This window comes from Heterocephalus glaber, unplaced genomic scaffold (genome assembly GCF_053883595.1).
Source record: "Heterocephalus glaber isolate CG9 unplaced genomic scaffold, H.glaber_assembly_v1.0 deba00000942, whole genome shotgun sequence".
Taxonomy (NCBI): Eukaryota; Metazoa; Chordata; class Mammalia; order Rodentia; family Bathyergidae; genus Heterocephalus; species Heterocephalus glaber.
In genome coordinates, this window is record NW_028258174.1 from 4,860,227 (window position 1) to 5,139,576 (window position 279,350).

General features: G+C 38.1%; 2 protein-coding genes, 1 non-coding gene and 2 pseudogenes across 24 annotated transcripts; 2 read left to right on the forward strand and 3 right to left on the reverse strand.

The window, feature by feature from the left end:
• Positions 1-8,861: 8,861 nt before the first annotated feature.
• Positions 8,862-9,539, forward strand: LOC101715951 (U1 small nuclear ribonucleoprotein C pseudogene; annotated as a pseudogene).
• Positions 9,540-13,671: 4,132 nt separating this feature from the next.
• On the reverse strand, positions 13,672-197,649 carry Cdk19 (cyclin dependent kinase 19). Of its 21 annotated transcripts, XM_087208745.1 has the most exons (17): positions 196,165-196,598; positions 168,355-168,393; positions 167,028-167,039; positions 144,105-144,121; positions 141,728-141,753; positions 130,184-130,283; positions 72,086-72,196; positions 71,137-71,277; positions 41,167-41,224; positions 34,887-35,018; positions 29,134-29,277; positions 28,904-28,973; positions 25,487-25,559; positions 25,083-25,180; positions 24,212-24,290; positions 23,357-23,620; positions 13,672-18,199 (listed from the first exon to the last, which is right to left on the reverse strand). In XM_087208745.1, the coding sequence occupies exons 1-17, from the start codon at positions 196,283-196,285 to the stop codon at positions 18,068-18,070; spliced, it is 1,617 nt and encodes a 538-aa protein (XP_087064871.1). In that variant the 5' UTR covers positions 196,286-196,598; the 3' UTR covers positions 13,672-18,067. The 21 variants fall into 21 exon arrangements, with proteins under 21 accessions (XP_087064871.1, XP_087064856.1, XP_087064855.1 ...); XM_087208730.1 differs by lacking the exons at positions 141,728-141,753; positions 144,105-144,121; positions 167,028-167,039; positions 168,355-168,393 and adding exons at positions 60,191-60,349; positions 134,922-135,015; positions 162,189-162,250 and having other exon boundaries at positions 13,672-17,522; positions 130,184-130,259; positions 196,165-196,604; XM_087208729.1 differs by lacking the exons at positions 141,728-141,753; positions 144,105-144,121; positions 167,028-167,039; positions 168,355-168,393 and adding exons at positions 60,191-60,349; positions 134,922-135,015; positions 162,189-162,250 and having other exon boundaries at positions 130,184-130,259; positions 196,165-196,601.
• Positions 72,523-72,679, reverse strand: LOC147828713 (U1 spliceosomal RNA). Its single transcript, XR_015450339.1, has one exon. It is a non-coding gene; the product is annotated as a U1 spliceosomal RNA (small nuclear RNA).
• LOC101708328 (tubulin-specific chaperone A pseudogene) lies at positions 81,742-82,995 on the reverse strand (annotated as a pseudogene).
• Positions 197,650-221,813: 24,164 nt separating the features above from the next.
• On the forward strand, positions 221,814-241,260 carry Amd1 (adenosylmethionine decarboxylase 1). 2 transcript variants are annotated; one of them, XM_004873990.4, is made up of 9 exons: positions 221,814-222,248; positions 234,162-234,248; positions 234,934-235,060; positions 236,415-236,517; positions 237,886-237,928; positions 238,022-238,166; positions 238,274-238,366; positions 238,451-238,606; positions 239,071-241,260. In XM_004873990.4, the coding sequence occupies exons 1-9, from the start codon at positions 222,139-222,141 to the stop codon at positions 239,209-239,211; spliced, it is 1,005 nt and encodes a 334-aa protein (XP_004874047.1). In that variant the 5' UTR covers positions 221,814-222,138; the 3' UTR covers positions 239,212-241,260. The 2 variants fall into 2 exon arrangements, with proteins under 2 accessions (XP_004874047.1, XP_087064873.1); XM_087208747.1 differs by having other exon boundaries at positions 236,436-236,517; positions 239,071-239,911.
• Positions 241,261-279,350: the final 38,090 nt, after the last annotated feature.

Below are 279,350 nucleotides of genomic sequence, written 5' to 3' on the forward strand. Positions count from 1 at the left end.
TCAACCAATAGGCTTATAACCTATATGGAATAAAAGGGAAAACAAAAGAAAGGCTCACTGCCTCTTGCCTGCCATGCCATGAACTATTTCTCCTCTGCCTGCTGCCCTGCCTTGGAGCCAGCCAACTAAAGACTGAAATCTCTACAAACTATGAGCTAAAATAAACCTCTCCTCCTTTAACTTGTGGGTATTTTTCCAAGAAGTGAAGAAGAAACTAAGACACGAAATATGTACACACATGCATTACAATCAATGCTAAATTCTTTATCCATGCCACAACAAGTTTTACATACATAGTGTAGGATGGAGAAACAAATAGAAAACTATTCCTCTTTATGGACAAAAAATGTACAGAGTTTAAAAAACCATCAGAAAACCGAGAAACTTTTTCCTCCCAAGGAGATTTTCAGATATATAGGTTCAAAGTTTAGTGTCTACAAATACCCTGGAGGAAATGCCCTTTGGATTTTCTGGGTCTACTCCATTTGCTCTCCCGTTTTCCTGTAGACCTTCTCTCTCCTTTGTCCCTGTAGTCCATGCCCTGCTGGATTTTCATGGTTCTTCCAGCAGCTTCTCCTAAGGGCATGACCTAGCCTGCAGGGAGCTCTGGTGCCTGCTTCGGAGTCTGTGGATGCAGTCTGCTCCAGCTGCATCAGGCCTTAGCAAGGGGCGCTCCCGGCAGATGGGAGCCACTCTCCCATTCAGTATGGCTTTTCTCAAAAGGGATCCCTCATGCTTTTTGCTTGCAGACTGATGGTCTCTTTTCCTTTCTCAAAATAGCAAAATGGCTTGGAATGTAGCTCAGTATGAAGGCCCTAGGTTCAATCTTTAGTACTGCAAAACACGGGGTGGTGGTGGAGGACATGTAACTCAGTGTTACTGTTTACCTAGCATGCACAAGATCCTGGGATTAATCCTCAATACTGAAAAACAAAATCAAAATAGATAAAATAGGCACAATCACCCAAGTGTGGTTATGCATGCCTATAACCCCAGCATTGTGGGAGGCTGAGGCAGGAGGATCACAAGTTTGAGGCAAGACCCTGTGTCAAGGGTCTGGGAATGTGGCTTATCAATAGAGTTTACTTGGTACATGCACAAGTGCAAGAGTCTGGGTTCACTCCAACCATTGGGGGAAAGAAAACAGGGACATCAGTGTCCATTTCATGTAGCTTTTCTGAAAACGAGATGAATTTATATATATTAAGTGCATAGAGGAACTACTCAATAAATATCATAAAATGTTCTCTTTTGATTGGGAAGTTCATGTCAAAATATGTATCTTAGAAAGATTTACATTAAAACTTAGATGAAATAAATTAAAAATAACTCAAGAATAGAAAATCTGCATAGCTTTGCATCCCAGTTTAAAGGAATGAAATCCATAATTTAATGTTTCATCCAAGGGCAAAGCAGGAGGATCACAAGTTCAAGCCCAGACTGGGCAACTTAGGTAGACCATTTCCAAAAAAGGAAGGAGGGCTGAGGATGTAATTCAGTGTGAAGGTTGTGGGTTCAATCTCCAGTACAAAAAAATTTTTTTGTATAAAGTGAATTCTACTAAATCAGCTAGTTTATGCTACCAAATAATTAAAGAAAGAAAAACACTGCACAAATTCAGGTTACAAGAGGAGGGGAGATTTCCCAAATCATTTTTCAAGTCCTGATTGATCTTGATATGAAATCTGAGAACATTACAAAAAATAGATTAATATCTTTCATGATACAAAAATCTTTAACAAAATATCAAATCAAATGCAGCAAATTAGAAAAATAATAATGAGGACATCATGATCAAATCTATACTGTGCTTGTTTCCTAAGGGTGCTGTAACAAATCACCACACATTTGGTTGATAAAACTGAAATTTATTCTCTTGCAGCCCTGGAGGAGAGTTATCCAAAATCAAGGTGTCCACAGGACAAGGCTTCCTCCAAAGGCTCTAGGGAAGAATCTGCCCCTTACTTCTAACTTCCAGTAGTTGATGACATTGCTTTGCTTGTGGCCCTCCAATCTCTGCTTCCATCTTCCCACTGCTTTCTCTTCTGTGTTTATCCCAGGGATACAAGGTTGTTTTAGCATTCAAAATCATAAAGCACCATAAAGGAAAAAAAAAATCACAATCATCTCATATCACAAAAGGTATTTAACAAAATCCAGTACCTGTGCATGATTAAAAACTCTTGTCAAAACTTCCTCAATTTGATAAAGGAAAAGAAAAACCTTTAATCCGTATCTGCTGGTGAAATTAGGTATTAGCCTCTGGAAGATGTTCACTCACACCACCTCTACTCAACATTGTATTAAAAGTACTGGCAGGGGCTGGGGATTTAGCTCAGTGGTTCTGCCACCTCCCCTGCAAGGTCCTGAGTTTGATCCCCAGTACAAAAAAAAAAAAAAGTACAAGCACATCCATTTGGGCAAAAAAAGAGAAAAGTTATAGAAATTGCTTGCTGCATGCCAGATGTCCCAATTACTCAGGACACTGAGCAGGATCACCCAGGAGTTCAAGGCCGGCCTGGGCAACATAGTGAGAGCTTGTCTCAGAATGAAAATAAGCAAACAAAAATACCACATTCAAAAAACAAAATTAAAAATAAAGACCCAATGCATCAGTTCAGAGATAATTGAGCCCTCGAGGAAGGACAGAAGTCATACAGCAAGCAAGGATGACTAATTTTGTGAGCTTGAAAGCAGAAAACCATACACTTAAACAGCAGAACTTTACTTTCTCAGTTCCAGAGGCTGGCAACTTCAAGATGAAGGCCTAGCAGGATGAGTTTCTGGTGAAGGCTTTCTTTCTAGCTAGCAGATGCCTGCTTTTTGGCCTTGAGGGAAAGGGGAGAGGGAATGAGCTCTCTAGTATCTCTTCAGGTAAGTGCACTAAAATCCTGTTGGATCAGGGACCTACCCTTATAATTTCATTTAACCTTAATTCTGTAAAGGCCTGTTTCCAAATGTAAATACTTATATTTGGAGGAAACACACATATTCAGGCAATAATTCAGTAAATTTGTGTGAGACTTAGCACTTGTCTTATTTACTTTTCCAATACCCAAAGTTAAAGGAGAAAAGGTTTATTTGGCTTACAGTGCATAGAGGTTTCAGTCAATAGTTGGCTGGCTCCAAGATAAAGTAGCACATGGCAGAGGGGCATCGCAGAGGAGAACAAGTTCATAGTGCCCACAAGGTAGCAAAAGCAACTAGAGAGCAAGAGAGGGGCCCTCAACAGCATCTTTCTGCCCCTTTTATCTTATGCAGACTACTTAGTGTGGGTAGCACTTATGCCTTAATCCTAGTATCCTTGAGCCTAGCATTGCACCATGAATCAATTACAGAAAAAGTCCCACCTATGACTGCATGAGGCTTTAGGAGGACATCTAAATACAAGTCATAACAGCACTTTTTGAAAAAGTATGAACAGCAAAGAAGGAATGTGTTGAGAAGTTAAGACTGATGTTTCCAGTCAACACTTCCATTTCTTTCCCTGCATTTTCATTTGGATAAAATATTTATATTTTTCTACTAGATTTGTGTGTTGTCTAAGGTAGCTTCCTATTGCTTAAAATATAAAACAATGTTATGTGAGGATTTAAAATGACTTTTAGGCAGCCAAAAGAAAGATAGCTTCTAAAGAAGAATGGCAAGTAACTTAATTTTTATTCACATGTAATTTGAATTGCTTGACTCCCTGGGGGAGATGTTTTACTATGACATTGCAGCCAAAAATATAAGAAATAAGTCTATTTTAAGAGAGTGATGTACAGCATAGGAAATAAGATTGAAGAGACAACCTAGAGAATGGGAAAACACTTCTTTGCCAGCTATTCCTTGGACAGAGAACTATTATCTAGAATATATAAAGTACTCCAAAAATTAAGACCCTCCCAAATATAAGGACCAATCAAAATACAGGCAGTTGAAATTTAGACACTTCTCAGAAGAAATACAAATACATGAAATACAAATGTACATGAAAAATGCACAACACCGGTGGTTATTAGAGAAATGCAAATTTAAAAAATATTGAGATTTCATCTTACTTCAGAAAGAATGGCTATCATCAAGAAATCAGAGGACCAGAATGGGAGAAAAGAAGAGAAAGCAATCAAATAATAACAAATGCTGGCTAGGCTGTAGGAAAAGAAACCTTTGTACATTGTTGGTGGGAATGTAAACTAGTACAACCATTATGGAAATCAGTATGGAGATTCCTCAAAAAACTAAAACTAGAAATTCCATTTGGTCCAGCTATTCTTTCAGGTATCTTTCTGAAAGAGTTAAAGACATCATATTACAGTGATACCTGCTTATACATGTTTATAGCAGCACAACTCATAATAGCTATATCTTGGAAGGACCCCATATGTCTATCAATAGATGAATGGATTAAGAAAATGTAATAGTCATACACAATAGAGTACTACTCTGCCATAAAGAAGGATAAAGTTGAATTATTTTTAAGAAAACGGATGTACTTTGAAACCATAATGCTACATGAAATAAATCAGATGCACAAGCTTAAATATTGCATGGCTTCTCTCACATGAGAAACCCAAACTATAAATAAAGCAAAATAAAAGATAATAGGAAATAGGGTGATAGATCTTTTGCAAATAGAAAAGGGACCAACAGATGGAGGAAGGGTAGAAGAGGATTAAAAAAAAGAATTAGGGCCGGGGATTTAGCTCAGTGGTTCTACCGCCTGCCTCTCAATCACAAGGACCCAAGTTCAATCCACAGTACCAAAAAAAAAAAAAAAGAATTAATACATGTTATATACATGTACTAACTCATGAGGAATGTGATCATTATGTACCACAAACATGTACTAATAAAAATAAAAATTGAAAATATATTTGTGGGGAAAAAGTAAGATATCAGGTATAGTGACACATGCTTATAATTGCAGCTATTTGGCAGGTTAAAGAAGGAGGACTGTGTGTTCAAGCCCAAACTGGAAACTCAGTGAGACCCTGTCTCAAAATAAAAAGGGCTGAGGATATTGCTCAAGTGTGAAGGCCATGGGTTCAATCCCAGTACCACAGAGGTAGAGGTAGAGGTAGGGCAGAGGTAGAACACTTCCCTAGCACATGGAAGGTCCTAGGTTTTATCCCCTGTATTGCAGAAAAATAATTAAGTAATGCCTAGGTCTAGTTTCATTACCCATGGGGCCCAAGTGTGCTCATCCCTGTTCATATTCAAATATGGCACATTATGTGACCCAGGAATTCTACACAAGTGCACAAAAATGATGCTAGCGACTTGCCATGTTCAGCATCTACTCTGTGACAGGCATTGTGCCAGCTGCTGGGAATGCAGAAAGGAAAAAACCTAGGTCCCATCCTCAAAGAATATACAGTCTATTAGGGGGTGACATCTGTTTCCCAGTTATTCTCCCAGGAGTGGAAAGGGTTTGTCCAGTCACTCAGTTTCTCTTACCCAGAAAGCTAGCTGGAAAGGTTAAGTGAGCTCAAAGGACATTTTCAGGGTATCTATCTTACCAATAGTGCAGTATTGAATATGCAACCCATGCCAGCAGTGAAGCAGTCAAGATGGACACTAAAAAGAAATGGCAGGAGTGGTTCCAGCCTCATAGTGAGAAACTGGCCTGAACTTGAGAAACTAAAGGGAAAGGCTGGCTGGGAGTAACCATAACTCCACCATGAAGCTGTGCCTGGCTTGCTAGGATTAATCAATTTGGCTCTGGATTCTGTTTGCCCATGTTGCCTACCAGTGACAACAGAGACACATCTTGAATTGAACTTTTTTTTTTCATTTTCCTTTTGCTTTTTGTCCTCCTTTCTGGTTCTTGTTTTTTTCTTGATTCTTTGAATAAGGTTTCTAATATTTTTTGTTGTTGTTCTGTTTTGTTCTTATTTCTTCCCTTTTTTTCTCCACCATCTTGCTAAAGTTTGTCCTCTAGCCTTGCTTCTGATCTTTTTTTGTTTTTTACCCCCAACCTCTTTTAAATCTTCTCCCCTAAGGGCAAAATTGCTATATTAAGGGATTATTTCTTGTATACAATTTTCAGATTCATTCTAAATTTTGTTATATAACCACAAATCTAGTTCATGCAGTTCAAGTTAGAAAATTAAGTTACCACAATTTATCATTTTCTAGGTTGTATTTGATGCTATTGTTATTGTTTGTACTGCTTTAGCCAAGGTGACATAATTGTGGTAATCAGTTTTTCTTCCTGGTACACCAAGACTGAGATTGTCTAAGGGTCTCAAAAATACAAAAACTACCTACAGGCCAGTGCCAAAGAATAGGCAGGTGTGCCAAGTAGGCAGAAACTTCTCATCCCCAATAAATCTAAGTGGTAGGATCTTGCAACAGACTCAAAACCCAAAGGCTAGCTACACCAGGAAGACACTTCCGGGAAGTAGTCATTTCCTAAGGGTTCTGAATACTGGCAATAAAGGTACTCGCCATAAGCAATTTACAAGTATCAACTCAGAAAAAAAATAGAAACTGAGAAAACACTTAAACAAGATGCACCCCCTCCCAACTTTCAGCTCACCAAAGGCAAACTCTGGGGGCAATGAGGTGGAACAATCCAAAAGGCACCCACCTGGACTCTGTGAAGTGTTAACTTCTGAAGTAACAAAGCAGATACATAAGTCTCTAAAAAATATCAAAGAAGAAATAATTTCCCAGAAAACTACAGAGATGGTGATCAGAATGAAAGACACGATCAGTGACTCTAGAGTAGATACAGAGTAAAAAAAATAGAGGAGCCAGAAACATGATGGAAACCATGAATCTCCAGCATAGGAAAGAAATGGAATCCATGAAACAGATTCAAACGATATCCAGGAGAGTAAAAACTCCACTGAAAGTATATTCAGTAGAATAAGCCAATGTGAGGACAGAATATCAGATATAGAAGACAGGATTGCAGTTAGCAATCATGAAAAGACTTCTTAAAAATAGCAAGGGACCATAAGAAATCAATCCAGGAGCTGCTAGATGATGCAAAGAAGAGTAACATAAGATTGATCAGAGTCAATGAGAAAGCAGGAGATAGTGCAAATGACATAAAAAACCTGCCCTCAAAAATGATGGTAGAAAACGTCCCCAAAAGGGAAAAATAATTTGACATACAAATAAGTGAGACATACAGGACTCCAATTAACCATGACCAAAAAAAAACAAAAAAAAAAACTTCCCCAAGGCATATTATAGTCAAAATTCCAGAAATTTAACATAAGGACAGAATATTAAAAGCTGTTAGAGAAAAGAAACAAATCACCTATAAAGGGAACCCCATCAGAATCACACTGGACTTTTCGATACAAACCCTCAAGTCAAGGAGAGCATGGAGTGGAGTATTTCTAGCCCTAAAGGAAAGGAATCTCCAACCCAGACTGGTGCACCCTGGAAAACTACCTTTAAAAATTGATGGAGAGGGCTGGGGATTTAGCTCAGTGGTTTCGCCGCCTGCTGCGCAAGCGCAAAGACCCAAGTTCAATCCCCGGTACCAAAAAAAATTGATGGAGAAATCAGATACTACCACGATAAAGAACACCTGAAGAAATTCATGACCACCAAACCAGCACACACAAGTGTTCTGAAGGATATTCTAGAAAGAGACAACAAGTATTACAACTCATGAACCCCAACAGAATGAATCCACCAGGCAAGGCAAGAAATTAAACAGCAGGAAAATAACATAATCATCAACGTTAATGATCTCAATTTGCCAATTAAATGAAACAGACTGGCAGAATGGATCAAGAAGCAAGATCCAATATGCTCCATACAAGAAACATATTTAATTCAAAAGTTCACTGACTGAAAGTCAAAGGGTGGAAAACAATATTCCATGCGACAGGAACCCAGAAAAAAGCAGGGGTAGCTATTATATTTGCAGATAAAGTGGATTTCAAGCCAAGAATAAGAGATAAAGAAGGTCACTACATCCTTGTAAAGGGAACAATACAAGAGGAAGAGATAACAGTCATAAATAAATATGCACCAAATAGCAGAGTACTCAACTATATAAAACAAATATTAATCAACATGAAAAATCAAATAAGCACTAATACAATTGTAATGGGGAACTTCAATACCCTGTCACAAATAGATCAACCACACAAAAAAACCATGAAATATTAGAACTGAACCAAACTTTTGAACAAATGAACTTAGTAGATGCCTATAGTGTTCCACCCCACAACATCAGAATATACATTCGTCTCAGATGCACATGGGACTTTCTACAAAACAGACCACATACTAGCTCATAGAACATGCTTAAGTAATGCAAAGGAACTGAAATTATCCCATGCATATTATCAGACCATAGTGTAACGGCAAAAGAATCAAACAGCAAATCAATGGCAAAAGAAACCACAAGAACTTCATAAACACATGGAAATTAAATAACACCCTACTGAACAACCAATGGATCACAGATTAAAGAAGAAATCAGACAATTTCTGCAATTAAATGATAATGACAATACAACATAACCGAACTTATGGGACACAATGAAAGTAGTCCTACAAGGGAAATTTATAGCAGTGAACACTCCTATCAGGAAAAGAGCAGGCTCACATAAACAACCTAATGTTGAACCTCAAGCTTCTAGAAAAAGAAGAGCAAGTCAAACCCAAAGCTTGTACAAGGGAGGAAATTATAAAAATCAGACCAGAAATTAATGCAATGCAGACTAAAAAAAAAATACAAAGAATCAATGAATCAAAGAGTTGGTTCTTTGAAAGATTAAATAAAATTGACAACGAACCTTATCAAAAAAAGGAAAGACACAATCCATGCAATTACAAATGAAAAGGGTGAATGGACTGCAGAGCAACATGCCCAAGTTTTATTGTGACTGTGATATGTACCTCACCCATGACTCCCCATCTGTGAGAAAGACACACTGCAGTGGTAGGAAACATAAAGAGAATGTGAAATACTAACAGAAATGGATGGAAGAGCAGGCTCAGAGCCTGATTGACAAAACAACGGCTGCATTTCAACAAGGAAAGATCCCTCCTACTCTGTTCTCGGCTCCTCCTCCAGCAGGGGTGATGATCCCACCTCCACCCAGTCTCCCGGGTCCTCCTCGACCTGGCATGATGCCAGTGCCCCACATGGGAGGCCCTCCCATGATGCCAATGTTGGGCCCCCCTCTGCCCGGGATGATGCCAGTGGGACCTGCTCCTGGAATGAGGCCACCCATGGGAGGCCACATGCCAATGATGCCTGGGCCTCCAATGATGCGCCCACCTGCTCGCCCCATGATGGTGCCCACTCAGCCAGGAATGACTCGGCCAGTCAGATAAAGCCAGAGGGGTGGCCTCTTTATGTAAGTTTTGTATTAGTTGTTCTACATCACCAGGAGATCATGATACTGTGACTGTAGGTGTTTTCTAACAACATAAGGAAGACTTGCTCCTTCTTCCTGTCAGACTAGTTTTGAAGGGAGAAGTGAGATAAACAAAAATACAGGAATTACAGTTTCATTTGTATTGTGAAATGTAAAAATAAAATTGTCAGCTCTTTAGTTAAAAAAAAAAAAACCAAAAACAAATGAAAAGGGTGAAATTACAAAAGACCCTGCAGAAATCCAGATCATTACTACTTCAAGAACCTGTATTCTAATAAGATGGAAAATACAGAAGAAACAGATTCCTAGATCCATATGAATTACCAAAACTGAATCAAGAAGATATAAAAATTGTAAATAAACCAATCAGCCAACAAAATTGAAGAGGTAATTAAAAATTTACCAACAAAGAAAAGCCCAGGCCCTGATGGACTCACTGCTGAATTCTACAAGAAATTTAGAGAAGACCTAATGCCACTATTTCTCAAACTCTTTAATGAAATGGAAAGGGAAGCAATATTCCCAAATTCATTCCTGGAAGCAAGTATTACCCTGATTCCAAAACCAGAGAAGGATTCAATCAAAAAAGAGAACTACAAGCCTATCTCCCTAATGACCACAGATGCAAAAACCCTCAATAAAATACTGGTAAACAATGCAGTAAATCATCAAGATGATTACGCACTATGACTAAGAAGGATTCAACCCAGGGATGCAGTGATGATTCAACATATGCAAATCAATAAATGTAATATACTATATAAACAGAGGCAAGGACAAAAACCATATGATCATCTTGACAGATGAAGAAAAAGCATTTGACAAGGCCCAACACCAATTTATAAAAACCGTACAGAAAATTGGTATAAATGGTCTTTCTCTCAATCTGATAAAAGCCATCTATGATAAACCATGAACCAACATCATACAAAATGGACAAAAACTGAATGTTTTCACTTTACAATCAGGAACAAGACAAGGATGTCCACTGTCACCACTCTTGTTTAATATAGTTTTGGAAACACTAGCCAAAGTAATTAGATAAGAGAAAGAAATAAAAGGAATAAAGATAGGAAAGAAAGAAGTTAAATTATCATTTTTCCAGATGACATGATACTCTATATAGAAGACCCCAAAAATTCCATCAAAAGACTTCTAGATTTGATAACAAAATTCAGTGGCACACTTGGATACAAAGTCAACACTCAAAAGTCTATGTACTTTTTTTTTTTTTTTGGTACTGAGGATCGAACTTGGGACCTTGCGCTTGCGAGGCAGGCAATGGAACAACTGAGCTAAATCCCCAGCCCAACACTCAAAAAGTCAATAGCCTTCCTGTACACAAATAACAAACTCACTGAGAAATCAGAGAAATAACCACTTTCACAATAGCATCCAAAAACTGAACTAGGGATCAAATCTAACTAAGGAAGTAAAAGAACTCTATATTGAAAACTACAGTACTCTGAAAAAGGAGATTGAAGAGGATATTAGAAAATGAAAACATATACCTGGTTTTTGAACAGGAAGTACCAATATAGTGAAAATGGCCACACTTCCAAAATTGTTACACAGATTTAATGCAATCCCAATCAATATTCCAAGAGCATATCTCACAGAATTAGAGAAAATAATCCTAAAAATCATTTGGAACCAGAAGAAACCTAGAATAGCAAAGGCAATTCTGAGCAACAAGAGCAAGGCAGGGGGTATCAAAATCCTTGACCTGAAGTTATACTACAAAGCTACTCTGATAAAAAAAAAACCCAGCATGGTACTGGCAAAAGATCAGACCTGAGGATCAATGGAACAGACTAGAAGATGCAGAAACAAGTCCAGACATATTCAGCCACCTAATCTTTGACAAAGGAGCCAAACACCTTCACTGAAAGAAAGACGGCCTCTTTAATAAATGGTGCTAGAAAAACTGGATTTCTACTTGCTGAAAACTGAAACTAGACCCATATCTTTCACCATGCACTAACCTAAAATCAAAATGGATCAAAGGTCTAAATATTAAAATGGAAATACTAAATCTCCTGGAAGAGCGAATAGGTAGAATACTTGAGGACACAGGAGTAGGCAAAGACTTCATGAACAAAACCCAGACCACATGGGAAATACAACAAAGAATCAACAACTGGGACCTCATCTTATTAAAAGGCTTTTGCACAGCAAGAGAAACCACTAACAGAATGAAGAGACAACCCACAGTGTGGGGAAAAGATTTTTTTATCAGCTATTCATCAGATAAAGGACTATTATCTAGAATATATAAAGAACTAAAAAAAAAAAAACTCAGATCCCCCCCAAATTTAAAGACCCAATCCAGAAATGGGCATCTGAAATTGGGCCAGGGATGTAGCTCAGTGGCACTGCACCTGTCTTAAAAGACACTTCTCAGATGAAGTAGAAACATCAAATACATGAAAAAAATGTTCAATATCACTGGTCATTGGAGAGATGCAAATTAAAACAACACTGAGATTCCATCTCTCTCCAGAAAGAATGGCTATTATCAAGAAATCAACCAATAACAAATGCTGGTGGGGCTATGGAGAAAAAGGAACCCTTCTCCATTGTTGATGTGTTGACTGGTGCTACTGTGCAGATCAGTAGAGATTTCTCAAAAAATTAAAACTAGAGGTTCCCTTTGACCCAGCTATTCCTCTACTTGGTATCTTCCAGAAAGAATTAAAAGCAGCATACCACAGCAATATACGCACACCCATGGTTATAACAGCAGTTTGTAATAGCTTGGAAACAGCCCAAATGCCCATCAACCGATGAGTGGGTAAAGATGTGGTTGTTTTTTTGGTACCGGGGATCAAACTCGGGTCCTTGCGCTTGTGGGGCAGGTGGTGGAACCATTGAGCTAAATCCCTGGCCCAAGATGTTTTTTTTTTTAATACAATGGAATACTACTCTGCCATAAAGGATGAGCTTCAGACATTTATAGCTAAATGGATGGGCCTCGAGACCATACTCTTTAGGTGAAATAAATCAGACACACGTTTGAGTGCTGCGTTTCTCTGGTGTGAGAAACTGAAAGTGGAAATAAGGACTTAAATTGGGGAGACTGGGTCAGCAGTGTTCAAAAGTTGTGGGATTCTTACTATTCTGGGAAAGGAGAGGTTATCCCTATATCTAGGATTGAACATTTGAAACTTTGCCTAATATGAAAGACATCTTTGGACTGCTATTTCCTAAGTCTTGGGTAAGAATCCACATAGATGACTAGATGGAGGCTTTGAAATATTGGTGGTCCCAGCATCTGGTTAGCTACCCAAAGACCTGTGTTTTAGCTTTTGTAAACATCCACTTAGTCTGGCACTCTAAACCCTTCTCCCCAACTGAACCCTTGAGTTTTATGCTCTAAGATTCCACAGGCCTGGGCCCTCCTTAACCATCTATCTTCCTTCCAATATATATAAATTTCTGCGGTGGCTATTTTATGTAAAATACAGTAAAAATTTATTATACATAGTTTCTATTAAATGTTAAACATGAAAAAAAAAGATAAACAGGAAGTAGGGAGAAGTTATAATAATTCCTCAAATTATATATTCCATGGTTTAAAATATTTCAATATATATGCTAATTTGTTTCACTTATACTGCTAGTTCCTGTTAGCTCAATGAAAAGAAATTTTGTGCTATTATCTGTTTCTTTTGTGTAAGGGTCTTTTTTGTCTATGACTTGTACTCAAACATTTTGACCATTCTTTTAAGATTATGGCACCCAGTGTATTAACTAATGTAATTCTTCAATTAATTTGTTATGAAATTTTGCTTTTTCATAGAAGACTGTTTTTAAAAAACATTTCCTTTATTAGTATCTACATTGAAATTTTTTTAAATGCCAGTTTTGTGTTTATGTCACTTAAAAATTCTTCAGTTCACTCCATGATGCCTTCGATTACTAGAATAATCATAGAAGACTCATCAGGTAAACCACAGAAGGGGTAGCCAGGTCCAAAAGAACACTGCTATAAAGGAGACCTTCCCAGTCCAACCCTGTATCCAAAATGCAGCTTGTTTTTTCCCTAAAGTATCATTCTAATCTTCATTTTTAAAAAGTATTTCTCTTAGAGGTAAACACTTTTTAAATAAAAAACTGATTTTACTTCTGAGCCACCTGCAAATCTTGCTTTATTTGTGTTTTTGTGGCATTATAATCATCCCGAACAGAATAACATATTGCAATCCACAGGGAGACAATCTCTGCAGAATTAGTATAATTATGAAATCTTATAGGCATGCAGATAAAATTTTAACACTAGCACTTACTACAAAGAATTTTTCTATACTTAAAAAACCACACAGAAACAAAGCCAATTAGATTTTATTTCAACCAAGAATATAAAATAAATGCAATCTAATTTATTTTAACAGTCATTTCAAGAAAGGTGTTGGGACAACTCAAAAGCAGGAAACACTGGGCTCCCACACGGCAGCTCAGCCTGTACCCACAGCGTGGGCTATGCTGAGGCACCAGCGCTTGGAGCACATACACTGCAGCAGAGCATGGAAAGCTAGTCATACAAAAAGGGATGCGTGCAGAAAATGACTAAAAAAAGCGAGAAAGACAGGTACACTTCACATACAGGAATTATCAGAAATACAAACTAGGCAGTTTAGAAAGGATATACTACATAACATATATAAAAAGTACTTTCAATTGTTGTTAAAAAGGACATCTTCTGTCCAGATTTTGTGTAATACTTTTAGTGTCTACACAGACAAGTCTTTAAAAAAATTAAATAGTATTAATTTACTAAATATTTAGGAGATTAACAGTGCATTAGGATTTTTTCATATAATACATACCTATCACTCCCTTATGGTGATAGCATAGAAGAGTAAGTATGGCCTTAGGTACAACACATTTTTTTAAAAAAAAAATCCTAAAACAATGACCTTTGCTTATATTTGTGACTATTCTTGAAGATTATGGAGACCTAAACTGCTATATTTTATATAAAATATTACTTGTACTTGACTCCTTCAAGCCTCTGTTAATCTAATGGCCATGTCAGTGCCTTTCTCTATCCCCTAGGAAGATATCACCATAGAGTTTAAGATTTGCAACTTTCATAGACTTCATCCTTCATTGTATAGTTTCTGCCACTCAAAACAGATAAAGTTCCAAGTCTTATTCTCCAACTACTTTTTCTCTTTTACCTTTATCAGAGAAAAGAGCACCATTTTAGAGGCACAGAGAACAACCAACAGTTGCTCACCAGGAATGAACCAGTGAACACATATGTCCACGTTGTCCCCTTTCATTCTTGAGAGTAAAATGTAAGAGCAAGAGTAGTACAGAAGGCCAACATTCTAAGTACTAAAGTTTCAAAACCACACAGATATAAAAATATACACACCCTTGGTTTTTGCACCTCACTGCATGATCTACTTCATTACAAGGATTGTTCAGCCTCACAGGATCAGCCCTGTCACCAATCTACCTTATTCCAAGTTTTTCTGTCCTGTACTCTTGAATCCCTTTTCCCAAACACCCATCTCACTAGCAAGCTAACCCTAAAATAGATCTGTAATATCAAGAGCAGAAAACTTTCCCTTGGCTTCATTCCTTCCTTTCAAAACTTCCCCTGGTCCAGGTGTTCCCACAGGCTGAGGGATGTGCCCCCTGCACCCTTGGGGATGCAATATATCATTAGACTGTCAAAAAGGAATGTAGTCATTTGGGGACCACATTGATAATCTTTGCCTTCAGAAAGCTTTACAGGTCTCCTTGGAGGTCCCATAGTTCAGGGCCCTTATGTGTAGAAAGCTTTGTTCCCCTTTACAGAGAAAGGAAATTACTAACCAAAATCATTTCAAAGCGTAATGGACAACAGTAGGCATCATCAACCCTGAGGCAAGAAGAGGAGAAAAGGGGCAGAAACAGTGCAGTGATAAGAAACCCAGTCGTTATGTAATGGGGAACCTCTGGCTATGCCCTGGAGAATACTGTGTACTGGGAGCGACTGACAAAACCCCTGTGTGATTTGTGTCAGTTCTACCAGTAAAATTCTTTATGTACAAGGAAAGCAGGGTAGTTCTGTCAATGTATAAGCACATATCCTAAGAATTACATATTAAAATTACTTATAAAGTATTCAGGGGCATTGTATCTTGGCTTATATACATATCTGGGGTTTCTTTTATTAAATGTAAGCTTCCCTCACATCAAGAATAGAGTTTATATTTTACCTGTAATTTCCTACAATCACTTTGTAGAGAATGCTCTGCCTACCAGGGCCACCCAATTAATTGTTCAAGGCTGTTGTGAACATTTCAAATATACAGGAATGTCTTTTGTGACACTTAAATCACTGACTTTCTCCTAACATGGACAGACACAGAAACCTCTCCATAACACTGTTTACTAGAGAATGTGGAAGAATAACTATCCCAGGGAATTTAGAAGTAAACAAAAGGACCTTTGTGTTATTATAAGTCAATCTCATGGCATAGACTTCCCAGGAGAGCATGCTGTCACTGAAGTGACCATAAGGTCCCAAAGGACACGAAGTATGTCCTGCCCTTTGTTTTCCAGCCAGCAGAGCACTGGGCACATGGTGAGGGTGTAGCGAGCACCTGCTGACCAGCAGCTCTGGACAGGGAGGCTTCAGGGCATAGGACAGAACTTTGTACAGGTAACTACATCATGTAAGAAAGCTAATTTCTTATTTAAAGAACAAAAGGGGTTAAATACCACGGAGATGATCAGAAATTCCTTCCAATGGAGCATGTCAACTGCTTCATCTCCCATCTTGATGAGTGTCATTAGTCTTATTATCATTACTAAGCATTATTATGTTGAGATCAGTAAGGTCCTGGCTGGCTACAGTATCACATCAATAGTGCAAAATGTATACTAGCTTCTGTCTTAAATCGTATTTTACTTGTATAGGACCCAGAGTATAATAACCAGGTAGATAAGTTCACAAAGAATAGTTTTAAAAATGCATGTAATTTGCATATACAACAATTAGCTATTTCTTCTAGCTCAAGAAAACATTAAAACAAGGCTGGTGCTGGGCTGGGGATTTAGCTCAGTGGTTCCGCCGCCTGCCTCACAGTCGCAAGGTCCTGAGTTCGATCCCCGGTACAAAAAAAAAAAAAGGCTGGTGCTGCTAGTAGCATTTAGAAGAACAAAAAATTTTTTGCCCTTACATTGCAATGGGAGCTCTAAATCCTTACATTTTCTTTTGACCCTGGGGAGTGAGAGGCTCCTTAGAGTGGCTAGGAAAGAACTCACCCTCTAACTCAAAGATAACAGAAATGCAAATATCACCTTATCTGGTATAGCCTTACACTATCTGCCCATAGTTTTTAGGCACAATTATTAAGTTTTCTCCTAGGGGCAAAAGAAAGCATTCAGTGCAATGAAAAGATTTTTGATAGAAATACGTTTCAGTAACAACAGCAAAATTATGCATACATAATACATACTTCAAACATGTATAAAACCTAAATTTTAACATGCTTTAAAAATAGTCTATGTCTAATGCAAATACAAACAGGGAACACTGCTCTTTATTTTAAAAGTATATGAATTTGCAGGCTTCTATTTGAATACTCTTGATTATGTAAGAAAGTTACCTCAACGCAGAAGTGAAGAAACTGAAGAAAGCAACAGTTTCTTTAGAGAAGCCAAATTTACATACAATACACACTAAAAGCTTTTCCTTCAAGGGGAAGTAATGCATCCTTTGATAAGCACTACTCCTTAAAGAAATCCTAGTGCAGTTAATATTCTCTCCAGCTTTCTGGTGTGGGTCACCAGAGGACTGTATTTCATCAAAGCTCTTGAAACCCTTTTATTTATTTATTTATTTATTTATTTATTTATTTATTTATTTTGGGTACTGGGGATCAAACTCGGGTTCTTGCTCTTGCAAGGCAAGCGGTGGAACCACTGAGCTAAGTCCCTGGACCTTGAAACCCTTTTGAAGGTAAACTTAGCTACATGAAGCTTAAAACTATAATTCCTAATTACTGAATACTATTCAGAACATAATGATTCTGGGAACTAAGTTCCATACAAATGGTTATATAAAAAATCACATACTTCATTCTTCATAGCATAAAGCATAGTAACTGCAAAGATTTAGGCTGGTTTTGGTTGTAGGTTCCCTCTGTCCCACCACTTGTCTTTTACTAGACCTTCCCTGAAACAAGATAAAGAAAACACAATTATAAAGTACTTCGGGACAGTAACAGTTTCTGTTATAGATTTCCATGAGCAAAACAGAGTCTGTGAAAACTATGTAGTGCTTTAAAAGGTACAGTTTTATCTGTGTTGCTAAATCAGTTCATGAAGTATAAAACTATACACTACTGGAATCCTGTTTCTCAAACATTAAAATCCTATTAAAAGAGCTTCGAAAAGATAAATTATAGTGATTGCTACAGCATGAGAAAGGTGCACCAGGAAACCTTTCAAAAAATGCTGAAGGTTACAGAAGTGCTGGGATTAGATCAGATGCTTTATCAGAGAAGTCACAATGGAACACATGCGGGAAAGGGAGCTTGGAAAGCTTCACAAAAACCTTCAAGATGTTAGTCCTGAAAAATGCTCAGTATACAAGTTTTTCCTCCCACGTGTGTGAGTTTTAAATGGCATCACACTTTGCACTTTGGGGTTCTTTGCAATGCAGACATTGTATTGCTGGAGTCTGTGCTCTGGGCTGGCCAGGCCAGGTGAAGTAGTGGATCAGTACCGATGGGCCTGGTGAGATGGGTGGTACTGCGCACTCTGCTGAGATGAGGAGGAGTAGCCTAGTGTGCTCTGGGACTGAGATGATCCCTGAACGCTGCTTTGGTAATTCAGGCGAGAACTAGAGTGCTAGAAAGAAATAGGAAAAGGAGATTACTGAGGTATAAACCATTTTTATCCCTAGTCTCCTCATTCAGATCCACAGTAGCTGAAAGTTTCTGAATACATTTTGCTCCTCTGAAATCACAGCCTGCCAGCACTGTAACCACACATTCCGGCAGGCCTGAAGTTGGCTGGACTCCTCTGGCAGATAAGCTGCCCTGGCACTAAGAAAAGCAGACCCACTGCTCTTTACATAGACTAATTCTGGGTACAAGTTATTTGTTGCCTGAGATTTGTAAACAAGAATAATCAAATTGGCATACAAAAATCAATGGTATTTATAATGTATAATGACATAATTTTTTCATAAATAACAAATCTGTAACTAAGAAGTCATTATTTTACAGCAAAATGTTTTCAAAGGTAGAAGCCAGGGGCCTCAGCAGTCCCACCTACAAGACAAAGCCAGGGAAAGTAGGGTAGGGTGTAGTGACAATAAGTAGGTTTTAAAAACTTCAGGTAATATTCAGAACAAGGCCCCCCACCAATAAAGCCTACATCCTCTCCAATAAATAAATAAAGCAATTTCATACATGATTGCCCTCAAGAAAAGACAGAGACAAATGTATTTATTTTTTTTCTTTTGAAACAGGGTTTTGCTATGTGGTCTTAGGCTGGTCTTGTGCACCAGGCACCATCCCTGGATTAGATTTCAATTCAATGTATATTTATCACTTTAAACGAAGTATCTTCAGTGTTTCATAAGGCAAATAGGAAGAATATATGTAAAAGGAAAATTCATCTATAGAATAAGAACATGGTACCTGATTAAATATGTTTATTTAGTTTAGTTGGAACTAGTGTCTCTGGCTATGTTCAGAAAGTTGTTTTTTCCTGTGAGCAAAGTAGGAAAGAACAAATGTAATAACGCTATTACTTGCAGTTAAGATGTAAATGACTTAGACAGAGGTGGCACAGAAGGTTTAGGAAAAAGAAAGGCTAGGGGTGTAGGACAGTAGTACAGCAAGTGCTTAGCGTTCCCAGGAACAAAAACTTTAAAGAAAGGACACATCACCAAGGTCCTTCCCCCTGCCCATGCAGAAGCCAAACTGAACTTGAACACCTGGCTTAAGACAACAGGGCAACAAGACCTTCAGCTTCACCCCTTCCTAAATTATACAACTGACTAGTTGAGCTGATAAAAGCCTTTCAAAATTTTGGCTAAATGTTTTATTTTGAAATTTTTTAGTAAAAAAAAAAAAACCTATCTTGCTATTCACAATTTACTAGTAGAGATTTTATTGGCAAAACACAACGTAAAAATGTAAAAATATAATGTGCTGTAACATATCTTTTTGTTTTGTCTTGGGTGACAAAAAACAAGGTCTCACTTATAATCTAGACTTTGAACTTGCAATCCTCCTGCCTCAGCCTCCTGAGTGCTGGGCTTACATAAGAACACACCACTACACCTAGTTCCACATATCTTTTTTGCTTATTTGCTATGTAGTTCAGGCTAGCCTTGAAACCACTCTGCAGCCCCAGCTGGCCTCAATCTCACAATAATCCTTCTGCCTCAGCCACCACAGCTGGCCACATATCTTTTTTAATGTCAAGATTTCCTTCTTAGAAAAAAGTCAAGGTCCCCCTTTTCAAAGTACTAATCATACTAGCTTACACTGACAATCAGCCCCAAAGCCTTGAATCCTGCTAATGGAACTGACTGAAGAAAAAGGCAGAAGGTTCTCAACAGAAAAGTCTGACCATGAATAAAGTGAGATTGAAGTAACTCAAGGAGAATCAAATATAAGAACATAAAATATCACATTAGCCTTTCTTAGACATTATGAAAACTGGCTATTTTATTTTGAAATGTGTTTATGTTGAAACTGAAATATTAATACAAAGATGTTTTATTCTTGAGAGCCCTAGAATCAGAAAATGTAAGGAAAAGGGAAGAATAAGATAAAACTAATGGAACGCATGCCTATAATCCCAGCACTCAGGAGGTTGAGGCAGGTGAATTACCTCAAGCTTTCCTTCTTTGTCTTTGCTGATTCTCATTACAGCAAGAATCCTGCCAAATTGTTAGCAAAAACCCTCATCCTTGGTATTTTGTCTGCCTGGCCTACCTTCAGCAATAATCCTTAAGTTCAGAACCCGTTAGCCGTGATGTCTCCTCTTACTAATTTTCCTTTCACTGACCACCAATGCTGCTTGGTGTCACATCTCTGCATGTCATGGTGGAACTGGAGTTGAGTCCAATCTCTCCCCACCACCACAAGACCTTGAAACAGTCATCTCTATAACTATTGTGACTGCGCCCTTTGTAAATTCTGCTCATCTCATTTAATTTTTCTGTGGTACTGGGGGGATCAAAACCAAGAGTGCTCTACAACTGAGCTATACACCCAGAACCTTTTTGAGACGGGGTCTCATTAAATCGTCCAGGCTGGCCTGGAACTTGCTGTCCTCCTCCCTTAGCCTCCTGAGGAGCTGGTGTCATAGGTGTGGGCCACCATGAGAAAAATCTTTTTCCCCCAGTCCTGGGGACAAAATCCAGGGCTTTAATACATGGAACTACATCCTTAGCCCTCTCTTTATTTTTTATTTTGAGGCAGGGTCTTGACAAGTCTCTAAGTTGCCCAGGCTGGGATCAAACTTTTAATCCTCCTGTCTCAGCCTCCCAAGGAGCTGAGAATGGATGTGTGTGCCACAATGCCCAGCTGCCTTCCAACCTTTAACAATTTTTTTTCATAACAAGGGTTGGTATAATACAGTTTGAATCACAGAGATGAAACAATCTACAGCAAACATCATATCATAGGGATAAACTAAAGTTTTGGGGCAAACTAATTTGTAACAAAGTTCATAACAAAATTCAAATATGTTCATATCTGCTACCCACATAGCAAGTTTTTAGTAAATCAAACAGATACTTGGACTACCTTAATTGGAACCAAACAGAAGTGTGACATACTCTTCTGAGGACAGGGGATTTATGATGAGAGCTTCTCAGAGAAGTAATTGTGTGAAAACACATTTGTTTGTTGAGATATTCAAAATGTAAAGCAAGCTTAGGCTGCTATTTATTGTCTTTCTTGCTAATGTTTCTCTTTATTCCAGTTTCTTATCAGTAAGTTTATGATTCCCTTGCTAGAGATTTTGTTTTCTTTTTTTTTTTTTGGTACCGGGGATCAAACTTGGGACCTTACGCTTGCGAGGCAGGCGCCAGAACCACTGAGCTAAATCCCCAGCCCGAGATTTTGTTTTCTATTAGCTCTAACCTAAATGCTTCTCTTCTTCCAATTCCCTGCAGGATATGTTCTAAATCTTTTTTCTTTTTATTTAATGTTACTTAAGCTTTCCCTTCTTCCTAGGTCTTTTCTTAGCTTGTCAGAAAAAAAAAAACTGGGGGGAGGGCAAGATTCTTTCAGGTTAACACACAACGGGTATGTTTTTGTTTTGCTTTTGAAACCAAGTCTCCCTATGTAGCCCAGACAGGCCTTGAACTCACAGCAACCCTCCTGCCTCAGCCTCCCAAGTGCCATGGGATTACAGGTGTGCACCACCACTTCTGGCTCACAATGGGTAATTTTACTTATCTCCAAATACCAACCCTTAGACATATTTCTTTTAATTTACTAAATTAGGAGTACAACTGTAGTTTTCTTTATACTTAATAACAAAAATATTGTCTAGTCTCCAAATAATTGCTCGTGGGACTTAACAGTTATTTGTAAAAAGCCTCAGTCTTTATCTTTTTCTGTATCTATGTCATTACTTAATGATTATTTTCTCCCAGTAAGCCCAAATCTGTTTTAAGAATACAATTAATTTTGTCCAAAGTAAGCTGCCACTCCCTTTCCTTGTTTTTTTTCTTTTATTTCTTTCAGTGTTGTTTGTTTTTTGCCATTCTAGTGACTGAACCCAGGGCTTTCACTCCGAGCTATATCCCTAGCCTTTTTTAAAATTAATTTTGAGAAAAGGACTTGCTAAGTCACTAAGTTGCCCAAGATGGGCTTGAACTTGTGATCCTCCTGCCTCTGCCTCCCAGAATGGTAAGACAGGTGTGTACCACCACAGCCTCAGGCAACACCCTTCCCTTTTCAATGCTTATGTAGGTGTCCTTTTCTGATCCATGGTTAACAGGCAACTACATGGGTAAAATAATGACATTTTCTTTAAGAAAGGAGATATCGGCTGGGGATTTAGCTCAGTGGTTCTGGCACCTGCCTTGAAAGCGCAGGACCTGAGTTCAATCCCAAGTACCAAAAAAAAAAAAAAAAGGGGGATATCGATGAATGTTATCATTATATAAACCTAAAACATGCCAGGCCAGGAATGTAGCTCAGCGATGCAGCACCTGCCTACTAAGCACAAGCCCCTGAGTTCAATTCCTGGCATCAAAAAAAAAAAAAAAAAAAAAAAAAAGGGCCAATAAATGTTTCACTTCAAAGAAAAATAAGAAGAAAGGAGGTATCTACCTTGCTACTTTTTTCTGCCCAGATTATAAGGATAAAGAAATCAGGGCACAAAATAACTTGAAATTACATGAAATATAATAAAAATTATCATTTTCATATAATGCCCTAAAGCAGAAGTGTATAATTTGTACATCAAAATGTTAGCGTAAAGAACTACTTAATTCTAAGCCAGGTCTGGTAGTGTGTACCTGTAATCCCACCACCTTGGGAAGATGAGGCAGCAGGATCATAAGTTTGACCATAGCCCAACCTGGGTATGGTGATGCATGCCTGTAATCCCAGCACTCAGGAGGCTGGGGCAGGAGGATTATGGCTGAGTTCGAGGCCAGCCTAAGATACATAGTGAGTTCAAGACCACCCTGAACTACATAGCAACCCTGTCTAATACAAGCAAACAAACAAGTTCAACACTTGCCTGGGCATTTTGTGACTCAATGAGATGCTGTCTCAAAAAATAAAAAGGGCTGGGGACATACCTCTGTGCAAAGGTCAGGGATCAATCTCCAGTAAGATAATTACTGAACTCTAAAAGACTCTATTAAAAGTCTACTTCCCAGGCTGGGGATTTAGCTCAGTGGTTCCAGCACCTGCCTCGCAAGTGCAAGGTCCTGAGTTCAATCCCTGGTACCAAAAAAAAAAGTCTACTTCCCATTTTATAAGACGTGTACATTAAGAAGGAGAAAACTTAAGGGCATACCTGATAGTCAGAGGGCATGACAGGTCCACCTGAGCTTGCGCCTGAAGGCCCAAGCCGTGGCTTCTTATTTGGAGGCACCTGATTCAGGCTGGAGTCCTGGTTGTGCTGCAGCCCTGCTGCTGGACCCCCCACGCCAGCTGCCACTCCACCTGTGGTCCCATTGGTCTGGGTACTGCTCTGCTGTTGTGGGGGGGCCTGAGGAGGGGCCTGTGGTGGAGGGGCTGTGGGCTGCTGATGCTGGTTCTGCTGCTGCTGCTGCTGATTCTGTCATGGGGAAAAAAAACAAAGAAAGCCTGGTATGAAACCAATGGATGGGACATTTCTTTCATTACTTGATATGCATTTGCAACAGCTGATCCAGCTGGGGGGCAACCTATGGGTAACTGTGCAACTTGAATGACTGGAAAATGGGTCAACATACTGAGCCCTGAACAGGATGTCCTCTCTGATGTTCTCTTGGATTGTAGAGTATCCCTCTGAATCAGCCCCAAACATTTCGCTGAAGGCCAGAAGGCACACAGGAAGGAAACTGCTCTGTGCTCATTAAAACAGCTGTAAGAAGTCTTCTGAATCATAATTTTGGAAGAGTAGAGCTGTGTGGGAAGGGGGCTGATACAGCCAGAGAAGATGCCTACAAAAGCCAGCTTACATGACATGGCCGTACTAACATGAATAAACAAAATGAACAAGACCTGGGGCTCAGGGAATAGAAGAGCTTATTAGACAAACCAAGAAGTTCTACATAAAATAAATACATAACTAAGAGCAGATAAACATATAGGAATTATCCTCCCTCCTGTTATCTTTTTGCCTACAATATTCTCTGACAGTCCAAGTGTGCCATGCAGTTAATACCTTGTCAGCTTTCTCTTCAGGTTCATCTTCATTAAGGAATTCTCGTTTAGGATATGGAATCTGGCAGCCAGCAAACACACTAAAAAAAAAATCATTAAAAACAAACAAGTCATGACCCCTAATCTATAACATCATTACTTTGTTACCTAAAAATTCTACTTTTTCTTTTTCACTTATTTCTTACTCTTCATCCGTGGCTGGTATTTACTGGATGCCTCCCAAAACAACTAAATCTGAGCATTAAGAAAAGAACAATCTGGGGCCGCAGATTTAGCTCAGTGGTTCTGCTGTCTGCCTCACAACCACAAGGTACCAAGTTCGATCCCCGGTACCAAAAAAAAAAGAACAATTCATTATCTGAATTTCTACACCAATTGCCACTTTCAATTTCAAATCATGACTACCGTTATTTGACATACATGACAGAATTTTTTCAACATTAACTTCATTAGCACCAAAAATAACTGAATCCATATTTGCTTCAACAAGAAAAAAAAATTCCCCTCAAGAAAAAAAAAATGCACCTTTCACAAATACAAGCACAAAGTATATAATTGAGTGAAATAAAGGTTAAAGAGTAGAGGGGTCTTGTAGCACTGTGGACATGTTCTGAAGACAGAATTTAACTCTACCATTCCCTACTGGTTTGGTCTAATCTCTGATCTATAAAATCCAATCTGTTCTCAGCTCTGGTTTTCAACTGTAAAGCTGACTACAACATCTATTTTTATTCACATTTCTCTGTAGCTTGGCCTGTTTAAAAACACTGGCCCTTTCTCTTTACCAGTCTTAATGACGGAAGTAAAGTATTTCAGTAACAAGTGCTTCCCTTGCTCTCAGCCACCATCTGAAGAGGAAGGTGCATACATACTCTAATGTCGGCAAGGGATCCTCCTGAAAATAGGGGTCCTGCAGAGCCTGCTCTGAGGTAATTCTTTTGGTTGGATCCATGGTAAGGAGTTTCTGAAGCTAGAAAAAATACATAAGAAATTGATAGCACATGGGAAGTCTATCAAGTCAGTGTCTTGACTTTTTAAAATGTCAGAAATCAGCAGCATTGCAGCCCCTTTAAAATCTTTTTTTCTGCTGATAAATCATTTAAAAAATTAAGACCAGAAGTCAAGGCTGACATCTTAAGAAAAGTACTTAATTTCACCCCAGTATCCACCAATTTCTTTTATTTCTAAAGGAGGAATAGCGGGGACAATTCCCCAGTAAACAGGATTAGATGAGTGTTTGCTGAGATAGCATTTCAGTCTGGGAGAGAGCACCTACCAAAAGGAACACTTTGCTGTCAGGCTTGACCTTGTGTTTCTCCATGTACTTGATGAGGCTACTGTTGGCGTACCTGCAAGGACACGCACAGCCACACATCACTGGGACACTCACACAATTTATATTTTTTAATGAAAAGCTCCTAAACTGGTTTTCTTATAAAATATGTGTTTAAGCCATTGCCTTTTCTGATAAAAAAGAAATACATTATCAAATATTGGCAAATGTGTGAGGAAACAAGAATTATAACACACCACATTTGAGAGGCTGTATTATTAAATAATTTTGAAAAATTAACCATTAGAGTTGAAAATTACTATATGCTATGAGTCAGGAATTCTGTATCTAGGTACATACTTGAATCTAAGAGATGTTTTTGCACATCCATATCAGTATACATGGATAACAATATTCTTAGCAGCATTTTTGTAACAGTAAAGAACTATAAAAAATTCAATATGCATCAAATGAAAAAATGGGTGATTACATATTCACAGAATGGAAAGTTATACAATAGTAAAAATGACTACATAAGGTTGAGTAGGAGGAAAAGCAAGCTACAACAGAAAATACACAGATAATATAACTTACATAAAGTTTAAAGATGTAATAAACTGAACAATAATTTTGAGATACATATATGTGGAGTAAAACTATAATAAAAACAAATTCAGAGTATCTACATTCTTTCCTTTGGCAGAGGTAAAAACAGGCTATTTCAGTAATCTGAACAATGTTCTATTTCTTTGGTTGAAAAATGAGTGAAGAGGTATTCATATTCTAAATAACTATGTATATATTCTCATCATATATATTCTTTCCTATATGAAATATTTCTAATTGAAAAATTCTAAAACTAGGTAATATGTTTATGGTAAAATTATTAGAGAACATAGAAAAGTATAAAGAAGAAAATTAAAATCACTCATAATTAAGCCATTCAGTGATTTTAAAAACACTGTAAAGTTTTTATTAATTTCCCTTTGGCTTTTTGTATGCAATCACATATATAATACAAGCAAAGGGATTGTTCTTGGCTTTGTATTTATTTATTTAGAACAGTAGTTGCCAAGTTTATTCGAGGAAGTAAAAGTGAAGAAGGGGAGAAAAGTGAATAAAAGTTAAGTAAAGTGGGCTGGGGATTTAGCTCAGTGGTTCCACTGCCTGCCTCGAAAGCACAAGATCCTGAGTTCGATGCCTGGTACCAAAAACAAAAAACAAAAAACAAAGTAAGTAAAGTGAGTAAAAGAAAGTAAAAGTTAAGTAGGGAAGAAGCTGACTCTGCAGAGCAAGCCTTGGCTGAGTAAAAGAGGAAAAAGCAAGATAAAAGTACACCCTAGAGAAAGCAGAGTGGGCCATTGTGAGGAAAAGCTACCATAGCCTGGCTTTGTTTTTTATAAAAATTGAAACCATGTATAAAAATTGTCATGTTTTTTCATTTAATCTTGTTTCATAGATACCCTTGTCAAATGCTCGTTATTTTATTATTTTCAGTGGTTATATATCTCCTTCTGGTATGGAAGTTGTTTGATAATAGCTATCAAATACAAGTCCTTGTAGGTAAGTCTGATACACATGACAAGGAGAAAATACTGCATAGAAGATGAGAATTGGAGACTCCTACTTGTTTTTTATTTATTTTTTTTATTTTTGGTACCAGCGATTGAACTTGGGTCCTTGCACTTGCGGGGCAGGCAGCAGAAACACTGAGCTAAATCCCCGGCCTGTTTTTTATTTTTTGAGATGGGGTCTTACTGTTGCCCAAGACAGCCTCACACTCATAGGCGATGCTTCTGTCTCAGCTTCCTGAATAGCTGGGACTACAGGTGCATATTGTGATTACTGGCTCAGAATCTACCTTTTATTTATTTATTTTTTGAGACAGGGTCTTGCTACGTAGTTCAGGCTCACTTTGAACTCACAATGTAGCCGAACTTGCAGCGATCCTCCTGCCTCAGCCTCCTGAGTGCTGAGATTATAGGTGTGGACCATCATGCCTGGCTAGAATCTACATTTTTAACAGGGTCTCCACAGTGATTTGTAGGTACATCCAAGTTTGAAAAGTACCCATTCTCACCAGAAAAATAGAAGTGCCCATTTTATTGTATCCTTGCCAATGCTAAATATTTTCATTTTTAAAAATTTGTTTGGTTGGGTTTTGTTTTTTGCTTTTTCAATACTAGGGATTTATCTCAGGGCCTTGCTCATGCTAGGCAGGTGCTCTACCCCTGAGCTACACCCCCAGTCCTTTGTTTAATATTTTGAGACAAAGTCTCACTAAGTTGCCCAAGCTGGCCTTGAATTTGCAGCCTTCTCCTACTTCAGCCTTTAGAGTAGCTGGAATTAGGATACATCTATAACCATATCTATAGATTTTTGTTTTTGTTTTCTTTTTCAGTTCAGGCTGGCCTTGAATTCACTATGTAGTCTCAAGCTGGCCTCAAACTCATTACAAACTTGTCTCAGTCTCCTGAGTAATGGGATTACAGATGTGTACCACAATGCCCAGTCTAGGTATACATGTTAATAACTCCCACTCTTTCTCTCTTTATCTCCCCCCCTCCTTCCTTTCTTCCCCTCTCTCCATCACCTTTGCTCTCCTCTTCTCTCAACATACATGTCTCTACCAGTCTGTTTTACTCAGATCCTGAGTCATGTGTTATTTCTGCCATCCTTCCTGGTTTCCCAATCCAGTGTTTCAGCCAACAGCCATTACTCAGACAAGAATAGGTCCACAACTGTGGCCTTGAACTGAGATCTTTATCACACTAAACAGAACTGACATTTAAACTATCTGCTGACCCTAAAACTCTTAAGTTTCTAAATACGATAGCCTAAATTAAGTATATATGTTAACTGCATCTGGAATATAACATTCAAATCATGAACATAATTAATACACTAAAATCTAAGTTTCTAATTAAATAATAATCTACAACTCGTTTTTTAAAAGTTTAGTTTAAGTTTTCTCATTGAGGTTATGACCTATATTAATGCTATGGCTTGAATATTTGTATCCCCTCCACAATTAGTTGAACCCTAATACCCAATGCAACAGTGTTAGCAGTTGGTACCCTCAGGAGGTCATCAGGTCAAGAAGGGTTCTGCCCTCATGAATGCCAGTAATGTCTCATTAAAGAAGCTTCACACAGCAACAAGGCATCACTGTAGAAGCAGAGAGCAGCCCTCACCCGACACTGAACTCATGGCTCCTTGATCTGGGACTTCCCAGCCTCCAGAATTGTAAGAAAATACATTTCTGATGTTTATAAATTTCTCAGTCTAATGCATTTTTTAAATAGCAGCACAAATAGACCAAGACAGTGATGGCAAACCTTTTAGAGCTTTCAATGATACAAACAGCCCATGTGCCACAGGTCTGCCACCCCTGGACTAGGGTAATATAGAATTACTTACGTTGTTCTTCTAAAGTCTTTTTGAAGTGTAGGATATTCTGGCATCTTTCTAATATCTTCCCAGTCTTTATCTTACCAAAAAAGAAAAACAAATTGAACACTGTTATAGAAAATAACATGTTAAATCTTATTTAAAATTGAATTGTTTTAGTTTACAAATAGACTATTTTAGAAAAGGAATGGTTCTGAAATATAACTGAAAATATAATTTTGAAAAGGAAAATAAATTACCTGCAGGAAACCCCATGACGCTAAATATCCGATCTAGTTGATCGTGATGAAAGGGATTGCTTGTTTTTATATCTTCCTGACGACAGTGAAAAATAGGTTCTGAAGTCAACAATTCAGCAAATATGCAACCGATTGCCCATATATCTATGAAGCAGAAAAATCAAGTTTTTGTACAAATGTATTACATTTCCTTAGTTAAAATTCCTTGTATAATTTCAATATAAATAAAAGAACACTTTTCAATAAAACAATATACAAAATATAATAAATCTATTAAGAAAACATATACTCTATATGTGACATGAAATAACTATATCATCATGTTAACAGATTGGAAGCCAAATAAAAACATTTATATGTAAATTTCCTCATGTAGATAAACTTAGGAAAAAGCAGCATGACAAGCAATGCATTATTTTTTTTTCTTTTTTTTTGGTTGTTTTTTGAGTCTATCTAGTTCAGGCTGGCCTTGAACTCTGGTCTCTCCTGCCTCAGCCATTCAAGTGGTAAGATTACAGGCCTGTACTACTCACCCAGTTCAAAAATGACTCCCCCCCCGCATCTTTTATATTTTTTATTTTACTTATTTTTTGTACCAGGGATCAAACTCATGACCTTATGCTTGTGAGGCAGACGCCGGAACCACTGAGCTAAATTCCCAGCCCTACCCTCTTTTTTAAAATAAAAATTAAATTTTTTTTTTGGTACCGGGGATCAAACTTGGGTCATTGCACTTGCAAGGCAGGCAGCATAACCACAAAAAAATTAATTTTATTGGTACAGTTTTGACATACATAATGATCACACTCATCATAGGGAAATTTATATCTGTATATATCTTAAATCTTTTTTCCCCCATTCTTTTCCCTTCCCTTCAATCCTTCCCCTCTCCCTCTACACAACATTGTTTCTATTGTTTTCCTTCCATTCCCCTATTCCCTTCCTTCTCTTCACTGCCCCTCCCTTGTTCCCCCTTCCCATTTGAACATTTTCTTCCTACCTCCCAAGATCTATCATCCAAAAAATGACTTCCTTAGATTTAGCAAAAAAACCTTTCTAATCAGTATTAATAATTTAATCACTGAAGCATTTGACTAATAATGTAGTAAAAGGCATAATACTCAGATCTAACAGTATGAAGTAATACCATCATCAGACATGGTGATATAATTCCTTTAAAATAATTAAATGCACAATGATAAGAATAATGTGTAAGTTTTGAGACTAGTCAGGGTTTGAGTCTAGAAAGACAGTAAAAGGATTTGGAAAACCTTTCATCTGAAAGACTACCAGCCTCAGTTTTTTTAACTGTAAGGTCTAAAAGCTGATAGATAATACAAGTATATATAGGCATAGAATAACACTGGTACACAGATCTAATCAAAATATATACACTTAGATAATGTACTACCTGGCTTCCATCCCGCAGGACAAAGTGAGGTATCTTTCAAAATTTTACTTGGGGGAAAAAAATTTTTATTAGGGGCTGAGGATGTAGCTCAGTGGTAGGGTGCTTGCTTAGCATGCTCAAGGCCCTGGATTTGATCTCCAACACGTCAAAAAAAAAAGTTTTATTTACTACTTAAGTCACTCATTATAGATTATTCTATTGGGTTTTATATACTTAAATACTACAACTTATATTCTGAAATTTTAATGTATTCACAATGCTTTGCCAAATGTGTAAGTGAACTAACTTTTGTGAGATGTATATTCACATTTGCCCATTTAAAAAAATGCCACTCAGGGCCGGGGATTTTAGCTCAGTGGTTTCTAACGCCTGCTATGCAAGTGCAAGGACCCAAGTTCGATCCCCGGTACCAAAAAAAAAACCCACAAAAAAATGCCACTCAGTAAGTGTTTCTAAAAAGAAGAAAATACTACTGCTAGGAATATGGTATTGTACAGAAAAGTATAGCATTCAGTGCCTATCATATATGATACTCATATTCTATAGATAAACTAAATTGGAAGAGCTTAAGTGTATCATTAGATAGGGTAATTATCAATGTAGTACTCTGTAAAATAAACTGCCAAATTAGGGGAAAAACCCATATACTAATGCTTCATTTATCTGACCCCATTCAGAAATGGTTTCCTTCCACATAAGTTAGCTTCCGAATAGTGAGAACACATTCCTTCATATCCATTTTTTATCATACTATTACCTATCATCACAAAAGGCTCTAAAACATAATCTTCCTTACTGACACAGCCAAGCTCATCATCATCATCAACATCTATCACTGCAGAGTAGAGCAGTGATACGGGTACAGTGTTTACTTTTCCTTTTCTCACACCCACATCGTGTTGGCTGTCACCTTTGCCCCTGATGGTCCTATGTCTCTGCCTCCTTGCTTCTTTTACTATATAGTCACCTGGGACTATTACTGTATGTTGCTCGTGAGGCCAATTCCTGGTCTGTGCTCTATTCAAAGGAGCCAGGATCTAGATTTCCATGCAAATTGCTAAGATAAGGAACCCTCCAGAGTAGCAAATAGTGTTATATTCTGTTTCCTGCCTTATATTAGCTTTCAGTTTTAAATGATCATCTAGGTCTTGAAACATTTATACCAACTTCTCTTGAGATCTCTTTCCTCAGTCAACGATTTGTTCTGACCCACATCACATCCACCCACCCATCCACCCATACTACTAGAGCTCTCATCACTGCTACTACTCCCTCCCATTAAATGTCACTGCAGTGATATCAAGCCATCAAATTCTTTTTCCTGTGTGCTGAACAGAAATAACTAACTTCTGACATGGATCAGTTATGAAGAACAGAATGACTGAATATGTGTGTACTCATATATGTCTGCTATGACTATATTTCAAGCCCAAAGATAACTGACATGGGGATTATTCTTTTTCTCTGACTTTTCTCCTAGGTTCTATTGAGATTGGGTAATTGGGACTTAACTAAAATTAGAAATTAGTGATTATGTTTTTATCTTTAAGTGGTAAGCCTCATTTACTGAGCAAGTAAATTGCAAGCTGGATAAAATTTAATTTCAGTTCTTACTTACTCTAAGGAAATGGGAAATATACCTACTCAATTCTAATTCCAAATCTACACCTATTTCAATCTCATCCGTAGAGAAGTTAGTCAGGAAATAGTTATAAAACTGTGCTTCTCAAAATGTGGATCATACACTACACTACTACCTAACAGTTCATGTTAAAAGTGGGTCTTACCATGGAGTTGCTGTGTAAGAATCTGAGAATGAGACTGACTTTGGTGGAGAATCATAGTTTAACAGGTTTTGGGTGAATGTGCCTTTTCTTAAGGGAGATCTCCTTGCTAGATACAGACTGGAGGGTGGTAGATGAGGAGGGATGTGGATTTCTACTGATACTGTGTATTCTATTCTCTACCCCATGCCTCATGATTGTCCACCATTCGGCCTGTTGTATGTAAGGCATCAACCTGTTATTTCCAACTAACATGTCCCCTTTCCTTGGCTTATTTTCACTCTTTTCCTACTCTCTGGTGTCGTCTGAGATTGTCTAAGGGATCAGACTGTTCCCAATAGTTGGAAAGAAGAGGCCAAAATAACAGAAAAGGCAAAATTTAATTCTAAAAGTTTCCAAAATATAGCCCTATAGTAAAAGTCACTTGGAATGTAGAAGAGATTCAAGCTCTAATTTTAGCTCCTCATTCTGGGGCTACTCCATCCTTTACATTTGCTTTCTGTAGTTCTTTCTTCAACCTCCTCAGACAGCTGCCACTATCCTCTGCTGACAGTGTTGCCTTGGCGGCCTCAGAACTGCTGCTTTACTATGGCTCTGACTGCCTAGATAAGAGGTTAATGTCAATCTCCACATTCCTTTACTGTCCAGCACATAATGATTTTCCTCACAGTTCTGAGACCACTCAGAAGGTTTTCCACTAATAGTAATAATTAAAAAAAAAAAAAGGGATTCAAGCCAAGTATGGTGCTGCACATCTGAAATCCCAGTACTCTGGGAGGCTGAGGCAGGAAAATTGTCAAGTTCAAGTCCAGCCAGTGGAATTTAGCAAGACCCAGTCGAAAGAAAGAAGGGGGGGTGAGGAAGGGAGGAAGGGAGTAAGAGAGGAAGGAAGGAAGGAAGGAAGGAAGGAAGGAAGGAAGGAAGGAAGGAAGGGAGGAAGCAAGCAGCAAGACAGCTAGGGATATAGCTTAGTGTCAAAGCCCTGGGTTCAATAGTTAGTATGACCACTACCAAAACAAAATCAAACAAACAAAAACAATCAACTACCCTAAAAACAACATTCAGCAGTATTTATGAAATATTTACAATATTCTAGTACTCTGCTAGAGTCTCAATCCTTGGACAAAATATAAATACATTCTGAGTGAGTTTTGCAGAAATAAGACGTCCTCATAAGTGAGGACATGACCATATTTTAATCTGCATTTCTTTCTTACCCATGAATCAGTCTAATCTTTCCAAATATGAGTACTTCCTTTGTAAACCTGTGGATGTCACCAGGTTTTTCACAAGCTTATTTAACAGAGAAAGGATTGTGCTCACCTATTTTTAAAAACATATTTTAGTGCCCTTTTTAACAGAACTCAATGAAAACAGTTAAAGGTAGTCAAAACTGACATTAGCCTAATACCAATAAATATAAGATTCCCAAAAGAGGACAGTTTAAAGGAATGTATTTGGAATATGCAGGTATTTTACAGAACTAGACCTTCGAGCAGGGACTGTTTGCTCTCTTCCTACCCTTTGTTTTACTCCCTTCAAAGAAATTAGGGCCAGAGATTTAGCTCAGTGGTTCTGCCGCCTGCCTCGAAAGTGCAAGGTCCCGAGTTCAATCCCTGGTACCAAAAAAAAAGAAACCTCCAGGTTTGGCAAGGGCTCTCTTCTGCAGACTCAAAATCCACAGCTGGGTCCTCTGAGGACACTGCAGTGACCAGGCAGCAAAATGTTTGAAGTCTCTACCATAAGGCAGATATTAAAGCCTAGAGTATGTGTTTATAACTATAACTATATATATATATTTATATATATATATATATATTTTTTTTATATATATATATATATATATATATATTTTTTTTTTTTTTTTTTTGAGCCAGTGTCTTGTTTTTCTGACCAGGCTAGTCTCAAACTCCTAGACTTAAGGGACCTTCCTGCCTCAGCCTCCTAAGTGCTGGGATTACAGGCACACACCACCATACCTGGCTTGCAACAGGTTTTCTTACCCTATTCCCCCTCCTTGGTAAAATGGTAAGCTGCTGACCACAGCTAATCTACACAGACTATTTCCGACCTTAACAGAGAAACTGCCATTTTGATAACTATCATGGCAAGAGATATCTTAGATGAGTCATATTTCTTGCTTAGGAAAGGAGGTAACTTGGTTTCCCCAAATAGAAGTTCTCTTCAACACTGGATTTACTACCCCTGATTTTCTGTTTTTCTTTTTATGAAGAAAATCATTCTCAACCTTTCTCTAGTTCTTCTGATCAATAAGCTACATAAGTTATAAAATTTGCATGTTATTGTTTCCATAGCAACTCAAAAGGATCAGATGCCTTTATCCTCTGAAAGAAAATGCTTTCTTCTTTTAAAAGAATCACATTCTCCTATACCATAAAAAATCCAAATCTACCAGAATATAAAATCTAGAAACATAAAAGACAACAGAAAATCCACAAACAGAGATAAAGTAGTTTTTACCCAGTGATTTTTATTATTCAGGTTGGTTTTCATAAAAGCTTGATGCTAAGATAGTAAATCATTGTAGACTAACTTACCAATAGCCTTTGTATAATGCCTTGCACCCAGCAAAAGTTCTGGAGCCCGATACCAAAATGTTACAACTACTGGATCCAAATCTGCTAGGGGCTTTAGAGGAGAATTGAATAATCTGGCAAAACCCATGTCAGCTAAAAAACAAAAAATAAATATAAAACTCAGTTTGACATACAATTAGAATCATCCAAAGGAGATAAAAATAGTCACTAACCTTTTAAAAGCAATACTTTTCCTTTGGGGAAAAAAAATCAGCTATACCAAGCATTGTGTAGGCATTACTTCATTTATCTCATCAGCGCCTCCTAAGGTAGATCCTACTATTGTACCTGTTTTACTGAGGAGGAAACTGAGGTTCTCAAAAGTACACTGACTTGCTCAAGATTCAGTGATAGTAGGTTCAGTCAGGTTTAGAATATGGGTCAGACTTCAGATTCCTTTCAGAGACAGTTATAGTAGTATTTTCATGTTTTAACATCTAAAATTAGTTTTTAAAACCTTCTATAATTAATATGACTTCTGTATATCATGTACACCTATGAACTAACCACATCTCAGCGTGGCCATGAGCTGGTGCCAGGTCCTACAAACTCACCAGAGCTGATTCACACACCTCACTGATTCTGCCTCAGAATCAGTGTGCTGACCGCACACTGGTAACCTGGAATTGGCTATGGTGAGTGTATTTACATCATGGTAAACAACAAATGCCACAAATTGGAACTCTCCCCCAAGAGGGTTATTACTGAAAGGTAACTAGCACATCACACATATTTCCAAGAACATGCATAGGACACATAAAGAAGTTGTTTAATTCAGAACTTAATAAAGATCTAAACCAAAAGTAATTGATTTAAACATGGGGGTGTATAAAACTAGTAAGAAAAATGTTTAAACTATAATAAGGCTTCCAAACCAATTTTTTGAGATTTAATAAACTGTAAAGCACTCCACAGTGTACAAAATGCCTTTCATATATATCATAAATCATTTCATTTCATCTTTTCAAAAACACAAGTTAAGTAAGCATTTTGTTCCCCATTTACTAGATGAAGTACCTAAGGTCTAAAGCAGTTAAATGGCCTGCCCCTGCTCACAGGGACAGTAAGTCACGATGTCAGTACTCAAACAAGAACCACGCTATTACTTAGGACTTCAGCCTTAACCTCTTAACAACTGATCTGACATCCAATAAATTATACATATGATAAATGCAAGCCACAAAGGCAAAGTTACAAAAATAACAAACCTCTATAGTTTGAAATATATAACATATACAGTACATTCTGAATATATGAGGCCCCAAAGTACAATAAAAGGTATACAATTTAAGACCTTCAACTAGAGCATCATCTAATCAAAAACTAATGCAATATGATATAAAATGCATTACAATTTTAATTTATTGAGATTTATTTTTTTAAGAGTTTAAATAATTTAAGAAGACTTTCTGAGAATGCTTTGAAGTATCTAGGTCTTAAAAAACAAAGCTATCCAAGGAGGTCTGTGCCTATTTAAATTAAAGTTCCCTAAAGCAAACAAAAACATTCAATCATTTTACCAATATTATAGCTGCTATTCTAAAATATTACACAATATTCAAAGCACTGTCGTGTATATTTAATAGGTACTTATTATTGTTGATGTCAAACTATGCTATCAAATATATGAAAGTAATTATATATATTACTTTATACATAAATTATAATTATAATAATTATATATTATAATACAATAAATTACATATATTACGATAAATCTGGTTAAATAATCAGATGCTGATTATTGTTGATGGCAAAGTATGATGGAATGCTGTTTCATCCATGGGGGGATTTTTTTTCCCTCTGTCAAGCATACTGGGAAGCAATTTTATTTATTTTTATTACTACTTAATGATTACATTTATCAGGGAGAGTCAGCACATGTGCATAACAATGTCAATTCTTTTTACTCCCTCCACCATTTTGCTTTTCTCAGTAGTATATAGTCTAGTCTGGCCTTGCACTTGCTATGTAGCCCACTGGGCCTGAACTTAACATCCTCCTGCCTCAGCCTCCTGAGTGCTGGGATTAAAAGCAAAAAGCATTTTGTTTGTTTGTTTTTGGTACCAGGGATCAAATAATCTCCAGCCCAACAAAAAGCATTTTAAAAAGGCTAAATTCAGTAATCTCTCCTCTTATTCTCTACCTTCTTTCTTTTAAGTCTCATCTATTCATTGCCAGATGAAATTAAGGCCAGAAGAAAACAATACTCTTAAAAACAATTCATGTCCATCGTATGAACTTTAAAATTAGATATAGCTGGAATTATTCAGTTAAACAGGGGTGGCAGAATTCTGGTGTGGGTGTTAATTAGACAGTATGAAACAAAACAAAAGCAGTAACACACAAGGTCTACCACCCAAGGAACTTAACAAAATACATGGAATAAATCCAACATAACACAGAGATAAGTACTGTGAGAATAAGGGATCTGCTACTGTTTTCTACTAAATGCTAAATTCCTGGGGGGGCGGGGGTTATGTCTTTTCCAAGGTGTTATCTAGAATGATTTTGTTTTTGTTTTTGTTGAGGAAGGGTCTCCCTTTGTAGTTGAGGCTGGCCTTGAACTCACCATGTAGCCCAGGCTGGCCTCGAACTCACTGAGATCCTCCTCCCTCAGGCTCCCAAGTGCTGGGATCACAGGCATGTGCCACCATGCCCGGCTGCAACACTTGCGGAAGTAGACTAAACTAAACAGAAACAAAGCTTTTGTACATGGGGAGGGGAGGGAGCTTAAGGGTGGGAATAGGATAAAATAAAATTTATTTTAAAAAGAAAATAAAAACAGCTTCACTGAGATGTAATTCATTCATTAAAAAGAAAAGAAAAGAAAAGAAAGTGGACCTTGAGCTGGATCCTGAGGGGTTACTATTTATAAATGGTAAAAAAGGGAGTAAGCATTTTAGGTAAGGCCTGGAAAGTCTTTGGTTTGCTGAGGAGGGAAAGGCTCAGATACAGAAAAGGGTACTGTGTGTTTTCCATTTAATTATGTAATTCTTCTGAGCCAAAGTAGAACTATATTAAAGCATTAAGCATAGGCATCAGCATTACTGACTTTTATTTACTAATTGTGCGGTGCTGGGGATCAAATAAATCCAGGGCTTTAAACATACTAGGCAAGCATTCTACCACTGAGCTATCTCCTCTGCTGCCACATCATTTTTCTTTTATTTGTGGGGTTTTTGTTTTGTTTCGTTTTTAAAGACAGCATCTCGCTATATTGTTCAGGCTGGCCAGATCCCCCAGCCTCAACCACTCAAGTGCTGGGATTACACTAATGCACCACCATGCCTGTCCCCCACATCATTTTTTAAAAATCAGTAATTCTGGGGCTATGGATGTAGCTCAGTGGTAAAGCTCTCATCTAGTAAATGTGGAGCCCTGGGTCACCCCAGCACTGCAAAAAATAGTAATTTAACATGTGCCATTAAAACAAAATTTATCAGCATTTAATCAACTCCTAGATTGATCATAAACCTTTATAATTAATTTATTATTAATTATTACTCATTTTAAACCCTGGGTGTGTCCCTAATCTTGGGTGGAATTACAATCCTAAAACTCTTAACAATAAGGTAACTGGCCTGACCAGGGCATAGAATTTTATATTGAGGAGTACTAAAGACTAGAAGGCTTTAGATTGGGGTGACTGATATGAATGTACTGAGTGGTACAAATAAGAAATATAAGATGATGATGAATTTGGTTTGGGACCAAGGAGAATAGGTTGCCAGGAGGACGCAAAGAATTCAGCTAAAGTGAGAGACTAGAAGATCCAGATCTTAGAATCATTTTCAAAGAATTCAAAATTTTGAAGCCACAATTTATCAACTGCCTAATGAAGTAATAACTGTAAAGGGAAGCTATGTCCCAAGCTAGTGTGTAGAGTGTTTTGAAACAATAGGTGAATAGGAGTAAGAGGAAATAATAAATAAAATGCAGAAGTGACAGCAAAAGTTGTAGGTAGAAAACCAGAATTATATGATGTCATACAGGACCACGGGAGAAGACAGTCTACTAGATTTGATAAGACAGAGATCATACTTGTTCTTTTAGAGAGTGGTGTTGATACAGAGATGGAATTAGACACTGGATTTTAATAAATCAGGGTAAGTGGAATCACAGGGTGAACATCAAGAGTATTTCAGAAGTATAGAACAAAAGGAAGAAAACAAATGTCGAAGAAAACAAGATGGATATAAGATTTATTTTAAATTGGGAAGAGAAATATGAATATTTAAAAGAAAGAGGAGAGGGCCGGGGATTTAGCTCAGTGGTTCCACCACCTGCCTCGCAAGCGCAAGGTCCTGAGTTCGATTCCCAGTACCAAAAAGTAAAAATAAAAATAAATAAAACAAAGAGGAGAAACCTGAGAAGGGAAAAATGGAAATATCGTAGTGGGGGGAAATTAGGGCAGGAAGACATTTCGAAGCTAATAAGGGTACCAGTAGGTAGGACTTAGGAAGGGAAAAGTTGCTCTCTGAAGCTCTTTCAAAGGCAGAGCTGTGTTGACAGAGTGAAGGTTTGTGAAGCCACACCAGTCCTCTCTGATATCACTAAAGTGCCCTTATTTGTAGGGTCTCTTAGGACTAGGAATCCAAATCCCAGCTTTCAAAAACTGAGCAAACTACAACCTCTCTAAATCCAGCTTTCCATATCTATGATATCTACCTTTAAAGGGTGATTATGTAAAATAAAGAGGTATGAAACCATCTACTGCACTGTTTACATTTTACTGTGTCTTAAAGAGGGGGGATATTCCTCTTTTTCACTTGTGCTTGGCATAAAGTATCTACTCAATAAGTATCTGTAAGAAAAAGAATTTTGAGTATAAAATAAAATAGGAACAAGTAAGGGGTGGCAGAGAAAGGAGGGGAAGAGAAGAGAAGGAAACCAGCTACCAGGTACTTAATTAACATCATCATTTTGGTTTTTGGTTTTTTGAGACAGCGTCTTGCTATGTAGCTCAGGCTGGCTTCAAACTCATAGCGATCCTCTTGCCTCACTCAATCTCCTGAGTGCTGGGATCACAGGCATGTGCATGCCTGGCTTAATATCACATTTTTGAATGAGGCTCAATCTTAGCAAACTCAGAGTAGAGATTCAATGAAGGGAAAGTTGGTTTAGTACAGCTTTTTCAGAAATTGGGCTAAGGAAGTAAATGAAGAAGTAAAAACCCAAGCAATAGGACATGCTCGGTTGAATTAGGAAAGCATGAATTTATACTAGATCAAGTCAGCAAATCATCTCTATCATAGTGTATTTTAATAGTGAAGAAAGGCCAATGATTTTATTTTTAAATCCTTCTAATAAACCACTGATAAGTCAATAAATATAACTTCCTCTCTCCTTCTCCTTCCCTCTTTTTCTTTTTTTTTTTTTGGTACCGGGGATCGAACTCTGGTCCTTGTGCTTGTGCAGCAGGTGGTGAAACCACTGAGCTAAATCCCCAGCCCCTTCTGATTGTTTTCTGAGACAGACTGTCACTGTATACTCCAGGATGGCCTTGAACTTGCAATTTTCCTGCCTTCACCTCCTCAGTAGTAGTATTACAGGTGTGCAACACCATGTCTGGTTCAATTAATGCAATTTCTACTAAAAGAAGGTAGAATAAAACACTACTTAGCTCGTTTTCTCTCCAGATATAAATGGAGTTCTTTCGGAATGTCCAGAGTTGCAAAGCAAATCTCAATACAGATAAAAGACTCCTGCAGTGTCTTAAACTAAGACAGGCAAATAAGAGAGGCTATAAAGAGAGGCTATATATAGTCATTCGGAAAGGGTATGTTAGTACCTGGTATAGGACATGTAGGTCAGGGGTAGTGAAGTGGGTGGAACCTCTAAAGGTTCCTATGTACTGTCAGGTCAGGGTCAGAAGGATATGTTCAGGGAGAGAACATCTGGTAATGCTAAGATAAAAAATAAGATTTAGGTAACTATACTTAGGATGACTATGTAGGACAATGTTGCTGGGCTTGGGCTACGGCACAGTAGTGAATGTTTTTGTGGACTTGCTTGTCAATTCCAAGGGATGCCTCAACTTAGACAACTACAGAATCTAATTTTGGGGAAAAGGCTACAGGTTTTATACACTATCTACCTTCCTTTTCCAACAACTTTTCCAAAAAATTATGAGAAAGTAATTTTAAAATTAACTACTTAAATAAGAGTATTAACAAGGGCAACCACCTCTGCAGTCACTTTAGTTTCTTAATAAATTATTTTAGGAATAATTACCTACCAATTTTGACTCTCCCTCTCTCAGGACCTTCTCCCATTACTAGGATATTTGCTGGTTTCTAGAAATAAAAATAGAGCATTCAAATTACTATGCTTACTCTTGTGACATGCTCTAAAGTGGAAAAACTTATAATATGCAAATTTCATTTCTGTATTTTCATCAAAACTAAAGATATTATGCACTCTCTCTACATAAAGCATTTAACACTCTTGAGGTTTATATAATCATCCTTGCCACGAATACATAGCTTATTTTCAAAATTATGTATAACATACAAATAATTACAAATTAGTTATTTCTATTCACTCCACAGAAAAAACTAATAATAATGGTTAAATCTGTACAAATTATATACTTAATGCTCATAACAAAGTTTATGTGGTTGAAAATTTTTATATAAAATTTTAATCTACAACATAATTGCCATTACTTAATCATATGAAATAGTCTTTGCTAAATATTTCTAAACTAATATAGGAAAGAAAACATGCTCAATATTCATCAGACTCCATTATAATTCATATGTCAACTATTGTACATGCAAAAATGAAAAAATTCAAACATAACTTCAAGATGTAGGAAAACAAAAACCAAGACTAATACAAAGCTATGTAAAGAAAAGGAGTACGCTACAATGTATCTACCATCTTTAATAGATACCCTCATCTGTAGATATTTGGAAATGAAACTGTGAAGATAGGCTTGGTGGTAGGAAGACACAAATAAGACTCCTTTATAAACTCTTTGAAGAAAAACTTGTATGTTTTTAATGTATAGGAGTCATTTATTCAATCAATGAATATATTTTTTAGTATCTTCTTGAGTCAAGGAATCATACTTAGGATTGTGAGGAAAAACAAAAGCATAGTAAATCAATCTCCTATCTGCTGGATGCTCACTATATTATATATACAAGCTTTACATAATATTAGAAGCTAGCATTATGTATGAGATAATAGAAAGGGCCAAGTCTCCAGAGATTAAACTGGATTACTTTTAAGATACTTTCCAATTTGCTGATTTATTTATTTTTTATTTTTTTGAGACAGGGTCTTACTATGTAGTTCAGGCTGGCCCTGAACTCACTATGCAGCCTAGGCTGGCCTCGAACTCATGGCCTCAGCTTCCAGGGTTCCAATTTGCTGATTTTAAAAAACATCTCAACAAAAACAAACACTAAGAAATAGTTGGAAGAAGTGATTAATTAACTAGACATTTCATTGTTAAGGGAAATGTTCATGAAGTGAGGGTGAGGAGAGCGTCTATTAGCCAAATCCTGGAAACTGAACAGGAACCAGTGTAGCAAAGTAGAGGCACTGCTCTGCAAGGGCAGGGGCACTGCAGAAGGGAAAAAGGCTATGAACAGGCATGCTCAGGACGTAGTAAGAAGTCTGAATAGAAAGAAGATGGATCATGTTGGGGTAGTAGGATGAATCTAGACTCCAGATAGTCTTAAATGCAAGGTGAAATAACCTGACCCTTATAGTACAGGCAGTGTGATTACATGACAGGGGAGGTAATGAGACTGGGCATGAAATGATAATGAAATAGAGAGAGGTAGGGAGCTGAAAAACATTTTAGAGGAGAAAATTTACAAGACTTTGTAACTGGCTGAAGTCAAAAGATTAAGAAAAAAGAATGATCAAGATTTCACCAAGGGCAGGGCATGGTGGGACACGCTTGTAATCCTAGCACTCTAGGAGGTTGAGGCAGGAAGAGCACAAATTTGAGCCCAGCCTGGGCAACCCAGCAAGATCCTGTCTTCAATGGGGCGGGGGGGAGGGGAGGGAGAAAGAGGTGGCTGGGAGACATAGCTCAGTGTGGAGGCCCTGGGTTCAATCCTCAACGCGGAAAAGAAAAGGTACCTTAAGGAACCTTAGCCTTACAGAATAACTATATGCTACTGTACATAAAGAATTTATCCAAAGCATCCCTGATCTCACAAGGGTCAGGGACATTTAACAAAAACCTTCATTCCTGCTTGAAATAATCTATCCTTGTGGCTACAGTGTTAAGGAAAGACAAAATGGGTCCAAACGCTAATGCCAATCACACAAGTCAGTAGGAATACTGAATCCTTGGTCACTGGGAAAGGTGAGAAAGCTAACACTGCTTCCTCCACAGACACCAAGACCTTTAAGAGGGCTAAAACTACATACCACAGTAGAAACAAATCAAACTGGAGAAAAATCTTTGAGGTGAATAATGAATTTTCTAGCAAAAACGCAGATATTTCCATAGAAGATTAAAAACAAAATTCATTTATATGCTATTGACAAGAGGCCACCTAAACACAAGGACCATAAAAACTAGAAGCTTGGCTTGGGATTTAGCTCAGTGGTGCCGCCACCTGCCTCACAAGCACAAGCACAAGGTCCTGAATTCAATCCCTGGTACCAAAACAAAAAAACAAAACAAAACAAAAAAACCAAGAAGTTAAAAAATACATTAGAGGCAAACTGTTAAAGGAAAACAGAATCAACTATAGAAATGAGATAAAATAGCTTTGAAAATAAAAGTATTAGGACCACAAAAGGTCACTGTATAATGATTCAAGTTTCAATCAGAAAAAGACAATAATCCTTAACTTGTTATACACTTTATATACATAAAAAGCCTAACTAGATACATAACTTCAGGGATGAAAAAGAACAATGATAGCATACTTTTCTCAATTACTGATATGTCAGGAAGACAAGATTAGTAAAAATGTAGACTATCCAAAGAATACAATTAACAAGGATGAGCAAATGGACGTATACACAACTTTTTACCTAATAATTACAGAATATACATTTTTCTCAGGCATACACAGACTATTTATAAAAGTTAATCTTGTACTAACAGGTCTCAAGAAATTTCAAGGAACTGTTACTACACAGATTATGTTCTCTGACTATAATACTATCAAGTTAAAAGTCAATTACCAAAGTAAAAATGTAAAACTTCATCTATTTGGTAATTAAAAAATACTTTTAAAGCACTCAGCGGTAAAAGGAGAAACGATAAAGAAACTAAAAATACTCATGACTAAAATGAGTACTATCAAAACCTGTGAAATGAAATACTTATAAAACAAAATTCATAGCCTTAAATATTTGTTAAGAAAAAAGAATAGAAATAATGATAACAAACAAACAAAAAATAACAAACAAACAAAAAAAAGATAAACACAAGGGAAGAAATTTATGCACCAGAGAGGTTTTATGGAGCTTTTAGGACAACTAAGCAAGATTAAAAAAAAGTACAAATAAAACTACATTATACATGACAAAAAGAAGCACAACTACAGATACAGTGGAGGACAGAAAGATAAAGAATCCTATGAAGAACTTTGTATCTATTAATATGAAAAAAGTATACAACTGGACAAAGTCAAGAAAATGTAATCTAAACACTGATTCAAAATTAATTAGAAAATCTGAAGAAACTAAGAAGTGCTAAATAAATTGAAACTATAGCTAAAACTCTTCCTACTGAGAAAACACCAATCCTAGATAATCTTGGAGGCAAGTTTTCCAAATTTCCAAAAACAGAATATTTTCAGAGAACAGAAACAGGTAATACCCCAAACACACTCTAGGAGGTTAGTTTAATGTTGACAGCAAAACCAAATAAAGCATGAAAAAGAAAATTTTCAAGCCAGCCTCACTCTTAAGCACAGATGCAAAAATACTAAACAAAATATTAGTAAACCAAATCCAGGAACAGGAATGCCAAAATGGCCTACTGTGAGAAAATCCATACTAGTCAATCATCATATTACCAGACAAAGGAAGAAAATCATATATTAATTTTGGTAGTTGTTGAAAAAGCAGGTAAAATTTAATATCCATTCACAATAAACATTCTCAGCAAGTTAGACCAGAAAAAAACTGATAAAGAGAATATACCAAAAACTACAAAGGAAACATTGGAAGCCCACTCCTCCCCCTCACCTTTCTGTAGGGATACAACCCAGGGCCTATGCACTGAGTTATATATATCCCCATCACTTTCTCATTTCTTATTTTGAAAAAGTGGTGCTAACTCACTAAACTGCTCAGGCTGGGTTTGAACTTCCAATCCTATCTCAATCTCCCAAAGTGTTGGGATAACAGGCATGTGCCAACATGCCTTGCAAGTATTCCCTTTTAAATCAAGATAATTACAAAGTTGCCCACAATCATTACTTCTAAAGTCAACTTGTACTGTAAATCCAGTGCTATAAAAAAAATAATTAAAGAAACATGCATTAGAAAGGTAGAAGTAAAACAACTGTTATTTGCAGATAATATAACTGTAATTGTCTACACAGAAAAACTCAAGTATTTAGGATAACATATTAGCAATACTAAGAGGTATTAGAGGATTTAGCATGATGTCTCGCTAACTGAATAATGTTTAAAAAAGTCAATGTAATTCTATATACCAGCAAAAAAAAGTTAGGAAGTATAATTTCTTCCTTCTTCCCACCTTTCCTTTGCAATATTGGGAATTAAATCCAAGGCCTCGACCTTTAAATTTTTTTTTTATTTTAGACCTCACTAAGTTGCTCAGGTTGTTCTGGAATTTGTAATCCTGCTTCAGCCCCCCAAGTAGCTGGGATTACAGGCATGTGCTACCATGTCAAGTGAAATATAATTTTTCAAAGCCAATACATCTGTAGCAAAACCCAGACAATGTCTAGGAATAAGTATATTAAAGGATGTACACAATTTGTATAAAGAACACCATGAAAACTTATTTCAAGTGACATTAAGAAGTCCTGCCAGGTGTAGTGGCAAATGCCTATAATCCCAGCACCCAGGGGGTGAGGAAGAAAAATGGCTGCAAGTTCAAGGCCAGCCTGAACAGCACAGTGAGACTATGGAAAGTTCTATGTGCTCATGTGTAGCTTGAAAGGCTGACTGTATAATACATGTGGAAGAACAAAGACCATGAAGAACAGTAAACTGGAGTGCAGCGGTGAGAATAGGAATCTGGCTCAAAACAAGGTATCAAGACTTATTTTAGAGTTATGATAACACTGTGCTAGAGGGACAGGAAAACACTGATCAATGAGACAGAGCAGACAATCTAGATGGAAATATGATACTAAGAGAAGAGAAACTTGAGTTAGTAGAGAAAGGAAGAACTCAGAAAATGGTGTTGGAACAATATGTTACCCAAATGTGGAAAAGATAAATAAGATGAGTCCTCATCTCATACCATACATATATCAATTTCAAGTGGATTAAAGATCTAGATAAGAAGCAGAACTTTTAAAACTTAGGGGAAAAAACAGTATTTCTGCGATGCAGAGGTAGGGAAAACTTTCTTAAAAATAAAAACACTCTAATCATAATAGAGGAATCTAGCTTTGTTATAAGAACTTCCAGTCCTGAAAAATTTTTAAAATGTAAAATCGAAGCATAAACTAACAGAAGTATTTGCAATACATATTCGCAAAAAGATTTAGCATCTGGATTAAAGAACTGTTACAAATGAAAATGAAAAACAACCAAATAGCTGGAAGTAGTGGAGCACACCTGTAATCCAGATGAAGCAGGAGGATCAAAAGTTTGAGCCCACCTTGGGCAACTTTGTAAGATCCTGTCCCCAAATAAAAAATTAAAAAGGGCTAAGAATGTAGTTCAGTGTGAAGGTCCTAAATTTAATCCTTAGTACAAGGGAAGGGAGAGGAGAAGAGAGAAGAAGAGGAGAGGGGAGTGGAGAGAGGCAACCAAATAAAAGATGGACACAGGTCCATCCACTTTAGTTAAAGCAGAAGCATATGAAAACATGCTCAACCCAAAATTGATAAAGAGGGAAATGCAAGGTAAGCTCACAGTGAAAATACCATTTTATAGCTACTAAATTGGATAAAAATTAAGAACTGATGAGCAGGAAGTGGGTCAGTGAGAACTCCAATACATTTCGGGGGGGGGGATAAATTGGTACAACTTTAGACAACACGTTGGTATAATGCTACAAAAGTGAACAACTGCATACCCTTTGACTCAGTAATTCTATTTTTAGATATAACAGATTTTTTTTTTTCCAGTAGTGGGGATTGAACCCAGGGCCTTCACAATGAACTATGCTGCCAGTCTCTTTCTTACATTTTCAAACAGGGACTCACTAAATGGCTAAATTGCCCATGCTGGGCTAGAACTTGTGATCCTCCTCGCCTCAGCTTCCTATAGTGCTGGGATCACAGGTGTGTAACTTATCCAGCTCAAAGAATGCTCATAACAGCACAGTCTGTAATTCTTTAAAAATTTGTGGTAGAGTCACACAACTGAGCTAGATTAGGACGTGGAAAAAGCTGGCTGAGGAAGTAGATGTGACCTGTTAATTCTAAGATCCCAGACACATGCACAGAACAGTTCCCAAAGCCCTGCACATGGATTTCTCCCAAGAACTCCAGCAATAGGATGATCTAGACTTGATGTCAGACTCGGCATGGGATCTCTCTGGACCCTTATGTAGAAGTTCTCACAGATTTCCTTGAGAGTTAGACAGCATAAAAGGACACATCAACACCATGAAAACTTTGCTATATTGTGATAGCCCATGCTGTGTTTCCCAGGGGCAGCATGTACTTTTATCTTTCCTCTTACCCTCTTTTCCTATTTACTCAGCCCAAGCTCGCTCTACAGAACCAGTTTCTCTTCCATTCTTCACTTTTACTTTCTTGAATAAACTTTGCCACTGCTTTTTGCTCATTTTGTTCAATTCTTTGAGAAGAGAAGAACCTAGAATCTGATTCTGGAAGGAGAGGCAAACAATCTGAACACAGTAATGTTTAGATGGCAAGCCATTTTTTAGGAGCAAGCTACCTGGTAACACAATGAACTTTAAAACAGCAGTGAAAAAAATCACTGAATTATAAATAAATGTTCAAGCTAGAAGCATTACATTGAGTGGGGGGGGGAGTAAGTTTTAGAAGACTATATTTTTTAAAAGATACCATTTTCATAAGGCCTAAAACCAAGCAAAGCTAAATATATTATTTTGGCACAGATACAAATGAAATAAACAGTTTTTTGGCAACAGTCTCACTATGTAGTCCAGGCTGGCCTCAAACTTGCTATGTAGCCCAGGCTGCCTCCTACCTCAGCCTCACAAATGCTGAGATTACAGGTGTTAGCCACCACACCCAGCTAAAGTCAGCTTATTTTTAAATAAGTGAATAAATGATTCAAAAGCCAGGATATTTGTCACCTCTTGGGAGGAGGCAGGAGAACAGGATGGGAGGAAATAAATAGAAGCATGCAAATGATAATCTTCCCAATATTGTTTTTGTGTGTGTGTGTGTGTGTGTGTGTGTGTATATATACATATATATATATGTGTATATATATATGTGTATATATATGTGTGTATATATATGTATATATATGTATATATATATGTGTGTATATATATATATGTGTATATATATGTGTGTGTATATATATATATACATAAAGAAGATGTTAAAGACAAAAAATAAAGCAAGGAATGGGGATAGGCCATTGTTTTGAGTGGGCTGGGAAGGTGTTATCTTCAACATCCTCCAGAGAAAGTAACATTTCAGGTGAAGGTAACATTTGGGATGAGACCTGAGGTAAGAGTCTAGTGAGCCAGCTAGGTCAAAGGTAAAAGCAGCCAGGCAAAGGAAGAGCAAGTTTTAAGGCCTGAGGCCAAAATGTGCCTGATGGACTAGAGAAAAGGCTAAGAATTGTGGGGGTCGGGAAGGACATGATGTAATAATGAAGACTAGAAAGAGAGGAAACCAAAAGAAGGTCTTGCTTGTTATTTCAAATGGTTCTGCTTTCAGAGCACAAGTCATCTTAGTAACCAGAGCCTGTAGGTTCCTAAACATGTCTAGACTGTGCTGAGAATTGGGGAGGGCTGCTGCAAGGTTTACCCATTGGCAAGGTCAAGTTCATGGTATTTGAAGCAGTTAGGGAAAATCTTGACTAGTTAGTGGACGGGCTAAGTGAAGAAAAAACAGCGGTAAGATGGCTGGAGTCAATGTGAGAGAAGAGAAAGTAGTAGAATCAGCAGAATGGAAGGCAGAATGTATGTGGGGGGTTATCAATCATGGAGTGACACAGGGCCTTGGAAAGACTTTAGGCTTTACATAACTAGAATTACCTATCCCCATTTTGTAATATTATCTTTCTCATAAATTTTAAATAGTTATAAATGGGGGGGGGCCTCCCCAATCTGATGGTAGGATTTGGAGGGACTGTCATTTTTCTACTACATTAAATATTTCTATAATGTTTGATTTTGTAATTTCAGTATTATTTACAATGATGGAAATGGTATTTTTAAAAGCATAATTAAAAATAAATAATGCTAAGGGGGAAAAAGGAAGTTAGATAGAAAAGAGCCAATGAAACAACCTGTGAAGGAATACCAAAGGTAAGAAAACCAACAGAGCATTAAGTAAGGTAGTGCATGCCTATAATTCCAGCTATTCAGGAGGCTGAGGCAGAAGGATCACAAGTTTGAGGATAGACTGGCAAACTTTGCAATACTCTGTCTCAAAATCAGTTTTTGATAAGGGCTTGGGATGTTGAAGCTCAGTGATAGCATGTTCACCTACCATGTATGAAGCCCTGAATTTGGATCCCAGTAACAACAAGAAGCCTACTTAACAGAATTTCAGAGTCTGAGAGTAGTTATTAGGTGCAATAGAATGAAAGCCAAGATGAAACTAAAATGGACAATTAGAAGATCATTCATGATTCAATAAAAACAATCTATGCATTTACAGAAGCTAGACTTGGTAAATGTGGCTCAAATAAGTGGAAAGAAGGCAAAGGTAGATTATAGAGCATAATTTTGAAAGCCTTAGAGTGGGATCTATAGGGGACATAATTTTTTAAATTTTATAAAATTTTCAAATAAACCATCTTACATATTATTTATAATTCCTAAATTATAATCTTAAACATTTTCAAAATAAAGATACCAAGATTAAAACAATAAAATATGAGACATGGAAACAAAAATTTCTTCAAATAAGAAATGAAAATAGATTATGAACTGTTGAATGAAATACAGAAAGTGGGTTTATATCACTTTGTTAGATGCACTTGAGCCATGCTGTTTAAACACAATATGAGTACCACAATGAAATGAGGATAAAAGTGAGGAGAGCCAGGGATTCAGCTCAGTGGTTCTGCCGCCTGCCCCCGCAAGCACAAGGACCCGAGTTTAATCCCCAGTACTAAAAAAAAAAAAATATATATATATATATATATATATATCAGAGAAGAGAGGGTCTATGTAGCATTAAAGTTCTCTGAGATACCATACTTGAAGCCATGGAAGCTCTAAGCATGAGGTCTCCATGTAGAGGCTGAGATGAAGGCAGAGACAGCAGCATGGTTTAGGGGAACAATGGTCTATGAGTTCTTCTGTGTAGTCTGAGGAAGGAACTCAGGGCTTGGGCCATATCCACAGTAAAGGGTTCCAGTAGCCAAGTCAAGACTCAGAATTGCACAGGAAAGTCATTTTTAAGGCTATGTCCCTTGACTGAGATTACTTGTCCCCATCAGAACAAGTAAATACATGTTAAGGTCACAAGATAAATTGGTGTTTCAAAATAGCAATGAAAACAAAATGAACTACTACTCACCATTTAAATGTGTTTAACTTTTCAAAGCATTTTCACATCAATAACTTCATTTTTCTTACTAGACATAATCAAGAGTCTACAGAGTGCAAGTCTCAGAGCAGCCCCATCCATCCTCAAGATTCTATACTGAACTATATTTATAGATATTATCCTTAATTTTCAAAAGACTTTACTGGTCATTAATTTCAGGGAAAGTATATGCCTTTAGAAAAAAGGAAATTGTAGTACACACATGTACACACACACACTGGTAATCTGCAAACAAACCTGAAAGGATGAAAAAAAGGATACCAAAATTGTTCTGACCTAGTTACATCTCAATTGGCATAGACTCTGCTTTACTAAAACTCTTCTTACTGTGAACACAAAATGCCAGCTGTGAAAGAAAGTGATACTGCTGGGTTTGCACCCTTTGGTTACCATAGAAACAGTAGAACTGGCAGGAGTTGGATGCTTCACATTTATCAGTAATAAAATCAGATAACCAAATCAATGCTGCAACGTTCATTATAGTTAAATTTTTAAGTTTTAAAGCCCAAATTCATAATATGATGAACAATACAACAGGCTTTAACTTTCAATCTTCCTGCCCAGAGAGCTGGGACTGCCAGCATGTGCCACCACTCTCAGCTAAGAATAGCTTTTATATATGTAAAGTGCATTCTACAAATATCCAGAATACTATTAAACATCCTATCTGATCTTCACAAGGCCTTAAACAGAGGAGAGGAGCCCTGTGCATGGATGACAACACTACCATCAAAGGCCCTCACACTGCACCTACAATGGGCTATGCCACAGACTATCAAGCTCCCCAATCACTGGAGCCTAGTTAGGATTCCTCAGCATGAAAAAAATCACCTAAAACTGAAGTTTAGAAGATATATAAGCCACACCTTGCTGTTTGTTAGTGCTACATTTTAAAAGAAACTAGAATGATTAAATCATTGAAGTAAGTCCTATTTTCTGTAATAGCTTTTTTTTTTCCATTAAGTTTATTGGTACATTTTAGGTATACAATATAATGACATTCATCATTGGAAATTTGTACCTTTACATGATGTATCTTGGTTCTTATTTTTTCCCCATTCCCTTGCCCTCCCTTCAACCTCTCCACCCCTCCCTATTTACAGAGACTTTGTTTCCATTTTTTCCTTTTCTCATATTTATTTTTTTCCCTTTACTTTCCCCTACCCTTATTTCCCCTTCCTCTTTGCACCTTTTCTTCCTATTTCAAATTATCTATTATACATTTTGATCCTTATTTACACTTTCAGTTTCTCACACCAGAGGAACTATTTGGTATTTACACATTTGTGTCCTATTTATTTCACTTAAAGAGTATGGCCTCAATGTGCATCCATTTAGCTACACATGTCTCTAGTTTCTCATTCTTTATGGCTGAGTAGTAGTCCATTTTATTTTCTTTATCCAGTCTCCAGCTCATGGGCAACTGGGCTGTTTCCAAGTTTTAGCTATTACAATCTGTGCTGCTATGAACATGGGTGCACATATATCGCTGTGGTATGATTCTTTTAATTCCTTTCAGAAGATACCCAGAAGGGGAATACCTGGGTCAAATGGGACCTCTAGTCTTAGATTTTTGAGGTATCTCCATACTGATTTCCACAGTGGTTGCACCAGTCTGCACCCCCACCAGCAGTGGAGAAGGGTTCCTTTCTCCCCACACCCCCGCCAGCATTTGTTACTGGTTGATTTCTTGATAGCAGCCACTCTCTCTGGAGTGAGATGAAATCTCAGCATTTTCATTTGTATCTCAAATGACTAGTGATGTTGAACACTTTTTCTTATGTTTATTTGCTGTTTTTACTTCTTTGTCTGAGAAATGTCTCTTCATTTCAGATGCCCAGTTTTGGATTGGGTCTTTAAATTTGGGAGGTCTGATTTTTTTTAAGTTCTTTATATATTCTAGATAGTGGACCTTTGTTTAAGGAACAGCAGGTGAAATTTTTTTCCCACATTGTGAGTTGTCTCTTCACTCTGTTGGTGGTTTCTCTTGCTGTGCATAAGCTTTTTAATAAGATGAGATTCCATTTTGATTCTTTGTGCTAGTTCACATCCAACTAAAGTTTTGTTCATGAAATCTTTCCCTATGCCAATGTCTTCAAGAGTTCTATCTAACCTCTCTTCCAGCTGGTTTACTGTTTCTGTTTTAATACTTAGATCTTTGATCCATTTCAATTTTAGTTTAGTGCATGGTGAAAAATATAGGTCTAGTTTTAATTTTTGACAAGTTGATTTCCAATTTTTCCAGCACCATTTATTAAAGAGTTATCTTTCCTCCAGTGAGGGTGTCTGGCTCCTTTGTCAAAGATGAAGAAGTTAAATTGTCATTATTTGCAGATGACATGATACTCTATATAGAAGACCCCAAAAACTCCAACAAAAGTCTTCTAGACTTAAGAATCAACTTCAGTAGAGCAGCTGGATACAAGGCCAACCCACAGAAATCAATAGCCTTCCTTACATGAACAACAAACTCACTGAGAGAAATTGGAGAAACAACTCCTTTCACAATAGCATTGAACAAAATGAAATACCTAGGAATCAATCTAACGAAAGAAATCAAAGACCTCTACTCTGAAAACTATAGCACTCTGAAAAACGAGATTGAAGAAGATATCAGAAAATGGAAAGACATCCCTTGCTCCTGGGTACGAAGAACCAATATAGTGAAAATGGCCATATACTTCCAAAACTGCTATACAGATTCAATACAATCCCAATTGAAATCCCAACAGTGTATTTCATAGAACTAGAGAAAGCAATGCAAAAATTCATTTAGAACCCGAAGAGACCTAGAATAGCAAAAGCAATTCTAGGCCACAAAGACAAGGTAGGGGGTATCACAATCCCCAACTTGAAATTATACTACAAAGCTACTGTGATAAAAAGAGCATGGTACAAAGAAACAGACCCAAGGATCAGTGGAACAGGTTAGAAGATGCTGACACAATTCCAGACATACTCAGCCACCTCATCTTTGACAAATGTAATACCTTTCTTTAACTAGGATGTTAACTTAGTAAATCAAATAAAAAATAATACTCATTTGACTAGCAAGGTATTGTTATCTCCACAGCCTCTCTTAGACAATATCTCATTCAAGAAAGAATGAAAAGTAAATTATTTGAAGCACTTATTAATTTTGATCTCATTTAATCACATTTTTAAAAATGTGATTGTTATTTTTAAACATGAAGAGCTGGTAAAAAATATTTATAATACTTAATCACAAACCAGATAAAATGTAGCCCTTTCTTTTCACTATCAAGAAGCATGTCTTATAGATTATACTAGGTCTCTGTTTTATAAGGCAGAGAAGCTAGGAAGAGTATCAGACTAATGGAATTCTGGGGGACAAATAGGTTACAAGAAAGGGTATCTATCTCTGGATTGCTGATGAGATCAAGAAAGACTGTCTAAAAGCTTCTATAGAATGGAGATTAGAAGGAATTCAGAAACTCTAGTAAAAGACCAGGTGTCAACAACCATATAAATTAGCTATCATCATCTTCATTTTACAGATAAGTAAACTGAGACATAAGTAATAAGATTGGCTATCTTAGAAATAACTTTTTTAAAAAATGTAGGATCTCAGCCAAATGTGGTGGTGCTTGCCTGTAATCCCAGCACTCCGGGAAGCTGAGGCAGGAGGATTTAAGTTTGAGCCCAGCTTGAGCAACTTTGTGAGAGCCTGTCTCAAAATAAAATAAGGGTGGCTGGGGATTTAGCTCAGTGGTTCTGCCACCTGCCTTGAAAGCGCAAGGTCCGAGTTCAATCCCCAGTATAGCAAAAAAAAGTATAGGCTTTCAAATGCTGGCACAATGGTTATAGTAAGATTCTAAGAGTTTCTCTGGAGTGAAACATACCTGCCTTATCAGGTCCTGTTTAGCAGAAACAAAATTAAAGACTTGAGGTATTTCCTTGTCAGACAAAGTATGAAAGGAATCTGCACACAGATTTCTAGATGATTCTATGACAACTGAGCAATTATTTTAACCAAACTTTCACAAAGATTCACAGTACAACATTTTTCCCCAGCTGGGTGAAAGTAAAAGGTCATCTCTGATTTTCACATATTGGACTTTCATGTAGTAATGTCTTTAAATGCTCTCCTTAGCTAAAGGACTATAATATTTCATGCTTCTGCCTGATGTCCTTTCACTGCTTATCAGCTAGCTGTCAGAACTCAGCAAAATTATCAACTTTAAAATACAATGTTTTGCCATTAAATTATTCTTTGCATCTTTTCTCTGCTTTACACAAGTGAAATATAGAAATAACAAAGGACTAATACTAGTAATAAGCATAAGCCTCAGACTGTATAACAGAGATGGAAATTTCTAAGTATGTTCAAAATGATAAATCCTGGGTCTCAATTGAACAAACCTTCTGAACTTAGGCAGACTGTGGTTCCATAACAGGGGGAAAAAAGAAAAGGAGAGGTGGGAAAAGGAAATTAAGGAATACATACTGAATTCTGGAAATAAATCACTGAAAAATGTTTCTAAAAGGGAAGAGATAATTGGTAAATTATATTTATATTATGTCTCTTTAGAAGCAGAACTGCCCCTAAACTTATCATCCCTGCAACTGTTATATAAGGAAAAACTATTTATGAAAGAGACTTCTTGCATTTTCTTTATTGTATTTCTACTAAATAAAAGCAGACAGTAATAGGATCCAAATATCACTGAACAGCCTTACTGTCTCTGTGACAGGAAGTTTTGAACAGTGTTCCAAGCTCTCCACCTCCTTATACACTCACTATTGTGTCAATTCCTCTTCTCAAGTATGGACTCTTATCTAGTGACTCGCTTCTAATGAACAGAATGCAGCAAACGTAAGGGATGTCATTTCCACAATCACGATGCAGAACACGGGACTTCCATCTCATTAATATATACAATCTCTCTTACCCCTCTTTCTCCATCACCCTGCTGAAGCAAACTGGCATACTGTGAGATGTTCTCTGGAGAACTCTTGTGGCAAGGAGCCAAGATAGGGCACCAATCATCAGCTCATAAAGAAATGAATCCTGCCAATATCTAAGTGAGTGAGTGAGAAAAGGGATTACTCCCAGTCCAGCCTTGAGAGAGGCGTAACCTTTTAAGAGACCCTGTAACAGGACCAAAAGAAGCCATACCTCTAGATTTCTGAGCCACAAAAACTGAGATAATAAATGTTATCTTAAGCCACTAAATTTTGGGTGAATTTGTTTGTAGCAACAGGTAACTAATATAGTCTTGATTCCTGAGCTTTTGTTTGTTTTTGGTACTGGGGATCAAACTCAGGCCCTTACATTTGAGAGCCAGGTGGTGGAACCACTGAGCTAAATCCCCAGCCCTATATAGTCTTAAAATGTTATGTAGCCAGAAAGTAATAAAGAATTAAGAATGCTGTTGAAAATTCAGTATATATGCTGACTGAATGAAGAGTTATCATAAGGGGAAAAAAACCCTATAGTTCATGTCAATTAGTATAATAAAGTATCCAGAGTCATACAATACACTTGTCTCTGTAGCTAAAATATCTGCTGCATTTTTCTTTTTTTTTTTTTTTCCTTTATTGGTAGTTCTGGGAATTTAACCTAGGGCCTTTGCACTGAACTACATTACCAGGCTTATTTAGGGGTGGGAGGCAGGGTCTCACTAAGTCACTAAGTTGCCCAGACTGGTGTCAAACTTGGGATCCTCCTGCCTCAGACTCCCAGAGTTTTAGGGCTACAGGTATCCATCACCATACCGTGACTGCTTTATTTTCTTTCTTTCTTTCTTTTTTTATTTTTAATTTTTTGTATTGTTTGTTGAAACAGGGTCTTGCTATGTAGTTTAAACTGGTCTTAAACTCACTATGTAGCCCAGGCTTGCCTCAAACTTGCGGCAATCCTTCTGCCTCAGCCTCCCAAATTCTGGGATTACAGGTGTGCACTACCACACCCAGCTTGCTCATATTCTTTAATCAATTGAAATCATATCTGACCCAAAATACTGGCAAATTTCTTATTATTCTAGCAGACCTTTAATAGAATAAATGTTTCTATAATAGAGATGACTTTTTGACAATTTAAAAACATTTATATGTTAATATATAACAAAATCCAAAAGATTCCTGGGTACAAAATTATTTCTCTCTCAACTGGATCTTATAAAATTGCTATATACCTTCTTTGCTGACCACATAGCTAATTGTGCCTCAAACGTCAAAAGACTCCAAATTCATACATTAATGTGAAAAAAAAATCATTATTCAAACTCCAAGTTAAAGTTTTAGGATAAGACATCCATAAATATTTTTTTTAAGACAGCTAAGTTGGGTCCATGGAGCATTTGTCCAAATTCTTCATTCAATAAAATCCTAGTGTTTCTTGTGTGCTATGGTAAGTTCTGGGATATGATAGTGAAAAGATACCTTAACCGGTAGTTCAGCTTATGGCAATGATTCAGTAGCAATAGTCTGAAACTAAGGAATCATAAATCTGTTTAATAATATTATTGTTTAGCCAGCATTTTTCTATCTTTGCTAAAGAATAATGTGAAATTGCCAAATGCTTTGCTAAAATTCCACTGGAGTAACTTATGAGTATGAACAATATGCCAACACTAAGACTACAAAAATTAGTGAGGTATGAACCTTGTTCTCAAGAAGGTCATAATTCTGAGAGAGATAAACTGTACACTGGCATTCCTCCAATATACCAGAATAGTAATCCCATAAAAATGAGTCAACCTATACTTTATCTTCTTATTCTTAGCTATATCCTGCTGTAAAATTAAAATACATCTCTTCTCCCTTAGTGTTTATAAGTTGCAAATATTAATGGACTTATGTCTCTCTTTACTATTTCTCAGCCAACATGAATACATTAGCTCTCTCCTTTCCTTTTAAAGTAGTTCCTCACTATAATCTTTATGGTGACTTTATTTAAATTCTCTACTTCTGAACTAAATTTTAGGATTCATATTATATAACTAAAATATTCCAGATAAGAAATCAATCATAATAAAGAACACTGACCTTTTTGGTTATATAATGCTTTGTGCGTGAACCTCAAAATACATTTTTGAGGGGTGCCGGGGATCAAACTCAGGATCTTGCACTTGGGAGGCAGGCAGCAGAACCACTAAATCCCTGGCTCTTTTATTTTCTTTATAAATTGTTTTGGTTATATTATTGGACTAGTGTAACAATAAATTTAGTGAAAATTTACATTTATTGTAACTGTTTACTTTTTTTTTCCCCCTCTGGTACCAGGGATCGAACTCAGGACCTTGCACTTGCCAGGCAGGCACCAGTACCACTGAGCTAAATCTCCAGCCCCTCTAACTCTTTAATTGTATGATTTTTCCAGGTATCTCACAGCAAATGAAAATCTGGAGGTGGCGAATACTCTGAAACAACATAACTAACAAATGGTAGAAAGCTTGACTTCGTATAACAGGAAATGAACCCTTTTTTAAAAAAAACTAAACAATGACCAAAACAGCAATTCTACTGTTAAGCTCATGAAAAATAATTTTTCAAACATCTCCATCATTCTCCTTTTAACAGTATATCACATCTTATATCAGTGATGACAAACCTTTGAGAGCTTTCAATGGTAATAGCCCACTATTACCATATTGTGCCATAGGTTCGCCACTCCTGTTCTATATTCAATATTTTGCATACCTACCTTCCTACCTACTTCCTTCCTTCCTTTTCTCTAGTACTGGGTATTGAGCCTAGAGTCTTCACACTGAGCTATATCCTTGGCCCCTTTTATTTTGAATTTTGAGTCAGGATCTCTCTAAGTTGCCCAGGCAACTCGGATCCTCCAGCTTCAGCCCAGTAGCTCAGATTACAAGTGTTTACCACTAGGCTTTTTTTTTTTTTTTTGATACTGGGAATTGAACTTCAGCTTGTGAGGCAGGTGGCAGAAACACTGAGCTAAATCCCCGGCTCAGCTTATATTTCTGTATCTACTACAGAATATATTTATAAAGTAAACATAGAATTTCAATATTCTACTCCAGAAAATACTTTAGCAAAAACCATGACAATGTGATCCAGTTATCGGGACTCCTGATCAGTGAAAAGAATTGGGGAGGCCCTTACAGACCAGATGGTTTAATGTTTCAAATCTTTAAATTAGAGTTACTTGAGGAGGAGAAGCATTCAGTAAGAAGTGGGTAAATGTCTGTTCATTTCAGATGCCCATTTTTGGATTGGGTCTTTAAATTTGGGAGGTCTGATTTTTTTAAGTTCTTTATAGATTCGAGATAGTAGACTTTTGTCTGAGGGACCGCTGGTGAAAGTTTTTTCCCACATTGTGGGTTGTCTCTTCACACCATTGGTGGTTTCTCTTGCTGTGCAAAAGCTTTTTAGTAAAAAGTGATCCCACTTGTTGATTGTTTGTGCTAGTTCACAGGCAACTGAGGTTTTGTTCATAAAATCCTTTCCTACACTGATGTCTTCAAGGGTTCTACCTAACCTCTGTTCCAGCCAGTTCAGCGTTTGTTTTTATATTTAGATCTTTAATACATTTCCATTTTAGTTTAGTGCATGGTGAGAGATATAGGTCTAGTTTAAAGACCCAATCCAAAAATGGGCATGTGAAATGAACAGCCATTTCTCACACAAAGAAGTAGACATGGCAAATAAATATATGAAAAAATGTTCAACATCACTGGTCATTCGAGAGATGCAAATGAAAACAATGCTGAGAGTCCACCTCACTCCAGAAAGAATGGCTGCTATCATGAAATCAACCAATAACAAATGCTGGCGGGGCTGTGTGGAAAGAGGAACGCTGCTCCACTGCTGATGGGAGTGTAGACTGGTGCAACCACTGTGGAAATCAGTATGGAGATACCTCAAAGAACTAGGACTGGAAGTCCCATTTGACCCAGCTATTCCACTGCTGGGGATCTTCCCCAAAGAATTAAAAGAATCATACTACAGTGATACATGTGGACCCATGTTCATAGCAGCACAGTTTGTAATAGCTAAAATTTGGAAACAGGCCAAATGCCCATCATCAACTGGAGACTGGATAAAGAAAATGTGGGGTTTTTATAAAATGGAGTACTACTCAGCCATCAAAAACAAGAAATTAGAGACATTTATTGCTAAATGGATGCACATTGAAGCAATACTCTTAAGTGAAATAAACAGTATACACATGTGTAAATACTGAAGAGTTTCTCTGGTGTGAGAAATTGAAAGTGTGAATAAGGACTAAAAGGTGTAATGGATGATGTGAAATAGGAAGAAAAGGGGCAAAGGGGAGGGGGAAGTAGGAGGGGTACGGGAAAGGAAAGAAGGGAATGGAATTAATATGAGAAAAAAAAATAGAAACAAAGTCTTTGTGCTTTTCCAGTTGAAGCATGTTCACGCCAACTTGTTGGCCAGCCGTACCCCAATGTGGCTCATGGTTAGACTGGATCGATGGCCTCTGATGGACAACCTGCAAATCCAGCCACACGAGCTTACTCTGTGAGATGGCTGCCCAGTCTCCATCACGCTGCTTGAGTTCTTTGACTTCATGTATCCTCTAGCTTCGTGTGGCATTAGGGTCTATGAACAACAATCAGGTATTTTTATTGAACCTGCAAATCATATATAATTCCAGGTATTTATATTTTCCTCCCGTCTACCTCCCCGTAATGTGCTTCATTCCAAGAAGGGTGTCAATGAGCTTTATAGTAAGAAAGATCCTACAATTAAACAAGAGGGAGCAGGACACACGTCATCACTGTCAGGTGAAATGGAATACCCAGGAAGACTTCTAGCTGTGTTGTCATGGGGCAGTTGTCCCTTGTTGGGCCATAGAAATTTTACTACTTCCTATTATGTGGATGGATTTAAACTCTAATTCTGGGGCCATGAAGTGGTCTTATCAACCCTGGTTGCTTGGCTCCTCAGATGTTGGACAAATGTCTACGGTGATCATCTCTGAGCACTTTCAGCATGACCTTTTAAAATGAAAACTTGGTGTTCCATCCATATTTACGAAGTCTTTGGGAGAGGGCTCCTCCAGATTTTAAATTTGTGATAAAGGCAATTTTACAGAAATAAACATTTGCCATTCTCAAAAATTAAAAAAAAATTAAAAAATAAAATGTACCAATAAAAGGATATACAAAAAAAAAAGTGGACAAAATCCAAACAAGCACCACACTAGGTCAGAATCACATTCAACATTATGTTCATGCTATGGCTGAGGAAATAATCAACAGTGGTGGTTTCTCTGGGGGAAGTGGCATCCATTCTGTTCTTCTCAAACTTTTAGTTCCTTTAAAGAGACACCCTGTGGGGCTGGGGATTTAGCTCAGTGGTTTCGCCGCCTGCCTTGCAAGCGCAAGAACCCAAGTTCGATCCCCGGTACCAAAAAATAAAAAAAAATAAATAAAGAGATAACCTGTGATGGTTAATCTTGACTGCCTCCGGAGACAGCTAGACAAGGAAGGCATACTTCTGGATGTGTCTGGGCTGGTCATGAAGTGTGACCTTGGAGACTATATCTGGCCCCTGACCTTTCTATGGGCTCTTCCCCTGCTCCCTACTTCCCAGATACCACAAGTTAAGCAGCTCTCCTTCACTGTGTCCTTCCACCATGTTTCTACCTTGGAGCTAACAGATCACAGACTGAAACCTTGGAAGCTGTGAGCTGAAATAAACCTCTCCTCTTTTAAGTTATGGATGTCAGATATTTTGTTCCAGCAATGGGAAAGTTAACCAAATATTCAACAAAACTCTCTAGACTTCCCAGTTATCCATATTGGAACCAGTCAAAACTACATACTCTTTCTGAGACAATCTAAGTGCTTTTGCCCTCAGATTTTTTTACATTCAACATCCCTTAGATTTCCTTCATCCCCTAAATCTTTAAATTCTACTTATCCTTCACAGGGTAACTCAAATGCCAACTGCTCATGATGCTTTCCCTTATCCCCACACTCAAAACCTCTTTGTCTATAGCCACAAGTCACATTCTCTCTTACCCATCTCTGACAGTGCAATTTAATTGTTTGCATGTATATTTCTTCTCTTGGACTAACTGCCTTGAGAAGGACTTTGAGAATGTCTTGTTTGTATTGTCCCTATCTCTCTCTACTTTACACATGAGAAATTAATAAAATGTTCATTGTGGACACTATGTTCAAATATTCAATCCAAAACAAGCTGCAATAATCAATATTCTCACTGATATTCATTCACTGAATTTCCTCAACACCTACTGTGTATGGAGTAGTGGTGTCCAAAAAAGGATCAAACACATACCATGCCCTCTAGGGGATGATCTAAGACATCTATATAAATTATAATGCTAACAGCTAAGTGTTCATAGGAAAATAAATATAAAAGGAACTAGCAACAAAGAGAAATTATTCCTAAGAAGAGATGGGTAGGAGGGCAAATTTTAATGTTTGTGTTGAGCTCTGAAAAACAGGTAGTATTTGAATATGTAGAGACAGAGGCAAAGAGTTTTAAGGTAGAGAAAATAAAAGCCATCGAGGTAGGAAACTTTAGGATACAGAGAACAATCAATACTTCAAAAGTATAACATAAGTGAAAAATAACGGAGAGAGAAAAATTTCAAAGGCATTTGGAGTTAAATGTGGTAAGACCCTGAAAGCAAAAATAAGAAATTATAGCTTTCATCTATCAATAAAAAGAGTATTCCAAAGTTGTTGAGCAGAGGCTAAATAAATAGCTCGTAAGTCTGAAGTGGACAGAAAAAGAGGAAAGGGATTGTTGAAGAGAAAACAAGAAGGTAGTACTACAATACAAGAAAGAAGAAATAAGGGCCTAAAGTAGGAAGGAAGCACTGGACATGAAAACACATGAATGGAAGAGATATTTTAGTGATGGCACTGAAAGAACTTGGCAAGTTTTGGATATGGAGTACAAAGAAGGCTCTGCAAAGAGGTAAGAAATATTGCTAGGCTAGGAAGAGGGTGGTGCTATCACCAAAAGAGAGGACACTGAAGTAGCAACAAGTTTGGATGGAAGAAAACTGAGCCCTGGTCATACTTTTTTCATTTAGGCAACAAGATCACAAATAAAATGTGTTTAACTGTTCCATCTAGGACAAGATATAGAATTTGTGAACCAAGAGAGAAGTACTCAAATTAATCTTCAATATAAGATTTGGGTCAATTATTTAAACATGATCATAACCTTGAAAATATAATGGCACACAGTGACTACATTAAGAATATAGCAAATTAAAATCTAAATGCCATCTATGAGACTGATCTAGAACAACTTCATATACCTAAGGACCATTTTAAAACATGATGATTCATTTGATCCCTGTTACCAAAAAAAAAAAAAAAAGATGATTCATAGTTAATAGTAGATAGGTGGAAGTCTTGAAGAACGTTACATTTAAAAATGTTATAGGGCCGGGGATTTAGCTCAGTGGTTCTGCCACCTGCCTCACAAGCGGAAGGTCCCAAGTTTGATCCCTGGTACCCCCCGCCAAAAAAAAGGTATGTGCAATGCTTCTGTTAAAATCATAAATGCATCTTTTATGGTCACTACCATTTGACTCCAAGTGAACTACAATGCCATAACAAGAGGTTGCCAAGATGGATATCTAGCCCTGGATGACAAGGTACCAAAGGATACTAACTTGATCTCTTTATGTGTTCATTACTATCTGTAATAAACACTTCTCTTCAGTTAGTAAAACTGGAATCTACCTAGACTTATTCCTGCCATATCCCTAAAATTCTTAAAAGTCTAAAAAATAAATGAAATCACTTTAAGGAGGATAAAAGAAAATCTCCAATGAGAAATTCTTCAGGATTATAGCAATTCAGTACCCATGTCTTCCAAAGAAAACAAACCCAAAAAATCTCATCAATATAAACTGATAACAATGTGAAGATGGACCCCCACCAGCTGTCCGCAGAGTTGCTGGGGCAGAGTCGCACAGGCAGAGCGCCCCAGACTGACAGAGCCCAGCTCTGTACAGCTGGCCACGCCCACTTGCATAAAGACCCCCCCCCAAGGCAGGTACAGGTGCCTGCAACAAAAGAGCTGCCACCACACACACACACACACACACACACACACACACACACCCCGGCCTCTTGGCTGTGCAGCTACTTGGTTCCACACTACAGAGGCACAGGGGGACATAAAGGCCATTGTCCTGAGCTACAGAAGTGAACAAGAGAGAGGGGGCCTCTCTCAGGCTCCCTGATGAAAACTGAAGCCCACTGGAAAAGTGAAGAGAATCTCTGCAATAAAGGCACACCAGACCACCATAAGCTAGAGGGATCATCACCTCCCATCAGAACCTCGGCTATCTTCAGGGGAAAGGCAGCTGGAACCTGCAATAGAACCTTGCACAGTTCAACCCTGCAGGAAGACAGGGAGCTCAACTTGGGACTTGCAGCCAGAAATCTGCATGAATCTCACAGGTCTCTGACTGGCTTACTAAGACTCACTGACTTATAACTGCACACTGCTGCCTACCATTATCTATTGTGACAGCAGAGACATACCCTGAAGGAGGCCCTTCATTTTTATCTTTTAATTGTTATTTTCAAAATTACCACTATTTTGGGTTTTTTGCTCTTATTTTTAATTTTTTTCTTCTCTTTCTACTTTTTTCTTTTTCTTTTTTGGTACTGGAGATCAAACTTGGGTCCTTGGGCTTGTGCAGCAGGCAGCAAAACCACTGAGATAAATCCGCGGCTCTTTTTCTACTCTTTTTAAAATTTTATTTTTCTCTTTTTTCTCTCTCTCCTTCGCTCCCTTGCTGTCCCACATTGTTCTTCATCACTCTTTGTGTTTCTGTTCTGGCCCTAATTCATATTTCTTCTTTATTTTTCTTTTCTTCTCTTTCCTTCTCTCACCTGTGTCCTCTGGCCTCACTGCTAACCTTCCCCTATCCTCCTACCTACCTGTCCCTCCCTCCCCAATTCCTTCTAAGTCCCCATCCCAAAGGGTAAAGTTGCTATATTGAAGGGTTTATTCACTATAAACATGTTGGGTTGGCCCTTCATTTTGATTTAATTCACAGTTAAAGGTGATAGATTAATAACTACCACAAATTGTCATTTTCTAAGAGGTACTTGATGCTTTTGTGTTGCTAACTGTATCATTTGGGCTAAGGAGTTGTGATTGACCTAATCAGTTGTCCTTCCTGGTATAATGAAAATGAGATAGGCTCAGAGCCATTAGAGACTCAAAACCTAAAGACCAGCTATATCTGGAAGACACCTCTGAGAAGCAATCATTCCATAAGGATTCTAAATACATCAACAAAGATACTTACAATAAGCAACTTCAAAGTATAAACCCAGGAACTAAACCAGGGACAGTACCAAAAACAAAAATGAGAAGACATTTAAGTAAGGCACAAACTCAGACTTCCACCCCACAAAAGGCAAATTCTGAGGGAAATAAGGTAGGAAAGTCTGATAATCAACCACCTGGACACCCTGAACTGATACCACAGGAAGTAACAAAACAGATGAATGAAGCTCTAGAAAAATTCAAAGCAGAAATAATCTCCCAGATAACTACAGAGATGGTGAGCAGAGTTAAAGACATGATTAGAGGATCTAGAACAGAAACAGATAAAAAAAAAATAGATGGGCTCAGAAATATGTTGGAAGCCATGAATGCCCAGCATAAGAAAGAAATGGAAAAAATGATCACCTATCATAAGAAAGAAATGGAATCCACGAAACAGATTCAAACAGATATTCAGGAGATTAAAAACTCCATTGAAAGCATGCAGAGCAGATTAAGGGAATCTGAAAATAGAATATCAGATATACAAGACAGGATTGCAGTTAAGGACCATGAAAACAGAGATCTCTTCAAAATAGTAAGGGACCATGAGAAATCATTCCAGCAGCTGCTAGATGATGCAAAGAAGATTAACATAAGACTGATAGGAGTCCACAAAAAAACAGGAGAAAGTACAATTGACATAAACTGTTCACAGAAGTAATAGTAGAAAACTTCCCAGACAGAGGTGGAGAATTGGACATACAGATAAGTGAGGCATATAGAACTCCAACTAGCCATGATCAAAAAAAATCCACATTTACATATATAATAGTCAAGATCTCAGAAACCCAACAGAAGAACAAAATCCTACAGGCAGTTAGAAAAGAAAAACAAATCACCTACAAAGGAAAGCCCATCAGAATCAGGGCAGACTTCTCAACACAAACCCTCAAATCAAGGAGAGCCTGAAGTGAAGTATTTCAAGCCCTAAAAGAAAATAACTTATGACCTACACTGTGGTATCCTACAAAACTATCTTTCAAAATTGATGGGGAAATTACATACGTCCATGACAAAGAACACCTGAGAAATTTCATGAACACCAAACCAGCACTCCAAACAATTCTAAGCAATATATTAGAAAAAGACAATGAAGGTCACAACTCCATGAGGCACAACAGAGGGAAGCCACCAGGCAAGGTATGACACTAAAGGGAAAAGGGGGGGAAAAATAAGAAATAAAAGAGCCAACAACAGTAAAACATCATGACAAAGATGAGTCAATATCTATCAATTACAACTATCAATGTTAATGGCCTTAATTCACCAATCAAAAGAAATACACTGACAGAATGGATTAAGAAACAAAATCCAATATGCTGTACACAAGAAACACACCTAACTCAAAAGGAAATTCATAGACTGAAAGTAAAAGGATGGAAAACAGTTCTCCACACAACAGGAGCCCAGAAAAAAGCAGGTGTAGGAATCTTATTTGCAGAAAAAGTAGATTTCAAACCAAAACTAATTAAGAGAGACAAAGATGGTCACTACACCCTTGTGAAGGGAACAATCCAAGAGGAAAAGATGACAATCCTAAATATTTATGCACCAAATATGAATGCCCCCAACTATACAAAACAAATATTAATGGACATGAAAAACCAAATAAGCACTAATACAATTGTAGTGGGGGACCTCAATACCCCACTATCACAAATAGACAGATCATCTAGACAAAAAATTAACAACAAAATTCTAGAACTGAACCAAGCTTTTGAATAAATAGACTTAATAGATGTCTACAGAGTGTTCCACCCCACAAAATCAGAATACACATTCTTTTCGGCAGCACACAGGTCATTCTCCAAAATAGATCACATGTGTCTTAAGTAAATGAAAAAGAACTGAAGTTACCCCCTGTATATTATCAGACCATAGTGCAATAAAATTGGAGATCAATAACATAAGAAACTGCAGGACTCCCACAAAAACATGGAAATTGAATAACACCCTCCTGAACAACAAATGGGTCACAGAGGAAATTAAAGAAGAAATTAGACATTTCGTACAAGTAAATGATAATGCCAGCACAACATACAGAAATCTATGGAACACAATGAAAGCAGTTCTATGCAAGAAATTCATAGCAGTGAATGCCCATATTAGGAAAACAGAGAGAACTCAGATAAATAACCTAATGAAGAACCTCAAGCTCCTAGAAAAAGAAGAGCACAACAAACCCAAAGCTCGTACAAGAGAGGAAATTATAAAGATCAGAGCAGAAATCAATGCAATGGAGACTAAGAGAACGATAAGAAAATTAATGAATCAAAGAGTTGGTTTTTTGAAAGAATAAATAAAATTGATAAACCTTTAGCCAATCTTATCAAAAAAAGGAAAGAAAAGGCTCAAATCCATGCAATTAAGAATGAAAAAGGTGAAGTCACAACAGACCCAGCAGAAATCCAGAGGATCATCAATGCCTACTTCGAGAATGTGTACTCTAATAAAATGGAAAACACAGAAGAAATGGACAGATTCCTAGATACATACGAACTGCCAAAGTTAAATGAAGAAGACAAAGAAATTCTAAACACCCCAATTACAATGAGAGAAATTGAAAATGTAATAAAAAATTTACCAACAAAGAAAAGCCCAGGTCCTGAAGGCTTCACTGCAGAATTCTACAAGACATTTAAAGAAGAACTATTGCCATAACTCTTTAAACTCATCAGGGAAATTGAAAGGGAAGCAAGGCTTCCAAATTCATTCCTGGAAGTAAATGTCACTTTGATTCCAAAACCAGGGAAAGACCCAACCCAAAAAGAGAACATGAGGGCCAATCTCCCTAATGAACATAAATGCAAAAATCCTCAACAAGATACTGGCAAACAGAATACAGAGGGTCATCAAGAAGATCATACACCCTGACCAAGTTGGATTTATCCCAAGGATGCAAGGATGGTTCAACATTCGTAAAGCAATAAATGTAATACACTATATTAACACAGTCAAGGACAAAAACCATATGATCATCTCAATAGATGCAGAAAAGCCATTTGACAAAATTGAACACCCATTCATGATAAAAACCCTACAGGAAATTGGGATAGAGGGTCTTTATCTCAACCTGATTAAGGCTATCTATGAAAAACCAACAGCCAACATCATACTAAATGGTCAAAAACTGAAAACTTTCATGCTAAAATCAGGAACAAGACAAGGATGCCCACTATCACCACTCCTGTTCAATACAGTTCTGGAAACATTAGCCACAGCAATTAGAAAAGAAAAAGGAATAAATATAGGAAAGGAAGAAGTTAAACTGTCATTATTTGCTGATGATATGATACTTTACATGGAAGAACCAAAAAACTCTACCAAAAGACTTCTAGACTTAATTGACAGATTCAGCAGAGAAGCTGGATATGAGGTCAACACTCAAAAAACAATAGCCTTCTTATACACAAATAGCAGATTCACTGAGAGAGAAATTCGGGAAACAATTCCTTTTACAATAGCATCCAAAAAAATGAAATATCTAGGAATCAGTCTAACAAAGGAAGCAAAAGACCTCTACACTGAAAACTACAGCACCCTGAAAAAGGAGATCGAGGAGGATATAAGAAAATGGAAAGACATCCCTTGTTCCTGGGTAGGAAGAACCAATATAGTGAAAATGGCCAAACTTTCAAAACTACTATACAGATTTAATGCAATGCTGATTGAAATTCCAACAATATACTTCACAGAACTAGAGAAAACAATCCAAAACTTCATTTGGAACCAGAAGAGACCTAGAATAGTAAAAGCAAGTCTGGGCAACAGAGATATGGCTGCGGGTATCACAATACCCAACTTGAAGTTACACTACAAAGCTACTGTGATAAAAACAGCATGGAGGGCTGGGGATTTAGCTCAGTGGTTTAGCTCCCTGCTGCGCAAGAGCAAGGACCCGAGTTCAATTCCTGGTACCAAAAAAGAACAACAACAGCATGGTACTGCCAAAGAAATAGACCCGAGGATCAGTGGACTAGATTAGAAGATGCAGAAACAACTCCAGACATACACAGCCACCTCATCTTTGACAAAGGAGCCAACCACCCTCATTGGAGGAAAGATAGCCTATTTAATAAATGGTGTTGGAAAAACTGGATTTCAACCTGCCAGAGATTAAAACTAGACCCATACCTATCACCATGCACTAAACTAAGATCGAAGTGGATTAAAGATCTAAATATTAAACTTGCTGGAAGATAAGTTAGGTAGAACTCTTGAAGACATTGGCATAGGAAAAGACTTTATGAACAAAACCTTAGTAGCAAAGGAACTAGCACAAAGAATCAACAACTGGGATCTCATCTTTTTAAAAAGCTTCTGCACTGCAAGAGAAACCACCAACAGAGCTAAGAGACAACCTACAATGTGGGAAAAAAATTTTAGCAGCTGTACCTCAGAAAAAGGACTACTATCTAGAATATATAAAGAACTGAAGAAAATCAGACCCCCAAATTCAAAGACCCAATTCAAAAATGGTCATCTGAAATGAACAGACATTCTCAGACAAAGAATTAAAAGCAGCAAATAAATATATGAAAAAATGTACAAAATCACTGGTCATTCGAGAAATGCAGATGAAAACAACATTGAGATTCCACCTCACCCCAGAAAGAATGGCTCCCATCAAGAAATCAACCAATAACAAATGCTGGCGGGGGTGCGGGGAGAAAGGAACCCTTCTCCATTGTTGGTAGGAGTGCAGACTGGTGCAACCACGGTGGAAATCAGAATGGAGATACCTCAAACAACTAGGGCTAGAGGTCCCATTTGACCCAGCTATTCCTCTACTGGGTATCTTCCCAAAAGAATTAAAAGAGTCATACCACAGCAATATATGTGCACCTATATTTATAGCGGCACAGTTTGTAATAGCTAAAGCTTGGAAACAGCCCAAGTGCCCATGAACAGGAAACTTGATAAAGAAGATGTGGGTTTTTTTTTATAAAATGGAGTACCCCTCAGCCATAAAGAACGAGAAACTAGAGACATTTATAGCTAAGTGGATGCACAGAGGCCTTACTCATAAGTGAAATAAATAGGACACACATGTGTAAATACCAAATAGTTTCTCTAGTGTGAGAAACTGAAAGGATAAGTAAGGATTAAAATGATGAAAACAAATAAGTGATAATTTGAAATACGAAGAAAAGGTCCAAAAGGGTAGGGGTGGTGGGAGGGGAAGGGGAAAGGCAAGAAGGGAAAGGAAAAATTATGAGAAAAGAAAAAAAAATGGAAACAAAGTCTATGACGGGAAGGGTGGAGGGGGTGAAGGGTGCACAGGTATGGGGAAATAAATGAGAACCAAGATAGATCATGTACAGGTACAAGCACACAATGATAAATGTAAATGTATTGTGTACCTGAAATATACCAATGAAAGAATTTAAGGAAAAAAATAAAACAATGTGAAGATGAACACCTAGCATTTAATTTGATATTAATTGTTACATGGATACTGAATAAGTAACAAGTAAAACCAAATATCTGAATTGTGGCTAAGTTGTCCAATATGTATATTCCCCCATTCAATATATTCATTCATTTATTATCAATGTTGATAACATTATTTCCACCAGATACAATGTCATTATTTCAGTTTAGGTCTTATTAATGTTTTTACTGATGATAAGCAATAATATAAATAACAAACTGACCTGAAATGTACTTGTTTCACATATAACCACTCCACTAAAACTACACACTAATTATTGGTTAAAAATCAAATGGACGGGCTGGGGATTTAGCTCAGTGGTTCCGGCGCCTGTCTCACAAGAGCAAGGTCCTGAGTTCGATCCCCAGTATCAAAAAAAAAAAAAAATCAAATGGACATTTTAATTATGTATAAAAATAATGGAATAATATATACCAAATGTTAAAGGTAATCTTTCAATTCTAAGTTTATGGATGATTTTTGTTTTCATTTATGTGTATTTCAAAAATTTTTTATAACTAATGTTCCACTGTAATTGTACCAAGAAAAAAATTATCTGTTCAAAGAAGGAGAAAAGATATATTGATGAATATTAAAGATATATACTTACCAGGTCTCTGTGAAGCACCCAGTTTGCATGGAGATAATGGATACCATCAAGAATCTGGTAAAGTAATGATTTAACCATAGATCTTGGCAACTGCATGGGCTTTTTATTTGCTTTTGATGCACGATGAAACTTGATTATATGCTAGAAATTTAAAAATAAAATATACTATAATAATATATAGTCTTTGCTAACATCTTTGTTAGTAAAACTCAAGGCTTTAGCAAATGCTCTATATTGAAAATTACTTTTTAAAGACCAATAATGACATAAAGAAAATAATTTTAATAATAAAGGCAACCAACACTGAATCTATTTTGGGGGATGAATGTAACCATACCAATGTGGGGTTCTAATACGAGATTTACTGAAACTATTAAGATTTTCATTCAATAGGACCAAAAGGTACAAAGAGTTGGTACATATTTAAGTACCTATCTAATAAAGTTAAGTCCTTTACTGACAAAAGATTAAAAGAAAAAAAACAAGAAAAACTACAAATCTTTACTATTCTATAAAAAGTTAGCACTAAGTGCATTTGGGTGATATCATGATCAATAATGAAACTATTGAGAAATTTCAAAATTTCAAAAAAAGGAAATTTCAAAAAAAGGTTTTGTACAAAACCTTATTTTGGTACAGACTGAATTAAGACATATTCCTAGGAGTAAATATTAAATAGGAAATAACTGGAAAGGAGGGGAAGGAAAGGAGAGAGAAAAATGAAGAATTTAATCCCCTTGTAATAAATAAAACTGGATCATCATATTCAATTTGGGTTTGTTATTGTTTTTGTTTGAGGGAGCAGTACTAGGGACTGAACCCATGCCCTTCTCTATATCCCCAGCCCTTTTTAAATTTTTTTACTTTGAGACAGGATCTCATTAAGTCATTCAGACTGGGCTCTATATCGTGCAAAACCACCAGACCTATACAGTGACTTTAGACTTACCCATAAGTCATGCTCTGCATAATCAAACAGCAGCCACACTTTTCTGTCACTGTGAGAAAGGAACACCTTCTGCAATGCGATCACATTAGGGTGCTTCAATTCTCGCAAAAGCTGAATGGAAGAAAAAGACAGACCACCAGATCACTGTGAGGGGATTGACCAATTTCTTATAATTTCAAAATGAATTTTTAAAAAAAATTTAGAAAACACAAGCAAGAGTTTTAAAAAATAGTGTCCAAATTACCACTACTCAGAGATAAGCTCTGTCAAGACCTTCGTACATGTCTTTTGATCCCTTTTCAGTGTGTATGTGTGCTTTTATAATTTTAAATGGTGAAGCATATAGCAGTACTACCCAAAAGTAATATTGTATCACTAAAAAATTAATTAAATTTGGGCTTTTTTTACTAAAAAAAAAATAGCTTCTTCCCTTAATCCTGGAGAAAGTACAAATGCAGTCCCATTACCACAAATTAGGCATTCAAGTTTCCCACATTTAGGGAAATCTCAGGGGTCAGCACATCTGGAGTGCAATGGATAAGCCTTCATGACAATCACCTTCATGATCATGGTTCTCCCCGGTCAGGTAAGTATGAGGAATAACTTCTTGAGAGGCAGAAATCATGTGTTTATACTGTTTATATCCACCCTAGCACAGTATTGGTGCAGTATATTTGACAAAAGGAGATCCAACAATTCCTATTCTTACTCATGTCTAGAGTAGTGCCATTAAAAGAGAGTAGCGAATAGAAGTAGTGAAAATGATATATAATGTAATATGTCCACTGTTAAAAACTGGAGTTATAAGTTACTATGGTTTAGATCTTGAATGTCCCCCCAAAGTCGCATGTGTTGACAGTTTGGTGCCCAACTTATGTAGTTATTGGGTAGTGGTGGAGCCTGGAGGTTGGGCCTCATGAAAGGAAGTTAGGTTGTAGAGTTATGTGCCTTTGAGGGGATACCGGGACCCTGATCTCTCCTTTCTCCTCGTTTCTTTCTTTGCTTCCCAAAAGTCATGAGGTGACAGACCCCATCGCCATGTGCTCCTGTCATCATGTACTGTACTGTCACAGGCCCAAAGCAACAAGACCAAGCAAGCACAGACTGACACCTCTGAAACCATAAGTCAATATAAACCTTGTCCCTTATATTAGACTGAGATAATGTCAGCTGACTAACACAGAGGTGATCCTAGAAATAGAAAAAAACGGAATAGGCCTTAAAAAAATCTTTGAGCTACCCTCCAACAATAAAGAGGAAAAATAGACTAAATCAGTAAGTGAAAACTCAAGTCTTTGGCACATAACAGAAAACTGCTTGATAAAATATTTAGTAACAGTAACATTAACCACTAAGGTAAAAAGCCTTATAAATATGCTTACCTCAGGCTATCCTTAACCAGGGTTCAGATTTAATAGGCAGAAAGAAACATATTCAGTTTGATAAATATTTTAATGCCTTTTAAATGTAAAGCTTTTTAAACATGGTGGCACATGCTTGCAACCCCTGTACTTGAGAGGCTGAGGCAGACAGAAGGATCACAAGTTTGAGGCTATCCTATGCTACACAGCCAGAGCCTATCTAAAAAAAAAAGAAAAGAAAAAAAAAAAAAGAAGCTCTGTGGAAGACACAAAAGAGAAAAAGGAATCTGATCCAAAGCACTTGCAAAGCAAAAGGAAGAAAACATTTATTGAATATTTTCTTTATTAAATACTTTTAATATGCAAAAGTATTATATGCAACTTCTCATTCAATCCTAATAATAACTCTATATTGCATGAAGAACCTAAGGTTCAGAGTGATAAGATTAACTTGACCAACAGGACAGAGAGAAGGGATTGGACTTGAACAGATTTCCCTGACTCCAAAGTCCCTGTATTTTCCTCTACAGCGAAAGTCCTTGTCTTTGATTTCCACAATGTGGTAGGAAAGACAATACATATAAATAGATCAATGAGGCAAATAAATTGCTTACCCATTCTAATAACTTGAATAAAGTTGAGTACCTATGCTGCAAATCATGTAAAAATCATCTGAATACTACCTCTGAATAACAGTCATTGTACAGAAGCATCTCACTTGAACTGACATGAGCATTTTTATATTGTTTACTGTCAGTCTCCATTAACATAAAAGCTTTATACAGGCAAAGATTTTTGTTGGTTTTATATCCCCAGTGCTTAAAATGGCTCCTAGCACATAATAAGCACTCAATAAATATTTGTCCCATGAATTAGTTTGCTTGTTTGTTTTTTGAGACAGTGTTTCAATAAGAAAACTGATAATTATGGCATATCTACATATTGTAGTCTCAAATATACACACTAGTTTTTAATTACATGAAAAAGACATGTTATAATGTGATATAATATAAAAGACTACAAAATATTAAATATGTTTATAAAATAGGAACTACACTATGACATTAATAGTAATTATTAGTATGAAATATGGGGTTTCTTTTTCATTACTGAAATTGAACCCAAGGGGACACATCACTAGCCCTTCTTCTTTTATTGATTTTCTTTTGAGGCAGGGTGCCACTAAGCTGCCCGGCTGCCCTCAAACTTGTGATTCTCTTTCCTCAACCTTTCAAGTAGCTGAGGTTACAGGTATGCACTATTTTTCTACTTACAAGTCTTCCACAATAAGCACACTCATAACTTGAAAAAATACACACACTCCAAAAGCCCTTTCTTTCTAGAAATCCACGTGTCAAATAGGATATTATCTCTGCTTCTCATACTGACACTTTGTGGAACTCCTAGAAAAACCATATTTTACCAGTTAACTTTAATATCAACTCACAAATATTTGTTCAGTTTGACATTATGCAACTACAAATACACTTTATTTAGAAGTTAAGGAGACTATGATTTTCCTATCAACCACACTAAATGCTAACAATATCTGTACCAGATACAGCATAGTAACATGATCCCAATGGAGCCTAATGAACAATATTCAACATACATGTCAATATTTTATCTCATCTCCTTTTAAGGTATAAAAGTAACTGTTAAAAGTATTCACTTTTTACTGTCCTGAATAAAATGTACAGTAATCTAAAGTTAGAATCCTAAACTTTTTAGGATCCTGATTCTTATGTTCAACTAAAAAAATGCCAGAATCTATTTGTTTTTTTATCTACATATCCTTCTTCCTCTTTAATTCTCTACATCAAAGTATGATGCCTCCATGAGTTCCACATTCCTCTTTTCAAGGGAATTCGAAATCTTCTTATATTTCAATCATACATCTTTGACACAAATACATAATGTAAAGCATATAAATCCAAACACACATAAAAATACTGTAAATAAACTAGTTTTACTTTTACAGATACCTTAAAATGGTGGTACAGGGTTAGGGTTAGGGAGAGCTACTTCTGCGACTTGTTCGCATCTATGAATATTCCTAATGTGAAGTCTGTTGGTATCTGTGAAAGCTCAAAACTTGAATGTTCGTAAGTTAGGGACTTAATGTAACTCAATTACCTCAGTTAATCCAATTTTCTAATCTTGTTTAATCACTTACAAAATAACAAAATAGCCAGGAATAATGGTATAACACCTGCAATCCCAAAACTTTGGGAGGCTGAGGCAAGAAGATCACAAGTTTGAGCCCAGCCTGGACAATTTAAGATGATGCCATCTCAAAAACCAAAACAAAACCAACAAAAAATTGCTGGGGATGTAGCTCAGTGTGAGGGTTGAAAACCCAGTAATGGAAAATACATAAATATTTTAAATAACAAAATGATTCATATGACTAGCAATCTTTCCCCTTGTGAGAACAGTGTCAATGAGTTTATTTTAGAAAGCTAGGTACATTATCTTTTTCAATGTAGGATGCCCCCTTCCCTCTCCCATTGAACAGAAGATAAATGAAGTAATGTGCTTTATGGTAAATCAGGACATCTGCTAATACTGAAATGCTCTGGGATTCCTAAAACTGTAATTTAAGAATTAAAGTTTTACAACTTTACACTTTCACACCCAAAGCATATCACTTGCATTGTAACCTTCCAGCAGGTGGCACTCATACTCTGAAAAGGGGTCAATAAAGACAGTAACCCAGGCCTGGCTCAAGGTGGCTCTAATTTTTGTTTTACTTTACTTGAGTGTCATCCCTTAGGTACCAGTCATAGGCTCCAGGGAGTCAGTGTTCCCTACTGCCATCAAGTACAAGTAAAAATATGGCAGCATGTATAATACAAAAACAAGTTTTACAATTCAGAGATGAGTCTGAGTACTGACTTAACTAGCAGTATAACACAAAACAAGTTATTTAACCCTTCCAGTGTTATGGAAAAATAAAGATACCTATTTGCAAACATAAACACAGTTTCTATAAGGAATAAAAAATAAAAGAGATTAAGTACATAACACAATGCCTGGAACAGATTAAGCCCTTGAAATATTACAGTTTTTACTCTTATAATCACCACTATTTGCAAGGATGTTAGGGCTAAATGAGACAATCTATGTAGAATACCTGGTGGATATAATAAATTCTTGAAAAACAGGAGCTGCTACAGTTGTTTAAGTTGAAAATATTAAACATTCAAGGTAATCAAAGATACTCATTAGGGAGAAATACGCTGTGATGAAAATGACATAGCATTTCCTCACAAAGTGTATGAAACACTCCTTTAGCAGATTCTATAATATTAGGGCTCTATGAAAGTTACTTTCTGTTTTGTAACAGTCTGGTTTCTTTTTCTCCCTGACTTCAACTTCTGCATGTAATCAGTCTAACAGAGATATATGAAACTCCATATTTATATGTTTGAAAAGAACTTTTTTCCAAAACTGTGTCCTTATTTTTCTTTTCCTTTTTCTGTTCTTCAGTTTCTCTTGACCTCTTACTCACATACCTGAGCTTTATGCAGTCTCACATTTTGATCTCTACCTCTAGCCACATTCCTAAACTGACATGTTTCCAGCTGTGCATATATAAATTTCACTGTACCTCAAACTCCACAGATTCAAAACTCAGTATCTCTTACCCACCTCTATCTGTTTAGTGTTCTATATTCCTACAATGACACCAGTATTTCCCAAACAAGGAGGTTCAAAACCTTGTAGTCAATCAGTGTTCAGTCACTATGTACTACATACTTTGCCTCTTAAATATCGTACATGAACTCTCATCTATTTAAAGAAACCCTATTTACACATGTGCTATCCTCTCTACCTGATAAGGTCTGGAAAGAGTCTCCCCATCCTCTTTGGCTGATTAATGCCTACTAGGTTTTTAGAAAAGACTATTTATTACTTCTTTAAGAAGCCTTCCCTGAAATTCCTAGTATGAAGTAGGTATCTGGACTACACAGTGAGTTCAAGGTCAGCCTGAACTACACAGGGAGACCTTGTCTTAAAAAAAAAAAAAAAAAAAAATGAAGTGAAAAGGAAGGAAGGAGACTGGGGAGCACCATCCACTCCACGAAGAATTTACCAAGTACACCCACTGGAACTTCACTGTAAAACTGTCTTAGGGCTAAAATGGAAAACAGGATGCTCATTTTTCAATTTCTGAAAAAAATCTTATAAGGCAGGTTTACATTAAAAAGGCACTCCTGGCCAGGTGTGGTGGTGCACACCTATAATCCCAATACTCTGGGAGGTCAAGGCAGGAAGATAGAAAATTCTGGCCCAGCCTGGGTAACTTTCTGACTTAGCCAGACCCAGTCTCAAAAAAGGACTAGGGATGTAATTCAATGCAAAGGCCCTGAGTTCAGTCCCCAGCACTGAACAAAAATGAATGAATGAATGAATGAATGCAGTCCTATGGATGTATTCCAGAGAAAAACATAAAATGAACATACAGTACATATGACGGCACTGGTCCAAACCAGACCAGACTGGTACAGACCAGTACAGACCAGACAGGTCCAGATCAATACAGACCAGACTGGACCAGCACAGACCAGTACAAATGGGTACAGAACGGACCAAACAGGACCAGTACAGACCTGACCAGTTCAGAAGGATACAGACCAGTCCAGACTGGACAGGTCAAACTGATGGGATTGGAGCAGACCAGACTGGTACAGATGGGACTGAACTGGATCAGACTGGACCACACCAGCCAGGCCAGAAACAAAATTTTTGTAAAACCCATTCTAAGGCTTTTTTTTCCCCAAACTGCAGTTTTTAATCCATTAGTTGATTATGAAGCCAGTTTACATGAGCTGTAACCAGCATTTTCCCCTCAAGGAAAATCACATGCACTGGACTAGAATATAAAATAACTGAAAATCACTATTGCTCATCATAGGTTTTCAGAATGCAAAAAAGCCAAAGTAAGAAAAGATAGACTTAAAAAGTCTTGAAAGTTTGAAAATCAGGCTGGAGATATGGTTCACTGGTAGAGAGCTTGCCTAGAAGGTGTAAGGCCCTTGGTTTTATAGCCAGCACCACAAAAAAGAAAAAAAAAGTCTGAAAATCAAAGCTCTAAGATATTATGTTAATAGTGTTTTGAATACGAGTATCAGAAAAAAATCTCTATGACATTTTAACTTCCATTTCAAAACCAAGAATCACTTTAAGTATTTTTTATAAGCCAAGTGGGGTAGTTTAAGCCCGTAATCCCAGCACTCTGGGAGGCTGAGGAAGGATGATTTCAAGTTTGGTCCCAGTCTGGGCAACTCATTGACTTAATGAGACCCTGTTTCAAAATAAAGAATTGGGGGCCAGGGATTTAGCTCAGTGGTTTCACTGCCTGCTGCGCAAGTGCAAGGACCTGAGTTCAATCCCCAGCACCAAAAATAAATTAATTTTATTTAATTAACTAAAGAATTTGGGATGTAGCTCAGTGCAAAGGCCCAGAGTTCCATCCCTCCACCAGGAGGGAGGAGTATATCAATTTTTAGTATGTGTAACTACTGTATTAATCAAAAATAGTAATGGAGGGCTGGGGATTTAGCTCAGTGGTTTCGCCACCTGCTGTGAAAGTGCAAGGACCCGAATTCGATCCCTGGTACCAAAAACCCCCCCAAAAAACAAACAAAAAAATAGTAATGAAGAAAAAGTATGATTTCTGAAAGCTAAAAAGACAGCTATACAACATATACTCAACATTTCAATGGATTCTAAAAAGTAAACCTATATATATTTGGACTACTCCCACATTACAAATTATACACATTAATGCCTTTGGAATTCTAAGATTGAAAATAAAGTTCAGAGTGTTTATACAGAAGTCACAAAAATAACACATTTTTAAAATAATATATCTAAAAATTAAAGAATATTAAGAGATCACATTGCTCAAATACATGTACAAAAGATAACCAAAGCATGTATTTTATTCATTTATCAGACAGGGTCTCACTGTGTTTTTTCCAGCTGGTCTCAAACTCTTGGGGCTCACAGGACCCTCCCACCTCAGCATTAGGTGGGCATCATGAACTCAGTGGGCAGGTATTTTAAACTGTGAGGGGTGTGTGTGTGTAAGGATGTGTTTGTTCTGGTTAACAACACAATCTATTGCCCAATCACCTATTTGGTCATCAAGGCAGAAACTACAATAAATGACTAGCTGGGATTAGGAACATAGTTCATTCAATAAATTAAGTAAAATTAAAAGACTACAGGGTAACAATCAAAAGACTTTGTTTTCACTTACATGGCAACCAGATCATGTATACTGTACAGTTAAGAGTATCCACAGAAAGCTTGTCTGTCTTTTTAAAATTTCACTAACTCCAATTTCATTTACCTTTGTTACTTAAATTTATATTTTACTTTTGCCCTTTTAGTCCAACACATCTTCCTCCCAATCAGTCCTTGCATGCTTTTTATTTCCTTTGTTCCTTTCTATTCATTAAGGTCTTTACCCTCAGTGACTTCTTTCTTCTCCAGATCCCTATGGGGATTATCTATATCACTCATTTGGAATTTGATAAATGATCTTTTCTATTATTTATTTATATATCATATTGTTTTATATATAAATATATACTATTTGTATGGTAAACAAATTGTATAGTTGTTCATTCCATATTATAAATGAAGTCAGTATATCAACACATCATCTTAGTTATCTTTTTAAGCTCTCACACAAACTTGACAGAAGTTATTCAGGCTGTGGGTTGACCATAGGAGATTAATTCTGGAAGCAGTAAGGCCAATATGTTATGGAGAGAGAGGGAGAGAGAAAAAGAGGGAGGGAAGAAGGGAGGGAGACAGAGACAGAGAGACATGACATAGACACAACAATAAGGATAGAATGCAGGGGATTTTTTTTTAAAAAAATAAGCAGGCCCCTCAGGCACAATGGTGCTTATCTGTAATTTCAATAACTCTAGATGATTATACCTGTAATCTACTATTGAGACAGAAAGATCAAAAAAACTGTAGGCCAGCCTCAGCAAATTAGTGAAACCATCTCAAAATACAAAATAAAAAAGGGCTGGGGTTGTAGCTTCATGGCAGAGCAATTAAATAATTCCACTAACTCCAATTTTAGGACAGAAACAACAGGATTTAGTAATTCCTAGAGGACAAATGATCTAGGATGGTATAGGCAACTGAAAAAGACAGTGGTACAATTTAGAGATAAGGAAAAGTATTACAGGTTTGATGTGAGGAGCAATGTTGATTTTTGTAGCAGGCTTGATGAACTGCAAATGTCCATGCCACATACTGACAATGGTCCCAGTTGTCTGTATCAGAAGTTCAGAATAGAGTACTTAACTGGAGGTGATGAACTGGGAAGTCACTGAGCATAGAGAAGTGATTGCCCAGGAAGCATTTTACATGAGAGTATGAAAAGGCAATTAGTAGAGAGCTCATTGAAAAAATTAAGAGAATCAGGATAGCACAGACTCAGAATGTCTGCTCAGAAAAAAAGAAACCACTGGAGGGAATACTGTTAGGAAAACAAAGAAAAGTGGGAGAAAGAAAATGGCAGAGTGGAGATTGGTAGCAAAATCCAGTTTCTCCAAGATCCGGAATTCAAACCTTGGAAAATAACAACCTGTCAAAGAGGAAAAATAGATACATAGATCATTAGGAATCAGGAAAAAACTGACAGAAAAAATTAGAAGTTATAAAGAAGGTTGAAAGGTGGCTCACAACACAGAGAAAAGGAAATAATTTGGACTCTTTCTGGATCTTACACTAGTGAGGAGGCTAACTGGGCTCCCCAGAAGCATGGTGGTAAGTGCTTGGGGATGGGAGATCCAAACAGTAGCAGAGCCAACTACCCTTGTGAACTTCAAAAACAGTGTGGAGCATTTTGCTCTAAGGGGACTCCTAATTGCTCTGAGGACTCTTTCCAAAGGTCAGACAACAGCCAGAGAGAAATTCAGGTGGGAGTACCTGCCATTTAGCCAGAGAGTGCTTGATCAGATGCCATTTCAGGATATTTAAATCTGGGATTCAGAATAACTAAATAAAAACTTCACTTCAGGGTTCCAGTGTTACCTTCCCACAGTCACTGGGTGAGAAACAATCATGGGAGACAGCTTCAGAAAAGGGGTGGGCTAGAAACAGATCCCCTGAAAAGTTTAAAGTCAGACTAGGAAGGACACGGCCCCACTTCCTGCAGTGAGAAGCCAGGCCTGGCTTGAGTTGCACTCAGAAACAGCTGGGTGTGAAAGTGCCTGCCACCATTAAGTTTCTTTTCGTTTGTTTTTTTTTTAAGTATGAAATAAACAATTTATTAGATGAACTCATTTATTTGACATATTAAATTATGCAAAGAAAAATATTTGCAACTGCATAAAAAGAATCACATTCTCATACTACTCGAACACTCAGCAGTGGTAAAAATAACGAATAGACCCCAGGATTTAATGGAAAAACATTCTGTACAGAAAAGTTTCAGGCTTCTAACTTCACTGAATCCAAAACTAAACGTGCTTCTTTACATTCTTCAGCTTCTTCCAAATCTTTTTCACTTTCTAATATTTGCTGAAGGTCAGTATAAGCCGCCTCTAACCTGAGCTGGCAATCTGGGATCATCATCCGGGACTCTTGCAGGATCTCTGCTTGCTTTTTAATGGCATAATTTTCGCCATCTTCAGCTTTCATTTTTTCATTCTTTTCTTCTTGTTGCTTTGCTTCTTTTTCATACATCACTTTTTCTTTGACCAATCGCTTCACCATGCCGGTCTTGATCTTGATCTGCCTCACGCGAGGATCGGCCATGGTGCCTGGATGCAAGGGAAGGAGGGGCGCTGGGCTGGCGGGGCCATGAGGGCAACAGAGCGGGGCGGTGGAGAAGCGGCCCGAACGCATGCCACCATTAAGTTTCTTGAACCCTTGCCCTGCTGTTAACATCCAGTACAGATCTGAGGTCTGACAGCCTTCATTGTACACCAACATGAATAAGGACACATCTTGCCATGGACACTGCTACAGATGAGGTAAACAGAGGAACCTCTGGTATAGGGGGCGCACCTCACAAACCCATAGGCCATAAGGCTAGGTGAACAAAAACAACACTTGCTGAACTCCAAAACTGTGGATCCTAGAAGGAAACCACTTAATCAAACTTTTAGAGGAAGGGGCCAGGGATTTAGTTCAGTGGCACCGTGCCTGCCTCGCAAGCAAGCACAAGGTCACAAGTTCGATCCCCAGTACCAAAAAAAAAAAAGAGGAAAAAATATTTTTCTGTTTGTAGATTCTTCTTCTTTCTGTGCTTCTTTTTGCTTTTAATTTTTTCTATTTTTTATTCTCTATATTTTTTTCTACCTTCTATCCTTTTATCTTCTATTTGTGTTTTCTTTTTATGTTGCCTTTAATCCTATAAATTATTTTTACTTCATAATAAGATCCTTCGCTCACTTTTCCCTCTCATCTTAATTTTAAATTTTTCTTGGGCTGGGGATTTAGCTCAGTGGTTCCACCGCCTGCAGGCAGGCACAAGGTCCCGAGTTTGATCCCCAGTACCCAATAAATAAATAAAATAAAATAAAATAATTTTTTTATTTTTGCATTCTCGCAATGAACCCGCCCCCCATCTGCAACAGTATAACCATTAAGATTATTTAGATAACTAGTTCATTCTATGTTACTACTGTTGAATTCTGTTCTATCACTGGTGGAGGTATAGTTACTGCATTTAGTAGGTATTTGGAATATGTCAACATTTGGTCTTAGTGTTTATAATTTTAGGTTTTTTCCTAGGGTTAAAGATGGTGCATTATTGATTCTTATTGTATGTCAACATCCAATTTGTTGTGGATGATATTACTCTTCCTGATTTACTAGATATTGCCAGGGTGGCACAGTTGTTGCTATTAGTAGATTTTCTCTGCATGCCAATACCCAGATTACCTGTATGACATTAACAATACTGCAGTCCATTACTGAAGAGCTGGATGCTGGGCCAATTACATTTCATTCCCCCCTCCCATATTAACAGAAGGGATAATCTTGGGACAGAAGCAAAAGGCTATAGGTTAGCCATGGCCTGAGTGAATCACCGAAAAACAAACTAAAGAGATCTCCACACTAACACCAAAGTCTTTCCACTATAAGCAACCACATACCTAAGCACAAAACAAAACAACAGAAACATAAGAAGACAAGGCAACAAAATGCTTCCCAGAACTCCCAACTCCTCCAAAGCCAATCTATGGGGCACTGAGGGGGAAGAAAGCAAAAGTTACACTGCAGAATTATTTGAAAAGATAACACAGAAGATTAAAACACAGATCAATTAGGAGCTCAGAGAGCTCACAGAAAATATAACTAATCAGATAATGGAGGTAATAAACAAAACAATCAGGGAGCTTAAAGAAGACACTAATAAAGACCAACCTGAGCTAAACAAAATGATATAAAATGTAAGTGACTAGTTTAGAAAAGAACTAGAGTTCATGAAAAGGTTCCAAACAGAAATCCAGGAGGTTAAAAATTATACTGACAGTATGGATAGCAGAAGTAACCAATGTAAGGTCAGAATATCAGAATTAAAAGATAGGGATGTGGTCCTTGGTTTACAAACTTAATTTGTTCTATGATTTTGGGGAAGATGGCTACATTTGTGTTTGTGTGGGGAAGATGGCTATGGTTTTGTCTGTCACCCCTGCAGAGTTAGCAAACAGAAGCAAAATTTTGCCAAATGCTTTTATTTTCAAACAGAAGCATTCGTGAACTGAGGCACTACTGTATTCAGAGATACCCTAAAACAACAAGAGAACATGAAAAATGGATTCAACAGCTGCTAGATGACACAAAGAAGATTAAGAAGAATTGGAATACTTGAAAAAAATATAAAATTACAAAACAAAGTGCATTAAAAATGTTTAAAGAAATAATAGCAGAAAAATTTTCAAATATTGGCAAAGAATTAAACATATAGATAAGTGAGGCATATAAAGCCCCAAACAGCCATGATATACCCACGATCAAGAGCAAACCTCTCATGACATCGCAGTCAAAATAACAGACATTCAACACAGGAACAGAATCTTAAAAGCTGTTAGAGAAAATCAACCAATCCCATTATTATTAAACTTTTTGTTTGTTGTTTTGAGGTAGGGTCTCCCCTTGTAGTTCAGGCTGTCCCTTAACTCATTATGTAGCCCGAGTTGGCCTCAAACTTGCAGTGATCCTCCTCACCTGCCTCAGCCACAGTGCTGGGATTACAGGCACCCACCACCATGCCCGGCAATTCCATTATAATTACAGCAGACTTCTAAACACAATCTTTAAAGACCAGCAGAGCACAGAGTGAAGTATTTCAATACATAAAAGATACCAACTTCCAATACAAATTTATATATCCTGCAAAACATTCTTTCGAAATTGATAGAAGGCCAGGTATGGTGGCACACACGGATAATCCCAGCACTCAGGAGGCTGAGGCAGAAGGACTGCCATGAGTTGAAGACCAGCCTGGGCTATACACTGAGATCAAGGTCAGCCTGAACTAGTGAGACCCTGGTTTAAAAAAAAGATAGAGAAATAAGGTATCTCCATGACAAAGAACACCTCAAAAAATTCATGACCATCAAACAAGCACTACAAAAAATTCTCAAGGATATCCTAGCAACAATGAAGCCAGGGCTGGGGATGTAGCTCAGTGGCTCCTCACCTGCCTGGTAAGTGCAAGGTTCTGAGTTTAATCCCAGTGCCAAAAAATTTAAAAAAAAAGAGATAATGAAGCCAATACCCACCCCCTCAATCTAATAGAATGAATACATCAGGAAAGGTAAGCAATTAGCGAAATGGGGGCAGGGGGTGAGGGTGGGGATCAGCAACAGGAAAAAAATACGAGAGGAATAAGTCAATACCTTTCAGTAATAACAAAGTGAATGGTTTCAATTCACCAATCAAAACACAGATACACAACAGATCAAGAAACACATTTAATCCAAAAAGAAATACAAAAGTGGAAAAATCAAACGATGTGAAAACAATATTCCATGCAACAGGACCCAGAAAAAAGCAAGGGTAGCTATTGTAATTTGAGACAAAGTGGATATCAAGCAAAAACTGATGAGAAGAGGCAAAAAAGATCACTACATAGGGGTTAAAGGAACAAGACAACAGGAAAAAATAATTATAAACATATATGCATCAAACACCAGCACATCCAATTTCATAAAACAAACAATACTAGACATTTTAAAAATCAGATAAATACCAACACAATTATTATTATAGGAGACCTCAATACCCCAATGTCACAAATGGATCAGAGAGACAAAAAAAACAACAAAGAAATATCAGAGCTGAAACAAACCTTCAAATAGTGGACTTAAGAGATATCTACAGTGTTACACCTAACAATAACAGAACACAAATTCTTTTGAGCAGCACATGGCTCATTCTTCAAAACTGACCACATGCTAGCCCATAAAGCATGTTTAAGTAAATGCAAAACAATCAAAATTATCAAATGAAACTAGAATTCAATGGCAAATCACAGAAATCATGCAAACACATGGAAATTAAATAATATCCTCTTGAATAATCAATAGATCACAGAAGAAATCAAGAAAGAAATTAAGACAGTTCCTAGAACCAAATGATAATGTGATTACAACACACCGAAATCTATGGGACACAATGAAAGCAGTCTTAAGAAGGAAGTTTACAGCTGTGAATGCCCACATCAAATGACAGAGCAAGCTCCGATAAATAACCTAATGACACACCTCAGAGTCCTAGAAAAATAACAACAATCCAAACCCAATGCTAGTGCAAGGAAAGAAATTATAAAGATCAGAAGAGAAATTAATGAAGCCTAAAAAAATACAAAACATAAGAACTAGTTTGAAAGGATAAACAAAATAGACAAATCCCTAGCCAATCTAACCCTCGAAGCAAGCAAGCAAAAACACAATCAAACCAAAACAAAATGGGGGGGGGGCACTTTCAAATCACTAAAATCCAAAGGCTTATTAAAGTAACTACTTTTGAGAATAGGCAAAGAGACTGCAGAATTAATAAGGTATCAACTAAGAAAAGAAGAGATCCCAGTGGATTCACTCCCAAATTCTACAAGTACTTTAGGGCCTGGTGGTACATGGCTGTAATCCTTGCACTCTGGAGGTTGAGGCAGGAGTATCACTACAAGTTTGAATCGAGGCCAACCTGGGATACATAGTGTGTTACGGCCAACCTGAACTACACAGTGAGACCATGGGGAAAAAAAAGGCCAGGGATTTAGCTCATTGGCTCCTGCCTCGAAAGCACAAGGTCCTAAGTTCAATCCCCAGTACCAGACCAAAAACAAAAAGAACTTTAGGGAAGATTTAAAACACTGATATTCTCAAACTCTTTAATGAAACTGAAAGGGAAGGAGTAATTCCAAAGTCACCTCTGGAAGCTACCATTATCCTAATTCCAAAACAAGAAAAGGACCCAACCAAAAAAGTGAATTAAAGCACAATCATTTTAATGAACACTGACACAAAACTCCTCAGTGACATACTGGCAAACAGGAAGCAACACATCATCAAAAAGATGATACGTCACAACCACACAGGATACATCCCAGGGATGCAAGGATGGTTCAACACATGTAAATCAATAAATGTAATATATCCCATAAACAGAAGCAAGGAAAAAAATCACATGATCATCTCAATTGATGCAGAAAAAGCCTTTGACAAAATCCAATGTGCATTCCTGATAAAAACTTCAAACAAAATACATATACAAAGACCTTATCTCCATTCCACCGCTCCCCACCGAGAGGAAAGGGCTTCCAAGCCGACCTTCCACTGCACCCAGCCCAGAGGAATGGGCTTCTAGGCTGCTGGTCTGCCACTCCAAGCCCGAAGTAGCAGCTTCTGGGCCACCATTCCACCACTCCCAGCTGAGAAGAAGGGGCTTCTGGGTCGCCGATGCACCGCTCATAGCACAGAGCAGTTGAGCCGAGTAGATGCCAAGAGCAGTCCCCTGCCCCATCGGAAATGAGAAAACACATAAACAAACCTCCAGATCACCTACAGCAACCCCAAAGGGAAATGAGATGGAACACTCTGATATTCACCCACCTGGACTCCCTTAACTGGTAACAAAAGAGGATCTGGAAAAAATGAAATCAGAAATAATTTCTCAGATAATAGCAGATACTGTGCTCCTAGTGTAAGATATGATTGATTAATCTACAAAAGAGCTGAGGAACATGATGGAATCCCAACATAGGAAACAAATGGAATCAAAAAACAGATACAAACAGATTTCCAGGAGATCAAAAACTGCATTGAAAGTCTACACAGCAGATGAGCCAACGTGAGGACAGAATTTCAGATATAGAAGACAAGATTGCAATTAGTGAACAGGAAAAGAAAAATTTCTGTAAAATAGTAACAGACCATGAGAAATCAATCCAGCAGCTGCTAGACGATGCAAAGAAGAATAACATAAGACTGATTAGAGTCAATGAATAAAGAGGAGACAGTGCAGGTGACATAAAAAAACTCTTCATAGAAGTAATGGCAGAAAACTTCCAAAGCTGGGGAAAAGAACTTGACATACAGATAAATCAGGAATATAGGACTCTAAAGGCCATGATAAATTTAAAAAAATCTACACATAGGCATATAATTGTTAAGATTCCAGAAAATCAACAGAAGAACAAAGATCTACAAGCAGTTAGAGAAAAGAAACAAATCACATACACAGGAAAGCCCATCAGAATCACAGCAGATTTCTCAACGCAAACCCTCAAGGCAAAAAGAGCTTGGAGTGATGTATTCCAAGCCCTAAAGGAAAACAGCCTCCAACCCAGATTGATGTACCCTCCAAAGCTTTCTTTCAAAAGTGATAGAGAAAAAAGATACTTTCGTGACAAAAAACAGCACCTTGGGAACTTCATGAATACCAAACCAGCACTCCAAAAAATTGTAGACAACATCCTAGAAACAGACAATGAGGATCACAACCGCAGGAAGCAAAGCAGAATGAACCCATCTGGCATGACAAGAAATTAAATGTAAAGAGGGAGAACCCAACAAAAAGAAAAAGTCATGGCAATGACAAGTCAATATATATCAGTTATAACCATCAATGTTAATGGTCACAATTCACCAATCAAAACAAATAGACTGGAAGAATGGGTCAAGAAGCAAAATCCAATAATATCATGCATACAAGAAACACACTTAATTCAAAAGGAAACTCATAGGCTGAAAGTTAAAGGGTGGAAAACAATACTCCATGTTACGGAAACCCGAAAAAAAGCAAAGTAGCTATCCTCTTTGCAGATCAAGTAGATTTCAAACCAACACTGATTAAGAGAGACGAAGAAGGACACTACATCCTTGGAAAGGGAACAATCCAACAGGAAGAGATGACAATCATAAATATCTATGCAACAAACACTAGAGCACCCAACTATATAAAACAAATGGTAACAAACATGAAAAATCATATATGCACAAATACAATTGTACTGGGGGACCTCAATACCCCACTATCACAAAAAGATAGATAAACTAGACAAAAAATAAGTAATGAAATACTAGAACTCAATTGAACTCCTGTATAAATGAATTTAACAGATGTTTACAGAGTCATCCACCCCACTCAGCTGCACATGGGTCATTCTCAAAAACAGACCACATACTCACACATAGAACATGTTTAAGTAAGTGCAAAGGAACTGAAGTTATTTCCTGTACATCATCAGACCATGGGGCGATGAAATTGGAGATCCATAGCAAAAGAAACTCAAAAAATTTCATAAACATGTGGAAATTGAACAACACACTTCTGAACAACCAATGGGTCACAGAGGAAATTAAAGAAGAAATCAGACAGTTCCTTCTATTAAATGACAATGACAATACAACATATTGGAATCTATGGGACATATGAAAGCAGTCTTATGAGGGAAATTCATAGCAGTGAATACGCATAGTAGGAAAACAGAACGAGCCCAATTAAACAACCTGATGCTGAACCTCAAGCTTCTAGAAAAAGAAGAGCAGGACAACCCCAGAGCTCATACAAGGGAGGAAATTATAAAGATCAGGGGAGAAATCAATGCAATGGAGACTAAGAGAATGTTATAAAAAAATCAATGAAGCCAAGAGTTGGTCCTTCGAAAGAATCAACAAAATTGATAAACCTTTAGCCAACCTTGTGAGAAAAAGGAAAGAAAAGGCCCAAATCCATGCAATTAGGAATGAAAAGGGTGAAATGACAACAGACCCAGCAGAAATCCAGAGAATCATCAATACCTACTTCCAGAACCTATACCCCAATAAGATGGACAACACAGAAGAAATGCACAGATTCCTAGATACATACGAATTACCAAAGTTGAACGAAGAAGACCTAAAAATTCTGAACAACCCAATATCAACCAATGAAATTGAAAATGTGATTAAAAACTTATCAACTAAGAAAAGCCCAGGCCCTGATGGCTTCACTGCTGAATTCTACAAGACATTTAGAGAGGAACTGCTGCCACTACTGTTTAAACTCTTCAATGAAATTGAAAGGGAAGCAATACTCCCAAATTCATTCCTGTAAGCAAGCAGCACCTTGATCCCCAAAGCAGAGAAAGACCCAACTGAAAAAGAGAACTATAGGCCAATCTCACTAATGAACACAGATGCAAAAATCCTTAATAAGATAATGGCAAACAGAATGCAGAAGATCATCAAGAAGATCATACACCCTGACCAAGTGGGATTCATCCCAGGGATGCAGGGATGGTTCAATATACGAAAATCAATCAATGTAATACACTATGTCAATAGAGCCAAGGACAAAAACCATATGATTATCTCCATAGACGCAGAAAAAGCATTTGACAAAATCCAACAAGCATTTATGATAAAAACCCTACAAAAAATTGGAATAGATGGTCTCTACCTCAAACTGATAGAAGCCATCTATGAAAAACCAACAGCCAATATCATACTAAATGGTCAAAAACTAAAATCCTTCACACTAAAATCAGGAACAAGACAAGGATGTCCACTATCACTACTCCTGTTCAATATAGTTCTGGCAACATTAGCCACGGCAATTAGACAAGAGAAAGAAATAAAAGGAATAAAGATAGGTAATGAAGAAGTCAAATTGTCATTATTTGCAGATGACATGATACTCTATATAGAAGACCCCAAGAACTCCACCAAAAGTCTCCTAGACTTAATAACCAAATCCAGTCAAGTAGCTGGTTACAAGGTCAACACACAAAAATCAATAGCTTTCCTCTACACCAATGACAGACTCACTGAGAGAGAAATAGGGCAAATAATTCCTTTCGCAACAGCATCCAAAAAACTGAAATACCTAGGAATCATCCTAACGAAAGAAATCAAAGACCTCTTATCTGAAAACTGTGGCACTCTGAAAAGAGAGATTGAAGATGATATCAGAAAAAGGACAGACATCCCCTGCTCCTGGGTAGGAAGGATTAATATAGTGAAAATGGCCATACTTCCAAAACTGCTATAGAGAGTCAATGCAATTCCAATTGAGATCCCAGCAGCATACTTCATAGACCTTGAGAAAACAATCCAAAAATTCATTTGGAACAAGAAGAGACCCAGAATAGCAAAAGCAATTTTAGGTAACAGAGACATGGCTGGGGGTATCACAATCCCCAACCTGCAACTCTACTACAAAGCTACTGTGATAAAAACAGCATGGTACTGGCAAAGAAACAGACCTGAGGACCAGTGGAACAGATTAGAAGATGCAGAAACAACGCCAGACACACTCAGCCATCTCATCTTCGACAAAGGAGCCAAACACCCTCACTGGAGGAAAGGCAGCCTCTTTAATAAATGGTGCTGGAAAAATTGGGCTTCAACTTGCCAAAGATTAAAACCAGACCTGTATCTCTCACCATGCACTAAACTAAAATCAAAATGGATTAAAGATCTAAATATTAAAACAGAAACTCTGAACCAGATGAAACAGAGGTTAGGTAGAACCCTTGAAGACATCGGTGTAGGAAAAGATTTTATGAACAAAACCTCAGTTGCCGTGAACTAGCACAAACAATCAACAAGTGGGATCTCTTCTTCTTAAAAGGCTTCTGCACAGCAAGAGAAACCACCAGCAGTGTGAAGAGACAACCCACAATGTGGGAAAAAATCTTCACCTGCTCTTCCTCAAAGGTCTACTATCTTGAATCTATAAAGAACTTCAAAAGATCAGACCTCCCAAATTTAAAGACCCAATCCAAAAATAGGCACCTGAAATGAACAGACATTTCTCACACAAAGAAGTAGAAATAGCAAATAAATACATGAAAAAATGTTCACCATCCCTGGTCATTCGAGAGATGTAAGTGAAAACAACACTGAGATTCCACCTCACTCCAAAAAGAATGGCTGCTATCAGGAAATCAACCAATAACAAATGCTGGTGGGGCTGTGGGAAAAGAGGAACCCTGCTCCACTGCTGGTGCGAGTGCAGATTGGTGCAACCACTGTGGAAATCAGTATGGAGATATCTCAAAGAACTAGGACTGGATGTCCCATTTGACGCAGCTATTCCCCTGCTGGGTATTTTCCCTAAGGAATTAAAAGAATCATACCACAGGGATATATATGCACCCATGTTCATAGCAGCACAATTTGTAATAGGTCAAACTTGGAAACAGCCCAATTGCCCATCAACTGGAGAGTGGGTAAAGAAAATGTGGGGTTTTTTATAAAATGGAGTACTACACTCAGCCAAAAAAAATGAGAAATTAGAGACATTTATAGTTTAAATGGATGCACATTGAGGCCATACCCTTAAGTGAAATAAATAGGACACACATGTGTAAATAACGAATAGTTTCTCTAGTGTGAGAAACTGAAAGTGTAAATAAGGACTAAAAGGTATAACAGATAATGTGAAATAGGAAGAAAAGGGGCAAGGGGAAGGGGAAGGTGACGTGGAAATGGGAGGGGTACGGGAAATGAAAGAAGGGAATGGAATTAATATGAGAAAATGGAAAAATGGAAACAAAGTCTTTGTAAATAGGGAGGGATGGAGGGGTTGAAGGGAGGGCAGGGGAAGGGGGGAAAGAACCAAGAGAGATTACATAAAGGTGCAAATTTCCAATGATGGATGTCATTATATTGTATACCTAAAATGTACCAATGAGTAGAATGAATAATTGATAATGTGAAATAGGAAGAAAATGTCCAAAGGGGTATGGCCGGTGGGAGGGGTAGGGGAACAGAAAGAAAGGAAAGAAAACATTATGAGAAAAGGAAAAAATGGAAACAAAGTCTCTGTAAATAGGGAAGGGTGGAGGGGTGAAGGGAGTGCAGGGAATGGGGAAAAAATAGGAACCAAGATACATCATGTAAAGGTACAAGTTCCCAATGAGAAATGTAAATGTATTGTATACCTAAAATATACCAATAAAAGAATTTTTTTAAAAAAACAAAGACCTTATCTCAATCTGATAAAAGGCATTTATAACTAACCAGCAGCATGAGAAACTGAAAGCTTTCCCCCTAAAATTGCAAATAAGACAGGATGTCAGCTATCACCAATACTGTGCAATATAGTTCTCAAAACAGCCAGAATAATCAGGCAAAAGAGAAATGAAAGGGATGTATATATAGGAAAGGAAAATCAAATTATCATTACTTGCAGATGACATGATACTCCACATAGAAGACCCTAAGAATTTCACCAAAAAACTCTTGGAATTAATAACCAATTTCAGCAATGTAGCAGAATACAAAATCAACACACAAAATTCAATAGTATTCATGTATACTAATAATGAACTCTCTGAGAAAGAAATTAGGAAAACAATACCATTCACAACAGCATCAAGAAAAATTATGTAAGAATTAACCTAACCAAGGAAGTGAAAGACCTCTGCAACACAAACTACACAACTCTGAAAAAAGAGATTGGAAGAGGACATCAGAAAATGGTTTCCCCTTGTTCCTGTATAGGCAAAACTAATATAGTCAAAATAGCCATACTTTCAAAACTGATACTCAGATTTAACACAATCCCAATAAAAATATCAATACCATTTCTCACAGAACTAGAGAAAACAATCCTAAAATTTATATGGAACCAGAAGAGACTTAGAACAGCAAAATCAATCCTGGGTAAGAGCAAGGCAGGAGGAATCACAATCAAGTTAGAGTACAAAGCAACAGTGATGAAAATCAGCATGGTATTGGCACAAAAACAAGATATGTGGATGAATGGAACTGAATAGAGGATGAAGAAACAATTCCAAGGATATTCAGATACCTAACCTTTCACAAAGGAGCCAAAAATTTACACTGAAAGTCTCTTTAATAAATGGTGCTAGGAAAATTGGCTATGCACATGCAGAACATTGGATCTAGACTCATATCTCTTACCATGTACTAAACTAATATACAAAATGTATCAAAGATCTCAATAGTAAAACAGAAACAAACTGCTAGAAGATAAAATAGGTAATACTCTTGAAGATGCAGGGAGAGGCAAGGCAAGACTTTCTGAACAGAACCTCAATTGCACAAGAGATAATACCAAGAAACAAATGAGATCATATCAAATTAAAAGCTTTTGCATAACAGGGTGAAGAAATAACTTACAGAATGGGGAAAAAATTTGGGCAGCTATTCCTCAAACAGAGGACTAATATCTAGAATATATAAAGAACCCAAATAATTAGGCCCCTCCCCAAATACAAATCCTATCAAAACATGGGCAACTGAAATTAACAGACACTTCTCAGAAGAAGAAATACAAATGGCCAATAATTACATGAAAGAAAAATTCAAAATCTCTGGCCACTACAGAAATGTAAATTAAAACAAGACTAAGATTCTATCCTACCACAGAAAGAATGCCTATCATCAAGAAATCAGACAACAAAGGCTGGAGGAGCTGCAGGGAAAAAGGAACCCTTCTATATGGTGGAAAGTAAACTAATACAACCACTATGAAAATCAGTATGGAAACTCTTCAAAAAACTAACACTTGAAATTCCATTTGACTTAGCTATTCCCCTTTTATGTATTTTCCCAAAACAGTTAAAGACATCATATTATAGTGATATGTGCATATCTATGTTTAGAACAGCTCAATTAATATTTAAATCTTGGAAGTGGTCTATATGCCCATCAACAGATGAATGTATAAAGAAAATGTGGTATTTATACACAATGGAGTACTACTCTGTTGAGGAAAATGGTTGGACCTTGAGACCGTAATGTTAAGTGAAATAAATCAGATGCACAAGCTTAAATATTACATGATTTATCTTATATGAGAAACCCAAATATAAATAAGGAGCAAAATAAAAGAAATAAAGTTAAATGTTAAGGGAAAATGCTATTGGTTTTGTCAACTTCTATTGGAGATACTTAAGTTTAGGAAGAACGGCTCAAAACGAAAACTTTAAATTCCATGAAAATAGATACTGTGTTGGTCTTGTTCACTTGTTTTGTTTTGTTTTTTTGAGACAGGGTGTCACTATGTAGTTTCGGCTGGTCTTAACTCATTATGTAGCCCAGGCTGGCCTCAAACTCGTGGTGGTTATTCTCCTACAGCAGGCCCCCAAAAGCTAGGATTACAGGTGTACTCCACCATACCTGGCATGTTCACTGCCTTCAGTATTTTCAAAGTATGGAGACAGAAGAATCCATGGAGTAAACATCTAGTCAAATTTCACATATGACCCTTCCTGGGATTATTTGCTAATTTTAGCCCAAATGAATATTTTATTGGTAATGAGTAGGAAAAAATTCAAGCAACATAGGATTATAATACAAAACAGAATGGCCTCCATCTAAGTGGACTGGCAAAACAGCTATTAACCCACTGCACCTTTTGCTAGCTTCCTCTCTTACACCTAAACTCACAAACTCCTTAAAGATGTTTCTCATAGCAATGACAAAAAGACAATTCAGAACTCAGAGGCTGGTATGGTAAGGTGATAAGGAGAGGCCAGAATTAGGAATGGGGAAGGACACAACAGCTAAGGAATCCTTCAGGAGGGTGTTCTTAAATCTAAGGCTATCAAGACAGTTTCATTGTTAAGGCAGTGGTACAGTAAGACTGAAATCATAAAAAAAAAGTCCACATAAACACCCATGTTTTAGAACACCTCAACTCTAGATCTATGAAATTTAGAGAATGTGCTCCCCTCCCTTTTTTGAGACAAAGTCTTGCTATGTAGTTCAGGCGGCCTCAAACTCACAGTGATCCTCCTGCCTCATCAGCCTTCCAAAGTGCCCAGGATGTACCACCATGCCCAGCAGGCACTTTTTAAAAGACCTGATTAATTAAAATAATAGCACTGTGCCTGCAGTTTTTCTTAACCTAAAAATAGCTCTGCAAGTCTCAACACTGAAGCTCCTTGACCTGGCTCTCCAGCTTTCTCTCCTTAGCTAGCCTCTTGCTTGCATCCTATCTTCGGCAACACTAAATTAGCTCTAGGCTGCCCAGTGCAGCATGCTGCCTCATACTATAGCTGCTTCACTGCACCAAAGTCTTTACCCCAGCCTGCAAATATTCACTTTCAAGCTTCAGCTCCAGCATTCAGTCCTTTGTAAAGCTTTTTCCTATTGGTCCTTTCCTCTCTCCCTACCTAACACACACCCCTCTCAAAATACAATCGACCATGGATTTAATGGTATTCCTCTGTACCCACTCACTTCTATCATACACTGGTAACATCTAATTGTTTTAGGTGTTTCTTTATCTCCTTGACTAGACTATCCAAGAGCTAGACCTCTTTTTTAAAATTTAAGTTTCTCCAGAGCCTAGTATGAGAGCTGACACATAATGAGGACTCCATGCAAAGTAAAATATAAAAGACTGCTGTCAAAAATTTTAGAAATACAAAATTCAAAACTATCCACCAAAACAATACCCTAATTAGATGTCTATAGATTTTCCCCCTGAATCACCAGTAGAACTACTGAATCTGAACCACAGAAATAAGCAATTGCAAAACAAAATCATTTTTAAATGGCAATAAATGTAGTCTTTGCCCAGATTATGAAGGATGCAAGTTAAAACATAACTCAGTATATGTGATGTTGCCTTCCCAGTTGTAAATGTGATTAAAACTATAATTCTACATGTAGGCATGCATATGAATTACACTAGTATTTTCATTGGCTTTAATTTTACAGATTTCATATAGCCACAAAAATGGTGATGCAATTCTAAATAGACATGAAATTTATATTAGAAGTCATAAATCTTTTATCCTCTCATCATAAATCATTTTTGCTTAACTGGTATATCTTATGTTAATAACTTAAGCACTTGGAAAGTGTTAATCATTTTTAAATTTTAAAATAAGATAGGCTCAAATACAAGACCTGATTTAGAAGCACAGAAAAGCATAAAGAAAATACAAATTATCTGTAATCCAACCAACCAAAGACAACTTGTTAACATTTTGATACATATTCCCTCAGTGTTTTCATATGCATACACATATACTATACTAATAATGACCAAGACCACAAAACAGCTACAATTTATTATGCTTTTATCGCAAGATAATATAGGCATCATGCTAAGCAACAACCCAATAAGGTGGGTACTTGGTCTCCTTCTTTCCTTTTTTTTTTTTTACAGTCCAGGGGTCTGTTTTGTTTTTACCCATTAGGCCATGAATTCATAGGGCACAGGGCACAGTTATGGTAAACCTTTTAGAGTCAATGATAACAGCCCCCTGCGGCATGCATGCCACAGGTTCACTACCACTGGCATAGGATCCAGCAGCTCAAGCCCCTCTCCGTGGATACTCAAAGAATAAGCTTCTCTTGGTGAAGAAAGCCAGCTTGATCTAAACTCAGGTACTTTTTCTTTTGACTTCTTTCTTTTCTGACCATTTTCCTTCATGTGTTTCAGGAAGCTGTCTTGGCTCTCCGAACATGCTTAATACGCTCAAACTATACATCAATTCTCTTGGCAAGAATTTTGTCCTTAACTTGTTTATTTACAATACCAACAGCATGTTAGGGAACACTGGAGTTAAGGCTCTTCCAGTCCCATCACAGTAACATTCATGGAGCATTTCTTTTCAAACAGTATCCATTCCCTTGATGTCGACAACAGCACCTTTGTTGTACATTCACGTGTATGTGGCCAAAGGAACAATTCCACTTTCTAAAACGCCTAAAGCACATACTCTGGCCACCTCTCCTCTTTCTCTGCATTAGTCATGTTGGTAAATTACCCGAAGATAGCAGTTCTAGCCAGAAGGCACTATTTTTAAATTTCTCTTTTACAGTGGAAAAACTGAGGAGGCTAAGAGATTAAAAACAGTACTTTATTCATAGTCACACAGCTAACAAATGGCCAAAGGAGAATTAGTCTTTTGATGCCTTAGTTCCAGATCTACGTATCCATGTAGATTCGTATGTACAAACATATATTTTTACCAAAAAACTAGGAACATACCAACCACAGTTTTGTAACCAGCCTTTTTCACTTAACATACTGTAAACAAATTATCTGTCAATAACCATTTACCTTGATCTGCGATTTTACTGGCTGCCTAGTATTCCATTATCTGGGTATGAAACAGGCTGCTTTAAATAGTACACTTATGTTATTCCAGTATTATATATGCTTTAATATTAGAAAAAGGCTATAACATAACTTTGTACATTTATCTGATTAGCTCCTTAAGATAAAAATGCTCAAAGAAACCCCCCTTTTAGCATTTGGTACTTATTCAGTTCCTGATTACATTTGGAGCCCCCCCAAGCACTTACAACTGGTTCCTACCTTATTGGGCAATATAGATGTTTCCCTCAAACAGAGAGTTCTAAGCAAGTTCCCTTCAAAAGTTCTGACTGGCAACTGACAAGCTGATGTAACTCTGCCTGTGCTTTTACCTTTACTATTTCCTTCCAAAGCTCCTCAACATGATGATACTGTAAGATCTTTCTTTCATTTTATAAGAGTAATGTTTTTCACATTCTACCATTTGGGGTGTTTCAACAAAAAAAACTGATAAAGTGCAAAGTAAATCACTACCTTGGACTCAGAAGTCAAAGCTTTTCAACTTTACAGATAACTAAAAGTTTTAAATAACAAGCTGACATCCCAACTGGCTTTTGTTACCCTTCCATTTGAAATCTATTTAAGAAACAAGTACCAAGAAAAGCTTTGCCTGATCTGGAAGGCAGAATGTAAGTGTTAAAAATTTATTATGTAATCAGCAACTAGACTTTACATAGCTTCATTATTAATAGAAATGAAATTTCTTGGAGGGAAAAAGGTATTTTCCAATTATCTACACAAGAACATAATGCCTATGTAATCACAGAATGAAAGCGCAAAGGCTAAAAAAGCAGAAATTCTAATCTAATTCACAATTCTAATTCAGAATCTTGCTAGAAAGACTATTTTACAAAGCTACTGCATCCTTAAAATTTTTACATATATGCAAATTTTGGGCTGACCCAAAAATATTAAAGATAAAATTTCTTACGTTACAAATCATCTATTTGATAGTGACATGTATCTATATGTCACTGTTTTGGACACAAGGTTGTTTAAATAACTCATCAGTCTCTGAACTCTGAAATGTCATACAAGATTCCCTTTTGCAGCATGTTTGTATACTTAAGAAACATCATGTCTTAGCCAGGTGTGGTGGCACACACCTATAATCCCAACACTCCAGAAGCAGAAGACTGTCAGCAGTTCAAGACAAGCCTCAACTACACAGTCAGTTCAAGGCCAGTGTGAACTACAGAGCAAGACCCTGTCTCAAAAAAGAAAAAAGAAATAGAAAAAGAAATAGACTAAGGCTGGGTTACAGCCCAGTGGCAGTGTGTGCTTGGCATGCACAAGACCCTGGGTTCAATCCCCAGGACACTTACCACCATGAAAAAAACCCACAAAACCAAAAACAATGGAACCTCACTGTTTTGTAAGAATTATTTGAGTTATTTCTGGACATACTCTACTCAATGACATGCTTCCTAAACAAAATTACACTTACTAAGGAAACTTTTTCTCTATGGAAAGAAGCATAACAATGTTAATTATGTTCTATAGCCATCAGGCTCAATGAAACAAATTATATAATAATTTCTCTTCTGAATTTGGGGTAAACAGACTATAGAAGGGAAAAGGTAATTAAAGATGTAAAACACTTCCTTAGTTCCACATCTAACACTTTTAACTTTTTAAAAATTTGACAAATAGTATCTGGATATTATTTATGGACTACAATGGGATTTTGTGCGTGTGTGTGTGTGTGTCTATGTGTGTGTGTTACCAAGGATTGAACCTAGGGTCTCTGTACCAAGCCACATCCCCAAGCCCCTTTTTTTTTTTTTGAGCCCACATTGGGCTTGAATTTATAATCCTCCTTAGCATCCCAGAGTGCTGGGATTAAAGGTGTACACCACCACAACAGGGGATGTTTGGTATATGTAGCTGTTGTAGAATAATTAAATTAAGATAAAAATTTTACCACCTCACATACTTAAGTTTTTATAATTATTATTTTAATTGTACAAATTATGGAGTACAGTGTATTAATTTGATACATGTGTACAATACTAACACAACTTTTAAGAACATTCTTTTAAAAAATAGAAGATGCCAAAGTATAAGGAAATCATAAGTATACAAAGACATGTCATTTTTTATCAGAGTATTTAACATGACATTATAGTACAGAATTAATAAGCAAGCCATAAACATCATGATTATTTATAAACTGTACTGATCATGGGGTGCTATGCTTTACATGTGGTCTGTCCCCAAGGGCTCATGTACTGGAGGAGTGGTCGTTAGTGGGAAGATGCCAGCAAACAGTGTGGATCCTTTAAGAGAAGAAACTGAGTGGGAAGTTGTTAAATCATTGGGGCTGTGTCCTCAGCATGAGACTTTATGCTAGTTCTGATGAGAATAAACTGCTCTGAGAGCCAGCTTGATCTCTGCAGCCCTCTCCAGTTTCCCATCTGACAATGTGATCTATCACTCTGCCATCTACCATTAATCCCTCCTCACCAGAGGACAAATAAACAAGGCCACATGATCTTAGACTCTCAGCTTCCAAACTAAGAACATATACTCTTTTCTTTATAAAGTTACCCAGTCTCTAGTATTTTGTTAAAGTAATGATAAATGAATTAATATACTAGACTGCCTATGAACTCAAATACTTCATCAAACTTTTAATTTAAAATTCATGATTAAGAAGAGTATCTATGGTTTTGGTCCCCGTTGTGGTTGCCCCTGAAGGTGGGAACCTTGTCTGTGAGGGAGCTAGGACTCATGGCCCTAGGGCCTTCAGTTTGGAAAGCTACAAATTGAGTGGAGCTGAGCCGGTCCCAGCACCCAGAAGGAAGCTCCCTGCCTCCATCCCAGGCTCCTAGGGCAGTGAAGCTCAGCCAGTCCCAGCACCTGGAAGGAAGCTCCCCCACCACCATCCCAAGCTTCTAGGGCAGAGAAGCTGAGCTGGTCCCAGCACCCAGAAGGAAGCTCCCCCACCACCATCCCAAGCTCCTTGGGCAGAGAAGCTGAGCCAAGTGGGCGCCAGAAGCACTCCCCCCGCAAATGAGAAGACATATAAAAAAGCCTCAAAAACAGACTTCCAGATCACCTACAGCAACCTCAAAGGGAAATGAGATGGAACACTCTGATACTCAACCACCTGGACCCCCTGAACTGGCAACAAAAGGGGATCTGGGAAAAATGAAATCAGAAATCATTACTCAGATAGCAGCAAAGATTTTGCTCATGGTGCAAGACATGATTAAGAAATCTAGAGAGGACACAGATAAAAAAATACAGGATCTGAGGAACATGATGGAATCCCACCATAGGAAACAAATGGAATCCATAAAACAGATACAAACAGATTTCCAAGAGATTAAAAACTCCATCAATGGGCTGGGATTTAGCTCAGTGGTTTCGACACCTGCTGCGCAAGCGCAAGGACCCGAGTTCAATCCCTGGTAACAAAAAAAAAAAAAGAAAAAGAAAAACTCCATCAAAAGTCTGCGCAGCAGAATGAACCAATGTGAGGATAGAATTTCACATATAGAAGATAAAATTGCAATTAGTGAGGAGGAAAAGAAAAATGGCTTTAAAATTGTGAGGGAACATGAGAAATCAATCCAGCGGCTGCTAGACGATGCAAAGAAGAACAACATAAGACTGATTTGAGTCAATGAAGAAAGAAGAGAGAGTGCAGATGACATAAAAAAACTCTTCACAGAGATGATGGCAGAAAACTTCCCAAGGAGGGGAAAAGAACTTGACATACAGATAAGTGAGGCATATAGGACTCCAGCTAGCCTTAATAAAAAAAAATCTACAGTTCAGCATATAATAGTTAGGATTCCAGAAATCCAACAGAAGAACAAAATTCTACAAGCAGTGAGAGAAGAGAAACAAATCACATACAAAGGAAAGCCCATCAGAATCACAGCAGACTTCTCAATGCAAACCCTCAAGGCAAGAAGAGCTTGGAGTGATGTATTTCAAGCCCTAAAGGAAAACAGCCTCCAACCCAGATTGATGTACCCTGCAAAATTATCTTTCAAAATTGATGGAGAAATAAGATACTTTCATGATAAAGAGCACCTCAGGAACTTCATGAATACCAAATCAGCACCCCCAAAAATTTCAGACAATACCCTAGGAAAAGACAACAAGGATCACAACCCCAGGAAACCCCGCAGAATGAATCCATTGGGCATGACAAATTAAACGCAAAGGGGGAGAATCCAACAAAAAGAAAAAGTCATGACAAGGCTTTGAAAACTTTTGACTTCATCTCCCTAATGAGTGTATAATTCAATCTTATTATTGTACTGATTAGTATTTTTCTGATTCTAGAGTTGCACACCATTCCTTTTGCTATACTGGCTATTTATCATCTTATGTCTACATTTTAATTGGGTTGTCTTAATGAGCTCTAAGAATTCTTTCTATATTCTGCTCACAGGTTATATGCATTGCAAATATGGTCTGTTTAAGGACTTTTCATTTTAATGATGTCATTTAAAGTTCTAAATTTTGATGGAATCTCATTTATCAATTTTTTTTCTTTTATACATCATGTTTTTTGTATCCTAGGTAGTTCTTGCCTACCCTGAATTCATAAATATTTTCCCTTATAATTGCTTCTTAAAGTTTTATAGTTTTAGGATTTCTTATTTAGGTTCATAGATTCCTTCAAGTTATTTTCATGTATGGAAAAAAAGGGTTGAGGTTAATTTTTTATATACAGATACTAGGTGTTCTAGTGCCGTTTGCTGAAGACACTATCTCTTCCTCGGCTCTTGAATTGAGTTTATATTCTATAAAATGCTAATGTTAAATAATCTTTCAAAACTCAGTGGGCCATATATGTGTGGTTCTATTTCTAGATTCTTTGTTTTATTCCAATGATCTATATGTCTTTCCTTACACCAACACTGCCTTGATTACTGTAGCTTTAGAAGAAGTCTTAAAATTGGATGCTAAACGTCTTCCAACACTGTTTTTGTTTTTGTTTTTTACTTTTCTGGGTCCTCTGTACTCCTACATAACTTTTAAATTTCAATATCCAGTTCTTCATTTATAGCAAGTATACACAGACCTGAATTTTTATATATACCTTGTGTTTTCTAATCCTGCTAAATTCAAGCACAAGTTCTAGGGGCTCCTAGAGATTTCTTAGTATTTTCTCTGTAGATGATCATTTCTTCTACATTTAAAGATTTTGCTTCTGCCGTGCCAATCCTATCATAGTTGTGTCATTTTATTGCCAGACTACTTTGGTTTAGACCTATGTTTCAAAGTCTAATGGACAGATGAAGAGTAGACATATATCCCCTTGCTCCCCACTTTAGGGAGAAAGCATTGTATCGTCTCCATTCACAGGAGGTTTTTTTGGAAGTATGGAGTACATGTCTTTGATCTGTTGAGAAGGTTCTGTTCTACTTCTAGTCTCCTGATAGCTTTTACCATGAACAGCTGTAGAATTTAGTCCAATACTCTTTCTCCAACTAGTGACAGGATCATATGGCTCTCTCCTTTCCTCTGTTAAAATGATTACTTTCGGGCCAGGGATTTAGCTCAGTGTGTTCACCACCTGCTACGCAAGCGCAAGGACCCGAGTTCGATCCCCAGTACCAAACAAAACGAAACAAAACAAAACAAAAAAAATGATTACTTTTGGGGGTGGATCTTCCAATGCTGAACCAACACTGCCATCCCTATAATAAAACCACTTTCTACATACTGCCAGATCTGACTTCTAAGAGTTTGTTTTGTTAAACAAATTTCTATCTGTGTTCATACTTTTTTCTTCTATTATCTTTATCCAGTTTTAGGATTAGCACAATGTTGATTTCCTAAAATGAAGGGAGAAGTGTTCCTTCTTTTTTCTGCTTTAAATGTTTGATATAATTTATCAGTTAAAATGTTTATGAGCCTGCTGTTGTCATATAGGTAGGTTTTCAAGCTAGGAATATACTTTCTGTAATAGGTGCTGTTCAAATTTTATATTTTCTCCAGAGTCTGTTTCATTAATTTGTCTTCCAAGGTACTTCTTAGAAGTTGTCAAATTTTATCTCAAGAAAGATTTTTGTAATATGCTTTCTATATCCTTTTAAATTCTGTAAAATCTATGGTAATGTCTACTAGATCTTAATATTGTAATTGAAAAAATGTATAACTGATATTGTGTAACAGGAAGAAAAGGTCTAAAAGAACAGGGGAATTGGGAGGGGTAGGGGAAGGGAAAAAAGGGAAAGGAAAAAATATGAGAAGAGGAAAAACATGGAAACAAGGTCTTTGCAAATAGGAAAGGGTGGAGGGGGTGAAGGGAAGGCAAGGGAAGGGGGAAAAAAATAAGAACCAAGAGACTCATGTAATGGTAGAAGATCCCAATGATGAATGTAACTGTATTTTATACCTAAAATGTACCAATAAAGTTAATGGGGAAAAAAAATAAATTTTTTTTTAAAAAAGAGAAAAAAAAAGTTATAAATTTTAGTTAATTGATAAATGTATCTGTGTTTCAGTTTGAAAAGTTAGAAATTTTAGTTAATTGATAAATGTATCTGTTTCAGTTTGAAAAGTTACAAAAAAAAAAAGAAGAAGAATATCTATTAGGGCCAGGGATTTAGCTCAGTGGTTCCGTCGCCTGCCTCACAAGAGCAAAGACCCAAGTTCAATCCCCTGTACCAAAAAAAAAAAAAAAAAAATATCTAACAAATGATGTGAGAACAACATACACTGTACAATCCCAAGTGTTACTGAGGCTAAAGATTCACTGCCTTAAGATTATAAAAAAGACTCTTTCTACTAATGTATAAAGAACTATAAAATAATAAAATAGTATATAACTTGGACATGCCTAGCATGGTCTCAGATTGACAGATTCAAGTTAAATATAAAACAGGGGCCCAAGTATATCACCAATCAAGGGTTATGTATATATCAAAATAGCACTTTAAATCTCTTTATGGAATAAAGGAATTAATAAAACTTAGAGCTGTGAACATATTATACATTTCAACTAACACTCATAATAACACTGAAAATCTCACAAGGTGAAGTCTCCTTGTTTCCAAAGTCTCTGATTTCATCATAACTCATCTTTTTAAAGACTGTATTATTTTCCTCTTTTCCTTCCATTAAACACACTTTAAATGGTGAATCTAAAAGACAAAAATTGAACAGGTGCTATGTCTGAGTATTTTGCCTTTAACCCCCAACCCCTGGCCAAATTTGTGTGTTGCAATCTAATCCCCAATCAACAGGTTTAGATTCCTGGATACAGGCCCTAGGAGCTGCCATTCTAAATTACTACTCAAGAACAGAAGATGACGTTATATGTGCACAAATTTGAGGCGGAGATTCAGCCACCTACACAAAGTTCAGAATCTAGGAAAAACTACAGTGCCGGGGAAATGTGGGATAGAAAAACTATATTCATTAGCTTGGGAAAGCAGTAAAGAAGCTCGCTGTACCTCCTGGGTCTGTGAGGTGTAGTGTGAGGAATATCAAACAAAGAAAAAAATTAAAAATCAAACAGAGAGAAAATAAATCACCTAGAAAGGTAAAACTAATAATTATATTCCTCAATACACTCACCATTAACCAAAGCCAGAGGACTACAGAAGAAGGAAAACTTCTAATTCTATATCCAGCTAAATTATATTTTGTTTGTTTGTTTTTGGTACCGGGGATTGAACTCGGGACCTTGAGCTTGCAAAGCAGGCAGCAGAACCACTGAGCTAAATCCTCAGCCCTAAATTATATTTTGTAATGGAAGCAAAATAAGATACTTTCATTCAAAAACTGAAAAAAAAGTCCATTCATAAGTCTTTGCTGAAAGAATCACTGAAAAACATACCTAAAGATGTCAAAAGTATATGCAAAGTAAAACATAAATAGTAAGTCCTGACTATAAAGAAACTAAAATAAAAATACACAAGTGGGGGATGGGCTAAGTAAAATCAAGGTGGAATAAAAATAATAGAAATAAAACATTAAGGAGAAATTCGACATGAAGATTTCTAAAGTTCTCTCTCATATGAAGCAAAAGAAGTTGGGTAGGGCAAGGGAATTAGCTCTGGTTTCGCCGCCTGCTGAGCAAGCGCAAGGTCTCGAGTTCGATCCCCAGTACCAAAAAAAAAAAAAAAGAAGTTGAGTAAACCTGGTTAATTTAAGGCAATATACATGTAAAAATGCAAAAGTGATTACTAAATTAGGAAGAATATAAGTCATTTTCAAACCAGATGACGAAAAAGCAAGTAAGAAAAACTTGATTAATATTACAGAAATCAGAAAGGGGAAGGGAAAGCATGAAACACAGAAAAGCACAAAGAGCAAAAATAAATCTAAATATATAATACATTAGTGAGAACATACTGCCCTCTCCCAACTTGAAAAAGATGTTTAAATTTAAAAAGGCATAAAATTCAAAATAAAATATATATTCCATAAAAATACACTTCAGCTAGAAAGTTGCTATTGGAGCTCGACTAATAAAGCAGTAAGGCTTTTAACAACCATTAGTTTTACCAATCCAACAGATTGCCACAGTGTCCTGAAACCCCTAACTCCGGATATTACGTGGCAGCAAAAGGAATCACAATTCCCAATAATATGGATAGTACAAATGGAGCTCTGGGACCACTATCCCTCTGCTCCCTTGAACTTGGGCAATGCCCCCAGAGCCAACCCCCTGACTCAGCACCCAGTCAATTACATTGTCAATCACCCCTGAAAGACCCAATGGGAGGTGCCATAGGCCCCGCCCATTTCAAATCCCTAACTGCACTCAGCACCCAGGACATTTTTTCCTTTCCACCTGGTGCCATTATTCAATTCCTGCTGGTCTCCTTTCCACAGGTTTGAATCTTCTTGCTCTGAGCGTACCTTTCCTCTTTAAACTTCATTAAACTTTGCTGCTTTTTCCTTAACTTTGTGTACAACGTCCAATACTTTGTTTGTTGTGTGCAAGAACTTGGAACCTGTCCAAGAACCCAGATCCCAAGGTAACACCGGTGCTTTGAGACATTCTTTGGCGAATCAAGGAACTTCTCTGCAATAGACAATAACCTCATATTCTACTCCCATTTCTCAAGAGGAGTTTCAGACAAGATAACAATTCAGGGCCTTAACAAGGATAAAGTGTGTAACTTTCAAGACCTTGGACAAGACTTCTTTAAGGATCTCTGGCAGAGTCTTTGAGGCCAACATAAAAGCTGTTGAGTGATTCATAGCAACCTGAGGAGCTTCTTCCCCAAAGCACCAAAACCAGAGGTGTTACCAGGTTCTTGATCAGTTTTGCTGGCAAGGCACTTTTCACTGTTTTGTATCTGAATGATCTTTCCAGGTTCCAAACCAGGTTCATAAAACAAAAAATCTTTTATGACATCAGTCTGCTCTTAAAGGTACAGAAAAAAGCTGGCTTTACTAAGAAGCATCAGAATTTCACTCTATTACATGCTGAAAGGAACTGGTGTTAACTGCCAATACTATTCAGACCATGACTTGAGATATTGCAAGAGGAAAAAAGCGGGAACAATTCTAGAAAGAGACCTACATTGTTTACCTGCATCCAGCTACAAACCATCTACAGGGGTTCACAAATCCTCCCAAATCACACCACTTCTCTAAGATAAGCCCTTTGTGTTGGGGCAAACCCAGATTTCAGTTAAGATTTTCTGGCACTTTCTTATCAAAAAGATTCACACTATCTAGGTCGCTTGCTTCCTGAGAATATATAAAAGGCTTCTTCAGCTTTGTTGGCTTCCTGCTTCTATTAACAAGAACCTCACCAGGCAAGAAGTACATGACTTTTGTGTCACTGCCCATCCAATCATTAGAGTAAGGTCAAAGAACACAGAAGTTTTGTTCTGCTTTTTCTCTTGTTCCCTTTTTCTTTCCTAATCTTTTTTCTTATCTCTGTGTGTGATCTTTTAAAATTTAAACTAGATCCTACAAAAATGAAGATGGTATAGCAATTTTCACTGATTCTTACTAATTCTAATGTCCAACTATATATAGTCTCCACATGTAGCAATAATGAAAACTACATAATCTGAGTAGACTAGTGATCCATAATATCCTTCACTTATTTAAAGAAGGGGAAAGAAAAAATAAGTAATTTTGACTTTAAGGAAAAAAAGTTTTAGCAGGGTATGATGGTGCTGTAATCCCAGCACTAACGAGGCTGGGGCAGAAGGATCACCATGAGTTCAAGGCCAGCCTGGGCTAAATAGTGAGTTCAAGGCTAGTCTGAACTGCATGATGAGACCTTGTCTTCAAAATAAAAGTTTTAAACCAGGCATGCCATGCCCACCTGTAATCCCAGCACTTGGGAGGTTGAGGCAGGAGGATCACTTTGAGTTTGAGGCCAACCTGGGCTACACAGTTCCAGGCCGGACTGGGATACATATAGAGACCTTGTCTTTAAAAACACTTAAAGGGCCGGGGATTTAGCTCAGTGGCGCCCTGTCTGCCTCGAAAGTGCAAGCGAACCAGAGTTGGATCCCTGGTACTGAAAAACCAAAACCAAAACCAAAACAAAACAAAACAGAAAAACACTTTAAAAAATGTTTTAAAAGCCAATTTTCAAGCTGGGCATGGTGGTGCACATCTGTAATCCCAGTACTCAAGAGGCTGAGGTGGGAAAATTGCCACAATTTCAAGGCCAGCCTGGGCTGCACAGTGAGTTTAAAGCCAGCCTGAATTACAGAGCATGACCATTTTTCAAGAAACAAAAATAAAAATTAAAAAAAAATAAAAATTAATTTAAAAACAGAAAAATATCAAAGCCTTTTTATGTACTAGTTTTTAGTTCACAGATTCCTAAAGTCTTATGCTTTATTCATGCATAAAGCAAAAAATTTCTGAGCTTTTATCCTTAATGTCATTATAAAATCCTGATTTTAAAACATACCATAGTGGCAAGTACTACACTTGACTACTGTGTAAGAATTTACTTTCTCCCAACCAACTACTAACCAGGCCCGACCCTGCTTAGCTTCTGAGATCAGACACAATTGGGCATGTTCAGGGTGACACAGCTGTAGATATGTACCTTCTAAAGACAGTCATAACAGTACTTCTGTGCTACATGCTCTTCTAGCATCTTGCCACTCCTGAAGCAAGAGGTTGTGCTCATCAAACAGGGTAAACCTTGAACTACTGCATAAATGAGCTCTTCAAAGCTAACTGGAAAAGATACAGAGCTAGATAAGATCTTTTGTTTCTGTACCTGTATATGTGTGTGTAATATACTTTATATATTATATTTTTGTATATATTTTATATATATATATAAAACCACAGTGTACAACAGAAATATTTATGTACAAACACCTAGTTGGAAAATGAAATACGTAACATCATCCAGAATTCTAAATTATATAGATATGGGGAAAGTACCTGCCAGTGGAGTCCTTCAAAATGGCACTGTGGATATACAGATAAATAGAGCCAAATGAACAAAATCAAGGGTCTCCAACTGATACCCACTATGTAAGTTCTATGAGGACAAAATTATGACTGTTTGTGTTTTTTGGTATTATATCTTCAGTATGTGGAATTTATTAATGAGCTAATAGTTAAAAGGAATTAAAACAATATCCATAAAATATATTTGTTAGTCTCAAAGAACCTCTTAGGAATCCACTTTTCAAAATTCACAAAAACGAAAGAAAGAGAACGGTAACCAACCAGAATATATAAAACTAGCTGAAGACTTTAAAATGTTGAAAAATCTCAGGTCCAAGTTAATAGAAATTAAACCAAATTTAGAGAGAAAAAAACTAAAGTGAATAGAGAGAAACACATGGGATTCATAATTTTAGTTACAGATAAGCTTTCTAAAATCTTAAAAAAAATAACTGAATATTGAGAAGAATCTAAGTATTACTAAAGATAGTAAAAACAACATAAAATGGATAATGTAATTCATACAATTAGTAGACCAATTAAAAAATCAGAATGGGGCGCCTGCCTCGCAAGCGCAAGGTCCCGAGTTCGATCCCCGGTACCCTCCCCGCCAAAAAAAAAAAAACCAGAATAAGAAATCTTGAACAAAATCTATCAAGCAGCTAAGAAGTTGGGAAATTCCTAGGTATTATGGGCATTGCGTTAACAGTCGCATACACCACTCTAAATAGAACATTAAAATTACTTAATTGAGCAGCTGAGGCAAGAAGATCACAAGTTTGAATCCTGCCTGGGTAACTTAGTGAGGCCCTGTCTCAAAATTGTAAAAATAAATAAACAAAAATTAAAAATTGAAAGAGCTAAGATGTAGCTCAGTAGTAGAAAACACCCTGGGTTTGGTTCCCGTAGCGCGCACATGCACGCATGTATACACACACCAAAAAAATTGGAATCTGGAAGTATTTCAGTTTTATTTATTTGTTGAAGTCTAATTATGAGGGGGGAAATACTGGTTTCATACAAGTTCAGGCCTGTAGATATGGCTCACTGGTAGAGCTCTTGGTTGAAGAGCTAGGTTCAATTCCCAACACTTCTTCCCCAAAGAAAAATAAGTTTAAAAGATAAACTTTTTTTTGTTTTGTTTTGTTTTTTTCTTTTTTCTTTGGTACTGGGGATCAAACTCGGGACCTTGTGCTTTCGAGGTAGGCAGCGGAACCACTGAGCTAAATCCCCCACCCAAAAGATAAATTTTTACAAAAGCAAAAAACAGTAAGAAGCTCACTTCACCTCAATGTGAAAAAGTCTTTTGTTACATTCTACTTAATAATGCTTTTGAAAAAATAAACAATTATGTTTTGTTGGCTTGATGTTATACACTCAGAATTTTACAACTTGGAGTAAAAATAAAGCACTTCTCTTTTTCAATAGGCCTTCTAAAAGATTCAGTGTTTGCCATAAGAAATTGGTAGGGTGTTGCTACAGGATTTTAATATCATTTTTAAACAGCCATTGCTTCAAAGAACAAAGAGGGTTTCAAACAAAGGGAAATTCTCCCATCTGACTGGGAAAAGAAAGATAATCTTAGGATTTCAAGATGCAACCATGATAATCATATTATAATCATGCATCAATAGCAATTCACATACCTTTTTTTTTTTCTGTATTTAGAAGGAAACGTATAGAAGACACTTTAAGAACTAACAGGAAAAGCTAGGCATATGTCACGAGCTGATAACCCCAGCTACTTGAGAGGCTGAGGCAGGAGGATTGCAAGTTAAAGGTCAGCCTGGGCAACTTAGTGGGACCCCGTCTCAAAATAAATAATATAAAGGGCTGGGCATGTAGCTCTGTAGCAGACCATCCTGGGTTTGACCATCCCAACACCAAACATCCCTCTTTCACTGACTCTTTCCATTTTACTGTTTGAATTCTTATTCTTCTCTCCCATACTATTTTATCCTTTCAAGGCTATCTTAAATGTTTTCTTATCTATGAAACTTTTTTTTGGTCAGTACTAGGGATTGAACCCATGGCCTTCACATACAACTACATCCCCACCCCCCACTTCCACCCCTACTTTTTTCAATTTTGAGGCAGGGTTCCACTAAAATTACTAAGTTGACCAGGTTAGGATCAAATTTGCAATCCTCCTGCCTCAGCCTCTCATAGTGTTGGGATTACAGGCATGTGTCACTCACCCTGGCTTCTATGAAACTTTGACATCATCATGTCCTAGGTGGTCTCACTTAACTTACTTATAGTATTCTTTTTCTTTTTTTTTTTTTTTGGTACCGGAGATCGAAATCGGGTCCTTGCGCTTGCGTAGCAGGTGGCGAAACCACTGAGCTAAATCCCCGGCCCTCTTATAGTATTCTTTCAGAATGCATTCATGGACTTGTAAAATGGATTATACTTGAAAATGTGTCTTTCTCAATAAGTTTTTCTCAATCAATTTTGAAGGAAATAGCTGTATCACGTTACTCTTATAATCATCTTCATTATGAGATCATTGCTTTCCTTTCCCCTTGCCTTCTAGCTACCGCAATGGAATTTCCAAGTCAATATGTCCTAAAATATAAACCTCTCTCTCCCCACTTCTAGTTCTCTTCTACAATTCCTTTCTCATAGTCACTGCCATCTATTCAATTAGCTGCCAAAGTCAAAGAAATCGACAAATCTTTCCCACCTTTCTCCCCTTTGTGGCCCATATTCGACTCATCATTTTCTATCAGTATGGCCTCAGAATTATCTCTAAATTTAGAACTATTGATCCACCGAGTTACACAGTAGGATTAAGAACAATGAGGTCCCGGACAGAGTGCAGTAGCTATCCAGAATATAAAGAGTGAGAGAAATCAGCTTCCACTGATGTGAATAAAGAAGGTTCTGGGCAGGTCTAACATAAGCCTTGCTACAGGTAACTACAACCACATTTCTTCTTTCATCAGGGTACTCAAGAGCCAAATCGAGGGTCTCTTGTTGGAATTTATGACATTAAAACTGTTTGGAGGGTAGGAAGGAATTACCTTGTTTTTTGGTTTGATTTTTTGAGGTGGGCTTGAACTCCTGGGCTCAAGCGCCCCTCCTACCTCAGCATCCTCAGTAGCTCAAACTACAGGCACACACTACCTTTCCCAGCAGGAGAGAGGAATCTCAATGAATTCTTCTGTTTGTCTGTGTTCACCTTAACCTGGCTAACTAAAAAGGATGTAGTAATAGTGGCTATTTATTTCCTGCCAATCCTAATCATCCCAAAGACAATGCAAGGAAGTCATGCTGAATTGGGTAGTTAGAGGATTAAGTTTATCAGTAATCTCCTAATATGAAGTTAGTATGAAAATTTCTTTCAAAAGTTAGAGATAAGCGCCAAAAGATATTTAAACTCAAACTTATAGAGCAAGTTCTAACTCAGCTTTCTTAACTAGTTTAACTAACCCAGTTAGTAGTACAAATAAGCCCATAATACACTGTCTCATAACATGCAAATAGGATGCAGGGGAGAAAAGACTATTCTGAATGGTATTAACAAAAAACAATATTAAGTAAACTCAATAGATTATAATAATTTTCCCTAGATCACTAGCAACTGCTATTCAAGAATTCATTTATGTCTAGCCAGGAATGGTGGTGCACACCTATAATCCCAGCACTGCAGAGGCTGAGACAGGAGGACTGCTGCAAGTTCAAAGACATCCTGATCTATATAAGTGAATTAAGGCCAGCCTGAACTACAGTGAGATCCTGTCTCAAGAAACAAAAATTCATTTATGTTTACAGTTAAATTTCTTCTGATTCTGAGATATTTTTAAGCCTCAATATTCAAAGTGTTCTATCCTTTTAAGTTACATTTCCAGCCCCCTACCCCCCTTTTAATTTTTATTTTGAAAAGGGTCTTAACAAATTGCTCCAGCTGGCCTCAAATTTGCAATCATCCTGCCTCAGTCTCTTTAAGTACAACTTTTGATGAGATAAGACTGGTATCCTAAGCATCATTTATACCAATGTTTCCTGAGGAAAAAGCCATTTGATATTTCAAAAACTGACTTAAAAAGACTTCCATAGTCCTGAAAATATTGCTCTGTATTGCCTTAGCAAGGGCAAGAACTAGTAAGCAATATCTACTAATTAACTGATCTATTTGGAGGGGACAAATGCCTTAGCTTTACAAATAGTTGGAATTTACAAGTGTGTGCCACCCACTATGGCTGAGATTAGTGATTTTTAGTAGGCAAAAAAAATAAGAGATTGCACAGGCTGAGAAAGATGCTTAATTCCAAACCCAAGTAACCACAGTAATGTGAGGGACAAACTAAAAGTAAAAATAATGTATACTGTAACCCTAGAGCTTAGACATAGGACACAGTACCACTAAAATATGTGCCAGGGTCAGACTCCTCCTGCTCAACACCCCTCTTTCCTACCCACTGATTCTTTCTCTCTCTCTTTCTTTCTTCCCTTCTCTACAAGCCACTTTTTATTTTATCTCTTTTTCTCTGCTAAGAACTTGTATACTTGGGCAATAGTCAAGACAGAAGAGGGCCGGGGATTTAGTGCAGTGGTTTTGTCCCCTGCTGCGCAAGTGCAAGGACCCGAGTTCGATCCCCATTACCAAAAAAAAAAGACAGAAGATTCTGTTTGAGACAAACAGGAATTTTCAGCAGTATTTCTAAGACAACAGGTCCCCAGAGTAGAAGGCTGTACAACTAATCTCCTCAGACTGTCATCGTGTTCTTTCAGCTGAAGGACACTGCAGAGTTATAATTCTTCAGAGGCACTACTGCTCTAGGGTCAAGAAGGGTGTTGTCCCAGGAACATCCCTGAAGTGTAGGAGAGGCTGCCTGATGGAATGTTTGACTGCTTAACCTACAGGATATGCAGTATGTGTGGCCACACATCAGGAACTTTATGCCCATGACAATCATGGCAAGTCACTATTGTTAAACAACTTCTGGGAAGAATTTCCAAATTTATAAAACTGTTGACATACAATATTCGAACATATTTATAGAATATAACTTGTAAGATTCTTGAATATGTCTGGAAACATTATTGGTCAAAACATTTCCAGAGAGGCTGGGGACTTAGCTCAGTGGCACTGCACCTCCCTCAAAAGCACAAGGTCCTGAGTTTGATTCTCAGTACCTAAAATAAAATAAAATAAAATTCCAAAATTCCAAAAATAAATTCTAATTCAAAAAAAAACAACATTTCATGAGATGTAGTTGATGTTCTGGTTATGGAATGGAACTGAGAATGACCTTAAAACGTTACCAAAAGAAAAAAAGAGAGAATCTGGCCAAGCTGTGATGTGCTGTATGGCCTGTTTCCTTGGCAGTCAGGAGGTAGGGCCTAGTTGAAGGTGGGTCACAAAGGGTGTGACAGGCCAGGGTACATCTCCTTCCCCAGCTCCTCCCTTTTTCCCTCTACTTCTGGCCAATATGTGAGTAGTTTTCTCTGTGCCAGGCAGGCCCTTCCACCATGCTGTTTTTTCCCTGGAAGCTAGCCGACTTCAAGGACTGAAACCTCTGAAACTGAGCCAAACTAACCCTCTCCTCCTTTCATTTGTGGGTGTCAGGTATTTTGTACCATGACAAGAAAATGTCTAACAACAACAACATTTACCTGCACATTTATGTTCAGGCTCTGAGCTAAGCCTGTCACATACCAGCATCAGATTTATTTTCAGTCCTTTACTCTTCATTTATATCACCAGCACAATTTTGCTTCAATATTATTCAAGAGAAAAATAACACTAAAACTCAGGGTCCAACAGCCAATTAACTTTACTTGCTTAGACAAGAATATAAAATTGGTATTTTTAGGAGAACTGAAATAAAACCAGTCATCTCCTAATAAGGAGAGATACTAACACAGCAGAAAACTAAGTCTTCAATAATAATTCAGCAGTCCTTCACAGAAGTAATAGAGTTACAACAACCACACACAGGGACTCAAAGATGCTACTAAGCGCCAACTAGTCTTTTCCCCTACAGTAGGGGAAGTGAGAAAGTTTTAAGTATCTTATGACTATCTTCCCTCAGCGCCACCACACACATAAAGCTTTCAAAAGACTCATGACCAAACATATAAGTAAAGCACAAATACCAAAGAACTAGAAATCCCATTTGTGAGCTGGCTCTTTGTACCTTTTCAACGTTTTGGAAATAAAAATTTCTACTATGAGGTTCCTCCCCACGCACTGACTTATCATTTCCCAGAATCTTGCAAAATTAACAAAATACATAAGCCAAACTCTACCAAGATTTCATTCCTCACTATAAGAGTGATTGGGATTATTATTTGTTTTGCCAACTTCAGATAGTAGATTAATCCACTGATGAGATAATTTTATGGTATTATTGAAAGCTACTAGAAACAAGTGTGTCCCACCACACCTAGCTTTCCTTTTCTAGTAGTTTTTTAATAGAAATCTTAATATTATACGTTGATATTATCCTTTCATGGAAGGGATAAAATACTTAAACTACACATCTATTTCCACAAATCTATACTTTCATAAAGTTGAACACATTTAGGACAAACTTGTTCCTCAAGAAAGACATAAAAACAATTAAAATGATATAATGAAATAATCTTAATAAAACTGAATGTATACTTCTCTATTTTTTTTTTTTTTTTGGTACCGGGGATCGAACTTGGGATCTTGCAACTTCTCTATTTTTAATATGTGAAATTTAACAATAGTTTAGAAGTTGACAGAAATAAATGAAAATTAGACATCCATTCATAGATATTTTAAAGTTTGTCTCAAAGTAATCCTCAGCAAATATAATCTATAGATTTCATTTCATGCTGGGAATGTAGCTCAGTGGTAAAGTGCTTGCCTAACATGCATGAAGCCCCAGGTTTAATCCCTAGTACTGGGGGGAAAAACCCATTAATTTCATAAGTTTTTTAAAAGTTTATTCTTTTAAGAATAAAATTCCAAGCATTTCTTTAGCTCAGTGGTTCTGCTGCCTGCCTCAAAAGCACAAGGTCCTGAGTTCAATCCCCAGTACACCCCACCAAAAAAAAGAAAAGAAAATTCCAAGCATTTCACTAAAGTTTACACAGCAGCCTGCTACAGCAGCATGATAGCAACACAGGAAAAGAAATGGCAGAACTTCTTTATCTGCCATTGCACTCCACCCTCCCTTACCATGCTAGGTGAAAAACTACAGGTGACAGTCCATTACATCCGGTCCACTGCTACCATGGAGCATCAGTGCTGTAATGCTGGTGGAAATATATACTTGGAAAGAACCAAGCAGAGGTTAAGGAAGAACTAGGGCTCCTCAGCAAGCAAACCAGGGCTGAGGGAGGCAGCATTCTGACAAAAAGTGACATTTTCTCTATTTTTCTTCCCTCTAGCAATAAACTAAACATTTATGTTCCCCTCCATTTCAATTCATATTTTAAAATCTGAACCTCCAGAGTGATATTAGGAAGTGAGGGCTGTGGGAGATTATTAGGTCATGAGGGCCTTCATGAATGGGATCAGTCCACTTATAAAAGAGACCCCACAGAAGAAATACCTTGACCTTTCCACCATATGAATACACAAAATAAGACAGCCATCAAATGGAGGTGGGGGGTGGAGGAAAGGGAAAGACAAAGAAAAAAAAGAAGAAAAAACAGGCAAAAAAAAAAAAAAAAAAAAAGAAGGGAAGGGAATGGAATGGAAGGGAAGAAAGGAAGGGAAGCTTCTCAAATTTGATGAATACTAATCTATACATCCTCAAAGCTCAACAAATAAATGCCAAGTAGGAAAACTCAGAGATCTAAACATAGACATGTCATACTCAAACTTTCAAAGACAAAGAAAAAAAGAGAATCTTTGAAATGAGCAAAGAGAAAAACTCATGTACAAGGATTCTCAAGATTAACAGCTGATTTCTCATCAGGCCAGAAGACTAGAATAATAAAGTGTGAAAGAAAAAAGTATCCTGTAAACATAAAGGTATGCCAGTAAGGACCGAAGAAAGAGTAAGACATCCCTAGATGAAAAAAAATTTTTTTACTGAGAAAATTCATTACTAGTACATGTGTTATATGAAAAATGGCAACAGGAGTCTTTCACCTAAAATAAGGACTTCGGACAATAAGTTACATTCACACACACAAAAAAATGACACTAATGAATATAATGACAGATAAATAAAAAAGACACCATAAATGCATTTTTGTTTGTAACTCTTATCTTCTATATAATTTGAAAGATAAATACATAAAACGCTAATTATAAAACTATTAGTTTAATGTGTAAGATGTATGTAGCCATGTACAATAATGTACATACTAAACTTTTGTTAAAATTCCAAATAGTTTCTCTGGTGTGAGAAACTGAAAGTTTAAATGAGGATCAAAATGTATAATAGATAATGTGAAATAGAAAGAAAAGGTCCAAAAGGGAAGGGGAAGGGGAAGAGGATGGGGTAGGGGAAAGGAAAGCAGGAAAAGGAAAAGGAAAAAATATGAGAAAAGGAAAAAAAAGAAACAAAGTCTTTGTAAATAGGGAGGGGGAAGGGGGTTGAAGGGAGGGCAGGGGAATGGGGAAAAAATTAAGAACCAAGATATATCATGTACAGGTACAAATTCCCAATGATGAATGTCATCATATTGTATACCTAAAATGTACCAATAAACTTAATGAATTAAAAAAAATTCCAATTACATTAGGGCTAAATAGTTCAAGTAGTGATAAAATGCTATTCAAATTAGAAACTCCATCCTTTCTAAAGTTCTATTAGGCAAACAGTCAATAAAAATATGAAGGCTGTGAATGACTTTAATACTCATTAAGTTTCTCAATCACACTCCAAATTTACATAAAGATAGGAAAACCTATGGATTCCTCCACACACAGAAGTCTCTTTTCAAAGAGGACGTCAACAACTGAGTTTTCATTTCCCATTGGTCAATACCTTAAATTCTAGCCATTTGCCTAAATGACCCATTGAAGGTAAGGGTGAAAAATGCTATTCTAAATTATAGTACTCTAATATAGAGAAATAGCATATTCTATAGTTATACTGGTTGATAATATGTAAGAATTTTAAGGAGCTATAAATCATTAAATGATTTATTCTGGTGCAATAGTTATTCTGTTATAAACACTGCTTTATAATTAATGGAAAGCGGCCAAAGTGAAAATTTTCCAGTAATACAATTATATTCTAAAGCAAACCTATAATGACTCTGATAACTACTAAAATTTTTTAAATTTTGTTCATTTATTTATTCAAGAAACACTAGGAAACTTTCTATGTGCCAAGCACTATGCAACAAAATGAGACAAAAAAAGAGACAAGTTCTCTGCTCCTTAAAGTGTGCACAACCAGGAAAACAGTGCCATTCTAGAACTAAACAATTTATGACTAGAAGGGACCTTATAGCTCCCATATACCACTGATAAAGAAACAGACTCATCACTAACACAGCCAACTAGGCAGACTGGCATCTGAGTCTGTATACAGTTTTAATACTATGTGTATTCCTCGTACCATGACTTTTTCTAATGACTAAGAGGAACAGAATTGGGCGAGGTGGTACAAAACTGTAATCCTGGCACTTTGTGAGGCTGAAGCAGGAGGATCAAAATTTTGAGTCCAGCCTGGGCAATTTACCAACTTAGCAAGAACCTGTCTCAAAGGTAAACATAGGTAAAGGGCTAAGGATATAGCTTAGTGAAAAGGCCCTGGGTTCAATCTCCAGTACTTTTTGAAAAAAGTGATGAATGGATGCTTCCATGTGATAGACCCAAAATATGAAACTAATGGCTAATATATGCACTAACCATTAAATTAGACCAGAAATGCTTAATGGATACAGACAATATAAACAGCTGTTTAAAGATTACTTAAATATTTCACAATTTAGAGACAAATCTAATAAACATGATATTATGATAAAGCCCCATTAGTAAATGTTATCAAAAACTAAAATAAAGTAATATGATAAGCTTTCTGAGCTATAATAATGATTTTGCCTGTTTTCTGATATGTAAAATGGGGATAGTAAAAGTATATATTTCAAAGAACTGTTGTGAAAATTAAATGAATTAATACTTGAGAAAAGATAGTAAGCTCAGTACCTAGTAAACCGGCAACAAATGTTAGATCGTCTTATGTAGGATCATTTTTAATTACATGGGTAAGGCACATGAAAACAAAAAGAAAACTATATTTCTTTAAGAGATAGGCTATTAATATGATGGTCTTCTTTTCTAGAAACTAGTATAATCTACCATTAAATTATACAGTTGAAGCACAGAGTAGGAGACTTCCAGACCACCATAGTACCATTCCCAGTCCACAGGAGGAGGCTTCAGGGCCACTTTAGCACCACTCCCAGCGCAGAGGAGGAAGCTTCCTGACCGCCATACCACATCTCCCTGCACAAAGGAGGTGAGCCGCACACCCACCCTCCCAGTCTAAATGAGAAAACATGTAAACAAGTCTCAAAACCAGACTTGCACATCACCTACAGCAACCTCAAAGGGAAACGAGATAGAACAATCTGATATGAAAACACCTGGACTCCATGAACTGGCAACAAAAGAGGATCTGGGAAAAATGAAATCAGAAATAACTCTCAGATAACAGCAGAGACTGTGCCCATAGTGCAAGACATGATTAATAAATCTAGAGACGACATGAATACACAGATTAAAAAACAGAGGTGCTGAGTAACATGATGGAAATCCAACATAGGAACACATGGAATCCATAGAACGGATGTAAACAGGTTTCAAGGAGATTAAAAACTCCATTGAAAGTTTATGGAGCAGAATGAGTCAATATGAGGGCAGAATTTATAGAAGATAATATTGCAATTAGCGAACAGGAAAAGAAAAACTGCTTTAAAATTCTAAGGGACGATAAGAAATCAATCCAGCAGCTGCTAGATGATGCAAAGAAGAATAATATCAGACTGAGCAGAGTCAATGAAGAAAGAGGAGAAAGTGCAGATGACAAAAAAAACTGTTCAAAGAAGTGATGGCAGAAAACTTCCCAGGCAGGAGAAAAGAACATGACATACAGATAAGAGGCATGTAGGATTCGAACTAGCCCTGATCAAAAAAATCTGCACATAGGCATATAATATTTAAGATTCCAAAAACCCAAGAACAAAATTCTACAACCAGTTAGAGAAAAGAAACAAATCACATACAAAGGAAAGCCCATCAGAATCATAGCAGATTTCTCAACACAAAGCCTCAAGACAAGAAGAGATTGGAGTGATATATTCCAAGCCAAAAAGGAAAACAGCCTCCATCCCAGATTGATGTACACTGCAAAACTATCTTTCAAAAGAGATGCAGAAATAAGGTACTTTCATTAGAAAGAGGACCTTAAGGGGCCTGCGATTTAGCTTGGTGGTTCTGGTACCTGCCTCGCAAGTGCAAGGTCCTGAGTTCAATCCCCGTTACCAAAAAAATAAATAAATAAAGTAGCTACCATCTGCACTTAATTCGATCCCTGGCACCAAAAAACAAAAACAAACAAAAGAGGACCTTAGGAACTTCATGAATACCAAACCAGCATTCCAAAAAATTTTAGATAATATCCTAGTAAATGACCATGAGGATCACAACCCCAGGAAGCCCAGGACAAGGACTCTGACAGTCACAAAAAGAAATTAAATGCAAAAGGCGAGAATCAAACAAAAAGAAAAAGTCATGACAATGATAAGTGAATAAATACCAGTTAAAACCATCAATGTTAATGGTCACAATTCACCAATCAAAAGAAACAGACTGGCAGAATGAGTCAAGAAGCAAGATCCAACAATATGCTACATACAAGAAACACACTTAATTCAAAAAGAAGCTCATAGACTGAAAGTTAAAGCATGGAAAACAATACTTCATATGACAGGAACTGGAAAAAAGGCAGGAGTAACTAGCCTCTTTGCAGATCAAGTGTATTTCAAACCAACACTGGTTAAGCAAGAAAAAGAAGGATACTACATTCTTGTAAAGGGATCAATCCTAGAAGAGATAACAATCATAAATATATATGCACCAAACGCTTGTGTACCTAAATGTATAAAACAAATACAAGCGGACACGAAAAATCATATACACTAATACAATAGTAGTGGGGGACCTCAATACCCCATTGTCACAGATAGATCAACTACACAAAAAATAAGAAATGAAATACTAGAACTCAATCCAACTCTTTAACTAATGAGCTTAACAGATGTTTACAGAGTATTCCACCCCCACAAAATCAGAACACACATTCTTTTCAACTGCACAAAGGTCATTCTCCAAAATAGACCACACACTCACTCATAGAACATATTTAAGTGCAAAGGAATGAAGTTATCCCCTGTATATTATCAGACCATCATGTGATCAAACTGGAGATCACTAGCAAAGAATACCTCAAAAATTTCATAAACACATGGAAATTGAACAACACACTTTTGAACAACCAATGGGTCACAGAGGAAATTAAAGAAGAAATCAGACAGTTCCTTCTATTAAATGACAATGACAATACAACATATTGGAATCTATGGGACACATGAAAGCAGTCTTATGAGGGAAATTCATAGCAGTGAATACTCATATTAGGAAAACAGAGCAAGCCCAATTGAAAAACCTTAATCTGAACCTCAAACTTCTAGAAAAAGAAGAGCAGGAAAAACCCAAAGCTCATACAAGGGAGGAAATTATAAAGATCAGAGCAGAAATCAATACAATGGAGACTAAGAGAATGATACAAAAAAATCAAGGAAGCTAAAAGTTGGTTCTTCGAGAGAATCAACAAAATTGACAAACCCTTAGGCAACCTTATCAGAAAAAGGAAAGAAAAGGCCCAAATCCATGCAATTAGGAATGAAAAGGATGAAATTAAAATGGACCCAGCACAAATCCAGAGGATCATCAATACCCACTTCCAGAACCTATATGCCAATAAGATGGAAAACACACAAGAAATGGACAGATTCCTAGATAAGTATGAATTACTAAAGTTGAATGAAGATGACCTAAAAATTCTAAACAACCCAATATCAATCAATGAAACTGAAAATGTGATTAAAAACTTACCAACTAAGAAAAGCCATGTCCTGATGGCTTCACTCCTCAATTCTACAAGACATTTAGAAAGAAACTACTGTCACTACTATTTTAACTCTTCAATGAAATTGAAAGGGAAGCAATACTCTCAAATTCATTCCTGGAAGCAACCATCACATTGATACCCAAAGCACAGAAAGACCCAACCAAAAAAGAGAACTATAGGCCAATCTCACTAATACACATGGATGGAAAAATCCTTAATATGATACTGGCAAATAGAATGCAGAAGATCATCAAGAACAATATACACCCTGATCAAATTAGATGCAGGGATGGTTTAACATATGCAAATCAATAAATGTAATACACTATATCAATAGAGCCAAGGACAAAAACCATATGATTATCTCCATAGATGCAGAAAAAGCATTTGACAAAATCCAAAACCCATTTATGATAAAAACCCTACACAACATTGGAATACATTGGACCGGGAATTTAGCCCAGCGGTGTCGCCACTTGCTACGCAAGGACACGGACCCAAGTTTGATCACAGGTACCAAAAAAAACCCAAAAAACAAAATTGGAATACACAGTCTCTACATCAATCTGAAAAAAGCCATCTATGAAAAACCAACAGCCAATATCATACCAAATGGTCAAAATCTGAAATCCTTCCCACTAAAATCAGGAACAAGACAAGGATGTCCACTATCATCACTCCTGTTCAATATAGTTTTGGAAACAGACACAGCAATAAGACAAGAGAAAGAAATAAAAGGAATAAAGATAGGAAATGAAGAAGTCAAATTCTCATTATTCACAGACGACATGATACTCTATATAGAAGACCTCAAGAACTCCACCCAAAAGTCTTCTAGACTTAATAACCAAATTCAGTAAAGTAGCTAGATACAAAGTCAACACACAGAAATCAATAGCTTTCCTCTACACAAACAGACTCACTGAGAGAGAAATACAACAAAAAATTCCTTCCACAATAGCACCCAAAAAACAAAAATACCTAGGAATCATCCTAACAAAAGAAATCAAAGAGCTCTTCTCTGGAAACTATGGCACTCTGAAAAGAGAGATTGAAGATGATTTCAGAAAATGGATAGACATCCCCTGCTCCTGGGTAGGAAGGATTAATACAGTGAAAATGGCCATACTTCCAAAACTGCTGTATAGATTTAATGCAATTCCAATTGAGATCCCAGCAGCATACTTCATGGACCTTGAGAAAACAATCCAAAAATGCATTTGAAACAAGAAGAGACCCAGAATAGCAAAAGCAATTCTAGGTAACAGAGACATGGCAGGGGGTATCACAATCCCCAACCTCCAACTATACTGCAAAGCTACTGTGATAAAAACAGCATGGTACTGGCAAAGAAACAGATTTGAGGACCAGTGGAACAGATTAGAAGATGCAGAAACAACTCCAGACACACTTAGCCACCTCATCTGTGACAAAGGAGCCAAAAACCCTCACTGGAGGAAAGATAGCCTCTTTAATAAATGGTGCTGGAAAACTGAGTTTCAACTTGCCAAAGATTATAACTAGACCTATATCTCTCACCATGCACTAAACTAAAATCAAAATAGATTAAAGATCTAAATATTAAAACAGAAACACGCAGGGCCAGAGATTTAGCTCAGTGGTACCGCAACTGCCTCCCAAGTGCAAGGGGTCCTGAGTTTGATCGCCAGTACCAAAAAAAAAAAAAAACCAGAAACACTGAACCTGGTGGAACAGAGGTTAGGTAGAACGCTTAAAGATATTGGTGTAGGAAAAGATTTTATGAACAAAACCTCAGTTGCCTGTGAACTAGCACAAACAATCAACAAGCGGGATCTCTTCTTACTAAACAGCTTTTGCACAGCAAGAGAAACCACCAACAGTGTGAAGAGACAACCCACAATGTGGGAAAAAATTTTCACCTGCTGTTCCTCAGTCAAAGGTCTACTATCTTGCATCTATAAAGAACTTAAAAAAAAAAAATCAGAGCTCCCAAATTTAAAGACCCAATGCAAAAATTGGCATCTGAAATGAACAGGCATTTCTCAGACAAAGAAGTAGAAATGGCAAAGAAACATATGAAAAAATGTTCAACATCACTGGTCATTCGAGAGATGCAAATGAAAACAATGCTGAGATTCCACCTCACCCCAGAAAGGAAGGCTGCTATCATGAAACCAACCAACAACAAATGCTGGCGGGCCTGTGGGGAAAGACGAACACTGCTCCACTGCTAGTGGGAATGTTGACTTGTGCAGCCACTGTGGAAATCAATATGGAGATATCTCAAAGAACTAGGACTAGAAGTCCCATTTGACCCAGCTATTCCCCTGCTGAGTATCTTCCCCAAAGAATTAAAATATTCATACCCGGTGATATAGGTGCACCCATGTTCATACACCACAGTTTGTAATAGCTAAAACTTGGAAGTAGCCCAATTGCCCATTAACTGGAGGCTGGATTAAAAAAATATGGGTTTTTTTAATAAAATGGAGTACTACTCAGCCATAAAAACACAAATTAAGAGATATTTATAGCTAAATGGATGCACAGTGAGACGATACTCTTCAGTGAAATAAATAGGACACACATGTGTAAATACCAAATAGTTTCTCTAGTGTGAGAAACTGAAAGTGTAAATAAGGACTAAAAGGTATAATAGACAATGTGAAATAGGAAGAAAAGGGGTAAAGGGGAATGGGAAGTGGGAGGGGTAGGGGAAAGGAAAGAAGGGAATGGAATTAATATGAGAAAATGAAAAAACGGAAACAAAGTCTTTGTAAATAGGGAGGGATGGAGGAGTTGAAGGGAGGGCAGGGGAAGGGAGAAAAATAAGAACCAAGAGAGATTATGTAAAGGTACTAATGTCCAATGATGAATGTCATTATATTGTATACCTAAAATGTATCAATAAAATTAAATTTAAAAAAAAATTATACAGTTGAGGAAAAATGTTAAAGGCATAAGATTTAATAATATGGCCCCTTTCATTTTAAAGAACAATCCTGCCCACAAGCACAGAAGAGGTTGGCCGCTCCCATCACACCAGAGGAGGCTTCTGGGCCGCCGCACCCCACAAGTACAAAGAAGGTGAGCCGCTCCTAATGCACACGCACACGAGGAGGCTTCCAGGCTGAGGCTTCCAGGCTGCCGTACCATCACACACACACACACACTCCCAGACCCTGCAAGCACAGAGGAGTTGAGCCACTCCCAGCACACAAGCAGAGGCTTCCGGGCTGCCTTAACCCTCCACAAGCACACAGGAGGTGAGCCACCCCCAGCACACAACAGGAGGCTTCCAGGCTGCCATACCCCTCCATGAGCACAGAGAAGGTGAGCCACTCCCAGCACACAAGAGGAAGCTTCTGGCCTGCTGTACCTCCGCCCCCGTGAGCACACCAGAGGTTAGCCACTCCCAGCACAGAAGAGGAGGCTTCTGGGCTGCCATACCCCTCCAGTAGTACAGAGGAGGTAAGCAGCGTGGGCACCAGCCCCAGGACCCCCGCACCCACTGAAATGAGAAAACACATAAAAAAGTTTCAAAACCAGACTTCCAGATTACCTAAAACAACCCCAAAGGGAAAAGAAATGGAACACTGTGATACTCAACCACCTGGACTCCCTGAACTGGCAACGAAAGAGGATCTGAAAAAAATGAAATCAGATATAATTTCTCAGGTAACAAAAGAGATTGTGCCCATAGTGCAAGATATGATTAATAAATTTAGAGAGGACACAGATAAAAAAATAGAGGAGCTGAGGAACATGATGGAATCCCAACATAGGAAACAAATGGAATCCATAAAACAGATGCAAACAGATTTCCAGGAGAATAAAAATTCCACTGAAAGTCTACTCAACAAAATGAACCAATGTAAGGACAGAATTTCAGATATAGAAGATAAGATTGCAATTAGCGACCAGGAAAAGAAAAACTGCTTCAAAATTGTAAGGCACCACGTGAAATCAATCCAGCAGCTGCTAAATGATGCAAAGAAGAATAACATAAGACTGACTGGTGTCAATGAAGAAAGAGGAGAGAGTGCAGATGACATAAAAAACTGTTCACAGAAGTGATGGCAGAAAACTTCCCAAGCAGGGGAAAAGAACATGACATACAGATAAGTGAGGCATATAGGACTCCAACTAGCCCTGATCAAAAAAAAATCTACACATAGGCATATAACAGTTAGGATTCCAGAAACCCAACAGAAGAAAAAAATTCTACAACCAGTTAAGAGAAAAGAAACAAATCACATACAAAGGAAAGCCCATCAGAATCACAGCAGACTTCTCAATGCAAACCCTCAAGGCAAGAAGAGCTTGGAGTGCTGTATTTCAAGCCCTAAAGGAAAACAGCTTCCAACCCAGATTGATGTACCCTGCAAAATTGTCTTTCAAAATTGATGGAGAAATAAGATACTTTCATGACAAAAAGCATCTTAGGAACTTCATGAATACCAAACCAGCACTCCAAACAATTTTAGACAATGTCCTAGCAAAAGACAACAAGGATCACAATCCCAGGAAACACAGCAGAAGGAATCTATCGGGCACGAAAAGAAATTCAAAGCAAAGGGGGAGAATCCAACAAACAGAAAAAGTCATGACAATGATAAATCAGTATGTATGAGTTAGAACCATCAATGTTAATGGTCTCAATTCACCAATCAAAAGAAACAGACTGGCAGAATGGGTCAAGAGGCAAGACCCAACAATACGCTACATACAAGAAACACATTTAATTCAAAAAGAAACTCACAGTCTGAAAGTTAAAGAGTGGAAAACAATACTCCGTGTGACAGGAACCTGAAAAAAACCAGGAGTAGCTATCCTCTTTGCAGAACAAGTGGATTTCAAACTCAAATCTGAAACACTCTGGTCCCAAGAGTTTCAGATAAGGGATAGTCAACTTGTATGTACAAATCTATTGTGAACATGTGTTTTCATTCCTCTTAAGTAAAAACTTAAGAACAGGACTGTTGGTTCTTAACAGTAATACAAGAAATTTCTATATTGTTTTCCAAAATGGTTTTGTCATTTTAAATTCACATTAACAGTATTAGAAAGTTCTACCTGGTTCACACCTAAGCTGACATTTGTTCTCATACAACTTTTAACTTCATTTCCCTAATGAGTGTATAATTCAATCTTGCTATTGTACTGATTAGTATTTTTCTGATTCTAGTGTTGCATACTTTCCTTGTGTTGTACTGGCTATTTATCATCTTCTTGTGTCTATTTTTTAATTGGGTTATCTATTAATGAGCTGTAAGAATTCTTTATATATTCTGTTCATAGGTTATATGCATTATAAATATGGTCTGTTTAAGGACTACTTTTCATTTTCTTAACAAAGTCATTTAAAGTTCTAAATTTTGATGGAATCTCATTTATCAATTTTTTTCTTTTATACATCATGTTTTTTATGTCCTAGGAAATTCTTGCCTACCCTAAATTCATAAACATTTTCCCTTATAATTTTTTCTTAAAGCTTTATAGTTTTAGGCTTTCATATTTAGGTTCATAGATCCTTTCAAGTTATTTTTATGTATGCAAATAAAGGGTTAATTTTTTATGTACAGTTACCAGGTGTTCCAGGTGCCATTTGCTGAAAACACTATCTTTTCCTCTGCTCTTGAATTGACTTTATGTTCTATAAAATGTTACTGTTAAATAATCTTTCAAAACTCAGTGGACAATATATGTGTGGTTCTATTTCTAGATTCTCTGTTTTATTCCAATGATCTATATGTCTTTCCTTACACCAACACTGCCTTGATTATTGTAGCTTTAGAGGAAGTCTTAAAATTAGGTACTAAATGTCTTCTAACACTGTTTTTTTCTCTTTTTTTACTTTTCTAGGTCCTTTGTACTCCAACATAACTTTTAAATTTCAATATCCAATTCATTTATAGCAAGTATACAGAGCCCTGAGTTTTTATATATACCTTGTGTTTTCTAATCCTGCTAAATTGGGGCTCCTAGAGATTTCTTAGTATTTTCTCTGTAGATGATCATTTTATCTGCATATAAAGATTTTACTTCTACCTTGCCAATCCTATCCTAATTGTGTCATTTTATTGCCAGACTATTTCAGTTTAGGCCTATGTTTCAAACTTTAATGGACAGATGAAGAGTAGGCATATCTGCCCTTGTTCCCCATCTTAGGGAGAAAGCATTTTCTATTTTCCATTAATATAAGGTGTCTTTGCTGGAAGTATGAAGTACATGTCTTTGATCTACTGTGAAGGTTCTGTTCTACTTCTAGTCTCCTGATAGCTTTTACCATGAACAGCTGTAGAATTTAGTTCAATACTTTTTCTCCAACTACTGATAGGATCATATGACTTTTTCCTTTCCTCTGTTAAAATGATGACTTTTGTGGGTGGATCTTCCAATGCTGAACCAACATTGCCATCCCTATAATAAAACCACTTTCTACATACTGCCAGATCTGACTTTTTTTTTTTTTTTTGGTACCGGGGATCAAACTCAGGTCCTTGAACTTGCACAGGAGGCAGCGAAACCACTGAGCTAAATCCCTGGCCCTTGATCTGACGTCTAATAGTTTGTTTTGTTAAACAAATTTCTATCTATGTTCATACTTTTTTCTTCTATTATCTTTATCCAGTTTTAGGATTAGCATAATGTTGATTTCCTAAAATGATGGGAGAAGTGTTCCTTCTTTTTGCTGCTTTAAATGTTTGATATAATTTATCAGTTAAAATGTATACAAGCCTGCTATTGTCATATAGGTAGGTTTTCAAGTTAGGAATATACTTTTTTTAATAGGTGTTATTCAAATTTTATATTTCCTCCAGAGTTAGTTTCATTAATTTGTCTTCCAAGGTACTTCTTAGAAGTTGTCAAATTTATTTCAAAAAAGATTTTTTAATATGCTTTCTATATCCTTTTAAATTCTGTAAAATCTGTGGTAATGTCTTCTAGATCTTGATATTGTAATTTTTAAAATATGTAATTGATATTGTGTAATAGGAAGAAAAGGTCTAAAGGAGTAGGGGAAGTGGGAGGGGTAAGGGAAAGGAAAGAAGGGAAAAGGAAAAATACGAGAAAAGGAAAAATAATGGAAACAACATCTTTGCAAATAGGGAAGGGTGGAGGGGGTGGAGGGCTGGGGAAGGGGAAAAAATAAGAACCAAGATACGTCATGTAAAGGTACAAGATCCTAATGATGAATGTAACTGTATTTTATACCTAAAATGTACCAATAAACTGAATGGAAAAAAAAAAAAAAAGAACAATTCTAAAATTATAGAAATTTAATTAAATTAACTAAAATAATCATATTCTATGATAATTTCATTTAGTTAAGTAATTCTAAGATTATACATCCTAAATATCATTACAAAAATGTTCAGCCAGGCATAATGGTACACGTCTATAATCTATGCACGTAAGGAGGCTGAGGCAAGAGGATAGGAAGTTCAAATCTCACTTAATCAACTTAATAAGACCTTATCTCAAATTAATTTTAAAAGGCTAGGGATATAACTCAGTGGCCGAGCTCGTGGGTTGGATCCCCAGAACCATCAGAGAGGAGAGAGGAGGGATCAAAGATGACATGCAGGTAACAACAACAAAATTTATGCAGATTTTTTCATCTTACATAAAATACCCTTAAACTAATTCACTCTGTGAAATAACCATGATGAAACTCATAGTAAAATGAATCATCACCCAGTATCAGAAACAAATAACTATTTATATCCACTTACTGCAATCTCTCTACAAGCTGACATGGATATTCCTGTTCCTTCAATTTGCTTCAATGCATATTCCTTTTCATCTTTTCTGCAAATGAACAAAAATAAATTACTTTTCCATATATTACCTTCAAATCAAATATTACAAATATAAAAACTATGAGAATCCACTATTCTCTCAGTGATATGTAAATACTTACTATGCCATGCATTGCTTATTTTTGATAATATTTCAGTTACACAAATATGAAATACCAAAAGAAATTCATGTCACCATGAAAACACAAGATAAGCCAAAACACAAAATTCAAAATTGAAGAGAATAAGATACTAAACAGAGTGCTAGTTTCAAAGAGTAAACAAGCATAAATATAAACTGAAACATATTGCAACATTAATTCCAGTCCTGTCTTAATTATCTGAAGTCTACAAAAGCATTCTGCTATAAACAGTCACTACAAAAATACCTGACAGATATAAACTCCCATATTCACTTAAAATAATTTCACAGTATAAGAAGCATTCATAGGAAGGAGAACCCACTGGAAAACACTAATTCTCACCTAGGATAGGAGATAATTCAAAAGCTCCAAGATTCCCACCAAAACCCTTTAAGACTTCAAAACTTAGCCACCATCTCATTCTCAAGAAACTCTTGGAGAAACCTAGTAGTTAGGTAGGTTTTTGTATGTAATAGCAAATTAGCAATCTAGAGAATTCCTATAGTATCAGGGTGTTTAACTAAGGAAGACTGCCAGTTCAATAGTATCAAGTGAGTGGCTAGTATAACACAGTAAATATCCTTAGGCCACTGACTCAGAACCAACCACATAAAGGCCCCAGGCTGAATGTCATAATTGAGAACCATATTATGGGTTGTTCTGATAACAGGGGCATAATCCATGCTCTCTGAATTTTGCCTTGTAATTAACTGTACAGTACTAAAGACTCAGCAAACTATCACCATGCTATGATCATTCTGTCACATGACTGAATATGCCATGTGTTCCTACTTAGCTATACCTCATTTTCCCCATTCTGGATCTAGCAGATAAAGCAGTTTAAGAGGTTATTCATAGTGGGTCTTTTAAACATCATTTTCTATGTCTTTTGAAGATTTTTTGCAATCATTTACGTTTTGGCTAAATAAACAATTTATGGTTACTTTCTACCATAATCACTTACATCTATTTTTCTTCCAATACATGGCATTCAGTACATAATTAAGATAGATTTATGTATGTATGTATGTATTTATTTATTTATTTAATTTATGGTACTGGGCTTTTGCACTGAGGTACATTCCCAACCAGTTTATTTATTTATTTACCTTTATTTATGGTGCTGGGCTTTTGCACTGAGGTACATTCCCAACCAGCCCCTTCTAAATTTTTTGAGACAGGGTCTCACTAAGCTGCTAAGTTGCCCAGGTTAGGCTTGAACTTGTGTTCGCTTGACTCAGCCTCCCAGAATGAAGGATTACAAGTGTGCACCACAATACATGGCTAGCACTTTGTTTGTTTGTTTTGCATCATGGTCTCACTCTGTGGTCCAAGCTGGCCTTGAACTTGCTATGTAGGCCAAGAATCCATAAACTCACCATCTGCCTGGCTCAACCTTCCACTGGCATATACCACCAGGCCTGGCTAGGCTTAGCCACAGTCTGATAAACAAGATACATCAAAAGGATGAACTATGATGCAATTATTAAAATGACTGTGAAGGTCACTAGAAACATGAAAACCTTCTATCACATATTACTAAGAAAATACATAAATTACAGAATAATAAATATATCCACCTATACATATACTGAATACAAAAAATAAAAACAGATCTGTTAAAATTCAGGAAGTATTGTGAAATAGGAAGAAAAGGTCTAAAGGAGTAGGGGAAGTGGGAGGGATGGGGAAAGGAAAGAAGGGAAAATAAAAAATATGCAAAAAGAAAAAGAGAAAAGGAAAAACTGGAAACAAACTCTCTATAAATAGGGAAGGATGGAGGGGGTGACGGGAGGGCAGGGGAATGGGGAAAAAATAAGAACCAAGATAAATCATGTAAAGGTACAAGATCCCAATGATCAATGTAACTGTACTGTATACCTAAAATGAACCAATAAACTTAATGGAAAAAAAAATTCAAGAAGTCACTGGGTATGATGGTGCACATCTTTAGTCCCAGCTACTTGGAAGGCAGAGGCATAAGAATTCCAAGTTTAAGCAGTTTGAGCCCAGCCTGGCCAATTTAACACAATCATATCTCAAGATAAAAAAAATAAAATAAAGGGATTGGAAGCGCAGCTCAGTGCTCCTTAGGTTCAATCTCCAATACTTGGGGGAAGAAGGGGGATTCAGTAAGTCATGTTAACTAACTTTGGTTATAATATTGTCATTTATCCAGGCGCAGTGGCACATACCTGTAATACCACCACTTAGAAGGCTGAGGCAGCCAGATGCAAGGATAGTCTAATCTACATAGCAAGTTCAAAGCCAGTCTAGACTACAAAGACTATCTCGAAGAGGAAAAAAAAAAAGATTCCAAATTAAAATGGGGGAAGCAGCCAAACCAATATGATACTCTGGAAATAATTAATGACAATAATCTTTAGTATATCCAAAGTGATAGATCAGGCATGTTTTAAAGAGCAAAGTTAAAAATTAGGGAAATAAATCTTAAAGTCATCATTTTTTCCCTAATTTCTCCATCCAGTTTCCTGTTTTTTCAGACAGTTCAGAAGCCCCTGGAAAGCACAGGCAGCAGATGACTGAATAATTAGTCAATGTTCTCTTTTCCTTAAAGGTGTATATAGGTATGTGAGAGTCTGTGTGCCTGAAATGACCTGACACAATGCTTACATCATCTTATACTATATATATATATATTTTTTTTAATAATGAAATTAACTAGTGGGTATCTATTACTAAATTATTTAAGTTTAAGAAATTCTTGAAACAAAATTATAAAAACTTTCACATGCAATCACAATTTTTAACAGAAAAATTTCAATCCCAGTTCCTCTAAATGAAATGCTCCAGAAGCTCATGTAACTGCATAGTTTTATTTTTAATACTGTAAAGAATATTACACAATCTGGATAGGCTATCGTTGCTATGGAAACTATAAGGTTTTTTTTGTGGGGTTTTTTGCAGTAAGTCAAAAAAGTGCAAAATTAACACATCACATTAATGGCTTTTGAATTTCACATCCAGGCTGTCAAAGGAATTTGAAAGCTTAAGCAGAATAGACTGAAGCATAGTCCTCTTACTCTGAATTATATGGATAGAAATAAGGAACCCAATAATTATTTCACTTAATATGTTTAAATATAACTTCCATCTGTTAAATTAATACTTTAAAAACTGCATTTTTAAGATTTGCAGCTTTTAAATTCAGAATGAAAGAAAGTACATATATCAGCACCATTTCTCTCTTGTACACTGTCAAATGATAAATGGTAAGATTCATTCACATGAAGAAATGGCAAGGCCCCAGGGGTCATATAGGATTCCTTGACACTACACTATATCAGTGCCAATCTTTAGTTAGATGTCAGTATTTTAATATGAAGACTGAAGATGTGTTTTTTACCACAGTGACCACAATTGTTTATTAACAAGGTACACAGGGAAAGGAAGCTCCTCTCCCATCCCATAAGAGGATCCCTCTCCAGGAGTTCCTCCAGGTGGTAATGCAATTTATACCCCATTACTTGGATGTTTCAGGTACATGTAATATTAAGTACCTTAAAACTACAATTTTTTCTTCTGATATAACAATGCTGAAAAGTAGGTGAAACTGGCTTGCCCTGCTCTGATAGTCTAGCTTTTTGAGGCAGTCTACTTCTACCATAAAACTATTTTCTAAATTACTTTTATTTCTAAATAACATAAAGGCAAAGCAATTCCAGTTTCAAAGAAACTGCTTTCTATATTTTAATGTGTATTAGATAGCATGACTAACACAACTGCAATTAGAAAATAACCAAATGAGCTTACTAAGTAAATTCAGAAGACTAAAACATATATTTGTAGTAAAAATATGGATGTGATAAGTAGAATTTTTAAGTATAAAACATGTCTCTTATATGTCCATAATATATATAAACATCATGCAAACTTCACACTCAGCTGTCACAACAGAAACAACTGATGGAACATTATACAACACAAAAATAGGAAAATAAATTAGGCAGAGATTAGGTTTTCCATCTAAGACATTACGTTCTAGAAACATCTTGAGGCAAGTAATTCTATAGACAGAAGAAAAAATAAGAAGCATGCATTTGTGCACAGAGTAGAAATCATTACCTTAAAATGAAAGTTTAATCCTAGGCAGAAAATCAGGTTCAATGAAAAAAATTAAATGTAATTCAGAGAAGATTTTTTTCTAAGTATAGAGAAGCAAGTCTAGTAGGAACAACTCCTGAATAAAATATTGAAAACCAATTTAATGAAAAAGATGTTCTTACTCTTTTCAATAACGTCTAAACTTGGTGATTAGTTTCTACCGAACTGTAGTAAGATAAAGCACCATTCAGCAGCCTACCTGTACAAGAAAAGTTAGGGTTTAGCCAAAACTCCAAGTATTATAGTCATAATTAGACCAAATCGAGGCTCTCTGGCTACCACTACTATAGGTATCCAGGTATCCAGGCAAGCCTTGAGCCATTTTAATCCCAAGAACCTATATGAAACAATAACCTTAGAAGAATCTTTGAAGAAAAGATGAAGCCACACATGACGATACACACCTGTAATCCCGGCACTCAGGGAGATGGAGGCAGGATTCCAAGTTTGATCCCAGCCTCGGCAATTTAGTTGACTTAGCAAGACCCTGTGTCAAAACTGAAAAAGGAATGGGAATATAGCTCAGTGTGAAGGCCCTGGGTTTAATCCTCATACTAGAAAGAAAAAAAAAAAAAAGGAAGAAAAGATAAGAATATGGAATTCAAGCTCAAGTGGAGCTGTAGAAAAATTTATTAACTATTCAAACGAAAAGGATTAAGATATTTTTTGTTTCTAATGAAAACAGAAGAGCCTTATTATTTTATAGCAACTATTGAGTTCATATTACGTATCCCAACATTATGATAAAATTCAGTGATGAACAAAATTAGAGACTGACTATCCCAGGTATCAAAGAATTCATAACCTACCTGGGAAGAAACTCATAGTAAGTAGGAACTGTAAGTAAGTAACTCTAATACATTCCCTACCTTCAAGAAATAAAATAGACATGGAGACAATGTAACCAATAATTCTTTCTGAGCTTTAAGGAAACTAATGCCATGAGTCAAGCCTTTAAGGGAAGAGTTCCCTGGGCAAAGAAGAGATAAAGATAGCATGAGAAAAACAGATATTCAGGAAATAACTGGTATTTAGGATGTCTGAGGAGCTCAGTGCATAACAAGCAAGAGATGAAGTCTCTTGTAAAAAGTAAAGAAAGGAACCATGAGAGTCCTACACAGAAGCCTGTAATTCTTAAGTAAGCAGTATGTATGGAATCAAAGGCTGTTAGAACAGAAAGGATACATTCAGATTCTTGCTCAGAAGAACTGCACAAGAAGTAACATTGAGAATAAACAAATGAGTTCCTATCAAATTAAAAAGCTTCTGCACAGTGAAAGAAACAACCCACAAGGTGAAGACACAAACTACAGAACAGGAAAAAACTTATGTCAGCTATCCCTCAGACAGAGGACAGAGGACTAATATCTAAGATATATAAACAACTAGAAGAAAATTAGACACCCCTCAAAATAACAGACCCTATCTAAAAAAGCGGGCAAGTGAAATGAACAGACACTTCTCAGAAGTATAAACAGCCAACAAACAGATGAAAAAATGTTCAGTATCTCTGGCCATTTACAGAAACAAATTAAAACACTGAGATTCCATCTTAGTTTAGAAAGAATGGCTATCATTAAAAAGTCAGATCACAACAAATGCTGGCTAAACTGCAGGGAAAAGGGGCCCTTCTGTATTGTTGGTGGGAATGTAAACTAGTACAAACCACTATGGAAATCAGTATAGAGATTCCTCAAAAACTAAAACAAGAAATTCCACTCTACCCAGATATTTCCCTTCTAGGTATCTTCCCAAAAGAGTTAAAGACATCATATTACAGTGATACATGCATACCTACGTTTATAGAACAATAATAGCTAAATCTTGGAAGGGGCCTATATGTCCAACAACAGATGAATGGATAAAGAAAATGTGGTATTTACACACAATGGAGTACTACTCTGCCATAAAGAATAAAGCTGAGTCATTTGTAGGAACTTGGATGCACCTTGGGACCATAATGTTAACTGAAATAAATCAGGCAAAAAAGCTTAAATATCACATGGTTTCTCTTACAGGAAAAACTTAAAATATAAATAAAGAGCAAAATTAAAAGACAGCTAATAGGAAATAGGGAGATAGATCTTTTGCAAATGGAAAGGGGACCAAAAGATGAAGGAAGGGGGAGGGAAGGAAGGGGAATGGATGTAAAAAGAATTACAATGTGTTATGTACATGTACCAACTCCCCATGATGCATATAATCATTATGTACTGCAAACAGGTACTAATAAAAATAAAAATAACACTATTAACCACAAAAATGATAACATATCCTAAGTGGAAGACAAGGTTTTATTCTTAAAGGGAATGAAAATTACATACGAAGATGACCATTTCTAGAAACAACTAACATAAAAGGCATGAAAAACAATTATATGGGTTACTGCATTATAAGCATGAAGTAAAAACCTACTCAGTAGAGGGCCAGGGATTTAGCTTGGTGGCTTTGCCACCTGCTGCGCAAGCGCAAGGACCCAAGTTCGATTCCTGGTACCAAAAAAAAAAAAACCAACCTACTCAGGAGAATAGAACCTTAACTTCGAAAGGAGGTTAAGACAATCTTGTACGATTTCCATTCTTTGAAGATGAAGAAACCAGGCTAGTAGCTAATGGCAGAACTGAGACCAGATCTCTCAATTTCAAGTCCAACACTATTCAAAACAGCAGCCTAACAGTAATACTAGAGGAAAGAAGAAATGCTTGCCATACTCTTCTTAAAAAGGACAACTGGCATGACCAAATGAATAGAAAAGACTGAGTGAAAAGGACAAGTCAAGGATGAGACAAAGGTTTTGAGGTTGGTTTATAAGAAAGATATAATGTGGGCCGGGGATTTAGCTCAATGGTTCCACCACCTGCCTTGCAAGCGCAAGGACCCAAGTTCGATCCCTGTTACCAAAAAAAAAAAAAAAAAAAAAGAAAGATATAATGAAAATGAGGTTCAGATCAGATTTCAGAAAGTTTTTCAACTCAGAAATTTTTTTTGAATAGAAACTCCCCCAGAAAGTAGAAATATATGAAAAATTCAAAATGGTACGTCCTGATGTACTACTTTCATCCCTAGCACTACAAAAACAAAACAAACAAAAAGATGGCCTATCCAGGTGCAATGATGCACTCCTGTAATTCTAGCTACTTGTGAGGCTGAAGCAAGGGGACCATAACTTCTAGGTCAGTGTGGTCAACTTAGCGAGACTCTGTCTCAAAATAAAAAATGAAAAGGACTTGGGATATAGCTCACTCAGTGGTGAAGCACTCCTGGGTCCAATCCCTAATGCTTCATACACAAACAGTCCTAAATATGTTTACTAAGGTCCACCATCTTTCCAATTGAAAGTTTCAAGCCTCTAAGTATGATATTACTATACTGCAGGGAGAAACACATAGATAAGAGAACTTCACGGTTCCCAGGAAAGAAGTCGAGACAAGATAGGAGAGAAAGTGGGAGAAAAGGAAAAAGAGGAATGTGGCAGTTAGGGTGGACTTTCAACTTGACTGGCTTTGGAATCCACCCTGAGGATTGGTAGAGCACATTTTAGATGTGTCTGGCTGTCAAGTTGACAAGGGGTCAACTGTGACCATTATTCACAATATGTCAACTTGAATGGATTAAGAAATGCCTAGCAGATTAGTAAAGCACAGTTCTGAATGTGTCTGTGGATGACTGACATATAGGCCAGCAAACTGAGGGGGAAAGACACACCCCAAATGTGAGTGACACCAATCAATAGGCTTATATCCTGGATGGAATAAAAAACGTAAAGAAGGAAGTGTTCCTGTTTTTAAAGAGTTCCAAACTTTGCCATTGTCTCTGAATATAGTTCCCAGTTTCTTCAGCCCTCCAAGGAAGACTTTGGACAAGCTCTCTGTAGAGCTTCCAGGCCTTTGACCTTGGACTGGTACTGGATCCTTGATCCAACTTGTTCTGTGGCTTCCATTTTCTGGGCTGAGCAGTTACTGCATCCTCTAGTTGTCCAGCACACAGGGAGGGACTGTGGATTCTTCTGCTTCTGATCTCTCAGATAGCATTTGTGAACTTTCCCATTTCTGATCCTGTAAGCCTACCTAATAAATCTCACTGCATAATCATACCTGTATTTTCTATTGCTTCTGTTCCTCTAAAGAACTCTGAGATTTTGGTACCAGGAACAGGATGAGGGAAGCTTCCAAACAGATTTCAAAGGAAAGCCTAGAAGGCCAGGCATGGAGCCCTTGATAGGGAAGGGCAAGGCATGACACTGTAAGAATGAAGGCAAAGGTGCAGTAGAGACCCCAAGAAGTTGGAGACACCAGGAATGTGGAATGTCTGCCTAGAAAAGGTGCAGATTATGAATGGAGTCAGCCCGAGAAAGGGGCCATGTTGTCTGCAACTGGCAAGGCAATAGCAGTGGGGCTGCCCAAGCCCTTTGGAATCCACATTTTACTACCATGTGCCCCAGATGCCAGATGAGGAGCTACCAGGACTTAAATGTTTGACCTGTTAGGTTTTGCTCTTATTTTGGTCTGATTCTATTCTATCTCTTACAGTGGTACCTCAGTTCACAAACCCTTGTTTATACACAGTTTGGTTCACAAGTAGAAACTTTTGGCAAAATTTTGTTTGCAAATTCTGCTTCAGGTGACAAACACGACTGTGGCCATCCTTCCCACACAAACACAAATGTGAGCATTTTTTTCAAAATCATAGAACAAATTAAGTTTGTGAATCAAGATATCACTATATTTCTCCCATTTGGAATGGGAATATTTACCCTTTGCTAGTGATGGTGAGCCTTTTAGAGCTTTCAATGATATAAATAGGCTGCTGTAGCACATGTGCCATAGGTTCAACACTACTGCCCTATGCCATTTTATCTTGGGATTATGTAATCTGTGTTCTGTTTTTATAGAAGTTCACAGCTAAGAGATTGCCTTGAGTCTCTGAAAAGACTTGGACTGAGACTTCTGAAAAATGTTGGAACTGTTGAGACTTTGAGGAAGGCATTAGTGTATTTCTGGTTGTACATAGGATAGCTGTATTATGTCAGGCAGAATTATGAACTTGCTAATGCCTTCAGTTAAGAGATTAAGTACGATTTAAGGAGGTATATTTGGGTAGCAAGTTGAAAAAGCATAGCATATGGCAGTTAGGGTGGAATTTCAACTTGATTAGCTTTGGAATCTGTACTGAGGATTGATGGAGCATGTGAGCATGGCCTTGGAATCTACTTCTAGTCCCTCACCTCTTCAGCACTGGTACTCTTCCCCTGCTCTGCTTCCCAGTTATCATGAACTAAGCAGCCGTCCTGAATCATATTCTGCCATAATATCTCTGGCTTGGAGTCAGCCCATCACAGACTGAAAATGTGAGAACATTAAACCTTTCCTTCTTTACATTGTGGGTATCTGGTACTGTGTCAAGGAACAGGAAAGCTGATACAAGGTGAAAAAAACATTTCTGAGCACAATTCTCTTTTACATCCTTTACAACGTATGAATTTATCCTTTAAGTTTGCTTTTTTAAACCTTGTAAAAATTCAAATAATTAAATCATCAGAAATAAAGGGCCAAGATGATATAGTATTAATAGTTTTTATAACAAGGCATTAATAATAAGACATTCTTCAAACTTTATGACATGTGCATCTTGCCAATGTATTTTTTTTCCTCCAAGAATGTTGGAATAAATCAATGTTGAATCCTTTCCATTATTACTTTATGTATGCCTTAGTAGATTAAGATGCTCCTACATGACACAGAAAAGGTAAGGAAAAAAATAAAAGAAAACTCTGAATAACAAAAATGATCACTTGGTTTTCTGTTGGTATCATTCTGAATTATTCAATGTCATGAGCTAAACATTCAGCCAGTTAAATAGAAATAATTCTTTATTTGAAAATCCTGCTCTTTATTACATAATATAAAAAATTTTTACCATGAAATTTTTCAAAAATACACACAAAAAACTACAGTGATATTCTATGTATCCACATAATTACCAACATATGGCCAGACCTTTTTCCACAGCCTCTGCTTTTATTAATTATTTTGAAATAAACACCAGACATTTAATTATTTTATTTGTAAAGAGTTCAATGCCATAACATTTTTAATATCAGGAAACTTTTTTAGTTTGAATAATACTACTGTGTTTTAAATAATTCTGAAAACATTCTAACATGAAGTATTGCTATTATTTTATATTCCTTAATAATGAATGTCAACTAATACTAAAATACTTCTTATGCTTTCATCTACTTGATCTCTATAGCAATATTCTTTATTCAAATTCAGGACTCCCTTTCAACACAGGAATCTAAAAACACTTTCATTATGTTTTCTGTTTTTCAGTTCTTGGACTACGTTTACTTAGTCCCTTTTTTTACAAATTGATTCACTAATAAATCTCTTTCTCTGAAAAACATTTTCAACTTACACTATTTCTTTCATTCAGAATTCCAATTCAAATGAACATTTACTACTTTAGAGGCTCTAAAATCAAAACATAATTGGATTATTTTTTCACTGATTAATCATATTTCTCTTTTTTCAAGGTGTTATTAGATGGCATATTTATACAAACTTTTTTTTCCAGTGCTGGGGACTGAACCCAGGATCTTATGCATTTTTAAGCAGCACTCTACCACTGACCTATACCTCCACCACTACAACCACATCTTAACTGAAGTGCTTAAATTCATTTTAATGAAAAACAATTCATTGAATTTTTCACATCACATATCAAAATATTTCATCAGTGGCTCAACAGCTGCTCAACCTTATTAATTACTATATGCTAGTAATACTTCATCAAACTTTTTGTTTACTTTTTAATTAAACACTATTGGAACTGTGAATACACTTCAAAAATCTGAAATTCAATGTTGTGGTGGTAAATAATTACCATATTTCATAAGTATGTAATGCTTAATTTGATTTTAAAAACATCAAATCCATGCCAGGCATGGTGGTGCATGCCTGTAATCCCAGCACTACAGAAGCTTACATAGGAGGATCACTGCAAAGTCAAGGCTAGCTTGTATACATAGCAAGACTCTATCTCAAAAAACCAAAATTCATTTCTCAGAAGTGAATTTAATTGAAACAAATATATCATATATACATATATATAGTAATAAAAACGGGAAGGGTTCACAAAAATGCTGGTGTATGCAGAGAGCCTAGATTAAAAGACTTAAACTCAAAATGTAACAAAAAAAATACTACACATCAAAATCTTGACAAGCCTGTGATTCTAAATAAAAATAGCTATAAAGCTGAACATGGTAGTATATGCGTTTAATTCGAGCACTCTGGGAAGCTGAGACATGAGGTTCACAAATTTGAGTCCAGCCTGAGTAACTTACTGAGACCTTGCCTCAAATTTAAAAAATAAGGACTGGGGATGTAACTCGGTGCAAAAGGCCCTGGGTTCAATCCTCAGTATGACTCCCCACTCCCTAAAAAAACTATGAAAGTTTATTTGTAAGATACTGTATTTGTCACTTTCCCATCACTGGGACAACATACTTGACATCCAGAACTTACAGGAGAACAGGTTTGTTTTCACCCATGCTCTCCTTTGCCCCAACTTTGCAGACAATTCTTTTCTGGTAAAATTGAACACATTTTATATCTTTTAGCTCTGCTTTTGCTTCTGATTTGCACCACAGATCTGATTAAAAGCATCCAGCAGTGCCCATGCCATGGCCTGAATGTTGAGCTACCTGGAAATTTCTTCCCCAAAATCAGTCTACCACCCTTAATCTCAGCCTCCTATAAAACCTCAGGCACAGATAAAATGAAGACAAATTTTCTGTCAGGGTATAACACATATGGCCCCTAATCCAACTGCCAATGGAGTCCTTATTCCCAACTGACACCACCTGAGCCTGGCCTTTACTGTTCTCATTCCTATTATTATTCTGGTCTTCTGAGCCAAATAGAATCATTCATCAAGTTCTGTTTACAACATTTTAGGGCTTCTCTAGCTCACATCTCCAAAACTTTTTAAGCCCCTCTGACAAACCAGTTCCAAAGGCTTCTGAGATATATGGACAGGTATAGTTATAGCAATAATCCCACTCCTGATACCAATTTTCTGAATTAATCACTTTCCCATGACTTGAACCAACTACCCAACACCTGCAATTTCAAGGAGGAGAGGTTTGATTCAGCTAACAGTTTCCAGTGGGCTTAGTCCACACTTAGCTGGTTCCAAAGCAGAAATAGCAAGGAAGAAAGGCATGGCAAAGAAAGCTGGTCACCTCCATTACAGGAAGCAGAGAGCAACACTGAGTCCAAAATATGGCATCATTCCTTAAGGTGATCATCCTGCAACCTAGTGACAGGTTGATTACACTGGATGCCTTCCATCACAGAAAGAGTAGCACTTTGTCCTTACCACAACAGACACTTATTCTGGGTATGGATTTGCCTTCCCTACACATAGTGATCCTGCCAAAACTACCATCCATGGATTTATAGGATACCTCATCCATCATGATGGTAATTCACACAGAATTGCTTCTAACCATGGCCAAAGTAGTGAAGCAATGGGCTCATGCATGGAATTCATAGGTGGTTTTGCCATGTTTGCCACTTCTCACATATTTAGCTACTGAATTCATCAATGAATTAATCTGCTGATGAGTATAGCACCCTCATGACCCAATCACCTTCCAAAAGTCCCATCTCTGAATACATCCCTTTTGGGGAGACATATAAATCAAAATTACAACACATACCAAAAAAATCTGAATACATATTAGATATAGTACATTATATCATGGTTAATTTAATTTTTTTATTTTTTTTTTTCTTTTTGGTACTGGGGATCGAACTTGGGTCCTTGCGCTTGTGCAGCAGGTGGCAAAACCACTGAGGTAAATCCCCGGCCCTTTAATTTTTATTTTATTAGCTGTCTTAAATGTAGGACAATGTAGTTGTACAGAATGTCTTTATTCTTAGGAGATGCACGTTTGGTTACTTGTGGATGATGTTATGACATCAACAACTTAATTTCAAGTTCAACAACAAACAACATTCATACATATTCAGACAGATATGAAGCAAATAAAGATAATAATAGTTGAATCTAGGAGAGGAACACATGGGTATACACTGTCTAGAATTTAACATTTCTCCTTTTATGAAACTTCTCTATAAAATGCAGGACTCCCAGACATGGTGGCACATGCCTGTAATCCCAGCTCTTGGGAGGCTGAGGTAGGAGGATTGCCTCAAGTCTGAGGATAGCCTGGGTTACACAGTGAGTTCAAGGCCAGCCTGGACTACATTTTGAGACCCTGTCTCAAAACAAAATTAATAAATAAAGTAAAAAAGGGCTGGAGATGCAGCCCAGTGGTAGAGTGCTTGCCTAGCTTACACAAGGCCCTGACTTCAATCTCCAGCACTGGAAACAAAAAAAATTCTGGAAGGAAGTAACTAATAAGCAGCAGTTAAACATTAAAACAGAGAAAACCCAAAGAACAAGTATTAAAATGTAAATGGGCAAAAACACCAAATGTATAAGTAGGGTCAAACGGGAGAGAATGGAAAAGAGCTCATCAGTGTTTGACAGCTGACATTTTGCAAGACCACCACTAGAGCCAAGTACTTTGCTCAAAACTCTGTAAAGGACTTAGCATACTTTATTATAATTACTTGGAACTGACTGATGCTACTTGCCCTAACCCTAAATGAGGAAAGAGTCAATATTGCTCATTTCTTTATATTCCACAGACCTAACAAAGTATGTTGTAAATAGCAAGAACTAACCATTCTTTTTATTAATTTAGTTTTAATCATCCTAAAAACTATTTCCACATGGCCCGGGGATTTAGCTCAGTGGTTTCACCGCCTGCCTCACAAGTGCAAGGACCTGAGTTCAATCACTGGAACAAAAAAAAAAAAAAAAAAATTTCCACAATAATAAAAAAATCTAGAGAATTTTTGTTTTAAAGTATATACTTCAGCGTACCACGTGGGGCATGCCTATATACCAGCTTCTTCAGGAGAAAGAGGCAGAACTGCTTAACCCCAGGAATCTGAGACCAACTGGCGCAACATAACAAGACGCCACCACAAGAAGGAGAACAAGGACAGGGACCAGGGTGGGGAGGGGGAGGGAAAGGAGGAAGAGGAAAGGAGAGGAAGAAGAAGGAAAGTAAGACAAAGGAGAAGAGCAGAAAGGAGAGGAAGAGAAAGGAAAAGAACAGAAAGGAGAGGAAGAGAAAGGAGAGGAAGAAGAGGAGGAAGAAAACAAAAAACATTCCAAAAATTTAAAAACTACATATACAGATATATTCTGGGCTGGGGGTATAACTCAGTGACACAACACTTGACCAACATGCTTGAGGCCCTTCATTTGACCCCCAGCATTGAAAAAAATTAAATAACAATCTCAAAAATTAAATTAAGATGGCGCCAAAGTGTAGTGCCTGAGCAATAGTCCACGGCCAGAGTGCTGCCCACTGCCTTCTGTAACTTCTACTACCTGCGGCCAGTATATGAGTGACCCTGGTAGACCCACAAGTCACACAATGATTTGTGTTCATTGATCTTACTTCCTATACAAAATTTTTATTCAGATGAGCAGAGCTGCCCCCAGTGCAAAGTAGATGAATCTTCCAGGCCGCCGTACCACTATCCCGAGTGCAGAGGAGCAGAGCTGCCCCAAGAGCAGAGGAGGTGAACCTTCTGGACCGACATACCACTCCCCCAGTGCCAGGAGGTGAGCCAAGCGGGCAGAAACATCACACATTCCCCCCCACCCCTAAACACCCACCCCAAGTTTCAAATTAGAAGACACATAAGTAAGTCTCAAAACCAGACTTCCAGGTCACCTATAGCAACCCCAAAGGAAAATGAGAAGTAACACTCTGATACTCAACCAACTGGACTCCCTCAACTGGCAACAAATGAGGATCTGGAAAAAATGAAATCAGAAAAAATTTCTCAGATTTCAGCAAAGATTGTGCCCATACTCCAAGACATGATTAATAATTCTAGAGATGACACAGATAAAAACATAGAGGAGCTGAGGAACATGAAGGAATCCCAACATAGGAAACAAATGGAATCCATAAAACAGATGCAAACAGATTTCCAGGAGATTAAAAAACTCCACTGAAAATTTGCACAGCATAATGAGCCAGTATGAGGACAGAATTTCAGATGTAGAAGTTAAGGCTGTAATTACTGACCAGGAAAAGAAAAATTTCTTTAAAATTGTAAGGTACCAAGAGAAATCAATCCAGAAGCTGCTAAATTGTGCACAGAAGAATAACATAAGACTGATCCGAGTCAATGAAGAAACAGGACAGAGTTCAGAAAACATAAAAATATTGTTCACAGAAGTGATGGCAGAAAATTTCCCAAGCAGGGGAAAAGAATATGATATACAGATAAGAAAGGCATCTAGGACTCCAACTAGCCTTGATCAAAAAAAATCTACACATAGCCATATAATAGTTAAGATTTGAGAAATCCAACAGAAGAACAAAATTCTACAACCAGTGAGAGAAAAGAAACAAATCACATACAAAGGAAAGTCCATCAAAATCACAGCAGGCTTCTCAATGCAAGCCCTCAAGGCAAGAAGACCTTGGAGTGAGATACTTCAAGCCTTGAAGAAAAACAGCCTCCAACCCAGACTGATGTAACCTGCAAAACGTTCTTTCAAAAGTGATGGAAAAATAAGATACTTTCACGGCAAAGGAACTTCATGGATACCAAACCAGCACTCCAAAAAATTTTACTCAATATTCTAGGAAAAGACAATGAGCCTCAAAGCCCCAGGAAGCCCAGCAGAATGAATCCATCGGGTGTGACAAGAAATTAAAAACAAAGGGGGGAGGGGGTTTCCAACAAACGGACAAAGTCATGCCCTTCCAGATGACCTACAGCAACCCCAAAGGGAAATGAGATGGAACACTCTGATACTCAACCACCTGGACCCACTAAACTGGCAAAGGTGATCTGGGAAAGCTGAAATCAGAAATAATTTCTCAGATAACAGGAGAAATTTTGCCCCTAGTGCAAGACATGATTAATAAATCCAGAGAGGACCTCAGAAACATGATGGAAGCCCAAAACAGGAAACAAATGGAATACATAAAACACATGCAAATACATTTCCAGGACATGAAAAAATCCACTGAAAGTCTACACAGCAGAATGAGCCAATGTGAGGACAGAATTTCAGATATAGAAGATAAGATTGCAATTAGTGACCAGGAAAAGAAAAATTGCTTCAAAATTATAAGGGAACATGAGAAATCAATCCAGCAGCTGCTAGATGATGCAAAGAAGAATAACATAAGACTGACTGGGCTCAATGAAGAAACAGGAGAGAGTGCAGATGACATAAAAATATCTCTTCACAGAAATAATGGCAGAAAACTTCCCAAGCAGGGGGAAAGAGCTTGACATACAGTTAAGTGAGCCACATAGGACTCCAAATACCTTAATGAAAAAAAATCTACACATAGGCATATAATTGTTAAGATTCCAGAAACACAACAGAAGAACAAAGTTCTCCAAGCAGTTAGAGAAAAGAAACAAATCACATACAAAGGAAAGCCCATCAGAATCACAGCAGACTTCTCAACACAAACCACCAAGGCAAGAAGAGCTTGGAGTGACATATTCCAAGCCCTAAAGGAAAACAGCCTCCAACCCAGATTGATGTACCCTGCAAAACTGTATTTCAGAATTGATGGAGAAATAAGAGACTTTCATGAGAAAGAGCACCTTAGGAACTTCGTGAATACCAAACCAGCACTCCAAGGAATTTTACACAATATCCTAGGAACAGACATTGAGGATCACAACCCCAGGAAGCCCAGCAGAATGAACCCATCTGGCATGACAAGAAATTAAATGTGAAGGGGGAGAACCCACCAAAAAGAAAAAGTCATGGCAATGACAAGTCAATATGTTTCAGTTATAACCATCAATGTTAATGGTCTCAATTCACCAATCAAAAGAAAGAGACTGGCAGAATGGGTCAAGAAGCAAAATCCAACAATATGCTGAATATAAGAAACCTACTTAATTCAAAAGGAAACTCACAGACTGAAAGTTAAAGGGTGGAAAACAATACTCCATGTTACGGAAACCCGAAAAAAAGCAGAAGTAGCTACCCTCTTGGCAGATCAAATAGATTTCAAACCAACACTGATTAAGAGAGATGAAGAAGGACACTACATCCTTGGAAAGGGAACAATCCAACAGGAAGAGATGACAATCATAAATATCTATGCACCAAACACTAGTGCACCCAACTATATAAAACAAATATTAATGGACACGAAAAGTCATATATGCACTAATACAATTGTAGTGGGGGACCTCAACACCCCACTGTCACAAATTGATAAACTAGACAAAAAATAAGTAATGAAATACTAGAAACCAATCGAACTCTTGAACAAATGAATTTAACAGATGTTTACAGAGTCTTCCACCCCACAAAATCAGAATACACATTCTTCTCAGCTGCACAGGGGTCATTCTCCAAAATAGACCACGTACTCACACATACAACATGTTTAAGTAAGTGCAAAGGAATTGAAGTTATCCCCTGTATATTATCAGACCATAGTGCAATGAAATTGGACATCCATAGCAAAAGAAACTCAAAAAATTTCATGAACATGTGGAAATTGAACAACACACTTCTGAATAACCAATGGGTCACAGAGGAAATTAAAGAAGAAATCAGACAGTTCTTTCAATTAAATGACAATGACAATACAACATATCAGAATCTATGGGACACAATGAAAGCAGTTCTATGAGGAAAATTCATAGCAGTGAATATGCATATTAGGAAAACAGAATGAGCCCAATTAAACACCCTGATGCTGAACCTCAAGCTTCTAGAAAAAGAAGAGTAGGACAACCCCAAAGCTCATACAAGGGAGGAAATTATAAAGATCAGAGCAGAAATCAATGCAATGGAGACTAAGACAACAATACAAAGAAAAAAATCAATGAAGCCAAGAATGGGTTCTTCAAGTGAACAAACAAAATTGACAAACCCTTAGCCAACCTTGTGAGAAAAATGAAAGAAAAGGCCCAAATCCATGCAATTAGGAATGAAAAGGATGAAATTACAATGGACCCAGCAGAAATTCAGAGGATCATCAATATCTACTTCCAGAACCTATATGCCAATAAGATGGAAAACACAGAAGAAATGGACAGATTCCTAGATACGTATGAATTACCAAAGTTGAACAAAGGAGACCTAAAAATTCTAAACAACCCAATATCAATGAATGAAATTGAAAATGTAATTAAAAACTTACCAACTAAGAAAAGCCCACGTCCTGATGGGTTCACTCCTCAATTCTACAAGACATTCAAAGAGGAACTACTGCCACTATACTGTTTAAACTCTTCAATGAAATTGAAAGGGAAGCAATACTCCTGAATTCATTCCTGGAAGCAAGCAGCACCTTGATCCCCAAAGCACAGAAAGGCCCAACCGAAAAAGAGAACTATAGGCCAATCTCACTCATGAACACAGATGCAAAAATCCTTAATAAGATACTGGCAAATAGAATACAGAACATCATACACCCTGACCAAGAGGGATTCATCCAAGGGATGCAGGGAAGGTTCAACATACACAAATCAATAAATACAATACACTATATCAATAGAGCCAAGGACAAAAATCATATGATCATCTCAATAGATGCAGAAAAAGCATTTGGCAAATTCCAACAGGCATTTACAATAAAAACCCTACAAAAAATTGGAATAGATGGTCTCTACATCAATCTGATAAAAGCCATCTATGAAAAAACAACAGCCAATAAAATACTAAATGGTCAAAAACTGAAATCCTTCACACTAAAATCAGAAACAACACAAGGATGTCCACTATCACCACCTCCTGTTCAAAATAGTCTTGGAAACATTAGCCACAGCAATTAGACAAAAAAAAGACGTAAAAGGAATAAAGATAGGAAATGAAGAAGTCAAATTGTCATTATTTGCAGATGACATGATACTCTATATAGAAGACCCCAAGAACGCCACCAAAAGTCTTCCAGACTTAATAACCAAATTCAGTAGAGTAGCTGGGTACAAGGTCAACATACGAAAGTCAATAGTTTTCCTCTACACAAACAACATACTCACTGAGACAGAAATAGGGCAAATAATTCCTTTCACAATAGCATCCAAAAGGCTGAAATACCTAGGAATCAACCTAACAAAAGAAATCAAAGACCTCTTCTCTGAAAACTATAGCACTCTGAAAAGAGAGATTGAAGATGATATCAGAAAATGGAAAGACATCCCTTGCTCCTGGGGAGAAAGAATCAACATCGTGAAAATGGCCATACTTCCAAAACTGCTATATAGAGTCAATGCAATCCCAATTGAAATTCTAGCAGCATACTTCACAGACCTTGAGAAAACAATCCAAAAATTCATTTGGAACAAGAAGAGATCCAGAATAGCAAAAGCAATTCTAGGCAACAGAGACATGGCAGGAGGTATCACAACCCCCAACTTGAAACTATAGTACAAAGCCACCGTGATAAAAAACAGCATGGTACTGGCAAAGAAACAGATCTGAGGACCAGTGGAACAGATTAGAAGATGCAGAAACAACTCCAGACACTCTCAGCCACCTCCTCTTTGACAAAGGTGCCAAACACCCTCACTGGAGGAAAGATAGCCTCTTTAATAAATGGTGCTGGAAAATTGGGTTTCAACTTGGCAAAGATTAAAACTAGACCTGTATCTCTAACCATGCAATAAACTAAGATTGAAATGGATTAAAGATCTAAATATTAAAACAGAAACGCTGAACCGGGTGGAACAGAGGTTAGGTAGAACTCTTGAAGACATTGGTGTAGGAAAAGATTTTATGAATAAAACCTCAGTTGCCTGTGAACTAGCACAAACAATCAACAAGCGGGATCTCTTCTTACTAAACAGCTTCTGCACAGCAAGAGAAACCATCAACAGTGTGAAGAGACAACCCACAATGTGGGAAAAATTTTTCACCTGCTGTTCCTCAGACAAAGGACTACTATCTCGAATCTATGAAGAACTTAAAAAATCAGACCTCCCAAATTTAAAGACCCAATGCAAAAATGGGCATCTGAAATGAACAGACATTTCTCAGACAAAGAAGTAGAAATGGCAAAGAAACATATGAAAAAATGCTCAACATCACTCACTGGTCATTCCAGAGATGCAAATGAAAACAATGCTGAGATTCCACCTCACCCTAGAAAGAATGGCTGTTATCATGAAATCAACCAACAACAAATGCTGGCTGGGCTGTGGGGAAAGAGGAACCCTGGCTCCACTGCAGGTGGGAGTGTCGACTGGTGCAACCACTGTGGAAATCAGTATGGAGATACTTCAAAGAACTAGGACTGGAAGTCCCATTTGACCCAGCTATCCCCCTGCTGGGTATCTTCCCCAAAGAATTAAAAGAATCATACCACAGTGATATATGTGCACCCATGTTCACAGCACCACAGTTTGCAATAGCTAAAACTTGGAAGTAGCCCAAATGCCCATCAACTGGAGACTGGACAAAGAAAATGTGGGTTTTTTACAAAATGGAGCACTACTCAGCCATAAAAAAGGAAAAATTGGAGATATTTATAGCTAAATGGATGCACATTGAGGCGATACTCTTAAGTGAAATAAATAGGACCCACATGTGTAAATACCGAATAGCTTCTCCAGTGTGAGAAACTGAAAGTGTAAATAAGGACTAAATGTTATAATAGATAATTTGAAACAGGAAGATAAGGGGCAAAGGGGAAGTGGGATGGGTAGGGAAAAGGAAATAAGGGAATGGAATTAATATGAGAAAATGAAAAACTGGAAACAAAGTCTTTATAAATAGGGAGGGATGGAGGGATTGAAGAGAGGGCAGGGGAAGGGGGAAAAAATAAGAATCAAGAGAGATTATGTAAAGGTGCAAATTTCCAATGATGAATGTCATTATATTGTATACCTAAAATGTACAAATAAAATTAATTTTAAAAAATGAATAAAATACAATTGTCAGTGATAACCTTACACCAATATTTTCATTGAAGAAGTAATTATATCTAAAAATTCATCAGAAAACAACTATTTCCTTATAGAAGAAGGAGGAAAATATAAATTCTTTGTCATTCTCTAATACTGTCAAATCAGACAGACTAAGATCATCAAGACTGAATACTGGATCAACCACCTGCTCCTTTAGGAAGTGGAGGTGGTGGTGGTGGTCCTGCTGGTGTTCTAGGGATCAAACCCAGGGCCTTGTGCATGTGAAGCATGCATCCCTAGCCCATCCTTATTCATTTCTATATTTCAGTCTCCACAGAATCATCTTTTATCACAAGTATAAATAAAAATACCAAAAAAAGAGAACAGTCAAGACATCAAAGTCAACACTTTTAAATTTTAAATATATATTAATTCTTCAACATGGAAGTTCTACCAAATGCAGGCCACTGAGGCATCTTCTTTTGATAAAAGTAATTTTTGCATATTTCTCCTCACTCATCTTAACTATTACAATAAGAATCTCTTTCCTAATATAGTAAGTATTCTTCCTAGAACTCAAACCTTCTGAACATTTATTTGTTTTTTTATTTTAGCATATGAAAGATTTATTGAAAGATAGCTCTGGAGAGACAGGAGTGGTCCTGAAAGTGGGTTGCCACCGAGGCCCTTTGTCAGGGGTAATTTATACAGCAAATATGGGTACAAAGTAGGTCAAATATAATCAACCAATAAGATTATAAGTATAGCCACTTAGCTAATATTCACCCAATAGGGATAGGGACACGTAGCAAGGGTATATGTCTGACATCACTAACCTTGGCTTATCTGTGACTTCTAAAACAGGAACATTTTGGGAATGGGATGGCTCCAGGTATTCTGGTCACCCACCCTGGTGTCCAATGCATAGCTGGATGTCATGGGCTGGGTGGCACGAATTGCAGTATACAGTAAATCCCTGACTTACAGACATTTGAGTTCTGAACTTTCACAGATATGAACAGACCTTGCATTACTACATTCGTAGATTGGAACAACTTTCAGAAGTAGTTCACCTTACCTTTTTGAGGTATCTGTACAAGTAAACATAGTTTATTTACAGTTGTTCTGTAATGTACTGTAACAGCGAACTTACAGTCCACAGTGTGGCAGCTCTTAGTGGTATAATAAGATCAGGCCAAGAAGAATTGAACGCACCCCAAGATTGGAGGCAAGCAGCGGACTGATGGGGATTTCTCCACGAAGGGATCAGCTCAGAGCTGGGAATGAACAGGGTTTATATGGATTAAGGGAAGGGGGTGGAGATACAGAAGCAAGGCATTTATAATCAGTTTAAGGCATTTAGGAAGTTACATTTAGTTTACAAGATTTGATAGAAAAGTATACTGGGTACAAACACTTCCTGAGAACAAAGGACAATGAAGGAGGACATGTGTTGAGTGTGGGAGGGTTATGAGCTGAGGGTGGCTCTTTGTCAATTAGGTCAGCTAGCCGCAGGAAAAATCTTTTCTGCTCAGAAATTATTTTCCAGCTCAATACCACCATTTAAACAAAGTTGTAGGATCCTGTAGAAAAGATCCCCTCAGCTTCTGGGTCCTTGTTGACATGGGAGGACCAGGGCCAAAATATTGGCTGTCCTCTTACCCAGTTATTTTTTCTACCTCTGCTGTCCAAACTGCAGTTGTTGAACACCCAGGAAAACTGAAAACGTATCTGCAACATCTATCTGGCTGTCTCATGTTAGACTGGCATATTCATTTCATCACAAGTAGTTGGAACACAAGAAAATGCCAGATGTTTGAGCATTATCTTTGACCAAGAAAACCTCTTTTTTTTGGTAAGGGAATCAAACTCGGTTCCTTGCGCTTGCAAGGCAGGCGGCAGAAGAAAACCTCTTAAGCTCAGCACACCAACAATAATAGACATTACATTTGTAAGACTGATTTTTGATATTATCTTGGCTATCTAACAACATGGGTGGAAATATGTTACCAACTTTAAAGATACTGTTACTCTCATCAAGTGGTTTAAATTAGTCTATTGTTTGTTTTTTTTTAAGAGTAGGAAAAATTTATTGGGAGAATGAAAGCTTCTGCCTAAGAGAGACAGAAGGGAGACTAGAAAATGGGTTTCCCCCCTTCTAAACTTTTATAATCCATAATTTCTGGAATACACGTAAGAGAAAAAAGTGAATTCTTTTAGAAGACTTGAAACTTCAGTATGGTGCATAAATCATGAAGTCAAATTAAAATGTTAGCCATCAGGTATTGAGAATAGCATTGCATGGAGTATGCTGCATGTCATAATATTTTAAAGGAAAATTACAAAACCATTTACTCATGTTTAAACAGCATACCATTAAGTGTATCATACATGTACTAAAATATTAACAATGAAGAGAGGGTGCGTGTGTGTGTGTACACGAATACTGAGGACTCAAAGATGGGTATGCTACACAAGCACTCAACCACTAAGCTACATCCTCAGCCTTTATTTTTTGAGACAGTTTCAGTGAATTGGCCAGGCTGTCCTCAAGAATGAGATTCGCAGCCAGGTGTGGTAGTGCACGCTTATAATCCCAGCACATGGGAGGCTGAGGCAGGAGGATCACTGCAAGTTCGAGGCCAGCCTGGGTTCCATAGTGAGTTCAAGGCCAGCTTACTCTACACAATAAGACCCTGTCTTAAACTCCTCTCCAAAAAAGAGATTCTCTTGCCTCAGGCTCCCAAGCAACTAGGATTACAGCCACAGTGCCCACCTTTTATTTCCTTCTTTCAGCTTATCTATGTTTTCTAATTTTTCTGTACTGATTATTAACTACTTGTACAATAGTTATTTTCTTTCAAAAGTTTCCATATAAACTGACCTGAATTTGTCTGTATAAGTATTTTGGTAAACGTAACCTTGTCCAATGATGCATTCACAGGAAGGTCAACCCAAAGATCCAGGGTAGACCTACTAAAAAGCTGAAAATCAAGGAGCAAAATAGTAAAACTGTTGCTCATCTAAGAGCAAAGGTAAAGACCAGCAATAGTGACTAATCCGTAATTTATAGTAATTTTTCATTTACCATTAAATTAAAACAAAAAATTCATACTATCAAATACCACAGTAAAAATTATAATAGAACCTACACTAATATAATACTTACTACATGGCAGGGGTCAATCTAAAAGCCTCAGACATTAACCCTTACAATATGCTATGAAATTAATATCACTACCATCTCTACTGTACAAAGACCTTGAAAGCAGAGAAGGCAAGTAACATGCTCTAGATCACAAAGCTAGTGAAGTGGCAAACCCAGAATTCACACAAGTGGTCTGACTCCAGAGTCTGTGATTTAATAACTGCCTCTTCTGAGAAAAGGGAACAGCATGTATTCAGGCTCATTAGCAAGAGTACATAATACATCTGAAATTCAGTAAGGCAGGCTATATAATAGGGGAATGCACCAGGAGTGGTGGAGTACAGCATTCATGAGGCTGAGCCTGGAGGACTGCAGCAAGTTCAAGGCTGGAGTACTGCAGCAAGTTTGGGGCCAGCCTGGGCTAAACAGTAAATTCAAGGCCACCCTGAGCTACAAAGTGAGACCCTGTCTCTAAAACAAAAACAAACAGAACAGGAAAAAGCAAGTTAAAGCTAAAAAAGAAACAAGCAAGGCTAGGTGATTAAGAACTGGTAAGCCATGTTAGGGAAACTAAACTTCATCCCAAGAAACAAAGGTAAGGATTTTAAGTAATCTGTGTCTTTGTGAACAGTTTGCAAGTATAAGGGCAAGTTAGGAGGCCCATGAAGTAATTCAAGTGAACAGTGACTGTGGTCTACATTAGGATGATGGCAGAAAGAATAAATAAAAAGTGGATGGATCTGAGAGAGAACAGAAGCAACAAAACGTGGTGAAGAAACAAGAGACAGAAAAGCAAGAATGATTCCCAGTTTCTGGCTTGGGGCACTGGGTGACAGCAGTGCCATTTACTGAGTTATGAAGAACAGATATAGAAATTTTAGGTAAGCTGAGGTTGAGAAGACTACGGTGATTACCAAACGGAGAGTCCAAAGGAAATCTGGACAAACCTAGAACTTAGAAGGGAGATGTAGACTTGAGAGAGATGTGAAATTGAAGTTATGAAAACAGGAGGGAGGACAGAGCCTAAAAGAATATCACTTAAATAATCCCACAATACTTAAAATGTATATTTTTTGGTACTTAACACTGCTAAGTGGTTTCTAGTTACTTCAGTTTATTCCTATATTGCCAACTAAACACTAAATTCACTGAAAGCAATGATGCCTCCTTAACCCCCTATAACTCCATATCTTTTAGCATCTAATGGGTATTTTCAGAGTACTTAGATAAATGAGGTATGGGGAAAGGATAAATGAAATATATTTTGATTCTGGAAATCTTTTACTTAGGATTCCTTTGGCCTTCCATTTTCCCTCAGGTTTTTCCTCAATCAGTTACTGCTGGACTGACTGCTAACTAACCCTCCAGACAAAGATGAGCTTGAGGATTGGTAACCTGTGAATTATGCAAGAGTTCTGTGATCTTCTCTTTCATAGTAGATCATATTCAACATGCCACAAGCAAATCAAGGAAAATTATTTTACTTAAAAAAGAAAAGGAGGAGGGACCCTGGTTTAAAATAAAAAATAACACTTGTTTTACTGCATTTTACTACTACAGTAGAAATTTTTATACTGTTAATCAAAAAGTACTGTTTTGGTCCTCAATTTTTCTTACACCGACTGATCTCCCTAATCTCTCTTTTGCCCATATTCTTCCCATTCATCAGACAAGGTTAGGTTTTCCAAATATTTTGTGAGCACCCTAACCTGAGGCCAAACCTCTCTTCGCTGCATTTACCAAGTATTTCTCTGCACCTTACACACTGCATTCATCATACACCATACACCACTTGCTATGGTAACCTTTCATTAATGTGTAACATAGTTTACACAGCTAATAAGTTGTTTATACAGTACTTTCATATTAGTTTTTACATTTTTAAGTTGGGAATAATTACACTGACACTGCACAGTTGTTCTGAAGATAAATGAGGTCACATATGTAAAGCACCTAGAGGCTGTAGTCTACTACAGACTCAATAAATGTCAGCTCCTAAATAAAAATTATAAACTTCTTTTTAAAGACTATGCAAGACATCCACAGTGGAACAAAGCACTGAGCTTCTGACAAATATATATTAACAAAAGATGAAACACAGTATTTGAAATTAACATCATGTGCATTGGGAAGGAGGGGTACTGGGGATCGAACCTATGGCCCTGGCACTGAGCTACATGTCCAGTCCATTTTTTTATTTTGAAACAGGGTCTTGCTAGGTGGCCTAGGGTGGGCTCAAACTTATGATCTTTCCAACATCCACCTCTCAGAGTGCTGAGAATATAGGTGTATCCCACCATATGCAGCAGAAATTAACATTTCTTATAGTATGGTACAATTTCTGGAGAGATGGCATTGTTGCTACATGTGTTGCAGATAACATTATTACTCTGCAGCTAACAATCACATATTTAATGGGCTGATTAATTAATTGATTAGATAACTAACACTGGCTGACTTTTCTGGTAAGATGGAAATTTTTAAGTCCAAAATTAAGTTTTTCATTAACCAAACAGCTATGTGTACTGCAGTGCATGCTGCATTCTACAAAAGTTGCAATAATACATTATCTTTTCCCTACAGAAGTTCACAACAGACTAGAAGAACTAAATAATATACACATCACTAAATATAAGGTATTATATTTTAAAACTGTCCAAATACTATTAAAATACTTTGATAAACATTCATGTAATTTCATCTTTTCATAGAAGCTGAGGTGAAGGGAAAGAACAGAGAGAAGGATGGAGTCCTCTTATAACCTGATATAAGCAATACTTTACTTTTTTAATACTGCTGATTAGAATAATCAATTGAGTCTATTATACTTAGTGAAGAGAAACTAAACGGTTTTCTGCTAAAATCAGGAACAAGGTAAGGATGCCTGCTTTCAACTCAACACTGCACCAGAGATCCTAGCAGCCAGTAAAACACGTAAAAAAAAAAGGAAACAGAAGGCATACAGACTGGGTAGAAAGAAGAAACACTGCACATGACATGACTGTGGGGAAAAAAAATCCCAAAGAAACTCCTGGGACTAATAAACAATTACAGAAAGATTACATGTAAGGAATGGTAGGTAGTATGTGCCTGTAATCCCAGTTCTCCGGGAAGCTGAGGCAAAAGGATCACAAGTTGCCTGGGCAATTTAGTAAGGTCCTATCTCAAAATAAATTTTAAAAGGGCTGGGGACATGGCTCAGTGTGAAGGCAATCTCCAGGGACAGAAAAAAAAAAAAAAGGTTGCAGGATATAAGGTTAATATAAAAGGTCAATTGCTTTCTTATATAACAACAATGAAAAAACTAAAATTGAGAATTTGAAACACAGTACCAAGCTGGACTTGGCAGTATATGCCTGTTATCCCAGCACTCTAGGAGGCTGAGGTAACTTAAATTCAAGCCCAGCCTAAACAACTTAGTAAGATTCCATTTCAAAATAAAAAATGAAAAAAGAGCTGGGTATATAGCTCACTTAAAAGGCCCTAGGTTCACTCTCCCTTACTGCAAAAGATAAAAATAAAATTTTAAACACAATACCATATACATTAGCACCAATTAAAGAAAAAGCTTAGCTGTGAATCTAATATGTATAAGATAAATGTGAGAAAAAGTACAAAGCTCCAATGAAAGAAATCCCAAAAGATCTATGGAGAAATAGTCCATGTAAACAGCTAAGACAACTCAATACTGACAAGATGTAAATTTTTCCTAACTTGATCTACAGTTTTAACACAATCCGCAATTCAAATCCCAACCAGTTATTCTATGGACATTGAGAAACTGCATCCAGGGCCGGGGATTTAGCTAAACGGTGCCAACACCTGCCTTGCAAACGCAAGGACCCAAGAAGGTCCCGAGATCGATCCCAGTACCAAAAACAAAACAGAGAAACTGCATCTAAAGCTGATCTGGAATACCAGAAGACCCAGAATAACAGCCAATGCAATAATGAAGAAAAAGCTGAAAGGCTTACCCTTGCCCCACCTAAAGACTATCAGGCTGCAGTCATCAAGACAGAGGCACAGTCTTGATTACTACAGCATGGTAGAAGACAAATACATCAGTGAAACAGATTAGGGGGCCCAGAAATTGACTCACACAACTATGACAGGTCATTGACAAAGGAATAAAGAAAGCAATGGAGAAATGAAGTCTTTTTCAACAAATGGTGTGGAAACAAAAGGACATACACATGCAAACAAAACAAATATAGGGATTGGCAGTGTAGCTCAATGGAAAAACACTTGCCTTGCATGCTTGAGGCCCTGAGTTCACTACCCACCAACACAAAAACATAAATTAAAAAAATAAATTTAGACACAGATCCTATACCCTTCACAAAAACTAACTCAAAATGGATCACTGACTTGAATAAAAATGCAAAACCACAAAACTCTTAGAAGATAACATGAGAAAAAAATCTAGATGATCTTGGGTTTAGCAATTAATGACTTTTAGATATAATAGCAAAGTATAATACTTTTTTTCAATTTGGGAAGTTGGACTTGACTAAAACTAACAACTTCTGCTCTGTGAAAAACATTTTTAAGAAAATAAAAAGATAAGCCAGACTGGGAGAAAATATTTGTAAAACAAATATCTGACAAAGGAATGGTATCCAAAATATATAATGAACTCTCAAAACTTAATACCAGATAACCCTATTAAAAAGTAAGCAACAGAACTGAAGAGACACCTCACCAAAGAACATATGCAGGTAGAAAATACATACATAGAAAGATATTCAACATTATGTCATTAGCAGAATAATAAAAACAACAGTGAGGGCCAGGGTACAGCATATGTTCAGCATGCACAAAGAAAATTCCCAGCATCCAAAAGAAAAAACACAACCACAATTAGACACCACCACACACTCATCAGAATGGCTGAAATCCAAACCACTGACAACAGCAAATGCAGACAAGTTGTGGAGTAACAGGAACAAGTACTCATTGCTGGAAGGAATACAAAACAGTACAGTCACTCTGGAAGACAATTTGGCAGTTTCCTACAAAACCAAACATACTCTTGCCACATAACCCAGCAACTACACCCCTTGGTAGCTATCCAAATGAGTTGAAAAGATACGTTCTCAGAAAAACCTGCACACTAGTTTATAGCTGCTTTATTGGTGATTGCCAAAAATTGGAAGCAAGCAAGATATCCTCCAGTAGGTAAATGGAAAAGTTGATGTATTCAGACAACAGAAGACTATTGAGCACTAAAAAGAAATGAGCCAACTGGGCAGAGTGGAATACACTTTTAATCCCAGCTACTTGGGAGGCTGATGCAGGAGGATCAAAAGTTTGAGGCCAGCCTGGGTAACTAGCAAGCCCCTGGACTGTTAATAAATAAATATGGATAGGGACATGGCTCTATGGTAAAGCACTTGCCTAGCATGTATGAGGTCCTGAGTTCAACCATCAATACCACAAAAAAGAAAAGAGTTATCAAGCCATGAAGACACACAGAGGAACTTTTAACACATATTACTTAGTGAAAGAAGCCAATCCGAAAAGACTACACAGTATATGACTCCAACTACATGATATTCTGGAAGTGGTGAAATTACAGAAACAGAAAACAGATCAATGGTTGTCAGGAGCTTGAGGAAGGGAACCAGGAATGAATAGGAGGTGGAGCACAGAGGATGTTTAGAGCAGGGAACTATTCTATAACGCATGCCATTATACATGGTTAAAACACACTGAAGATATAACATAAAGAGCAAACCCTAATTAAACTCTGGACCTTAGTTATTAATGTAACAATGATACCTCATTAGTTATAATAATACAAGACATTAATAATATAGAAAACTGGAGGAGGGGCAGTGAGGAGGTACAGACTTTCAAATCAATTTTTCTGTAAGCCTGAAACTGCTCTAAAAACTAAAGTAAATTAATTTTTAAAATTCATTTAATCTCATCTTTCTCAAAGAAATTGAGGAGGGGTAGGGAGCTGGGTGGAAGGTCTCCTATGCATTGATATGGATAAGCTATTGAGATTCTCAATTGATAATAAAATGTACCACAGGCATACTAACTAAATAAATGCAAGAGTGCCATAATTCAACGGTGGTGAAAGCACCACACAAGCTTAAAAATGAAATATAAAGACATCTTAAATTACTCCTAATTTATCACTCATAAACAAAAATGGCCACTGAAAAGAATAAAAAGTAAAAGGGTTTAGAAAGTAAATTTGTAGCTTATCTCAACAAACAGCCTGAAACTCATCTATCTCCGCTAGTTAAATGTGGCTTCTCTGAGTAAGAGGAACTGAAAGAATAATGAAATTCAGCTGATTGTAAAATGGAGTGATCCTGTGTTGAGCACATGATGAAGAATGAATAAATACATCCTACCCACTTTCACATATATATACTCTTAATAACTGAACAAATATAATTTCCAAAGGACAGAAGAAAACAATTCCACTAACTCTCATTCACAATCTATCTAAAAACTAATCATGTTGTTAACTTCATGTCTTGGTGTAAGGATCTTGTTAGCTACTATAGAACATTCAAGTATCATCTGAACAAAGTTCAAAAATAGTGGCATAAATTCACACAAAAAAACCTATTATCTGGCAAAGGGGCGGGGGGGCAGATGAGGGGAAAAAAAACCTGAGATGTGTTATGTACCTGTACCAATTCCCCACAATGAATGTAATCATTATGTACTGCAAACATGCACTAATAATTTTTTAAGTAATATCTGGCACATAAATGGCAATTTTTTTAAATCAAAGCATTATTTAGGAAAAGTATGTCAAAATTTCTGATATCTAGTCACATTACTTTCTTTAAAAAGTAACTCACTAAGAAGATCTCTATTAAAAAATATTTTACAAGTATGTGAGATTTGTTTCTCCACTGAAACTGGAACTACCATAACTTGAGAGAAGACCACATTAACAAGTTGAGAAGACAAGAGGTAATCAGCATATTGGAGACTAACATTCCTGGCACATGGAACCTACAATATCTATCCTCCAGTCATGAGGCACAAATTAGGCTGCTTCCCTATTGTGAAGCAATCTCTCAGTAAAAGGAGCAGTAGGGACGAATACAACGTATGAATAATGACTTGAACAGGTTCCCGGGAAGATAACACATGAGGCTGTCTGAGAGAAGTATACAATATGCATGACAGATTACATACTAATGCTCTCTTTCCTTCCTCTTACTGGGTTAATGGCAGAGAAAGTGAAATTTAGAGTCTTTAGTTCTTTTTCTTTCTTTGGTACTGGGGACTGAACTCAGGACCTTGCGCTTGCGAGGCAGGCGTAGAGTCTTTAGTTCTATCTGAAGTTTTCTTTTTTAATAAATTTCTAGTAATAGTGAATAAAATTATACTGGTATTAACTTGGTTTTAAATTTGGTGAAAGTGAACTGTTTAATACACCATTATATTTTGTGATGACACTTACAAAATGCTTTCACCTGTCGCATACCCACCCCAGCACACACACACAGTTAACCCCAGAAGGCAACACTCTGCTTTACCTTCTGCTGAAAAGGCTGCTACCTTCAATGCTTGAGGTCCATACATGAAGCCCTCCTGGAATCTATGAATACAGCAGAGGCAAAAGGCAGAGAAGTTTATGTAGATTTAAAGTTACACTGCCCAAAACACAAAACGCCAAACGCCTATCAACATGCCTACGTATCTGCCAAGGAAACCAGATTTTAGACTGACAATGAGCAAATCAACAACATATTGCTAATATTCACAGTTCATTACTGATTATGCACTTATTTATATAAAAGACCAAAAGTTGACCCTTAATTTATATTCTTACCAAAAAAAGTGAATCATATTATTGGAAAAACTAAAAGAGCAAGAAAGAATAAATTCATGTATGTCAAAATTAACAATTCATTTTTTAACAATTACCTGAGAGCCAATACATATATAAAAGAACATAGAAGAAACTAAGTAAAACAATAAAGTTCACAAAAATGGAGTGTGGAGGGCCCTACAGTTCAAGACACATTTTCTGAAGACCAAAATTATTGGGAATTTAACAGAAAAATATCTAAAAACATAGCTAGAAGAGAACAAACACAGAGGAAAGAAGGAAAAGTAGAATTACAAAGCTACTCCAGTGGAAAGATTTAATTCTGGCAATAATGCAGACATGAGCAGAACTGGCAATGTGGCTTGGTGGTGGAAAATTTGGCTGGCACGCACAAAATCTTCAATTCAATCCCTAGCACCACAAAAAGGGGAAAATGACCAAGATACTACCTATGCTGGGCAGCACTGGGAAAACCTACCTTATTCCAATATTATAAAATAAAAATAAACATGAAACATAAAAGGCTTTCAGAAAACATTCCTGTAAAGTATTCAATATTTAATCAGGTCATTATTTAGAACTCAGATTTTATTTCTTTTATTTTTTTTCTGATGGTAGGAGTAAAAGGCTCTAAAAACTACAGCTGTTCTATTAAAAACTAATCAATTTCATCAGCTATTAAATTCAAAAGAGGGCATGTTATCTTTACGTAATATTTAGAAATCCTTAGAAGTATCATCAACTAATTTAAAAAGAAGGAACAGCTGGGGATTTAGCTCAGTGGTTCCGCTGCCTGCTTTGCAAGCACAAGGTGCAAAGTTCGATCCCTGGTACCAAAAAATAAATAAACAAACAAACAAAAAAAATAAATAGAACAAAGCACTGGCTTAAGCCAAATATGGTGGCACACACCTGTAATTCCAGCACTCTGAGAAACTGAGCAAGGCAAGTTGCAAGTTTCAGCCTAGCCTGGGCAACTCAGTGATATAGCGAGACCCTGTCTCAAAAGTTAAAAAGGGCTAGCAGTGCACTTCAGCACACTGGCCCTAGGTTTAATCCCTAGGAGAGAGAGAAGGCAGGAGGAGGAGGGGCATGAGAGAGAGCAAGAGAGAGTATGTGAAGAAAGAAAGTTTATAAAACATTGGCATGAAATCAAGGATTTGAGTTCAAGTTCAGGTTAGATCACATAATAGCTTCTGACACCAGGCCTTCAATCTCACAGTATAATTAGGGTTGTTCAACGAGTGGTCCTTCACTATCTCTCAGATATATACTCATATCAAATGAAATAAAGTATTAAAAGGCTGTGAGTCACAGAATGCTACATTATGCAAAAAATTCAAATCCATGCATTTGTCTTATTTTACTAATTTAATAAAAATTATAAACTAAGAACCCTAAACAAAGAATTTGGGGAGCTATGCGAAAAGGCTCAAAAGGCACAGCAAAAAGGCTGAGAAGCCAGGCATGGTGGTGCACACCTGTGATGCCAGAACTCAGGAGGCTGAGGCAGGAGGATTGCCATGAGTTTGAGGCCAGTCTGAGTTACATAGTGAGCTACATAGTGAGTGTATTACAGAGCAAGACCCTATTTCAAAAAACCGAAACAAACAAACAAAAAGAGGATAAGCTGACTTAAGAGTCCACAAACAAGTGTCAAAGCTAAATGGCAACCACAATACAATACCCAAGTGATTACTATCTTAGCTATTTGAATAATACTAACCTGCCTGAGATGTTATCTTCTCTTAATTCTCAAAATAAATTGCTAAACTATAGCTAAAGCAGTGTATGGCATTCTAAGCCAGTAACAGCAAACCTTTTAGAGCTTTTAACAGCCAGCTGTGGCACAGGTGCCATATGTTCACCACCACTGTCCTAAGCTAAGTGCTTATGCCATTCTATGAAACACAGAAACTGTTTGCATATTCTATATATTTCTAAAAACCAAAGAGAGAAAAGTCCAATCCATTAAACAGTAATAGCAGCAAAGGCTTATATAGGTACCTGGCACAGTTTCTCTATATGTACTAAAGCATTTGCTTTTTACAACTCTAAATAAGGACTATTATTATTCTCATATTTTAAAGAAATGAAACACAAGGAATTTAAGAAACTCGCCTAAAAACATGCAGCCAGAAACACCAATGCAAACCCAGACCACTTCAAGACCCATACTTCTAGTTACCATATCATCCAGTACATGAAATTAAAATCATACAAACCAGGCACCTAACTATATGTAAGAAGCCAGACAATTATAAATCTTAAATTTTCACTCTTGTTATTTATTCTTCACCATTTGCAGTATTTTCTTGGAAAATTAAAATGACCGTTATACAAACTGTAACAACATGGGAAATCCCAGTGCCAGGGATATATCTCTGTGATTGAACAGTTGCCTAGCATGCATGAGGGCCTAGGTTCAATTCCTAGCACCGCAAAAATATAAACATAAACAAAATAAAGAGGTGGGGGAAATGCTTATGACATAAAAACTAAAAAAATTGAAATTGTTAAAAATAAAAGAAATCCTAAAAATTAATGAACATATATTCAAATAACAAATGTTGGTATTAGTAAGTAGCAAGACTGGGGTTTTTTTTTTTAATTATATAACTCACTCAAACATTTTATAAACTTTAAAAAACTCAATACAATGTTACCACCTCACACCCATTATGATGGCTACTACCCCAAAATAAGAGACAGGCTGGGAGTGTAGCTTACTGGTGAAGGGCTTACCTAGCATGCAAGACCTAGGTTTGATCCCCAACAAAGAAAGAATGAAAGGGAAGGGGAAGGGAAAAAGGAAAAGGAAAGAGAGAATAAGAAAGGAAAGGAAGGGAGAGAAAATAACAAATGTTGGCAAGGATATTAGAGAAACTAGAAACCCATGTACTGTTGGTAGGAATACACAATGATACATCTGCTATGGAAATACGTAGTATGGCAGTTCCTCAAACAATTAAGCAGTTGTCAGGCATGGTGGCATAAAGCCTGTAATCCCAGCTACTTGGGAAGCTGAGGTGAGAGAATCCCTTGAGTACTAGTTGAGACCAGCCTGAGCGACATAGATTTCCAGGCTTAAGGAAGAAGGCGGGGGGGAATAAACCATAACATCTATCAATTCCACTTCTGAGTCTCTAGAAAAGAATTGAAAGCAAGGACTTAAGGCAGAATATTTGCATACACTCATATTCATAACAGCATTATTCACAAAAGCCAAAAATTGGAAGAAATTTAAGTGTTCATTAATGCATGGATGGACAAAATGTAGCTATACATACAACAGAATAGTATTCAGTTTTTAAAAAGGAAGAAAATTCTTGAAGACATTATGCTATGGAAAATTAGCCAGTTACAAAAGGACAATAGCTGTAATCCTAGCTACTTAGGAGGCTAAGGCAGAAGAATTGAAAGTTCAAGACCAGCCCGGGAAATTTAGCAAGACTCTGTCTCAAAATAAAAATAAAGAGATAGGGATGTAACTCAGAAGTAGGGTGCTACCAGGTTCAATCCCTAGAACAACAACAACAACAAAAAAAATCATAGTAACAGAAAATAAAATGGTAGTTTCCAGGGGTCAGGGGAAGGAGAGAAAGAGGGATTTATTCTTTAAATAGTAAGTACTGAGTTTCAGTTTTGCAAAATGAAAAGAGTTCTGTGGATGAGTGGTGGTGATGGTACCACACCATATGAATGAATGTACTTAATCCGCTGAACTGTACACTATAAGATGGCATGTTGCGCCTATAATCCTAGCACTCTGGCAGGCTAAGGCAGGAAGATCACAAGTTCAAGCCCAGCCTGGGTATCTCGGCAATTTGGTGAGACACTGTCTCAAAAATTAAAAGGGCTGGGCATGGTGGTGCATACCTGTAATCCCAGCACTCAGGAGACTGAGACAGGAGGATCGCTGCAAGTTCGAGGCCAGTCTTGGCTTACATAGTGAATTCAAGGCCAGCCTGAATTACAGAGAGAAACCCTGACTTAAACAAAAAACTAAAAATAAAAAAGGTGCTCAGTGAGGAAGTCCTAAGCTCAACCCTCAGTACCATCAAAAATAAAACAAGATAGGGGCCGGGGATTTAGCTTAGTGGTTTCGCTGCCTGCTGTGTAAGCGCAAGGACATGAGTTCGATCCCCAGTACCAAAAAGACAAAACAAAACAAAAATTGTGTTAAAATACACCTAACAAAATTTATTATCTTGTTTTATTTTATTTTATTATTATTTTGTTTTTGTTTTTGTTTTGGTACCGGGGATCGAACTCAGGTCCTTGCGCTTGCACAGCAGGCGGCGAAACCACTGAGCTAAATCCCTGGCCCGTAACACAATTTTTAAAGTAGTATAAGTATTTAATGTATGTGCTAAGAAAACTTCAAAAGGAAAATACAAAGAAGAAAAAAATCATCCATTGTTTCATTTCCTTAAAAAACTATTCTAAATCCTTTTTAAATGAATATTGTTTTGTGTGTGTGTGTGTGTGTGTGTGTGTGTGTGTGTGAGAGAGAGAGAGACACTAGGAATTGACCTAGGACCTTCATGGTGAACTACATACATCCCCCAGCCCTTTTGATTTTGAGATAGGGTCTCATTAAATTGGCTAAACTGCTCAGGCTAGACTCAAAATTGAAATCTTCCTGACTCAGCCTCCCAGAGTGCTGGGGATTACAGGTGTGTACCCCACACCCAGCTTATATTACTAAAAAAAGCAACTCTCATTTATGCTTTGTGTACAAATGTTAACCCCCTTTAGTACTGAAATATTTTACTAAAAGGCTTAATTAGAAAAGCTTTTTTTTTTTTTTTAATGTGAAACAGGAAGAAAAGGTCCAAAGGGGAAGGAGAAGTGGGAGGGGTAGGGGAAAGGAAAGAAGGGAAAGGAATAAATATCAGAAAAGAAAAAAATGGAAACACAGTCTTTGTAAATAGGGAGGGGTGGAGAGGTTGAATGGAGGGCAGGGGAATGGAGAAAAAAATAAGGACTAAGATATATTATGTAAAGGTACAAATTCCCAATAACAAATGTCAGCATAGTGTATACCTAAAATGTACCAATAAACTTAATGAAAAAAAAAGTTTTTTTTAACTTAAAGGTTAAAATAAAGCAGAATTTTTGCACTGTGAACTTAGTTATGGTATAACAGCTTTAATCTTTTAGGTCTCCCAAATTAGCTTCTCTTCTGCAAATTACTAGTTAATTCAACCAAACCTCTTTTGTAGGAGATTACATATATTACTATTGAGGCGTTACAGTAAATTGGTCTTCCCCCTCCATACTCTATTCTTTCTGTAACACGCTCTACTGGCTGCCTAATACACATGCATTCTCCCTTTATTTCTTAGGAGCAAACCCTGGTTTTATTCTGGATGCCATGCTTTCCAACATTCCTTGCTGCCAAGCCTGCCCAATGAGATCCAAGTAACAGTCACTAGATGAGACTTCCAGGAAAGCTACTTAAAGAGGACTTAGGTGGGAGTGTGCTTATAACTTAGATGCGGTGAATGGCACTCCACCAGTCATTCTGGACCAGGAAGTCATAGAAACTATGCTAAAGGACAGCGTGGCAGATAAAAGAAACTAAGGTCTTCGATGACTAGAGTCATGATACCAAACCTAGACTTGTGAGAAATATACCTGTTTTGAGACCACCTGTTTTGTGTTCTAGGTAAGCCTAAAACTAATATACTCAAACATCTTTGTTTCTATCAGTGATCTTTCTAAAATGCAAATCAAAATTATCAAAAATCGTTACCCTGGCACACCAGCCCTTTCAAGATGCATCTGTCCTCTGCTTATTTCTACAGCCCTATCTCCAGCCACAAAGAACCACTTGAAGGGCTGGGAATTTAGCTTTGTGGCACCATGCCTGCCTGGCAAGAGCAAGGTCCTGAATTCAATCTCTGGTAGCAAAAAAAAAAAAAACAACAACAAACACTGGAAGGCTTCTTGTACCACCCCGCTTTTACACAAAGTATGCACATGGATCTTCCCCTCAGTGTTTCTCCTCCAAGTCTCAGCTTCTCTAAAAAAGCTTTCCTGCTATGTTTACCTTTCCTATCCTAGTACTTTTCAACTATTATGTACTTTTGGTTTTCTTGACTGCTGTTGCCACTAAAGTAATTCCTTGGCTTTCTATGGCCCTTAGCACAAAGTCTAGAACACATAAAAATGTTGGATGAATGAATGAAGTTCAAAGAAACAGTCATTCTTCAGGACTTCAAAAATCTCTTATTTGGGCTGGGAACGTAGCTCAGTAGCAGAGCACGTTGCTCAGTGTGCACAGGGGATGGGTTTAATCCCTACCACACATACACACACCCCTCATGATCTCAAACACTTCTGCACACTGTTACCTTCATTTCAATTGTAAAAAAAAATCCTAGTATCAAGGAATATATCACAAGATACCAGGATTTTAAACCAGTTGGTAATCATTAACTATAAAACACCATTTATCTTCCAAAACAAACCAAGTTTCTTTAATAGATAAGGACATTTTTAGAACAAGTTTTAAGGTGTTCAAGAAAAGAAGGCAACAGAGAATATCTATTTTCAAGACATCCACATAATAAATATTTATTCAGGATCAATTATGTGTACTAAGGAGTTTGACAATTTCAATTTAATTTTCTATTGATTGCTAGTAAAGGTGGATGTATTATCTAGATTTAAATTCACTTAAAACAAAACAGGTGGGCTCAACAAAACAGAGGTGTATTTCTCACACTGAAGTCCATGTTTGGTAAGATGACTCTAGAATCATAAACAATGTACTAGTCAATTAATATAAAGAATGATGAATCTAGGGATGGGGCAAGGAGAGGCGGGAAGGGAAAAGGGAAGTAGATTAAGATGTGATGTGTGTATGTACCAATTCCCTAAGATGAATGTAATTATTATGTATCCTAACCATGTATCAATAAATCAATGTTTTTAAAAAGAATGATGAGCTCTTTGATAGAGAAAAGGCACTACATATACACAAGAAAGTATTTACTTCTATCTTTGATGAAAAAGCTTAGAAAGTATTTCAAATTTTTTTAAAAGAAAAAATAAAACTTTCAAGATTTTAATTTTCTATTTTTGATGATCTGAAGTTTGTCCCTTGTCGGGAGCAATGTTACATAATTTTAGGAAAAAAATCACTTGATTAGGCCTAATTCTCCTGCCTACAGGCCAGCTATGGCATTTGCAGACATAATTCCATTTTGCCCCCCGCCCCCCGCAACTGAGACCTCAATGATCGGTGATGCTGTGATGCTCCAGGACAAGATGACACCAGCTAAAGACATCCTGGGAGGAACAAAATCTTCATCTACTCAGTTCCTCACTGTTCTTGGATTGTTACACTTTGTTTATGCCTATGTACTGAACTCTCTGCAAGGCATTTGTAACACCTTGTTTATCCCGATTTACTGAACACTCTGCAAGTCATTTGTTACATTTGTTTCTCCTGATGGTAAACTGGGGGCTTTCATCTTTGCTGCCCAGAGCAGCACTGATCAGGCCCGAAGCTCAACTTCTTCTCAAAGTCTCATTTTTCTACCTTTCCTGTATAAATTAATTTGCCTTGTGCTGCCGTGGCTTGCAGGAGACTAGGACTTACTGCAGAGGTCCTAATAACGTCCCCTCCCTTTCCCTGTTCCCTACAGTCCCTAAGATGGCAGTCAGTATATTATAGTGCCTACTAACACAGCAGTAGGTTCTTTATGCACATCATTTGATTGATTCTCAAAAAAGCCTTGTGGGATAGTTTTTGTTACCTCACTTCAAAGGTTAAGTAGTACATAATTTGTTAAAATAGCTAAGTTCTGAGCCCAGAAATGTCTGCCTCTAAAAACTGCCCATTACATGTTAGCTCTTTACTTTTTTGGTACCATGGACTGAACTCAGGACCTTGCACTTGTGAGGCAGGTGGCAAAACCACTGAGCTAAATCCCCCACCCAGCTCTTTAATTCTTAAGTATACACATAAACTACAGAGACCAAGAGATAGTTATCAATTACAAACTTATCAGGTAACTTAGCTTCATTATGCTTCATCTACTATTCACAATCCTTAGCTGGGTATTAAGAAAATCATCTTTTAAATGAGGGAGAAGACTTGACTTTCAATAGTACAACTGATGGAACTTCAATTTAAATTGAGATAAATTTTAAATTAAAAATCTGAACAAAAAAACAGCAGCAGGATTTCTTGACACAGCTTCCTCATTATGATCTTCTTTAATTCCCTCCAATGTAAAGTAGGAGAAAGCACTGCAACAGACATTGTCCCTCCTAAATTCTTCGTATGTTTCACAGTAAGAAAATCTACTTCTCAGAACATAATACAGTACTCTGAATAGTATCAGGTAAGTACTGCATCCATTAAAAAGTAAATGGTATCAAAAATAAAGTAAATGGTATCAACAGAAACTGCAGAGAACAAGAGCTTTAGATGGCATAATGGTGCATACCTGTAATCCCAGCAATTTAGTAGGCTAAGGAAAGAGAATCACAAGCTTGAGGCCAGCCTGTAGCCTGGGCAACTTAGCAAAATCCTGTCTCAAAAGCTAAAAGGTCTGGGAATGTAGCTCAGGGATAGAGTACTTGCCTAGCATGTTTGAGGCCCTGGTTCAATCCCCAGTAAAGGGCTGGGGGTGGGGCAGCAACACTAAGGAAACTCAACAAGACAACAACCTAGGAGAAAAAATTAATTTAATGTTGTGACTGTTGTTTCAAGACTTTACCCAGATCTTTCCAAACCTCAACAGAATTCTTTGTAAAAGGTTCACAAAAGCATAACATATATCTAAAGAAATGCCTTTCATGAAATGGTGGTGTAAGACATTTCAATGAAATAGAATTTTTAAATATCCCATCAGTGAGAACTGTTCAACACAAAGATGACCAACCAAAAGAAGAGTATGAAATCTCCTTCTCTGAGAATATTTTTAAATTCAGATATTTTTATTTGTATTAAAGTTCACAATTAAGCCCATCTGAAAGAAAGAGAGATTGGTGTTAGTGACCTAAGTAAGTCTTTCTCACAAAAGAATAAATGCCCTAGGTGCCATAAGCCCCAGCCATTAACCAACCAGTCATCTTTCATTTACCTAAATGCTGAGTGAGGATCCTTCACTGGCTCCCAGAACTCAAGTCTATACCACGGCTACATTATCCTCAAGTTAACAAACAGAGAACAGACATTTTACAAAGTAAATTCTATACCCCTATTCCCAGTGGTAAGAAACAGCAGAATCTAGTGAGAGTAAGATCCTACTCAAAGATGTAGTCAGCTCTTAATTCAAAGTACTCCTGACAGTAACTTGCCCAAGTGGCCCCCTTGCCCAACCCTGATCCTAAATCCTCAGAATAAAAATGTAAAGATCCCAACATGAACTTTGTGAAGTATAATAGCTAATGCTGGGGGTCTGGGGATGTAGCTAAGTGGTAGTGCTTGCCTGGCATGTGCAAGGCCTGAGGTTCAATTTCCCAGCACTAGAAAAAAAAAAAAGAAAAAAAGCTAATGCTACACACCAAAATTGAAGAAACCTCTCAAAGGACCTGGCTATCTTTAACTACCCACAAGGGAAAACATAATTAGAGAAAGGGTAACACATAATAGCTGTTATTTGTCAAAACAATTCTGAATTGTTACATTTACCCTCCCCTTAAAAATAAACCTGGAAACACGGAAGGAAAATAGGAACAAAAAGACTTTCCATTAAGGAATTCCAATGAAGCTGCTGGTTAAAACTGCCATACTGAAATTCTTATGTCCACTCAAATGATGTCACAATTTAGTTACAGTTTCTGGGAAGTTCACTCAAATATCCCAGTCCCTTGTCTGTCCTTCATGCCACCCATCCACTGATCACTGAATCTTTTCCCCCAAATATCATTTGCAACCCCTCCCATCCCTGACCCATGACCCCCCTAATAGCTTCCTGCTTCCACTCCCATCCCTTTTGTCCTACTATCCCTACTGGTGCAAAACTGATCATGAAATTCTCTTCTATGAAGCAATTCAGCAAACTGTAGGAAGTGGTTACCTCTAGTAAATGGGATTCCAGGGCTCTTTCATTGCCTACATTTTTTTAAAAAAACTGGTTTGCATTTCATAACAAGCATGTATTCCTTTAAAATCAAGGGGGAAAAATGATGATCCCCATTTGGGGACATGTAAGAATCTGTTCCATTTGGAATCTACTACCCCCATTCTATACCAAGTTAAACACCAAATTCTTTATTCTGGCCCACAAGATCATGATCTGCTTTTGTCTCTCAAACACATTTCGAAAGTTATATCCTGAGTTCTTACTCTAACCATCTGGAATGACTTGCTGTTGTGTTTCTTTCCTTCATAATTTTATACATTTGCTTCCCTTGCATATAATACAAAGGTGTAATAAGAATCGTTGAGTATATTTCTAAAAGGCTACTGCCCTCCCACTAACCATAAATCATTACCATAAATCATTAACCTAAGAAGAATAAAGTCTTATTTGTCTCCTCTTGCAGCACAGTATTCATAACTGTAGCCTACAGTCCCACCATTACACCAACACATTAAATTCTTTACATCTAGGAAGGGACAAGAAAAAAAAAGGAAAGGAAAAAATGGAAACAAAGCTTTTGTACGCAGGGAGTGGAGAGAGCTTGGGGGGGGGGATAAAGTTAGGCGGGACTAAAAAAGAATCTTGATTTACCAAAAAAAATTATTTCCTTCTAATCAAAGTAACTGATGCTCTTAAAAAAGATAAAATGACACTACATCCATAGCCTAAGAGATGATAAGGGAGGAGGTGGCATAATGCAGAATGCTAAACTTCTGTTGGCAGTAAGAGTAAAGAAAAATGAGACAATAATCCTTCATATACGTGTAGCACTTTTCACAATGAAGTATATTTACTTGAAGTGTTACAAATTTTCATGTTTAAAAGTATGAGACCACAGAGGATTTAGCTCAGTGGTTCTGCTCCCTGCCTCACAAATGTAAGGTCCTGAGTTCGATCCCCAGTACCAAAAAAAAAAAAGTATGAGAAAGTTAAATATGAAAATAGCTGTAATGTCTCTTACTTCCCTTTCCCCTTCTTTAACAACTTCTACAATGTTGGCCACTTTGGGCTTTTTTTTCGGGGGGGGGGGGGTCTTTCTGACACACAGCACTGAGCTCACTATGTGATGACACCTGTCCTCACATTTAAGGTCATCCTGCCTCAGCCTTCTGAGTGCTGAGATTATATGCATGCACCACTGCACCCAACTGGCCACTTTTCTTTTTAGTAGTTTTCAGTACATAATGATTGTACTCACTGTTGGCAGTTGGTGCACGTATCTCTTCTTTTTATGTCCCATTCCCTTCCTTTCTTCCCACTTCCCTCCATCTACTGACTTCCTTCCCCTTTGCAAAAGTTTAATCTCCCTGCTTTCTATTATCTATCTTTTACTTGGCTCTTTAACTTATTTATATTTTAGGTTTCTCATATAAGAGGAACCATGTGATATTTAAGCTCCTTAGTCTGATTTATTTAACATATGGTCTCAAAGTGCATCCATTTTCCTACAAATGACTCAAGTTGTTCCTTCTTTATAACAGAGTAGTACTCTATTGTGTATAAATACCACATTTTCTTTATCCAGTTATCTCTCGATGGTCATGCCTCCAAGATTTAGCTATTATGAACTGTGCTGCTATAAACATGAGTAGGCATATATCACTGTAACACGATGTCTTTAGCTCTTGTGGAAAGATACCTAGAAGGGGAATAGCTGGGTTAAATGAGTTTTAGTTTTATTTTCTTAAAGAATCTCTACTGATTTCCAGAGTGACTGTACTAGTTTACATTCCCACCAACTATGCAGAAGGGTTCCTCCTCCTTCCCCAACCTCCCCAGCCTGGAGACCAGCTGGCCACTTTTTTAAAGTATACAATTGGCTTTACTTAACTTCGTTTCTTTTCCTATTTAACAAATTCAATCAAATGAAAATTTCAAATGCTATGTGTGACTTAATGAGATATCTTCTTTTAATCATAAGTTACCCATAATTCTCTATTTCAAATCATACTTTTTAAAAACCCAGGTTTTAAAAAATACAAAAAACAGTGGTAGGGTGCTTGCCTAGCATGCATGAGGCCCTGAGTTCAATCGTCAGGACCCACCAAAACCTTGAACAACAGACATTCCATTCCTTTCAATCAATTAAGTGGATCAAGTGAAATCAGCAAATAGCTTTACTCAATTCACTTTTTATCTACAAAACTAAATCAAGAAAAGGACAGAGAAAGAAGGACAGGAATAGGGACATTTCAACAGGTTAAGGAGCAAATCTAAAGATTTTCAAACTTTCTGTAACACATTATATAATCTGGGGCTATTAAAAAACAAAATTATCAAAGCCACCATAGCACAGCCCCAAGCACTGAGGAGCACAGCAGCCCCCAGGGCCGAGGAGGTGAGCATTCCGGGCCCCTGTACCATGCCCTTCAGTGCCAAGGACCACAGCTGCCCCCAGCATCAAGAAGGACCCTTCCAGACCACCATGCAACTGCCCCCAGTGCTGAGGAGGTGAGCCTCATAGGTGTCAGCAACACGCATCCCTCAGTCCATCATTACCACCCCCCCCCAATGAAATGAGAAAACACACGAACAAGCCTCAAAATCAGACTTCAAGATCACCTACAGCAACCCCAAAGGGAAACAAGATGGAGGAACAATCTTGATTCTCAACCATCTGAACTACCTGAACTGGCAACAAAAGTGGATCTGGAAAACATGAAATCAGAAATAATTTCTCAGATAACAGCAGAGATTGTGCCCATAGTGCAAGACACGATTAATAAATCTAGAGAGGACACAGATACACAGATAAAAAAACAGAGGTATTGAGGAACATGATGGAATCCCAACATAGGAAACAAATGGAATTCATAAAACAGATGCAAACAGGGGCCTGGGGATTTAGCGCAGTGGTTCTGTCGCCTGCCTTGCAAGCACAATGCCCCGAGTTCGATCCCCAGTACCAAAAAAAAAGATGCAAACAGATTTCCAGGATATGAAAAACTCCACTGAAAGTTTATGCAAGGCCGGGGATTTAGCTGAGTGGTTCCTCTGCCTGCCCTACAAGCTCAAGGACATGGGTTCAATCCCCAGGACAAAAAAAAAAAAAAGGTGAAATTTCATGCAGCAGAATGAGCCAAGGTGAGGACAGAATTTCATATATAGAAGATAACATCGCAATTAGTGGCCAGGAAAAGAAAAATTTCTTTAAAATTTTGAGGGCCAGGGATTTAGCTCAGTGGTTCCACTGCCTGCCTCGCAAACACAAGGACCTGAGTTCGATCCCTGCTACAAAAAAAAAAAATGAAAAAAATAAAATTGTAAGGGACCACAAGAAATCAATCCAGTAGCTGCTATACACAGCAAAGAAGAATATCATAAGACTGATCAGAGTCAATGAAGAAACAGGAGAGAGTGCAGACAACATAAAAAAACTGTTCACAGAATTGAAGGCAGAAAACTTCCCAAGCAGGGCGAAAGAGCTTGACATACAGATAAGTGAGGCATACAGGAATCCAAGCAGCTGTGATCAAAAAAAAAAAAAAAAACTTCACATAGGCATATAATAGTTAAGATTCCAGAAACCCAACAGAACAACAAAATTCTACAACCAGTTAGAGAAAAGAAACAAATCACATACAAAGGAAAGCCCATCAGAATCACAGCAGACTTCTCAATGCAAACCCTCCAGGCAAGAAGAGCTTAGAGTGATGTATTCCAAGCCCTAAAAGAAAACAGCCTCCAACCCAGACTGATGTACCCTGCAAAACTTTCTTTCAAAATTGATGGAGAAATAAGATACTTTCATGACAAAGAGCCCCTTGGAACTTCATGAATACCAAACCAGCACTCCAAAAAATTTTAGACAATATCCTAGGAAAAGACAATGAGGATTACAACCACAGGAAGCCCAGCAGAATGAATCCATTGGACACGACAAGAAATTAAACATAAAGGGGGAGAATCCAACAAAACGAAAAAGGCATGGCAATGATAAGTCAACATGTATCACTTATAACCATCAACGTTAACGGTCTCAATTCACCAATCAAAAGAAATTGACTGGCAGAATGGGTCAAGAAGCAAGATCCAACAATATGCTGCATACAAGAAACATACTAAATTCAAAAGGAAACTCATAGACTGAAAGTTAAAGGGTGGAAAACAATACTACATGCGACAGGAACCCAAAAAAAGCAGGACTACCTATACTCTTCGCAGATCAAGCCGATTTCAAATGACACTGATTAAGAAAGACAAAGAAGGACACTACATCCTTAGTTTGTTTGGGGTTGTTTTTTGGTACTGGAGATCGAATTTGGGACCTTGTGCTTGCAAGGCAGGTGGCAGAACCACTGAGCTAAATCCCTGGCCCCAATTACATCCTTATAAAGGGAACAATCCAAGAGGAAGAGATGACAATCATAAATATATATGCAACAAACACTACTGTGCCAACTATATAGAACAAATACTAACAGACAAGGAAAATCAAATAAGCACTACTACAATAGTAGTGGGGGACCTCAATACCCCACTGTCACAAATAGATCAACTAGACAAAATATAAGCAATGAAATACTAGAACTCAATCAAACTCTTAGACTAATGAACTTAACAGATATTTACAGAGTGTTCTAACCCACAACATCAGAATACACATTCTTTTCAGCTGCACTTGTGTTGTTCTCCAAAATAGACCACATACTCATTCACAGAACATATTTAAGCAAGTGCAAAGGAATTGAAGTTATCCCCTGTATATTATCAGACCATCTTGTGATGAAATTGGAGATTACTAGCAAAAGAAACCACAAGAATTTCATAAACATATAGAGACTGAACAACACACTTCTGAATAACCAATGGGTCACAGAGGAAACTAAAGAAGAAATCAGACAGTTCCTTTAATTAAATGACAATGACAATACAACATATCGGAATCTATGAGGGAAATTCATAGCACTGAATACTCAAGATTAGGAAAGCAGAGCAAGCCCGATTAAACAACCTGATGCTGTACCTCAAGCTTCTAGGAAAAGAAGAGTAGGACAAACCCAAAGTTCATACAAGGGAGGAAATTATAAAGATCAGAGCAGAAATCAATGCAATGGAGACTAAGACAACAATACAAAGAAAAAAAATCAATGAAGCCAAGAGTTGGTTCTTCAAATGAATAAAGAAAATTGACAAACCCTTAGCCAACCTTGTCAGAAAAAGGAAAGAAAAAGCCCAAATCCATGCAATTAGGAATGAAAAGGATGAAATTACAATGGACCCAGCAGAAATTCAGAGGATCATCAATACCTACTTCCAGAACCTATACGCCAATAAGATGGAAAACACAGAAGAAATGGACAGATTCCTAGATACGTATGAATTACCAAAGTTGAACAAAGGAGACCTAAAAATTCTAAACAACCCAATATCAATGAATGAAATTGAAAATGTAATTAAAAACTTACCAACTAAGAAAAGCCCACGTCCTGATGGGTTCACTCCTCAATTCTACAAGACATTCAAAGAGGAACTACTGCCACTATACTGTTTAAACTCTTCAATGAAATTGAAAGGGAAGCAATACTCCTGAATTCATTCCTGGAAGCAAGCAGCACCTTGATCCCCAAAGCACAGAAAGGCCCAACCGAAAAAGAGAACTATAGGCCAATCTCACTCATGAACACAGATGCAAAAATCCTTAATAAGATACTGGCAAATAGAATACAGAACATCATACACCCTGACCAAGAGGGATTCATCCAAGGGATGCAGGGAAGGTTCAACATACACAAATCAATAAATACAATACACTATATCAATAGAGCCAAGGACAAAAATCATATGATCATCTCAATAGATGCAGAAAAAGCATTTGGCAAATTCCAACAGGCATTTACAATAAAAACCCTACAAAAAATTGGAATAGATGGTCTCTACATCAATCTGATAAAAGCCATCTATGAAAAAACAACAGCCAATAAAATACTAAATGGTCAAAAACTGAAATCCTTCACACTAAAATCAGAAACAACACAAGGATGTCCACTATCACCACCTCCTGTTCAAAATAGTCTTGGAAACATTAGCCACAGCAATTAGACAAAAAAAAGACGTAAAAGGAATAAAGATAGGAAATGAAGAAGTCAAATTGTCATTATTTGCAGATGACATGATACTCTATATAGAAGACCCCAAGAACGCCACCAAAAGTCTTCCAGACTTAATAACCAAATTCAGTAGAGTAGCTGGGTACAAGGTCAACATACGAAAGTCAATAGTTTTCCTCTACACAAACAACATACTCACTGAGACAGAAATAGGGCAAATAATTCCTTTCACAATAGCATCCAAAAGGCTGAAATACCTAGGAATCAACCTAACAAAAGAAATCAAAGACCTCTTCTCTGAAAACTATAGCACTCTGAAAAGAGAGATTGAAGATGATATCAGAAAATGGAAAGACATCCCTTGCTCCTGGGGAGAAAGAATCAACATCGTGAAAATGGCCATACTTCCAAAACTGCTATATAGAGTCAATGCAATCCCAATTGAAATTCTAGCAGCATACTTCACAGACCTTGAGAAAACAATCCAAAAATTCATTTGGAACAAGAAGAGATCCAGAATAGCAAAAGCAATTCTAGGCAACAGAGACATGGCAGGAGGTATCACAACCCCCAACTTGAAACTATAGTACAAAGCCACCGTGATAAAAAACAGCATGGTACTGGCAAAGAAACAGATTTGAGGACCAGTGGAACAGATTAGAAGATGCAGAAACAACTCCAGACACTCTCAGCCACCTCCTCTTTGACAAAGGTGCCAAACACCCTCACTGGAGGAAAGATAGCCTCTTTAATAAATGGTGCTGGAAAATTGGGTTTCAACTTGGCAAAGATTAAAACTAGACCTGTATCTCCAACCATGCAATAAACTAAGATTGAAATGGATTAAAGATCTAAATATTAAAACAGAAACGCTGAACCGGGTGGAACAGAGGTTAGGTAGAACTCTTGAAGACATTGGTGTAGGAAAAGATTTTATGAACAAAACCTCAGTTGCCTGTGAACTAGCACAAACAATCAACAAGCGGGATCTCTTCTTACTAAACAGCTTCTGCACAGCAAGAGAAACCATCAACAGTGTGAAGAGACAACCCACAATGTGGGAAAAATTTTTCACCTGCTGTTCCTCAGACAAAGGACTACTATCTCGAATCTATGAAGAACTTAAAAAATCAGACCTCCCAAATTTAAAGACCCAATGCAAAAATGGGCATCTGAAATGAACAGACATTTCTCAGACAAAGAAGTAGAAATGGCAAAGAAACATATGAAAAAATGCTCAACATCACTCACTGGTCATTCCAGAGATGCAAATGAAAACAATGCTGAGATTCCACTTCACTCCAGAAAGAATGGCTGTTATCATGAAATCAACCAACAACAAATGCTGGCTGGGCTGTGGGGAAAGAGGAACCCTGCTCCACTGCTGGTGGGAGTGTCGACTGGTGCAACCACTGTGGAAATCAGTATGGAGATACTTCAAAGAACTAGGACTGGAAGTCCCATTTGACCCAGCTATCCCCCTGCTGGGTATCTTCCCCAAAGAATTAAAAGAATCATACCACAGTGATATATGTGCACCCATGTTCACAGCACCACAGTTTGCAATAGCTAAAACTTGGAAGTAGCCCAAATGCTCATCAACTGGAGACTGCACAAAGAAAATGTGGGTTTTTTACAAAATGGAGCACTACTCAGCCCTAAAAAAGGAAAAATTGGAGATATTTATAGCTAAATGGATGCACATTGAGGCAATACTCTTAAGTGAAATAAATAGGACCCACATGTGTAAATACTAAACAGTTTCTACACTGTGAAAAAATGAAAGTGTAAATAAGGACTAAATGTTATAACAGATAATTTGAAACAGGAAGAAAAGGGGCAAAGGGGAAGTGGGATGGGTAGGGAAAAGGAAATAAGGGAATGGAATTAATATGAGAAAATGAAAAACTGGAAACAAAGTCTTTATAAATAGGGAGGGATGGAGGGCTTGAAGAGAGGGCAGGGGAAGGGGGAAACAATAAGAACCAAGAGAGATTATGTAAAGCTGCAAATTTCCCATGATGAATGTCATTATACTATATACCTAAAATGTATCAATAAAATTAAATTTAAAAAAAAGAATGAGACTTTTATATGTTTTCAGTGGTGCTGTATGACACTTTCTGTGCAATGAGGAAATATATAATAGTACCTGGTCCAGGGATGTATCTCAGTGGTAGAGTGCTTGCACACCACCTGTGAAGCCTCAGGTTCAATCCTCAGCATCACAAACAAAAACAGATACTACCTTCTGTTGTGGTAAATCAACCTATAAGACTCTATTATAAAGCTAGCTATGGTTGCACATAGTATCTGTAATCCCAGCACTCTGCGTATTTGAGGCATCACAAATTCAAGCTTAGCCTAAGCAATTTAACGACTTAGTAAGGCCATCTCAAAATAAAAAATAAATACAGGCCTGGGGATGTAGCTTAGTGCAAAGGCCCTGGGTTCAATCCTAGTAACACATATGCGCACGCACACAATTCCAAGAAAAGTATCAGATATATGGACCAATATCTAGAGAAGAACACCTTTATTGTTAAATATAATCAAAAAACTCGGGGTAAAAGTCTTTTTTTTTTTTTGGTACCAGGTATCGAACTCTGGACCTGGCGCTTGCAAGGCAGGCGGCAGAACCACTGAGCTAAATCCCCGGCCCTTCGGGGTAAAAGTCTTAAACATTCAAACAAGTAGAAAAAGTTAAGTACTACACATATATATCTATGACAGAATATAGACAACCCTTGAATATCGAGTTTTTCATATTCCTAGGTATATATTCAAAACCTATGCAAACATAATATTTAAACAAAACATGTCCACTCATGTTCACTGGAGCCTTAGTCACAACAGCCAAATTTCATAATGTGGATAAACACTGATCGTATCTAAAGTTAAAGGATCCCAAACTCATTTACAGTACACCCTTAGGATTTTAGTAATTTGTTCACAGCACTCTAGGTCAAAAAAAGGTTCACTCATTAAGTGAGGCAACTTAAAAAGAATTTCTGTTCAAGCAACACATAATCACTTAAAAATAAAATACATACAAATTAAAATAAGAAATAGGTGTTTGTGGTACTGGGATTGAACTCAGGACCACTGCTCTGGGCTACATCCCCAGCTCCCTCCCCAATCCCTTTTTGCAAAGGAGTCTAAGTGGCTGAACAACTGCTCAGCTTGGGCTCAAACCTGGTGGTTCCCCTGGCTTAGCCTTCCAGAGTTCTGGGATTACAGGTGTGCACCACCACTAAGCCCAAATGAGAAAAACAGCATTTTTTGTTTCACTCTTAAATAAACCTAATTACTTAACAAAATGTGTGCACCACTGAACAATGAATAATTTCTAAAATCTTTGGATCAAATTAAACATTGCCACTGACATTTCCTGTCCCACATTAATTTTTTTGCATGGTACTTAGATTTTATTACAGCAACCTCAAACATCTAGGTTTCCAAAAACATGACAGTATCAAAAAGTAGCACAATCTAATTCTGAGTTTCTGTCAAAAATCTACTGTATCCATAATGCCCATACACTGTGTAGGTAGGAATGTAAAATACAGCAGCCACTTTGGGAAATATTTTGTCTGTTCTTCAAATATTTAAGTATGAAATTAGCATATGATTCAGCAAGTACAGTTCCTAGGTACATATTCAAAACCCATGAAAATATATATTCAAACAAAGACATGTTCACACATGTTAACTGGAGTCTTACAACAGCCCAAAAGTGGAAGAATGTGAATGTTCATTAAGCCGGGCATGGCGGTGCATGCCTGTAATCCCAGCACTTGGGAGGCTGAGACAGGAGAATCGCTGTGAGTTCGAGGCCAGTGAGACCCTGTCTCAAAAAACCAAATGTTCGTTAATGGGTGAGTAAACAAAATGTGGTACATCCATACAATGGAACATTATTCAGCCAAAAGAGTAATGAAATACTGATATACACCACAATATGCATGAGCCTTGAGAACGTTATGCTGAGTGAAATAAGTAGTCACAAAAGACCACATAGTGTATGATTCCACTAATACAACATACTGTACCCAGAAAAGAGAAACAGAAATACCAATACAGAAACATAAAGTAGATACTGGTCACCAGAACCTAGAGGAGGGTGAGACTAAAGAAAGAATCCATAGGTATGGGGCTTCTTTGGGAGATAATAAAATGTTCTGGGACTAAGTAGTAGCAACAGATACATAATAATGTGAATGCACTGAAAACCACTAATGACACATTTTTCTTTTTTTAAGATGCTTATCCAAGCTAGGCATTGTGGCACATGCCTGTAATCCCAGCACTCAGGAGACTGAGACAGGAGAATTGCCATGAGTTTGTGGCCAGCATGGGCTACAGTGAGGCCAAGACCATTCTGGAATACACAGTGAGATCCTGTCTCAAAAACAAAACAAAATAAAAAACTTATCCAAGAATTGTTCTGTTTTGGGTTTTTTGGGGATATGATTTTGCTGTGTTGTCCACACTGGCCATGAAATCCTGGACTTCTGCAATCCTTCCACCTCAGCCTCCCCAGAAGCTGGGACTAGAGGGAAGGACCACCATGGCTGACAAATATACACTGAAAATGGTGAATTTGGGGCTGGGGATTTAGCTCAGTGGTTTGGCCGCCTGCTGTACAAGCGCAAGGGCCCGAGTTCAATCTCCGGTACCAAAAAAAAAAAAAAAAGAAAAGAAAATAGTGAATTTTATGTTACGTGAATTTTAAATCAATTAAAAACATTATATGCCAGGGATTTATCTCAGTGGCACCGTGCCTGCCTCCCAAATGCAAGCTCCTGAGTTTGATCCCTGGTACAAAAAAAAAAAAAAAAAAATTATAATACACAATACCTTAAAAATACCATGAGAAAAATATATGAAAATGTTATCAATGATCATCTCCAGTAAGTGGTTTATATTTTCTTCTTTATCCTTCTATAATTAATGATTTTCTTTAATGAAAACAAATTGAGGATTTTTGTAACACACTGGTTTTTAAAATAAGAAAATTAAAACTGCGTTCTTTTTTGTTTTAAATTTGTTTGGCTCTAGGCTCCAGTGATTCTCGTACCTCAGCATCCCAAGTAGTTGGGGCCACAAGTATGCCTACTTAAAACTTTTTCTTCAGTAATAAAACTTACTAGGGCTGGGGATTTAGCTCAGTGGTGCTAAGCACAAGCCTCACAAGCACAAGGTCCTGAGTTCGATCCCCAGTACCAAAATAAAATAAAATAAAATAATAATAATAATAATAATAAAACTTGTATGTGTGTTACTTTTGGGGGGTAACTGGGGATTGAACCCAGGGTGCTTAACCCGAGCTATATCCCAGCTCTTTTTTTATTTTGAGACATAGTCATCCTTCACTAAGTTGCTTGGGCTGGGCTCAATTTTGCAATACTCCTGCATTGGTCTCCCAAGTAATTGAGGATTACAGGCAAGTGTCACTGCACCAACAACACATATTTTACTTTTTAAATGTTTTATCATTTGTTTAAAGTAGGAAATACACACATAGTAAAATAAATATATATCCTCCTGCCTCAGCCTCTTGAGTGCTGGAATTACAGTCATGTGCTACCACACTCCACACATCTCATTTGTTCTTATACCCTCATTATCTCTGGCACAATACTTGGTTCATTAAAAAAAAAAATCAAATGATAAATAGTAAAAAAATTAATGGATAACTAGAAAAATGAAAGAGATGAAATGCATGGATGCACAGATGGATTCATACATGGATGTATACAAACTGTGCTGAGTCATACAAAAGTATAGCATACACAGTTATGTACAATACATAATACTTGATAACAATTGTTACTAGTTTATTTACAGTATCATTATCTTAGAGTGCACTCCTTGTACTATATATTTTTTAAAAAGCTGTACACCAGGTACATTCAGCAATCCGATCTTTGAGGAGCCAAAAATATACACTGGAGAAAAGATAGCCTTTTTAACAAATGGTGCAGGGAAAACTGGCTATACACACGCAGAAGATTGAATCTAGACCCAAATCTCTCACCATGTACTAAAATAAAATCAAAATGGGTCAAAGATCTAACTATTAAAACAGAAACAATCTGCTGGAAGATAAATTAGGGAAAACTGTTGAAGACATAAGCATAGGCAAAGACTTTCTGAGCTAAACCCCAATTGCACAAGAAGTAACACCAAGAAGCAAGAGATATGTTTATATCAAATTTAAAACCTTCTGTACAGCAAAGGAATCAATCAACAGAGTAAAGAAACAATAAAGAATGGGAAAAAATTTTGCTGGCTATACCTTGGACAGAGAACTAATATCTAAAATATATTTTAGGACAGGGGATTTAGCTCAGGGTTCCAGAGTCTGCCTTGCAAGCACAAGGTCCCAAGTTCGATCGCCAGTACCAAAAATAAATAAATAAATAAAATAAAATGTATTTTAAAAACTAAAAAGAAATTAGACCCTCCCAAAATAAAATATCAGTACCCTATCAAAAACTAGACAACTAAATGGTCAATAAACACACGAAAAAAATGTTCAACATCTTTGGCCATGAGGGAAATGCAAATTAAAACAACACTGAGATTCTATCTTAAACCAAAAGAATGGCTATCATCAAGAAATCAAACAATAACAAATGCTGGTGAGGCTGCAAGGGAAAAAGGAACCCTTCTACACTATTGGTGGTAATGCAAACTAGTACAACCACTCTAGAAATCAGTATAGATTCCTCCAAAAGCTAAAACTAAAAATCCCATTCCACCCAGCTATTCCTCCATGTATCTTCCCCAAATAATTTAAAACATCATATTAAAGTGATACATGCATACTCATTTATAGCAGCACAATTGAGAATAGCTAAATCTTGGAAGCAGCCTACATGTCCATGGGTTAAGAAAATGTGGTATTTATACACACTGGAGTACTATTCTGCCATAAAGGATAAAGTTGTCATTTGTAGGAAAATGGATGTACCTTGAGACCATGTTAAGTGATGTGAATCAGACACACAAACTTAAATACAGCATAGTTTTTCTGATATGAGAAACCCAAAGTATAAACAATTTAAAGAGCAAAATAAAAGATAATAGGAAATACGGAAGTAGATCTTTTGAAATGGGAAGAGGACCAAAAGATTGCAGGATGGGGAGAAGAGGTAATGGCAAATAAACAGAATTAAGATGTGTCATGTAAACATACCAACTCCCCATGATGAATGTAATCATTACATACTACAAACGTGTACTAATAAAAAGTATAAATTTTTTTAGAAGTTGAAACTGAGATGTAACTAGGTGTTACTGCATTTGACTAGCATGTGTGAGAGACCCTAATGCACAGCACTGTAAAAAACAAAAAACATTTCAACGAGGCTTTGTTATGGATGATCTCAGTAACCAAAATGTGATTAGGTCCAGTGTGACAAACTGTTTAGCAGTTATTTGCAGATACTTACATTTAAACTTTACATTTAAAAGTTCACTGTTGCTAGAAAACTTATCTTCCAGGTGGATTAGTCCTGTAGGAAAGTTATGTTCATAATGACTATCAAACAAGCTCACCTGTAAAGGTGCCAAGCATTCTGAGACACAGACTCAAAATGTTGCTTTTCATGTTAGTATATTTTTTCCCTTCCTCTTTTGTGGTGTGAATTTTTTTTCCTTTGCAGTTCTGAGGATTGAAGCCAGGACCTCAAGCTTTGCTAGGTAAGCTTTCTACCACTAACCTACATCTTGTGGTGTTTTAACTGTATTCTTTAAGTGACTTAAACACTAAGTACTCCCCATTATTCTAGTTTTAATTTTTTAAATTTAACTTTCCTTTCTTTTGAAAAGTTTTATGCAATCCTACATTGCAAAATGAATCCAATGAGATTATACTTATAGTTACTTATACAAACTTTAGCATATTTTATGTGAACTTGATAGCATTTACCATAAATTTTGGGGGGGGGGATGTACAAGCGGATTGAACCCAGGGCCTCATGCACACCAGTCAAACCACTGAATTATACCCCCAGCCCTAAAGGTGTGTTTTTAAACAGAAAATACAAAACAGGTTTAAAGCTTGTTAGGAGAGTGTGTTTTTCCTTTAGCAAGACTTACTATATTTTCCCCACTACCACACACAAAAAACTGACTTTTTACATTTGAAATTAAAGATTTTTTTTATTCAAGGTATTTTATATGGACACCAATTACTTGAAGGCTTTAAAGGTTTTTATTTCTCTTTGATCCATTTATTCACTTGTAGATAAGCCCTCAAAACCTCAATTAAAAAAACTGCTGCACACTTGGACCCTGAATTACATCCTGTCATCTCTCTTGAGACTCAGCCTGCATAGTGAATACTCAAAACAGCTATTACAGGAAGTTGTTAGACTATCAGCTATTTATAACTGGACAAAAATCTTTAAACAGCTTTGCAAGCTACCATGTTATGCTTCTAAATCTAAAACCCCATTTTTAAGAAATGGTCATGTTAGTTATTGGAATATTAAAATATTCTCTAAAAAATTGTGTCTTATCCCTTTGGATTCCAAAAGTAGCACTAATGTTATATAGTAACATATTACAAGATAACAGTTTATACTTTAAAATACATTACAACAAAAAAAATTAGTTACCTTTAAATCCAAAAATATTCTAAGCTAAACAAAAACATTTCAAATTGTATTATATTGTCTTAAAATCTTCATACAGATTTCAATATAACCCTCACTGTACTACGTGAGCATTTTTCCAAAGCAAACTCACAATTTACTATCACATAAACTTATTTATCTAGTATATCAAAAATATATTACACAAAAGTGAAAAAACCTAGTCCAACACTGACATCCACAGTATATCCTGCTTAAGCAGGAGGGAAAATAACTTGCACTTCCTCTAATAAACAATTTATAACTCATCTTTATATACTAATTATCTTTAAAGTCTTAACACTATTTTTCCTTATTCATCTCCAGTCTTTAGAGATTTACATCTGGCATAGCACATCAGAAAATAATTTTAGGCATTACTTCAAGAGTAAAGTTTCTAAAGATTTAAATTAGTTTTTGCTTTGTTTTCTGTTTTTGTTTTTTAAGACAAGGTCTCATTATGTAGCCCAGCCTGCCCTCAAACTCCTGGCAATCCTCCTGTCTCAGCCTCCCAAGTGCTGGGATTACAGGTGTGCACCACCACCACGGCCAGTACACTATATTAACGTGCATGAAATACTGCACTTAATAAGATACTTATTGCAGTGTTAGTACTAGCAAAGCTAGAAAAAGTCTAAATGCCCATCAAGCAAGATGATTAAATAAATTATATAAGCCAATAAAACTATTAAGAGGAACAAAGCATTTCTATACATAAGATATGTAATGATCCTCATTTAAGGTTAAAAATAATCTTTTAACCATCTTCTTCTTTACAGAAAGTTGGCTGACTACCACTTCTAACTATGAAATGTAATTTTTAAAATATTTTCCTTAGGCCTCAAAAATAAAGTGTTTTGTTTTGTTTTTTTTTTTGGTGCCGGGGATAGAACTTGGGTCCTTGCACTTGCGCAGCAGGCGCCAAAATCACTGAGCTAAATCCCCAGCAAAAATAAAGTTTTGAAAAGCCTGCATTACAAAAATGACAAAACTAAAATAAACCAATGCCGATTTACTAAGTGCTAAGATACTGTAAGTAATTATTACCGGGGCTTATTACAGGTCCATATCTGTAATCCCAGCACTCTGGAAGGCTGAGGCAGGAGAATTACATGTATGAGCCCAGCCTGGGCAACTTAATGAGACTCTGTCTCAAAATAGAAACAAAAAAAAGACTATCTAGGGATGTAGCTCAGTATGAAGGCCCTGGGTTCAATCCCCAGCATCAGGAAAAAAAATTAATTCACTTCTTTTTTACCATAAATCCAAAATACCAAAATTTCCTAAAGTATATTTAAATGCTGACATTTTTAGCAATTTCTGCAAAATAGCTATTAAAAGCAAAGAAAATTGATTGTTACAAGCAGGCAAGGTGATGCACATCTGTAATCCCAGCAACTCAGGAGACTAAGGTAGTAGGACTGTGGCGAGTTTGAGTCCAGCCTAGACTACTAGTGAGTTTAAGCCCAGCCTGAACTACATAGTGAGAACCTGCCTCAAAAAAAAAAAAAAAAAAAAAAAAATCATTGCTATAGTCTGGCAATTCTAAAAGTGCTAGCCTAAGTGGGAAAAAAAATGCTTAATATTTCAAAATAATCTACCTATTTTCCTTATCAGTATCTATTAAAAGAAACTATCCTGCAAAGCAACACATAATTTCTTAGAAAAAATATACTAGACTCAGTGTTACACAAATACGGTATTTACATCTACCAGTAACTACCTATCTCTTTCAAGCTTTCCAAAGTAATTACTGAAAATATTGCTTTTTTAATTTTTCATTTTGTTTTTTGAGACAGGGTCTCACTCTGTAGCCTTGAATTCACGATCCTCCTGCCTCAGCCTCCAAATTACTGGTATTACAGGCCTGCCCTAACACACTCAACTCAAAATACTGTTTGCTGTGGGTCTCTTTTTTTCTTTCGTTGTTGTTGTGAGTAGTAGTAGTAGTGGTGGTGGTGGTGGTGGTGGTGTGGTACTGAGGATTGAACCCTTTTTTGTAATTTTTTATTTTGAGGCAGGTTCTTGCTAAATTGCTAAACCACCCAGTCTGGGCTCAAATTTGACAAACTGGGTAAATTCTACAAAACATGAGCAGTTCAATATTATGGCTTGGACTCACTGGAAAAGAGGTATTATGGCTTGTGTCTAGATGTACCCCTAAAGCCTCATGTAGTCATAGATGGGACTTTTTCAGAGGTAGCTGAATCTAGAGTGTGTGATGCTGGGATTGATTTATGGTGCAATCCTAGGTCCTAGGGCACCAGGATTAAGGGTGTGAGTGGTACCCACCCTAACAGTCTGGATAAACTAAAGGGGGCAGGACGACACTGTTAAATTTCCTTGTTGCTTTTGCTGTTTTCCAGCCATGAACTGTTACTGTTGCCCCTCTGCCAAGCCACCCTGCCTTGGAGCCAGCCAATTATGGACTGAAACCTCTACAAACTGTGAGCTAAATAAACCTTCCCCTTTTAACTTTGGGCGTATTTTGTCTCAGCAATAAAAAAAGTAACTAAGACAAGAAGGAATCAGTAGCCAAGTGTAAGGCTATCCACTTCAAGATATGAATGCTAATGTCTTCAGATCCCTAACTAAGGAACTGGATCTGATCTTATAAACCATAAGAAATGTACCGTTTCCCAAAAAGAGATATGATTTTATTTTGTAGGAAAATGCTACCAGCAGCAACTTGGATCTAACCATCTATCTGTCCATTTATAGCAGAAACTAAAGGTAGAGCTAATTCAGGTACTGTACTATAAAAATCAGGTAATGGCTAAGAGTATTGGCAGTGCGGATGAAGAGAAGCAGCTACAAATAGTAGAATCTGCAATCCTATGCCATCTATTTATTTCACTGTTGATTGAATCCAGAGCCTTCCTTGCCTGCTAGGAAAGCACTCTACTACTCCATTACATCCCCAGCCTCCTGCTTTCCTTTTTTAAAATGTCCCTTTTAAGGTGAGCATGGAGCCCCTCACCTGCAATGCCTGCACCCTGAAAGGGTGAAGCAGGAGGATCACAAGTTCAAGCCCAGCCTGGACAATTTATTAACTCAGTGAAATTTTTTTTTTAATTTTTTTACAAAGGGCTAGGGATATAATTCTGTGAGAAGATCCTGGTTTCAATCCTCAATGTAAGGGATGGGGGGAGTCTCTCCTATATTTTCCTTTTTCCATATTTTTAATATACATGTATTTTCACATGGAAAAAGTTTGCACAGTAAGATTACCATGATTAATGGAAACATGGCCTTTTTTTTTTTCATTTTCCTCCCATGATATGATCTAGGGAAACATATTAGAAAACACAAACTCAAGAGTTAGATCTACTTTACAGGTTTCATCTTTGCTGGGAGACTATACTGTAACCTCTAAAATCTCTGGGTTTCTCATGTATAGGAAGAGAGCTGAAGCTGGGTATGGTGGCACACATCTGTAATCTCAGCAATCAGAAGGCCAAAGCAGGAGAATCACTGTGAGTTCGAGGCCAGCCTTAAGTACACAGTGAGACTCTGCCCTCCCCCACCTCCAAAAATAGGAGGAAGTTGAACTAGATCTAAAACTTCTGAAAGCTTTAACATGTTATGATTATACTGACAGATCTAATCTTCTAGGGGTCACCAATAAAAATGCACATAAATAACCTATTCTAATTACAAAACAACTATAAAAAAATCCATTTAGGGCCGGGGATTTAGCTCGGTGGTTCTAGCGCCTGCCTCGCAAGTGCAAGGTCCCAAGTTCAATCCCCGGTACCAAAAAAAAAAAAAAAAAAAAAAAAAAAAAAAAAAAAATCCATTTAAAAAGGCAGATATTGGGCCGGGGATTTAGCTCAGTGGTTTCGCCGCCTGCTGCCTGCTGCGCAAGCGGCAAGGACCCGAGTTCGATCCCCAGTACTAAAAAAAAAAAGGCAGATATTATTTTACCTATTATTTATCCATATGTATTCATATGGATACATAACTATGAATACTCAGCAAAGAAAAGAAATGGAATCAAAGAAACAGATTCAAACAGATATCCAAGAGATTAAAAACTCAGGGGCCGGGGATTTAGCTCAGTGGTTTCACCACCTGCTGCACAAGTGCAAGGACCCGAGTTCGATCTCTGGCACCAAAAAAAAAAAAAAAAACTCCACTGAAAGTATATGCAGTGGAATGATCCAATGTGAGGACAGAATATCAGATATAGAAGGCAGGATTGAGGTTGGTGATCATGAAAAGAAAGATTTCTTAAAAATAGCAAGGGACCACCAGAAATCAATCCAGCAGCTGCAAGATGATGCAAAGAAGAATAACATAAGCTTGATCAGAGTCAATGAAAAAGCAGGGGGTACTGCAAATGACATAAAAAAATTAAAAATTAAAAAAAACCTGTTCACAAAAGCAATGGCAGAAAACTTCCCAAACAGGGAAAAAGAATTTGGCATACACATAAGTGAGGCATATAGAACTCCAATTATCCGTTATCAAAAAAAAAAAAATCTCCCCCAAGGCATGTAATAGTCAAGATTCCAGAAATTCAACACAAGAACATATATGTACATTTATTTGTGAAGGACTTCATGATATACATTAAAACAGACACAGGGCTGGGGATTCAGCTCAGTAGCACCGCACCTGCCTCACAAGCGCAAGGACCTGAGTTTGATCCCCAGTACCAAAACTAAACCCACACACAGTCACCAACTACTCATCTGAAACCCTAAGACAAAACTGAAACTGTAAGATGTCTCTGTCAACCATTTCACTTTCAATTACTAAGTATCTTTGAAAAACACATACCCAAAAAGGATTCTTTTGTTGCAGCAATTCAAGAGACTAAATGTATGCGAAATTGAACAGTAGTATTGTTAGGTACAACAGTTTTCAGACATAATGTACTATGCTATGGAGTCATTTTGTTTGAACCTCTTAAAGACAAAAAACTTTTTAACAGTCAAAACGTGTCAGGAGTGATGGCCACCTGCCTGTAATACCAGTTGCGTGGGAGACAACTGCAGTAGAGTTTCAGGTCAGAGGACAGCTTGGGCAATTTAGGGAGACCCTGCCTCAAAATAAAATTTTAAAAGGGGCAAGGGACATAGCTCAGTGTTATAGCACTTGTGCAGCATGCTTGAGGCCCTTAGGCCTTTCATTTTTGCAATACTGGTTCAACCTCCAGTACTGCAAAATTGAAAGTAAATAAAAATGTTTCCCCCAAAAAATAATAAAAATAAAAATAAAATGTTTCCAACTGAAGAAATAAGGACTTGAAATTTGTAACCATAAATTATGTATGGCTTTCTATTAATAAGGAAAAACTATTTTACAAATTATTGGTCATATTAAAAAGTTCAGATATATTATTCTCTTTAAAAATAACTTTTGGGGCTGGGGGTATAGTTCAGTTATAGAGTGCATGCTTAGCATGCACAAGGCTCTAGGTTCATTCAATCCCCAGCAACAGTAAGTAAATAAATAACTGTTCAGCCTTTTTTTTTTTTAAAGGGGGTCAGAGTTCCTCCAAAACAAAAAGGTAAACAAATGACATTTTCATTGAAGGTGAAAAACTCTTTAGAGAAATAAGTTCTGGTGTTCTAATGCACAGTAGAGTAACCTATAAATAAATAATTCTCATGTATATTTCTATTAAGCTATCAAAAAGGGTTTCTAATGTTTTCAGCACAAATGAAAAGATTTGAGAAGATATGCTGGCCGGGGATTTAGCTCAGTGGTTCCACTGCCTGTCTCGAAAGCGCAAGGTCCCGAGTTCAGTCCCCGGCACCAAAAAAAAAATGTTTATCTTGCCAAACTTTATACATCATTTACCTGTAGTGAAACATCTCACAGTACTCCACACATATGTACAGTTCTTATATATCAAATGAAAAGTAAAAAGTGAAAAACTGATACAGTCCCTTACATTTCCAGCCTATTATAAAGTTACGTAACATACTATAACCTAAAGTCCCAATTAAGGGGAAATAGCATGCTAAGATTTTATAAACTGTAGCATTGAACTACTGTGTAAGCAGAGGCTTTTTTATTGATATTTTGTTATTCTGTCCAGTATTTCTAAAGATGTGAACAATTTGACTATACACTACATTACATTTCCCAGACATTTCTCTTTAACCAACCCATGTGATTTCTCTCTTGCTCCTTAAAACAGTGTTACACATTTTTCTGAGCTAATCAAAATGAAACCTGTGGAGGTAAACTAATTTACAATGATCAGAGTGTAAAATCCTTTTCTATGCATGTATGGATCACAGTTTAGAACCACCATTAAAAATATTTTTGTTCTTGCGCCTGGCATGGTGACACATGCCTGTAATCCCACCACTCAGGAGGATCACTGCAAGTTTGAAGCCAGCCTCGGCTACATAGTGAGTTCAAGGTCAGCTTGAACTGCATAACGAGACCCTGTCTCAAGAAACAAAAACAAAAAAAAAATATTTGTTATTTCAAGTCTCTAGCAATGAACATAAAGCTAATCTCACTGCCAACCAACAAGAGATTGCTTATTGTAAAGACACAAATTTCAAGCAGACCCTTGATCCAAAAGGGGTAAAAAAACCCTTCATTAGGGCAACCTATTCAGGACCCCTCCTGTATCTCAGGAGCTATTCTTATTCTCCATTCTTATTCCCTATTCCTATTTTCAATAAATTTTTCTGCTCTTAAAAAAAAAACCTTTATTAAGTTTTTTCTTACATGTAATACAGTGATTTGAACTAACCCTGTCAGATTCCAAAAGTTTCTTTTTAAGCACTCTATTTTGAAAATACAAAACCAAATCTTAAAGAACCTTTATTAATTCTAATTAACAAATTTCACTCAAGAAGGAACTGTATTCAAAGAAAGAACTTTAATAGAGGGAGAATATTTAAAAATAATAAATAGGCCAAGTATGATGGCGCACACCTGTAATCCCAGCCCTCAGGAGGCTAAGGAGAATCATCATGAGTTTGAGAATAGCCTGGGCTACAAAGTGAATTCAAGGCCAGACTGTCTCAAAGAGACAGAACCTGTCTCAAAGAATTAATTAATTAATTAATTATTAATAAATAGGAAGAAATTATATTTTTTGTTTTGTCCAAACTATCCTCTTGAAATTTAGAAACAGAATTTTTAACTTTCCCTAAAAAATGACTGCTAAAAGGCTACTTTAAAAAATAAAATACATTTCAAAATTCTAGATAAAATACATTATAAAGTTTGCATGACGAATATGGGAGGGAGAACCTCAGAATTACTTTGTAAAAACAATATCCAAACAGTAAAACTGAACTGAGCTTCCCTGAAATATATCTGATAAAGAGTTTCACAGGCACACCAGTATAACAAGTACAGTGAACATTCCAAAACAAAGTCCAAGTCAATTTCAGTACTCTAAATTCCACGATATATATCCAAGACACCTCATAATTAACTGCAAAAGTTACTAGAAACAACTGAGTACTACTGGCCTGGGTAGCTATTACATGAAAAAAAATTAAAACTTGGACAGTATTTTGTAAAAATACTTCATGATAAAACACTTCATGACGTTGCTTTTTGTTGCTCCTTTTATGAAATTGGTAAGCACACCACCTACCTACTTTGGTCCAGACTTCTTGAACCAAACATATCAAATTACAAGAGTCCAGAAAAGATAACGAGCAATTCAAATCTTAACTAATGTCATTGTGGTTGATAACCCATTTATTTATTTAAAAGTGTTGTGTTACAATTCTAAAAAATACAAATAAATCCCTTCTGTATAGTTTGACCAAGAAGGACTAGAACTTGGGCTCCCAAACCCTAGGGGAGGGAAATTCCCGCCAGGATGAGACAGAGACTAGGATAGGTTTCAACCTACCCTTCGCAGACAGGAAGCTGGTTCCACCTGTCCTGCCTGTCTGCCCTCCAGGAGGAAGGACAGGCGTTCTCAAAACATAAGCCAGCTAAAACAATGACTTCCAAAGGGGGTCCCACCGTTCACTCTCAACTCCCTGGAAAACAAGGGTTCAGGCCCAGTTCTGTGTCACTCCGTATTCCGTAGTTGATAATCTGGATGGATCCTCAATAAACCACATCCATTTGATAGAGCCATTTGGTAGAGGGTGAAAAGTGGAGGGCAGAAGAACACTCTAGATACCCAAAGGGGAGAGGAGGAAAAGGATACCAGAGAACTGGGCGAACTCGAAAGTTAACGCTTGCAAAACACACCATCTATCAGAAGGTCCCTTCCTAGAAGAGGAAGGTGCAGAATTCCAAATGTAAGACTGCGAGATCAGAGGCAGGTGAGGCACTGTGGGGAAGGAGCCAAGAGTGCCCCAGGAACAGCAAGAACTGCGCCGCGACGCCAACCGGCTGGTTGGCCCCAGTGTGGAGGTCGTGGCCAGGTGGCGACGACCCGGGAGTAAGACCCAAGGGTCGACCAGGAATCAGGTGCCCCAGCGCCCGACGTGCTCGCGGGCGAGGTTTCAAACGGCCGCCCGGTGAAGCGCGGCGCCGATTGGAAGTTTCCCGACGACCGTCACCTCCCCAGGGCTGGACCGGGAAATGCACCAGCCAAGCCCTCCCAGCCCACGGCACCCCCCCGGGAGACCTGACCCTATAACTCCTCCTCCAGCCCTGGTCCGCAGAGGCGGCCCAGAGACGCAGAGGTGCCCCGGGGAGCGGAGTCCCAGCCCCAACAGGGCTGCGCAGCGGGAGTTCGGGAGCGCGACGGGGCCGCGCAGGAGGCGGGCCAGCGTTCCTCAGAGTCCGCCGCGGGACGCGGCCGCGACCACCGCGCCTCGCCCCTCTGGCCTGGCCCGCGAGCTCCCACCCACCCCACCCGGTCGCAGCAAAGGCGAGGACCCGCGCGAGCCCACTCCCCCCCCCCCCGCCCATGCTCTTACCCATCTTTCCGCCTCGCCTTGTAGACGTGCCCGTAGGTGCCGCGCCCCACTTTGCACCCTTCGTACTCAAACAAATCCTCCACCCGCTCCCGCTCCGCCGCCAGCTTCGCCTTGAAATCATAATCCATTGTCTGCTTCCCCCATAGAAGCACCGGGACGCGGGGGCCGCCGCCGCTCAATCCCTCCTCCTCCTCCCCCCGTGACTGTCGCTCTACTTCTCCAACAGCCGCCTCAGACGCGCGCGTGCCGCCCGTTGCTCCGCGGTCCGCCTTCAGCAAGGGACTCCTCGCCGGCCCGGGCAACCACCTCCTCCACCTCCTCCGCCTCCTCCTCCGCGGCGGCGGCGGCGGCGGCGGCTCCCGCAGGCACCTCCAGTCCCGCCTCCCCCCTTCATTTCCTTGTTTTGGAACCTGGTGGGCCGCGCCGCGGCTTCCTCGAACTCATTAACAAACCAGCCAGCCTACCCCGAGGTCGCAGGGCATCCTGGGAAATGTAGTCCAAAAGGCAGAGGAGTGAGGGATGTTTCCCACGCCCGGGAAATACAGCTCCCAGTGTTCTTGGGCCCCTGCAACTTCGCCTCCTGAAGGCATGCACGCATGCGCACTGCTGCCCCGCCCCGCCCCGCCCCGCCTTCAGCACTGGGCCCCCGAGTCTTGTGAAGGTGGAGAGCGCAAAGTTGCAGAGAGCTTTCTGCGAACCCGTTGGAGCTGGGGACCAGAAGGCTCTTGCTCTGCTGAGAAGAAGGTACTCCCGCTCTAACTGTCCCTTGACGAGAAGCAGGATGGAAAGCAGCTAATAATCGCCTTGCCCAGGAGTTTGTTTCTGAGACTTAGGAAGCGAGGATTGTGGTTGAAATTGTAGTACTGCATTTTGTTTGTTTTCTACGGCAATTGGTCCGCCCATCGCCCCCTCCCACCGCCTCGCCGCTCATTGGCGGAACCTGAAGAGTGACGTCCACTTTGGTGCGTGGGTTTCCCCAGGCTTTGGCTGCGTTCCCGCTCTTGATTGGTAATTGAATGTTCTCGGTTCTTCCTGATAGGTTAATCTTTTTTCTTTACGATGCAAAAAACCATATTTCAAAACCTGAACATTCAGCGGTTTCCTAGTTCTCTTGGCGTTGTTCTGAGGCGAACATGTAACTTCAGAGCCCCAGCAACCAATCATCCTTTTTTTGGCGCTCTAGTCGATTTTCTCCTAGCATATGCGGTTTCCATAGCCAACCCTTTTTTTTAGCCATCTGTCTGAGGAAAATTAAAGGGCCTGAAAATGCAACGTTTAAAAAAAATCATATTGGTTGTATTGTGAAGGTTTTTTCCAGTATTCATAATGGTGAGGATCTCCTAGAATGTTGAAGAAAGTCCCCATAGTTGAAATGAATATTGATTCATTATGGTGTTGGGGCTCAGGACACCACCCCAAAATACGACTGTAGGAAACCAGAATGTGCCACGCTAAAATATACCCCTCTCATCCGAGTTCGATCCCCGTACCAAAAAAAAAAAAAAAAGCCCCTCTCACACATTGATGACTTTGAGCTAAAAGAAATTTAGAATCAGCCAACACCTCCCCCCCAAAAAACTCTTCACCTCCCTCACACTGCCTAAAATAAAGTATGAAATAACTCTTTAGAAGAGAGAAATTTACATTTATAAAGGAAATTTTCATTAATAAAGGCTTATGTATCAGGAAGATAGTTATTTCCAGACATCTTTTACCACCGGAGAGTCTGCCTAACAAGACAAATTTTATCCCCTTGCCCTCCCTTCATTTGTGTCCACTCCCCCTCAAAACTTCCAAGTCCTTTTTATAGGTCAGGATACTTCACAAGTTTCAATCTTCTGACCCTTTTTAAAGTCTCATTTTGGAGAATTCCCAAGGGCTTGTGCATATGTATATAAAATTGTTTCTCTGTTGGCATTGGGCACAGTAGTGTAGCTACTCAGGAGGCTGAGACAGGAGAATCTCTTGACCCCAAGAACTCGAGGTCAGCCTGGGTGGTTGTCGTTCTGTTAATCTGCTCTACTTATATTTAATTCACACATCACCTGAGCAACATAGAAGCGGGGAGGGAGATCATTTTTCCCTTCTCTACAATGGCGTGCCTAATGTCTCAGATATTTGGGATACAAACCTAAACATAATTGGTGTGAGGTAAAAGCTTAATATTTTAGCACCTCTAATACTTTATCCTGCCTTTTAAAAAACTGGTCCCACATTTTCTTTCTGTACTGGGCCTAGCAAATTCTGTAGCTAGTCTGAATCCATGACACATGTATCAGTCAGGGTTCTTATCAGAGTAACGGTGCCATATAATATATATTCTGTCTGTGTTTCTGGATCTGCTATATGTGTATATATATATGTGTATAATCTATATACACACATATAGATACTTACAGTTTTTCAACTTCACAATGGTGTGAAAGCTATACCCATACAGTAGAAACTACATGTGAAATTTTAAATTTTGATCTTTTCCTGAGCCAGAGATATGTAAGATGATAGGTGTTAAATGCATTTTTCACTTATATTTTCAACATTCAATGGGTTTGCTGGGAGGTAAATCAAAGGAGTGTCTGTATATATGCATGACATGAAATAGCTGTATGTGCACACACATACAAAAATTTATTGCAAGGAATGGTCACCTTACACTTTCATGGGGCCTGGCTAGGCAAGTCTGAAATCCTAGAGTAGCCTTTCAGGCTAGAAACTCAGGCAAAGGCTGAAACTGTAAGCCATAGGTAGAATTTCTCCTTCCTCAGGAAACCTCCATCTTGCTTTTAAGCCCACACAACACTTGGATAAAGTCTACCCAGATAATGATTGATAATCTCCTTTATTTAATACATTTTAAAATTGTTTTATTGAGATGATGTCTCACTGTATTGCCCAGTCAGGTCTCATGAGCTCAGTGATCCTCTTGCCTCAGCCTCTGGAGTAGCTGGGACTGCTGGCCTGGGCTACCAAGCCCAACTCTTTTATTGTAAACTCACACTACTGTACATGTTAATTAGGGTTTGAGTGAATAATTGGGAATTATGACCTAGCCAGGTCAACAAATAAAACTATTATCACAGCATGGGATAGCATCATGAGTCCTGAAAATACAATCTGTGTTTTTTGGGATGAAGGGCCTGAAAACGCCAAGGCTTTGAGAATTGCAGTACTTGCCTAGAATGATAGTAAAAATGGCCAAAGATGAAATGATTTCTATTAGTACTGGAGAAGAAAAGAATATTTCAGTAAGAATAGAAAATGTCAATCACGAGCGCAAGGTCCCGAGTTTGATCCCCAGTACCAAAAAAAAAAAAGAAAAGAAAATGTCAAGACACTTTCAACTCAAGGAATAGGTAGAAACCCAGAGAAATTCTATGAAAACCTTAAAAGAACTGATCTCTTATTATATATAACAAAATAGTCAATTTACAATAAAATTAAATGAAATAAATTTAAAGAGAAGTGGGTGGTATAAGCCATTTGCTTTTATCCCAGGTGTGCAAGAATGGTTCAACATATGCAAACCACAAATATAATACATCACATAAACAGAAGCAAGGACAATAGATATTGGGAAGGAGGAAGAAATTGTTCAAATGGGAAAGGGAACAAGGGAGGGGGAGGGGAAGAAAGGGAAAAGGGATTTTTTAAAAAGAATGGAAGGAGAAATGGAAGCAAAACTTTTATAAATGGTGAGGGGAAGAAGGGTTGAAGGAGAGGGAAATGGGAAAATAGAATTAAGAAATATTATATACAGGTACAAATTCTCTATGATGAATGTGATCATTATGTATGGAAAACATGTACCAATAGAAAATTAAATAAAATGAAGATGAAATTTTTAAAAATAGATGCAAGGACAAAAACAACATGATCATATCAATAGATGCAGGAAAAGCTTTTGACAAAATCCAACACCAATTTCATGAGAATTATACCATTCGTGAGGGAAAAAAAAAAAACTCTGAAGAAAATAGGTATAGAAGGAACTTTCTTCAATCTGATAAGAGCCATTTATAGGGCCGGGGATTTAGCTCAGTGGTTTTGCCACCTGCTTCGGAAGCGCAAGGTCCCAAGTTCGATCCCTGGTACCAAAAAAAGAAAGAAAAGGAAGAAGTCAAATTATCATTATTTGCAGATGACATGATCCTTTTCATAGAACACCAAAAAAAAAAAAAAAACTCCAAAAGACTTCAAGAATTGATAACCAAATTCAGCAATGTAGCAGGATACAAAATCAGTAGAAAAATCAATAGTGTTCCTGGACACCAATAATGAACTCATTGGGAAAGAAATTAGGAAAACAATATCATTCACAGTAGCACTAAGAAAAATTATACTGGGCCGGGGATTTAGCTCAGTGGTTTCGCCGCCTGCTGCACAAGCGCAAGGACCCAAGTTCAATCCCTGGTACCAAAAAAAAAGAAAAAAGTATACTTACCATAAATTAATGATGCCAATAAACTGATATGTGGTTCACTGTTAAAAAAGAAAAGAAAAACTAAATAATTACAAATTAACCTAACCAAGGAAAAGGGAAAGGCCTCTACCATGAAAACTGTAGAGCTTTGAAAAAGGTGATCAAAGAGGATATCAGAAAATAGAAAGATAGCCTATGCTCCTGGATAGGCAGAACCAATATTGTCAAAATGGCCATACACCCCAAAGTGATATACAGATTTAATATAATCCAATCAAAACACCAACACCATTCCTTATAGAACTAGAAAAACTAAAATTTATTTGAAACCATAAGAAATCTAGAATAGCAAAAGCAATTCTAGGTAACAAGAACAAAGCAGGAAGCATCATAAGCCCTGATTTCAAAACCACAGTGCTAAAAACAGCATGGTATTGGCACCAAAACAGAGATGTGGATTAACAGAACAGAATAGAAGGATGCAGAAACAACCCCAGACAGACTCAGCCACCTGATCTTTGACAAAGGGGCCAAAAACGTGTGCTGGAGGAAAGATAGCCTCTTTAGCAAATGGTTCTGGGAAAATTGGCTATAGACATGCAGAAGACTGAATCTAGACCCGTACACCTTGTCACATAGTAAACTAAAATCAAAATGGGTCAAAGATTTAAATATTAAAACAGACAACAACCTATTAGAAGACAAGATAGGTGAAACTCATAGACATAGGCAAGAACTTTCTTTTTTTTCTGGTACCGAGGATCAAACTTGGGACCTTGCGCTTGCGAGGCAGGCAGTGGAACCACTGAGCTAAATCTCCGGCCTGACAAGAACTTTCTGAGCAGAACCCCACTTACAAGAAATAATATCAAGAATCAGCAAATGAGATTATATCAAATTAAAAAGCTTCTACACAGCGAGGGAAATAACCAACAAAGAAAGAGACAACCTAGAGAATGGGGAAAAATTTTTGCCTGCTACACCTTGGACAGAGGACTAATATCTAGAAAATATAAAGAACTCAAAACATTAGACCCCTCCCCCCAACTAAAAGACTCAATCAAAAAATGGGCAAGTGAAATAAATAGACATATCTCAGAAGAAGAAATACAAATGCCCCATAAATACATGAAAAAATGTTCAACATTCCTGGCCATTGGAAAAATGCAAATTAAAACAACACTGAGATTGTACCTTAATCCAGAAAGAATGGCTACCATCAAGAAATCAAATAATGGGCCAGGGATTTAGCTTAGTGGTTCCAGCACCTGCCTCACAAGCGCAAGGTCCCAAGTTCGATCCCTGGTACAAAAAAAAAAAAAAAATGGGAAGAAATCAAATAATAACAAATGCTGGTGAGATTGTGGGGGGAAAGGGATCCTTCTATGTTGTTGGTGGGAATGTAAACTAGTACAACCACTATGGAAATCAGCACAGAAATTCCTCTAAAATGCTAAAAATAGAAATCCCAGACCACTGTTTTCCCCTGCATGGTGGACTGCCCTCATGCTGTAGGGTGTACTTGCTTTTTTCCTACTTTTATTTGGCTCAAAACTCGCTTTGCAGAGCCTGCTTCTTCTCCTACCTCTAATAAAACTTTGCTTGTGGTGATGGCAACAAAGCTGTATATAAATAGACAAACAGAAAAAAACTTTGCTACTGTTTAAAAAAAAAAAAAGAAATTCTATTCAACCTAGCTATTCCTCCAATACTCTTCCGGAAAGAATTAATCATTTTACAGTGATACCTGCATACCCCTGTTTATAGCAGCACAATTCAAAACTGCTAAATCTTGGAAGCAGCTTGTATGTCCATCAATAGACAAATGGATAAAGAAAATGTGGTATTTATACACAATAGAATACTATACTGCTATAAAGGACACATTTGAGTCATTTGGAGGAAAATAATGTACCTTGAAAACATAATGTTAAACGGAATAACTCAAACAAGCTTAAACACTGTATGGTTTCTCTAATATGAGAAATCTAAAGTATAAATAAAGAGCAAAATAAAGATAAAAGGAAACAAAGAGATACAGTAGATATACTGTAAATGGGAAGGCGACCAAGAAATGGAGGGAGAGAGTAGGAGAGGCAGGGGAAAGGGACATAGAAAAGAATTAAGCAGGGTGGCGCACACCTGTAATCCCACCTCCCAGGAGGCTGAGGCAGGAGGGTCACCACAAGTTTGAGGCCAGCCTGGGCTACAGAATGAGTTCAAGGCCAGCTTGAATTACGGAGTGAAACCCTGTCTCAAAAAAGATGTGTCATAAGGCTGGGGATTTAGATCAGTGGTTCCGCCACCTGCCTCACAAGCACAAGGTCCCAAGTTTGATCCCTGGTACCAAAAAAAAAAGACATGTCACGTACATATACCACATGCAAACATGTACTAATAAAAAATAAAAGGGTATATAAAATTTTTTTAAATTTCAGTCTAGAGTGAATATCCCCAATCTTATTCCCCAGAAGTAACACTGTTAATCATTTAGTGTGTATCATCCAAATACTTTTTTTTCACTAGAAAAACAGATTTAATATAAATCCATAAACATAGAAGGATATACAAGGTAGGCTTACAGTGGCCACCTGTAGGGTCAGATGTGGAAGTGCAAAGGGCTGACTGTGCACTGGAGAGCCCAAGGATCCAGTCAAAGGTTGGAGGGCTGAAGCTCCCTGTACAGTCCCGTGAGAGTCATTATTAGGATGCCAAAGGTCTGCACGGGATAGCTGGTGGGCCTGTGCTGGAGGCTGAGGAGTCTGCGCTGGAAGACAGGGATCCAAGGCAAAGGCAGAGCCTGGAGTTCCTCTGAAGAAACAGCACAAATATTTTTAAATGTATATCTAAATATAAACATCTAACTTTAGGTTTTAAAAACTTAATTAACAAAGAGTATAGAGCTTTTTTCATTTATCTGTCAGTATTCTAAAACAAATTTGATATTTTTTAGCCTTTTGTAGGACTGGCTCTTGAACCTAGAGTCTCATGCATATTAGGCAAGTGCTTCTGCCCCTGAGCTACATCCCTAGTTCTTTATTTTTTATTTTGACAGAGGGCCTCGCTAAATTGTTCAAGCTGGCCTAGACTTTGTGATCCTCCTGTCTCAGCTTCCCAGGTAGCTGGCATTACAGGAGTCCACCACTGGGCCCAGCAAGCTTTTTTATTTGTGTGTGTGTGTGTGTGTGTGTGTGTGTGTGTGTGTGTGTGTGCGCGCGCGCTGGGGATAGAACACAGGGCCTCACAAATGCCGAACACACACACTATCACTGAGTTACCCCTCAGCCCCCTGTTTTGGTCTTTTGGTTTTGGTACTACAGACTGAACCTGAGCCACATCCCCTGCCCATTTTAAATTTTTTATTTTGAGACAGGGTCCCACTAAGTCACTAAATTACCCAGACTGCAACTTTGTATCTTCCTGCCTCAGTCTCCCTGTGTGTGCCACCATGCCTGGTTAGGAGAGCAGCCTTGATCCTATCACAGACATATGTAGCACATAGCTTCACAGGCCTGGTGACAGGTTTTAATCAGTACATCACAAGAATTTAGGTCTCACAACACAAGCTCCTCAGTCACCCTGGGCATGTGCCACATTTGTTTCTTTCTGAACCTTCTTGGGATAAAGGTAAACTATTCTATTTTCAGAGGTTAAAGACAGCCTAGTGGGCTGGGGATTTAGCTCAGTGGTTTTACCATACGCTGCGCAAGTGCAAGGACCCAAGTTCAATCCCCGGTACCAAAAATTAAAAAATAAAAATAAATAAATTAATTTTTTAAAAAAGCCTAGTGTCATTAGAAGCTGTATTTTTGGGAAGCCTACAACAGTATGTCCAATTCTAGGCCATTCTAAGTGCCTCCACATCGTACCCAGAACTCTGTAAATTTTTTTCATTGCATACCCCAATTAGTAAAAACTCAGAGCACATATCACAAATATATACAAATGATCAGTGTACACTACTGAACAATAAATTATGCATATTATAAAGCATATAAATATTCAAACTGACATAAAAGTAAAAGAAATAACTTCTTATATATCTTGCTAATCATCCTAACATTACCTAATATTTCAAAGTTAAACGTTAGTTTTACACAAGACTTATATTGATTAATGAATCAGGAAGTCCAGAGAAAAAAACATATAATCTGAAAACTTTATAAGTGGCCTTGAAGATAGGGAAGTTTAGGGAACACTTACATAGGGAAAATGGGCTTCTAGATCCCACTCATCCTTACCTTTGCTTAAAATTTATATTTTTAGCAGTGGGGTGTGGTGGCACACACCTGTAATCCCAGCACTTGGGAGCCTGAGGCAGGAGGATCACTGTGAGTTCAAAGCCAGCTCGGGCTACATAGTGAGTTCAAGGCCAACCTGAATTATATACTGAGACCTTGCCTCAAAAAAACAAAAAAAAAAATTTTATATTTTTGGTGTAGCTCAGTGATAGGGCATATACTATATATGCAAGGCTCTGGTTTAATCCCTAACACTACAAAAAAGATTGATGGTTTTCAACTATTTTGACCATTCCTTTCACAGAAATATGTAACCTTATCACTCCTTAGAAATTTTAGAAAATTATTTCATGATTTTAATGTGGTTTGTGATGAAGAACTCATTTAAGTGTAAAATGTTTTGGAAGTATTGTTAAAAATCTTGGGGCTGGAGCTAGACTTGATAGTGTTGTTGTGCTGTAATCCTAGTACTCTGGGAGGCTGAGGCAAAAGAATCACAGATTTCAGTGCAGCTGGACAATTTAATGACTTAGTGAGACCTTGTCTCAAAATTTAAAACTTTTTTTTGTTTTGTTTTGATTTTTGAGACAGGGTCTTGTTATGTAGCCCAGGCTGGCCTGGAATTTACAATGATCCTTCTACCTCAGCCTCCTGAGTTCTGGGATTATAGGCATGTACCACTATGCCCGGAAAAATTCAAAATTTTTTAAAAGACTGGGGGTGTTCCTCAGTGGAAAGGCCCTGGTTAAACCCTCAATACCACAAAAATAAGTACGTAAATAAATTAATAAATTTGAAGACTGGCAGTATGCCTCAGTGAGTGGTAGAGTACTTGCCTAGAATTCACAAGGCCCTAGGTTAAATTTCCAGTACTGAAAAAAAGTTAATTTTAAAACTGTATATTGTTTACCCAGGCACGGAGGTGCCCTAGGCTACATAGTGAGTTCAAGGCAAGCCTGAACTGCATAGTAAGACCTTATCTCAAGGAAAAAAAACCCCAAATATATATACAGTAATGCACATGCTATATACAGTTCCTCATTTAGTGACCAATTCAATGAAGTACCTAGTCACAAGAATGGAACTGGGGTGTTAGAGCAGGAGTGTCTGAAATCAGATTATTTGCCTTGCTGGGAGGCATAGGGGAGGGGAATTGGGATTACTAGGAAGTTAAATTTCCTTTACAGAAATAAAAAATATTCCCATTTTACAAGAGACACATGCTGTTTAATTTACTTTAAATCCATTATGTTAAAAGGGAGGGGAGAAGTTTGTTGATTTATTAAAATCTTTGGCATGTTTTTGTTTCTAGGGTAAAATGGAATTGATACAGTACATTCAAACCATAATATTCTCCCCCTTTCATGTCTTTCTCACATGCAAAATATATCCATTCCATACCACTAGTCTCAAAACCTTAACTTCCCAGTACCAACTCTCAAAGTCCAAAGTCCAGAGTTTTATCTAAATCAGATATGGAAAGTAAATTAATAGAATTGGGGCTGGTGGCACCTGTCTGAATCCCAGGCTTGGGAGGCTTGGGAGGCTGAGGCTGGAGCACTGTTGGGAGTTTGAGGCCAGCCTGTACTACATGGTAAGTTCAGCACCGGCTTGAACTGCATAATGAAGCCCTGTCTCGAAAAAACAATGAATGAGGGCCAGGGATTTGGAACAGTGGTTCCACTGCCTGCCTCGAAAGCTCAAGGTCCTAAATTCGATCCCGGTACCTAAATAAATAAATAAGTCAGTTGTATGTGAAACTCAAAACATGATTCCAGAGGCAAATTCTTCTCCAAATATGAGCCTGTGAAATGAAACTTCCAAAATCAAGTGCCAGTACAGGCATAAGATAAGCATTTCCAATTCCAAAAGGGAGAAATATTTTAGCGTTCAAAATTGGGATTTCCCAATATGACACAACACTAAGCCCAACTCAGCCTATCAGACACCAGACTGCTGACTGGTGATCTGTGTATAACATATAAACATGAAAAATAGCTGGTGTTTTACTCTATGTGTGATGCTAATCAATGAACATTTTATTTATTTTACAGAGAAAATGTATCTGTGAACTTTACTATATGTTTATTATTTTTAATTTTTAAAAAGATCTTAAATGCGGCTGGGGATTTAGCTCAGTGGTTTCGCCACCTGCTGTGCAAGCGCAAGGACCCGAGTTCAATCCCCGGTACCAAAAAAAAAGATCTTAAATGCTATGTAGTTGTTAGTAGAAAATATTGGAAGACTCTGCCTGCCCTACACCTGAATATGACCTGAAAGGAAACACAGAAACTTTTGCATATACCCAAGTGAAGTGGCTTAGCTGAAGAAAGGGTCTCCATTGCTTTTGTGTTCACAGTCAGGACTTTTTTAAGAATGTAACTTGTCCCACCAGCCTGGAGATGTAGGAGATTTGCATTCAGGTAAAGTCCCTCCCATCTCCTGCAGCAGACCTCAGTCATGTTCATTCCTCTCCCCTGTGCTGTTCTGAAGCTTCTAACGAGTCCTCCCATCCTGTTGTTTTCAGTGAAGTATGTTGAAAATTAGGTCACTCCTATCTACTCAGCTTCAAGATTTTAAGTTTTTTTTATGCACAATTATTTCAGGATATAAACTAGTTTTATTGTCCTGTTTTCATACACAATTATTGCAGGATAAAAACAATTTTACTGGTTCTTTTTAAAATACGTTTTAACTCCCATATAAACAAACTGTCCAACTTAAGTTTTTCATAAATTTAAACTTTTCTTTTTTGTTGTTGTTCTTTTTTTTTGGTACTAGGGATCAAACTCAGGACTTGGTGCTTGCGTGGCAGGCGCCAGAACCACTGAGCTAAATCCCCAGCCCTGAAATTAAACTTTTCTTAAAGTCAGATTTGTTTCTTCCAGTGATGTGATGAGTTGCCAAATAATTGAGATTATTTTTAAATGTTTTGTTCATATTCTTGTTTTATAATTAAAATTTATATTGTGTTTCCTTTCCTTTTTTTAATTTAATACAAGGTAGATATTTCTGTCATTTTACATGGCTTCTTACTGAGATTTTATGTATAAATCACTATTTCCCTAAAAAAAAATATTGGAAATAAGAAAAGAATAATGGGTCTTACACAAGCCCAAAACCCAACACGGTAAACAATACTAAATTCTAAGGTTTGAGAATAATTTTTGACCCAACCCCCCGCTTGGCACATTAGGGTACAGGCTGGGCTCTCAAGGCCTTTTGTGTGGGACTCAGCCACAGCAGCTCTCACACAGGCTGGAGTCTCATGCCTATTGCACTCTCAGCCTGGTGCTACTCACTGTTACGTAACTCTATAGTTTTGGGGTCTTGGGAGCACCTCTATCCCGATGCTCCAGTAGGCATTGCCCTAGTGGGAACTCTGTGGTGGCTCCACTCTGTGCTGTCTGATCCAGCCTTTGAAGTCTAGATGAAGGTAACTTTACCCCCACAGCTCACCTGCTCTGCACACTTGCAGAATTATCACCACCTGGATACTGCCGAGGCTTACTGCTTTTGTCCTTAGAGCAGCTGGCCAAGCCACACCCAACCTGCTTGAGCCTCAACTGGGTAAAGCTGCTGGAATTCAAGGGAAAGAGTCCCAAAGTCCTGGATGGCAAGTGCATGGAGGATAGTCTGTCCAGTCCCCCCCCCCCCGCCAAACCATTCTGCTTCTGTAGAACTCTGGGCTTTAGATTGGAGGGGTAACCTCAAAAATCTCAGAAATGAGCCAGACATGGTACCACATGCCTGTAGTCCCAAGTTTTCGAGAGACTGAAGCAGGAGGATCACTTGAGCCAAGGAGATCAAGGCAAGCCTAGGCAACATAGTAGGACTACATCTCTGGAAAAAAGAAGAAAGAAATTTTTCTGAAATGTCTTTGAGGTCATTCATTCTTCTATTGTCTTGACAGATGGCAGCTAGTTTCCTTCTAGCCATACTTATTTCTTGATAATCTCCTTATCACTTGAACATAATCTCAGTTTTCTCTCCTAAAAATATTTTCATTCTCTACCCGCTGAAAATCTTTGAAATCCCTAAATTCTGGTTGATTTATTATAAATTCTATTTTACATCATTTCCCTTTCATTTTACTGTTTGCAGTTAAAAAGAATCCATGTAGCTCCTTCAATTCTAATCCCCTACCCCACCCCGCCACTCGGTTTGTGGAACCCTCACTTAAGTATTTAGTATTGCCCTTAACACAATCTAGCAGGACTTTTCTAGCCTGATCCTCCTAATTTTTTCAACCCCTACCTATTAGTTTTTCTGATTTAAAAAAAAAATGTCTCCACATTTTTCTGGGATTTCGTTTGTTTTGTTTTAGCAAAACCTCACTCTTGGTACCAATTTCCTATCTTAGTCCATCTCGTGTTATCATAACAGAATACCCTTGACTGGGAAATTTTTAATGAAAAGGCCTCCCAAAATCACCACAGGATAAGTACTCATAAATATTTGTTCAGTGGCTGGGGATGTGGTTCAGTGGTAGATGCTTGTCTACAATGCATGAAGCCCTGAGTTTCATCTCCAAAACCACAAAAAGAACACGTTTTATTTAATGAATGAATGATTAAATTAGTTAACGAATTAGACATGAATTAATTCAAAAGTCAGGAATAAATAACAATGATGCCCAAACCTAAGCATACTGGGGAAGGGGGATTTAGAGGTGTTAATAACCATTTCATTTTATCCTTTTAGAACTAACAATTGAGGATAGGAATTCTCTATTCTCCCTCTCCACATGCTGTACACTGCCCCAAATCTTCACAATTTACATAATATTGCAGCTCTTCCATTTTATTGTGGAATGACTGTAAACAAGCAAAAGGCTTAACATCAAGTATCATTTGATAGACCCACCGCATGACTGGACCATGTGTCACTCAGCTACATTTCCCTGTCCAAATCTCTTGGCTTTTGAAGGGAAACGTACTTAGAGGCTGTGGAAATTGGTAGAGGTGAAGGAAAATCCAGAGACCAATACTTTATGTGGAGGAATTTTTAGAAGCTATAGATAATTACTGATTTTAGATAGTGGTTTTTGTTTTCCTTTCTTGTTTCTTTTCCTTATTTCAGAGTTAGAACTTATACATTAGAGTTTAATGCACCATGGGAGATGCAGAACAGAAACATGTTTGACTGGAATAGTGTCCTTTGGCAGTGGTGAGACCACACCTTAGTTGCTAAAGGCTCTGCTGCTGGGAAACGTTGACAACTCCCCATCTCACACTTCAGCTTGCAGCCCTGTCAAGTTAAACAATACTTTACCTTACACCAAAGACCTGAATTTAAATGAGTTACAACTAACGTCTATGTAGGTCACCAAGGTGCATGAAAAGGAAAATAGATGGATACAAGGAGAAAGGAATCCCATCTTTCTATATAAATCCCTAGGTGTAATTATCATTCTGAGTGGATAAATACATTGATATCAGGATGATGTGGACAAAGCTAAGATAAATTATTGTAATAACTCATTCACCTAACTGTGAGCTCTTTAAAAAAGCTAAGCTTTGAAGTATCTATTGGAGAGCTGGGGAATAGCTCAGTAGTGCAGTGCTTCCCTAGCATACTCGAGGCCCTGGGTTTGATGCACAGCACTGCCAAAAGAGAAAGAAAACAAACAAATTTATTGGCTAATTTGTTAAAGTAATAACTACATAAATAAAAGTGACTGCTTCTTTAAATATTTTTCTTAGGACAAGCTTAAATTCTAAGTCAAAGTAGTGTTAAATATGAAGGATGTGATGCATGTGTTCACATCCGGATGTGCATTTGGTGCCCTGAATTGCTTTGCAGAGTGTCCCAGAAAAACTAGACGGTCCCCTCTATGAGAGAGAGAGAGAGAGAGAGAGAGAGAGAGAGAGAGAGAGAGAGAGAGAGAGAGAGAGAGAAAGAACTATCTATCTAATTATTATTTTTTAATGACCGTGATTCTGTATTCCAGGGCATCTTTTTTTGAGCCTGGACTACTTTGGACCTCTTCATACTCATATCCTGCTCGCTCCGTAGAGAGTACGTCAAAGATAAAAGGAAAAAGTGGAAACGGAGCTTCCGGACACAGCGAGGCGAGGGGCTCGAGGCGGGGAGCAGGAGACAGTAAAATAGAATTTATTTTAAAAAATCAGAGCGCAAACGCCCGTAAATACATAGGAGGTGGGAGGAGGGAGCAGAGCCCTTCCTTATCGTGGAGTGCCAACGAACGGCAGCAGAAGGTCAGGTTTGGAAAATCATCACCAGATGCTAACCCGACTGGGCCACCCACGGGGTGACGGTGTGATGTGGAACAGGCTGTTGCGTAGTGTTAGCCTATGTTGTTATCTTCGAGGAGAAAAACAGGATTTGCTAGGTGAGACATCTGGCAGAGACTCACATAGCCGAGTGTCCGGTGCCATCACCAATACTGAATGAACAGCGTGTAGCTCAAAAAAAATGAAATAGACTACAGAAATATCAAAGTGAATGGAAAAAGGTTTCTGGGTGAGCTCTGGGTGTGAAACTGAGTAAACAATGCTGTGATATTATTATTCAGAGTAGATAAGAATTAGTCATAGATAATTAAACTCATAAAGTATTCTAAATTCTAATCATTCGAGACAATTTATTTCCTTTCACCCAAAATGATGATGATGACTTTCATTTTTGTTCTACCATTTATTTCAAAGTATTTAATAACCTGTAAATAGTGTGCCCAATCTAGACAGAATTTCTATGTCAGAATTGAATTGGAAGTCATTTCAAAATGCATTGTGATATGGGGGTGGGGGTGAAGCTGAGTGGTAGAGCATTAGCCTAGCCTGTATGAGGACTAGGTTTGATTCCAAGCATTGCCATGGGGGTGGGGTGGGTATTGTGATATGACTAGATAGCAAATACTAATAATTACCTTACATGTGCCCATAAAAATGTTATCTACTTTACCACTGATAACAATATTGACCTTCTCTTCTTTAAATTTTTCTAATTCTTATATTCCGTAGAATAAAATTCATTACTTGAGTTTATATGTAAATGTATGAAATGTATAAATTCCTACTTTCACATATTTTATGTATGGACCTTTGAAGGGTCCTCCACTAAGTCACTTATTCAAAGCATAGGGCTCTGAGTTCATATTATCAAGCAAAAGAATCTGATTGGGTTAGGTGTTTGGACCCGAGCCAATCAGCTATGGCTAGGGAGACAAGATCTAAAAGTAGGAGGACTAGGGCCAGGAATTTAGCTCAGTGGCACGGTGTGGGCCTTGAAAGTGCAAACTCCTGAGTTCGATCCCTGGTACCAAAAAGAAAAAAAAAAAAAGTAGGAGGACTGTGTGTTCCATGAACTCTGGGCAGGGCAGATTCTCTGAGAAGAGCTGTAGGGAGAGGTAAAACAACTAGCATCTCAAGTTCCCAGGTACCAGATAGGTTAGGTTGGGACTTTCTCAGTCTTTGTTTTCACATTGGAGGGTACGGCTCTGCAGAAAAAAGGATCAAATCATATCAGTTTCTACTCATTATTCTAAAATAAGGTACAGAGAGGGGAAAGGAGAGAAGGGGAAGTAAAAAGGATTAAGATGTGTTATGTACCTGTACCAACTCCCCACGATGAATGTTATCATTATGTACTGCAAATGTACTAATAAAAATGTTAAAATAATAATAATATAATAAAACAAGACAGGATTTTGTGTGTGTGTGCAGTATATATTAGTCTATTAAAAATTGGAGTACTGGGCTGGGGATTTAGCTCAGTGGTGGCGCTGCCTGCCTCAAAAGCACAAGGTCCTGAGTTAGAGCCCCAAAAAAGAAAAAAATGGCGTACCTACATTTTGAGCCCACATTTACCAAGAACCTAACATCTCTAGTGTCCAGAATAAGTATCAGTTTGAGTAATCAACTTAAACTTGTCACTAAAATGACAGAATAATTTTTGTTCTTTGGTTCCACATAAGGGTTTCCTAAAATAGATAACGTCCTGATAGTAACAGGTTATTGCACCAACTATTCTGGTTATTATCTTATTCAAACAAGAAGAGTATAAGAGGATGAGCCAGGAACAGAAGCAAAAGCAATTCTCTAATACTTTAGTTCTATTGTGATTTTTAAGAGAACCAATCATTATTTTACTTGCGATTTTTAAAGTATGTAGCCATCACTTACTTTTATTGTTATAAGTTGCAGTGACAACTTGGTTTTACAAACTTTCACATGAAACATTATCTATTCAGCTTATCAAAGTGCCTAGGAAGAACCCTAGATACTGCTTGAGACTGAGTGTAGAGTTCTCAGTTCTGAATAATCACACTAGGGATATTGTTCAGCAATAGAGAGCTTGCCTAGCACACACCATGCACCAGGCTCTGGGTTTGATCACCAGCGCTGCCGAAGCAAAAAACAAAGCAAAACATCAACAACTATTTACTCCATTGTCTTTAAGCTTCCCATGTTGCTATTGAGAAATCTGATGTATTCTGGTTCTTTTTCCTTTGACCATGACATTTTTGTTCTCTCTCTATGGAAACCTTTAAAAATCTTTATCCAAATTGTTCTGAAATTTCACAGTAAATGAAACCTCAGTTCACAAACGCTTCTGTTTGTGAACAATTTGGTGTACTAACAAAAATGTTCTGGAAAGGAAAAAATATGAGAAGAGGAAAAAAATGGAAACAAGGTCTTTGCAAATAGGGAAGGGAGGGCAAGGGGAGGGGAAAAAAATAAGAACCAAGAGATTCATGTAATGGTACAAGATCCCAATGATGAATGTAACTGTATTTTATACCTAAAATGTACCAATAAAGTTAATGGGGGGAAAAAAAAAAGAAAAAAAAAGTGTTCTGTAAAATTTTGCTTCTGTCCAGGAACTCTGCATCAGGTGACAAAAGCGAATACAACCATGACCATCTTCCCTGCACGAGCACAAACTCGGCCATCTTCCCCAGAATCGAACAAATTAAGTTAGTGAACCGAAGTAGGACTGTATATGCCTTATGTGGGGGTTTGGTGGGGTTATTTCTTCTCATTCTTAGTTGAGGCCTTTAAATTTAGAAATCCATGTCCTTCTGCTCTGAATTTTTTTATTATATCATTTTTTGGAAATTACCTCCTGTCATGTTTCTTTGTAGAACTCATGTTACTTAGACATAGGGATGCTTTTGACTGATTGACTAATTTTATCATTTCTCCACTATTTTCATCTCTGGCTTGTCCTACTTTCTCAAAGATTTCTTCAAATTGATCTCTCACTTTTTTTCCATTTCTGTCCCTTTTAAAAATATCTCAGCTCTCTTATCTTTAATTTCCAAAAAATTTTTTTGATCTTTTGAATGTTCCTGGTTTATAGTATTCTGGTTTTGTTTTTATGGATAGAGTAGTTTCTCTAATGCCTGTGGAGTATAATTATGTTGTTTTATCCTAGGAAGTTTACTTCTATTTCCTGGAAGTTTACTTCTATTTTCTGCATTATTTGTGTCCTCTGATTTTCTTTTTTCCTTGTTTACTTTGATTTCTCTCTTTAATGTTGAAGGATTTCTTAAAATATCCAATACTTGACTATTGGTAGTTGGGCTTGAAGCATACAACACAGATACATCTTCTGGACTTGTGGTCCTCACTATATGAAAACCAAGGTGTGTGTGAGTTCTAAATGTAGTTAGAGTTCTTTCACTTGGAGCTGCTCAGTTTTTACAGAGTAGTAGCCTGTCGATTCTGGGAGATAAGAATCTGATTCTGCTTTCTGAAATTAGATATAAGACTTTTGGGGAGGTGGGGTTTATAAGTTATGTAGTTGAAAGAATTTGCTTCTCCATTTTTATTTTCCTGGTACCAGGGATCAACTCAGGACCTTGAATTTGCTAGGCAGCCATGGCACCACTGAGCTAAATCCCTGGCTGTTCTCCATGTTTGACTAAAACTTTACCATCAGAAATAAGCATAACAGAATTTTTATAAATATTTGTCCTCAGAGGACATGGGCATTTAAATTTCAGTGTGAAAAGTTTTTGAAATAGTGATTGATGGGCCCCTAATGATTAAAAATCTCTAAGAAAACTTTGTGGAAGCAGTGGCATAGGAAGACTATGGAAGAGGTGAGAGTTTCAGGTTTCAAGCTATATCTTGAAAAGACTGAAGCTAGAGTCAAGAAATAACAATTCTGAGCATTAGGGATATAGCTCAGTAGGGGAGCATTTGCTTAGCATGCTGGGAATCCTGGGTTCAATCCATAGCATCATAAAATAATAATAATGATGATTCTTTAAGTTCTATAACTAGTACCACCTTCAGACCTAGCAAGAGGGACCCCTACCCTCAATCCTACCTGTTCTGAATCCACCCAAATTGCTTTTTTTCTTGGTGCTGAGGATTGAACCCAGTACCTCATACACATGCCCTACCACTGAGATTTATACCCAGCATCAAAATGCACTTGTTAAATAATATGTGGGCATGTTTGTCATTTGAATCCAGTACACTTTGGTAGCATACTATGCTTTATAGACATCCACTCCTGGAATTTCCACCAAGTAGATCCCAAAGAAACACTTCTCCACATCTCTTGCCCCCAAAAATAAAGTGCAACTGAATACAACTGCCATAAAGGTTTATGGTTTATGTAATTGTTGAAGTAAAAGAAAATTTTTGCTTTGGTAGATTTTGAATAGCAGAAACACGTTAGAGAAGAGGCAAAATAATTTGTGAAATTCTTCCTCTCGGTATGAATACAAAAAATTTTGGTCAAATGAAGTATCTTTTCCTAGTATCAACCATCCATTTTCTTGCTTCTCTTAGGGCATCAGAGATACCCATAAATTAGGTACAGTTTAAAATGGTTGAACTTGGTGGTTGAGAAACATTTTGCAACAGTGAACACTTTTATATTATTCTTAAATGTGTGGCCAGGTATGGTGGCACATGCTATAATCCAGCACTTGAGAGGCTGAGAGAGGAGGACTGCCAACAATTTGAGGCCAGCCTGGGCTACATGAACAAAACAATATATATGTGTGCGTGTGTGTGTGTGTGTGTGTGTGTGTAAAAATAACATGTGGAATGTGATACTGATCCTTTATGTTAGTAGCAAAAATGAAGATCCAATAACAGAATTACTGAATATTTAATTTTCTTAGAGATACTTAAGATTTCATTAACTTTTTAAGGAATTAAATTTTAAAACATTTAGCCTTATCCATATAATTTTAAGATCTGTTATTGGCTGGGCCGGGGATTTAGCTCAGTGATTTTGCCACCTGCTGTGCAAGCACAAGGACCGGAGTTCGATCCCTGGTACCAAAAACAAAAACAAAAAAGATCTGTTATTAATCATAATTCATACATTGGTTGTTTTTTAACTTTAATAGACATTTATAAAGTTTGGAAGAAAAAGGGCTTTTTGAAGTATGTGTCTGAAAATAATTTAAATTTGTAATATTTTGACATTTTCTGTCTATTAATGTAAATGTAATGTAAAATGTAAGCCAGCCATGGTGGTGCACACCTGTAATCTCAGCATTCTGGGAGCCTGAGATATGAGGATTACAAATTCGAGCCCAGCCTGGGCAATTTAGCAAGATACTGTCTCAAAAAAGGGGGGAGGTGTGGCTTAGTATAAAGGTCCAGGGTTCCATCTCCAGTACCACACTGGTACATAGACATGTGGATCAGTGGAACAGAATAGAGAATGCAGAAACAACCTCAAGCACATTCAATTACAGTGGTACCTCACTTTACAAACTTAATTTGTTTATGATGTGAGGGAAGATGGCTGTGTTTATGTTTGTGTGGGGAAGATGGTTGTGGTCCTGTTTGTCACCTGATGCGGTTTGTGAATGGAAGCAAAATTTTCCAAATGCTAGAAATATTTGTGAACTGAGGCATTACTGTATTTGATCTTTGAAAAAGGGGACAAAAACATATACTGGAGAAAAGATAGCCTCTTTGATAAATGATGCTGGGAAAACTGGCTATCTACATGCAGAAAATTGAAGCTATCTGGCTATATACGTGCAGAAGATTGAAGCTAGCTCCATATCTCTCCATACCTCTAAAATCAAAATGGATTAAAAATGTTAAAACAGAAACACTTAATCTACTGGAAGATAAAATAGGTAAAACTCTTGAAGTTATAGGTGTAGGCAAGGACTTTCTGAACAGAGCCCAAATTGCACAGGAAATAGTATTAAGAATCAACAAATGGGATTATATCAAATTAAAAGGCTACTTCACAGCAAAAGAAACAACCAACAGAATAAAAACACAACCTATAGAATGGGAAAAAAAATTTGCCAGCTATTCCTCATATTATTGGTTAGCTCCTTTTAGAAATGGCTTGCCAATTAAGCATATTCCAGGTCCTTCTCGCCTTGAACAAAGAATTGAACAGGACAAGCCAAAAATAGTGCCAAAAGTTTATTTGAAAAAGTGAGGGGTGGGTCCAGGGATTTAGCTCTGTGGTGCTGCTCCCTGCCTTGCAAGTGCAAGGTCCCAAGTTCGGTCTCCGGTACAAAAAAAAAAACATGAGGGGTGAGAGAGGAACTGGCTCTGCAGGGAAATTTGGGTCGAACAAGAGAGGAAAAGAGAAAAGCAAAAAATAAAAGTACACCCTGGTCTGGAAGACACAGGGCAGGCTACCGTGAAAGAGACACATAGCAGGCTCCTTGTGCTGTCTGTGTCCTTACATGTCATCCACATCTCATGAGAACCTACGAGAAGCTTTACATAGGGACTCTTATGAGAGCTGCTGCTGTGTAGATCCTGAGATCCCATCATGCGTCTCTTCCCAGCCATTCTAAGCCACACCTTGTCTCTAATCTCACTCAGAGGACTAATACCTACAACATATAGAGATGAAAAATGGCCAATAAATACATGAAGAATGTTCAACATCGATGGCTACTAAAGAAATGCAAATTAAAACAACACTGAGATTTCACCTTACCCAAGAAAGAATGGCTGTCATTAAGAAATCAAATAATAACAAATGCTGGTGAGGCTCTGGGAAAAAAGAACCCCTCTACATTGTTGGTGGAAATGTAAACTAATACAACCATTATGAAAATCAGTATGGAGATACCTCAGAAAGCTAAAACTAGAAATTCCATTTGACCTAGCTATTCCCTTTTAGGTATCTTCCCCAAAAGAGTTGAAGACATCATATTACAGTGATATATTCATATCCATGTTTATACCAGCATAATTCATAATAGCTAAATGTTGGAAGCAACATATGTATTCATCAACAGATGAATGGATAGGGAGATAGATCTTTCTCAAATGGGAAAGGGACCAAAGGATGGAGGAAAGGGGGAGGGAGAAATGGGGAAGGGGATGAAAAAAAGAATTAAGGGCCAGGGATTTAGCTCAGTGGTTCCGCTGCCTGCCTCGCAAGCACAAGGTCCCAAGTTCAATCCCCGGCACCAAAAAAAAAAAAAAAAAAGAAAGAAAAAACAGAATTAAGATGTGTTATATACATGTACCACCTCCCCTCAAGGATTGCCAACATTGCATACTGCAAACGTGCTAATGCAAAAATTAAAATTCAAAAAATAAAGAAAAAATCCCTAGCACCACAAAAACAGAACAAAATAAACAATCAAACAAACAAAAAAAACAACCCTTCAACATTTCACTCTCATCAGTGTGACAGATTTGTAACAATCTGTTTAGGCTGGTCAGTGTTTAACAGCTGCCTCTCTGACAGCAGCAAGAGTCCTGACTCTTGAGTTTGCTGATTTCCTTAAAGTGATACCCATTCATCTATCAATTCGTCAGTTGACTCCCCAAATTCCTGAAAATGTAACACTTGGTTCTCTCAAAAGGAAGAAGGTAGCCGGGGATTTAGCTCAGTGGTTTCGCTGCCTGCTGCGCAAGCGCAAGGACCTGAGTTTGATTCACCGGTACCAAAAAAAAAAAAAAAAAAAGGAAGAGGGCAACTCCAGCTTGCAGTCATTTTAAATTCAATCTAAAAGTATATGAAGGGCAGGGGTGTAGCCCCATTGCAGAGCACTTGCCGAGCATGCAAGAAGCCCTGGGTTTGTTCCCCAACACCACAAAAAAAAGTGTTTAAATAAAAAACAAAATATATGAAAATTTATATGTGTGCTTAGTTTTCAGATAGGAGGTATCAAAATAAGACATGGAAATTCCAATTTAATTGGAGGATTAAATTAACAATGAAGCTTTTTGGTGGTAAATCATGTGGTCTGAATTGAAGAAGCTTTTGAAGCTCCTGGAGAGTAATATGATCAAGTTTTAGGCTGGCTCCTAGTGATCTGACTGCTGGTGTTCATGTCCCACAGAATCCACCCTCCTTCAGTGTGACCTGCTTCTCACCTACTTAACCAAAAGAATACAGCAAAAGTGCAAAGGCAATGGGATACCATTTCTGTGATTATGTTATATGAAAGCTTATTATACTAGCAGACTCTGTTTCTGGCTTTGATGAAGAAGTTGTATTGAGGTGACCTACGGAAGGTCCATGTGGTAAGGAACTGAGGCCCTCCAGCATACATCTAGCAACTCTAGCCAGCTATCACCTAAATTTGGAAGCACATCCCAGTTCAATCTGGAAATGAGATGGGGGCATGGGCTATGTGAGACGGAAAGTTTTCTGCACCTCTCATTCTTGTGTTAAAATCCTATTCCGAAAGGAATAGTATTAAAATGGGGTCTTTGGGAAGTAATTAGGTGGAGGATGGAATCCTCCTGAAGGGATTAGGTTCTCTCGATGACCTTCCCCCATGTGAGGAGACAGGAAAGAGGGCCCTCAAGGGAATCCACCTATGTTGGCACACTCATTTTAGACTTTCATCTTTAGAGCTGGAAAAATCTGATAGTATTAAAAGGTGGGGCTTTAAAAAGATGGTTAGTTGATAGGGGCTCCAGGTCACATATGAGTTTGTTTTTGTGGGGTTTTTAAAAAAAGTATTCTTTATTTATTAATACTGGGTGTTAATACATTTTTTAAAAATGTATTCTTTCTTTATTAATACCGGGTGTTAAACCCAAGGGCGTGGCACTAAGCCACATCTCCCGACCACCACCTCCCTTCAGTAACCCCCCCTCTTATTTTTTTGTTTTGAGACAGACTCTCACTAAATTGCCCAGGCTAGGTTCAAATTTGCAATCCTCCTTTCTCTGTCTCCCAGAGTGTTGGGATTACAGGCCTGCATCCTGCTCAGTGAAATATTTAAGCAAAAATTAACTGACTAATTTAGTAAAAAGTACAAGGGATTCTGAGCTTCAAGAGAATGATGCTTAAGAAAAATGACATATTTTACAAAGGAACAATCCAGTTCATAGGTACTATTTAAATTATCCTATATCAAATTACCAAAGAATTACCTTGCCAAGATTCTTGGCACTTTTATAGTAACTTAAATTACATTGGGAAAAATCATAATAGTAATTGAAACACAACTAATTATAAGCAATTATAAGCCAAATTATGTTTATACCCCAATTAGTGTTTGAGGTGGTTTAGTAGGCAGATCTTTCATTTCTATAAGCAACCATCAAATAAATGAATAGCTTGTAAAACACAGAAATACTCCTTTTATCTTTATTCCAAGTATAACAACCACATCCTCTTTTATTAAAATGAGCAACATTTATTATTTTTTGTCCCAATCCCCAACGTGAGTTGGAGGCTTTAAAAACACGGCAAATGAAGTATATGTAGCAACTCACAACATAGCTTCTTTCAGCAGGTTTCATGGAGACAGGTGAGCCCATGTTTCTGAAAGACAAGTACTACCCAGCAGGTTATCTACAGGGCAGACTCTAACCATGTCCTTTTCAGTATATTTTTCATGCTGACACTACCTATTTCACATTGAGGCAAATTTTTTGGTTTTTTTTTCCTCCCTCCTAAGGATAACAGGCAAATCATTTTGTCTGGTGAAAATGGTAGTTTTTATATCGGGCTGGGTTTTTTTTCTCCAGTATTTCCGAGTAAACCATAACTTTGTTACTGCAGTTTTGCCACCCCAAATTAAACTGACTACAACTGTTTTATATTTTGTTAATTAGTGAAATGTTAGATTGATATTCTTGAAATCACTATTAGTGATAGGTCTGGAATCCCTGTTATGTTAATTTCCATGTGAATCCTCCTTAAGAGAGAGGTGATAGCATTGTAAATTTGGGGGGTTGGGAGGAACAGCTCTCAATTAGTTCGTCTGTTTAAAACAATTTAAAAGATATATTATCAAATAACCTCAGATTACAAATCTAGTCTCTAGAATTAGTTTCACAGAACCGATTCCCGCCCGTTGACCTCAGGGGTGCTGCTGAACTCAGCCAATTCCGAGCCTCGGTGAGGGGCATGGTGGGAGGTAGGTAGAGCCAGAGCCCTCCCAGGCCCAGCGCCACGTTGCTTTCCCTTTTGAAATAGGGAGTCAACGCTTCTGGCTATTGTGCAAACAGGTCGAGAGCTGCGTTTGTTTGCACATCAGATAACGCGTGAGCGGAATTAAAGTGCTATCTAATTCTACCCCCGTAACGTGTACGTCACGGACAAATGGTGAGTTTTAATGCCTTGGCTGTGTTCGCCTCGGGGAAACACTTCCAAGAATGGCCAAGTCCCTCAGCAGTCGCGGAGAACTGCACAGGATCACAACCACATCGCCAACCCCGCGCTGAGGCCCGCCGAGCCCCCTAAGGACGCACACATGTTCCCTAACCAGTGGTTCTCTGTAGCGCCATACAGCTTCTCCTTACTCCGTTCTCGCTCTCCCCACCCACTCCGATTCAACCCCAGGTTCCTAGTCCCCGGCCGGATAGCACAGCGCAGTCTCCCGCTCAGGGGACAGCGATAGCTCCATCCGCACCGCAGCGGGTAGTTCCCGGCACTCCCCGTAGGCCCACCGCCAGCCAGTCGCCGTTCTTCGGGGATGGATTGACAGGGGAATGCCCCTATGAATCTGGGGGGGGGGGGCGGGAAGACTACGTCACTTCCTGGCCTTTCGAAGAGACATCATATATAAGGCCCTGCGCTCACGCACCATCCTCGCTTACACAGTATGGCCGGCGACATTAGCTAGCGCTCGCTCTACTCTCTCTAACGGGAAAGCAGCGGACTACAAGAGACTGAACTGTATCTGCCTCTATTTCCAAACAGACTCACGTTCAACTTTCGCTCAAACAAAAAAGCCGGGAAAATTTTATTAATCCTTTTTTTAAAAAAGTTAATATAAAATTATAGCAAAAAAAGGAACCTGAACTTTATAGCAACACGTCTGGAACAATCCGCAGCGGCGGCGGCAGCGGCGGGAGAAGAGATTTAATTTAGTTGATTTTCTGTGGTTGTTGGTTGTTCGCAAGTCTCACGGTGATGGAAGCTGCACATTTTTTCGAAGGGACCGAGAAGCTGCTGGAGGTTTGGTTCTCCCGTCAGCAACCCGACGCCAGCCAGGGATCTGGGGATCTTCGCACTATCCCGAGGTGGGTGCCCGGGACTCCGGGCGACAAACCTGGGCCTAAGGGTCGTCGCCGCCTGTGGGCACCAGACTCGAGCAGGGGGCGGCTGCCTCAGCCTTCGGGTGGGCCGGACCCGTGGGCGGCCGTGGAGGATGCGGTTTGGGGGGAAGCGGCCGCGTCCACCCGGGAGGGAGAGCCGGCTTCTCCCGCCGCCGCCGCCGCCGCCGCCCGGCGGTTGTGCCCTGGGGGAGGGGAGGAGGCGGGCGCGGCCGCGTGTTCAGGTGGCGTCTCCGCAGGGCGGCGCCTCCCGGCTCTTCGCTGGGTAACTGGCGGCCAGGGCCCCGGGGTGAGGACCGCGCCTCGGGCAGGCAGGTGTGGCTCGGCCGGCTAAGTCAGGCGCTAATTCGGGCGTGCCCGTCTCTTGAAGGGGGAGCGAACGGGACTCTGCGCCGCGGGCGCCGAGCAGGGTTCTGCGTCCCGGGGAGGGGCTGGCGAGCAGGCCTCCAGCCACCGACGAGGCGGACAGCGCGTGGTGCCCGGGCGGCGCGAATTGGGCGGGAGCGGCCATGTCGCAGTACCTGAGCCTCTCCGCCGCCCGGACGCTCTCTGCACCGGGCGTTTTCGAGGAGGTGGGCGGACCGCAGGATTCCAGGGAGAGGCCGCAGAACCGCGGAACTTTTGCTCTGAATCTCTTGACCTTGGGTCGTGTAACCTGTTACGGAGTCCGAGAGTCGGAGGAGGAAGCGCAACCGAGTTTTCTCCGCCCGAGAACTGCGAAGTGCGGAGAGGTCTGCCTGAGGTCACGGGACGGAGGCCCAGGACAAAATACCTTTAACGCCTTAAGCTGAACCAGAGGATAAGGAGCCCCCCTCGCACGGCCGGCAGTCACGTGCGAGTGAGCTTCCTAGATCGCGCGAGGGAACCCTTTTAGTGGTCTTGCTGTGGGAATCTAACCAAGCGCCTAGAAAAGCGCAGGCTATACTGAGGACGCTTGGGCCCTGTTCCCGGCGGCAGTCCTACCGGTAGCAACCCTTTGCCTTCCTTTGCTTCTCCACCGGTTTCCTCGGGCTCCGCTGCGCACAAGTGCGGGGAGGGTGGCGGAGGGAGCGGCGTGGCCCGCTTCTTTCAAAGGCTTTGACCAGTGAGTTCCAGGGCCCTGCGGAGAGCCTGGCCCCAGGGTGTGAGCCAATGGAATGTTGGCTGTGCCTGCAGCCGACCCCTGACAAAAGCTACTGCAGGAGAGAATCCGGGCGGCCACGTGGTGCCGAGATTTTAAGGCACGTCGGGAAAGGCAGTTACTATTAATTTCTTGAATGCCTGCATTGTAGGAAAAAACCATCTTGGTAGCAAAAAATGTAACAGGCTTCATTTTTTAAGTTTCATGCAACACTTAGGATGTTTAGCTTACTATGTGCCAGGCACAGCTCTAAGCCTTTTATATATATCATAGGAAGAAGTTACTTTTTCATAACCACGGGGAAACGCAATACTTTTTTTTTTTTTTTTTTTTTTTTGGCACTGGGGATCGAACTCAGGACCTTTGCGCTTGCCAGGCGGGCCTCGGCACCACTAAGCTAAATCCCCAGCCCGGAAGCTTAATACTTTTTGACCCTAACCCATTAGCCTTCTGTTTTTAAATAGCAAAAATTTGAAAACCAGAAAGTCCTTATTTATGGTTTTTGCTTCACAACCTGCCTCCAGTGTCCTTTATTTTTTTGGTACCGGGGATCGAATTCAGGACCTAAATCCCTGTACCCCCCCCCAGTGTTCTTTAAAAATGTGAATAGATTATAAAGCTCATGGTTAAACAGATTAACAGACTGGGTTAAAATAAACAAGTAAATCTGTTTATGAAGCAAGTTAAGCAAAAGGGTACAGAAAGAATTAAGACTGAAGACCTCAAATACCGGGGGTTGTAGCACACGTCTGTAATCACAGCATGCCTGTAATTCCATCCCTATGGAGACTGAGGCTGGAAGTTCCCCACGAGGGGAGCCTGAGGCCAGCCTGAGTTAGATCCCTGGTACCAAAAAAAAAAAAAAAGGCTGAATACCTCAGCTATCCAAAGAACATAACTGCAGATAATAGCAAAGATGCAGAACAGTATCTAGCAGTATACCTTTTTAAAACTGATGCAGGAAGAAATGGAAAACAAGATAGTCCTCTAACAATTGCATAGTCATTAATCTCACAAAAACTCGAGGTCCAGATTATTTCACCTAGAGTGTGATAACATTTAAGGAAAAAAATCATTAATATTGCAGTATTTTCCAAGAAATAGGGTGAACATAGTTCCCAGATCTTTTTGTGGTTAGCATAACTTTGACATCAAAACTTGAGAGACATCTCTGTGTAGTGCATGGCCTGTAATCCTAGCAGTAAAGGAAGCTGAGGCAGGAAGATAGCAGGTTGAGGCCAGCCTGAATTACAGTGAGACCCCGTCTCAAAAACCTTGACAAGGGCTGGGGATTTAGCTCAGTGGTGCTGCTCATAGCAACTTTGTAGTTACCTCCCAACTGGAAACAAATCTCTTATTAACTGGCAGATGATAGAGAGTGTTATGCATCCATATAATGGAATACTACCCAGAAAAAAGAAGGAACCATTGATACATACAAGATATGAATAAATAACAATGTAAACAGTTATGATGGATGAAAGAAGCCAGACAAAAGCACAGGTGTAAGCCTTTATTTCAGTAAACTCTAGAAAATCCAAACTAATCTGACAGAAGCCTAGTCATTACCTGACCATGGGATGAAAGGAGAGATGGGTTACAAGAGTATGGGGGACCTTTTGGGGGTTCATTTTGGGTGTATGGGATTGAATGAACATTTTTTTTCATAGCATTTTTTTAACCCAGGGCCTTGCACATGCTAGGCAAGCCCTCTGCCAGTTGGATCTAACTGTCCTATCTACCACTTTTAGTTTTTCAGATGTGTATTAGAAATATTTTGTGCAGGTTCCTTTTTCATACTTACAGTATCATGAGGATTTTTAGAAAGCCCAATTTATTATTTTTCTTTTTAATGACTAGAAGCCTAACATGGTGTCACACCCCTGTAATCCCAGCACTTGGAGGCTGAGGCAGGAGGAGGATGGCTGTGAGTTTGAGGCCAGCCTCGAGTGAGACAGTTTCAACTAAAAAAAAAAAAAAAGACTAGCTGTTTTTCTGCCCTATTTAAGACATCTTTACTCACCTGGAGGTGTGGAAGGTGTCCCCCCCCCCAAGATACTTTTTTTTTAACCTTTCATATTTAGATCAGCAATCCATCTGTAATTGCTTTTGTGTGTGGTAGGAAGAACTAGAAAGCACTTTAAGCAAAATTGGCCCATCTTTCCAAGCTTTAATGTCAACTAAAGCTGGGAACCTCTTGAATTTTCAAATACTTCTTACCCTCTTACCCTCTAGTAGGCTGATGAATATAATTCACCCTGAGTATAATCAGAATTAGCTAATAGTGAGTTTTTGGTTTTTTAACTAATTTCTCAAGTGAGAGGGGTACATTGTATAGACATTTTTAGGGAAATATTGGCTGGTGTAGCTTGGGTTAGAGAATATTATTTAACATTACACTGGAAGAAGAGCAGCAGTAATGGATGATCTCATTGGATTTCTTCACACAGTATTTGAAGTTGAAATACAAAAACGATACCCCGTGCACACTTGTAATGAATGCCTTGTAATCTCAGCGCTTTGGAGGCTGAGGTGGGAGGATAGAGTTTGAGACTGAGTCCAAAAGTACTAAATAAGCTTTTTCTAAAAATAAGAAATGGCAACTTTGAAGAGGAAGTCAGAAAGTAAAATTTGGTGAGAAAAGGTAGTAATCGGATTTTTCAGGGCTGTAAGGTTCTTTTTGCTTTTCTTGCTCATCTTAGTATATGAAATAAATTTAGTGGAGAAGAGGATAAATGTTTTGGGAATGTTAGTTTTATTTTTAAACTTATATGAAAGTATGAAAATGAATCTAATGTTGAAAGTAACATTTAGAATTGGTGAAATATTCTGTTCTTACCCAGCTTTACAAATTTTATAAATTAAAACAATTTTCAGTAAAAGATGGGGCAGTTGCAAAGATAGAAAATCACATCTGCATTAACATTCTGAACCCTTAATTTGACTGCATCATTGCACAATATTACAGTTTAGGCCATTTACACTGAAGGAATTATAATTGCCAAAAAAACTTTTAGTGTAAATGTTTTGGAGTGGAAGAGCTTCCTATTAATGAATTCAGCTCTTCATTGTGTTCCTCCCAACAGTTCAAAAAATTTCAACTGTTGTTTCTAAAACACCTATACTTTAAAAAGCGCACATTCAAAGTAGTTACTATACTGGTAGAGACTTAAATTTGGGATAAAAATTGAGATAGATAATTTAATACTGATTATAATTAGCAGTGTTTTTTGAGTAAAGAGGGGAGTTCTAGTTCTCTGGATGTCTGAATTAACTGCCCTGGAAATGCATCATCAGAATCAAACTTCTAGTGAGTTGTAGGCTTTTTGGATTTTTGAGACAGGGTCTTACTACTGTATGTAATTCAGGTTGGCCTGGAATTTATAGCCCAGGCTGACCTGCCTTGGCCTCCCAAATCCTGGGATTACAGATGTGCCCCACCATGTTCTAGGCTTTTTGTTGTTGTTGTTCAAGAATAAATCTCATGATTAGGGTGCTTTTAACCCAAAAGCTACTACTCTGGGTGTAATATGGTAATGAGAGTGTCTGAGACTTCAATGAACTGTGAGCTAAGGGTGTAGAATTAGGAAGCTTCCGTGTGGCTTCGGACAGTAAGAGGCTACATTGAGCTTTGAAGCTAGGCATTTTTACTTTAGAAAGTAATATGTAATCCAGTCACCTGGAAGCTTTTTATATACAAATCCCTAGGCAACACTCAGAATGAATCTGACTCAACTAATAGGACTTCTGAATCTGCATTTTGCAGACTTTTCAGGTGATTGAGTATAACCCTGCACTTGCTTTGAAGAGTTCCTTCTGTATGCTAGCAACATTCTGTGTTCTCGTTTTTTTATTTTTGTTCTGAGATAGCTTTGTAGCACAGGCTGACCTCAAACTCCCAGCAATTCTTCTGCCTCAGCCTCCACCCAGGCTTCATTATCATTTTAATGTGCATTTTTGTGGCTGGAAACCATCTTTTCATATGCTTATTGACTATTTGCATTATTTTGGGATTGTCAATTTAAGTCCTTTTGCTCACTTTTTATTTCTTTTTTTTTTTTTGGTACCAGGGATCGAACTCGGGTCCTTGCGCTTGCGCAGCAGACGGCGAAACCACTGAGCTAAATCCCCAGCCCTTTTTTTGCTCACTTTTTAATCTTTTTTTTGTTAGGTCATGGGTGTTTTACTGTTAGATAACCCCTTATTAGATGTGATTTGCAAATATTTTCTTCCATTCTGTAGGGTTTTTTTCACTGTTTTGTGAAATGTTTAATTTTGTATTTGTCTGACACATTTATGTTGTCTGTGCCTCTTGGTATCATTATCAAGACAAATCAAGTGTCCTGAAACTGCCTGGCATGGCGCCACATGCCTGTAATTTCAGCACTCTAGGAGGCTGAGGCAGGATTGTAAGTTTGAGTTCAGGCTGGGCAGTTTAACAAGATCTTGTGCAGAGGCCCTGGGTTTAATTACCAGTTGGGAGGGGGGTGTTGTAAACTTATGGACACCTAGGCTTTTTTTCCCCTTGTCATTCCCTAAACAATAACATTCTTCAATTCTGTTGGATATTATAATTGATCTAGAGATGCTTTAAATTACATGGGAGGCCTGAAATCCCAGCAGGGGCCCAAGGAAATCGCCCTGAGTTCAAGGCCACCCTGAAGTACATAGAAGACCCTATTCCAAAGAATAGCAAACAAAAGTACATGGGAGGCTGTGCCTAGGTTATAACAGACTTGAGCATCCTCATTTTGATATCTGTGGAAGGTAGGGTTCTGTAAGTAGTCCCCCATAGATACTGAAGGATGCTTTATAAAACTTTAATTCTTTGTTAGTATATTGGTACTAAACTGTCTTAGCAGGTCGTGTTCTCTTATTTTGTAAAGATCTGTTTTGCTCTCAGCAGAGAATAAATTGCCAGATCTCCTGCAACCCCTTCTATCTAACAGGTTTAATTATGTAAAGAATGATTCAGAAATGAGAACTGAATTAAAGCATACATTGACTGGCCTGGGTTGTACTGTGTTGGAGCCCTCATTTTAGCAGGTACACAAAGTCCACCCCTTTCTCTGTGCTCCAGTCACAAGCTGTTCTCTCTTTTTAGGAATAGAGCACTATATACTTTTATCTCCCCAAGACATTTGAGAGTGAATGAGAACTTCATAAACATGTTGAGACACAACATATGTAAAGTTTGACTGTCTTTTGAATACTGGAGTGATGTCATCCTGCCCAGATGTCCCTAGTCCCCCTCTTCAGCTTAGAAGTCACCCTCTTACCTTTCCAGACTGTTACCAATTAGAACCTTTCAATACTCAATCCCTCTAGGGTCTTTACATGCAGGTAGGAACTGTTTCTATCTCCAACACCTAGCCCAGTTGATAACATCTGGCAATAATGACTCATTACATTTTACACACTGGCTGGAAAATAACAGCCTGAATGTTTTGTTTTTGGTACTGGGGATCGAACTTGGGACCTTGTGCTTGCAAGGCAGGCACCAGAACCACTGAGCTAAATCCCCGGCCCCAGCCTGAATTTTTTAAGATCTAAAAAGTGCTCTTTGCTCTCTCTAGTCCACGGCTCTTCTGCTTTTTTTTTGGTACTGGGGATCGAACTCTGGTCCTTGCCGCCAGGTGGTGAAACCTCTGAGCTAAATCCCTGGCCTGATTCTTCTGCTTTTAGAAAGGATTCTCCTGCTTTATAGTTGTGGGAATCTGCCTGGCCACCACAGCTGCTAGAGGACTCTATGGATGATGAAAACAGCAGGATCGTATTGAAAGAGGAGTGTGGGGAGTTCCCCTCACTTTTCTGGCCCAAAGGGGCTCCTTTCTTTGCAGACCAGAAATAAGGCCTCTCTTGGAGCTCTTCTTGTTTGCACCTGATATGTAGTTTAGGATTTTAGGCTGCTTGAGACCAGCCCAGCAATACCAGAGAGAAATGGAGGGGGAAAGAAACAAAAAAGGAAAGTCAGCTGCTGCTTCAGTGGTAGCGAACCTATGGTACATGTACCACAGTCAGCTGTTATCATTGAGAGCTCTAAAAGGTTTGCTATTATTACTGGCCTAACTAATGTTCATTTGACTACACTGCATTCTATCCAGTTTTTGTTTTTAAAAGAATAGGTCTGCTTGCATTGCCCAGGCTGACCTGAACCCCTGAGCTCTCAATAATCTACTTCAGCCCTCCCGGTAACAAGACTGTAGTCACTACTGCTGCACTTGACTCTGCTCAGGGTTTTCTAGTTACATGTAGTAAGAGGCAGTGCTTCCTCTATGTCCACAAACCAAAATGCTTTTGTACTCATTTACTCATCATTAGTTGATAAACTGCATCCAAACCTTTCCTTGACCTGATAGTAATGCTCAAGCATTTTCAAGAATTTTTTCAGGCACGGCATGACAGTGCGTTTGCTTTAAACACTGTAAGACATAGTCTTGGCAGCCAAATGATTATGAAGACATGGGAGCTGCTGGTCTTAAGAAAAATGAAAGACAGAACTTTGAAATCAATACAGTGCAATACATGTGTGTAAAAAATGAAAAACCAGCTCTGGAGCAATTGAATTTCAGCACAAATTATTTTATCATGCTTCTGTGCTGAGAATAAGTCTTTTGTAAATAAAGCTTTATTGGAACATGGCCACACCCATAAATTGGGTTATTCTCTCCCTATAGGGACAGAGCTGAATAGTTCAAACATAGCCTGTCTGCATTGCAGAATTTTAAATTTACTCTCTAGCCTTTTATAGAAAGGTGGCTGGCTCCTGTTTTAGAGGAAAGTTTTTGATGAACCACTACCACCACTCACTGCTTGCTGTCCACATAAATGATGGGAAAGATAAAAGTGCTTTATACAGTCAGCGAAGGCATTTTCTTAAATCATCTATGACTAGAATGTCATATCAGTGTCCACTAGTGATAGTAGAAGGTATCTCCTTGGTTCCCAAATGTTTCACAAAGATAATTATAAACTGTTTTTACAAAACTGTTCTGTTTGGTAGTTCTTGGCACTATACATTGTAAACAGAGTTCAAAAAATCAAACACAAATTACAAAGCTGAAGAAAAAGATAAGAAATTTAGAATGTATTCACGATTACAAGATCACCTAATACTGATGTAATGATTAGGAAAACTTTTTTTGAGTCAAAAAATCTCAGTAGTTCAGGGGGCCTTGAACTTTTGTAGTCCTCCTGTCTCCCTGGTCCTGGGATTATAGGTGTGCACCACCATGTCTGGCTCATGATTGGAAACTATTAAGCTATTCAAGAACATAATTCTTGGGGTCTTGTAAAACATAAAGAAACACATAGGAGGGCTGGGGATTTAGCTCAGTGGTTTCGCCGCCTGCTGCGCAAGCGCAAGGACCAGAGTTCAATCCCTGGTACCAAAAAAAAAAAAGAAACACATAGGTAAAGTATTTCCTGGTTTGAATTGCTTTTATTTGCATTTTCTGAACTATTTATTTACTGAGACACACAGTCTTACTATATGGTATGGGCCAGCCTTGAACAACCTCTTGTGGAGCCTGGGCTGGCCTTTAATTTGTGATACTCTTTCATTTTCCTAACTGTGGAATTACAGACATGTACCACCACCCTTAGCTACTTTTTCTGTTTTTAAGCGCTGTTTCCTCATTGACCTAACACTTTCACAGCAGGGCTGTAATTTTTTTCCTCAATACTGGGTGGCTCTGAACCATCAGTGGCCACCTGATGGGAGATACTCATGCATGTACTACTGCTGGTTCAAGCCAGCAAAAACATGTTAAGTCTGTTTCTCAACTGGTATGATTTTGCAACCCAAGAGATACTTGGAGACATTTTTGGTTGTCACAACTGGGATGGGGGTGCTGCTGCTGCTGCTGACATGTCAGGGTACCTACTGCTGCACAATACAACAAACAGGACAGTCACTCCTACAACAAAGAATTACAGTATCTGGACTAAAATCTTAAAGATACTGAGGTTAAGAAACCTTAATTTAACTTCAGCAGCAGGTACTGAAATATCCATAGTATGATCAAGGATTATGAAAAATAACTCCAAAGAAATAGATGCTCTTTACTGATAGTTAATAGATTGGGTGATCTTATTTACTGCCTGAAAAGCAGTACTTCAGTATCATTGCCACATGTTATAATTAACAAGTTCTCGTTAATGGCTGGGCATAGTGGTGCATACATAAATCCTATCACTCAGGAGGCTCAGGCTGTCCTGGACTGGACTACATGTTAGGATTCAAAGAAAGGTCTGGAAATGCTTGAATTCCTAAGATACTCCTGCCCTAACTCTCCAGTAGCTGGGACCACAGGGACACAGGCACCACAATGTCCAGTGTCTACTATACTTCAAATCTGGTTTAGTTTGCCTATAATACCTAATACAGTGTAAATGCTATTAGATAATTATTGCACTGCATTGCTTAGGTAATCATGGCAAGAAAAGTCTGTGTTCATTACATATGCAATTTTTTTCAAATATTTTCAATCCAAGGCTGATTCAATGCTTGCAGAGCCCATAGAGGGTTAACTATACTATTTTTTCCTATACATATATATCTATGATAAAGTTTAATTTATAAATTAGTCACAGTAAGAAATTATTATAGCTAATGATAAGGTGGATGAATTGTAACAGTGTAACATGTGGTGGGTTTTTTTGTTTGTTTTGTTTTGTTTTTTTGGTACCGGGGATTGAACTCGGCCTTGCGCTTGAGAAGCAGGCGGCGAAACCACCGAGCTAAATCCCCAGCCCTACATGTGGTTTCTTGACATACCTTACTATGCCTTCCTGGGCTTTCTTGTGATGGTGTGGGATGCTGCCATGCCTGTGTGCCCAGATGACTTGGGGTGAGTGATGTAGGCACTCATTGTGAGGTGCTGTTAGAAGGCCTGCTGATGTTATCTGAAGACTTCTTAGTGTCCTGGATCATCAAGAGGGACATTGTTGGCAAGTATGTGAAACCATAGATTATGAAGCTGCTACTACTGAGGAGGAAGTGGCAGAAAAAAGGATTTGTTAGTATGTCCACTGAGAAGAGAATGTGTGCAACAGTGCTAAATTCTGGTAACAGCCCAGCATGGTGGCACATGCCTGTAATCCCAGCAGTTGGGAGGCTGAGGCAAGAGGATCACTTCAAGTTCAAGGCCAGCCTGAACTGCATAGTGAGACCCTATCTCAAAAACAAAAAAAAATTTTTTTAAGGAAGTAATATCGACAGGCCTGAAATCAATAAACTCTAAAGAGAACTCTGCTCAAATTCCACTTAATGCTTCTAACACTTAAATCATAGGTTTTTGTGATGCTGAGGATTGAGCCTAGAGGCTTGCACATGCTAGGCAAGTACTCTACCACTGAGTTACATTCCCCAGCCCTTTTTATTTTTTATTTGTGAGACAAGGTCTTACCAGGCTGGCCTCAAACTTTTGATCTTCCTGGCTCAGCTGCTTGTTTTTGGTGGAGTTTTTGTTAATTGTTTTTTGTTTTTGTTTTTGTTTGAGAGAGGGTCTAAGTCTCCATGTTGCTCGGGCTCAAACTATTGATCTTCCTGCCTCAGCCTGCCACAGTACTGGGATCACAAACATGTACCCCCATGCCTGGCAGCATTTGAATTCTTAGTATCTAGTAGGTGATCTTCTTTTCCGCCAGGTAAAGAAACCAAGCCAGGGATAACAGTTTTTTTGAGACAGGGTTTCGCTGTATAGTTCAGGTTGGTCTTGAATTCGCAGCAGTCCCATGATTCAGCTTCCCATGTGCCACCACACCCAGCAGGGTTAACTTTTCAAGACAGGAAATAATAGCTTTCATGAGAGCCTCATATTTCCCTTAAATCTGGGTATTCCTTTTTGCTTTAAAGTAAATTGTAGAGTTAGGATACTTGTAGTCTTGAAATACAACTTTTACTAGAAATATGAAGCTCAATGCTACTGCTGGACTACCTTAAGAGAATTTTTTCTTTTAAGTTGAGTTACTCATAAATGCTGATTGCAACTTTTTTCTCACCAAGACAACAAATTATATGTACTGAATTTTAGAGACTGGGCCTCAGTATATTACTTGGGCTAGTCTTGAACTTACAAGCTCAAGTGAGTCTCCTTACCTTATCTTTCTATGGAGCTGGAATTACATTTGTGCGGTGTTTGTGTTTTAAGGGGGTTGTACCATATTTTATTTGAAAAGGCAAAAACCATGGCCCAGTAAAAATGTGTGTGTGTGTGTGTGTATTTTCCTGTATAAACAGGTTGCCTCATATTCCCAGGATCTTACTGGTGTGCTGACAGTTTTTTTGTGAATGCTTCTAGACTTGGTGATTTGATAGCAGGCAACAATACCTACACATATAAAACTAATGAGGGCTGGGGATTTAGCTCAGTGGTTCTACCGCCTGTCTCGAAAATGTAAGGTCCCGAGTTCGATCCCTGTACCAAAAAAAAGAGACTAATGACTTGCTCATTCTGTCAGGTTTTTAAATCTTCCAATTTGATTGGTGAAATAGTGCCTTAATTTTTTTTTTTTTTGGCAGTGCTGAATATCAAACTGAAATCCTCTTCACATAGCAAAATATATCTCTTTTCTGGATATATTAATACAAGCTATTAAAACAAACTAAATGTATAAGAAAAGTAGAAGCAATGTAATAAGGAAAAACTATGACAAGAGAAAATGTAGTCTTAGGAAAATTCTTAAGTGCTAGATAGAGCTTTGTTATTTTTATGAGAATAAGCAATATTATTAATTATGTTTTTGTTAAATAATAGATCTGAGTGGGATGTACTTTTGAAGGATGTGCAATGTTCAATCGTAAGTGTGACAAAAACTGACAAGCAGGAAGCTTATGTACTCAGGTAAGTCCTGTAAAACAAGTGTTGGGCACCGAATTTCAGTCCTAATCATAAACTTTCTATGAAATATCACATTGTTCCTCAATCTTAAAGGTTGTTTTGTTGGTACACAAAGGCCATTCAGCCATTTTATAGGTGCAGTTAATTTATTTAATAAATACTGTGAATACTTAATTCAAATGGTGATGGGCCTTGCATTAAGATCCAAAAGATATGTACTTTTTATTGTTTGGATTTGGTATAAACAGATGTCTATCAAAAATACTTAGCATGTGTTGTGCCCTGGGGGTGATAGTGATGAGCAAAACAAATATGCCTTTCCTCATGGAGTTTGTTATCTATTGAAAGATAATGGGATGGTTCCAGAAACAGCAGGTAAGAGTGGGTGGTGGTATAAGGTGATGTAAAGAATGTATTGAGTAAATAATGTTAGACATATACCAGGGACACTTTATTAGATTATTACTGTCAGCCATCTGGAGGCTTTTATATCCATATATATGAGGATATGTGTAAAGAGCTAATATGCTTTACGCCCAGCTCAGTAGAGGAAAAGGATACTAAATTAATTGCTTCCTTGGGATACTAACATTTAAAAGCACTAGCAAAAAATTATAGATGGTCTAAAAACAGGTTAATTGTATCCTTAGTACATAAATAATAATCTTACAACTTTTTTCAACTGCAGTGAGAGTAGCATGTTTGTCTCCAAGAGACGTTTCATTTTGAAGACATGTGGTACCACCCTCTTACTGAAAGCACTGGTTCCCCTGTTGAAGCTTGCTAGGGATTACAGTGGGTTTGACTCGATTCAAGTAAGTAATTAGAAATGTTATTTAAGCCATATTTTGGGGTATAACTATTAGGATTTTTATCCTGTGGTGTGCCTCGTAAATAAATGTGTATAACTCACAGCTTCAGTTAATACCTAAGAATGTGTGGCAAGATGGTCTCTTGGACAAGCTAAAGAGAACTGCAATATTTAGCCTTTTGGTCAAGAACAGTAGAAAATATGGAGGAAGCAGAGGATGAGTTATTGTGAAATTCAAATGGAAAAGAAGAAGACGTATTTCTACAGTTCTTGAGATGATTACTGTAAATACAGAGAAATGGGAGCTGGGCGTGTAGGTCAGTGGTAGACCACTTTACCTAGGATTCCTGAGGCCCTGGGTTTGATCCCTAGTGTCACCCCCATCCCCTAAAAGGATGATTTTATTAAAATTATCCAGACTTCATAATAGAGGGATATTTATAAGGACCAACAGTCAATATTAAATTTGTTTTCAAGAACTACAGAATTTCTAGTTAGGGTATAATTAATTTTCGTGTGTGTGTGTGTGTGTGTGTGTCTTTATTAGTAGATCAGCTCAGGCCCTGCCAACGCACCCAGGTTCGGCCTGTAGCTAGTGCACCCTGCAGCCGCTTGCTTGCCTTGGGGCTGAGCCGGTGAGGGGTTGGCACGTCCCTCCCTATGAGTCAGAAGGGCTGTTTCCTAGGGTTTTTTGTTTTTTGTTTTTTGTTTTTGGTACTGAGAATTGAACTCAGGACCTTGCACTTGCGAGGCAGGTGACGGAACCACTGAGCTAAATCCCTGGCCCTTTTTTTTTAACCTCTGGTTGTTGAATTCAATATTTTGTCTCATAAGAAAAAAAGATTGTCATTAGGAACTAACACAGTTTTTGTTTGTTTTTCCCTATTGCTAGGGATTGAAACCCAGAGCCTTGCTCATGTTAGGCAAGTGTTCAACCACTGAGCTAATAGTTTTTGTTGTTACCTATTGATCCCTGTAAGAAATCTAGAGCAATCTGTGCTTAAATTGGGTCACTGCCTCTTAAAATTAGATATACATGTATTTTCCACAAAATTTTGCTTAGCTATTAAAAAGCTCAGATAAAAACCACTGGTATAGAAAGAAAGGAACTTTCTCTGTGGTTGTTATGACTTTATTAGTAGATTGGACATTCTCTGTTTTAGGATTTTAAAATTACAATATGATAAGTTCATTATTACAAGACTAAACTAGTATCACTCAGATAGCTAATTTGTGTACTCCAGAAGTAGAAAATGTTTATAGACTTTTATATATATATAAATATTTTTGATAGAAATTGGTTGACAAATTTAGAAAAGTTTCTTAAAGTTGTCGTATATGTCTTTTTGTTTTTAAAGAGCTTCTTTTATTCTCGTAAGAATTTCATGAAGCCTTCTCACCAAGGGTACCCACACCGGAATTTCCAGGAAGAAATAGAGTTTCTTAATGCAATTTTCCCAAGTAAGTCTAAGAATTTAAACATATTTTGTTTTTGAAGTTAGAGAATATAACCTTTCAGAGATCTTGTTTATAAATTATATATAATTTGTGTATATAGAGAGAAAGTATGTGTTTTATGTATGAATGTACATGTACAAATGTAACACTATACATATATTGTCCATACTTTTTGTTGTTGTTGTTTTGGTTTTTTTGGTACCGGGGATTGAACTTGGGTCCTTGCACTTGCGCAGCAGGCAGCGAAACCACTGAGTTAAATCCCCAGCCCCATACTTTATTTTTAACTGCCTGGATGTTTCATCAGTGTAATAATAGTGATCTTTACAATAGCTTATAAATTTAGATATAGTTTTCCATCTCGGGTCATTGCTTTTGAAATAACAGAATAGGAAAATCATGGAAGCTAAGCACTGTGTCATGTGCCTGTAGTCCCCAGCTACTCAGGAGGCTGAGGTAGGAGAATCAGTTGAGCCCAGAGAGAAAGTTATGGCTGTACCTAGTTTCATATCTGTAGGACAGGGATAGTTCATCTTCACCTAGCCAGCATCTTAATTTCTGCCTGTCTCTGTGGTTCTTAACATGCAGATCAATATAGCCTATGACAGTACGAAGAAGAAATAACGCCTGTGTCTTCATAAATTTCTGCTGTTAAAATGAGTTCAGCTGGGCATGATATTGCACGCTTACAATCACAGCACTCTGGGAGGCTAAGGCAGGAGAATCATAAGTTCAAGGTTAGCCTGTGCAATTTTAGCAACCTGACGAGACCCTGTCTCCAAATAAAAAGGCCTGGGGACAGACAGCTCAGGGTAAAGGCCCCTAAGTTCAGTTCCAAGTACCACCCAAAAAAAGTGAGAAGAAGAGAGATTCCATCCCTTTACTAAGTTTTTGTTTACAAATATTAGGGAAAAAAGGTTATGTAATTCAACATCCTTATTTCCAACATGAGACTTAGAAGCTAAGATAATTTAATAACTTTGCACAGAGTCACTCAACAGGCATGATTTTTAAAAAATCAGGGTGCCAAGGTTGTGACTCAGTGGCACAATGCCTCCATAGCATGTGCAAGGCCCTAGGTTTGATCTTTAGCACCACAAGAAAAATCTGCCTTCCCTGCATCTAATATGAAACCATACTAGTCTGTATCAGAGTGGTGGATATTTAATGCTAATAGCTTCCAAGTGTTTATTTACTGTATTGTGAGGCTTTGAAGTAATATGAATAAGAAATTAATATAAAATGACTTGTAGCTGGGCATGGTTTTGCATACCTGTAATCCCAACACTGAGGAGGGGAAGGCAGGAGGATTATTACCGTCTCAAAAAAATTAAAATTACTTTTTTTTTTTACATTCTCTTCCCTCAATAGATGGAGCAGCATATTGTATGGGACGTATGAATTCTGACTGTTGGTATGTTTTGTAAATTTTTTGTTGTTGTCCGTAAAAGATTGATTTTAGACTACCAGTTGTCATTTTTAGAAACAATTTTTTGCTTTTATGTAGGTACTTGTATACTTTGGATTTCCCAGAGAGTCGAGTAATCAGTCAGCCAGATCAGACCCTGGAAATTCTGATGAGCGAGCTTGACCCAGGAGTTATGGACCAGTTCTACATGAAAGATGGTGTTACTGCAAAGGATGTCACTCGTGTAAGCAATTTCAGTAAAAACTGTTAGTTATTGCTAAGTCCTTCTGCGTCATTACTGTGTTTTTTGCTTAGTTTATTTTTCAGATTTATTTCCTTTTCTTTCTGTAGGAGAGTGGAATTCGTGACCTGATACCAGGTTCTGTCATTGATGCCACACTGTTCAATCCTTGTGGGTATTCAATGAATGGAATGAAATCGGATGTAAGTTGTTACAGCTCACTACAGTACTTATGTTAATACTTAAGTATGCTCTTCCCATTACTAACACAGAGCTATTTCTCCCAGGGAACTTATTGGACTATTCACATCACTCCAGAACCAGAGTTTTCTTATGTTAGCTTTGAAACAAACTTAAGTCAGACCTCCTATGATGACCTGATCAGGAAAGTTGTGGAAGTCTTCAAGCCAGGAAAATTTGTGACCACCTTGTTTGTTAATCAGGTAATGTGATTTATTAGCAACAGTGAACTCTAAAAGGAAATAAAGATAGTGAGGCCTGTCACAAAATGTATTTAAGATGGCACACATACCTAGTCACTCAGATATCCAGAGGTGGATGAGAAACCCTTATGTGTTAGGATCTTGCTAAGCTAATCTTAAACTTGTGATCTTCCTGCCTCAGCCTTCCAAGTAGCTGGGATTACAGCTGTGTGCTACCAAGTCTAGTTATTCTTTGTTTTCTATCTAATCAGTTTGATTGGTCTCCTGTTAATCCTGTTAATTTTCCTGCTGATAACCTGGTAGGGTACCACATGAAGCCCCACTGCACTGAGCCCATTAAAAGGAATCTAAGATAACTAAAATGCCCCAGTTTTATTAAGATTGAAAGCTATTGTGTAACTATTTTCTTTGAAAAAATACTTTGCAGACGGGAGCACTAATGGTTATTTTAATTTTTCTTCTAGAGTTCTAAATGTCGTACAGTGCTTTCTTCACCCCAGAAGATTGAAGGTTTTAAACGTCTTGATTGCCAGAGTGCTATGTTCAGTGATTACAATTTTGTTTTTACTAGTTTTGCTAAGAAGCAGCAGCAACAGCAGAGTTGATTAAGAAAAATGAAGAAAAAACGCAAAAAGAGAACACACATAGAAGGTGGTGGCTGCTTTCTAGATGTTGATACCAGGGGCTATGCTTTCCATAACCACCACCTTGTAGTTGCAGAAAGCCCTAGATGTAATGATAGTGTAATCATTTTGAAGTGTATGCATTATTATATCAAGGAGTTAGATATCTTGCATGAATGCTCTCTTCTGTGTTTAGGTATTCTATGCCACTCTTGCTGTGAAATTGAAGTGCATGTAGAAAAATTTTACTGTATGAAACTTTACAACACTTGTGAAAATAATTCAATTTGGTTCATGCACAGTGTAATATTTCTGCAGGTATCATCCAAGATTCCCCACAGACAAGGCTTTCGTCCTCATTGGGTGTTGGCCTCAGCCTAATAATCTGGTATTTTTCTGTTAAATTGCTGCCAGGATTTTACATCCAGTTACCTCCACTTTCTAGAACATATTCTCTAGTAATATTATTGAAACCAATTTCTACTTCATAAAAATGTTTTTGCAACAGCGATTAAAGTTTTTCTTCCATGAGTCAAGTCCTCCCGAGAAAATGGTTCCAGTTACTCATTTTGTGTATTACTGTTTTAATAATTGTTTCTGCATTTGTAGTCCTTGATTTCTTCCCTCACCATGGTGTCTTTCCCCCACCTCCAGGCCCCCAAATAAAAGCAATACACTGTTATACTGTGGGTTTATATATTAATCTTATACCCCAGATGGGATGTGGGAGGATGGGGTATGATCTCTTGGGGTTAATTTTCTTTTAAGGGGATGAGAATTGGCCTCCTTTTGAAGATGAGGGAGAAAATTGAATGTCTCCCCCAAAGAAACATCTCCACTGTTGATTAGCAAGCAGGGAAGACTAGATCCATAGAGTTTGTCGATTGAGATAAGGGTGTACTGGCTGAACTAGCCATCTGCTATTCTGTGCTTTTCAGTCAATGAAATTAAATTCTCATGGAGTACCATGCCTTTGTTTACTTGCTAAGTAGTGGTATAAATGGATTTTTGTTACCAAGTAGATATAAGCAGGCAGATTTAGCATGAAGACTGTCCTTGATTCATTCAGTAAGTCCAGTCAGGTTGGATCATTCACTCTTTTAGCAGTGATTGCCACTGATCTTCATACATAGTATAGTATAAATCAGTCCAAAGCAGAATTTTGGTGGCTTCTTCATTTGTGACAGTTGTGTGGTTTTGTGATGCATGTGAGTGTTCTGACTTGATCTATTACTATATAATTTTCATTTCACCATGGCATTCACAGGATCAAATAAATGGCTGTCCAGGTTTTTCAGATTTAACACTGTACCAGAATTTATGGATGGATAGATAATTAAAATTCCAAAAATATCTAGTAGGAAGTGACTAGAAATAGAAGCTTTCAAGAGTTGGCGTCTTTCAGCTATATTTGCAAATACTGTGATTTAAGCAACTGAGAAGATAGCAGAATTGGCTAAATTTTGTACTCATAATATTTTCTTGATAATGTCTGGATTGATGCAATGGTGTTTTTGTTCCTTCCGTATTTATAAACGAAACACCTTTTTTTAGTGTTTCTAAACAAAATCTACTTGGTTTGAAATCAAGTGGTTGGAACACTGTTTTGACTTTAATTTTAACACCATTGATTGAATGTTTCATTAAAGAAGCCTTCAGTCAACTTGATCAGTTTGATTCTGTAATGAGCACAACGCCTAATGTTTTGACTTGCTCGTTTGTGAGGACCAATGCTCAAGGTAGATTTTGGTTTTGAACAGTATCCCAGTAGCTTTGGTGACTATGGTTTGGGGTCTGATTCCCCCCTCCCCCCCAAATACCTAAGAATGCTAATGTTAAACTTGGCCAGGTTTGTGTGGAACAAACCCTAGAAAAATGAAAGCTGTAGATTGAATAGTAATCCTAGTGTAGTAGAGGAGGGAAAATTTTGGTGTCATAATTTCTCTTCTTTGGTGTTGGATTAAATCATCTGAAAAATATTTCTGTACCACAGTTTAAGCTTCAATAAAAGTTTGCTTAATTTTCTAGTGATATTCAGAAAGTTTTCTGTTGAACTCTTCTAAGTCTACTTGACCAAATTTTATAGAGGTCAAAAGTTTGAAGGTGGAAAGTTCCAATCTTTATAGATGAGCAGTTAGACATGGGATGGGAGATTTCATATATGCTTATTTTTATTAAACTAGAACATTTATTAAGCTTGGTCATATTGCCAGGCAGGTACATATGTCAATGTTTGGGGTGGAGGTTGGTGGGTTTTGTGGTACTGAGGATTGAACCCAGGGCCTTGTGTGTAGTAGCCTAGCACTTTACTCCTCAGCTACACCTATCCCTGATTGAAATCTTGAAGAAATTTTATTTCTGTAGTCTCTTGTCTATAATAAACTGAAAATAGCCCTATGAAGGTGTATATATTGTGATCTTTCAGAATAAGCTTAAATTGGACAATTTCTTTTACAAAGCTGAGTTTGGAAGCTGAGTGTGTAATCCCATTGCCCTGGGAAGCTGGGCAGGAAGATTGCAAGTCAGCCCAGCCTGTGTGACTTGATAGCAGTGCCCTCCAATAAACCATTCCCCAGTGTTTCCTCAACCCTCCCAAAGCCCTGTCTGTTGTAGCATGTCTGGTACTGGTGGCTTCAGCTCACTTTTATCTGCTTTTTTTTTTTGTACCTGGGATCAAACTCTGGACCTTATGCTTGTGAGGCAGGCGGCAGAACCACTGAGCTAAATCCCTGATGTTTTTTTGAGACAAAGTCTCACTATATAGTTTCAGGCTGGCCTTGGACTCAATAGGCCAGACTGGCCTCGAACTCCAGGCGATCCTCCTGCTGATCCTCCTGCTGATCCTCCTGCCTCAGCGCGGAGTGTTGGGATTGATTACAGGCATGAGGCATCATGCACAGATACCTTTAGCATTTTAATGGGGATATTGAGAACTTCAAAGCCTGCAAAATAAGTCAAATAAATGCAGCCCAATTCTCAAGCAAAGGTTCTAAGGGAAGACAGCCTGACAGTGCATTCATGACAGGTGCATATTTGCAAAGTTGCATATATATGAAATTGCCTATAGAAATGTGGAAAAGTAGGATGCTACTTAATATGGTTATGAAGTCTGCAATTATGTCTGGCTGAGTAAAGCACAAGAGTATGTTAAAAATACTGATAAGAGGACCAGGGATGTAGCTATTAAGAGTATGAATTAAGTACCAGTCATGCTAAAAGTAAGAGTCTGGTGCTTTTCCAAGATCTTGCTTAGGACTAAGGTATTCAGTCCTCTGGTGAGCAGGAATATTGGATGCTGGTAGCTGACAGCTGATTGCCTCAACGTTAAGTGGGAAAGCAAGATAGAGAACACTAATAACTGGCATTTATAGGTACACCCAGATAATGTGGAAGAGTAGCTATGAGAAGTTTGGAGATGTCCTCTGTGATGGAATTATGGGTGTGCTCTTGTTCAATTATTTCTGTAGTGTACATGAACGATTTGAGGAGTAAAGTGTTCCTGGCTGGAGATTGAATTCAGTGATGAAGTGCTTGCCTAACATGCAAGTCCCTGGGCTTGATCCTCAGCACCACAAAATAAAATTAAAATGCATTTAATACATCTAATTTACCAAATATGATGCCCTAGCCTAAATGTATTCAGATCATAATAGCATAAATTGGACCAAGCTAACAGTCTTTTTATAATGAACTATAGAATACCTGAAGCAGTCATTTTGTAGATGCGAAGGGCTATGAAAATGGAAAACATGTTGCCTGTTAAGTGTTTTGTTTTTGAGATAAATTCTCACAAGTAGCCCAGGCTGTCCTCACCTCAGCCCTGCCTCACCATCCCTAGTCCTGGGATTACAGGTGTTTGCCACCACACTTGGCTTCAAGTTACTTGAGTATCGTAGCTGCATCCCAATGCTGAGGAGGTAGCTCAGTGGGAGAATGTTAGCATGCACAAGGCCCTGAGTTTGATTTCCAGCAACAACAAAAAATTTTTTTTTCTTCAAAGCCCAAGAAGGAAACAAGGGCCAGGTGTGGTGCAGCCCAGTAATTCCAGCACTCTTGGGAGGGCGAAACAGGAAGATCACATTTTAGCCCAGTCCTGGGCAAATTAGTCCTTGTCTCAAAGCCAAAGGATGCAGTTCAGTGCAAAGGCTCTTGGGTTCAATCCCCCAGTACCTTAAACAGGACTGAGGATGTAGCTTAGTGTAAAGGCCCTAGGTTCAACCCCCAACACCCATAAGTAAGGAAAGGGAGATGGCTGTATCGCCCTGAGAAGGCTAGAATACCTGTTGAAGACTAACAGTTAAACCACATAATTGAATGCAAGCCATCAGTATGGTGGTGCACACCTGTAACCCCAGCTACTCTTGAGGCTGAGGCAGGATCTTTTTGGGTTCTAGGGCAGCCTGGACTCTTTAAGAAACCATTTTGAAAAGGCGGGTGGGGGACACAGCTGGGCACGTAGCTCATTGCTTAGTAATCCCTCACTTTAAAGGTTTTTAAAAGCCAGGCAGGGTGGTGCACACCTGTAATTTCAGCACTGCAAAGCTGAAGCAGAAGGATCACAAGTTTGAACCTGCCCAGGCAACTTAGCAAGACCCTGTCTAAAAAATAGTCTTTTTAAAGGCCTGGGGATGTAACGCAGTGCAAAGGCCCTGAGTTCAATCTCCAGTTACCCAAAAGAAATGAAAAACATGCTCATTAAAAGACTTGGACAAGAGCTGGGATTTAGCTCAGTGGTTTCGCTGCCTGCTGCACAAGCGCAAGGACCCGAGTTTGATCCTCGGTACCAAAAAAAAAAAAAGACTTGAACAAGACTGTTCAGCAGTTTATTTGTAATATTCAAAATCGCAGGGGGGGGGGCAAATGTCCATCCATTTGGTAAATGCATAAATTGTATATTCCTACACTAAAATACTACCAAGCAACAAAAAATAGGCTGAGGAGCTGGAGGTGTAGCTCAGTGCCAGATGGATCGCTTGCCTTACAATGGATGAAGCCGTGCGTTGATCCCCTAGATCACAAAAAAAGGGGGAAAAAATAAAATGGGGGTTGTGGTGGAATTGGGTAAGCTTATAAGAGGGCAACATGAGATCCTTGAAGTGATATAACCACATACTTTATCTTGAAGATGGTGAATACTTGAACTGATGTGATAAAATTGTAGAGAAAAGTGTAAGATCTACTGCAAACATGTACTGATAAAATTTATAAGTGTAAGACCAGTAGACTGTTACTGTCATCCTGATTGTGATACTGTATTACAGTTTTGCAAGCTGTTACTGTTGGGGAAACTGGGCAAATGGTATAGAAGAGCTGTCAGTTATTTCTTACAACTGCATGTAAACCTATAATCTCAATAAAAATTTTAATAGAAAAGAAATTGGTATACTTGACAGATTAGTCTCAGTAATTCTGAGTGAAAGAAACAGTACAAACTGATTCATTTGTGTAAAATTATAGTAACATAACCCAGAAGAGTGACTGCTGTGGTGGAGAGAGGTGAGGAAGGGTTACAGAAGGGAAAGGACAGTTTCAGAAGTGACATTTTTGTGACCTTGACTGTGGTGTAGCTATATTCACACACCAAAATTTATCAAGTTGTTCACCTTTTTGTAATGTGCAATGTATATAGTATGTCAGTTATATCCCAGGGAAGCTGCTTTTGAAATCCTCAAAGTTAAAATGTCTTCATCAATGAAGCTGAATTTCCTGGTTAAATTGGCCAGCCTTGTTCTTTGAGAGAACAATAGATCTCATCTTCCACATTGTGTTTGGCACTGATGGATGGTGCAGATTTCCAACACAGCATAAGCTGTCATGCCAGGCTTGGTTAGTTCCAGGAGAGAGCTCAAATGCCTGCAGCCGCTGGACAGAGACTGGGACCACCTGAACCTGTTTATCCTACACAGTATCTATTGTATGGAGCGAAACTGCCTTGGGAGTTGTTTGGAAATCTTATCTAGATAACTCTGATAGCTGAGGAGTTTTTCCCCCACGTTATCCAAAAGCCAAAATATTTGTTTCCTTCTTTTGACAAACATCAAAGTTTTATTGGGTTCCCGCCACTGTGCATGTGTACAGGCACACACACACTTTTTTTTTCTTTATTAATTTTTGTGAAAGTTGAAGTTTAAGGAAAGCATACCAGTATATATAGAACATTAAAAACTTGAATTCTCTTCCTCCATAAAATCTGTTCATTCCTAGGTTTCTGTTTACTATTTTAAAAACATTTAATTTTTTATTAAGTAATACTTGCACATTGTGTATTCAAAACTTGAGTTCATAAAGGCACAAAAGGATATAGAGTGAAAAGTCACTCTTAACCACTTCCCCATCTACCAAATTTCCCTCCACAGATGTTTCCAATTTTACCAGTTTCTTGGGTGAATTGCTCGAAAGCCTATATTTATAAGCAAATTAAGTGTCTTAGTACCTCAGTTAAAATATAGATATAATTTAATTAACATGTTCATGTTAAAATTCAATAGGTTTCCCTTTTACCCATGTACACCTGGTTCTTCTAAACAACCAGTTTCCAGTTTGTTGTGTTTTCTTCTAGATACAGCATATGCATATATAGCCTGTTTTCTACTGGCACAGTTTTGCTACTAAGTGCTGAGACTGTCTGTACAATTCAAGGTTAGTGGGGGTGGTTGCTTGTTTTTAGCTTTTGTGATACTGGGGATTGAACCCAGGGCCTTTGCAGAGTTACAACCTCAGCCCTTTCTCTTTTTTGTTTCTTGTGTTTTGTTTTGTTTTGTTTTGTTGAGACAGGGTCTTGGTATGTAGTTCAGGCTGGCCTTGAACTCACTATATAGCTCAAGGTGGCCTCAAACTCATGGCAATCCTCCTTCCTCAGCATCTGGAATACTGGCATTACAGACGTGCACCACCACAATCAGCTCTTCAGCCCTTTTTATTTTGAGATGTGGTCTTGCTAAATTGCCCATCTGGGCTTGAACTTTCAGTCCTCCTGACTCAGCCTCCTGGAATGCTGGGAATGCAGGGGTGTACCACACACATGGCTTGGTTCATGGTAGCATAAAACGGATCCTAGCACATACTAGGTGTTCAGTAAATATTTTTGGAACGAAGTAAGTTTGTTTGAGACAGGGGCTCACTAAAGTTCAGGCTGTCCTTGAACTCACAGCAATCCTCCTGCCTCAGCCTCCTGAGTGCTGGGATTACTAGCATGCACAACCACGCCCTAACAAGAAGGAAGTAATATAAATATAGACATCTTTATCTCCCTTATTTCCATTTTCAATGCATTTAGCAAGTCTGACTGAGTTTCCCATGAACTTTCTGCAGCTTCATCCTTCCCTGTGTTTTCTTATTGCAGTGTAAGCCCAGAGTGTGATCAGTCTACTCTATGCCTTGGACAGCCACCCCCTCCTAATGAATCTATGTCCTGTGCAGGTAATGGCTCTGTTTAGAAAAGCCATGTCTCAGGATAGTTAGGAAAACCAGCTTTAGAGTCAGACTGCCCAAGTTAATATTTTATCTCTGCTACTTAGATGCAATGGGACCTGGGAAAAACAAGTTATCTTAACAGCTGTACCTCACTTTCCTTGCCTGTACAGTAAAGTGTCTTGTCCATAGGGCTTTTGTGTGATGAAACAGGCTAATAACAGGCTAATATGTCTATGCAGCTGTACATAGTGTTCAATAAATGTGAGCTGTTATAGCAAGAGTCGAAGGCCTTCCTCAAGCATTGTGTCTTATTTTTCTTGTTGCTGGGACAAAACCCCCAATGCCCAAAGGCAAAGGAGGAAATTTTATTTTAACTCATGGTTAGTAGAGGTTTCAATCCATAGTTGGCTGGCTCCAAGGCAGGGTGGCATGGCAGAGGGGCATCACAGAGGGGAAACAGTCCATGGCAAGGAGGCAGGAGGCAGTGAAGCAGCAAGACTGCCTTCTTTCAGTCCCTTTTTATTCCATCCAGGCTACAAGCCTATTGATTGGTGCCACCCATACCCAGGGTGGGGCTTCCACTCTCCACATTCTTAATTCCAGTGTCACACCCTTAATCCATATTCACACAACCTCATCCAGCTACCTTCAAAACTCCCCACCCCATGAGCACACAGGGCTTTGGGGGGCAGGACATCTAGATACACCCCATAGCACACTGTTTGAATACATCCTAACTCCTAAGTGCTTTCAGCAGCTCTTCATAGGAACGCTTAATTTTTTAACCTTTAGCTTGCCCCTTATTGATTTACTTTTCCTTTCTTCTTTATTCAACCAGTCTCTTTTTATTAGTTCATGTTTGTAGTTGATAATGACTGTATTCATGGTGGGGAGTTGCCACATGCACATAACACATCTTAATTATACTTTTCATCCAATTTTTTAATCTGCTGTGTAGTGAGCTTTGCTGCCGGAACTTGTTTCTGACTACCACACCAGGACTACCCTGAGCTTCGCTGGGCATCATTCTTCCTTCACAGTAGCCACTTTGCTCCCCTTCATTCCAACCTTCCTCTCTCTTCTTCCTACCACTCTCCTTTCCTCAGGTCTTCTTTAACGAGTTTTGGTTCTCAGTACAGAAATACAATTTTTATGTATATTTGTATAATGCAGTACTTGTATATTATACATTTTTACATATTTTCAATTGTGTGTAACTAGGTTATCCCAATAAATTATAAAGTCTTCAAAATCTGCTTGTGTATTCTTTGGTTATCCTTTGTGTTTATGTTTACTGAACTCAAAGAAATGTTGGAAGGGACCAGGCATGGTGATGTGTGTCTATGATTCTAGAGTCAGGGAGCCTGGAGGCTGGAAGATTGCAAGGTTTAGGCCAGCCTGTCAAAAATGAAAGAGGGGGTCGCGCGGAAGATGCCGAATCACCTCCCTGCAGACAGGCAGGTCTGCCCACACCCTACCAAGTTCCCCAGTCGCACGGAACACACGCCGAATCAGCCCGATGCAGACAGGCAGGTCTGTGCACGCCCTACCGAGGTCCTGAGTCGCGCAGAAGACACCGAATCACCCAGCTGCAGACGGGCAGCCACCTGATTTCATACTACAAAGACGCAGAGGACACCAGACCACCAGACCAAGGTACTGAGTCCCACTGTTCCCGGCCGAGAGGTAGGGGCTTCTGAGCCGTTGTCCCACGGCTCATGGTCCAGAGGAAGGGGCTTCCCGGTCACCATCCTTCCCACTGCTCCCAGCCCAGAGGAAAGGGCTTTTGGGCCACCTTCTGTCCCGCTGCTCCTGGCCCAGAGGAAGGGGCTTCTGAGTCAACATCCCACTGCTCCTGGTCCAGAGGAAGGGGTTTCCCGGCCACCATCCGTCCGGCTGCTCCCAGCCAATAGGAAAGGGCTTTTGGGTCACCATCTCTACCGCTGCTCGTGGCCCCTGTCCCACCTCTCCCAGCTCAGAGGAGGTAATCTGTGCAGGCACTAACAGTCCCCTGCCCCAGTCAAAATGAGAAAACACGTAAATAAGGCTCAAAACCAGACTTCCAGATCACCTACAGCAACCCCAAAGGGAAATGAGATGGAACACTCTGATACTCAACCACCTGGACCCACTGAACTGGCAACAAAAGGGGATCTGGAAAAAATGAAATCAGAAATAATTTCTCAGATAACAGGAGAATTTGTGCCCCTACTGCAAGACATGATTAATAAATCTAGAGAGGAGCTGAGGAACATGATGGAATCCCAACATAAGAAACAAATGGAATCCATAAAACAGATGCAAATAGATTTCCAGGACATGAAAAACTCCACTGAAAGTCTACACAGCAGAATGAGCCAATGTGAGGACAGAATTTCAGATATAGAAGATAAGATTACAATTAGTGACCAGGAAAAGAAAAATTACTTCAAAATTATAAGGGAACATGAGAAATCAATCCAGCAGCTGCTACATGATGAAAAAAAGAGTAACATAAGACTGATTGGGCTCAATGAAGAAACAGGAGAGAGTGGAGATGACAAAAAAAAACCCTCTTCACAGAAATAATGGCAGAAAACTTCCCAAGCAGGGGAAAAGAGCTTGACATACAGATAAGTGAGGCACATAGGACTCCAAATAGCCTTGATCAAAAAAAATCTACACATAGGCACATAATTGTTAAGATTCCAGAAACTCAACAGAAGAACAAAGTTCTCCAAGCAGTGAGAGAAAAGAAACAAATCACATACAAAGGAAAGCCCATCAGAATCACAGCAGACTTCTCAACACAAACCATCAAGGCAAGAAGAGCTTGGAGTGACATATTCTAAGCCCTAAAAGAAAACAGCCTAGAACCCAGATTGATGTACCCTGCAAAACTATCTTTCAAAATGGATGGAGAAATAAGAGACTTTCATGACAAAGAGCACCTTAGGAACTTCGTGAATACCAAACCAGCACTCCAAGGAATTTTACACAATATCCTAGGAACAGACATTGAGGATCACAACCCCAGGAAGCCCAGCAGAATGAACCCATCTGGCATGACAAGAAATTAAATGTAAAGGGGGAGAACCCACCAAAAAGAAAAAGTCATGGCAATAACAAGTCAATACGTTTCAGTTATAACCATCAATGTTAATGGTCTCAATTCACCAATCAAAAGAAATAGACTGGCAGAATGGGTCAAGAAGCAAAATCCAGCAATATGCTGCATACAAGAAACCCACTTAATTCAAAAGGAAACTCATAGACTGAAAGTTAAAGGGTGGAAAATAATACTCCATGTGACAGGAACCCAAAAAAAAGCAGAAGTAGCTATCCTCTTGGCAGATCAAGTAGATTTCCAACCAACACTAATTAAGAGAGATGAAGAAGGACACTACATCCTTGGAAAGGGAACAATCCAACAGGAAGAGATGACAATCATAAATATCTATGCACCAAACACTAGTGCACCCAACTATACAAAACAAATACTAACAGACATGAAAAGTCATATATGCACTAATACAATTGTAGTGGGGAACCTCAACACCCCACTGTCACAAATAGATAGATCAACTAGACAAAAAATAAGTAATGAAATACTAGAACTCAATCGAACTCTTGAACAAATGAACTTAACAGATGTTTACAGAGTCTTCCACCCCACAAAATCAGAATACACATTCTTCTCAGCTGCACATGGCTCATTCTCAAAAATAGACCACATACTCACACATAGAACATGTTTAAGTAAGTGCAAAGGAATTGAAGTTATCCCCTGTACATTATCAGATCATAGTGTGATGAAATTGGACATCCATAGCAAAAGAAACTCAAAAAATTTCATAAGCATGTGGAAATTGAACAACACACTTCTGAATAACCAATGGGTCACAGAGGAAATTAAAGAAGAAATCAGACAGTTCCTTCAATTAAATGACAATGACAATACAACATATCAGAATCTATGGGACACAATGAAAGCAGTTCTATGAGGAAAATTCATAGCAGTGAATATGCATATTAGGAAAACAGAATGAGCCCAGTTAAACACCCTGATGCTGAACCTCAAGCTTCTAGAAAAAGAAGAGCAGGACAACCCCAAAGCTCATACAAGGGAGGAAATTATAAAGATCAGAGGAGAAATCAATGCAATGGAGACTAAGAGAACGTTACAAAAAAAAAATCAATGAAGCCAAGAGTGGGTTCTTCAAATGAATAAACAAAATTGACAAACCCTTAGCCAACCTTGTGAGAAAAATGAAAGAAAAGGCCCAAATCCATGCAATTAGGAATGAAAAGGGTGAAATTCCAACAGACCCAGCAGAAATCCAGAGGATCAGCAATACCTACTTCCAGAGCCTATATGCCAATAAGATGGACAACACAGAAGAAATGGACAGATTCCTACATACATATGAATTACCCAAGTTGAACGAAGAAGACCTAAAAATTCTGAACAACCCAATATCAACCAATGAAATTGAAAATGTAATTAAAAACTTATCAACTAAGAAAATCCCAGGCCCTGATGGCTTCACTGCTGAATTCTACAAGACATTTAGAGAGGAACTGCTGCCACTACTGTTTAAACTCTTCAATGAAATTGAAAGGGAAGCAATACTCCCAAATTCATTCCTGGAAGCAAGCAGCACCTTGATCCCCAAAGCAGAGAAAGACCCAACTGAAAAGGAGAACTATAGGCCTATCTCACTAATGAACATAGATGCAAAAATCCTTAATAAGATAATGGCAAACAGAATGCAGAAGATTATCAAGAAGATCATACACCCTGATCAAGTGGGATTCATCCCAGGGATGCAGGGATGGTTCGATATATGAAAATCAATTAATGTAATACACTATATCAATAGAGCCAAGGACAAAAACCATATGATTATCTCCATAGATGCAGAAAAAGCATTTGACAAAATCCAACATGCATTTATGATAAAAACCCTACAAAAAATTGGAATAGATGGTCTCTACCTCAAACTGATAGAAGCCATCTATGAAAAACCAACAGCCAATATCCTACTAAATGGTCAAAACCTGAAATCCTTCACACTCAAATCAGGAATAAGACAAGGATGTCCACTATCACCACTCTTGTTCAACATAGTTCTGGAAACATTAGCCACAGCAATTAGACAAGAGCAAGAAATAAAAGGAATAAAGATAGGAAATGAAGAAGTCAAATTGTCAGTATTTGCAGATGACATGATACTCTATATAGAAGACCCCAAGAACTCCACCAAAAGTCTTCTAGACTTAATAACCAAATTCAGTCAAGTAGCTGGTTACAAGGTTAACACACAAAAATCAATAGCATTCCTCTACACTAATGACAGACTCACTGAGAGAGAAATAGGGCAAATAATTCCTTTCACAACAGCATCCAAAAAACTGAAATACCTAGGAATCATCCTAACAAAAGAAATCAAAGACCTCTTCTCTGAAAACTGTGGCATTCTGAAAAGAGAGATTGAAGATGATATCAGAAAATGGACAGACATCCCCTGCTCCTGGGTAGGAAGGATTAATATAGTGAAAATGGCCATACTTCCAAAACTGCTATAGAGAGTCAATGCAATTCCAATTGAGATCCCAGCAGCATACTTCATAGACCTCAAGAAAACAATCCAAAAATTCATTTGGAACAAGAAGAGACCCAGAATATCAAAAGCAATTCTAGGTAACAGAGACATGGCAGGGGGTATCACAATCCCCAACCTCCAACTATACTGCAAAGCTACTGTGATAAAAACAGCATGGTACTGGCAAAGAAACAGAGTTGAGGACCAGTGGAACAGATTAGAAGATGCAGAAACAACGCCAGACACATTCAGCCATCTCATCTTGGACAAAGGAGCCAAACCCCTCACTGGAGGAAAGATAGTCTCTTTAATAAATGTTGCTGGAAAAATTGGGCTTCAACTTGCCAAAGATTAAAACTAGACCTATATCTCTCACCATGCACTAAACTAAAATCAAAATTTATTAAAGATCTAAATATTAAAATAGAAACTCTGAACCAGTTGGAACAGAGATTAGGTAGAACCCTTGAAGACATCGGTGTAGGAAAAGATTTTATGAACAAAACGTCAGTTGCCCGTGAACTAGCACAAACAATCAACAAATGGGATCTCTTCTTATTAAAAGGCTTCTGCACAGCAAGAGAAACCACCAGCAGTGTGAAGAGACAACCCACAATGTGGGAAAAAATCTTCACCTGCTCTTCCTCAGACAAAGGTCTACTATCTCGAATCTATAAAGAACTTCAAAAGATCAAACTTCCCAAATTTAAAGACCCAATCCAAAAATGGGCATCTGAAATGAACAGACATTTCTCACAGAAAGAAGTAGAAATAGCAAATAAATACATGAAAAAATGTTCAACATCACTGGTCATTCGAGAGATGCAAATGAAAACAACGCTGAGATTCCACTTCACTCCAGAAAGAATGGCTGCTATCATGAAATCCACCAATAACAAATGCTGGCAGGGCTGTGGGGAAAGAGGAACCCTGCTCCACTGCTGGTAGGAGTGTAGACTGGTGCAAGCACTGTGGAAATCAGTATGGAGATACCTCAAAGAACTAGGACTGGAAGTCCCATTTGACCCCACTATTCCACTGCTGAGGATCTTTCCCAAAGAATTAAAAGAATCATATCACAGTGGTATATGTGCACCCATGTTCATAGCAGCACAGTTTGTAATAGCTAAAACTTGGAAACAGCCCAAATGCCCATCAACTGGAGACTGGATAAAGAAAATGTGGGGTTTTTTTAATATAAAATGGAGTACTACTCAGCCATAAAAAATGAGAAATTAGAGACATTTATAGCTAAGTGGATGCACATTGAGGCAATACTCTTAAGTGTAATAAATAGGACGCACATGTGTAACTACCGAATAGTTTCTCTGGTGTGAGAGACTGAAAGTGTAAATAAGGACTAAATGTATAATAGGTAATGTGAAATAGGAAGAAAAGGGGCAAAGGGGAAGGAAGTGGAAGGGTAGAGGAAAGGATAGAAGGGAATGGGATTAATATGAGAAAATGGAAAAATAGGAACAAAATCTTTGTAAATAGGGAGGACTGGAGGGGTTGAAGGGAGGGCTGGGCAAGGGTGCAAAAATAAGAACCAAGAGAGAATACGTAAAGGTGCAAATTTCCAATGATGAATGTCATTATATTGTATACCTAAAATGTACCAATGATTAGAATGAATAATCGATAATGTAAAATAGGAAGAAAAGGTCCAAAGGGGTAGGGCTAGTAGGAGGCACAGGGGAAAGGAAAGAAGGGAAAGGAAAAATGATGAGAAATGGAAAAAAATGGAAATAAAGTCTTTGTAAAAAGGGAAGGGTGGAGGGCATGAAGGGAGGGCTCGGAATGGGGAAAAAATAAGAACCAAGATGCATTATGTAAAGGTACAATTCCCAATGAGAAATGTAATTGTGTTGTATACCTACAACGTACCAATAAAAGAATTTAATACAAAAAAAAAAATGAAAGAGGGGAGGCTCTTCGGCTGTGTTCAGGTTCCTGTTCATGCACGATGAGGTCCTGGGAGCAGCTTGGAGCCCCACCTTCATCCGGTGCTCCCCTTAGCTGCGTGGGAGCCTGCAAGGCCCAATTCCATATCCTCCCCCCCTCCCCCGCCTTACTGCTCTTTTGCTACCTGGTCCCTCACTACAGAGGCACAGGGGAATATACTCCACATAGTTAAATGTGATAGATTAATAACTACCACAAATTGTCATTTTCTAAGCTGCGCTTGATGCTATGGTATTGCTGATTGTAACCTTTGGCCTAACATGTTGTGATTGATCTAATCAGTTTTCCTTCCTGATAAAAGGAAAATAAAATAGCCTCAGAGTCATTAGAGTGTCGAAACCTAAACACAAGCCATATCTAGAAGACACCTCTGAAAAGCAATCATTCCACAAGGGTTTTAAACACAAGCAACAAAGATACCTGCATTAAGCAATTTTGAAATATCAACCCAGAAATTAAACCAAGGACAGTACCAAAAACAAAAATGAGAAGACATTTAAGCAAGGCACAAATGCAGGCTTCCATGCCACAAAAAGGAAATTGTGGGGGAAAGAGCTGGAAAAGTCAGATAATCAACCACCTGGACACCCTGAACTGATAGCACAGGAAGTAACAAAGCAGATACATGAGCCTCTAGAAAAATTCTAAGCAAAAATAATCTCCTAGATAAATACAGAGATGGTGAGTAGAGTGAAAGACACGATTAGAGGCTCTAGAGCAGAAACAGACAAGAAAATAGATGAGATCAGAAACAGGCTGGAAGCCATGAATGCCCAGCATGAGAAAGAAATGGAAAACATGATTTACCAACATAACAATGAAATGGAATCCATGAAACAGATTCAAACAGATATTCAGGAGATTAAAAACTCCATTGAAAGCATGCAGAGCAGATTAAGAGAATCTGAAGACAGAATATCAGATATAGAAGACAGGATTGCAGTTAAAGACCATGAGAACAGAGATTTCTTAAAGATAGTAAGGGACCATGAGAAATCAATCCAACAGCTGCTAGATGATGCAAAGAAGAATAACATAAGAGTGATAGGAGTCCATGAAAAAACAGGAGACAGTACAATTGACATAAAAAAACTGTTCACAGAAGTAATAGCAGAAAACTTCCCAGACAGAGGTGGAGAATTGGACACACAGATAAGTGAGACATACAGAACTCCACCCAGCCACGATCAAAAAAAATCTACATTGGGTTGGGGATTTAGCTCAATGGTTTCGCCACCTGCTGCACAAGCACAGGGACCTGAGTTCGATCCCTGGTACCAAAAAAAAAAACCAAAAAAAACTACATCTAGGCATATAATAGTCAAGATCCCAGAAACCCAACAGAAGAAAAAATTCTACAGGCAGTTAGACAAAAGAAACAAATCATCTACAAAGGAAAGCCCATCAGAATCATGGCAGATTTCTCAACACAAACCCTCAAATCAAGGACAGCCTGGAGTGAAGTATTTCAAGCCCTAAAAGAAAATAACTTCCAACCTAGACTGTTGTATCTGGCAAAATTATCTTTCAAAATCGATTGGGAAATTAGATACTTTCACGACAAAGAACACCTGAGAAATTTCATGAACACCAAACCAGCACTCCAAACAATTTTAGGCAGTATCCTAGAAAAAGATAATGAAGGTCACAACTCCATGAGGGCCAACAGAGAGAAGACACCATGCAAGGTAAGGCACTAAAGGGAAAGGGGGAAAAATAAGAAAAGACCCAACAACAATAAAACATCATGGCAAGAATGAGTCAATATCTCTCAATTATAACTATCAATGTTAATGGCCTCAATTCACCAATCAATAGAAATTGACTGACAGTATGGATTAAGAGGCAAAACCCAGCAATGTGCTGTATACAAGAAACACACCTAACTCAAAAGGAAGTTCATAGACTGAAAGTAAAAGGATGGAAAACAGTTCTCCACATGACAAGATCCCAGAAAAAAGCAGGGGTAGCAATCTTATTTGCAGACAAAGTAGATTTCAAACCAAAAGTAATTAAGAGAGACAAAGATGGTCACTACATCCTTGTGAAGGGAACAATCCAAGAGGAAGAGATGACAATCCTAAATATTTATGCACCAAATATGAATGCTCCAACTATACAAAACAAATATTAATGGACATGAAAAACCAAATAAGCAGTAACACAATTGTAGTGAGGGACTTCAACACCCCTCTATCACAAATAGACAGATCACCTTAAAAAAAATTAACAATGAAATTCTAGAACTGAACCAAGCTATTGAATAAATGGACTTAAGAGATGTTTATAGAGTGTTCCACCCCACAAAATCAGAATACACATTCTTTTCAGCTGCACACAGGTCATTCTCCAAAATAGATCACATGCTAGCTCATAGGGCAAATCTAAGTAAATGTAAAAGAATTGAAGTTACTCCCTGTATATTATCAGACCATAGTGCAATAAAATTGGAGATCAATAACATAAGAAACCGCAGAACATCCACAAACACATGGAAATTGAATAACACTCTCCTGAACAACCAATGGGTCACAGAGGAAATTAAAGAAGAAATTAGACAGTTTCTACAAGTAAATGATAATACCAGTACAACATACAGGAATCTGTGGGACACAATGAAAGCAGTTCTACATGGGAAATTCATAGCAGTGAATGCCCATATTAGGAAAACAGAGATTACTCAGTTAAATAACCTAATGCAGAACCTCAAGCTCCTAGAAAAAGAAGAGCATAACAAACCCAAAGCTTGTACAAGAAAGGAAATTATAAAGATCCCAGCAGAAATCAATGCAATGGAGACTAAGAGAACGATACAAAGAAATCAATGAATCGAAGAGTTGGTTTTTTGAAAGAATAAATAAAATTGATAAACCTTTAGCCAACCATATCAAAAAAAGGAAAGAAAAGGCTCAAATCCATGCAATTAAGAATGAAAAAGGTGAAGCCACAACAGATCCAGCAGAAATTCAGAGGATCATCAATACCTACTTTGAGAACCTGTACTCTAATAAAATGGAAAACACAGAAGAAATGGACAGATTCCTAGATACATACAAATTGCCAAAGTTAAATGAAGAAGATATAGAAATTCTAAACACTGCAATTACAATGAGTGAAATTGAAAATGTAATAAAAAATTTACCAACAAAGAAAAGCCCGGGCCTTGATGGCTTCACTGCAGAATTCTACAAGACATTTAAAGAAGAACTATCACCATTACTCTTTAAACTCATCAGGGAAATTAAAAGGGAATCCAGGCTTCCAAATTCTTTCCTGGAAGCAAGTGTCACTTTGATTCCAAAACCAGGGAAAGACCCAACCCAAAAAGAGAACTACAGCCCAATCTCCCTAATGAACATAGATGCAAAAATCCTCAACAAGATACTGGCAAATAGAATCCAGAGGGTCATCAAGAAGATCATACACCCTGACCAAGTTGGATTTATCCCAGGGATGCAAGGATGGTTCAACATTCGTAAATCAATAAATGTAATACACTATATTAACAGAGTCAAGGACAAAAACCACATGATCATCTCAGTAGATGCAGAAAAGGCATTTGACAAAATCCAGCACCCATTCATGATAAAAACGCTACACAAAATTGGAATAGAAGGTCTTTATCTCATCCTGATTAAGACTATCTATGAAAAACCAACAGCCAACATCATACTAAATGTTTCAAAAACTGAAAACTTTCATGCTAAAATCAGGAACAAGACAAGGATGCCCACTATCACCACTCCTGTTCAATATTGTTCTGGAAACATTAGCCATAGCAATTAGACAAGAGAAATAAATAAAAGGAATAAAGATAGGAAAGGAAGAAGTTAAACTGTCATTATTTGCTGATGATATGATACTTTACATGGAAGACCCAAAAATCTCAGTCAAAAGCCTTCTAGACCTAATTGACAGATTCAGTAGAGTACCTGGATATAAGGTCAACACTCAAAAGACAATAGCCTTCTTATATGCAAATAGCAGATCCATTGAGAGAGAAATTCGGGAAACAATTCCTTTTACAATAGCATCTAAAAAAATGAAATATCTAGGAATCAACCTAACAAAGGAAGCAAAAGACCTCTACACTGAAAACTACAGCACTCTGAAGAAGGAGATTGAAGAGGATATAAGAAAATGGAAAGATATCCCTTGTTCCTGGTTAGGAAGAATCAATATAGTGAAAATGGCCATACTTCCAAAACTACTATATAGATTTAATGCAATACCGATTGAAATTCCAACAAATACTTCACAGAACTAGAGAAAACAATCCAAAAATTCATCTGGAAGCTGAAGAAACCTCGAATAGCAAAAGCAATTCTGGGCAACAGAGACATGGCTGGGGGTATCACAATCCCCAACTTGAAGCTATACTACAAAGCTACTGTGATAAAAACAACATGGTACTGGCAAAGAAACAGACCCGAGGATCAGTGGAATAGATTAGAAGATGCAGAAACAACTCCAGACATACACAGCCACCTCATCTTTGACAAAGGAGCCAATCGCCCTCATTGGAGAAAAGATACCCTGTTCAATAAATGGTGTTGGAAAAACTGGATTTCAACCTGCCAAAGATTAAAACTAGACCCATACCTATCACCATGCACTAAACTAAGATGGAAGTGGATTAAAGAGTTAAATATCAAGGCAGAAACAGTAAACGTGCTGGAAGATAAGTTAGGTAGAACTCTCAATGACATTGGCATAGGAAAAGACTTTATGAACAAAACTTCAGTAGCATGGGAACTAGCAGAAAGAATCAACAACTGAGATCTCATCTTATTAAAAAGCTTCTGCACTGCAAGAGAAACTACCAACAGAGCTAAGAGACAACCTACAATATGGGAAGAAATTTTTTGCAGCTGTAGCTCAGACAAAGGTCTACTATCTAGAATATATAAAGAACTGAAAAAAATCAGATCCCCCAAATTCAAAGACCCAATTCAAAAATGAGCATCTGAAATGAACAGACATTTCTCAGACAAAGAAGTAAAAGCAGCGAACAAATATATGAAAAAATGTTCAACATCTCCGGTCATTCAAAAGATGCAGATGAAAACAACACTGAGATTCCACCTCACCCCACAAAGAATGGCTGCTATCAAGAAATCAACCAATAACAAATGCTGGCAGGGCTGTGGAGAGAAAAGAATCCTTCTCCATTGTTGGTGGGAGTGCAGACTGGTGCAACCACTGTGGAAATCAGTATGGAGATACCGCAAAGAACTAGGGGCTAGAGGTCCCATTTGACCCAGCTATTCCCCTACTGGGTATCTTCCCGAAAGAATTAAAAGAATCATACCACAGGGATATATGTGCACCTATGTTTATAGCGGCACAATTTGTAATAGCTAAGGTTTGGAAACAGCCCAAGTGCCCATCAACTGGAAATTGGATAAAGAAGATGTGGTTTTTTTATAAAATGGAGTACTACTCAGCCATAAAGAATGAGAAACTAGAGTCATTTATAGCTAAGTGGATGCATATTGAGGCCATACTCTTAAGTGAAATAAATAGGACACACATGTGTAAATACCAAATAGTATCTCTAGTGTGAGAAACTGAAAGTGTAAATAAGGATGAAAATGATTAAAACGAATAATTGATAATTTGGAATAGGAAAATGTCCAAAGGTGGAGGGGTGGCGGGAGGGGAAGGGGAAAGGGAAGAAAGGAAAGGAAAAATTATGAGAAAGAAAAAAAAAATGGAAACAAAGTCTATGTAAATAGGGAAGGGTGGTGGGGGTTAAGGGCGCATAGGTAATGGGGAAAAAAAATAAGAACCAAGATACATCATGTTCAGGTACAAGCACCCAATGATGAATGTAAATGTATTGTATACCTAAAATGTAGCAATTAATATAAAAATTTTAAAAAATGAAAGAGGGGCTATGCATATAGCTCAGCTATCTCAAACAGGCCAATCTATCTTTTTTTTTTTTAAGTGCAGGGCTCGATACCCAGCCTACCTGACTAGCTTGCTTCCCTCCTCTCCTTTCCTCTCTTCCCTTCCTCCCCAATACCTTCCCTAGCTTTTTTGGGGGTGTGTGTGTGTGTTTTTTTTAATTTCTCACTCTCCTTTCCCTACTTCCTTTCTCCTTCCATTTGATCATCCTCAATCCTCTGGCTTCCAGAAAACTAAAACAATAAAATACTGTACAGAGAAGGCTTTGCCTAGATATGATCTGAGACCAACTGTAGGTATCCATACCAAGATGGGTGCAAAGGTATCACTCCCAGAGCATTTTCCTCCTACAAAACATGAACTTGAAGAATTCTGGGAATTGCTATAATTAAGTGGTGTAAACTTTTACTGGTAAACCCTTATAATTGACCATCATTGTTGTGAAGTCACCACACTTACAGGATAAGTGCGTCTGTCCTGTGCTGAACTAAATGTCTAACGTGATCAGAAAGACCCTGTCCAACAGGCTAAGCCACCTGCATGGTACAATAAGAGAAAAGCCATTATTAGGGGGAAAAACAACCAATCAGAACTTCTGGATCTGATCCCAGAAGAAAGGATCAAATATTTATTGAGCATAAGGAAAACCACATAATTTAGGCAATGGCTAATACATAATTTTATGTGAAATGTCACAAGTTTCACAATGATGCATGTTTTAGAGACAGAGATTATCAAATGACACTTGAGTATCTGCTTGGTGCAAAGCAGTCGGCAAGGTGGAGTGGGATGTAGACCACAGAGGGCTCGTCGCTGCCCCCTGGGGGATTCCAAAAGGGTGGAGACTGGTGTCACCACGACAACACCTGATAGCCAGGGAGATGAAGGACATCAGAGGGCTGGGGCCCCAAGACAGCAACAAAGATGTCCTGACTGTCACTGTGTCATGTAGTCTAGGTGTAAAGCACGGCAAGCCTTTTAATGGCAAGTTCTGGCCAAATGTTTTAATTGTAGATGACATTACACGAGTAACAGAGTGCTTGGGACTTGTATTGCTGAATGAATGAGAATGTGTTTGATTCTGTCAGCCTTATTTGCACTGCTACTAGTTTTGTGTTTTTGTTGTTTTCTTTTCTTTCTTTCTTTTTTTTTGGGGGGGGGGGTTGTAAGACAGGGTCTCACTATGTAGTTTAGGCTGGCCTTGAACTCACAGGTGATCCTCCTGCCTCAGCCTCCTGAGTCTTGGGATTACAGGCATGCACCACCACACCTTGCTGCAACTAGTTTTTGTCAGTTCCTGTCTCAACCACAAGATGTGTGTTTGTATGTGTGTGTAGGGTGGGGCGGGGTTACTGGGGATTGAACCCAGGACCCTTGCACTAAACCACATCTTCATTTCTTTTTTGTTGTTGTTTTTATGTTGAGATCTTTCTTTTTTATTTGTATTAGTTCATGTTTTCAGTACATAATGATTACATTCATTATGGGTTTATTTTTTTGTTTTAGGGGTTTTTTTTGTACCAGGGAGTGAACTCAGGACCTTGCACTTGCCAGGAAGGCACTGTGCTGCTGAGCTACATCCCCGGTCTTTTATGGGGTTTTGTTTCTTAATTCTTTTTACTTCTCCTTACCCTCTTTTTTATTTGTATTAGTTCATGTTTGCAGTACATAATGGAGTTTGGTACATAACACATCTTAATTCTTTTTACTTTCCCTTCCCTTCCCCTCTCCCCGCTTCTTTCATCCCCCCCTCCCCCCCATTTAAAGATTTAATTTGAGCTGGGAATTTAGCTCAGTGGTTCCTCTGCCTGCCTCACAAGTGCAAGGCCCCAAGTTTGATCCCTGGTACAAAAAAAAAAAGATTTAATTTGAGGCAGGGTCTCACTACGTTGTCCAGGATGGGTTTGAACTAGCTATCCTCCTGCCTCAGCCTCCAGAGCACTGGGATTACAGGTGTGTGCCACCTTGCCTGGCTCCACAAGGTCTTTTTGTTCCTGAAAAAAGCAGGGCTTTTTTTTTTTTCTTCTTTTTTCTTCTTTCATTCTTTCCTTTAATAGAAAGTATCGAGGTCCCTTGAGTCTTGATCTCTTGGAAAGCAATATGACACAAAGTGAAAAGAAGACACAAAGATTCACAGCAAAACAGGGAACTGGAATGGACCATGCTGAGTATGTGGCAAGAATCCCAAGCAACTAGGACTGCTGGTAAATATTGATTATACAAGCATGAGTAAAATAGGGTAGGGGAATATGTGTGGCATCTGGTGATATCAGCTGACACAGGCAAGGCTTGTAAAAGAGGGATAAGGCATTCTTGCAAAAAGAGCAGAACAGACCAAAGGTAAGTTGTGGTAAACTAGTAAGCTACTAAAACAATTAAGGGAGGGGTAGCTCTAGGAATGGAATGTGGTTTGGAGCCACATCGTCCTCAGCCACAAAGTTATCTCACTTAGGAGCCCTGCAGCTTCATAGACCAGGATTTAAATCTCCATCACAGCTGCTGGTGAGGGGCTGTGCTAGCCCACACACCATTCAACATGCTCCTGTGAACCACACAGGCTTCAGGCCGGCTCCAAATACATTGTGGCCAATTATAAGGAAAGAATGGTTGCTCCATATTACAGCCATCTCTGACTTTGACCAAGGGGGTCTGCCACAAGAAAGACTCTTATATGTAAATTTTATAATATAATTTGTTTTTTTAGATATGTCCTAGACTTCCTCTTTCATGGCTCACCCAGGATGTGGTAGTATCTGAGACTGAAAGGTAGCACTGATGTAATTAAGCACTCTTTGAAATTTCTACTGCCTAACCAGGCGCCTTTTAGTAGAATTACACTTTCTTACCATGCCAGTTAAAAAGAACCTTTGTTATCTCCCACAGGAGAATGTTAGCACTGTCAAACACGATAGTGCATAAGAATCTTTAATACTGATACAATGGCAGTAGCATCTTTGCAAATGTTTATTATAAGATTTCTATAGCACTTTTCTTATGAACTGTTGTCCCACAAGAATGGTCTAATAGTTTAGATTACACTGATACAATATACAGTAACTTATTAATATTATAAACATTGTAAGTATCACATGAAATATTATTCTGTTACAAGTAGCTGCTGTATTCTCAGTGATTATTCCTTTTATTCATACTGTGGGACTGCATAACTCTGTAATCATAAAACTCCCCTAGCCCCAACTGTGAATGTGAGTAAATAGATAAAGATGCTTGTTAGTTCCGGGACACTAGATAAGATCTGTATCAGCCATAAGGTCCCAAAGTAAATTACTCAACTCTTTGTTCGAAACTGATGTTCCAGACCCCGCTATCTATAGAACAATCTACAAACATCTGCTGACCATCAGTACATGTCAGCTGACCACTAACCTTTGTTCCTCTTCTGTAAATTTCTCCTGTTAACTTCCCCTGCAACCCCCTATAAAAAGAGCCTCGGACTCTGGGCTAGTCGCCTCTCTAAACTACTTTGCTTTGGGAGTGCCGTCTGGCCAGACTAAGGTCTGTTTCACTTTCCAACTTGTCTGGTGTGTTCCTTCCCGGGTGTTCTTCACTGCAGTCAGGTCCTCGGAGCGTTTGGTAAGGCCCTCGGTCTTACAATACATAATATAAAAGTAGCTATCAGGTGTTTTATATAACATGATTTTTTTTTGGTACCAGGGATCAAACTCGGGACCTTACGCACTTGCGAGTCAGGCAGTGGAACCACCTACCTAAATCCCCCACCTTCTATCAGGTGTTTTAAAAAAACAACTTTTAGGCTGTGCTTGGTGGCACACACTTGTAATCCCAGCACTTGGGAGGATGAGGCAGGAGGGTTGTGAGTTCCAGGCTAGCCTGGGCTACATAGCCAGTTGAAGGCCAGTCTGAATGACATAGGGAGTGTCTGTCTCAAAAAACCCAAAACAATAACAAGAAGTGACTTTTATTAGAAGCAGGTATGTCTTCTTAGTATCTGTTTTATTTTCATTCATAAATGTGTTTCAAACATAAATGTGGGTGTCATAAACAAGACTGTGTCTTAGATGCTAAACATATCCTTTTCTCTAAGCTTCAACTTTAAATGCTGTCCAATTGGATTTGATCACATACTTCCAGGCAGAGAGATGAGATTTTAACGTTAGGAAAATCAGAAGAACAAGAGCCTCTCTCCTCTCTAGGTAACACTCTTTTTTTTTCTAATTAAATTAAATTTAATTTTATCCCATTCCCTTCCTCAAGCCCCTCCCCTCCCTATGTACAAAAGCTTTGTTTCCATTTTTTCTTTCTATTTTCACTTTTCTTCTTGTCCCTTCCTTCCTTTCTCCCTCCCTCCTCCTCTGTTCCCCTTCCCATTTGAACATTTTCTTCCCATTTACCAACATCCATTATACATCTCAGTCCTTATTTCCACATTCAATTTCTCACACCAGAGAAGAAATGCGGTATTTAAACATGTGTGGGCGATTTATTTCACTTAAGAGTATGGTCTCAAGGCCCATCCATTTAGCTATAAATGTCTGAAGTTCATTCTTCTTTATGGCAGAGTAGTACTCCATTGTATAAAAAACCCACATCTTCTTTATCCAGTCTCCATTTGATGGGCATTTGGGCTGTTTCCAAGATTTAGGTATTACAAACTGTTGCTATAAACATGGGTGTGCGTATATCACTGTGGTATGATGCTTTTAATTCTTTTGGGAAGATACCAAGAAGAGGAATAGCTGGGTCAAATGCAACCTCTAGTTTCAGTTTTTTGAGAAATCTCCACAGTGGTTGCCACAATGGCAGGCAACACTCTTTTGCCCCTATGTACTGGATTTTTATCTGCAAGCTGGATTTTGCTCTGATTCATCAAATCAGCCTTTCACAGTTTGTACTGTCTTCTGTTTGACATCAAAAGTCATAATATTAAGAACAAGATGTGCTCTCCTACTGCTTATCAAACAGTGGGCAGTGTCTCATGGAACACAAATTTCATGAAAGAGAAATAGGTCCTGTTAACTCAGCATAATGTAAGGAAATTTTTTTCTTCTTTCTAAAGTGCATCTAATGTTACCAGGGGCTTAGAAGAAGCCACTGTTGATACCCATTTGTGCTCCCAAGTTAACAAAGTGACTTCCAGATGGAAAATTTTGTGATATTATAATAGGAGTTCTGTAGTTCTAAAGCAAGCACTTCCCTCCTTCAAAAACAAAACAAAAAAACCCCCAGCTGTGTAATGCCCAAGAAGATAAATATAACTAAAAAACAGCACAAGAGAATCTGGTGAAAATGATACTTATGTGTTCATTTTATATAGTAAAGATATCACTTTTGTTTGTTTGTTTTGTTTTTTGAGACAGTGTCTCACTATGTAGTTCAGACTATGTAGTTCAGATTCTCTTGCCTCAGCCTCCTGAGTGCTGGGATTATAGACATGTACCATCATGCCCAGCCTCCAGTTTAATTTTTTTTTTTTTTTTTTTTTTGGTACCAGGGATCAAACTCGGTACCTTTCACTTGAGAGGCAGGCAGCAGAGCCTCCAGTTTAATTTTAAAACAGGGTCTTGCTAAGTATCTAAATTGCCCAGGCTGGGCTCATATTTGCAATCCTCCTGCCTTAGCCTCCCAGCCTGAACTACATGAGACTGTCTCATAAAAAATAAAATTAAAAGGGGCTGGGGATTTAGCTCAGTGGTTCTGCCACTTGCCTGGCAAGTGCAAGGTCCTGAGTTCGACCCCCAGTACAAAAAAAAAAAATTAAATTAAATTTAAAAAACAAGTCACAGTGTAATCTAATCAACCTAGTCATAGTTGCATCATCAACCTTTTAATTTATTTCCACATTTATGAATACATATAAGAGTATCATGTATCAAACCAGGAGTGGTGACACACACTTGTAATCCCAGCACTCAGGAGGCAGAGGGGGGAGAATCCCTTCAAGTTGGAGGCCAGCTTGAGATACATAATGAGTTTAAAGCCAGCCTGAACTACATAGTGACACAGCAAGACCTTGTCTCAAACAAACAAACAAAACGTATCATGCATTGGTGGTACTTCTTCTTCCAGTAATACTTAGTAAATGTCAGCACTACATTCCTACAGCTGATAAGGATAGCTGAATATTTTACTGTTAGTCTTTTGGCTATCAATGCATCAAAAATAAAGCATACTCTACTTATGTTCACGTAATAAAGTCTTTTCTTCAAACATGAAGCAAAGCAACCTTGGCCCCAGAAAGACAGCAGTAACCTCACAGTGTCAGACATTATTAAAACAGTAGTCATGTTCTGTTCATCTGGTATGAAGCCAGTTTCACAGTGGGAAGCACAGAATGATGAGGTTATAGCGAAAGGTTAGACGTGTTCTCAAATTTGTCCTCTTAAATATAAGATACAGGTGTGTGTTCCAAAGCTTTATGCTTAGAAACAAGAATAAGAATTTAATTGTTGCTATAAAAGTCTTGCTCACAGAATGAGCTGGGCTTACACAGGCCATCTTGCTGATTATGTTATGCTGATTTATGCAGTGATGAGAACTAACCTTTCTGCATTAGGCTATAATGTTCACAAAGGGTAGCCTTGAAGATTCACTGTGCTTAACAGATGCCATGTGTTATTACTGGTTGTCTTTTCTTTTTTTTTTTTGTACTGGGTATTGAACTTGGGACCCTTGCGCTTTCAAAGCAGGCGCTGGAATCACTGAGCTAAATCCCTGGCCCTGGTTGTCTTTCCTTACCTGCTACTAAGAGGGCCTATCAGAAGTTCAATATAAGGGTGCCTGTGTTACTTGTCCTCTGTACCCTAATATGGTTTCATGAAGCTTCCAGTTACTGATGTAGGGGAATCAGGATTCGCACAGAGACAGGCATTGTGGCATCCACAGATGGAACAGATATTCGTGGATGTGCATATCCCTGGAGAACAATGCACCAGACAATCATAGAAAACTACTTACTTCAATATCTACTGGACACCCTCCAATTTCATTCCAATGTCAACAAAATGAGCAACGGCTAACAAGGTAATAGTAATCAGATGACAAAAAACAAAACTGAATTCTTGGGAGTTCGGAATTGTAGATCTCTGAATTTGTCCTTTGATCTTTTGTCTGTAAGCAAATGCAGTTTAGTTTAATTCCTCTTCTCACTGAAAACACACTTAGGCGTATAAGGGAAAGAGTAAGAGGGAAAGATATCTTTGTTGAGCTCAGCAATAGCCAAGTGAGGAAAATATAGCCATGTTGTCTTCTTCCTTCTAGAGCCCAGTGTACTCTGTAGTAAGTACAAAAAAAAAAAAGAAAGAAAAGACAACCAGTAATAACACACGTAATTGTTCTTACAGCTAGATTTTTATCTACCATTGTTCAAGTCAGAAGATGCTACCATTGAAAATGATGTTATCAGCAATGACTACTACTGAGTGGGTGTTGCTGAAAAGACTGATACTAGATTACTCTACAGTTACTGACTACACTATATTCTTTGCAGTTGAGAATTAAGGTTAGAAGGGCATCATGTCTGCAATTCACTGCTTCATGGCTCAGAAAAAGAAGCATATATAGATTAGCTGGGGATTCTTTGTACTATTTTTTTAATTTTAAAATTTTATTAGTACATATTGCAATACATAATTACTGGGGAGCTGGTAAATATATAAAACACATCTTAATTCTTTTTACTTCCCCTTCCCTTCCTCTACCTCTCCCCACTTTGTACTATTCTTACAACTTTTCTGTACTAGTTAAGGTTCCTGAAAGTAAAATATACACTTGGAGAGTGACAGAAAATTTGTATTATTTATGATTGAGATATAATTCTTTTTTTTTTTTTTTTTTTTGGTACCGGGGATCGAACTTGGGACCTTGCACTTGCAAGGCAGGCGCCGGAACCACTGAGCTAAATCCCCAGCCCTATAATTCATATATTACAATGAAGTCATTTTTAAAAATCAAGGTTAATTTAAATCAATTAAAATATGATATCAAATTATGAAGATATGTGTTCACAGGCACTTTCATAATTGTACATCTTGGGTTTGTCATTTATTTATTTATTGCGAGACAAGGTCTCACTATGTAGTCCAGGCAGGATGTGAATTCACTATTATAGCCCAGGCTGGCCTCAAACTCATGGAGATCCTCCTGTGTCAGCCTCCAGAGTGCTGAGATTACAGGTGTGTGCTACCACATCTGAGTTGTATATTTTATGTTTAATAGTAAAGCTTCCATTAAAGTCTCATTAGATAAAATATGGTAAAATAATACTCTGTGTCTTTAATTCACTAGATTGTCAGAAAATCATACCAAAAATATAGTATCATTTAAATTCTGGGCCTTTCAGACCAAATTTCAGAAATTCTCCAATTTTAGCCCCTTATTAATAACACATCTGACTAAATTCACCAAGTTTTATTCCTGAACCAGCTGATTACAAGCCCTTTGACCTTGAATATGTCCTTTTTTATAATACTTAAGGAGTTATGGTAAATTGTCTTAGAAGTTTCACTAACATTCTATTTTAAATTCCTTTTTTAAAATAGGGAAATAGGGCCGGGGATTTAGCTCAGTGGTTTCGCCACCTGCTACACAAGCGCAAGGACCCGAGTTTGATCCCTGGTACCAAAAAAAAAAAGATAAAATAGGGAAATAGAAGTTCTAACCTTAAGGAGATTCCCATAAATCACATAGTAAGAAGTAAGTGTAATTTTTTTTCCAGTACTGGTGATTGAACCCAGGGTGTGCTACAACTCAGCTACATCCTCACCCCTTTCAATTTTTTTTTATTTTGAAACAAGATCTTGCTAAGTTGTCAAGCTGGCCTTGACTTGCAACCCTCTTACCTCAGCCTTCCAAGTAGCTGGGGTTGTAGGCATGTGCCACCACATGTAGCTCTAAGAATGCCTTTTGTTTTTGCATTACCAGGGACTGAATGCAAGGTCTTCACACTGAGCTACATCACTAGCTCTCTTTTTATTTTTTATTTAGAGATAGGGTCTTGGAAAATTTCTAAGTTGCCCTGGATGGGCTGGAACTTATGATCCTCCTGCCTCAGCCTCCTCCTGAGTGCCGGGATCATAGGTGTACACCACTACTCCCCACAAGAGCCTAGTGATCCTATCTGGTCAGTTGCCACAAAGGGTGAGAGATGGGGAGTTAGAAGCTCTCTGGTTTGGTCTTGGGGATATTTTCCATCTATCAGAGGCCAGCAAGCCTCCCAGAGATAAGAGTAGGAAGGAAGAAGAGGCCCTAGAATTACCACACTCTCCACAGAGCCAGGACAGGAGATGACTTAGCCAAGATTATTGCTACAGCAGGCTTTGTGTTTTCTTATCCTCTGTAGCCACCCAAACCCTTTCTCCAGAGTGAGAACACATGTGAGGCTCATTTGAACCTCTGTCCTTTTATGTGCTTTTAATTGTGGGGAAGCCGTACAGAAGACTGAGTGCTGACCCTCCAGCTCAACAGCATGTGGTAATGAGCTTTCTTCATGCAGTTTTACCCTGCAATAAAGCAAGATCCTGACCTGACACCTCTGTTTCTCTAAAACAACAAAGGAGAAAAGAAGACAGAACAGAGCAACAAGCGGGATCATGTCAGATTAAAAAGCTTCTGCACAGCAGAGGAAACAACCAACAGAGTGAAGACACAACCTACAGAATGGGAAAAAGGTTTTGCCAGCTACTCCTTGGACAGAAGACTAATATCTAGAGTATATATGAAGAAATACTTGAAGAAATGTTCAACATCACTGGCCATTAGAGAAATGCAAATTAAAACCACACTGAGATTCTATCTTACCTGCGAAAGAATGCCCATCATCGACAAATCAAATAATAATAAATGCTGGCATGGCTATGGAGAAAAAGGAACCCTTCTCCATTGTTGGTGGGAATGTAAACTAGTACCACCACTATGGAAATCAGTATGGAGATTCCTCAAAAAGCTAAAACTAAAAATTCCATTTTGACCCAGCTGTTCACATTTTATGCATCTTCCTGAAAGAGTTAAAGACATCATATTACAGTGATGTTGGGGTAGAACAGGCTGATATAATTCAGGCTTTTGTGTACAATGAGGAACGAACTGCCAAGTGTGTACCCAGTAAGAAGTAGCAAGCAGCTACATTTATAAGATCACAACAAGTTGTGCTCAGGGCAAATCCATGCCACTATAAGATAAGGGACAGACAGAAGCAGGTGCTGGGGTGACAGAAAAGCACTGCCCACAGGTGACAGGTCAGAGCACATGAAAGTAGCAACAGCACCAAAAGGCACAGCTCTCAGTATTTAAAGGCCAGAGACCTCCCCCTGAATCTCTAGGTGTGATTGACAGGAATGATTCATCTTAGAGGCTTTCAATATGCATGCTTGTCACAGAATTCACTCTGATCTTAATTATATATATAACATGTAGTGCATATTTATGAACCTGTAATGAAGCCGGGCATGGTTGCACACACCTGTAATCCCAGCACTCAGGAGGCTGAGGCAGGAGGATCACCGTGAGTTCAAGACCAGCCTGAACTACATAGTGAGACTCTGTCTCAAAACAAAAACAAAAACAAAAAAAAACTGTAATGAAGTGGGAGTGAAGGTGAATGCAAAATCAGGCTAGGAGATCCAACACTCCTGTGCTCTCACCTAGATCATCAGTGACCTGGGTTTTTGTTATTTTACTTTCTACCTCTCTTAGGACAATGGAAGCAGGAATAAGAGTAGGGTGCTGTTTAGCATTAAATGCAGGGAAGGGAGTGACTTCCTTAGCTTCATTGTTTTAACTGTACTACTGTATATGTGCATGCATATCCGTGCATATCCATGTCTATAGAGCACAATTCACAACAGCTAAATTTTAGAAGAAGTCCATAAATCCATCAACAGATGAATGGATAAAGAAAATGTGGTAAATATACACAATGGAGTACTACTCTTGAGGCAGGAAGGCAGGAAGTAACAAAGCTGGTTGGGGGAGTAAGCACGACCAGATCCCAGGACACATATGCCAATAATTCTCAGGACCCTGTTTGTGTGTGGACTTCTTGTGGGTTCCCACCACCTCTCTGTAGGGTACAAAAGGGATGATGCTATTGAAGGTGCACCAGCATGGCTTTCCTTGAGAAGACCCGCCCTGTGTCCCACAGGGTGTACTTTTATTTTGGTTTTTATTTTTCCTCTCTTTTACTTGGCCCAACTTCACTCTGCAGAGCCAGTTTCTCCCTTACCCTTCATTTTTAATTTTTCCTACCTTAAATAAATGTGGAACTTTGCCGGCATTTTGCTTGTTTTGTTCAATTCTTTGTTCAAGATGGAAAGAACCTGGAAACTTCCTCTAGAAGGAGAGTCCAGTCCCCCAAAACCTGGTAACACTCTGCCATAAAGAAAGATAAACTTTAGGCATTTGTAGGAAAATGGATGCACCTCCAGACCATTATTTTAAATGAAATACATCAGACACACAAACTTAAATATTACATGCTTTCTTTTATTTGAGAATCCAAAATATAAAAAAGAGTAAAATGAAAAGTAGATAATAGGAAGTAGGGAGGGTCATAAAGAATCCAGTTGTCAAAAATATTATTTCAGTTAGCAGGGACTAAATATCAGGAGATTCTAGCAGCTAGCTGGGAAAAGCTTAGTTTCTCACATCCGTGTGTGGACGGGGAGAGGGAGAGGGAGAGGGAGAGGGAGAGGGAGAGGGAGAGGGAGAGGGAGAGGGAGAGAGAGAGAGAGGGAGAGAGAGGCAGAGAGAGGAGAGAGAGAGAGAGAGAGAGAGAGAGAGAGAGAGAGAGAGAGAGAGAGCGAGCTACCGCGAGAGATTTCATCTGTGAGTGGATGGGCTAACACCAGGGGAGAGATATTAGCAACTAACTGGGAAAGCAGTTAGGCTTATATAGGTGTTGAAGGGGCAAAAGAATCCGGGGTAAAATATTTATGACTTGGATGCCCAAGAACTGTCTGTTCGTATGTGTACATAGTTACTGGACTTCCTGGCGTCAGGCGGGTTGTTCTTTCTTTTGAGTCCATTTGTCCTATTTACTGAGAAGCTGCTGTTGTTTGCTAAAAGTAGCCTGTTTGCTTTTTCCTGTTGGTTTAGGGCAGGTGCCTGACAGGGAGATCTTTTTCAAGTGGGTAGGGGAACAATAGATGGAGGGAGGAAGGGAAAAAGGGAAAAGGATTTTTAAAAGAATTGAAGAAAAACTTGAAATAGAGCTTTTTCAAATGGGAAAGGGATCAAGAGTTGGAGCAAAAAAAACAAAACAAAACAAAAAAAAAACCAAAAAAAAGGAAAGAGTTGGAGCAGGGAGGGATGGGAAGAAAAGGAGACAGAAAAGAATTAAGATGTGTTATGGGGGCTGGGGATTTAGCTTAGTGGCATACTGCCTGCCTCTCAAATGCAAGGTCCTGAGTTTGATCTCTGGTACCAAAAATTAAATAAATAAAATTAAATTTAAAAAAATATAGTAAAAACATTTAAAAAATGTATAATGTACATGTACCAACTCCTTACAATAAATGTAATCATTGGCTGGGGATTTAGCTCAGTGGTTTCGCCGCCTGATGACCAGGCTCAAGGACCCAAGTTCGATCCCTGGTACCAAAAAAAAAAAAAAAAAAAAAAAAAATGTAATCATTAGGTACTGTGCAAATGTACTAATAAAAAATACAAAATTAATGAAGAAAAAACAAACCCTATGGGCTGGTTTTCGACAGTAAGTCAGGCTTGTGGGACTGCATAACCTTTGTTCCTTTTTCTCCAGCCCCATTGTGATTAAAATGTGAGTTAATGGATGGAGATGCTTGTTAGTTTAGGGACGCTAGATAGGGATCTGTAACAGACCTAGAGTCCCAGAGTAAACTACTCAACTCTTTGTTTACCCGGAACTGATATTCCAGGCACCACAATTGTTAGAACAAGCTGCAGATGTCTGCTGACCATCAATATGTGACAGTCGACCACTAACCTTTGTCCCCTTTTCTTTAATTCTATATGTTAACTTCCCCCTCAACCCCCTATAAAAACAGCCTCAGATTCTGAGCCAGTTGCCTCTCTAAGCTATTTTGCTTTGGGAGTGCCATCTGGCCAGACTAATAAAGGTCTGTTTTCCAACTTGTCTGGTGTGTTCCTTCCCGGGTGTTCTTCACTGTAGTCAGCTCCTTGGAGCGTTTGGTAAGGCTCTTGGTCTTACATTCTGAAGGCACCGCTGGGATTCCTGGGTGTGCTTCACTAGTCAGCTCCTTGGAGCGTTTGGTAAGGCTCTTGGTCTTACATTCTGAAGGCACCGCTGGGATTCCTGGGTGTGCTTCACTAGTCAGCTCCTCGGAGCATTTGGTAAGGCCCTCGGTCTTACAGGCTTTACACAGAAACTTACCATTTTGTTGGAGAGTAGACATCTACAATTCTGATCACAACAGACACACATAGTGTTTACACTGTCAGGGTCAGGTCCAACCACCAATCCACATGTGGAAACATTTAATGGCAACAACTTTAGGAGGTAATTATACTGATCTTCCTATTTTGTAGATGAGGAAACTGAGGGATAGGAAGGTCAAATAGGCTTAGAACATTCGTTTAGTAAATAGTGAAGTTTGACAATCTCAAGAAGTCTAGCTCCATCATCCATGGTCTTAACTGTTTTTGTTTTTGTTTTTCCCCCCCGGTACTGGGGATTGAACTCAGGACCTTGTGCTTTCGAGGCAGGCGAAGTGCCACTGAGCTAAATCCTTGGCCCTGGTTTTGTTTTTTTGAGACTAGGTCTCACTATGTAGTTCAGGCTGGCCTTGAACTCATTAGTAGCCCAGGCTGGCCTTGAAGTGATCCTCCTGCCTCAGTCTCCCAAGTGCTGGGATTACAGGTATGTGCCACCACAACCAGTAGAGTCTTGCTATTCCTACCCATTACAGTATGTATGTAGGGCAGTGGTGCTCAAATTTAAGAAATCATCAGAGTCATCTGAGGCACATGTTAAAAGTGCATATTTCTGGTCTGTACACCCCTCCACATTCTGATCTCAGTAGGTCTGACTAAATAATCTATATTATTAATATTATAACTATTATTTTGGGCCATGCTGGCAATCAAACCCAGAGTCTTGTGCATGTTAAGCACATACTCTTCCAATAAGCTATACTCTCCACCCAATTGAAAAAAATTTTTTTTTTGAGACAAGGTCTCAATATGTATTCAGGCTAGTCTCTATGTAGCCCTGGATGGCCTTGAACTTGAAATCCTCCTGCCTCAGCCTCCTGAGTCCAGAGATTATACTCATGTGCCACCACGCTTGGGTTATGATTTTTTTTTTTGACACAGGGTCTCACTATGTAGTCCAGGTTGGTGTTAAACTCATTTAATAGCCCAGGGTGACCTGGAACTGACAATCCTCCTGCCTCAGCCTCCCAAGTACTCCAATCTGTATTTTTAACAAGATTCTCAAGTGTTTCTATTACATAGGGTCTAGTACTACACTGAGAAACATTGACTTAGAAAAAGATGGTTCTTCTAAGGGACAAATATTCTTTCTTTGTAATTTAGTCACCTATTAAGATGCAGTTATTGGGGGCCGGGGATTTAGCTCAGTGGTTTCGCCGTCTGCTGTGCAAGCACAAGGACCTGAGTTTGATCCTCAGTACCACAAAAAAAAAAGAAAAAGAAGCAGTTATTGGGCTGGGGATTTAGCTCAGTGGCACTCTGCATGCCTTGCAAGTGCAAGGTCCTGAGTTGGATCACTGGTATAAAGAAAAAAAAAAAGCAGTTATTAGCTAGATACAGTGGCACATGTCTGTAAGCCCAGTGCTTGGGAGACTGAGGAAGGAGGATCAAAAGTTCATGCCCAGCCTGAGCAATTCTGAGACTCTGTCTCAAAAAAAAGAAAAACTGCTGGGATGTAGCTCAGGACAAAGGCCCTAGGTTCAAAGGAGGGGGGGGAGGGGGGAGGAGGGGGACGGGGGAAGGGGAGGGGAGGGGAGAGGGGGAGGGGAGGGGAGAGGGGGAGGGGAGGGGAGAAAGAGAGGGGAGGGGAGAGGGGAGAGGAGAGGAGGAGGGGAGGGGAGGGGGAGAGGGGGACAGGAGGGGAGAGGGGGAGGGGGAGGGGAGGGGGAGAGGGGGAGGGGAGGGACGGGGGGAGGAGGCTTGTGCCACCATGCCTGACACTATCATTACTTCTTTTTATTTCATTTTATTTTATTATCATTATTATTTTTTGGTACTGGGGGTCAAACTCAGGACCTAGCGCTTGCAAGGCAGGTGGTAGAACCACTGAGCTAAATCCCTGGCCCCTCACTACTATTACTTCTAAAGTCTATGTTCCTAGACTGAGAAGAATTCAGGGCTGGGAGTGTGACTCAGCAGCACAACACATGCTTAGATGCACAATGCCTTGGTTCAATCCCAAGAACCTCCCTAAAAAAGGATTCAAATATTGGGTCCCTACCCTGAAGGAATTTCTACTCTTAGTGCAGAGGCTAAACACAATACATGCAATTCTTTTTAATTCAGCATATATATGTGTATATATATATATATTTTTTTTTGGCACTGGGGATCGAACTCGGGTCCTTGTGCTTGCAAGGCAGGCGGCGGAACCACTGAGCTAAATCCCCGGCCTTCAGCAATATTTATTAATGTATATCAGTCACTGGGTCACCTTGCTTGATAGAGAACAAATAGGCAATCAGTTTATAAGCAAGGGTGAAAATGAGTAACTCCAACCAGGAATCAGGTGGTTAGCATACTACAAGACAGCCCACTCAACCAAAGCCTCCACAACCCACTCTCAGAGCTGTTTGGACCTAGAGTGACTCTGTGTGTGTGTGTGTGGGGGGGGCTCAATATGCAGTCCAGGCTGGCCTTGAACTCATGACCCTGCCTCAGCCTTCCCAGTGCTGGGATAACAGGTTTGTACCACTACACTTTTTTTTTTGGTACCAGGGATCGAACTCAGAACTTCGCACTTGGGAGGCAGGTGCCAGAACCACTGAGCTAAATCCCCGGCCCTAGAATGACTTTTAAATTCTAGTTAAGCACTTTTCTCAAATTCCTCTGAGTTACTCATTAACTCACATTCATTTATTAATCATAACAAACACACAACATTATAAAAAGAATCCTAAAAACAAAACAAAAAATTTAAAAACGTACTCAAGACACTTTTGTTTTTTTGAGACAGGGTCTCACTATGTGGCCCAAGCTGGCCTTTAAGTAGATATGCAGCCCAGGATTGTCTGGAATCCATAGTCTTCCTGTCTCACCTTCCCAGGTGTCAGGGCCAGGATTATAGGCCACATACCTGATTTACCTCAAGACACTTAAAGTCAAGAAAAAAATGTATATACACAAATAGCAAATATAAGCCAGGCATCGTGGCATATGCCTGTAATCCTTGGGAGGCTGAAGCAGGAGGATTGCCACAAATTCAAAGCCAGCCTGGGCTACATAGTGAGCTAAAGGCCAGCCTCAAGTATATAGTGAGACCCTGTCTCAATAAAATAAAATAAAAAAATAGCAAATACAAAGCAGAATGAAAATATGATTTAAAGTTGTAGGTTTGATGAGTGAATGTTTGAAAAAGGTAGGCTAAAAAAGCAAAAATTATGAATAGGATAGGCTGAGGCAGGAGGTAGTTGGAAAGGAAAAATTCTTGGAGGGAGGGGCCTGAAGGCCAGAGGGAAAGAGAGGAAGCTGGCTCTCCAAAAACCAGAGTGCCAGGTTCTGACAGCTGGAGCACAGCCAGGAAAGACAAGGGAGGCATGCACTGTCACCTTCTGTGAGCCCAAGATAAGCTCTCTAGAAACCTTGAAGCACCCACCTCTAACAAAAAAGCCATGCCTGGGGACACATGCGCTGTAGCATATCTGAACAACTGGACATGACCCAACTCAATTGTAATTAATTATAACCTCATTTACATATTTACATGGTGGTTTTGACATACACCCTCCTGACCTGCCAGTTCCTCAAAGGTCCATGTAGGGACAAACGCCACCCCAACAGAAAGGCGGAGACTTATCCTGGATCAGGCAAATTGCTGTATCAATACAAAGAACCACTCCCTCTTGGAATATTAAGTGTTCATCCCATAATAAGAAATGTGGCTGGTTTATGGTTGGAATGCTGTGGACTACAGAATCAAGATTTCTGTTTTGTTTTGTTCTGTTTTTTGGGACAAGGTCTCACTATATAGTTCAGGCTGGTCTTGAACTCACTGTGTAGCTCAGGCTGGGTTCAAACTTGCAGCAATCCTCCTGCCTCAGCCTCCTGAGTGCTGGGATGGCAGATGTGCACCATCACACGCAGCTCAGAATCAATATTTTGCAAGCAAATACTTTGTGTTACCATTGTGGGACCAAAATGACTCCATCTTGGAGCCGTCTCCTTTGTTCTCTCAAATTTGTGCTTAAACTAGGAATTCACCACTTGAAATTCCTGAGTTTATTACCCAACCACCTGTGTGCCCGGGGAAAGAGCGTTCCGGGCACACTATCTGTAGGATAAGCAGTTAATGAGCTGACTGTCCACACAAGATAGATGCGGCCATTAGTTAGTGGGTCTGCTAACGATCAGTATGTAACAACCGGCCGTTAATCTTTGCCCCTTTCTCCCTCACAAAAACCAATACGTAATCCCCTTCGACCCCCAAAGCCTAGCCAACCAAAACCCTACACTTCATATGTATTAAGTATTAACCAATCACCTGGCTACTAATAACCAAAGCTTGTTGTATTCTCAATAAAAACCCTGCTAGTTTGGGACTCAGGGCTCTCAATCTCGATCCGCTGTGTCGGTGACAATTGAGAGTCCCTGCTTAAGCTTGAATAAACGACCCTTGTGTGCTTACATCGGAAACGGCCTCCTGGTGGTCTTTGGGACCTCACAATCTGGGCACAACAACCATCGCAGGTTTTCTAAATTGATGATTTTACAATAAAACTAAGTGCTTTTGAAGCAGGACTTAAAAACAAGTCCTTCCCAGGTTTGGGCAGCCCTCCCAGGGTCACCCCCCTCTCTCCTGTAGCTGTAACTCCTTGTTCTGGTACAGATAAAATTGACAACTATGTCCTGTAAACAAAGTTTATGACACTCTGTTCCTATATGATTCATAGGACGCTGTTTTTGTTCAAGGCAAAGTTACAAAACTGTCTGCCCTTGTCTTCTTCCAGTAAACTCACCTGCTAACATCGATAGAAAAACCACCCGCTTTCTGCTGCCTGCTGTGCAAGCGCAAGGACCCGAGTTCGATCCCCGGTACCAAAAAAAAAAAAGAAAGAAAAACCACCTGCTTTGACAAAATGTATAAAAGCTGGAACTTCTCTTTGTTCACTGCTCTTCCTTTGGACAGGAGTCTGTTGGGCCGGTATATACCTTAAACCTGAGATAAATCTTCCTAAATCCCATTGGTCTCTCCTGTCTCTTGAAATTCTGCAACGCTTTAAAGGGAATTGACCAACTGATGACATGTGGGATTGAACCATTTAAAACTAAGACAGGCAAGGTCCTTCAGCATGAGGGTACAGAAACAGTGATGGTGAACAAGAACCAAAGAAGTTGAAGAGACAGCTGCAGCCGAGAGTGTTCTGAAACTCCTTCCCGACCTCCTGGACGTGAGGTGTCTGGACTCAGTGCAGGAGCTGCAGAAGGGTGAGCCGAGCTGATGTTCTCCAGGCATTCTGTCAGTGTCATGCTTTCTCATCTCTTTACTGTGGTCAAATCCCCTGAATGAAGATGTTCAACTTCTGCGTCACCATGGCATGTTCTTCTCCAAGTTTGTGCATGAAGCAGTGGATAAATGATGGCATGAGAAAAAACTCACACAGATTTGATCTCCCTGAATTATCTGGCTCTTTCCTAGGTGAAAATGGAGTCTATCCTGGACAGATCTGGAATTTGTGGAAGAAGCTTTTCTTCCAACTCTGACAACACTGGTCCTCCTTTAGATGAAGTGAGTGTCCCCAGCACTGCTGAGTGCTTGTAGACTCAACAAAACCAAGTGGACCACAGCCCTAGGCTGAGTTCCCAAGCTTGTCAGGCCTTAATGCTACATGATAACTTGGCTATGAAAATTCACAGTGAGATCTTAGTAAGTCCCTGCTCACCAGAAATTTGGATCTACACAAAAACTTTAAATTCTTCAGAAATCAGCAGCAATCTTGCAGAAGAGTTTCTGATTCTACTGAATGAGATTCTGGAGCATGTAACACATAGAACATGTCTGCGAGCTCTGGAGAAAGTCAAGATGCAGTGAAAAAAGGAAACAAAGAATTTGGTGACCAA

Coding starts and splice junctions, on each gene's coding strand:
- Cdk19 (XM_087208729.1), bottom strand. CDS start 196,292: ATGGATTATGATTTCAAGGCGAAGCTGGCGGCGGAGCGGGAGCGGGTG. Junction 135,016..162,188: donor AGCAGCCTTTTCAGCAGAAG/GTAAAGCAGAGT, acceptor TTCCTTTTTCAG/TTTTGACACAGGGTCTTGCT. Junction 18,200..23,356: donor TCATGCCCTCTGACTATCAG/GTATGCCCTTAA, acceptor ATTTCTTTCTAG/CACTCTAGTTCTCGCCTGAA.
- Amd1 (XM_004873990.4), top strand. CDS start 222,139: ATGGAAGCTGCACATTTTTTCGAAGGGACCGAGAAGCTGCTGGAGGTT. Junction 234,249..234,933: donor CAGGAAGCTTATGTACTCAG/GTAAGTCCTGTA, acceptor TTTCAACTGCAG/TGAGAGTAGCATGTTTGTCT. Junction 238,607..239,070: donor CCACCTTGTTTGTTAATCAG/GTAATGTGATTT, acceptor TTTTTCTTCTAG/AGTTCTAAATGTCGTACAGT.